This window comes from Phycodurus eques, chromosome 16 (genome assembly GCF_024500275.1).
Source record: "Phycodurus eques isolate BA_2022a chromosome 16, UOR_Pequ_1.1, whole genome shotgun sequence".
Taxonomy (NCBI): Eukaryota; Metazoa; Chordata; class Actinopteri; order Syngnathiformes; family Syngnathidae; genus Phycodurus; species Phycodurus eques.
In genome coordinates this window covers 16,806,394-17,047,433 of record NC_084540.1, presented here as the reverse complement: position 1 = coordinate 17,047,433, position 241,040 = coordinate 16,806,394, and the positions used below count along the sequence as shown (strand labels likewise).

Here is a 241,040-nt window from a genome sequence, read left to right as displayed (position 1 = left end):
CGAGGGGGGCGGTAAACGCTCTCTTGTGGACCTCTACGAGTTGACAGGGGCCTTCATTTGGCGCTTCCCAACGCCACAGGGGCTATGGTGTTATGACAACCAAGGGGGGTGGGGGAGCAATGTGAGCAAGAAGTAGCATGAACGCATCTGCAGACTTTCTGACAGTTTCGTAGCCTGGAGGTACACGCAGCCATCAAGTCAAGCACCATCTGTCTGGCTCTAGTTGTTGATGGCTGTGCCAGATGAGGTAAACAAATATTACTCGGGCGGGAAAGAAGAAGAGGAGCTTGTAACAACTCGTTCATAGATTTCACTGGACTAATTAGCCCTCTTGCCTTAAAATTAGTCAACAGGAAGATGTGGTTTTCGCTTGAGAATCAGTTTTCGACCTGAGGAACTGTTGTCAAATGTTGGCTGGGAAATCTCATCATTGAATACTTTCACACGACGCTTCATGACACGGCTGTGGCTGTAATCTTACCTCATCTTTTGGAATCATTAGGTCAAACAGGGATATCAGTGAAAATAGAGCATGGCTGCGGAACTATAGCCTAAGGACACGTCAAAAGTCTTCTGACTTCTTCTTAAACTGGTGTGTATCATCAACTAAATCACTTAACCTACCTACCATACCGCCCTCTTTATGCTTCATGACCAAATAAAACACAAAATATAATTTCAAAGTTCAAAACGTCGCTCAAGTATTTAAGCCATGTAAAGTTACCTTCCCAATATGGCGACAGATGTGAGCGCGCGCTCATCGCCCCCCAATTTCCGTTGTGGGTGTGACGTCACCGCGTTTCCGCTTTCCTTACTTCCGTACACAAACGCTGATGACGTGTGCCTTCACCACTACCTCGAGCTAGCTAACTTAGCTCCCCGTAGTTGCACGCCGAGGGGCGATTAACCCATACAAATAAATACATATTAAACAAAAAAGTAAGCGAGTAGTTCAGCAAGAGGTTGACAAAGATGGAGACGCTTTACCACCAGACAAATAAGTGAGTTACGTGGAAATACTCTTCTATTTAGCAAACTTAACTAGCCCACTGCCACCGTTAAGGAAAGCTGCCAGCTGTACATTTTAATTCTTAAAGTAGTTGAATTATTTGTGGGTTGGTTGCTTAAATACCACTTTTGTTTAGGCAAATCCAGCAGGTGCAGTCGCTCATGGGCAACCTGGAGATAACAGATCGCCAATCAGTTCACTGTGAGTACTTATTTGCACGTGCAAGAGTAAGTCACACATTCTATGTGCAAGTCATATGTAAGTGTCAAGTCAAGTCCCAAGCTACCATGGCAAGCAAGTCAAGTGGAGTCTCCACTAAATTTCAAGCAAGTCAATTCATACAGTCTTTTTTAGTCACAACATACGAGGTATGTTTGAAAGGTTACAGGACTGGTGTCAACAATAGCTATATTTCGTGCCTAAGCTACAAAGTATGAGTTTTCCCCTCCAATGTGGGCCAGATGATCAACCAGCACCTCGACAAAGAGTTGCTGCGACAATTGCTTTGTTCAGTGCGTGAGAAGAGGTGACATTTGTGGCAGGAAAACCCGTGCTTAACCATGACAACACGCCCCCTTACAGGATGATATTCGATGCTGTAGTTGTTTTTGTCCCTTTGAATTGCTGGTTTGATCATAATTGTGTGGTGTTTCCTCATATTTTGCCCCATCCATGCAGAATATTCGGAACAGCTCTCAGTTTGATGTGTTCAGTGTAAACGACAACCACCAATTGTGTGTTTGTTTCATATCCCTTCCTGTACTTCTTTGGAAGGCTAATTAATGTCCATTCCGCACGCACTTCTTGTTATGGCTGCCTGTGCTTGATTGTTTTGTAGGCTTGGTGCTCAGTATGGAACAGGAAGCAGGGGTGGGTTGCTTTAAATATAATGGTAGGAAGTCTACAACATCCCCCCTCCCAAAAAAAAAAAAAAAAAAAGTGCCACGACATTGGGTACACCAAGATTACCAGTGAGAACTATATAAAATATTCCACCTTAACAAATACATAAATACTCATTTAAGTTTACACTAACACGTAGAGGAATTAATTAAGTTAACAATTAAGTTAATCGACAAGTGATCGATTATCAAATTAATCGACTTTTTGATATTCAATTAATTGAATAATATTCAATTAATTGTAGAGACCTTCCATCCATCCATTCATTTTCTGAGCCGCTTCTCCTCACTAGGGTCGCGGGCGTGCTGGAGCCTATCCCAGCTGTCATCGGGCAGGAGGCGGGGTACACCCTGAACTGGTTGCCAGCCAATCGCAGGGCACATAGGAACAAACAACCATTCGCACTCACAGTCATGCCTACGGGCAATTTAGAGTCTCCAATTAATGCATGTTTTTGGGATGTGGGAGGAAACCGGAGTGCCTGGAGAAAACCCACGCAGGCACAGGAAGAACATGCAAACTCCACACAGTCGGGGCCGGGGATTGAACCCTGGTCCTCAGAACTGTGAGGCTGACGCTCTAACCAGTCGGCCACCGTGCCGCCTGTAGAGACCTTGTTTAACTTAAAATTGTCAAAATCCTCAGAAGTTCAGCTTCTCAACAGTAAATATTCTGATTTTTATAAGAATTCCATGAAAGCAGGCTGTTTATATTTTTGTTTAATCAAAATAAGACATTGAAAAATATCTGCTTTTACTTCGAAAAACAATGATCAACATTTTTGCCTGTTTTCTGATGTTACGGCCCAAACCAGTGACTGAATCATAATCAGTTTGTGCATTTTCTGAAACGTTAATTTGAAATAATGTCCTCCTTTAAATAAAGGGATGGAAATTAGTTGTTTTTTAACCGATTCAACTGTTAATTTAAAAAAAAATGTGATAGTAATCGATTATTAAAATAATTGTGACTTTTTGAACTTATACTGCCATTTTGTAGTAGAATACGCCTTTGAGGTCATACACAATATCATGTGAAGAGGCAAAAATTGTAATAACCATAGAACAGGAAGCAGAAAAATAAGTGGAAAACATGGTCATGGTGGCCGCTCAGTACAATATGGCTAAAGTGACAATACCAAGACAGGAACAGAAAAACTGCGTGGTGTGGGAAGTTGATTTTTGAGTGGTTAAAGACCCTGCACAGGTACAGCTCAATAAGTTAGAATATGGTAGAAAAGTCCAGGCATTTATTACCATTCGTACTTGTAAAGTGAATTCAGAGATTGACCGTGCATATCTTAATTTTCACTTGTACGACAGTTAAGCATGTTGAGATGTTACTTAAAACCTTGACTATAGACTTTTGAGGGCTACTATTTAACCCTGGAAGGTTTTTTTCCGCATCAAAATCAAAATGTGAACAAATGTATGACAATTTGAGTGAGCTTGTTGCTAACAGGGTAGGGCAGAATGTTAGCAACACCTCTCACTGTGATTGTCACATAACTGAATATAATGGTTGTCTTCTCTCTGTTTAGTGTTAGAGAATGAACTTCAGGCTCGAATTGAGCAGATCTTCAACCACTTGGAGCGTCTGGAGATACTGGCCAGCAAGGAGCCGCCCAACCGCCGCCAGAATGCCAAACTGTGAGTCGTCCGATTCACCCGTCACAGCTGAAATCGGAAAGATTGATTATCTTGTAAAAATATTTTCCTCCCCTTCCAAAAGGCGCGTGGACCAGCTCAAGTACGACGTCCAGCATCTGCGCACCGCCCTGCAGAACTTCCAGCACCGACGCTACACCCACGAGGCCCAGGAGCGAGAGCGGGAGGAGCTCATGAGGCGGACCTTCACCACTAATGTCAGTTCCTCCATTTTGACGCTTGTAGAAAAAAAACTACAAAGTGGTACAGTACAAGGCAGTATTGATTTCAATGTGTTTAAAGTGTGTGGGAGGGGTACAACTATATAATTATAAAAAATATACAATTTGTCTCCATCGCAGATTTTCACCTACTGTCGGTGGGTCTGGAACATATCCCCCACAATAAACGGGTTCTCTGTACTAGGACGGGATATTAGGCTCACCTAGTGAGAGAAGAAAAAGAAGAAAAAAAAAGAGACGGGATTTAAACAACACGGTGGACGACTGGTTAGGACATCGGCCTCACAGTTCTGGGGACCGAGGTTCAAATCCCGGCACTGCCTGTGTGGCGTTTGCATGTTCTCCCCGTGCCTGGGTGGGTTTTCTCCGGGTACTCTGGTTTCCTCCCACATCCCAAAAACTTACATGGTAGGTTAATTGACAACTCTAAATTGCCCATAGGTGTGAATGTGAGTGCGTATGGTTGGTTGTTTCTATGTGTCCTGCGATTGACTGGCGACCGGTTCTGGGTGTACCCCGCCTCTCGCCTGAAGATAGCTGGGATAGGCTCCAGCAGCCTGTGACCCTAGTGAGGATAAGCGGGAAAGAAAATGGATGGATGGATGGACGTGATTTAAAGTCGTCATGACAACACAGGACGCTAGTTAGTCATCGTGATGATATAAAATTCATCATGATGATATATAGTCATCACAGTGAAATGTCAAGGCATCGTGATGGGATTTAAAGTCAACAATTGGCAACCGTCATTGTGACGACTATGTATCTCATCATAACGACTTTGTCTGATGATGACTTTATATCTCATCATGATGACTTTAAATGTCTTTGACGACTTTAAATCACATCGCTTGCTTTTTTTTTTCCCCCTCTCACAAGGTGACCCTAATATCTCGTCGCAGTAGAGAACCCGTTTATTGCGGGCATATGTTCCAGACCCACCTGCTATAGGTGAAACTCTGCAATGTACAGACAAATCTTTTTTGTATCGTTTTACTCCTCCCACAACGCTCGAAAAACACATTTAAATTAAAACACACAAACTCAAAAAAGCATCATCTTTCCCTATTGAAATGAAGGGAAATACCAGTCATTTGTTTCAGCCTCCCCCCCCCCCCCCCCCCCCCCAAAAAAAAAAACCCCAAAATCTTTAGGTTTTTTTTAATAAGTAAAAAGAGCACTCTGTAATATTGTACTTTATAAAATCATAAAGTAATAATTTAACAGTTGGTGCATCACGATTTAATGCTACCAATTTCATTCTGGTGTGCCTGCTTTGGGCACAGGGGAGCAGTATAATACAGACATGCAGACAAATGAGCAGTACCTTTTCTACATCTACTGTGACTCAGGAAGATGCTAGTCATTTTTCAAATAGGATAAATATATGCAGTTTTGTTATATCATGTCTACATGTTACTCCACCATTTGTGTTCAAATATCTGTCACTTAAAGGGTTCTAAAAAAAGTGACGATTGATGTTAGCCGTTAGCATGTCAATTACATTTTCCATTTAATGTTAGCATTAAGCTTGCATGCCGTTCTTAAGGCAACATTTTAAATGCACTTGTAAATCTTTTTTGGACAATCAACTTTAACAACTTGAAACCTCTTTTTTTCCCACAAACTGCTACTCATTATGAAGTGAGTTGAACTAAGTTCACTGCCACCATTCAGCGTTTATATCTCAAGTTTGCGCTCACAAGTCAAAGCTAGGCTGAATGACAGCTTGTATGTCGATAAACTTGCAAGTTGAGTCACTCATATCTCAAGGCACCACTGTATTGCTGTGGCGCAATGTTGGTGCCAAGCACCTGTTTAAATGACGCCATAGCTTTGTCTAATAGAATAAGTGCTGTGCTGCCATCATGTGGCATCCACAGACAATTATAAAACTTTTGTGTGGTCGTCACTCACTATTTGTTGCAGGGAACTATCCCTATCCTGTTCACTGTATAGTTATAACACCGAAATGTTCAACCAAACCATTACATTTTTGCTTAATGAACATCCACTAGCTTAATGCTCACTGAATTTAACATAGATGTTATGGTAATTCTAAATATTCAAACAAATGCTACTTAGAGCAGCAACACACACAATCAGAGCATACAACAATACTCACAGGCTTATATTCTGTTCTGTGGGAATGACTACTATTACTCAAGCTTTGTTGGGGCCCTTCTCTCCCTTTTTGTTCCTAATTACACTGCATTTCTAAAGAGTCAACCTCAATGCTGTCTGGCTTGTTGTGGCACAAGGTGCTGCTACATTGAAGCCGCGCAATTCTAAATTTGGACTTACCTACAGTATAGCCTGTAAAACCCATGAAAACAGATTGCTTCATAATCTGTATTATAGCGGGGGTTTGAAAGATGAACCACTAAAGAGCGTGGGAACACTATAATGCCAATCATAATTTTTACAGGACGCCGACACGTCCATCCCAATTGACGAGACGCTGCAGCTCAACTCCAACCTTCACAACGCGCATCGAGGCATGGACGACCTGCTGGGCAGCAGTAGTAGCATCCTCAACGGGCTCAGAGATCAAAGATCGTCGCTCAAGGTAAGCGCATAGGCCCTTTGGGGAAAATGAAAACCGGATCAGACTGTGGGTGGCGCAGTATGGAAGGCTAAATCCTGATCCTGTGTAGATGGTATCGTATAGTATGGATGACATCATAGCAATACAGGTGTCAAGCCTTCTTAATCAGGATGGTCTGTATGTAGGATGTCCGTTGTCACATTTCCCCACCTTAAAAGTCAAGAGTGCAAGGGTTTTAGGTTGGTTAAAATTCATATTTACATTATTGTTGTTTTGTGATGCATACAGCAAGTTGACTACAAATTGGGTTTTATTGAGCACTCCTGAATGTTCCCGATTTTGAGACATTCTGGATGTAGTTACTTTATCCACTGCAAGGGCTCCCGGAAGTGATCTAATGTTTGTCAAGCATTAGCATGCCGCATTTACTCTGAATGGGGAGCTACGATTTGGAATAAAAGCAGGCTGAGAATTAATTTTAAAAAATTAATGTTAATGCATATGATTAATCACAAAAAAAGATCGCATTAATCATGTATCACAATTTACTGATGGATATCTTATATAGATATATATATCACCCGGATGACAGCGCATAAGTCTCGAGGCATCGATGAACGCCATAGTACAGTGGAATCAAGACTCACCTGTCAGATGTGTTGTAATCTCCCACTGCATCTTCAAAAGACAAGGATTAGTACAAATGTTTCAATTTTCATTAACTTCTTCATACACTTGAATTGATGCCACTGGGTGAAAAAACAACAACCATAGAACAGGAAGTAGGGACTCACTGCAACGTATACGTGTCCAATCACTTTAAACTTGCATGAATTAGGTTAAGTTGAACATTCATTTTGTGGTTTATTATATTTTTTTTAATGTGTCGTCGTGTCCGCTGTGTTTGCTGCCAGGGGACCCACAAAAAGATGCTGGACGTGGCAAACATGCTGGGCCTGTCCAACACGGTGATGCGACTCATCGAAAGGCGAGCCACCCAGGACAAGTGGATCATGATCGGAGGGATGCTGCTCACGTGTATCTTCATGTTCCTGGTGGTACGATATCTGGGCTGAACCCAGATGGAGCCACAGACGGTTTTTTGTTGTTTTGTTTTTTTTACACATCAGATGTATTTTTCTCGTGCCATTGCGGTTGTCAGTTGTTGCACCTTCATCATGCTCGACCCGCTCCTTTGAAATACAAGCTGATCTGAAATGTCTTCTTTTTTTTTTTTTTTTTCAATAACAAGCTACATGATTGGTTAGAGGATTAAAATGTGATGTAGTTTCATTAAGGAGAGGTAAAAGAAAATTGTAATTGTACGGTACATTGTCATGAGTTACAGTTGACGCTAGTCTCACTATGTGAGTGTTTAATTCTTAAATAAAACTACTTGTAACATTTCCTTGTCCTATTTTTATAACATAAAATGTTGCCTTACAGCAGAGGTCAGAAACTTCCGGCCCTCGCCAATTATATCTGGCCCGCCATCCGACGTTTGTCAAGGCACGATAATGAGCTAGGCTGCTACAGCAACTCACTTCACTTCCTTGTACAGTATTTAAGCACCTGGAAGGCCCCATAACCCATGTGACGCGACGACGTCAAGAAATGCACTGATTGGCTGATTCACCCACATGACCGAAATGGACCGTGCAATGTGGAATGTCTACAAAACAGCAGTGTGCCAGCTGTAACTGTTTACATAAGGGGTGTAACGTTTATCGCCCAATAAAAGTGGTGACAACTGTGAATTGCAGAACACATCGTCACTTTGAATGCACCTCGCCTGTCTGTGCGTCGCTTTGGAATCGATCAGACGAGAGGTACCCCTCGCACCGCTTCTGTCCTCCCAGGCATAAAGCTGGGCAGACCTCCAGCAGCTGCGATGGACCTCCATTTCGCGCAGCCCACGTCCTGGCTGCAACCTCGTTGCAGAAGAGACAAGTTGACTTGGCATTTATAAACGCAGGTAGGATGAATGCATAGTTTTCCTTCCACTTTTCTTTGTACTTCCTCCAAAGATGAAAATGTTCCTCGATTTCAGCGTCCAAAATCACACATAAGATTTAGATACGAAAGATGGGTATATCAACGAGATGAACTATTTTTCTTGTTTTCTGTAAAGTTTGATGTAACTCTGATGATTAGTTTGTTCTCTGTGTGGTCAGGAATGAGATGGCTGGAGCTGACGCTGCCATTGAAAAATCTGAAAATGGCCGGTTTAAACATCTGATTTTTGCCTCAACTAAAAAAAATATACGGGAGGTTTTGGTCACAAATTTAATACATTAATTAGGCACAGAGAAGTGTTATTTAAAATGGCAATTATTTGACTGTCATCATAAAAGTGATTACAGACAGCGGCCTCATTATCGCCTGGTTACTATGTGCTTCACGACACCGTGAGGAGCCACAGAAGTAAAACTAATAACAGCCTGTAGCAAATTCATTTATTTTTTAATTAAGTTCATTAAATTACATTTTTGTACACGATATAATAGTAAAAATGAGGAAAAGGTGTTTGGTTTTTTTCGTAGGAAAAGCAGGGTTTGCCTGTAGAAAATGCTATGTCAGCCTGTGATTCAGGGAAAAAAATTGGTCCAGGGCCAAACTTAGTTGTCGACCTGCCTTACAGAAACTTCAAACAATACCATGATGTAGTTTTAGTTCGAACTGCAAGAAACAATGGCGCCACCTACAGTCTCCTTGGATAGTAGCTGCTATCTTATTGCTAACTGTTAAATTATGTATGAAAAAAAAACTAAAACAGGGCATGAACTCAAGGGTTTATTGGCTGAAACAGTAAGTTTCTAAAGAAAAATACAGAGTAGGTACAGTTTACACATTTCACCGTCGAAGGAGGTGAGCAACTTCGTTGACCAATAATGACTGCTATAATTTCAAGGTTAATCTACAGCAGCTTTATGTACAAAAAAAAGCAACCAAAAAAAAAAACACCCTTCTTGGAAAAGAGCATCTTGGAAAATAATTTAAAAACAGAAAAAACAAATTACTGCAGTATACTACAATCTTGAACAAGATTTCAGTGCAAGAAATGTCACAAATTAGAGAGGAGGCGGGGGGAGTGAATTATCGTTATGCAACTATATGCCGTGATGATCCGGGCCACCAATTCTTCTTCACATTGCACACTGATATATGTACACGTTACTGCAGGGAAGTAAAAGTAGTCATATTAGAGCATGGGTGGGGTACCTTTTTCCTGTAACATACTCCTTGAATGTCAAATGGGCTGTATATGGTTCCCCACCCCTGTATTATTATCTTCATTTCATAATTTTTGTTATGGCTTCAGCCATTTTGTTTGTCACTGGCTGTAGAAGAACATGAGTAAAATTAGCACAAAAAATGTCCAGTGGTAAAAAGAAGAAAAAAACCAGAGTAATTGATCCTGTTTACGTACCCCACGGAAAAAACAAACCAGTGTCTGGAGAAAGTCTTTTTTTTTTTTTTTTTTTTTTTTTTTTAATTATCTGGAAAAAAAAAAAGTTCCAAAAGAGAGGAACAAGTGTCCAGTTGGACTTCTCACCTGCTCAAGAGCCGTGGTTAGGCGGATGCTGGAGGTCCTGCCCTGAGAAGATGGGGTGGAGGAGCGGGTGGAGCTGGAGAGCCGCCGCCGCCGCCGCCGCCGCCGCCTGTGACGGCCTGGGTGTGAAGAGCGTGGGGTAGAGGGCAGCGTGGGGCACGTGGTGGAGTGCCAAGGGTGTGTGGTGGAGCGCTGAAGCAGGGATGATGTGTATGGGCTGCCCGGAGAGGAAGGCTGTGTGGTGGGCGGGGATCAGCCCAGCGTGTCCCAGCGAGTGTCCAAGGGTGTGGCCCAGGGGGGATAAGGATATGGGGGTGAGGTGGTGTTGGGGTATGTGATGGACCTGGGCCAGCTGAGCATGGGCAGGGTGGTGTGGGTGATGCGCCGGGTGGATGCCCATGGCGGCTGCGGTGGCAGCGTGGTGCTGCAGGATGGCATGCTGCACGGTGGCGATGGATGTGCCTGACGCCACTGACACGGCAGGCTGCTGGATGTGGATCTGCTGCAGGGCAGGCGGGGGCGGCGCCGGCGCCAGGTTGGCAGCGGCGGCCACGGCGGCTACGGCGGCCGACGGGAAGCTCTTGACCTGCTTGGCCAGCAGCTGCTGCTGGATGTGCTGCTGCGCCGCCTGCTGCAGCTTGCTGTACTTCTCCATCTCCTCCGGCGTGAATGTGATGGGCTGACTCTCCAGGGGAGCCAGGCCATCGTCCTCCGCCTCCAGGCCATCCTCCTCCAGGCCGGCCGGCGGGTACATGGGGTAGCCATGCATCGGGGGCTGCTGCTGTTGGATGTCAGGCATGAGGGTCTCCATCATGGGGTTCTGCGAGGGCTCCTGCCCCAGTTCCCCTTGGTACTGTGGTATCATCATGGAGGAGTCCTGCTCATAGAGCAGCCTGGGTTCTTGTAGCACCTGAGCATCTGCGGTCAGGTGTTGCGTCTCCTCCTCTACCGTAACGTTGAGTGGAGTTTCCTCGACTTTCTGCACTGGCGGAACTGTAGGCGGAGGCGGGGGAGGGAACTCCCTTATGGGCTCCACTAGGATAACTTCTCCATCAGCCTCTGTGGTCTTCCCTGCTCCAGATTTGTCACCCTCATCCGTTCTGGTCACGGGGGTCACGGGAGCTTTCTTCCCTGCTTGAAGTTTACCAAAAAGCGGCAGCATGTTTTTGGTCGATGGGGGTAGTTTCGGACCAAAGTATCCCTGCGGTGGGTCCTTGATCTTTAAACCAGATTTCATTCCTGTGACAGGATCTTCTGAATTCTTTTTCGACTGAATCTTTTCCAGGAGCTGGCGTGCCGTGAGGGAGTTTTTGTACTCGCCTGCATCCCGGGAGCCACCTAGCCGCTGAGCCTGCGGGCCGGTGGAGGTGCGATTAAGGCTGCGTGAGGTGGACCGCGGGGATTGCGAGCGATAGATGCTGGAACGGTTAAAGTCCCTGCGGAGGGTCTCGCTGGCTCCTCGGCTACGGGTGCTCCGGCGGTGCGGGGAGCCCTTGGCGGAGCTGGACGAACGGCTACCCGAGCTGCGGCTCCGGCTATAGCTGCGCCTCCAGGACCTTGCGCTGGTGCTGCGGCTCCAGCTACTGGAGCTCCTGGAGGTGCTGCGGTGGTGCCGCCGATGTCGCTTCCTGCGGCTGTAGCTGCGCGACCGTGAGCGGGACTCGTCAGAGGAGGACGAGGAGTATTGGCGCCGCCTGGACTGCCGGTGCCCTCGGCTGCCCCGCCTCTCATAGTCGGAGTCTGACGAGCGTTTGGAGTGCCTACGCTGATGCCCCTCCGTGCTGTAGTCACTGTAGCTGTCAGAGTAGCTGTGGCTCCGGTGGCTGTAGGCGCTGCTCCCTGCCGAGGAGCGCTCAGAGCTGCTGGAGTAAGAGCGACTCTGGGAGGTTTTGCCGCGGTGATGCCGCCGACGGCTGCTTCCATGTCTCGATGAGTGGCTGCAGGAGCGCCTTGACTCCTCGCTATGGTGACGCCGTGCTTCCCGAGGACTTGACCTGTGATGGCGCGAATGCTGGTTGCTGGAACCGCCTTCCTCTTCGCTCTCGCTGCTGGGAGGTCTTCCTGGACCAGGGATCTTTTGAGCAGAGGTGGAACAAGAGGCACTCTGGGACAGACTGGAGTCTGTTTTTAGTCGCTTGTTGCTGCCATGCTCCTCGGAGGCAATGGCCTTATCTAAGCTTTTTCCCGTGCTGCCTTCCTCCACTCCTGACTTGCTAGGTGGACGCTTAATAGCCCGCTTCCTCTTCCCAGTTTCTACAACTCCTCCAGCTAAAGCCTGCACTGAGGAAGGATCTGGTTTATCTTCAGACTTTACTTTGGCATTCTCCTTTTCATCACCTGCAGCCCCTTGTTGATCTGCTGCTTTGTTCTTGTTCTTCTTTCTTTTGTGCTTTTTCTTCTTCTTGGGAGTGTCTTGACTTGGCTCAGTCTCGCCCTCTGCATCTTTGCCTTTCGCTTTGCGCTTCGAATGCTTTGTCGACTTCTTGTGCTTCTTTTTCTTCTTCTTTTTCTTCTTCTTCTTCTTGGCGCTACCGTCCCTTGTTGCCACTTTTTGATCGTCGCCTTCGGATTGTCCACGCTCGACCTTCGTGACGGCCTCGTCGCTGTTGAGCACTGTTTTAGCAGCTGGTTCTGGTTTTGAGGCTGATATCTCTTTCTGCTTTTCCTTGTCAGGCTGCTCGCAAGGCTTTGGAGACTTTGCAGCCTTTCCAGGGTGCACACCTTTGTTACGAGACAGCTTGAAGTCAAAGTATAGAGGATTGCAGCTGTAAGACAGGGAGGGTTCCGCTTTCGTAAACTCAAGGAGCTCAGAGGGCCACTGCAGTGTGGTGCTCTCATCTTTACTCAACACAGGGAAGAAAGGACCCACGGGGATCTTGGGACCCAAGTTGGACTCCAAAGCCTCTGGTGGTGGTTGGCTTTCTTCTTTCTGCTTGGGGGAAGCAGTAAGATTGGGAGTTGTCTCTACCACGCATGAAGTGTTGTCGTCTTCCTTCACTTTGGAGTCCGGAGGAGTTTTATGAGCTTCAGGGGTTGAAGCAGTGGTGGCATCGTCTTCTTCATTGTTGCACTCTACAACGTTGGACTCCGTCTCGTGAGAACTGTCCTCAACCTCCTCTTCCTCTTCTTTACTCTGACTCTGATCAGACGCCTTCATGAAGAGCAGAAACTGGAAGTGGGGCTTCACGCGACAGTGCGCTGGGGGCATGTAGTGGTAGTACTGAGGCTCCTGTCCTGAGTAGTCCTCCTCCTTCTTCATCATAATTTTCAGCTTGTTGAGCGTGGAAGCCAGCGAGCTTCCGTCGTTTGACTGCTGTGCCTCCTCTGTCCCGGTCGCACTGCTGGACTCTACATCACTTTCCCGTAAGCCTCCTTTGGGGCTATCAGTGTTGCAGGCGGACATTTCATCCTGCGCTGCCGCCTTTTCTCCCTCCTCACCATCCTCTCCTTCGATGACCTCCTCGCCGGGATCAGTAAACACTGCGGCTACTGTCTCCAACATCACCGGCGCCTTCTTGGCAAAGGAGAAGGACACGCTGACTTTGGAGGATGCGCTGGGGGCAGGCGAGGAACAGTTCTTCTTCTTCCCCAGGGAGAAGCTAAACGTTGGTGCGGGTTTAGGGGAGGCTTGTTCACTTTTGTCTGCAACACAAACCTCCAAGGCAGTCTCTGTCACGGCAGCGCTTTTAGGGGCAAAGATGTCTCCGTCTTCGGCCTTCTCGCCATCTATAGCCACGGTGGTGGTTTTGAACATGGGCCCACTTCCTGGAGTGCTGAAGCATATAATGACAAGATGGAATGGGTTTGTAAACTCATCTGAAATCCCCAGTTATTTTCTACTTTGTTTAGTGTTTAATAGGAGACCATTCCTATTTGTATTGTAATTATCATTAATACCGTCTAAGAGTGAACACCGCCATCGCTTCTTCCACTTGGTATTCTGTGATGCAGCGTTGTTACTGGCAATAGCATCAGCAGCTAATCCGATAGCGGAAGATGTTATCAATAGGCTATCACCTTTCTCAAAATTCATAGTGACTTGAGATAGAATGTAAACCGATTGGACGTCTTCGGTTTAGCACGCTAGCACCTTTTCACCGCACGAACAAAGATAATGTGTTGGGAGTCATGCTTTAAAAATGCACTTGGCTAGTTTTAGCCTGCTAGATTATCCAGTTAATTATTACAGTTGTCAAAAAAAATTCAAATTTTGCTCCATTTTATGTTTATTGGTGCTGCTTTATTCACATATCGTTAGTCCGTACAGCAAATGTTATTACTGTTTACCTCTTTAGACACTGCTACCTGTCCTAGGGTCTATTGAAAAGTGCTTTATAAAGTTATTATTACATTCTTGTGACCAATAAGAGAAGGTTGATGTCACATGGTTTGTTGAGATACATTTTGGGATCTTGCATGCATGAAAATTCATTTTGGTTGCTGCCGTTTACAATTTCTAACATCCTAAAAGTTCATACGCTTGCTAATTTTCTTATTTTTATTTTGAAATAATACTTTTAATGCTTTTGGTGCAAGTGATAACACCAATAAACATGATAATTTTGGTCACTATGATATCAAATGTTCAAATCGTTTCATCGCTCATATCTTATTTTTGAGTACAGTATGTGAAAAGATCTTTAACTCTATGACAACTAGCATTATTTTTTGCCTTTATCAACTATATCTATCAGTACAGGGCAGAAAAATAAATATTTTTATTTTTATTTTTTTTTTAAATTCTACCGGTCCTGCTGTTTCCTCTGTTCCGCCAGCACGTGTAGACGACGCAGCATCTTTTCCTGTTTCTTCCCACCTTTGCGGGAACGCGACGACACATTCCGAGCAAACTCCCGCTGCTTGAGCTCCTTTAGCCTCTGTGAGGGAGCACACAATTGGCGTCAGTATCTGGTCACTCTGAAAAAACAGTTATGCATTCAGAGAAGTATCCGAAATTGTACCTGCTTGTGAGCATGGTCATAAGAATTTATGTGGTTGTCAAATTCCTGGTGTTTGGTGTACTGCTTGTCACATAGCTCACAGTAGAAATTAGCCCTCAGGTCTTCCAGGGCTTTTGCGATTGCTTTCTCTTTTTCGATCTGATCCTGTTCACCATGAAAAGTACAGGAAGAAAAAGTTCAACAGGAGCTCATGAGTAGAGAGGTAGTCATAACCGGACCAGGCCTCACCTTGTATTTTTGACGTAGTTCTTCTGTCTCTTCCTTCTCCACTTCAAGCACTCTTCTTTTCTCTGTGGCATCCTCGGCATAGTCCATCTAAAAAAAAAAAAAGAAAAAAAAAGAAGAAAAAAAAAGACATTCCTTACAATCCAACAACAACAAAAAACTGCATAAAAATGGATTCAACTACACGAAGCGCCTTTACCTCCATCTCCATTCTTCCCATCCCCATGACATCATATTTAAGAATAATGGGCACAGGGTCCGTGCGTCCTGAGGGAACAAGAAAAAGAGAGACAACAAGGTGAGTTGTTTATTAAACTCGCTGAGTGGAAGGCCAGCTCGGAGACAGCCTGTTTTTAAGAGCATTGGGTGCTGGGGTTAGAGAAATTAGCCTTTTAAAAAAAGTGCAGAGACCAGAAAGCTACAGTGAACCAATCACCAGCCATTCTCACAGCTTACTGATGACACAGCATGTTTAGAGGAATGATTGCTGTGCTTTGTGTGACACATTCTAAATGTGTGGCACCTTATATGCAATCAGTTTAAAGTGTGAATTTAAAGGGAGTTCCAACAGGCTGGAACATACAAGCGCCATCATCCATGAGGACAACAAAGCCTTGCCCTGTATTCTGCAGCCTACTGCATCACCATCCCTTCCTGACTGTCGTCTGATTTCCCTGTTCAGAGTTTGAAACGTATCCGCAAACCTCTTTGTAAAGTTTATCTGTGAGCTGTGAAAAGAGCTGGATCAGAAGGAAAGTAACTGTAGAGAAAAATAAACAAAAGCAACCAAAAGAAAATAAAAAATAGAAATCAAAACTACTTGGAAGATTGAGACGTAAACGGCTTAATCCACTCATAATCAGCCAAACAAAGCAGATAGATAAAAACATACTGTAGTAAAAAAAAAAACAAGACAAGCAATGAACTACAGCAGTAGTGACGTCACAGGCCAAGGTATCGCCATGGTGACAGTGCAAGGGATGGGGATACTTACCTGCTAACGCATGGAAATGGGGAGGGGTAGTAAGGAGGGCAGGGGGTGCAGAGAGAGATAGAAAGGGATTCTCAGAATAAAAAAATATATATATTATATATGAATTTGGACCAGTGTGTGTTGCGCCTCTTACCAGCCAGATACAACAACCAATCTTACTGATTATCATTTCAGTTTGGTTTCAGGTTTTCTTCCCCCCTCCCCCACATACTTTTGGTTGCAGTGAATCACGCTCACATGTATACCATTGGGCGTATGACATATCTACAAGTATGGACGTGTAAATACTTCACTATTTAACGACTGATGCTTTTACATCTCTTCATGAAGATAAATGCATTAGTCTCTACAGAGTGTTCTTATCTTCCCACAGGAGGATAAGAACAAACAAATGGTTTCCTTTACTTCCTTTTTAGAAATTGAGTTATTACAGCCCAATGACATTCAATTCAGAAATCACAAATGCCTAGGCATTGTAACATAACAGCTTGCCTGGACTCTCAGTCCCACTGCAGTGTTTGTCAGCTCCCTAGACCTTTTTGAAACTTTTCCACTGCACAGTACCTGCCAGGCTTATCTCTCTTCACTTGTTTTGGGTCAAATCAAGTCGCTTTGGACACATCAGTTGGACACAAGAGACTAACAATGGAGGAGAAAGAGAATTGGGAAAGGTGGAGACTGTGTAGTCAAATACTGCTGCATCTCAAGCTGACACACAGATTCAGTTAACATCATCATGTGTGTTTATTCTTGTCATTTTGAGGAGTGTATTTACAAGGGTTACAATGATGCAATGACTAATGTACTTGACCAAAGAGTCACCAGCAGTGGTTTATGTCACCCATACGGTATCAGCATGCTTGGAACCAGGAATAGTACCTGGTCGTATCGTCTGTTTTGTATAAACGGCATCAACACAGAACAGGGAGGACAAAGTCGAATAGGACATTTTCGGGCTTTTGAGGCTCTACAGGAACTGTAACAGGGGTGGGAAAACGGCTGAGTGTGAGGGTATTTTGCAATGCCAGGACAGGAGTGTGAACCTAGCACTCATTTCTCCTGTCTTGTTGTGTACAAAGCAATTGTTGCTGTCCATCTTGTTATACATCTTGCATCGAATTGTTGCAGGACAGGGCGGCGTTGTGTGAAAGAACAGTCCGTCGCAGCAATACCCTACTTAATAGATTCTGTATAAAAGGCAAAGGCGGATAAACTGTGGATCTACTGTGGCGGTTCTTATTTGGCAATTTTGTGGGATCTCAGTGTCAAAGAGCCAAGTGGTTACTGTGTAGTGGAAAAGGCACAGTACAACTGTCTGCCTCACTGATGATGCCTTAATTCAGGGGGAAAAGGCTAGATGGTTGATTGTCCGGTATGTTGCTCTAGAGATAAATGTGTATACTGGTCAGCAGATGGCGTGCACGTCAGTCCACTGCAGTGGTTCGTTTGAATGGAGTCACAAGCCCCGCCCAGAATTAAAAGATTAATGAACAATTGCATCCCAAACCTTATCACCAATCTTTCAAACAGTGACAATACGTCCACATTACCCATCCCAGTGGAAAAAGAAAGGGACCAGACAACAACGATGTGCATCTAAATCACAAGGTGTGAATCACAAGGTTTTAAAAAAGAAAACAAAAAACAAAATGAAAATGTTCTAAGAGTACGGCAATACATAATGCATGATAATATATACAAGCAGCAGAATGAGGACTAATACGGAGAGAATTGAAAGCCTATGTAGTAGCATTGGTGCTGTGATGACAGGAGAAACAAAGAAATTGGGGAAAAACAAAACAAAAAATAAACAATTCAATTGGGGGATAAAATAACATTTACCACTAAGTTTACCATCAGCACAACATGGGCAGGATCAAATCGCTGTAAAAAAGAAACACCAATTGGTTAAGCAGGAAGATTGAGACATAGAGAAGGGAGGGTGGGGTTGGGTGTGTACGTGTGTGTGGAGTTGTGAGGCCTGTTGGGGGGAGGATCATTACCTGAGGGACTTAGTGTGTATAACAACCCCCCCCGTCAACCCCCCCAACCCACCCCGTCTCCCACATCCCTTTACACACAGCTAGGTGCTTACAGGTTCCCTCTCACCACCATCTCCAAACCACAGGTCCCAGTGCCCTGGCTCTTTGGTATTTATCTCACTACCTCAACCAGAATATGCCCCAAACGCTTTTATACCAATAATGTACCCCCTTTGTTGGTATATTGTGGACATAAGTATTGGGACAAACTGCCTGAAGGCAAGGTTGGACTACAGCTCTTCTTTCATCTTAATCATCTTAGCAAGACATCAAAGGGAAGTAAGTGTACGCTTCCATCTCGGTGGGAAGAGGCCTTTTACTTTCAATGGTGCAAAAAAAAAAAAAAAAAAAAAAAAAAACTAAATAAATAATTAAAAAAAAAAAAAAGTCCTCAAAGGCATGCTTGGATGAGCTTTGTGTGGAAGCAGCTAACAAGAATGGCGATGGCAAGCCCTTTTAGGTAGTGACGAGTCTCCAACTACCAGAGACAAATTCCTTGTGTGTTTTTTGGACATACTTATAAAATAATAATAAATAAATATGATTCTGAGTCAAAGGTGTTATAGATTCATCTCCATATTTTCACTTGTCAAGGCCATGTGTCCCAAAACTCGTGCCCATATAGTGCAGGGCTGGGGAACCTACAGCCTGTGAGCTATAGACTGCCGGCAAAGGCATTTTATCTAGCCTGTCATGCTATTACAGAAACAAATAAAACCCTCAGAGGAACTTTTATGAAAACTGTTTAAGCCACAAACATTTCCAATTTAGTATGGCCCTCGGAGAAGTTGGTAAAAAGTGAAATGGCCCCTGATAGGAAAAAGGTTCCCCATTCCATATATCGTCCCAAGCACTAAACAATTTTGAAGGAGCTTTACTGGGTGAGGGATTGACTTTAAACAGCTGATAATCTTATCATCTTAGATAAAAAGAAAAAGAAGCACACAAGCCAAGGGTGCTATATGTAATGAATTAAAAAAAAAAAAAAAATCTACTTTTGGAGTTTTAAAATGTGGCCAGTTATCAAGTGTGAACAACCACCACATTCTCCCTTTGAGTTTTTTTTGGCCTCAGGCAAGTTGGCAAATCCTTAATCCAAAGCTATCTTTTTTTTGGGAGGGGGGGGGGCACTCACCTCAAAACAGTTAAGACACACAAATGTACCTGAAGAATTTACCTGGCAGACTTTGAGCAGTGCTCGACACGTGTAGTACATGCAGTACCTTCACTACTAAAAGTCACACTGTGCTGCTGTGCTTGACTTTACTCCGCCATTTTGTGCAAAATCACCCTAGTTTGCCGACACCAACACTGCTTAAAGGCCAGAGGAAGTGTGACAGTCGGTGCCAGGCAACGGTGCACTTCTGGGACAAACATGCCGTGCTGGGAGGGTCAAAGAAAGAGGGGAGGTTGGATGGGAGTGTGCAACCAAGGCAACAGAGATATTGAGGGTATAGGAGGAGGGTGGTGAGGTTTTCCCTGTAAGTTGACACTATGGCTCGGTCAGTTACATATACACACAGACACACACACGCCTCTTCAGTCCCACGTGTAACAAGCACACACATCCAAGTGTCACAGGTTGTTTTCAGGTCGAAACAGGCAAACAAGCAGAGAGGGGGGAAGTTGGGTCTTCTCTGCAAGCCATTCAAAGTCTGAGCCGTGGTCGCAGCCAATCAGATACCCGACAGCAGCCGCGGGAACTCAAAGAGAGGGAGGAGAACGAGCTAGTGATAAATGATGATTCTAGGGGGGGTGATGGAATCACGGCTTCTTACATCTACACTGATTCAAATGAACTGTCATTTTTGCTCAAATCAAAGTACTTCACATCAGGAGCGGATTGAGATAAAGGTTTAGTGATTATGAAGCAGAGAGAAGGAAGCTGAAAGAGGCCATTAGCCTAAAATATACTGTAAAAAAAGGAGGGGGTTACACTGAGGTGAACTGCCGAGTAGGAAAAAGAAAACACACCCCACACACACCCACACACAAACACGCGCACGCATACGGACATACAGAAGGGATCCAACAAACCTTACCTAAAAAGGGGCAAAAAAAGGGACAAAAGAAGAATAAGAACACAGTCAATACAGTCGAAAACTTAAAAAGGGGACAATGCTTTTACTTTCAAATTCAAACGCCTTTGAGAAGAGAGGAGGATTAAAATGATTGCTCTTCAACAAGACGCAGCTGCTGTGTTGCAAATCAATGCAACCAGCGGGATGACAACCCCTTTATTTGTCAGACTGGACAACACTTTGCTGCAGAGACATCTGCACACAAAGCAGGAAAGCTTACGTAAGCGTACATTAGTGGCGCCCGGGGCCAGCTTGGCAACTTGTTCTCTCTCCTCCGCACAAAGCAAACATCCTTATGGTGTTCGAGATAATGTCGCACCACCGTTCAAGGCCACACTGAGACACACAGACGAATTAGAAATATGCAAAGCCCGTCAATGATTGCTTTCGTGCATGCTTGTTCGCGTGGGCGATGACATGTTGAATGATGTTGATCTATTGCATATGTTCCTGAAGGACAACCAGGGGTGTTGTCACCTACTGGCTTGATACAATGAAGTGTCCACGTCGCGCTGCAATGTATAGCGTTCTTTTTAGTCAGACATAAGACACTGTCAAGAGCAAAGTCAAGACGTTTATACCAGGCTCCAGACACTAATACTAAAATATAAGAAAACAAGAAAAAGACCATCATAGACAAGATAATTTGAACTTTCTTGGTTAAATCTTGTTCCCTATTGAGCTGAATGACCACATTACATCCAAGCTCCTGTGGCAACCTTATATTAACTTTCAAATGCTGGTGCCAGAGACACAAAATGCGACAGAACTACATTCTCTGTGCCATCCATATGACTAACGTAAAGATCTGTTAACAACATTTCAGAAGTCCAAGTTGTCATTACATACATATGTACACAACTAATCAATTTTCTATTAAACATGCATATTTTTGCAAGTGTTTTACTGCTAAGCACACTTGAGCAATAATGGTGAAAAAGATGAAAATGACGACATAGATGGCAGCATTGTGGACAACAAGATAGCATGAAATGCCAGATATTATACGGAAACTCAAGCTCCACTATGAGTAGACTGCAAAGACTGAGTGCACAAAGCAAACTATGAAGTTAGTTTAAGTTAAAAGGATGTAGGGAAAAAAAAAAAAAAGCAATAACAGTAATTTCTCTTGTATAATACGCCCCCCCCCCAAAAAAATAAAAAAAACTGTCAAATGTCGATACAGCATAGTATACAATAAGGAAAAAATAAAAAATCCTTCACATTGTATAAACAGTACCAAGGGGTTGTGAAAAAGGTGTACTTTTATTCCGATATATGTAATATCTAATGTTATAAATGTATATATCATACGGTAAATTTTCACTGCTCACCTGAGATTCATGACATCCACGCGGGACTAAAAAAAAAATAATAATAATAAAAAAATAAAAATAAAAAAATAAAAAATAAAATCTTCATTTTGCTTAATATCAGAAAACAGTGATCAATCGTCACCATAATATATGTGCACAGCTCTGCTTATGCTCACTTCAACCTACTTTATGTTTTGAGCCTGTATAGCAGCAAATCGGTGGTGCGTAATATACATCGTTAAAAGGGGTTCCTGATTTTTGGGGTCGATTTTGGGGGTGCGTATTATACTCAAGACCATATTAAACACAGGAAATTAAGGTAGTTAGTGCCAGGATAGAAACATGCCAGGGCTCAGCCAACAAACTCTGAGCCAAAGGGCAGAGCACCGCTGCGCTGACACCATGACTATCTGGCCAACTTCGGTCATACATAGACAGCCTGGCTCTTGAGCAGTTTCATTACCTCTGAGACGTGACAAGACACCAAAAGCAGTTTAATGGGAAATTAACGTTTCCAGAAGATGTCATGATAGTCCGCACCAGAACATGTCTAATGAGAGGCTCATAAACTGTAGATGACAGCTGATCGGCCTTGAGGCACCAATTTAACTGACCGCTAACAATCTAAGGCCTTGAGAACACTTAAGTGTGAATTTTACTCAATGGAACATCACATTAACATCTGTAAATAAAATGTGTTTCCCAACCAACAGAACCCCTACTCCCCATTCCTCTTTATTAAGCTCCCAAAATATTTTTCTCCCACTTAAAATTTGAGCGGAAGCAGCAGGGGAGCAACAAATGTGAGGCCACTTTGAAAAGATGGATGTGAGAAGGTGTAGTAAACTCACTGGTAAAAATAAGGACCCTGGAAATGTGAACAGAGAGAACTGGAAAGTGGCACCAGTGTACATTGGCAGTAGGGGTTTGCGTGGACGAGTGAGCGCTTACCCTGCATGGTTTTGCCAAGGCCCTGGCCCAACTTCCAGCCATGTTTCTGAAGCAGCCGGTGCCCAATGTTGTCCTAGCAGACAGGAGAGAGGAGAGAAACCAGAAATATTCCAATAATAAGAGGAGCTTTTCCCTCCCCGTGGAATCACGGTTCACACAACTAAACAATGCACTCAGCTCACACGATCATCAGCACAGCCACCACCACCGTCATTATTAAAGTCATCCACATCAACTACAAAGTGTACATCAGTGTCTTCCAGCACAAGTGTTGGGATATAAGGGTGGGAGGCTAAGGGGCGCTGGGTTTTCTACTATTAAATGAGGCTATGTGTAGTCTGCACAGTACAATCAATCCTAATGTGGGAGTGTGTGAACAGCCATTTAAAGGCAATGGCATTGATCACTAGAAGTTGGAAGGGGACGGAGGGCAATGTATGCATCACATACAAGCGCGCACATGTACGTACGTATGTACACGTACACAAACACACACACACATACACACACAGATATATATATGAACCACTACAGAGCAAGATCTTAGTAAACAAAGAAAAGTGACACAGAACAAGTATGGAAATCTTGCAGTAACAAAATGACAACCAGAAACTCCAAGCTTGCTGTGATTCTGTAACCATGACAGGAGGAGGGGTGGTGGCAGGGGATCACCATGAAACACGTAGTTGTCACAAATAAAATACAAAACAAAACAAAAAAGCAAGAGGAAGAGACAGGGGTGGTGCTAGCGGGGCCTTGGATTACCATTACAAGGCCCAGGGTAGACAGAATGTGCACATGTGAAGGGAATATGGGCAGGCCAAAAAGAGGGAGATGTATGCAGGTAGCCCCCACTGAAGAAAAAAAAAAAAAAAAAATTGCCACTGTGCATGTTCTTTTTTTATTTTCTTTTTTAAAGGCATCTTTTAAAAAAAGTATTATCTTCATGGTCGACAATTCTCATAGGAATCAATAGTATTAATAGCTTAAAGACCCTAATTTAACTGGACTAAGTGAACTTTTAGGCAGGTGGCAACTACCGTATTTACCAATGCAGTGTAGTTTTTACTCACTGCAGTTTCATACTACACTTCCGGCCAACTATCAGGGCAATGCGTTCATTATGAGGAGGGCTCTACTTGTAAAAAATGCCCTTTTTATAGTTCATTAAATACTTTTTTATTGTCAGCTGAGATAGGCTCCAGTCACCTGCGACACTAAGAAGGACAAGTGATATGGATTGTTGATATTGACCGCTAAATATATTGCTAATTCTTTTTCAAGTACATGTTTAAATGGACCAGCTTTGTATCCACGCAAGATACAACAGTCAGCTTTACAGATGCTACGTTTGCTGTGGTAATGATGCCAACTGCAACTGCGCACGGTGGTATCGTGTCAAGTCGATGACACGCTAAGCCAGTCATTTAGGGCTTGGCGTCTCAAAGTGGAGGTCACTATTTGAGGGTATTCGGTACCCTGGCTTTATATCTAATTTCATTATCATAATTTGTCCTCACATCAATTGCAAAGAGGCCATTTCATTTTGAGGTTTAAATGTTCTGAACGGTTTCTTAATATTATTGCCAAAATCCACCAACTGAAGATGAATCACAAACAGGAGCGTAAGAACATGCAAAACAGAAACTCCTGTAACACTCTGGGGCAAAATGTGCATGTCTCCCAAGACCATTAGGTAACTAGTATGGGTCAGCAAGAAAGAAAAAAAGAAAAAAAAAAAAAAAAGAAAAAAAAAAAAAAAACTGAAAACATTATGTGAAATGCAAGACTGTCCCAAGACTACACACTACAGTACAATCTCAAGCACAAATAAACATGTCAATGAAATTTTCTTAAGTGGTGTTCTATTGTGATTATAACTATTCCAGGCTTGTCTAACATTCACCAAAAAAAAGAGCAAAACATACAAACCAAACGAAGGATATTTATAATCACAGAGAGTAACATCAACATTCACGAAAACGTAATGTGAAGAGGGTTGTAACAAAAGAAAAAACTGCATGCAGCTTTTTGTTAAACTGGCTTTAACAAAAAGCATAATCTGTATTAGTAGCACACTGCCACAGGTGCACATACAACTGAGGAGGCGAGAGTGTGGAGGGAGAGGGTTAATAAAACACCAAGTGTGTTAGTCAGATAGCTCAGTCACAGAGGTGGTGGTGATGGCTCAACAGAGCCTTTTTTAATGCTTTTTTTTTTTATTTTACTTTAGGAATTGATCAACTGTACAGAGGGCAGTAGAGAGCAGGCTGAGCCATGGCAAGGGGGAGCTTTTTCGTGGGGGTGAAAACTAAACTGGGTGTGGATGGGTTAGTGCATGTGAAGGGGGAGTGGCAGTTACACGCAGCATGCACAGCATCTCAGCCCACATGGTCCTCATTACGGATGGCTTCTTCAACGCCAACCATTTTAGATCGAATAATTCTGCAAGCATCTCTCTGGTGGGTCCTAACAAGCCCAGAGAAGCCACTTCCCATCTCAAAAGTGTGATATATTGTCTAAATTGAGAGCCAAGTTCCCACCAAGTGCTACAGTTCCCTGGGTACACCTCTATTATTACATGGTTTGAAAGGTAACGAAATACTGATCATTTGCATCGTAACGCTTTTAGGCAACCTTGCGTGGTGGCAGTACAGTACAGTAGCGATAGGGTTCCACTGCAGTCTGTTGAGGTAGACGGCCACCCCACAATGAGTTACGGGTCTGTTCCACTTTTCCTCCCGATAGGGAGTATTTCGTTGCCAAGTGCCTGCTCATGCAGGGTTCAGTTGGTCTCTCAATGAGTGGGAGGAGTGTGATTCTAGGCCTGCTCCATATCATCGCTGTTCGGTGGAAACCTCGCATGTCCAAATATGGTCAATTCTGTATTTTTTTACAAGTCGATACTGTTGGTCTATCACCACGTCATTTCTGATTTTTTACACTTTATTAACCAATTTCAAATGTTGAAAAAAATCTATTAACTCTCTTGAATGCTCACCTTTCAGAGAAGCATTGCAAAACTCTGCCTCTTCCCTCATTCTGCGGGAGCCGTGCAGCACTATGTCGACTCAAGATTGAAAATCTGGATGTTTTTTTTAGATAGACTGAAAATAGTTAGGTTAGATACATATAAGTAAGCCTGCTTTGTTAAAAAATGATGTGGTGTTTGGTAAAATGAGATTTTGTTTGTTTTTTTTAAAAGCAGTGATTTTGGAGATGTGAGGATTTGCCCAACAGCGATGAGATGTGAATTGGCTCTATATAAATAAAATAATTGAATGTGCAACGTCAGGAATAGAACGTTTAAGACAACTGGTTGTTTTATAGGGTTAATGTTACTACATAGCTCTGCTCCTTGTCACGTTACACAGAACTTTTAACGACAGATAGATAAAGATTTACCGTTTCAAACAGTACCAAGGAAACCCCAAACTAACATACACTTAGTGGAAACAGGCCTTAAGCTTAAGGCAAAGTATGCCTAACTCCCTGGCTAAGATGTCCAAAGATGGACAGGATGTGAGGATGTACGGATTGTAGAGCATCTCCTCTCTCATAGCGTGGTCTGCCGTTTCATTGTGTAAAGTAGGGGCTAGGGGGGCACTGCAGAGTTTGCTGCGGGGAATGTTTTACCCCTTCCACGCCGTCTCTTTCGGTACCATACTGCAGTATTATGCTACAATAACATCTTTATAGATTTAGGGCAGAGGCAATGGCTGAGGCTTGGAGCAGCGAGTGGCCTGATTAAGTTCAAATAATGTTCCACTTTCCTTCAAATGTGCTTACACAAGCCTTGTTTCCTTTTCTCAAAGTCTAAAAACAGGAAGGGCTGGTTAGGGCAATATTTGTGACTGGCGGCGGAGATGAGGTGCCGGCGGCGTGTCGGAGCGACAGATATTAGTGCACCAAAAGAATGGACGGACAGACAGACAGACGGAAGGACGGATGAAAGCAAAGACGGCGAGTCCAACAGCAGTGCAAGTGGAGTGAAGGCATTTCCATACGAACCTGGCTTTAAAATACTGGGCTGTCAAAAAAACAGTCAAACGTGACACAACGTAAGAAATGAGCCAAACCCTTTCAACTGCTATTCTGCTAGCTTCTGTACTTCTTTAAAAAAAATAATAATAATAAATTAAAAAATCTAAAACTGCTTCTCTCTGCTTTTTTAAAAAGCAAACAATACGGTATACAAACAGAAAAGGTAGGCATGTAAAAAAAATTCAACAACAACAAAAAAAATCCACCAACTGTTAATAAAGGAGAGAGGAAAAGCAGAAAACAATATCCAAACAAAACACCTCTACAAACTGTGGCCGGGTTTTAGAAAGTATGCACTGCGCTGTTACCGGCACAGTGCCCCTTGCAAAGATAAGGCCGAAGGAAGAGATATGCAGCGGAGCCCACCTAGAGACCTTAGAGTACTAATGTAATCAGTCTACGCAACCAATTGGGGGTTGAGTGTATATAATTGTGTGTGAGAAATATGACTGACGTGGTTGAGAGGAAGCAAAAAAATCCAATCATTTGTAAGATTCTGGGATGACTGTGCTTAAGAACTGGTCTGTATGTTGGTATATGTAGCACATACCTTCATAGGGCCTATTATTAAAACTTTTCGCGTGGCAGTGGTACAGTGTACTGGTTGTGCGACAATCAAGACAGAAATTCGGATGGTTGTGACTCAGTGAATCAGAGTTACTGCTACATTTCCTATGCCAAGTACAGTTAGTAACATATACAGACAGTATACTTACCTCTTCATTCTGATGACCAAATCTTTCAAGCTGAAGCTGAATTGTTTTTGGACGGACTAAAATTCCATCGGAGGAAAGTTGAAGAGATTTCTTTAAAAGGAAGTCAGCTGTAACTAATGAGGATGATTGATTGGGAATAGAGTTTGCTTTTGATAGCGAGTCTGTGTAGGGATTGGGGTACATTTTTTGGCTCCGAGGGTGCCCACTGCATATCGCTCTGGGTCTAGTGTTGGAACGGCGGGGTCAGGTAAAACAAGGCTGGGGGTAGGGATGGATGATTGAAGAGGGGTGGGGTAAAAAGGAGACCGGAGGGAGGAGAGTCGGGAGAACCATTGGTGATGTCGTACTGAATGCTACCACGCATGCAATGCAAAACCAATGTTAGAGAGAAGAGCAAAGATCAAAACAGAGAGGGGGGGGAGGACAAGAGTAAAAGACCCCAGTCAAGTACCATAGACCTCTAGCGCCTATAGATGGCATAAAACAAGAGGCCGGGGGGGAGGGTCTCCAAGAGGCCATGATGAACCAGTCACATCAGTCAGTGATCACGATCAGGCTACGCAAAGGAAATGGTACCTTGATTTACGAGTGCCCCAAGTTTTGTGAGTCATGAGCTTGGTCAATTTTTTGCTTTGTGCTAAAAGCGAAAATTGGAATTACGAGTGGTCTTCAGGTCTGCTGACGTTCATGTGAAATGGAGAGGGGGGGGGGGGGGGGGGAAGAGACAGTCATGGACACCATCTTCGCCGTTTATTGAATGGTACAGTCACACAAATATAAAGTGAAAACACTCACAACCAGCTGCAGTAGCCCAAAACTCACATCTAGGAGCTTACAGTCTAACCGATTATGTTCCTGGTGTCGCGCACTAGGCCCCGCCCTCTTAAAAGCACACACAGCGCAGTTGTGACTTCTTCCCAATGTACAGTAATTATGCTTTTTTAAAATCAATTTCTTTAAATTATCTTTTATTAGGATTTATTATACATGAATACAATACAGTGTAATTTTTAAAACAAAAAACGTAGTGTTTTCTGGGGGTTTGAACAGATTCAAGGAATTCCCTTCATTCCAATAGGGAATATTGATTTGATATACGAGTAAGTGGAGCAACAATCTGTGTCTCTGAAAGAATAACCTCGAAAATCAAGGTACCACTATACGTAGCAGTATTCTTTGATAATTTGACCACTTTTTTCTGTCACGACTTTGTATGGTTGAATACTGTAGCTCATCTCTCGGTGCCCCCTCCTCCCATCCATAAATAATAGCGCAGGAGCAGAAGAGCCACTCAAGCCAGGTAAGCAGGCATCCTCTCGCCCTTTTGCATTTTTCATACCTCTCCACCACCCACACAGGAGTGGATAACTTCCTTTGTGCGGGAATAGGGGTCAAACAGAAATATTTCATTACAGCTTTACTTTTGGTGCATCATCACTTACAGATCACTGCAATCATTTCAGATCTGGTGCTGGTTGTGGTTCCAGTCTGACTGGTTCACATAGAACATCCAGAAGAGAGCTGGCTCAACTCCAAGGAAGCAAAGAGGGGCGTGGGCCTGCTTAACCCAAGGCTTCAGAGACCACTTTAAGAAGGGACGGAGAGGACGGCAGACAATAAAAAGAGAGAGCTGCCTGCGCTATTCTTCACGTGCCTCCTTAGAAGAAAAAAAATGCAATCCCAGTTGCACAAGCACCATGCCAGCACAGAATGACAGAGGGTACTGTACACCGAATCACTGTGTAGTAGGGAGAGAGCGAAACAGAAAGACAGAGATAGGGAGAATGGAGATTTTGAGTGTAACAGTGGTGAGTAAGAGCAAGAAAGAGACAAAAACAGTCAAGAAAAGCTTTACAAGGACCCTAGAGACAGGAGTAAGAAAGCAGAGCGTGCAAATACAAACCGGGTCATGGCTGCTTAGCTAATAGGGGGGCCAATTCGCTGCAGGAGAGAAATGTCGAACACCCCAAGTTGTGTACAATAAGATAACTGTCCTACAAACACAAACAAATTCTAAGGTACGTACACACACACACACACACACACACACACACACACACACACACAGCCATTCACATCAACTAATGTCTGCTTTGTTGTTTGAGGAGTGGAGTAAGCACTGCTAACTAATTTGAACTGGGTTGGGGATGAATAAATAAGGATATGTATGAACTCATTAACTTTCACTTTTGATTCAAATAGCAGCTCTATAGATAGTATCAAAAATATATATACAAAAACTCACTAAAACGCATTGACTTTGAAAGTACCCCTAACGTTGACACCTAATTAACAGTGCTTTATCCACTCCATTCTTTTGCTATCAACTCATCTCAGTGTAACAAAGGCTAACGATGACATATCTGCAACTAAAACAGAACACCTAGCTAGCATGTATGCTATCAACTTAAATGTGACACAGAAAATGGATAGCAGAGGACACAGGGGACGGGGGCTTGAGAGGTATTAATGGACACAAGATGAGCGTTTCTATTGATTAAATAAAGTCAAGAGAACGCTAGGGGGAAAAAAATAAAAAAACATTTTTAAAAATCCTGCCTGGACCAATCATCCACTCTCACAACTGGTCCAATAGTGCAGGATGACTGGATGCGGCCTTACCGATTCGATGGGCTTGTCCAGAGACGCCTGCTCCAGGTCCACTTGGCCATCTTCATACTGGTCAAAGTGATTCGCACCCTGAGCAAAACACATTTAACGAGCCTGTTACACACATAAAGTGTTCATTTATTTACTGTTGTGATTTAAAGAACCTGTGTGCGAATGATATATTGTCTGTCTGTACTTCTAAACAAAAATAAAATTAATTGACACGGCTAAAACTGTACACATCACTGTCATGTCCACTCATCTTGCATGAGGAAGAACCACACAACTGCAGGGTCACAGAGCATGAACTTATGCGTATTTTAACTCCAAATAGGGAGTGTTTGTATGGCGGACAGATGGCTTCCTGTCTTCGGCTACGGAAGACAGGCGAAGGTTGCGTCTCGTCAGGTCCGCCGACCTTCACGTGAGCAGAGAACGCAGAATCCAAAAATAGTCCTCCTTTCTTCTGACATTTTCAACTAGCAATAAGGCATGTGGTACTTCATATGGCTAACCAATATGTCGGACTCGGCAATTAATCCATTTCATCAATTGATTTGAGTTTGTCAGGACAATTGTTTTTAATCGTTTTTTTTAGCGGCTTGAAGTAGCCGGGGAAAAAGCGATCCACTGCAAGTCGACAAAAATAAACCCTGGTTAAATGTGTAATGCATTTGGATAAGCTATAGTGAACACTGTATGTAGTTGATCACAACAGCCGCTATCACCATTGAAGTGGATCATTTTGTTTGACAATGTTCAGGGAGAACGATTCTGTGATTGCCTTCTGCCAGGCTTTTTCTTTTGTCATAAGGAAAAACAATTTGAAATAATTCCACTCATGTTGTCTGATTCTTAGTGGGCGTTTTCCCTTCCACTTTATTTCAGCAGTCTTTAAACATACTTTGCAGACTTAAGTAAACTGCCGTAGCTTCTCTTTGTTGGCTGCCATGTCTTCAGTTCAAACAGTGTCCGTCAGCAGGCTACGGAAGCTGCCAAGGTTAATTTTCTTTTTTTAAATCAAGGTGATCCCAAACAAATAAAAATAATCAATTAATTTCCCTGCCCGAGAGGTTTCTGTAGTTCAGAGCATTACCCCGATGTGCACTGGTTAAACCAACATGTCTGCAAACAGAGAGGAGCTAGTTTCAGTCAGTGTTGCAAATTCAGCAATTCGGATGCTATATTTAGAGACCTTTCCAAACACGGTGACAATTTTTGAAAAAAGCAACTGGGGACTAATTCCTGCTAAGAAAGAGACAACATGAGCGGAATAATTTTCACATTGTCTTGCATATGAAAAGAAAGGAGCCAGGTGGAAAGCAATCACTGAGTCAATAGCGCTTGACATTGACGACGACATGGTTCCTATTTAAAGAGTTGCAAAACCAGTGACTTATCCAAACGTTGGAGACTTCTGACCAGAGATATGTGCGTGCAAGCCGCAAATATTTTGCCAATGTCGCCTTGCCTGACCTGTACATGTTTTGACAAAAGACAAAATTATTTTCCCTTCATCTCTAAAGAAGAAATATTTATTTCTATAATTTATGTCAAGTCTAGGAAAAATAACTTGCTCAAAAAAAACTCAGTCTGTTTGTTGTCAGGAGAAATAAAGCAAATCCCAGACGGGAGAGAGAGACAAAGAACTTGTCATTTGCTTTTTCTATAAGCAAGGGGGGAAACTGATTAAAACACATTCAGTGCCACTGACTGCTTTAGAAGTCAAATATCCATGTTAACTAGGAGGGCTGGCACTGAATGAGTTATGAATATTGGAAACCTGATTTTGATGAAGAGAAAAATTAAAAAAAATCTCACCTTAACCAAGGCCATATCGCACAGCTCCACCTATTCGTCATAATATATTGTTGTACTTCCAAATACTTCAGTTGAGTTTTGGAATTGTTTAGGTTAACACTCCTGGGAGAATGTGATTTCGCTAGCACAATTTACGACACCACAATGAGGTGATTTGATGCTATGCTGGTCACTAATTCAGATTAAAACAGGAGCCTGCATCAGCACTAGCGTAGCCAGTGAGGAGGGATTATGATGAAGGGTGTTGCTGTGGAAGAGCAAATTGATTTCTCCTCTCTCTCTCTCATTTGGGTGACTTTGCCATCCGATCACTTCATGTGGCTGTGGCCCAGCGCTAATCTGCTGCAATTTTGTACTCTCCAGATTGTGGTGCACTGTCCGCCAATGCACATAACAGTAGGAAATAGGGTGGGCATGATGAATCAATTTGATGTGTTCCTTCTTGTGCCGTGTGACGACGTATTCTTACACTGCTGAGCAAACTACTGTAGTTCATCGTGTGCTGTTCGTAACCTTGAAAACTTTTGTGGCAGGTTCGAGGTAAACCGAGGACTCACTCACCCCCATACATTTTTTTCCCAAATACTGAAAGTACATACAACACAGGCAGGTGTTAATTGAATGTAATGAATGATTTTCTAATGAGGGTAAGACTTTATCATTCCTTCTCAGGGGGTGTTTTTAGGCTGCTTATAAATAGGGCTGCAGCTATCAAATATTTTTTAGAAACAAGTATTCTACCGATTATCCCATCGATTTGTCTTTAAAAAAAAATGTATTTGCACAACACAACAGCTTGCATGGGAGACGCAGTTATTATTTTTGCCCACTTTCAGTCACCATCCTCATGTTCCACTGGTGTATCTAGACTTTGACTGTGCATGGCTTTAAAAGGCAGGGCCTGGGCGTCAGCGAATGAGAGTGTAGAATTGGCTGCCTCAGAGACTCCGCGTGAATTGTGGCCAAGGCAGCTCGTGTATGAACTTACTTAGTAGGCGTTTGTTTCCTCACCATTTATTCAATAAAGTGAAAGTGCACCGGCTGCTATGTCTATCTTAGACCACTTGTGTGGGCATTAAAATACATTTTAACTTGCAAGGATAGGCTATATTAAATTAGCCAACATCCATACGTTATCCTGTGTTGGCAATTGTAGCCGTGCTGTTATGGTACACACGGCACTTTATCTTTCTGATTAAGTGTGAAATGTTCCCAAACTTGAGAGATTCTCTGTCTTTTACGAACTCTTCCTTCATGGCTCGCTGCCATAACGCCAACTTATTTCTGCACGGAGAGGTGTCTCCGACTGCAGTAACATTGATGCGTGTGGAAAAAAAAATCCCTGTGAAATTTAAGCCAGAGTTTTTGCGTCACTCTTTTTTGTAATTGAAATATTGGAGCTATATGATAAATCACTGCAGCCCTACCTACTTATTACATGAAAAATATTGTTACTTTTCCTGATTTATCAATCAAATTAAAGCATTTTAATTCCAAACACTAGTAGAGAAACAAAAACGTTTCGACTAGCTCTGCGAGTCCTCTAAACCTAAAATAACAGCGCTATGTGTTTCTACCACTCCAGATAAGCCGCCTGGTTAATGCACAATGCAGGTCAATAGAGCGTGCAGTCTGCAGCAATATCCACGGATGTTTCCGGCAGCCAGTCACTCGGAATCGGGTGTCGCTCTGTGGTTGAAACTGTCCGAATAATTATAGTGCCACTGTGCAGAGCCGGGGCGCTGCTCAACAGACTCATTCCGATGGCATTTCTCCCATAAACACCAGGCACACATTTCCCATTAGTAACAAATTAGGTGTATGGAAACTGGGAAAGCAATGTCACCAAATTAATCTAATTGGAACCCTTAGCTATGTACACATAAACAGATTATGGGGTGGAATGCATGTGATGTTACAAGACAGCTAAACATTGTCTATGGGAGCAAGCCCCAAACTATTTGCCGTAACTGCTATTAAAAAAAACAAATTCCCCAATTTGCAGGCAACGCGTCGAACATGTTTAATGTACCTTCAAAGGTACGGTACCTAAAGTAAGAGGGGCATGGAAGAAAGCATAGGCTCTCCACACAACACAAATCTATATGACCGTAACTGTACACTTTATCACGAAGAATTGGCAAATTGCGAAGCTCGTCTTCCAAACACGTTGAGCCACACAGCCGAGCATTTGGCAGATGCTGTATACTGGAAGCGGCTATGGCAAAGTGGAAAATCAGCAAGTCAAACGCCCACGTCCCTGTGACCATGGACAATGCTAAACGCATTGCTATTGCTGGATTCTCACTACATGTGGGAAAAAATTTTTTTACATGGAATGAGCATGTCAAATTGCTCTAAAATTCTCCAGAACAAATAAATTGATGATGAAAAAAACAATTGATTACTGAAGTACATGACCTATTCTACTGCCCTCACTGCTCTTATGGCGAACAAAAATTTCCATTTGCGCTATTTAAGTCCAGTTTTTAGGGAAAGAGACACCGCTTGAAATGTCACGGTAATTTTAATACGTCAACTTCGAGAACCCCTCAGAATTTCGCCCTGTACGACCTGTTGGTGGATATTTCTGACTGAAACGAATCGGAGAAGGGGTTCCTCGAGTAGCAGACGAAACTAAAAGGTTGAGATATGTTGAGAAATAATCAAGTTATACTGTTTAACTATAATTTGAAAGTATGTTTGACCAGATTTTCTAAGCAATATCACATAAAAACACGCCCCCGCGAAAAAATCTATTTCCAATCAGCCGGCTTTCCAAATTCATGGTGCGATGTACTCCAGTTGAAGTGGCCATTCAAACCAGACACAACATTTTGATAGACTGTTATTTTTTAGGAATCTTGTCACATTGCTACCATGAATGAGTACTGTAATATTGTCTGTCGACATGTTGTTGCTGAACCATATGTGCTCACTCCGTTGCTTAAAGGGTTAAATCACCGCAACATAGCCGCTAATTAGCTTTAGCATTTCACTAGCCCTGCACCAAATGCAGTGTTTTGCATTGGATGTGGGCTGCACGGTGACAACCTGGCTAGCACATCTGCCCCACAGTTCTGAGGCCCTGGGTTCAAATCCAGCAACCCGTGTGGAGTCTGCATGTTGTCCCCGTGCCTGCGTGGGTTTTCTCCGGGTACTCCTGTTTCCCCCCACATTCTGAAAATATGCATGGGAGGTTAACTGAAAACTAAATTGTCAGTGTTTGTCAATATGTCCCCTGTTATTGGCTGGCGACCAGTTCAGGGTGTACCTCGCCTCTTGCAGAAGTCAGCTTGCCGAGACCCTAGTGAGGAGGAGCAGTTCAGAAAATGGATTGATGTATTGGGTGTGGTTGCAAAGCACATAAAATCTTGGAGCAACTGCTTAAATGCAGGATGTCATAATGGTGACGAGCATTAAATTGTATGTGGTACAAAGTGTAGTGCTTGTCTCATAATTTGCCTAATTGACATGCACAGCATGTTACCGTGTAATTTCCTTACACTACTTAAACGACTTAACTGCATCAATAAATACGACGCATACACGGTTGTGGTTTAACGCTCATATCTTGCTACCGTCAGTTAATTTATTATTCCAAGCAACAGCAGACAGCTGGTGAAGTCAACTACTAAGAGTAGACCGTAGACGTCTGCAGAATACCATTTCAGAAAATGTCACTGTATACCAATGTTAACATAATGCACAATATTCTTGTTTGCGATATGCTAGCTCGCGAGCCATGCCTCGTTAGCATATGTCGATAAAATAACCAGTCAGTCTCAAGGTCATTAAAGAGCTATTCGGTGTAGATTATCGAGCGTATCGCTGCGTGGTTAGTTGGTAGAGTTATTGTCGTAGAGGCAAACGAGTGCTACACCTCACAATAATTGCGCTCGGGGTTAATTTGTAGAACGCCAAAACATCGACAGGGTGAAGTGAAATTGAGAAGAGCCGCAGTGCACTGCCGTTAGCCTGACTAGCTGCTAATATGCTAACGAGCCGAGCGGATGCAGAAATTAATCGGCTGTCAATGTTCGTGGTTGTTTATTAGTGTCCCCAGACATCAAAGAGGACGCACAAAACAAAGAAATGAGAGGTATGAGTGGCATTTTACCTGGAAATCACGCTCTTCGTTGAACCGAGAAAATCTGTCAGCCATTTTCTAAACACAGCAGCTTCTCTGTGCTGGCCGTGTGTGTCCCACTGCGGACGCGCACCGCTGTGATGCGCACTCGGCAGACTGTTAGCTGCCAATTAGCCTCCAGCTCGCTAACATAAGCCCAGTAAATTGATGCGGACGTTATTGTATAACACGATAAAGCTAAAATGTTCGGTATATTTAGAATTACAATCACCTTATTCCATAAATATATCTTAAGTGTACTGACAGTAACAGATATTTGACACAGTATGATCAACTTGGATATTGAAAAAAGCCTCTTGTGTCTCCATCTAGTGGTAACTTTGTACTAATGCTTTTTTCCCCTCAAACTGTTAAAGATTCGGTAATTTACAGTCGTAAAATGGGAGTATTGTCTATAACTTGAAGCAATTGAAACGAAACGAAAGACGTCCGGTCGAAAAACAATAAGTGCCACGTTCAACATACTGCAAAAAGTACAATTTATTTACATTACGGTGTAGGCCATACAAGCAAATGTATCACTAATGTGAGTATAATGTGTGAGGCGCACTGAAACTAAGAATTCAGGCATTTAGGTTGTTTGTTTATGAAAATAAACAAGGCTTCCGCCGAGGAGTCCAACAAAGCGGAACTATGCTGCCGCATCAATACCCCACCAATTTCAACTTCAAATTAAAAGAATCGGCGCTGTTTGTAAAAGGAAAATGAATGTCACGACGCAAGAGCGTCATGAAAATAAAAGTCATTTTAAATCGTTTTTAATAACTATCATTTAAACTATTATACAATTTTCATTGCAACTGTGGTAAACGTTTGAGTGTCACATTTACTCTGAAAATAATACATCAAGCAGGAAAAAACTCAAACTTACTTTTCCATCGCCAACAAACGACCAACGCCTACCAATAAGACACTAGGTAAGTAAAAAAATATCATCTAAATTTTACTTTCAGGAGTTTTTTGTGCATCTGAATATTATATAATTTGTCTGTATTCTTCGCGACGCCAACAGTTAAACCGAGATAAACCTATTTCCGGTCTGGCGATGACGTTTTCTCCCCCCTTTCCTCAAAGTTTATGTGGCAAAAAAAAAAAATGTCAGCAGTAAAGGAACGGATAAACACTAATTGTTAAGAAAAGGTGATATTAGTAATGTTTCGTTCCAAGTAGTCGACACATCAGTCTGCTTCAGCGCCTGTCGGTTCCTTAGCTACGCGAAAAAAAACTCGAGGCCCGTCTTGTTACATATTGCGGTTTCTGCTTCCTCAAATTTTGCTAAAAATCCTACGTTGTTTCAAGGTTTATATGCATTTAAATGATCGAGGCAAGAATTTCCCATTTTCCCTTAATGTATAGCGTAACTACACACAGTTAACACGTTAAGCTGTGTTAAACTGGAAAAAAAAGTGCAGAAAAAGTTGCTCTAAAATGTGTAATCCTCTAATCATTACATATACACCAAAAAACAGATGGCTAACTCGTTATGAAATCAGATGTCAAGGATAATAGTTTGCCCAACTATTGTTCAAGTTACTGTAAAAAGGGATTTGGTAACAAAAAAGTGCTTGCAATATTTCAACATTATTATTTATTACATATAGGACAATTTGAAATTGAAGAATCCTGGAAGTTGATGCACATGATTTGCTTTCGCGGGCCACATAAAATGAAGTGGCGGACCGGATTAAGCCCCCAGGCCTTGAGTTTGACACCTGTGATATACTGGCTCTTCACATAGCAGCATGGTTTAGATAACAAGCTGACTTTGTGCTGTTTAACAAATATACAGTGGCGTGAAAATAATTACTGAAAACATGCAAAGACTTAGAACTATGTAGTACAGTGGACCCCTGCTTTTTGCGGTGCATAGGGACTGGGGCGGAGCGTAAATAGCGAAAATCCCCAGATCGTTGATGCCCATTATAATTGCATTTGGAAATTGTTTTTCAATTAATTAATTTATTTTTAAATCCCCCAAAAATCTTGAATAAGTGGGGATAAAGCGTATTGGGGGTCGAAAAAAAAAAAGACAAACATTTAAGAAAGCGTTAAAAAAAACAATTTGGAAAAGCCTTCTGCGAATAGGTGAATCCGTGGGTGCCGAACCACAAGTATGCAGGAGTCCACTGTATTCAGAATTTTTTAAAATTTTTATATCAATTTATATTCATTTCGCTATGACAAGGTGGACATGTTAAGCCTGATAACATCCAATTGCACACGTAATATGATGAAGAATCCGAAAACATAAGTGTAACTGTTTCAACTTCCACTGAAGAAAGACAAAATGCTGGTTGTCATGTGACTGAAAACATCAGAGGGTTCAAAGGACAATTATCCATCATGACAGGGTGGACAGAAATTTCAGGGGAACATGCAAAATGTTCACTCTTATTATGAAAATTAAATATACTGTACATGATCAAAAATACTCATTTTTAAAAAAATATATATATATATACAACGCTTATTTGCACACCCTGTAGTTAGCAATACAGTGTGGGACATGCCAAAATCACGTGCTTTCAATGGAAAACAAATTCATATATAATGAAGGAAACACATTTTAAGAGACTGCATTGTGGTGTATTCTGCTATGTGTGAATTCTGTTATGTGTACAAATGTTTTGCCATTTATAATATGACCGCAGAGTTTAATTATTCTGCTACATTTTCATGATGACTGAGTGAGTGTTCCTGATGAGGACACCAAAGGCACTTTCAATATTACTAACATTGACCAGTGGTGGTGCCGATTTCCTTGGAAAACACGAGATCGTGCTCATCTATCAATGCCTTTCATTGCCGATCACAAAAAGCGATCAACCACGGCTCGTACTTTGCGGCCTGCAGAGAATGTGTGCAGTGTAGCGCAGGGCTGGGGAATGAATCCAAAGTTGAGCGTGCAAGTGTAAACTGTTTATTGACACAACAGTTGGAGTTTACTGTAAAACTAAATGGACAGCAAAAATAATGACCCTCATTTTATATTAAAATACAAGACACATGGAAAACACTATTGGCAGGCTAGCTAATGTTAGCATTTGATCACTGGGGGGATTTACCTTCAAATATTGAATATTAAAACACAAACACGTCGTAACACATACAGGCAGTTAATATAACAATACTCACCGTCATATTTTCTTCCTAATCTGTGGGGGAAATACTTTATTTAAGTTATAACATGACTCTCTTCTTCTACTCTTTTTTTTTTCGCTTACATTGAACAAGTAGCTCCATGCATGCATGGCACCACACTGCCTCTAATAGGCCAAGGGGGACACAGCAGGAACAGCAGATACAGTCATTGACTGTATAAAAAGACATGCTTTTTTTCCTGACTGTGACATGAAATCAGACTAAACCTCTCCTGTTTTAGTTTATTTAAGATTACCAACTTATTTCTATTTGCTAAATTCCAGAATAATGAGGATTTTGTTAGATGAATGTAAACGACAATACAGTCAGTGATACTGCATGGTTTTAAAAGAAATTAATAATCGTGTTTATTAATTGTGATTTCAATATCAATCAAAATAATTGTGATTATTATTTTTTTCCCATAATCAACCAGCCCTAGTGTAGCATCCCCCGTCACAAATTCCTTGTGTGTGTTTTTTTTGGACATACTTGGGAAATAAAGATGATTTTGATTCTGATCTGATTATGATTCTGACATTGTGGAGGCGTGCAGCACCTGCAATGCAAACCCAAACAAACATGTCGGCTCATCGAGCCAACGCCACTCACCATAAATAAATTGAAAATTTACAGCTAATCCATATGAATGGTATCGCCTGTGATCAGCAGATCTCACTCATTGATGATCGGTATCAGAATCGGCAGCATAAAACCCTGATCGGGGGACCCTTAATCTTGACCCTTAAATAACATAGTTGAGAGACTCCATATTCACCCATACAACTTTTTTCTGCCGCAAACCAGCAATACATATGAGACAGTAAACGTCAAAGTTACATTGTTGTATAATTATCATCAATTAGTTATTGATTAAACGTTTACAAATGTTGTCAAGTGTCCTTTGTGGAATGCAGCACAGTGTGTGTGTGTGTGTGTGTGTGAGAGAGACTGTAAATCGAGCCCCTTTTTCACTACTATTACTAAGGCCTTTGGAATTTCATTAATCTCTGTGGGTGTGTGCATGCGCCACAAGTTAGCTCAAGATAGCCACTGTCGCTATGCGGAGTTTAAGTCAACAGTGCACTCATAATGCAAGAGCCTTCATTTAAAAACATTATTGTGACTGTTGTTTGCAGTCCAATGTTGTATTCCATTGGATAGTGCAGTTGCATTTATTGCTAGGGTCACCTCTAAAATTCAAGATGTTATTTACATTTACTCGGAAGTTTGATCTTTTATCCTTTAGAAATGGTCTCGAGGAATGGGAATCTAGAATCTTAAAACAAAGATGCATAGGACTATAGTAGGGTTGGTCAATTCATCAAAATTTAATCGTGATTTTGATTGTGGCTTCTCACAATCATAAAAACATTATAATAAGCGATTAATGTGCCAAACCGTGCGGTTTGTGTATAGAAGTTCCTGCGTTGCAAAAGCACCCTGAATACACCTTTGTTGCTTGCAGCAAACTAAACACACAACAACACAAAATGACACACCTTGTATTTATAAATACAAAACATATTTCTAGAAACATCGCCAGCATGATTGCTAGAATGCAATTGAAACCCCTATTGATGGGTATCAAAAATTTGCATTAGAAGTTACGGGAGCGATTTACATTCAAATAACTAATAGTCACACACAAATGTTGCAGTAGCACATACAGACAGGTAATATAACAATACTCACAGGCATATATTCTTCCTAATCTGTGAAAAACAGGTTATATAAATAAAGTTCAATTGCAACTTTCTTCTTCTGTTATTTGTTTTGTCTTAACATAAGTGTGTATCCCGTGGCATGCCCCACACTGCCCCGAAGAGGCCTAGGCGCGAAAAGCAGGAACAGCAGGTATTTCTTTTAATTCACTGTTATTTATTGCTATTATGCTAATATGTTCCTTCTATATGGTATGACATAATTTCAAATGGGAAAATTATGATTCAGGATTAGTTTTTTCAGGCGACTCGTGAGTCAATTCGAATAACCACTGATTCGTTCATCGCTCTAATAGCAAAATAAGGTGAAAAATGTGGCTGTATTGTTGATCCTTGATGAAACCTTTTATTAGGAAGCCTGAAAACTCTTTTAAATGGTGAGCAAAATGCATAAAGTCTCCTTTTAGATGTTAATACAAGTAGACCTAATTTCGCTATTGTCGCAGCGAGACGGCACACTTTTTTTTTTCCTTTTTTTTTTTCCACGGAAGAGCCATTGAGTGTGTTCTGCCAAATAGGTTGAGGCGATGCGTTTCCCCTAAGTCGCCAGACTCCTCCTACCAAAGGAGTAAAGGAGCGCAGCAGCAGCAGTCAGCTTCAAGAGCACAAAGAACAGGAGCCGCTTGCACCTTATTGCTAGTTAAACCCATGTAGAAGGAGACGTCAGCTCAGAGACACATTCTCTCAAAGTGTTTTGCAGGTTTTTGGTTTTTGTGTGGCGGCTCTCTCCGTCTTCGTTCTTTCCGCTGGTTCGGGGTGTGCCTTGGGAAGGAAGCCACACTTTGATCGCTTTGTTCTGCAGCAGCAGAAGGTAATGACCTCACTCGACCGACTGCATTGGAATATAACATGTGTCTGCATGCGGCTGATGTCATTCCCGTTGCGGTCTTGAGTGAGATCTGAGTCGCTATCTCAATGCATACAGTGTGTGCACTAATGGCTTGAGTGTGTGATGCAACATGCCGAGATGAGAAGTAGTTGTTCATTGTTTGTGGCTTAAGTGTCATGCACTTCCCCGAACTGAAACCAAGCGCTTGATTTATTCAACGTCAAAACGCTCCTCACCAGGCTCGACTGAGTTTCCTGTGTTGTCTCTACCCACCCAAAAACATTTTGTTATCATAAACTTAAACAATGTATATGTTTGGAGGAGAATGATTACAAACAAAAGCCCTAAAAATGGTCATTGATGTGGTTTGTCTGCCGTTCTGAAGTTGGACTTTTTTTTTTCTCTTTTTTATTTTATTTTTTTTTCATTTATTTATTTATTTATTTATTTTTTGCTTCCTGTTGTGGAAATGTCCGTGTCGCTGAGTCAAGTCAACACACATAATAAATGTCCTCTGAGCTCTTGGGTTTGTTTTCCAGGACAAGTGACAGTTGCAATGGGGACCTGTAAAGAAACAAAAACAATATTTGTAATTAATGAATTTAAATTTGAGCAATATTTGATTAAAGTAAAATACATTTTCGTCATAATTGCAAGATGTAATCGCATTATCAACTTCAGTACACGGTATCCGCGGGTACTCAAATTTAAGTACCGTATTTTCACGACCATAAGGTGCAGTGTATTAAAAGGTGCAGTCTCAGTTATGGGGTCTATTTTTTTATTTAACACATACATAAGGTATTACTGGGCCCAGGCATAATAAAACATACGCTAGCTTAAAACATACGGTAGCATGCATGCACGCTAAAACAATGTTTTTAAAAAGGCAGCGGGAGCAAAACTGAGTTCGGTTGTACTTTATTGAAGTATTTAACAATGTACTCACGTTATTTTTTGATCAATACTCATCCACAAAGCCATCAAAGTCCTCATCTTCTGTATCCGAAATGAACAGCTGGGCAAGTTCTCCATAAAACACGCCAGGTTCCCTCTCGACATTGTCTGAGTCAGTCTCGTTGCCGTGCGGCTCCTCAGAAATGATGCCGGCTTTTACGAAAGCTCGAACAACAGTGCAAGCAGACACGGTAGCCCAAGCATCCAAAATCCATTCACAAATTCTGGCGTAATTCGCCCGGCGCTGCCTCCTCGTCTTAGTAAAGCTGTGTTCGCCATCTGTCATCCATGGCTCACGCCGCTCACAACTTCACTTTGAACGCCCTGTTTACACGGATGTCCAGCGGTTCGTCAAACCTCCCGGAATCAGTCGAATGGTGACTGTATAGACGCTCCTCCTGGTTGTTCTTTGCTCATTAATCCAATGCCCGAGTTGGCCACCTCGCCTTGGTTCCGCGTTTTCTTTTTCTTTTTTTCCACGGAAACTCACCTTCGTCTTGACATGGCGAAGCTCGATTTCCTGCTTCCTCCACTTGTGAACCATGGATTCGTTGATGTTGAATTCTCTCGCGGCTGCTCGATTCCCATGTTCCTCCACATAACTAATAGCTTGCAGTTTAAACTGTGCTTCGGGGGCCCTTAGCCAAACCGATGCACATACCGGAACTATATACCTACTGGGGGTGTGACTTTAGCCTCCTCTATCACGCACACCCATCCCCTAATGTCCGCTTGCTGTCCTCAGTCCCGTCCGCCTTCCTCTATATAAGCAGTGTGTCGGCAGGAAATTCTCCCAGTCAGTCAAGCGGAGCGCTCATTAAAGTCACACAAGAACATTTACAGATTTTGAAACTCGGTGCACACATAAGGTGCGCCGCATTATAAGGCACCCCATCCATTTTGGAGAAACTTTAAGACTTTTAAGTGCGCCTTATGGTCGTGAAAATACAGTACTCGATCTAAAAAAAAAAAATGGAATCGGTGCATCCCTGCTTAGCAACATGAAATTTGGTAGACGTCGATCATAAGTAGACCCACAAAAAGTCTCAAGAACCCATGTATAAAAACGGACAGGAAGTGTACCATGTTGACCATGTCAAGTGCTTTAAAGACCGTTTTCGAGGGAATTTGTCTGATTGCTACCAAATATGAACTATATACAGTATAAAAGACAAATGTGCAATGCTTAATTGTGAGAAATTCTAATCTTCGTAGTTTCACTCACCATAAAACACAAAACTCTACTAACATGCAATAACTGCACACTTGTATTTGCCAAATCGTGCAGGAGCAGACATGGCGGTGAGGCAGAGGATCTTCAACTCCACCGCCCCGTTCTCTGGGTCGCCGCTGGCTGATCTGAAGGCCTCGTACCCAAAATGCACAGTGGTGGAGAAAGGGACACAGCAGCATCACCAACAGCAAAAACAGCAGCAGCAGCAACAGGGAGAAGAGGAGGAGGAGGAAGAGCAGTGGAGAAGCGACAAAGGGGACTACATCGCACGTTTGAGCCCGCTGTTGAACAAAGTGCTGACTCAGGGCACTGCCGAGCAAGTCGGAGAGACGCCGCTGAAGAGCTCCCCCTTCATCGCGCAGGCTGAATGTAATTGTGAAGATTCCATAATGGCGAAATATTCAAAACTATTATTATCTAACATGGCACTCTCCTCCAGGTGAAACCCAGGACTCCCAGGAGTTTAGTCCGTCCTGCTTTGAGCGTTTCTACGTTCCCTCTAGCTGTTTTGTCGTCAGGTATCATTCACACTTCAAATGTCATATCACAACAGAAGTAGCATTGTTTGAAGCCATACTTTCGCTTCAGTCTTCAGCCGGAGCACAACAACGTGGCTTGTCCGACCTCGGCCTCCGTCCAGGCCCCGGCCCCGCTCTGCCCAAAGAAGAAGACCCGGAAAAGAGTGAAGCGCAAAGGCCGGAAAAAAGTCCCATGGGAGAAGAAGACGAAAGAGGAGGAGAAGCTACATATCAAATACCACACATATACCGCAGTGCCCTCTGGAGTCCCTGAACAGGAGAGTGGGAGTTCCCTGGAGCACGTCCAAGTAAGTACATTGGGCTAATTTAGTGGACAAAAGTAGTAGTAGCAGTAATAGTTGTAGTAGGGGTAGTATTTTTATTCAGTCACCATACAGCAACATATTTCACAATACAGACACTTTAACAAACACATACTGAGTGGTGACAGAACTGGCACAGGCAGAAGCAAAATGCTTATTGAAGCCCACCCTAATTTTATTATCTATTTAAGCTACCAGCTTCCAAAATATTAACAGCAGACAAGTCATTCATATTTACAATCTTCAAAAACAGCTTCATGAATAAGTATTTTGAAAAATCAAAATAAATAAAAATAATTCAAATTTAACCTTGCATTTTTCCAATGGGCCGGGATTGTCTTCCATGTCAACCCCACAATGGTCAGATAACCCAATACTTTTGTCCCTTTACTGGCCTAAGTGCCTATTAGAAGCAAAGCCTTTATTTGAACAGTTGTGTCTTAATAATATTGTATTAATTAATAATTACTTTATAATCAATTAAAATATATGTATTACAATGGGTTTAACCTTAATCCTTAATCCTTCCAAAAACATACATGTTAAATTCGTGGTGTTCACCGCGGGGCAGGGCGCAGGGACGAGGGCGCCCATGTTTGAAAGTGGTTGCCTAGCAGCCTAGCAGGAAGTAGCATGAATGCTTTTCCTGCTTGTTGGTCTAATGTTGTTACCGCTCTGAAATCATTCTGCCAACCCTTCTCCTATTGGATGCAACAGCAAACACCCACCTGTCGTGTCGACGTAGCTCGACACGACACAGTATCAAATAATAATTCATATTAATAACATCATATTTCACTCATTTTTTATTTTAGTGGTTACAATGCATTTGCTTATAATTAATCAACCAATTATTTACATACAAGTACATTGTTTCAACTGTTATTGTTTATTATTTACAATATTTTAGTTAACCAATTATTTAAAGAGAAAATGAATAAATACATGTTGATTAACCATTTCTAGAATAAAACTTAAAGGTGAAATTAATTCAAGATGTCCACAGGTTTAAATAAGTGGTTGTTTGTCTACTGTATGTGTGCCCTGCGATTGGCTGGCAACCAGTCCAGCTGATTTTGGGCGAAAGGATGCCCAAAGTCAGCTGGGATAGGCTCTAGTTCAGCCGCATGGAAAATGGATGGAGGGATATATTGCAATACATGTCACGTCAAAATAGAATGAAATAAGACAGAGGCCACAATTCAAGGAAATCATCATGCTTTTCCACTCTTATAGGATCATTCGCTGCGAGGAAGAAGGAGCCCCCTCAGTTCTTCGTGCTGCAGCAGCGTGGAAGGCTCAGAAGAGCAGGATGTAGCGCCCCCTCTCTATTGCGCAAAGCTCCACAACATAGGCTCCAGCTGCTCCCCGCTGGCCTGTACCAAAACATTCCCTGGCACCCTGCGCAGCCTCCACTCCTCCGGGCCGGACAGCGACTCGCTCAGCAGCGCCGGCGACTGTTCGCTGGCCCTCGCCGGCCTGCGAGGCAGCGTCAGCCAGGGCGACCCGTGTTACGCGGGGCCCTTCTTCAAAGAGGTGGAGCGTGCCGCGTGGGAGGAGGAAGAAGACAAGTGGCAATCCGACCAGTCTGCTGACAACGAGGGGATAATTTTTTATAACGATGTTAGTTCTTTTGTAAATTTAGTCAATTAAAACAATACACAGGTGTCTTAATAACATGTATGCGGCATGCGTTGTTTAAAATACCCCCACAATGAAGAATCACAGACATCCAGTAAACCCCCCCACATATTCGCGGTTCACTATTCATGAATTCACCTACAGTGAATCCCCGCTAGGAACCGAGGCCTGCCACAAATAGCACCCACCCAGAAGGGTTTGTGATTGCCTTCAAATGCCACAAGATGCTGGCAAAGCACCTTTTTTCGATTAGGCCAGGCTATGGAAGGGCTTTGCAGCATATTTCCTGCCATGGAGAAATTAGTTTGTCTTCTGTCTAATGACTTGCATTAGCCAGATCGGCCCGTAAAACGAGCCCTCATCCTGCCCCACAGACTGCTCGGCCGATGGCGAGTCCAGCTGTCGTTACCATGACGACTGATGGCGCAACCTGTGCCTTGCTACTTCAGCGGCTTCTTTCATGCAGAGCCCAGAGTGAGAAAGAAAACGAGTTGTTCATAAAGACATTTTTAACTGTGCAGGGAGAACTTCATACATACAGATATAAACAATAACTCATTGTCCAAACTATGTCCCCTTTACTTACTACTTCTATGTAAACTAATTTGCCTTTTCCAACATCAGAACATCCAGCCTGTTGATTCAGAGTATAAGGAAGGGAGGGAGTTTGTCCTGTCAGAGTTTATCAAGGAAGGCTGCTATGGCGAAGTCCACAGAGGCCGAGATGTCAACACGGGCTTCAGGTTTGCTGTCAAAAAGGTAACACGGAAGAATCAGCAATTCATTGCCCACTTTGGATTTTTGTTTAATGTCTTCCTCCTTCCAGATCGCCCTGAAGAGGTTCAACAGCGAGGAGGCGAGCACGTGGAGTGCCCTCCGATCTCCTCGCATCCTGGAGCTCTTTGGAATTGTTCGAGACGGGCCTTATGTTTTCTTTCTCATGGACCACAAATCCGGTAAGCGCTTATCGAACCCCGCTGCAATAATCCTGCTAAATAATAAGACGGTGTGTCCGACCAGGCTCGCTGGGGCAGCTGATAAGGCAGCGCGGGCGGCTACCAGAGGAGCTGAGCCTCTACTACCTGTTGCAAGTCGCGACAGCACTGGAATATCTGGCCAAGAAAAAAGTGGTGCATCTTGATGTCAAAGGTATCTGTGACATTTTCTTTTTCAATTATTTTGTTACCCATGCATCACCTTGTGGCTGAGTGGGGCACGGGATTAGAACGCACCTATGCAGTTTTGGTGCAGATGTGATTAAATGTCCAAATCTGTGTCCGTTGCATGTAGGACTCTGTAAAAGTCTTGTTTTATTGTGATGTGTAGTTATACCCACAAATGGGGAAATGATTTCCACTAGGCATCGAGGACGAAGCCATTATGTATTGTGAGAATCTGGACAAAGGTGGAGAGACAGGAATCAAAGCATCAAAACGGCCTGTTCATCATCCTTCATGAACCAGGAAGTAGCCTGCTAACTGACAAACAAACAGATACTGTAATATGACTCTAGTCTCCGGAAATTCTTGTTCACAGTTTGACCTTGCAAGACGTTGTGGTGAGAATCTGGAAAAAGGCATTTATTTTCATGCATTAATGGCACACCGCCACAGAATCAAAATGGCACTTCCTACCCGTCAAAGCCGCCTGTTCACCGTCCTTCCTAAACCAGGAAGTAGCCTGCTAACTACCAAACAGACACAAATATGGCTCTCCAACTACAGCATATTGTTTTAATCCATCAATTCTACTGAGTGACATTCTTGTATGTGATATACAGTACAGTGAACCTGTTTTTCACAGGGTATGCGTTTCAGACACACCCAAAATAGATCTGCAATATGAGACCATATATTTTTTTATCCAGCTTTACTCCTCCCACATTATTTAAACACATTTAAACCAATTAAAAGATGTGTTTTAATCACATTGTAAACATATTTGAACAAGTGTAAAAAAAATTAATTGCAAGCTTAAAAAATTTTGAGGAAATACTGGTAGTATCTGTGGTGGGGTGGCGGATGATATTGACAAGTCTGCGTGTGAGTGTCTGGGCATGAGCTGTGGTTGACAGCAACTCTTCGTGAGCATCATTGTGTTTTACCGTCCCCTCCCCGGTGTTCAGGATACGGGTGAAAAGTGGGATGGATGAACGGATAGACGGACAGATGGATAGAGAGAGAGCGAGAGATACCGTACAAACAAACAAATCTACCGATCTACTGCATCCATCTCTGTACGTCATTCCTGTAATCAACATATTTATAGGCATACTGTATTCCTGTGCCTAAATAGTTTGAGAATGGTATCAAGAGTACAACAACAGGTCTAACTTTAATTAGCTGTCATCTGGACGTCTCGTCTCACATGGATTTACAACACCTGTGACCGAGCGTGAGGACAGCGGCAGAGGGTTTTGGGAATTTCCCACAGTGACTCATCTGCTGCTGGGAGGCCAAGGCGCATGCGCGGCGGCAAAAAAAGTGCGAGAGAGCGAGAGCGAAGGGGGGGGGGTTATGAAGAGCAGGAAGTCAGTGAGAGAAAAGAGGTGTGCAATGACAGAAAGAAGATAAGTAAAAGGTGCATAAACTTAAAGTAAATGACACGAAAATTGCTTTTACTTGTAGCTTTTCTACTGCAGCTGTCCCTTTCTTATTTTTCTCCCTGGTCTTTCTGGCCGTGTGCAGCTGCTCTGTTTCCAATTAAACTTCCCTTCAAGTATGCACAAGTCATGGAAGTCACCCAAGCTCGATTATTTTTTATTTTTTTCCTTTGTCCCTCAGCCGACAATGTGTTGCTGTCCGAGGACGGCAGAGACTCCTTCCTGTGCGACTTTGGCCACGCCGAAAGATTGGACACTGGCGGTCAAAGTCTCAGTGGATCCCTAGGTAGGACCGTCCAGTGACGGACCGCCAAAAATATGGCATCTGTCGTGCTTCTCACTGTTGGCCGGCTTGTTGAACACAGACCTGAAGGGCACTGAGACGCACATGGCCCCCGAAATGGTGAGGGGTGAACCCCGCGGAGCCAAAGCAGATGTGTGGAGCAGCTGCTGCATGTTACTGCACATGCTCAACGGTTGTCAGCCTTGGACCAGATATTACACCTGTAGACTCTTCCTGAAGGTACCGTACAACACAGGTGGTAAAAATACCTACAATTTGTACTAGTAGAAGTTCAGATAATTGGTTTACAAAAAAAAAAAAAAAAAGACTCCGGTAAGAGTAGGGAGGGGAAAAAAAAAAATATATATATATATATAATTATATATATATATATATATATATATATATATATATATATAAATTAACACGCTATAAAAACAACCTGTTCCCTTAGCTTTGATAACATTTTGAGTTGAGTAACACAAAATGCTAAATTAGCTAATGACAATAATTGAAAAAGTACACCTCAGCTTTATATTTATATTTAGATTTTATTTTTATTTTTTTCTACATCAGATGCTGGTGATTTTGAGGCTGGGACAACCCACAACATATTTGTCATGTATTATACTTGGAACTGAAAACATCAAACAATTCTCTTAAATGAGGAAATGGATGGAGACTATCTTGCTTCTCCAAATCTATTGCATCGTTGTTGTCAAATATTAATGTTCCCTTGGTTCATGATCCTCTGTCACTTTGTCCCTGTTTTTCTAACCTCACTCAATCAATCAAAATCTGAACTGCGTTGACGTCAACTCTCTCCACATTTTTGACGTCGTATCGTAAGTCACTTACGGAGGTTGAAGTAAGTAACGAGCCTATTTGGGCAAAGTAAGGAGTAATACGTACAGATATATGTTTTGAAATGTAGGAGGTAAAGTAAAAAAGTCGTCAGAAAAACAAATCCAAAAGTAGGTAGAACATAAGTACAAGACATCACTGCCATGCAAGCACTCACATACTATGATGTATGTAGCTTTTTAAACCTACATTGTTAACAGATAGCCAACGAGCCGCCACCGCTCCGAGAGATCCCGCCCGGCTGCAGCACCTTCACGGCGGAGGTGATCAAAGCGGGACTGCAGAAGGATCCCAACAAGAGAGCGTCGGCCAGTGACATGAAGGAACGGACAGCCAGAGCGCTCAAACAAGGTGCCTATTCTCGTATGCTGAAGTTGTCATTTGACATCCTTTTTTTCTGTAGCGCTTGTCCTCATTGAGTCCAAGCTGACTGGATTTGTCGCCAGTCAATCACAAGGCACATGTAGTCAAACAACCATTTACATTAACACCTACGGACAATTTGGAGCCTTCAGTAAACCGAAGATGGTTTGGGAATGTGGGAGGAAGAAAACCCACACATGTTCAGGGAGAACATGCAAATTCCGCACAGCACGGCAAGAACCAAGATTAGAACTCCGAACTTCATAACAGTGAGGCACACGTGCTAACCACTAGACATCTTTTGAGAGATCTTTTTAAAAGGGTATCAAACTAATTAAAAAAAAAAAAAAATCTAACTGTACTGGAGTATAGGGATACATTACGGCGTTATACATTATGGCAATATATGACCAAGAATGTGGAGTTTTGTATGATGCTAGGAATGGGTGGATTCTCAGAATGTCATCCTATCTATCATAAAAATAAAAACTTCAGGTTGTATCGAAAACTGCAGACAAGCACAGTTAATGATGACATAATCTCCTTGATGGAGGTAAGGTAATACAAGTTGTTGTGGGTGTGGAGGATGTAGCTTTTCCTTAGCCTTACCATAACCTTAATCCATAAATGTATCATAATTTTACCTTAACTTTATTTCTAATTATCCTTTACTCTAAACTTTATCCATACCTTTAACCTAATTCTACTTACCTACCTTAGCCTTATTGTCAACTTCACTTTGGCTTTATCCTTAACATTGCCTTAGCCTTTTGTTTAACTTACCTTTGCTTGCAGTCGGCGGAGTCAGAAGCCCGTGGAGCAGATCCTACATGCAGCCTCTCTACATCACCAACAAACCTCCCGACTCCCTGCCAGCCCAGCGTGAAGATGAAGAGGAGCTGAAAACAGACAGGAGTGCCATCGTGCAGCTGAACGACAGCGACGAAGACGAGGCCGACGCGTGTGAACGAGGCACCCATTTCGCGTTAAACCAGTCAAAAAACAGGATCCCCGACACTGTTCCAGAACTGGAGCTGCGTAAACTGGAGCGAGGTGAGCTTCCAGTCCACTATCTTGACTCGTCTGCGAGCCGTGCTTTTCAATGCTTTCTCGTCTTTTTGGGAGGAGCAGATTTCTACCTGAGCAGCCTTTCCCAGCTTCACTCTGCTGAAATGCAGGAGCAGCTTTTGTCTTGTCTCAGCAGCGACACCTACTCCAACCGGGATCCCTGGGACAAAAAGGTTCCAAAAATATACATAACTCGTACAGTACATACAGGTGCATCTCAATAAATGAGAATATGGTATAAAGGTTCATTTATTTCAGGAAGGTAAACCTCATGTGATATGAATTCATGAAACACATGACAATCTTTTCAGAAGGCCAATTCCGTGGTGTTAAAGTTTTGGCATAGGGCAAGGAAACATATTTGGGCAACTTAAGAAATCAAAACGGTCGCCTCACAGTTAGGTACCAGAGCCAAGTGATTTCTCCCAGCCAATTAGAAAATAGAGATGTAATAATCGTAAAACAAATGTTATGTACTAGTGTTTTAAGTGTTGTACTTGCGTCGTTCAGGACTCGGGGCGCTGGTCGCTGAGCCCCGCCGACGACTGCAGTTCGGGCGTCTGTTCCGACAGCAGCCAGCCAGATGGGCAGCAGAGCGTCAGTCTGGAGCTGCTGGGCCACTCGCTGCCTCAGCCGTGCTGCTTCCAAGGTGGGACACCAAAACACGCGCATCTATTCACACACACTACACATGTACACGCATGTACACACACACGCGCGCATTCTGTACGCACGCACATACAATCAAATGGTACCGTGTTGTCTGGGCTCAGGGGTGGACGTTTGCATCAGAGACTTCAACGGAACAACCATCCAAATCCGAGAGACGCGGCGGGTGAAGGTGGGCCACATCGCCACCGGCATCAGTGATCAGGTGCGACCTTCCTCCTCCTCCTTTTTGAATATAAGGCTAAATGTTAGGGGTGCACCTGTGCTGTATTCTGATTTATCAGTATGGTACAGAGGCGTACCACGTGCCCCCAAATGGTACATATTAGGTAAAGAAGTGTGAACACCACTCTGTAAACGAATACAGTGCGGCTAAGACTCTGGCTATTGGAAGTCATGGTAAGCGATATGATTTTGGCACTACATGTTTTTATAGCATAACAATTCACACTGTTCAAACTGTTGCTATTGCACTTGGCTGAATTTCCTCAAAAGAAGACAAACTGCTAATGTTTGCACTCCAAGATTTGAGCTGTTTTAATGTATGTTTTATTTAATTAGAGACTGTTTCATTTATTGAATAATTTACTGTTGTATTGTAATGTTACACTTCCCTAAAATGAAAAGATTATATTTTCTTCAATATTTTAATTTTTCTTGTATGGATTTTTTTTGGGGGGGGAAGACTATTTTATTCATCAGAAGATTTACTCTTATACGTGTCTGTCGTCTTTGTTTCCGAAGAATAAATACCGGTTTTGATGTTGCACTTTCCTGAAAAGAAAATATTTCAACTGCTATATTGTTTCCATTTCAGAATTTTTCAATGATTGGAGAATTTACTGTTGCACTTGTCTGCATTGTTAGTTTCCTAAAAAGGAGACAATTGATGTTGCAGTTACATTACATTTATTAGAAAATATTTATTTTTAATTGAATCTTGTACATTTTCGGGAGACGTTTTAATTTATTTGACAATTTACTGTTGCAGTTATCAGCATCGTCTGTTTCCTAAAAAGAAGACAAGCTATTGATGTTGCACTTTCCTAAAATAAAAAGATTTAGGCTTTAATTGATTTTTTTTTCTTTGAGAATCAATTTATTGTAACACATTGCTGATGAACTAGTCTGCCTTGTTTGTGTCTTGAAAAGAAGACAAACTGTTGATGTTGCATTTTTCTAAAAGAGAAGACATTTGAACTGTTACATAGTATATAATATTTATTTTATCTATTAACTTTTTTTTTTAGTATTTCATTTATTGGAGAATTTACTAATAAACCTGTCTGCATTGTTCATTTCCCAAAAAGAAGACTATTTATGTTGCACTTTCCTAAAATGAAAAATAATTTATAGCTGGAAAGAAAATATTTGTATTTATTGGAGAACTTACTGATAGCAGTTTGCTACATTTTTATTTGCTCGAAACACCCGTTTACACGGTACACCTCTAAAGGTAGAACTGCGATTTTTATTGTACCATTACACCCATTCTATATAAGCATTTCTTCCTGTGTTTTAGATCTCCGAGAGAGTTTTCACATTGGAGACACAGCTGGGCTGCACAGTGGCTCACGACGAGGAGGTGCAGGAGTCGGGCCTGAACCTCTGCTGCGTCCTGGCTCCTGACTTCAGTGCATCTTGGAAGTGGCGGATCAGAGATGGAGCGCTGGAAACCAGATGAGATTTAAATACAAATGAAGTCCTTTTGAGATGATTTTTTTCTGTCCTAAGATGATCGTCGTAGTCCTTCACATTGTAGGTATGTGACGCTGTGGTTTTTAATGATAAAAATGTACTTTGCCTTAACGAAAGAAGCATCTGAAACATCTATTTCCACTGCAGGAATTTCATTCAGTGGTTACTTTATGTACCGTACCAAAAAGCCCCGATTGTGGAAAAAAAGATAAAGATTGCAATAAATGCCACAACAATGTCCATGTCACTGGTGTCCAGTTTTGATTGCTTTTTCCCAAGTATAGAGGTGACTTGAGATACAAGTTTACTTTGTTCCGTCGCCATTTCTTGTACCGCCACTTCAAAGAGCACATCACCAATGTTAAAAAATGTCAAGTAAAAGGACAAGTTACTCTCCTGCTTTTAAGAAAAATGTGAAAATGTGCCGACAGAAGAGAACCGTGAAGCAACTCGGCAGTTCAACATAAAGCAATTGTGAGATTATGGAGAAAATCCCCCAAAAAAGCCACTAAGACTACTATTTTAAACCGTACTATAAAAATGTTGCATTAATTGGAGACTCTAAATTGCCCGTAGGTGTGAATGTGAGTGCGAATGGTTGTTTGTTTGTATGTGCCCTGCGATTGGCTGGCAACCAGTTCAGGGTGTACCCCGCCTCCTGCCCGATGACAGCTGAGATAGGCTCCAGCACGCCCGCGACCCTAGTGAGGAGAAAGCGGTTCAGAAAATGGATAGATGGACTATTAAAATGTTATACATACGTCTTTGTTGCTAATATGAAAACACAAGTAGAAATGTTGACGAGGCGACACAAATGTTCGATTTTAAAAAAAGCGCATGCACACTGAGGCAGAACATTTCTTTGAAAAACAATATAAAACAGATATTTCATTGAGCATGGATAGGCTGGATAGCAGCAAACTGATGGTGTGTGTTATACCTAGGTAGAACGGTTTTGCAAATTTTTGGGGGTGCGAATTACACTTGCCGAGCATATTATACATGAGAAATTGTGTTAGTCATTTTTCATAGAGAATAAAGAACACATGGCTGAGTATTCTGTCTGCATGTGTTGCTCCAACATTTATATTCAAGTATGTTGTTCAAAGGGTTAAAAAAAAAAAAAAACTATTGATGCAAACCGTTAGCATGCAAATGTTGTTTTTTTTATATATGTGACCATCAAGCTAGCGGGCCATTCATAAGGCAATGTTTTAAACACACATGTAATTATTTGTTGTGTTTAGTTTGTCAGAAAGCTTCAACTAGGCGTAGTATTACAGCTTGGGGTCTTTTTCGATGAATTGTTCAGTAATTTGTCAAACTGCTGCTTATTGTGAAGTGAGTTGAATTAAGTTCACTGCCACCAAACAGCCCTCATATCTCAAGTTTGCGCTCACAAAACAAAGCAAAAAAAAAAAACATCCAGATGACTGGTTGTGTATCGAAAAACTCTTATTACAGTATGTCCGCTCACTCTATCTCATGGCACCACTGTACTGGATTGAAGCTGTAGTATAGCTGCTTTTGTCACTTTCCTGGCTTCATATTTACAATGAGCTACAGTAACCTTGGAAAAAAGTGCCAAAGTTCAATTTATGTATTCAGACACCTGCCATAACAAAAAAAGACTTTGTGTTCTCCTTCTGCTTGCTTAGGGTTCCATCCACATTCCAAAAACAGGCATGTTCGCTTCATTTGGACTAACTTGTCCAAAGGTGTGAATGTGTGATGGGTAATCTTACTCAAGTTCGATAATGCAGCAGAGAATCACACGCGGGAAGAGTTAAATGTTTTAATAGCCATATTACAACATACAAACTCACTTCAAAGTGATTGTCCCCCTCCCCCCTCAGGGCATGACTTGAAAGTTGAAACTTTTAGAAATGTGATAGAAAAAGGTGAAAATTTCAGTGTAAAAACAAAACAAGACCAAGGCACTGACAAACAAATGTATAAAAGTTTTTTTTTTTTTTTTTTTTTTGCTGTGTAGAGAAAATTGAATTTTAAATGACTTGTACAAATAATACAGTACTGTACTTTTTAAACGTAAGGTACGCCCAACCTTTCTGCATGTGCATGTGTTGTGACCACACACACACAGACGAACACACACACTTTATTACAAATGCTGGTCAAGTGTTATTAAACATTACATAAATCAGACTCAATTTTAGAGGAGAACAGAAAGGCTCTGTTAACCATGTGATTTGTCCACATATTGCTTTGGATACAGGAGGACAGAAAACAGTTGCCACATTTTTAAATCTTCCTGAAGAATAAGGATAGTTGAAGGAAAGGAAGCAGCAAATACTAGAACATGTTGATTGCACTTTGACAAATAGGAGGAAGATGCATTCTGAATGAAATGAAGGTGGGGGAAACATCCTCCAAATGACAACAGAAAACAAAAATACAGTGACTTTTTTTTTTCTGTACCAAAAAGGTAAAAAATAAATTACTTAAAATGCATTCCCTCTTCAGGAGTGTGTGCCCCCCCTTTAGTGCATACAGCTCAAATGGCACTGGGGGGAGGCTACAACAACGCCACGGTCCTTACAAAAATCTCTCAAGTTCATCAAAGTCCTCATGCAAGTTTTTTTGTTCTCCTCGACCTCCTTCCCCCCTGCGAGTGGGCTCCTCACATTTTACGAGTCACAAGAATAGTGGTGATGACCCCCGCCAAGAACACAGCCACCATTTGCCATGTTGGAGTACCAAAGTAAGAGCGAATACCCTCCTTAAAAAAATTTAATTACAAAAAAAAAAAAAAAAGGAACATGTTTGAATGCGGACAAAGCAGTGGTTGGACATGTGATGATTTATGACATCCTTACCCAGCCTCCCTGCTCCCTGATCCAGTTGAGAACGTGCTCGCGGAGGTAGTCGATGGTCCAAGTGATGATGGTTCTGATGATGTCAGGAATATTATTCAGCAGCGCCTGCGCACAAAATTTAGAAATGCATGCTTTTTGGGGGGGAATTACAATACGTAACAAAGGTAATCAAATAAAAACTACAATTATATTACGATGGATTCAGACCAAAATTATTTAAATATTAAAAATGTATACAACTGGAGGATGTGCACTTTTCATAGATAATTTAAATAAAATCTCAAAATGAGGTAGTTTATTTTCAACCAAACAATGTGTCATTATTATTATTATTGTCATTATCTACTTCCAATGAAAATCATTTACCTCCAACTTAAGTAAAAAAATAAAATAAAAAAAGATTACACAAAAAAAAACATTACCCTCAATGTCATTTTTGCTGATTTCTATATTGCCTGTCTCTTGACTTAACTAAATTTGGATTTCACACAATAAATCGCCATTTTTAGTACTGTATTGTATAAAAACAAGAGAATGTAAAATAAATGGTTTCGTGTGTAAAGTGTAATTACTGTATGTACGGTAGTATACGTGCACTAGATATGTCTTTAAGGGGCAGTTTAAGGATAGCCTATCCTTAAACTGCATATGTTGGTGCTGAGTGTACGGTATAAATTCTGTGTACAGAAATTGAGAACGAAAATTAGCCGATGCTAAATGGTTAGCAACGGCAATTAGCATCAGTACCCATCAAAATTAGCATTAGTGCACTAGCGATTAATTACAATTTTAGGTCACAAAAACGCTAACTACAATTCAGCTCACTCATACATTATGTTATATGTATCTACATCTACCAGTGTCTTAAAAAAATCACTTGCAGACGCTGCGCTGTCATTTTTGGCAATGTTTCTCACTAGCCCAACATGTCTGCAACAAATGTCTGTGTGGTAAACATGGACAATGACCAAACATGGTTCACAGGTGGCGCAAACATGCTTTTACTAACATTTTTTTATTGCCCCGAGGAAGAAATTTTTGCATCAACCCATTTTTGTGGTCGACTTGGCTGATTTTTTTTTTCTTTCTGAGCCCCATTTACGTGAGCATCTGTGCGTGAGTTGTGGATTACACCAGCTCTTTGTGACTCTTATCAGTTTGTACGTATTTGACAGTTTGTCACAGTCAACAAATGTCTGAAAGTGCAACAGAAACTGCGGCTCTCCTTGACCACATGCGTAGGGATTACAGTACCTTAAATGCCCCATTTTTACCCCCACTTCACTAGAGCAGCAGAGAATTATGACAGAAGTATGTAACACCAGGGAACTATTTTAAATTGTGAAAGAACAACGCATTATATGTCTCCCCCTCAGGATTAACAACAGTTTCCTCCAGTTCAATCGGCTTGACTCACTTTGATGACGAGTCGACAGGCAAAGTAGAAGAGTGTGACCACTCGGCCCCAGCTGAACCTTCCGTCGGCGAAGATATCAACGGCCACGTTCACAAACACCTCCTTAGTGGGTTTCAGCGAGGAGCAGTTGATCATCCTTAGCGAGGGAAATTATAATCATAATCAGATTAGGTTTAACATTAACCATAGCTACAGTCGGTACAATTGACATACATGATACAGTAGTTGGGCTGCACCAATTAATCAAATTTGAATCATGGCCACGATTTTGGCTGCCACGATTAAATTAGCCTGATTGTAGGCGATTTTCACATTTAAAATGCAGGCTCTGCTGCATACGAAGCCCTCTTTCAACCAGTAGTAAGCCAGCCACCAGGGGCCAAACGCATGGTTAAGGCTTCATTAAGTGAAAGAACAAGCGAAACCGAGCCTCAGTTACTTGGTGGAATCATGCGAGCGAGTCATGCCAAGAGAAAAAAAAATTACAGGAAACATTGAAGATGAGGATCGTCATGGTGAAGGGCTAGTGCTTCAAAAAGGGATCAACATCCCTTTTCTGGACATTTTTCGATTCAGGGTAAGTGACCTTAAACATGAAAGTCAACCATCTGAGGGGGGGGAATGTCAGAAAAAACAGACAAGAGACAGACAGACAGCGATAGGATAATATCACAAGGGGAATTAACTTTTCCAGTAGTCTCCACAATGAAAGCAGGCATGCCAAAATACAAATATTTAATGTGTAAAAAACATTACACATTGCAGCTCCACAAGTCTTTTTTTTTTCTTTCCTTTGTTTTCATGAAGAAATAAAATTATCAGCAAAGGCACAAAGACCGCTGACCTTTGCAGCTCCACGTTGCCGTCCAGGTCGTCTCCGATCTTCTGCAGGCACTGGGCCAGCCTCTTTTGGTTGGCGTCGCATAGCTCGCCTCCGCCCAGCTGGGCCCGGGTCACCACGGCGCTGTTGTCCCCGTGCCGAAGGACTCGCTCGTAAATGAAACTGCAAGCAAAATCATGTTTGCGTTGTGAACAAAAAAAAAAAAAAAAAAAAACACACACACGTTTTTGTGATTTTATACATGACAATTGAGCTTACTCCTTTAACAAGACGGCTCCCAATTCCAGGATCTGCTCCTTGGAGTCGCCTTCAACACAAAGAACAGGGTTGACTTGCTATGTTCGTAATTATTCCCATACTCACTGTACAAAATTATGAACCCATGATTCACGACTGTATTCAGCAGGAAAATTATTCAACGCATACAAACCATCTTAACAACCTCAGCGAGTGACCCAGGGTGGTCCACTGGCCACACTGAGGAGGCCACAGGGGCCACCGCTCCCACGTGCTGGCCCACCCCACAGCCGGCCCACCCCACACCCCCAAGAGAGCGAGACACCCCCCACCAACTCGATGCTCAACTTACGCCGTTACTCAACACGTCTAGGATGGTGGCCCCGAGTGGACAAAAATAATAACTCCACCTCAAATGCGTGCTTTTGGATATTTCCATGAAGCTTTATTAACTAAGTATTTGGCCACTAGTTGATTTCATCTATTGCGGTGTTGGTCTGGAAAGTAACCCCCCCACAATAATGGAGGGGGTAATTCATTGCTTTTCTAGTCATCATCGGTTGTTTACCATACCTACATAGACAATGAATCAATCACAGTCCCTTATATAATAAGTGTCAAAAGATAAACACAAGCTGTCCATCTTGCAAGGGAAGCAAGCAACATAAACATTGTGCCCTTTTAAAGAAATAGGTGCTCATTTTTTAGGTCAAATTCGCCAAAATGGTGTCGTTTACTGCCTCTTTACTTATCTTGACACTTAAAACTTGAGGCACGAGCTAACTTGAGGCTAATGTCTGGCCGCTCGTGGCAAAAAAAAAAAAAAAAAAAAAAAAAGAGGCTTAGTTCAGTGAACGAGCAATGAAGCCACGGTTGTAAAACAAGAACAAATGGCGATAGGGAAGTATTGCGTACGCGTTCCGAAGCGCCGGCGACACTGTCACGGGCAGTTTTAGTGAGCACAAAGCTGCGCCTGGCTAACGTACCCTGTCCGCCTCCTCCCGGGTGCGCTGCCATCTTGATTTGAGCGAAGAACACACCACTGGAACTTCCGCATTAAAACACGTGACCGCTTGTTGTCGCCGGGAAGCGGGACAATGAGGTCATCTTTGTTTATGTATTCAAATATCAAGCAATGCTGTATTTATTTTACCAATACCAATAAACAGTATTTATGTAATTTTTCCGTGTAGTCAGTAGTTACGCACTGTTTTGTGCCGTTGTTGGGTTTTAAAAATTGGCCTTCGGGTGACGTCATCCCCGTCAACGAAAATACTAAACTAATAACTAATACTAAACTAATAACTTTTGTGTTTGTAGTGTAATTCCAAGAAATATCAATACAAGTCATTTTTTACTAAACTGCATATCAAATGATAATCCGTAAACGCTAAACAAAATTTTCAGGAAAAAAAACTATTGCTGACGTAATTTCCTATTGGTCAACGAAAATACAGACGTAAAAACGACATAGTGTTGTGCTCATATTTGTATTCTGAGATACACGGCCAAATTTTGCAGTTTTTACTAAAAAAAAAAAAAAAAAAAAGTAAATAAACGCTATATTAAAAAATGCCTCACTTTCTGTTGGTGACGTCATTTTCAGTAGAAAAAAAATCCATCCATCCATCCATTGCCTTCCACTTATCCGAGGTCGGGTCGCGGGGGCAGTAGCTTCAGCAGGGAAGCCCAGACTTCCCTCTCCACAGCCACTTCCTCAAGTTCTTCCGAGGGGATCCTGACCCGTGCCCAGGCAAGCGTAGTCTCTCCAGCATATCCTGGGTCGTCCCCGGGGTCTCCTCCCGGTGGGATGTGCCCAGAACACCAGGGATGCGTCTAGGAGGCATCCTAAACAGATGCCCGAGCCACCTCATCTGGCTCCTCTCAATGTGGAGGAGCAGCCGCTCTACTCTGAGCTCCTCCCGGATGACCGAGCTTCTCACCCTATCTCTAAGGGAGAGTCCGGACACCCTGCGGAGGAAACCCATTTCGGCCGCTTGTATTCGGGATCTTGTTCTTTCGGTCATGACCCACAACTTGTGACCGTAGGTGAGGGTAGGAACGTAAATCGACCGGTAAATAGAGAGCGTCGCCTTTCGACTAAGCTCCTTCTTCGCCACAAAGGACCGATACAAAGTCTGCATCACTGCGATCCGCCTTTCGATCTCGCGTTCTATTCTTCCCTCACTCGTGAACAAGACCCCAAGATATTTGAACTCCTCCACTTGGGGAAGGATCTCATCCACAACCTGGAGAGGGCACTCCACCCTTTTCCAACTAAGGACCATGGTCTCAGATTTAGAGGTGCTGATTCTCATCCCAGCCGCTTCACACACGGCTGCGAACCGCTCCAGTGATAGTTGAAGATCACGGCCTGATGAAGCCAACAGAACCCAATCATCTGCAAAAAGCAGAGATCCAACCACCCCCCACAGGACTCCACGAGGGACATGGTCGAACTCCTTCACCAAGTCCACATAACATATGTAGACTGGTTGGGCGAACTCCCAAGCTCCCTCGAGGACCCTGCTGAGGATGAAGAGCTGGTCCACTGTTCCACGGCCAGGACGAAAACCACACTGCTTCTCCTGAATCAGAGATTCGTTTCCCGACGAATGCGGCTGCATTCCGCTTGGCCAGCCGTTACCCATCAGCTGCCTCAGGAGTCCCACAGGCCCAAAAAAAGTCCCCAGCGGGAGCACTCTCCAGCACCCCCTCTAAGGACTCCAAAAAGGGCAGGTACTCTGAACTGCTGTTTGGTGCATAGGCACAAACAACAGTCAGTCCTTCGGGCACCGCCCGGCTTACACTGCACCGACCCCTACTGGTGTAGAGTAATTGTATTCAATAAAAACAACTTTCACTTAAATCAATAAATGCTTGGCTTAAAAAAACAAAAAAATATGCTTTTTGAAGGCATAATTTTCGGTAGCCTCACGCCCCTGAATAATATTTAAAAAAAATATTACATATACATATATAAATATCTTTAGAGGTAATGTTTTTTTTATGTGGATAAAGACTAGCAATTGTCACAGTTTTATTATCCAAATTAAAAACAGTGTACTATAGATTTCAATCTTAAAATCAAAGGAACGGTTGACATTTGGTGACTCGGTCGATGAGAATATGAAAATTAAAAAAAATAAAGCTCAAATGTCAATATTCATAACATTGTGTTAATAATGTATGAATGTGGATAATGACAAACATGACCAATTGGGTTTTTAAAAAATTTGAATTCAAGAAATTTCTGCTCGATGCAGGAGAAAAAGAAACAATAATTACCTGTCAGAAGCTGTGCATTTTAAAATACATAAGGCGAGGTAATTTTGTAAAAATTATTATCTTTTGAATTTTTTTTTTTTTTTAAAAAGCTACAGACACTGTCCACATGTAACATTTCCCACATTGTCTATGTCCTTCCTTCTTTCTACTAAAGCTTTGTGATGATATAATCTTTAAAGTGATTGGCTGGGAGAAATCACATGGGGTCATTCTACTGCTCCTTATACAAAAGCCTAACCAATACTTCTTTGCAGTGATTCCCACCCAAAGTTAATGTGATAGCCTACAGGATAGACACACAAATTTCACGAAATGTATTTATTTACAACAACAACAAAAATGTCTTTGGTCATCTATCTATGCCAGTGATGTATCAGAACAATTCAGAATCAGAATCATCTTTATTTGACAAGTATGTCGAAAAAAACACACAAGGAATTTATCTCCAGTAGTTGGAGCCGATCTAGTACGACAACAGACATTCCATTGACAGAGAACACTTTTGAGACATAAAGACATTGAAAAAAACTGTCACTGACCAATAAAGGCTTGCTAGTTATCTGCTAATGCCGGTACAATTTTTAAAAATTGTATTTATTTATGTATTTATTTTTGACAATTGTGCAAAAAGATGCAGAGTCCTCTAGCACTTAGAGCAGTTCGAATGACTAATCTCGCAATAGTCCGGTGCAATGACCATTTTGCAAAGGGGCGCCGAGACTTCAAGGAGTGTATGCGGTTTAAAGTGACAAGTAGCACGATAATCGCAAATGTTGCAGATACTCCTTAATCAGTGGCAAGCGGTGCAGATGCAAAAACAAGTGAACGTGTCCTTTTCAAATCTGCAGTAGAAGATATTCAAGTTGTTGGCTAGTGTGCTATTGTTCTCAGCTTGGGGGGATCGTCGCTTGTAGTTGGTCAGCGATTGGAATGCATGCCAGACTGATTTAGAGTCACTAGCGCTAAACTGTTTTTCCATCTTTGCTGCATAGTTTCTCTTTGCAATGTTAATTTCTTTAGTCACGTGGTTCCTAGTGCGATTATTCAGGGCCCTGTGCCCGCTCTGATATGCGCCCTCCTTAGCTTGGCGAAGTTGCTTAAATTTGGCAGTGAACCACGGCTTGTTGTTATTGAGTGTACAAAATGACTTTGTTGGTACACACACATCTTCACAGGAACTAATATAGGATGTGACAGTGTCTGTATATTCATCCAGGCTGCCGGCTGAATTTTCAAAGACACTGTAGTCTGTGCAGTCTAAACAGCTTTGAAGTTCGATCTTTGCTTCTTTGGTCCACATTTTCACTGGTTTCACTGTAGGCTTCACACGTTTAACTTCTTGCCTGCATGTCTGTATTAAGCAGTGATCAGACGAGCCCAGTGCTGCACGAGGTTTGGCGCGGTATGTGTTATTTAGCGTAGTATAGTAGTGGTCTAAAAGTCGATGTGCTGCTTGTATTTAAGGAGTTGGTGGTTGCGTTTAGCTTTGTTAAAGTCCCCGAGAATAATGAGGGGTGAGTCCGGGTGTTTTTTTTTTCAATTTCGTTTACTTGTTCGGCGAGCACTAGCAGTGTTAGCTTCGTGTTAGCTTGAGGCGGAATGTAGACACCAGCGACAATGAATTAATCAAATGCCACTATACATCCACAACCAATCCATCACACATACTATATCATTATTGCAATACATATAATTTCAATATATATTCTTTTTGTGACATTTATGTTTGATGGTCTGCCATGAACTAAATTATTCCAATGTGCTTTATAGGGCCCATGCGGCATCACAGATGACATCGGTCTGCGTGGTGCATTGGGGGAATTATCTCACCTGCATGACCTCACAATTAGCACTGTACTATTTATCTGTCCTCTGGTTTAGAGGAGTTGATAGGTGGAGTCATAATGACATCACACTGTGTAATTTCAAACAGTGATCGTGCCGGAATGGATGCCCAACTTGAGTTTCACCATCACCCGCATGACCTCACAATTAGCACTGTGCTAATTGTCTGTCCTCTGGCTTAGAGAAGTTGATAGTTGGAGTCATGATGACATCACACCGTGTAATTTGGAAAAGTGAGCTTGCACCACCCCGAAATGGATGTCCGCCATAAGTTACACCAATGCCGTAGGAGATCCTCCGAGCAGAAAGGATGCCAACCCTAAGCAACGTCGGTTCTTGGCTCTCCACAACGGCGAGAAGCTGCCTCCTGTCAACACCGTCAGTCGGAGGCCCTCATCACCATCTTAATGGTGTCCAACCACCGCCGCAAACTGAGCACAATCCTCTCCACAGGAAAACCAACACGCATGTCCTGCTGTATCAGGTCACCGGAAGCTGCTCAACGCACGCTCAACACACTCAATGCTGGAGCTACCTGCACACCATCAGCTCCGTATTGAGCTGCATGCACCACAGGAGGCTGCCTCTGCAGTTTTATCCATGTCTTTCCATGCAAATACCACACGGCAAAACTGAGGAACAAGTCCCCACGGTGCTGGAACGCTTGGCGCAGGCCGCTAGGTCAGTCGTGGCAGCAAGCGGACGCACAACATGCTGGTTCTTGGAGAGCGTAACGAGAAAATTCATTTACTGCTTCAAGATGGCGGTGATGCTGTACGTCATATTGTGCATCAGGAACCTGATAGTGGATTGTGTTGACATTCTAGCTGCCGTCATATACTTAATTGTCCTTTTTAAATTGTGAAATGAAGGCAAGATGCACAAACATGACTGCATCAATGCTCCATACGTAACTGCTTCAAGGAGAACATTTTGATGACAATTTATAAACTTGTACTTTTCAATACTCAAATTTAGCAAAATGCGTTACAAAAACGCATAACCTCATACAAATAATACATACTCACAAGCGTATTCATTACAGCACATATGAAGCAAAAAGCCCTTGAAAATGTTTGGAAAAAGGAACACATACACACAATAATATACATTAAATAACCCTCCACAAAGTCAAAGTAAATACTTTCTTGAGTCTCTGTCATGTAATGCTACACATCGATGATTTTTAATACCAACCAGCCAGAAAATGGGCAGAATACATTTGGTTAAAAAAAGGGGAAAAAAATGAAAACAAAAATGTATTGTAATTATTTTTTAGAACATTAAAAACTATTTTTACCAAATGTTGTAACTGCTTTCTAGGGTTGTAATTAGTATAATCAGTATATATTGAATAAAAACTTGCAAACAAATATAGCTATTTTGGCAAAGCTTTTGGTTTCATTCTTAAAACTACAAAATTACAAAAAAGAGTAAATCCCTTCAGGGACTACAATTTGTATAATAAATAAATTCAACATACAGTGGTGCCTTGAAATACGAGTGACTCGCCGCATGAGTTCCAGCTGATTTTTTGTTTGTTTGTTTTTGCTTTGGCTTGCAAGTGCAGACTTGAGATACTGGTGTTTTTATGGTGGCAGTGACCTTATCTCACTTCACAATAAGCAGCTCTTTGGCAAATAAGGGAAAGATTATTTTCAAAAGAGGCTTCAAGCTGTTTATTGCCAAGTCCCAAATGAAGTTATCTGTCAAACTAAAGATGCAACCAAAAGAATTACTCTTTGTGTATTTAAAACAACCACATAGCTTAGCCTTTCAGTCTTCTAGGTTAAGGCTAACGCTAAATAGCATATATGTTGCGGTGTCATAACCCTTTAAGCAACGGACTGAACCCAAACGGTGCAGCAACATATGTAGACAGACAGAATAACAGTTCTCAGTCATATTCTTTATCCTCTGCAAAGAACGACTAATGTTAGTGCCATACTGATGAACTAAGTGGAGTTTAGACTCACAATAAACAGTATATCCGTTTGTCTTATAGTGCCCCGAGGTGGCCAAGGTAGGCACACCAGAAAGAGCAGCACAAAGGCTACTCAATTGATGCAAATTGCAGATGCGGATTAATGGCATTTCCATTCATTTCAGTGGGAAAAGATTATTTGAGATACATGGTATTTTGAGTTACGAGCGTGGTTACAAATTAAACTTGCATCTCAAGGCATCACTGTATTTTTAATAATTTAATAAACTGTATTTTGATGAGATTTACATTGCAAGATGTTTGTTTTTGTTCAATAAAAAATAAATACCAGTGTTGTAAATATCCAGTTTAGTTAATTGCCATGAAAGGTTTCCAACCTGGAATCACTTTAAAAAAACAAAACAAAACAAAAAAAACCATGTAAATCCATCACATACAATCCTACGGACACCAGACACAAATGTACAAAAATACTTGTTTCCTTTCCCGGCAAAAAGGAGGTGTTATAAAACAAACGTCTATGTCTTGTTTCAAGTAGAGCAGAAATAACAATCACTCAAAAGTTTCCAAGTAGAGATAATTGGCTGGTGAACAATCCCGATTTGTGCTGACGTGAACGCGGCACACCTTTTGGCATACCACTCGAATGATTGACATGCTTCTGGTTCAGCTGAGGTAGGCTGTGTCTCTCAGAGTTCACTGTTAAGCAATCCTGACATGGTAGCCTTTGAGGAAGAAGTGGCGAGAACTTCAGGAGGAGACCACCTGCGACTGCATCCAGTCCAGACTGGCAGTGAGGCTAGAAGACACAATAAAGTCATCTCGATGCGATCAATTCTCCTTTTTAAGCTTTTATATAATGATAACATTCATGTCCCGAGACTGACCCCTCGCCAGTCAGGCCACAGCAGGACTGCACGTGCCAGTTGTGCGTGGTGATGGCGTCCAGCGTGAGGCGCCGCGAGATCTCGGCCGCCGTCATGGAGCCTTTCACGTCCTGTTTGTTGGCCAGCACCAGAATGGCGGCGCTCTGTAAGTCCTGCGTGAAACACAAGAGAACAAGGGACTCATCAACTCTGTTGACCATATCAAGGAAAAACAACCGGAGGAGAACGTTGCAAAGGTGTCAAACTCAAGGCCCAGGGGCCACATTCGGCCCACCACATTTTATGTAGCTCGTGAAAGCAAATCATTTGCGTCAACGTCTGTGATTCTTGCTAAAATCTACCAAAATTTCAACAAGTCACACGTTATAAATAATTAAACGCTTTTTTTTTTATAACAAACCCCTTTTTACAGTCACTTGAATAATAGTTGAACAAACTATTATCCTTGACTTCTGATTTCAAACCGACTTATCCATCAATTTATTGTCTATGTGTTATGTTATGATGAGGCGATGAAACGTTTTTATGGTTTGACAGTCATAACGGTCCTCTGGGGGAAACCGTACCTTAGTGTGAGCCGGGACAAAAATGAATTTTCTTTACTTGTGTATAAGAGCGTTCCAGGGTTTTTTTTTGTACATAAAATCCATTAGTGTGTATGACAGCGTTTCACTTGCGCATATGTTTCACTCGTGTATGTAAAAGAGTTGCCATCGGCTCCATAGAAAACAAATGGATGGAAAATGTCTATGTACCTCATGTGCGACCATTCGATGCAGCTCGTCTCTGGTGAGAGTGAGTCGCCCTGGGTCTGTGCTGTCGACCACCAGAATGACAATCTGAAAAGTGCACCGTCGTCAACAAAAATATAATTAGTTCAAAGCCCATTTGCACACATCTACTGATTGTTATTATCAAAGCTCCTGGTTATCAGGCGCAACGATACGATAAGGACCCCAAGACATAGAAATGCTAGAATGCTTTGCAAAGACATGTAGGACACGTTATCAACACACCTCAGCGTTGGAGTAATAGGAGTACCAGGTGCTGCGAAGGCCCGTCTGGCCTCCAATGTCCCACACCAAAAAGTGTGTGTTCCTCACAATTATCTGCTCCACGTTGCTGCCCACAGTCGGCGACGTGTGAACAGCTTCCTTTGTCAGACTACAAGTCAATGATAGTTTGAGCGACATGTCGAGAAAACGTGGTAGGTAATACATCACGTGACCTCACTTACAACTGGTAGAGGATGGTCGTCTTGCCTGCGTTGTCCAGACCAACAATAATGACTTTGTGCTCTGGAAGAGAGATTTGGTGACATTGCTTCAGGTCAAAGGGAACCACAATTGTGAGGAATAGCGCAAAATCCTGCTCAGAGCATACGGCTCCACTTAGAAATGAAAACAGTAAGAACTATGGCACATATGTAAATCTATGGCTAGTAAGAGCACAGCGATATACATGGGTATATTTTCATATGAATATAATGTAAACAGAGTATCGTAGTAGTAGTAGTAATTTAAATATTACCAATTGACCGACGAGCAAAGCATAACATGTGATTTAATTAATTCATGTATGCATCAAAATGTCATCAATATCACGACAACAAATGGTTGCTAACCACTATGCAATCTCTCTTGTCTCCTCTTTATGTAACCATTCCAGTGATCACTTTTGACTACTTTCACTCTTGAAAATAGTGACACATGCATTATGACATTGATCAGTATTTAAGTACAGTAATAGACTAGCTGGTTAAGTGGTGACTGGATAAATAATAGGTAATTTCAGCATGTTAGTGAGACAAATAAACTTTTTTTTTTTTTAGGGGGAAAATGGAAGATTAAACTAGTTGTTCTTACCCCTGTTACCAAACACAGTCATCATCTTGGTGAGGAGGAACCCCATGTCACAGGAAAGTAATTAATAAATCCCCACGAATAAGTCTCCTGGTAGAAGCTGAACTGCACTGACTTGTCAACTAAACTCTCCTGAAAATCGAAGCCTTATTTCACAATGTGAAAATGGGACTGGAACGCCCCCTAAGTTTTGAATTTCCCACGCCGGCTCGCGACGCCTGAAGTCAACTTCCAAGAGGGTAACTTTGTTTGTGTAGTCAGACGACTGAAGAAGTGATGTATATTTTGTTACATTAATGGCTTTTCGTGAAGTAATCAATTCTCAATCAGTCCCAGCTTCGACCAGTGTATATGTTTTTGTCGTGTTTGTACGCTTAAAGTACCAATAGCTAACCTAGCGTCTTTCATTTCTCCGACGATAAAGACGGCAAATTCTCAGTTTTAAGTCTCCATGTTCCTGTAGTGTTTTGGTGTAAAGAGTTTGAAACTAAAACATCCAAATGTTTATTCTTTATTAGTATACACTGGATAGAAATACAAATGTCTTAATGACTATTTTAAATGCGGAAGCGCCATCTTCCTCGTCACTGACAGGCAAATTATGCTTTCCTAAGAATGGATAGTATTTTTAAGACGTTGGAAATATGCCTTTGTGTGTTCAACACTTTAAAATTACGAGAGTGTGTAAATACTAGTTCATATCGACAGTTTATACTCAACAAAATTAATAAAGTAGATCCCTTTTACTGGCGACTGTCAACGTGCTTCGTAGTTGACCGGGTTGTACTTGAAGGCAACACTCTCTGAACGGAAGGGGATTCATGACGCAATCGTGACGCACAGTCCATGTCCATATTAGGACATGGGGGGTTCCTTTCCGTGTTATTTCTGCTGCTTCATGTGAAACGAGGTGTGCCAGCAATAATACAATAATAGCGTCATGAAATAAAGTAATTATGGTATTAAGTCGAGTGAATACTGATTATTATTATTATTTTACTGTGAAATGTAACCAGGAACACCTAAAGATTGAAATGGACCATTCATTCTGCATTTTTAGGACGCTCTATACAAACTTTATGGCTATCCTTTAGGAACCTTAAAAGTAATTAAAAGTATTAATTAACTTGAATCCGCAGTGACTTGCAGGAGGGGGATTTTGGCTGGCTGTGGTGACCTCTAAAGCCGTCTTATTGGATATATTACACACTCAAAAAAAAAAAAAAAAAATCTACACAGTGGTATTTTCTGCTTACATTTTTAATTAAAATACGAATTTATCCACAGATTAAAAATGAAAGGCAGAAAAAGCAAAAAAAAATTAGCTACAATCAGGCACCAATGATACATGTTTTGTCATTATATTTTTTTAAACAATTGCGATAATGCAACAATAACATTATTCAATATTCATTTATCCAACTGAAGATGGGAAAAGGGTGCGGGGGGCAGATAATTAATGATTAAAGCCTCTCACAACCTCACAAGTGGATCTTAAAAAAGATCGGAGGGGGGAGGACGCAAATTGAGTCGGTGTGATTTTAAGCAAGTATATCTGAGCATAAATAACACCAAAAAAAAGCCAGATGTGTTGGACCTAGAGAAAGAGACAACATGTGGCCTGCAAAGAAGGAGTGTAAGAGTTATTAAGACAGCGGCTGCGCTGTTGGCGGACATGGCTTGGCGAGACCTTCCGGCACTTGGGATTGTGGGACTTTTACTGCAGAGGGGTGGGGTTTTGTTCGAGGGGGGCAAGAGCGGCACACTGAACACTACAATGGAGGAGAGAACCATAAAACATATCGAACATAGAGCGACTTCTCCACCTGCATTTTAAGGTCCGGGTGATAAGAAGTGGAGATTCGAAAAGGGAAGGCATGGAGGCACTGCACACTGGGGGTGGGGGTGATTGGGGTCAGTTGGGGCGGGGTTGGAGGGTGGGGGTGATATAGACCCTGTTTAAGACTTCGAGGACAGACGTGACGACGTCCTCGCATTTTACTGAAGCTTGACGGAGATGACAATCAGAACATGTAGTGTCCTCGTGCTGTCTTGTGACATTCATGCAGTATTAACACGTAAAAGCAAAGTACAGAAACCTCCCACTATTCGCAAATTCCCCTTATCGACTGTTTTGGGGGAAACCATCCTCCGTTATTCCCTGAAAAACTCACCTATTTGCGGTACCTCAGTGTATTTTGGTGGTCTTTCTGTAACGCCCTAATATGCCGGATTGGTGTGAGTTAATAGAGGCCAGTGATTCACAAAGTACCACAGGTCGTATGTAGGCTCCCTCTAGTGGTACATGAAAGAATCACTGAATTAAATATTCAAATTGTGCATAATGTTACAGTGTCTTACTATTTTTTTAATCCAGTATTGTACATTTGTTAAATACAGTGCAGTTGTATTTAATTTTTTAAGTACAATACATTTGCATTTAAGTGTCTGTTTTCAAAGATTTAGGTATAATTTCTATTTAACTTGAATGTGCAGTACATTATAATAATTTTATTATTGAAGTAAAGTTTTTTTAAATTGTCATAGTAATATTAAAAATACCTTTTATGAATCATTTTATTATTTAATTTTAGGTGAACCCTTAGGCCCACTACACCACTGTATTTTACTGTTGGTCACTATGGTGGTACTTGCAGAGCCAAGTATTTTTTAAAGGTGTTGTAAAAAGTTTGAGAATATAGGCAATAAGCATTTTTAGGGAGGCTATGCCCTACAAATAGTGGGGGATGACTGTCGTTGTCGGATGTAAACATTTGTCATTTGCTCCTCTTCTCTCCCCTCAGCGGATGTAGACGTCCCTGCCCCAGTCATCCTGGTTCTTGTTGCGGCCCTTGTTGGCCCCCGTGTCCAGCGGCTCCTGGCAGTAGCGCTCCCTCAGCTTGGCTCGCCCGTGATGTTGCTGCCCTCCCTGACTGGGTGCTGGCGGCTGGTTCAGATTCTCTTGGTCCGGCTCAGCTCCCTCGTCTTCCCAGGACGCCTGGCGCCCGTGGTGATGCGCCAGGTGTAGGCGGCTGCCCCCTCCTCCGCCGCCTCCTCCGCGGTAAGGCTCTGGCTCCTCATAGGGGTCGGTCTCAATGTCCATGCAGGAGTCTCCGGCCTCGGTGTACGCCGAATCACGGCTGCCCTGCGTCTCCGAGTCGAAGGTGTCTTGCCGGGATAGGCCGCGGCCGCTGCCCCCTCGGGGTTGGCCGCGGGAGGAGCGCAGGTACGACTGTTGTTGTTGTTGATGGTGTTGCTGATGCTGAGGTTTTCCGCCCAGGTCGCCGTGGTATTCGCTCCCGCCGCACTCCGTCCCCTCCCGCTTGGGGGGCTCGCCGTGCACCAGGTTGGATCCCTGCGGTGAGTCAGGGGCGAGCCACGTGCACAGCAACCATGCAGAGACAAACAGTGTGAGTAGTTAGTTAATTAGTTAAGGGGAGCTGTGTTGGCACAAGGCATAAAGAAATTTTTACAGTGGAACCTCAAAAGCTCATTTTTACAGTGGAACCTCAAAAGCTTACTTTGCTGCTCCCTCTGGTGTGCTTGCCTTGGCCACCGGGAGGCAGTATCATAAAGTCATGCAGACACCGACGAAGAAGAATAGCAATTCTTCTACTACAACTGTAAGTGACCCAGTAAAATGCTGTAATGTTAATAATTTTTCATAGCGGGTATTGTTAGATTATCGATCTAGATATTTGCATCACTATTTGTGTTCAAATACATTGCTTGTTCATTGCTTAAAAGGCTTTAAAACCGCAACCATCGATGCTAACCATTAGCATGTCATGCCATTTTTAAAATTCTACCTTCGCATTAAGCTCGCGAGTAGCTCTTAAGTCAACATTGTTTGTTTTGTAAATAAACAATGTGTAATTCTCGAGTGGCAATAAACAGCTTCAAGCCTCTTTTTTTGATGAAATGTTCACTGTCTGCCAAACTGCTGCTTATTGTCAAATAAGTTGAATTGAGTTCACTGGCTGCAGGAAGGCTCGTATCCTGCAAAATTTCTTGCTAATTTTGGTCACTCCTATCTTAAGGTACCACTTTCAACCTAACAATCAAATGTAGGGGCAATTGTGTAATATAATAGTATTATGAGGTAATTACACATAGACGGTTTTCAGTCATAACGACTCTTTTGAGGGAAACCATAACTAAAACATGGCCTGCGACCAAAATGAATCAGACACTCCTGTTCAAAAGGATTAACTCCACAGGTGTCTATTGTGGCTATGGCGATAACTATAGAACCAGAAACAGTGCCATAGGAAGAGGTCTGGACATTACGAACGATGCAATTAATGCAATGACTCAATTGCATACAGGTAGGTAGGGCTGTGAAAAAAAAAATAATAATCGGCTAACTCAGCTAAGTGGACCACAAAAATAGGTTGACGGAAAAATGTCTGCCTTGAGGCAATAAAAAGTATTGATAAAAGCATATTTGTGCCACCCGGAACCAATTTGCGATGCCCGGAACCATTTGGCCAATGTCCATGTTTATCGTACGAACATTTATTGCAGGTGGACACATTGCTGGGCCAGTGGGAAAGGATTGCTCAAAACGACAATGCAGGAACTGCAAGTGATTTTTCAGACACTATTAGATCTGTAATGCAATGAAGTTGGGACGTTGTGTTATAAAATAAATAAAAACAGAATACAATTATTTGCAAATCATGTTCAACTTATATTTAATTGAATATTTAATTGAATGTGTTGCAGCCATAAAATTCTAAGTTAATGATTATTTGCTAAAAACAATAAAGCGTTTATTTTTATTTATATATTTATTTTTTTACCTAAAATGGTAATTGCTGGTGCGATAGTGCTAATGGCGGATGCTAACCATTTAGCAAAGGCTGATTTTGTTGTCTCAAATTCTGTACAGAGTTTATACCATACACTTAGTACCAACGTATGCACTTTTAAGGATAGAAGTTCAGTCCTCATAAATGAGAATAAAATGCATATTAGTAGTAAAATTAATAATAACTAAATAAAAATGGGGTGGGGTCAGTGGCGAAATAGCTATAGAATAATTGATTCTAAAAAGATTCGATAGTGACAGCCTACAGGTAGGTACACAGATTAATTTAAATTAACCAATGTAACTAGATGATCGCATTGGTTGACAAACACCTTCCTGTTCCCTTTCTTTATTATGTTTGTCAAATCTTCAAGGGTGAGTAGTTTTACTGTATTTTATTTTTACTTTACTTTATTTATTATACAGGGTTTAACCCAATTTTTACACTTGGATGGCAACTACAAATGTAATAAATAACTTGATCAAAACATACGTCAATAAACGTGCTACGATGGCAAGAGTTTGACTCTTGAACAGACTAATTAACTTTTTTTTTTTACATTCTTTCGTCGGGGTAAAATGGCATCACGGAGGGGATTGACTGCCTTATCATTTGTAAATGTGTATTGGTCTGACAACCTTGAACCTTTGAAGGATTGCGTTTCGACTTTGGAGGTTCCACTCGCACTCGTCTATACAAGGCTATAATGCTAAATTATGCTATTTAGCATATTTGCAGGTTAAAGTGCTGGTGTAAACATGCTCAAAACATCCATGAAAATATGCACGAAAGTGGTCAAAGCAAAGCGAAACACACCCAAGCAGTTCATCGACACAACAGTGTCACCCTCTGATTCAATCAGCTCTGAACAACAGACATGACTTGATAGCCCCCAGCCCCACCCTTTTATTGATTGATTTATTTCTTTTTTACACAAACTGTATAAGCCAGCATTATTCTACCTTTTGGTAGCAATTTTGCGGGGAACTCTGTGTGAAAATAGGATTTCTTTTTTTCCCCCATGGCTTTTGTGATTGTAAATTTCATAAACAGATTTGTTTGATTTGATAATTTGCTTTGATATATTGCAAAATAATTAATAACAGTTTTAGTTGTATTAAATAATTGGTCAATGAAGTATAATTCAATTATGTATGATAACATTTAAAAATTAGAATTAATTACTTGATATATTTTAAAAAAATGTTTTGCATAAAATACAAAAATTTACATTTTACAATGTTATCAATTTTTTATTTGTCGTCTGTTATTATTATTGTTTTTTCCAAACGTTCAAGATCAGAATGCAATCAATTATCCATCCATTTTATATCCTGCATATCCCGCCTTTAGTTATTAATTAAATTAATTACAAAGATAATTAAAATGTGAACAAATCATTATTATGTTACTTACATTAATGACAATTTTATTTGTGTATTTATTTAATTTATTTTATTTTATAGAAGATTTTCATACATTTGAACTTTTTTTTGTTGTTGCTTCCCCCCAATCTACAAATTACCTGGCTCATTTGTCCGTTTCAAAAATCAAATGTGGCACAAGTTTGCCCAGCGCGAGATATACAGTAGATTAAGGGAATCTTCATAGCCAGTAGATAAATCAACTCGGCATGCATTAGGTGCGTTATCAAAATGCATTTTTGGATTAGTGTTTTTTTTTTTCCCGGTTAAAAGACAGATTAGCAGCAGCCTGGACCAAACTGGGCGTCTTTTCCGACTGAGGAGGAGGCAGGCATGACTTGCTTTTTTTCAGGGGTGGCGCCATGGTAACAACGGGGGAGGACGGCAAACTGGAGAGTGGCTGGCGGAGGAAGGAGGCCACTGAGCTGACTAAAAGAGGACAGGGGATCTGGCCCTGTGCTGTTAATTGCAAAGACAAAGAGGAGGAAGGGTGGAGCCTTCTGGGTTTCTCCAGATTTCCACTTCAGGTGAGATGGTCTTAATTTAGCAGGTCACGTGTCTGTGTATTTTTTTTTTTTTTTTTTAACACAAGTTCCTTCTCACATGTTCAGCCAGCCACAGAGTCTGACTCCTGGACTGACTTAGAGGGCGTGCTCTTCCTCTTTGCCCTCGGTGGCGTGGCCGTCCATGTCCGGCCATAGATCCATGTTCCTGCGTAGCGAGGTGAGCACCTGTACCTGCAGGTTGGAGACAGGCTCGGGCGAGGCGGCCAACGCGGCCGTGGCCATGGTGCGGTTGAGCAGCGGGTTGGGTGGGTTGCTGCTGGGCGGGTGTGTGGCCTTCCAGTAGGCCTCCAGGTAGTCGGCCAGGTGCTCGCAGGCGTCTTCCAGCTGGTTCTCATCCAGAATTATGTCAAACAGCTCCTGCGCATGCAGAGGATGCCAACATTGCATTAGAGGCAAGTGGAGCAGTGACCCATTAGATCTAGTTACAGTGAATGCTCCGAAATGGTTTATAATTGCAGATAGATGGTGGCAAAGCACTATTTTTTGGTCGAACTGAAACCCCTCAATGAACTAGTAGTAGTTTCTTGACCCCAAGAGGACACAACATGGCAGCAAAGCACTCTTTTTTTCTAAATTAAACTCCTTAACTCACTTCAACATAGTTCCTAGACACCAAGATGCCACAAGGTGATGACAAAGCATTATCTTTGTCTAACTGAAACTCCTCAACTCCACAATAATTCTTTCCCACAAGATGATGGAAAATGGATGGATGGATGGTTATATACATAAAACACATTTTGGATAAAAATGATGCTTTTTGTAGGACAGCTGCAATATTTATTTAAGACAGAGTAGTGATTTAATTACAGAATTAATAGACGTTAATGAATTTTAAGATTCAGTTCCATGCAACGGCGGCACGGTGAACGACTGGTTAGCACATCTGCCTCACAGTTCTGAGGACTGGGGTTCAAATCCCGGCCCCGCCTGTGTGAAGTTTGCATGTTCTCCCCGTGCCTGCGTGGGTTTTCTCCAGGCACTCCGGTTTCCTCCCACATCCCAAAAACATGCATTAATTGAAGATTCTAAATTGCCCGTAGGTGTGAATGTGAGTGCGAATGGTTGTTTGTTTCTATGTGCTCAGCGATTGGCTGGCAGGGTATACTCCGCCTTTCGCCCAAAGATAGCTGGGATAGGCTCCAGCACCCCCGCGACCCTAGTGAGGAGAAGCGGAATGGAAGCTGAGTTCCACGCAACTCGTATACACAAAGAAAGGACAGGGAGAGGATGCAGGAACACAGTCAAATTGATACATACATACTATAAGTAAATGGCACTATATGCACAAAAAAACATTTACTTTCACCATGGAGACTGAATTTTGCTTATTAGTGATGTTACAATCAGCACAATTTAGAAGGGCTTGCTCACATACACATTCTCAGAAATAGGCAGCTCACAAAAGTTACTTGGTTGTTTAATTTCACACTTGATGAGTGGGCAAGCACTCCAGAGACCCAACTATTTGTCTACAAGCAATTAAAAAGTCAATTTTCCGTAAGATGTCACCTTAAATACGTTTGCGTTAAACCAACAAAATGCAATTTAGTGCAACTGGTTGAAAAAAGACAATTCAGGGCAATGAATCTTTGTTGCTATGCCTTCTAGCTAAGATTTTAGCTATAGAAGATAAATTAAATATAAGACTTACAGGGGGGCATTGAGCCAACTTGTCAGCTGCCACCATTTGCACGTTGAGGTGTTTGGCTTGGGACTTCCCCCTGGATTTGATGAGCCTCTGCAGAACCTGGAATCCATTTACAATACAAAACAAATGGTGAGACTAGTGAACATTTAAATCCTTTGTAATGCACTTGCTGAAATACTATAATATAAATTTCAACCCTACACATTTTAACCCTATAAAATACTAAAGAAAAAAAATCCAATTCATAGACTGTCCCCTCACTTTCACTCAGTTTCTACAGGTTTTGTAGGTATAACATAGGCACTCTCACCACACTCCAATTGCACTGCCCGTTTCACTCCCCTTGACTTCTACTGTTCTTGTCCAACCACCAGTCCGGGCTGCAAACCATTTGATACCAGTAAAAATGTGCTTATGTGATTGTGACTATGTAAATTATAAACGTCTAAAGGGGCAGACTGTGAGTGAGGGGATATCCAAGAAATAATCATAAGTTATTTGTCGCAATGAGCGAGTGGCCCCAGACCCAGCGAATAAGTCCCAGGGGTGTGTGTCTGCGGACACATGCAAGTGAATTGACACCGTTTCGCATGCACAATGACTGTCAGAAGTGTCCTGTAATTGCTGTGCCAGCACCGCGGGGGCTGAGGACCCCACCCCACCCAATCGAGAGGCGGGGTCGGGCCCAGGAGTCCACCTGAGAGCGGCCCAGTGGACAGGACACGTCCCACAGCGAGGGATCCAGGGCGGCACACAGGCCCCAGCGAGGTGCCCTGAAAACCCGCCACGCGGAGGAGGCCGCAGGGACCCAGTGCCAACCCCCTACTTTTTTCTTTACCACTTTTAATTTACAGGCCGACTATTAACGATGTCTCGGCATATACTGTACACTAGGCAGAGGTGGAAAGTACTCACGGTCTGTACTTTAGTAGAAGGACAGAAACTGGAGTGAAAATATACTGCACTAATATGAGTAAAATTACCAATTCAACTCCTTTACCAAGTCTGTATAATCGAGTAAATACCTCCAATACACTAACAAAGGACTTCCCACCACTGACCTTAGGTGATGCTATCTTGATGTAGACGATGATGGGAGCCAGCGAGGTCTTGGCCAGCTGAGACGGGTGGTTGATGGTGTCGGCGTCCAGGGCCACCAGCTGCAGCGTGCGGGCCAGCTCAAAGATGCGCTCGATCTCGCTCTGAACCTCAGCTACACGGAGAGGAGAAGCAGTGAGTCAATGAAAAGTCATACATGACAAGGACTTTTTTGTCTAACTTCTAGGTTAGTACAAGATCATGCAAGGAAAACCCAGTGTGAACTGGCTCAGATCACACGTTCAGTTCCATTTATGCGCAGCTAAATGGAACGGTGCACAGCATTCTCATTCTGTCGCCTCCCAAACAATAAGGAAGTCCTCATGTTCTTGTTCTCTTCTTTAATAAAAATAGTAAAAAAAATATGAGAGAAGGAGGCACTTGAAGAATGAGATGCCATAATAATATGGGCACACATTCTCGTTAACATGACACAGAAGCCAAAGAAAAAAAAGTTGTAGATTAGTGCTGTTAGAGCTAACGGGCACTGCAGCAATTACAGTGGCTATAAAAAGTCTTCACACCCCATTTCAAATCCAGGCTTTTGTGATATTAAAAAAAAATACTCAGATGAATCATTTAAAAACATTCTCCACCATGAATGCGGCCTGTAACAATATGCTGTACAATTCAATCCCCCCAAAAATATTTTTGAAGAGGGGAAGTAAAAATAAATAACTGAGATAATGTGGTTGGAGAAGTGGGCTGTTGTGCACACCCTCATCTAACTGGGATGTGACGGTGTTTAACATTAACCAATCACATTCAAACTCATGTTAAATGAGAGTCAGCAAACAACCTGCCCCAATCCAACATGTCTCTGATTAACACCAAATAATGTTCTTATGTTCCATTAGGCTTTTCTTGACATTCTGCGCTTTGTGGTAGGTATGGTGTTCTTTTGCTGATGAACATTGTTGTGTTTGCGCTAAACATTTTGGAAATATGGCCATAAAGTTCAACCTTGGTTTCATCAAAGCATACATTTTCAAACATGTACTTGGTTGAGATTTTGGTTAAAAAAAAAAAAAAGTCAGGAAAAGCGTACAAGAAAAGCTGCACTTTATTCTGAGTTAATCAGAGTCACTTGAAATGGCAGCAGTCGTTTGCTGATTCACATTTAACAGTTCACCTGTGAGTGGTTAATTCTGAACACAGCCACATCCAAGACATAAAAGGGTGTGCACACTTCTGCAACCACATAATTTCTTTTTTTTTTTTTAAATAATTTTTACTCCTCCTCTCAAAAAGATGAAAACATTTTTTTAAATTGAGTTTTAGAGCTTAAATGTCACATTAATGGTGGAAAAACTATTGAAATTGTCTTTGTTTACTAAAACATGTTTGGTTCATTCATGAGTCTAAACTGTCTGTTGTGCCTACTTTTTTTCTTTTCAGTGTCTAAATTGTCCATTGGCATGAACGTGAGCGTGACAGTCCTGTGATTGACGGCTGGTCCAAACCGTACTGTGCTGATCTGAATGGCACTGTTGTACTTGGTCGAAATGCAGCTAAAGTTGTCATCAAGCGTGGTGCCCCTAGCAGCGATAGCGCTACTGAGGGCGGAAGTGGAGGCAAGGCTTCCATTAACCTCCGTACACGCACGCCCACACACACACGGACGCAAACACTCATTGGTTGCAAATTGAAGTGAGAAGCTTGCCCGCTGCTATTCCTGGACTTTCCGCAGCAGCTCCACGAGGACCATCTAAAGTTCTTCCACCCTCACATAAAGTGGAGAGCGGCATGAGAGTATCGGTTTGCCTCTCCGGTTTGGCTCACGCTCGAAGAGAGCAGCTCACGGCCTTTCTGCCCTCCCACGGATACGCGTTTTGGTTTCATAACACTTTTTCGGGGGGTGGTAGTCTTTATTGGTTGCTACAGACTGTCACACAGTGAGGTATGAGGAGCAGCAGACCAGGCAAGCAGACGGGCAAATAAAGCGTGGAGGATGGGTGAGAGTCAGGAGGAAAAGGGGCAGAGGGTGGGCAGAAGGAGGATGCATACATACCCAGTACATCTGATTCAAGAAAGGGTGGAGGAGCGGTGAAGAATATGATGAGGAAGGTGGGAGGAAGAGGAAACATGGGTGCAGAAGGGTAGAGAGACAGGATGAAAAGAGGTCAGACTCAGGAAGTTGGAAAGAAAATTAATGACGAACAATTTTGTTATGTTCGGATTCATGGTCCTGAGTACTTGAATTACATTTTGATACTTTAAATATCCTTAAACTGACTGTTATATTAATTACTCAATATGTTCCCACATCAGTTTGACCCAGTGAGGGCCTGATGAATCCAACACAACTGAAAAACTCTGGAAAATCCAGAGATACAGCGATACGGGCTCACGCAACTCCATAGCTGCGCCTAGAAATTCTGTCCATGAAGGTTATGAACAAAATTGGCGGGGTCTAACCCTTATTGGAAATCTGACTTACAGCTTGTCAATGCGGGCCAAAGTGGACACGATCAAACGATCTCTCCAAGTCCATAGAGCAAATGTAGACTAGTTGGGTGAACTCTCACCCCCTCCAGGACCCTGAGGTTCGATTGTCTAACATATTGTCCTCTGCAGAAACCCAGAATAGACCTTAAATGGGAGGTTGAGGAACGTGATTCTCCTGTAGTTGGAACACACCTTCCGGTCCACTTTCTTTATAAGGGGGATCACTGTCCCAGTCTGCCAATCCAAAGGCACTGTCACCGATGTCCACGCGATGTGAAGGGTGTCGAGGTGCTCCACTGTTCCACAACCAGGACGAAAACCACACTGCTCTTCTGAATCCGAGGTTCGATTTTCTGACAGACTGTCTTCTCCAGGAACACCGAATAGACCTTACAAGGGAGGTTGAGGAGTGTGATTCTCCAAAGGGGCACCATCACGACAATCTGCTAATCCAGATCCACTGTCCCCGATGTCCATACATTATTGCAGATGTGTGTCAACCAAGACAGACAACCCCACAACATCATGAGCCTTGAGGAACTCCTGGTGGAACTCATCAACCCCTGAGGCCCTGCAACAAAGGAGCTTTTTAAACACCTTGGCAACCTCATCCCCGGAGACTGGAGAGCCCACCTGAGAGTCCCTAGAATCTGCTTCTTTTTGGGAAGGCATGTCAGTGGAATTGAGGACCAACCCAATGTCCTGAATCTCCACTAGACACAGTGTTGTTGGTGCACTGCATCCCCCTCCTTGTCCATCAGATGGTGGACCAGAATTTCCTCTAAGCAGTCTGGAAATTGTTTCCCATGGCCTCGCCAAACTACTCAAATGCCTGGATTTATGCCATGGCGACCGCTAAAAATCGCATTATGGTTGTTCTCCAGCTGCCTCCAGAGTTCCACAAGCCGAAAAGGCCCGATAGTACTCCTGGGTTCAAGGATTACCGCCGCAACAGGTACCGACTACTTTACAGTCACAGCTCCAGTCGGCCACCCTCACAACGGAGGCACGGAACATAGCCCATTCTGACTCAATGTCCCCCAGCCTGACCAACATCTACATCCATGTATCATTCACTCTTTCCGTTTTCAGTTGATAATCAAAATATATATATATATATTTTTTTAAAGTGACTGGTTATTTAATCTAACACAAAAACTGAAAAAGGCCTGATTTTCATGTTTTAATCTTAGGCTCAGATATAAAAATGGAAAAATAGGCCACACGACTTAATTTGATTTTAATATTTAATAGGTTGGGTTTACATGACAATCAGTTTGGACCATGATCACGATCCACCAAATGAGCCAACAGCCATATTATATCAAGGACAAACGTGTGTATGTGTGAGGGGGAGGGGGGAGGGGGGGGGGGGGGGCTTACCCAGGCTAGAGCGGGTGCTGGAGCGCTCGATAATGGTATGTTTGCTGGGGTTATTGAGGACCGAGCGCTTGGCCAGCGAGATGTCTGCTGTTACCCGCGTAATGGATATCCTGCAAAAAGGAAGCAGCGCATCAACTCGGTCGGTTTGAAAAATAAAAATAAAAAATACATATGAACGGCGGCGAGGTGCCACTTACCTTCCCTCGAACTTGTGTTTCAGGAAATCAAAGAGAGCCTTCTGCATCATGTCTGTCACCTGCAGAGTGGACGATTATATTGACACTGTCAGAGAGGTACTTTCAACAGTTACAGGACACACATTACACCTATCCAAATATGCAGACAAAAGTGTTGGGACTGCTAATGCCTCACTGCACCAATACAACTGCGGACAGAGGTATTGGGACACGTGGTCGTCACAACAAGTGCTGGGACAGATCAATGTAACATCCATCTGTCTACATGTATACAATACACACAATCATATACAAACAATCGATGTTATATGTACCTATACTGTTTAAATATGTGGGCAAACGTATTGGGACCTATGGTCAGCACACCAATACTAACATAGACAAAATATTTGGGGTATATGAATGTTCGTCCCACACAAATGTAGACAAAAGTATTGGGACGCTTGGTAAGTACATCGATGCAAACATATAGACATAAATATTGGGACACATGGCATACTGTTGCAAATATGTGGACGAAAGTATTGCGACACATGGTCGTCATGGACAAAAGTACTGCGGTATATGGTGTTACGTTACACTGATGCAAATGTGGACACAAGTACAGTATTGGGACTCGTGGTCGTTCCACCTGCAGGAAGTGAAAAGTGGAGTTTGTCCCAATTCTTTTGCAGCTATGGCAACTTCCGCCCTTGTGGGAAGCTTTTCTTTTTATACAATTAGAGTGTAAATCAAAACTGAGCATTTTCGTAGTCCAGGTCGAAAGTCTCGTATTGGATCTTATGAAATGGTGTACCTAATGAAGTGTCCTGTGAGCGCGCTCACCTCGTAGCCTTTGAGTGATGGTCCGACCAGGATGATGGGTCTCATGGAAGGAACCACGTCATAGGGAGGCACATGCTCCATCTGTGAGAAGGGACACACATCTTTTACTTCACTCATAAAAGGACTTGTGGCTACATCCTTCCTGTCTGAGAGCAGTCTAATCAATACATGGTGCGCTTTTATCATTATTTAATGACTACGTGAGTCACTTTCACACACATTACAGGAACTTCTATTCCTCTGCTGTCTCACTCAATTAAAGTCTGCAAAATTATGCCCAGAGTGCCAGGGGAGCCGGTTTTTACACTCACGGGGCACATCATAAGGTACCCCTGCAAAAAGTAAGGCAATCCAATATAAGAGCTGAATCAAAATTTCCCAAGAATGTTTTTTTTTTTTTTTATCGTTATTACAGTGTAAGACTGCAACTACATCATACTAAGAGATAATCAAGGCTTCAGACTGCATAAAATGTAAAGATAAAACTGTACATATTGGCGCGTCACTGTACATGCATGTGCCTTCAAGAGGCGGGGCCTGGTGGGTTGGCGTGTGATGTCGTTGAGGCTGCGTGTGACTGAGTGTGAGATGTGGCTGACAGCAGCGTCTGTGTGCATGTACTCATGGTGTTGATGCATTTTACTGTCTCCCTGGCGATCGATCAATGAATGACTGAAAATCTGCGCCTGCCTGGGGCTCTCCTTTCTCACATGCTCGGGCATTACATTAAGTATGTATACTGTGAAAACCCATAAAATATGGTCATGATCATTTAAAAATCTGCAATACAATCAGGCTGCAAACCATGAACCATGATGTTGCAGCGCAACACTGTAAAGAAAGATTTTTTGATACAGTTGTGGTATTGAATGGGTTGCAAAACTGTTGTAAAAAGTAACGGTGCATACAAGCATGTTTGCGCTCTGGTCTGTATTTTCCTAGAAAGTGCATCCGCGGCGGGGCGCAATTGCCGGTGGACCCTGATTTTTGTACAAGTACGAGACTCGCTGCGTATACAGAGGAAAATCGATGAAACGGACTAATAGGGGCGGTATTGTATTGTATTTGGACACATTGTTTGGTCCCAACGGTCCGTTTTATATGAGGTTCCACTGTAATTGCCAATTTGGCAGACCGGTATATACCAAGGTGGGTGTTCGGGTGCAGCGAGGGTGTGTCCTTGGAAGTGCGCCTGGTGGAGTGACAATTTGGTGGCAGAAAGTCGCTCTAAACTCACGCCTGCTCAGACCACATCAGACCACATCTAAATCGTAAATAAAAGGTAGGCCGCTGGTCTAATGTGATTTTGGTGAATTTGATCGGGGCACAGGCAGACAGACACTGAGCATGGCGGACATACCTAGGATGCCAGCGGATATCACTACCTCATTCTGGATACCCGCTTACACTGTCTGTTGCAACACTGGCCAGAGGTGACAATGCTCCACTCATGCAAGATCACTGCAATTCTGCGTCGTACTCTTGCGCACATGACGTCTCCATCAAAACTGTTAGTTGCACATTTAAAGGGACTAAGAAGGGCTGCTTTAAATGGCAGTGAATAAAGTTGGCTGTAAACACTCCCTGAGTGGAGCATTCTGCCCACCATCAGATTCACTAGGCTGCGTTTGACTACGAAATTACCAACACCGGTCTAATGCGCCTCTGACACACAGTTGCGTCGGCTGCCATGCAGGGTTTATGCTGTTCACGAAAATAGGGGACTCTCTGTCAAAGCAATGAAAAAAAAATGTAAAAATACATTAAGCCTTCAACATGTATACGCAATGCCCACAGACAGATGATCCACGCTTTAAGCTTATTCTTACGTTGTGACTCAGGACAAGTATGATTCATCCATATAAGCGCTTTCCCTCAAAAATGTCACCCCATGTCCCCCCCCCCCCCCCAACCAAGACAGTCCAGTATACATAGTGACTGCAGGAAATCTGTATTCCCATTATACCGCCTCTTTGTATTAAAAGGCATTTACATTATATTATATTATATTACATAAATCTCCTTCAGCCTCATTTGCATCTACACAGGCTATAAATACATATTTTAAAAGGCTCCTAATGGCTCTCGTCTGCACAGGGCCAGTGCTGGAGTGGTGTACATAACAGCGGTGTATTAATAGTGTTAGCACAGTGCACAGTAGACTACGCGGTGTCAGGTACGGTGTACAGTAACGTGGTCTGCTCCATTGGCGCGTTTACATGTGTTTGTACTTCAGTGATCTGCTTTTCCATTAAATGTTGAGCTTCCAGAATCTCTGCTCTGCGTGTTATCTCTGCACCATGCCTCCATTTTGCTGAATTATGACTACAGTATGTGTGGTTTTGTACATCTCAGAGAGAAAGAGAGAGGGAAAAATTCTACCTTTACAAAGATAATATTGTACATTTTGGGTGATCATTTCACAATAGCGACAAGATTATGGTCGCACTACTTTATAAGAAGAGCTGTTGTTATTTAAGTCACTTTATTCAACTACAAGCGTGTGTCCAAATATTAGAAACCATTCCACAAGCACAGTAATGAGCATATTTTTAATTGAATACTAGAAGCTCTCAGACTGGATCTCATTAAAATCCCCCTAATGTTGTGGCCACTTTTAAATGTTAATGTGGCGATATTTCTGTCTGCTTATTATGTTCAAACAAATCCGACCATGGGGTCTCCATCTCTCACTTTCGTCGCAAATGAAGATGAAGGCGTCGTGATGCATCAATGGACATGCACCTGCGGCGTCGTTATGGCTGCAAGGTGTCGTGAGGCTTGGCAGGTGATGCATTTGAATTAATATTTGGCTGTGTTCGGATTGGGATTTCCCCATTTTGTTGTGCTGTTTGAGTAGTGTTCCAAAACTACAGTAGTTTTCATTTGACTGACACGTGAACTCTGTATAATGTATATAGTTCATTACAGTGAACCCCCGCTATATCGCGGTTTGTCTTTTGGGCCCCTGCTATACAGTGGTACCCCGCATACAGTATTCGCGGCTCGGCATTTGCGGATTCACTTATTTGCAGATTTTTGGAGGGGACCATATCCCCCATTATAACCAACGCTTATTTGCGGTATTTTTTTCCCAATCCCCTGCTTAATATCTTTTTTTTAACCCTATTCTCCGCTTATTTGCGTTATGTTTCGGGGGGGGGGGGGGGAATTATTGAACCCCCCTTTTTTTTCCATGGCAGTTAATAAGATAAATCTTGATTTACAGATTTTCACCATTCGCTGTGGGGCCCGGTCCCTATGCCCGGGCGAATAGCGGGGGTTCACTGTATTGCAGATGTTTTAAAGATTGTTTATTTTTTGTGCCGCACCATGCATGATGTACTGTAGATGCAGCGTAATTAAGAGGAGTGAAGAAGAAGAAGAAGCAGAGAAGGTCCTCAGTAAAGAGAATATAGGCCTGTGAAAAACATTGTACTCTATGGTCAGGCATGGGGAGTAACAGAATACATGTAACATAATCAGATCTAAACAGGATTAAAAAAAAATTTAACTGTAATCCGTTACAACAAAAAAAAATCAGATTACAGGTGCATTTATTTAAAAAAATTATTATTTTCCATTTTAATGCGGTGAGAGAGAATCCGGTAAAAAAAAAAAAAAAAAAGAGAGAGACTGAGAAGCCGGTTGTTGATTTGAGCTCGGCCACTTTCAAACCAGCTGGCAACCTTTTCCGAGTTATCAGTGCAACAGCCAACAAGTGGATAAATTGTCACAATAATATAGCTCAATGGGCACCGTGCCTCCACTCACGTGGTCGTTGCCACGATATTGTGAGCAAACCAAGTGATCATTATTGCCACTTGGGCCGCGGGAGCTCACATTATGTTGACGAGGTAAGCAATTGCTCGTCGCCGGGAAAGTTATAGTTAGCCGTTCAAGCAAATGACACAGGCTGCCACTGTATGGTCATGTTGGCTTCCTAAAAGCAGCCAATTTCAGAGGGGATGAATTGGAGCAAGTGGTGAGGTGACTGTTTGCACCGTATTCACTACTCAGAGCACTTATTCATTTTAAATAACATTTACAAAGAAAAGTGTGAGCAGTCAAAGTCATCCAGACTGCTAGTGGCTTATGGGGGATCTATTAGCGGGCTCGGCCCCCGCCTGCACATCCACCTTGTAAGTAAATGCTTCACCATCACGTGAAAACTCAGCTTTACTATTTAAACAACATATTACCACTATCAGCTGCTAAACTTTTTTTTTTTTTCCTGGTTGACGTCACGAATGATCCTAATCCTATCTTTGTCATTGTATCATCGCCATCATATCAAAATGAGCGGGAAAGGAGGTTGTGTGTGTGTTTACACGCGTGTGTGCAAAGCTTAATTTGTCCTCTCTTTTTCCATTTCACTCATTATAACAACACTAAGTCATGTGGTAAGGTTTAACTTTACAAAGCTACCAAATTCAATTTCCTTCACAGGATCAATATAGTATCGATCGATTGATCTATCTGTCTGTCTATTGATCATCCAATCCGTTCGTCCATCTGTCCATGTTTTAATATGTTTAAATGTGTTTATTTATTTTAATGTTTTACATGGTCTCTCTATATCGCAGTTTTTCACCTACGGGCAGGTCTACAATGTGTCCTCCATGATAAACCCCGGTTCCCTGTATAGTGATTAGGGAGTATGGAATGAGTGAATGATTCCCAATGTAGCTTTTGACTCTTAATAGAGGCAATGCTAAAAAAAAATGGCCCATTTTTAAAAATCCCTACGGTAAGGATGAGGATGTTAGTCTGGTTAGGAAAAGTAAAAGCGCACTCACCGACTTTTGTTTCTGTTTAGCCGGACCGCCTACAGAAGCATTCCACAGAACATGCCAGAGGACACACAAAAACACAGACAAGAGCATAGTTAGTCATTGGCAGGTTAGCATTATGGGGAGGGTGTGTACTACCACTGGGTGTACAGCGCCTTCCTATTAGAGTTTCAGGCAGCTGTGAGGTGTTAGTGGAGGCATCTTGGAAGAGTTATGGGCCGAGAGGGGCGCAAATGCAGGCAGGTGGGAGGAAAAAGGGAGGGAGGAGCATTGGTGAAGGCGAGAAGCATCCAGGAACACCCCCTAATCCCAAAGTCCAGTCCCATCACTCCCTAGTGTTACCTTCTTGAAGAAGGGCAGCCGGTGCGTGTTGGCCTGAGGCGAGGTCACGCTGCCGGACATGCCCTTGGGGGAGCGAGGGTCCCCCTGCGACTCAGGGAGCTCCTCGGCATCAAGGCCCAGGGGGTCAACGTCATAGGTCACCGTGGGCATGTCCACGTGCGCTGATTGGTATGGGGGCACAGGTGGGGGTGCAGAGGAAAAGAAGCGAAAGAGCAGACAGTGACAGAAATAAGGAAAAGAGGGGGGAAGATAGAAGACAGGATGTGAAATGCATCAGAACGGAAGCACCAAAGGGAAAAGTGGGGATGACATTGACAGGAGTGTGAAGAAGAAAATGTCATTTTGTCACGAGAAAACGCAATGCTGCATGAATGTGTGGCGTTGAGTTATTTTCATAAACTGTAATTCAATAAATAATGGTAACGATGTACACCGCTGAATTTAATTTTGAAAATCACTTAATTTGAGTGCTATGATTATTTGAATTATTAGCAGTTACCATTCAAATGGTAATAATTGTTTCTCAAGAAATGTTTTTTATTTTTCCACACTTTTCACGCCAAAATGTCTATCGTTATGTATCCCAAATGAATGAATGATTTGCGACATGTTTTCTGAAGATGCTAATTACATCTCTTCATATGCCTTTTCCATGAAAACTAACACAAATGCATCTTAGTGTCATAAAAGCTTGGTTCTTTTAATAGCCTCACATTCTGTTCTTTCATCGAGTTTCAATCCGTTGAGCGGTTGTGCTTCTATTATGCGCGATAACAAACGTGTGACAGTATAAAGATTAAAAATCCCGGAGATTATTTTGTGTTAATGCTGAAAGATCTAATCACTGGGCGTGAATGCAAAAGAATAAGTATTCCAGCAATTGTTGAATATCGTGGGCATGAGTGTGAATCCTTGTCGCAGCATTCGCACTATTAAATGAGAGCCATTGATGTGGCGACAAAATGGCAGAGGAGAGCTTTAATTAAAGCAACAAAAGCTTGAGTGACGTCAGCAGAAAATGGAGACAGAAGAAGGAAGTTATCGATCGAGGAATGGACAGGGGTCTTCGTGTCAGAACCACATGATTTAACACGGGGGTGGGAAGTTCTGTTTCCAGAAAGACCTCCTGACCTGGTGGTCCGCTGATTGATGTTGTGATTGGTCAATTATGCTCCTCATGTGCAAATGTACACACACATTTTTGACCTCACCTGTACCAGGTGGGGTGGGCCTGCGCGTTCCCGTGGCAACATCCAGGCTAGAGCTTCCTCCGGATTTACTACAACAGGACACAAGGACATATGTTAGCTTGTCAAAACTCATGGTTTCATCGTTCGCCCCCAAGCTCTAAATCGCTTATTTTTATGCATCCATTTTTCATGGGTTTTACAAACGGGCAAGTCCGAAATTAGACGAAGATCACTGACTCCGTGCATAATGCTTGGCTGTAAGGCTGAAAACTAGCCTGCTCCGCGGCGTAAGGCGGAAATCTGTTCTAGGCAGAGATTCTGCCGCCACAACCTCGATCATCCAATCACAAATCGAATAGAGTTTATGATTGACGTTGTAAAAAAAAAAAAAAAAAAAAAAAAGGAAATACTTTTATTTTTACAAAAAATTCTATTTACATTATGCATTTAATTTATTGAATTGTAGCGTCTCTTTAATTAAGACACTGTTAATGTCGGCGTAATCACGTCGAAATAGCTTTTCACATAGATACTCTATGAACCAGAGGTGTGACCCAAGTCATCAGTCTCAAGTCAAGTCAGTCTCAAGTCTTTGCCTTCAAGTCCCGATTCAGGTCTCAAGTCGAGACAGGCAATTCCCGAGTCAAGTCCTACACTGATTTTCGAGTATATCAAAATATATCGAAAGAAATATATAATTTTTTTATAATAATATAAATTATTATTATAAAAATAATATATTATATATATTATATAATATATTAGATATTGTATTATAAAATATAAATATATATATATATTTTATAAATATTTTATATTTATAAAAAAATATATATATTAACATATATTTTTATTAAAATACAAATATATTTTAATATATATATTTAATCAGCAATTATCTGGCGTGAGGTTAGCTAGCTAACCCTAGACCCCGAAAATGCATCTTCCCTTTGAATAGTCCACTGGCGTGGCTGCTTTAAAACTCCTCCTTCTGGGCCATGAGCATGTACACAACACGCTGAGAAAGGTGTCTTAACGAGGAGGGCAGGGGAGTCAGACATTACGCCCAGTGTAATGGACTGGCGTGGCCGCTTTAGAGCGCCTTGTTGTCGCAACGTGGAGAAGCCCTGTGATGATCCAGTGGAATATTTTCAGCCCACTTCAGGATTTAAAGTGGATATATTTTAACTACTGTATGCGAAGGCATGAGAAAGATGCTAGATGAAGTAGCATCCATTTTTCCAGGTCATAGTAGTCGTATTTGATTGACAGTCGAGCAGGGGCGTGGTTTAATGGGTCTAAACGTATGCCCCATGATAAATTGGGGTACATTCTATAGTTTCTTGTATTTATCATAATGCCGACCTGGAGCTGAGTCGGTTCTGCCTCATCCTCTGTTCCTGTAGAAGGCGGGTGTTCTCCAGCTTGACCGGGCTGGGGATGAAGCCCACCTCGCAGCCCTCCTTCACCAGACGCCCGATCCACCAGTCGTTGTTGTATTTCTGCGCGCGTGAAACAGACAGCCAGAAATGACTAAACGATCATCGACCGCAGGTTGAAGCAAACAAACCTCTTTAATGTGTAGGAAGTCTTTGGCTTCGAAGGATATGGCCATGCCCTGCACAGGAACGTCGTCGCTGGGGCCCGGGTTGTAGCCCACATTTGTCCGCACCGCAAAGGCGACAGGTTTAGTCTGGACAAAAATAATAAGCGTTTAACAATGGTACAAACATAAACAGAGCGACAGAGGTGGCAAAAGTACTCACACTCTGCTGAAAAAAGATTTCTGTAAAAGTACTGAACCAACTCCATTACTTACCGTAAGTAAAACCCCCCCCCCAAAAAGTACTGACTTTTACGTAATAAGTAAAAATTCATTACATACAGTACAACTTGACAAAACGCACAAAATAGTTCCTTTCTTAATTAACTGACCCCCCAAAAATTGAAGGCAAGAATACTTTGATGTGCCAGCACTCGTCAAAACATGGTACTACTTAATATGGGGAATATTTCATCAACATAAGGGAGCCACCATGTTCGGTGGAATCGTCATCGGCTGCAGACTGGTAGTGGATTGAATCATTCAATCTTGCGTACGACATGGCTGACATGGAAAACATGGCAACGGCCATCAGAGGAAGTGTAGCGAAGAGTAAAAGGGTTGCACATCAACTTCTTGACGTGAAAGAGATCCGCAAAAAGAAATATAGATCGGCTCACAAGTCTGTAAGTACATGGAGATGATGCCGTTTACAATCATGGTTTATTATGTACCTTTTGAACATGTAGTGAAATGGAATGCGTAGCTTGTTACTGTCCAATATTTACTAACCGCATGGTTTTCTGAGTAAATAAAGCGCGTCACATTCTCGTGAATTCGCACTCTCGCGAGATTGAAAAGACCTGAAAATGGCGGCCCCCGTAATCGAGTAGAAGCAATGTTTTAAAAGTATTTTTTTTTAGATTGAAGCGAACATATGCACATTTGAAATATAATAACGTTTTAACATCTTGGGTGCAGTTCCCCTTTAACTTACTTAGTGCTTAAAAAAATCATGTTGCATGATGTTATTTAAGAGCTCGCTAGTGTTGGCTGCACTTTTATGCTATCAAAACATGTTCCCAAAGATTTGTTTAGGTAAACCGAGTAACAAAAATGCAAAATTAGCTAGTCATAACAACTGAAAAATACACCTTACTTGTATTTTCTTTCAGATTAGACGGAGAATTCTTTTAACTTCCTGGTTTTTAGGCCAGCACAAAACACAACACATTAGCTACGAATCTTTCTTGTAGCCGACATAAAAAGTTCTCTTAAATAGGGCCATGTATGGGGAATAGCTTGCTTCTCCGAAACTGTTGCCGTCGTTGTTAATGCTCCCTGGTTCATGTTGCTCCATGTCGCTGCTGTCCATATATTTTTTTGCGCATTATAAGGCCACAACATCTCAACCGAGATCTCAACCGTGGTTGACTGCCTCTCTCGATTGTAATCTTTGTTAGATCGTGTCGTCATCTGCGAATGTTGAAAAAAAGTAACGAGCCTATTCTGACAAAGTAAACAAAAAGTAAAAAGTCAACCGGACCACTGACCTTTGCTTTCTCGAGCGTGGCGAGGGCCTGCCTGTCCGCCTCCTTCCTCAGGGCCTCGGGATCCTCCTCCAGGGAAACGTCGGAGTCCGACGGCCGGCTCGTGTAGGAGTCTGCCGAGCCCTGACGTGCAAGCAAAAGAGCGTGAGGGATGTTCCGTGTGCTTTTTTGCTGTTTGGCCATCTTTTCCAGTCTCCTGCCTGCTTGTGCATCCATATCGCGAACACTATGTGGCCGACATCGTCACTCATATTAAGAGCTGAAAGCTGACTCACTGTAATTTGAGGTGCTTTGGCCGTACAACAAAAGGTAGAGTAAGCCATGCAGATAAACCATCTTGGCTCAGGTAGACATCACCACTACACACACACACCTACACGCACAATGGCCCGAGGACTGGACACTTCATTAGGTACATCTGCACAGTCTGATGAGAGCAATACAAGCGCTGCATCAAGGGAGAATTACGAAGGTAATAATGCTCGGAGGAAAGGTAACCGAAACATTAAAAACACTCAGAATTAGGAATTGCAATTACATTCATTTACTTGTTTTTTACCGTGGAACCTCAATATAACGGATTAATATGGGTGGGGTGGAGGAGGGATAGGGCCGGTGGGGCGTTGTCCGTTATACATTGAAGCAAATTTTTTTTTTTTTCCTTTTGTGCCCATATGTTCCTGTAAAGTACAAAATTATTGTTTTGTACATTTTTGTGGCTTAAAATACACAGAACAGTTCAAAGTTATTGTCAATAAAAATAAAAAAGCTTGAAATTGTTTGACAAGTTTCAGTCAGTGTCAATCAAAAAAGTGTTACCCCTTTAAAGGTAGAATATTTGACATCGTATAAGTATTGGATTGTGCAGGTGTACCTATAGAAGTGTCCGTTGAGCACATATTTTTTATGCAGGGTAACTTGACTTATCACCACTGACCCTAATATAGACATTCGTCCCACCATGAAAGTGTCGAACCACTTGAGCAGTTAAACGGCGTGAACTTCTACTATGGAATGTTTAAGAGTCCAATTTATATTACTGTCTGCGTCGTTTTTTGTTTTTTTTTAAGTCACTCGGTGCTTTGTAGGTGGTGCTGACAAGAGTGCAGACAGCTGAGTGCGCCAAGCAGAACAAGTGAGTCATGAGGTGTGGGCTTCAAAAATAGAGGTGAGAGAGTGCAAAAGATGACATAGAACATATGTAATGACCACAATGATGTTCGATGATGTCAATGTTTTGAAGTCTAAAAAGTGGTACCTTGACTTAGGAGTTCAATTTGTGCAGTGACCAAGCTCGTACCTCCATTTCACCGTGTATCAAATCCATTTTCCCCATTAAAATGAATTTAAATGCCATTAATCTGTTCCAGCCCCCTAAAAACCCAACATTTTTTGGGACATGTTTTTAATAAAGACAGATAGCACCGTATTATAAAATATACATACACAAAGAGAATAACGCACAATAATCGTAAATAACGTAATAAACAAACGTAAATAAATAAACTGGTTTTCTCGGGTGTAATGAAGCCAACGGTCACACACACATGCATGCTGTACAAATTCCAATGAAGTTGAGCCCTTTTGTAAAATGTAATAAATAAGTAAATGAATAAATAAATAAAAAATAGAATACAATGATTTTGAAATTCCTTATAATCTGTATTTTAGTCGAATACACTACAAAGAATATGTTAATGTTCAAACTGATAAACTATAGTTATTTGTTGTTGCAAATATTCACTCATTTTGAATTTGATGGTTCCAAAAAAGCTGGGACAATGGCATATTTATCACTGTGTTACAACACCTTTCCTTTTAACAACACCCAATCAGTGTTTGGGAACTAATCAGACCACAGCACACTTTTCCACATCTCAAATGAACTTGGGCCCAGAGATCCTGGTGGCATTTCTGGGTGTTGTTAATATACTGTATGGCTTTCGCTTTGTAGAGTTTTAACTCCCATTTGTCAATGTCGTCACGTTCATCGGTTTGAACATTAAATATCTTGTCTTTATAGTATATGCAATTGAATATAGGTTGAAAAGGGGTTTCAAATCATTTTATTCTGTTTTTATGAACATTTTACACAACGTCCCAACTTCACTGGAAATGGGGTATGTACATTTCTGTGTTGATGTGTGTCTTTACGGGGGCGTGTCCGAGGAAGTGACAACAGGTGCCTGGAGTCAGTCTGGTCAGCTGCACGGTTAGTTGACTGTTAGCGTCTCCTCCGTGCTCCTCGTGAATGTTTTCATTTTGCATTTGTGACTTGACTTTTTGTCCCATTCAATAAACAAATTGCTGAAAGTCGCGGCTGTAGCACTCTTCTTTTCACTTCGCTTGAGTGGCGGCCTATCTAAAGCTCAAATTTTGGCTTGTGACACAAAGCAAAAAAATGGAAGATGGAAGGGAATTTAAAAAACTCACAAGTTGGGGCACACGTAAGTGAAGGTACCACTGTACTTGTCTTTCTCTTGTCCCGAACAGTCAACCATGTCCATATGCCATTGTGTTTGGTGGTAAAACAAACCATGTGACATGACTCTCTTTTTGGTCACTATAATGTACACAGTAAACTGGACAATCTAGCAGTTTACAGTTAAATGACTCTATTTTCATAGACGGCATAAATCCGGCAAGGCGGGCATAGTATATCTGCGTGGACACAGGTTAGACCGGGTGTTCGTAATTTCGCAGCGGCGCGTATTTAAAAAAAAAAGGGAGTCTTTGTGGACATGAACAGAGCCGACTTCAATCATGTCCAATCAAATTGGCTCCTCTCATTCGCTTTACATGTGGCACATTCACAGTCTCATAAGGAGAGGTTTCTGTGCGGAAGAGGACGATGCGTAACAGCAGTGATCTGTGCATTGTCACTGCTCTTGGCTGGTGAGGCAACAGACAATGAGAGCGGGCATCCTTATTAAATACAGTAGGAGGCAAAATAACAACAGTGTGTGTGTGTGTGTGTGTGTGTGTGCGTGTGTTAAATGTCCCGTGCTGCCTTTCGTTACGGTCCTCATCTCTCTTAGTGCAATTCCCTACTAAACGACAAACACCACAGTGTTGATTCTGGCTCAGCCACCTGTCGCATTGTGCCGCTCCGCAGACTCGCATGTAGACACTCCCTGTTGCCGGGGCGACGGCACTCTCGCTAACTCCTGGTGTTCCTCCACACATACACGCAGACACACCATCCCCACTTCCTGTTTCATCTCGGCGAATGTAATGAGGACGGCACCAGCCGCCCCCACTGACCAGCTCTGACTCATCCTCTGGGAGCATCCCGACAGCAAGGGAAGTTCAACAGAGATGTTAATGGCTGACCTTGGAGGGGGAGGAGGGGTTGAATTGTACCAAAATAAAAGGCGCGGGGATGACGTCTGAAATAAGTTACAAATATTTGAGTCACACAGCTTGTAAAAAAATAAATGGAATGAGGCGGCCAGCCATCCATTAATTTTCTATAGCGCTTCTCCTCATTAAGGTCGCGGGTGAACTGCAGCCGACACTAGCTGACTTTGGGCGAGAGGCCGGGTACACCCTGACTCGTCGCCAGCCAATCGCAGGGCACGTAGACAAGCATTCACACTCACATTTAATGAACCTAATATGCATGTTTTTGGAATGTGGCAGTACCCAGAGAAAGGAGGCGGATACCTGAAGAATTAAACAAAGCAAAACCCTCCATGGACTCAACCAATCAGACGTTAAAGCCTTTTTAAATCTTCTTCCTCTCTCCCCCTTTTGTCTTTACTTCCTCATGTCACTGGGGTTGTGTCTCTAAATTAGCCGCTTGCTTCACTTCACATACAGCTCCCTGTTCAAAATAGCTGCAAGTCACGTGACGGTCCAGCTGCCTCCCCATTGGCTGCTTGAGACCCCTGCGGTGTCATAGTAACCACCTCAGCCTCATCCGTGTGGAGGAGGAGAGGGGAACCTTGAGGTTAGTTGTGAATGTATTTGAATGTGTTTGAAATAATCAATCACGCTAAATATGGTTTAATGCTTTTGAACATCAACATGGAGAATGTAGAAAAGGGGAGGTAGACTGTCAGACAAGTCCGCATGCATTGTCATGCATTCGCACCTCAGCGTTGATACTGAATAATTCAGTGGGGGCAGGGAGATAGGCAGGCTAAGCAAAGGTGGCACGTGGCAAATGGACAAAGAGCTTTGACTAATGAGGGTCAAGAAGCATCATCGCCGTTCAACGAAGAAAAATGAGTTTATGGTCCCTACGGGCACTTGGTCTGGAATCCGTGGAAACGAGTTTAAGGGAACAGGCAGAACGTCAACCCGAAAGTTTAGAAGGTTGGATTGAAAAAACTATAGGAGGGAAAAGATGGGGCCGTGCCAAGGAATCTCCTGAATCCCCCTCTATAGATCTCTACATCTCTAAATCTTTGCTTCCTTCTCATACAAAATACTTTAGAGAGTTTAAGGTACCAGACAGTGTGCAAACTGGAGGTATAACACTCAGTGATTGGACCACTTGACGGTAGACATTTGGTCCAAGTCTTCATGTCTCAAGTCCTTATTCATTCAGTCCCAGTCTAAAGCAAGTCCGAAGGCATGCGGTCCTGGCCTTGAAGTCTTTAAACAAAGTCTCACGGTTTTTGAGAGACGATGTTTAAAGCAACTCTCCAGTCCAAGTATAAGTTAGCAGTCATTTACACCATATTGTATCTAAACGCATGCGATCAATGTCTGAAGCAGTCACTTAGTCCAAGTCTGGAGGTTTTTCGTCCAAATCGCTAGCAAGTCAATTGTGAATAGATTTTGTTGTCCTTTAACTCTGTTTTCTGGAGAGAATAGTCCAGTACAAGTTGATGCAAGCGTTGAGGCAACAAAATCTGAGTGTGGAGTTTACTGGATATGTGAGTCATGCATTCAAGTTCGTTTCCTCTTAAATAAATACGAAAACAAAATTTCAGTGGCCACTTCAGTAGGTACACCTATACCCAAAAATATTTACAAGAGCTGTATAAAAAAAGCCAAATAAGGTTACAAAAATGCTGTGAACAGCTCTTGTACACCACAACAAACTGTAACCACAATGGTAAAAATATTGTTCAATGAATATCTCTCTGACAGTGTCGATAAAAACTGAGCATTACCTCTGTAAAGGCAGAATTTTGGATGCAACTACAGTATCTCAGACTAAGCCTTGCAGAGACAGATGAAGAATGCATGTAAAAAGCCAGCCGCACAAGTATTCTAAAAGCAATATAAAAAGGTATTATTAATAAGGCAACAGGAATCTAGAAAAGCTGTTAATAGTAAAACGGTGAATTGTGGGGGGGGGGGGTGTCATGTTTTAAAGCCATGATAACATTAAGTAAAGTTGAAATGTTGTCATATTTTGATTTTTAAAAATAATAATTAATTGAAGGTAGGAAGATCATAGGGGAAAATAACTCCCTGTCCCATAACCTTGACTTGCACCGTTAGTAAACTACTTCTATGGCAAGACATTTATCAAGTAGAATTTTGTAATTAAAAATATCTAGGAACGAATATTACATTGCACATTGTGCTTCAATTACTTAAGTGAGTTATAAAAGTAAAGAAATACTGAGTATTACAGTCTAGGCTTAAATTCTATGTAAAATGCATTCAATGAATAGTTGAATAGGTTGAGTTTCGGATGCTTTTATCACTCTGTACATAAAATCCTGAAGTTTACCCCCAAAATACACCATCAAGATCCTTACTGGTTGGTTCTATGCGTTAATAATGTGGAATGTATTCTCCTGAAATGAGCACAATGCTGTGCCGGAAGGCAGGCTGGTCAGTGCGCATAGTACTAAATGCAACCGGTGGGACTGGAAGTCTAAATTAAAAACACAGAGCCTTCCCAGCAGCTGTGACAGACCCAAAATGGAATTACAAAGCAAGCCCCTCGCCCAGAGATATGGTGCTATCAGGACGCAATGTGGCAAATTCATATTCCCCGCCCCCTCCCCCATTCCACAAGTTACATCTCAGAGCAAAAAAAGGTACCTGGCAAGGCCTGGGTACAAATACTGATAGACCAACAAAAGGCCACCGGAAAGTCTACAAGATTCTGAAGTGTCCTCTTACCACGACGGGCCGCTGAAGCCGCTCAGTCCTCTCCATGCCTCTTTTGCCACACTCTCCTCACCACAGCCGACCCGGAGGGGGGGTGGTGGTGGTGGGGGGGGGGTGGCAGTGCCTGAGTCCACAGTCTGTGTGTGTGTGTGAAGTACCAACTAGTGTGTATGGTTAACTTGACATGTCCACATGAGCAGAGAGAGATCCAGAAAATAGTGCAGTGTGTGTGAGAAAACCAGGAGACGCTCTCTTACCCTCCAAACCCTTTTAGGCCCACCCCACCCTACCCCCCTGTCCCGTATACCTCAACAACCCAAAGGAACGTGAACCTTGTGTAAAGGAAGGGAACTGGAGCCAGCGGGACGGGGGTCGGGTTGCAGGACTTGTGCTACATTTGCAAACTGGGGAAATATATTTAGCCGCGGGCCCATCAGGAACAGGGACGTAAGTGCGCTGGGGCCAAGGAGGAGGCTTGGTATGCAGCCGTCAGCCACCCAATGCCCCAGCTGACGTGGGACGGTACGGGGCAGTGCCCAGGGAAACCCCCCTCCCCTCTGCGGCTCACTCACTCATTCTGACGCTTCTGATCTCTTACCGACACACAGAACCTTGTCCGGGACCGCTTTGAAAGCAAATGGCTACGGACAACCTTGACAGACATGAGACTAAAGACCATTGGTCAAAGTCTCGAAACATTTTGTCCGAATGTAAAGCAATTCTAAAACCATTTGGTCCAATTTTCGTCTTTTGGTGTGCCAAAGTCATATGGCTTAAGTCTTCTCTCCAAAGTCTAAGCAAGTCTTAAGTCTGTAATTTTGTTATAAGTCCAGAGTAATTTTGTCTTCAGTTATTCAGTCCCAATCTAAACCCAACTCAAGTTCCTGGAGAAAGTCTTTAGTCCTTAGGCCCAAGTCCAAAGTAATTTTGTCCAGGTCTCGGGCAGGTCTTAAATCATGTAATCCAAATCCCAGCTCAAATCCCAAGCCATTTGTTCCAATTTTAAAGCAAGTCTTAAAATGTTGATTCCAAATCCAAAATCATCTGGTCCAAAGCATCTGCTCTAAAGAATGTCTGGAGTGATTTGGTCCAGGTCTAAACCCAGCTCAAGTTCCAAGTCATTTGTTCCAATTTGAAGCTAGTCTTAAATAATGGGGCCCAAGTTGAAAGGAGATCTAAAGCCATTTAGTCCAGGTTAAACCTAGCTCAAGTTTCATGTTTCCCAAGTCTAGAACAAACATTCGATCTTCTGGCCTAAATCTAAAGTCAGTCTTAAGTCATTAGGCCCGAGTCCAAAGTCATCTGGTCTAAATCAAGTACCAAGTATTTTAGTCCAAGTCTAAAGCAGATGGCAAGTCATCTAATCAAATCCAAATATAAAACTCAAGTTTTGTTTAATTGGGATCAATCCAACTTCAAGTCAAGTTGTCCAAGTGCAAAGCTATGTGGGTCGTGTCTAAAGCTGATCTTATAGTCCAGATTCAAAACCAATTGAAGTTCCAAGACACTTTTACTAGGTCCAAATCCAATGTCATCTGATCCTATTCCAATGTAGGTCTAAAAGCATATAGTCAGAATCTTAATCTCCAGATCAAATTCAAAATTGATTCGGTCAAACAGATTACTTGTCCTTTCACTAGTTAAAGAAGGGACGCATGCAAGCAGATAAGTCCACCAGAGGGCAACCTCTGACCCGATCTACAGCCACCTGTAGTTGATGACAACACAGTCAGCAGGCGAGGGTGTAAGAATGGTGATCCACCAGTTGGTCAGACTGCAGCAATCGGAACACTGCTGGGATTCATATGTCAACACTGACAGCAACACCACACAACCCTCTAGACCAGTGGCTCTCAAACTGGGTCCTCTCTGTTCCACAGCCATGTTTTAATTGGAAGCAGAACATGTCAGCTAGCAACCATGGATAAATATTGAATTTAATGAATAATTAGATTGAAATGTTGGGGGGGGAATAAATTACTATGACATGTAGGGTGCACATGGTAGTTACTGTATGTTTATTTGCCATTGGTGGGTCCTTGGAAAAAATTCTCCTGTGTAAGAGGTCCCTGACCCCAAAGGTTTTGAGAACCCCTGCTCTAGACATGGCAACCAAGACCTGATTTGGACTCATTTTCCCTGGATATATAACCACAGTCAGCCAACTGAAGCTGCAACTGCCCCTGATAAGTCTTAAGTCATAAATGTCTGTAGAATGTTATTAACAACCCTGCCAGATTTGAATGATTAAGATAAAAGGCCAAGTATAGAAAATGAGGCTTCAAAATCCTGAAAAATCAGACCATTCTCTTCACTGTAGAACCCTGTGATCATGTCCGCTGAACGAGCTGAAACCACGCCCCACTCAACTGTCAGCTATCACTATATGTCTGAGATCTTTCTTATGCCTATACACGTCATGTTTGAGCCAGGAAAATATACATGCTTAAAGCTTCCGGTGGCTGGAATACATCCCACCGAGTCGTCGTTTGGCTTTGCGCACCCGACGAGAGGCGCGAGCCACCAATTAGCTCGCGAGCTAACAGGCTTCCAGAGCTACCACCGCAGACGGGTGACGGACTTGTCCGCTGCGTCACCTCCTCGTTGTTGTATCGGTGTGTAGGTCTACAAAACAGAGACACTTTAGGGAAACGCAATCGTTTCTTAACACGGCAGCACACATTATTCAGCCTCGTGCTCAAACTATATGACAGATAGACAGATATTTGAGCACATACTTCCTGCTAATTATAAACCAACAACACTTTGCTTAACACAAAATACATAACACTTGAGAATTTAAATAACGACACCGAGCTGTTCTGTAAATTGTGGCTTCCAGGGAAGATGCACTTTCGGGGTGTAGGCATAGCTAACTAGCGAACTGCACACGGTTGCGGCACAAATTCTATCTTTTAGTGGGGGAGGAGTGACTCATGCCGGTGGCCCAACTACATCACTGGGCAGCTCAGCTTCTTATATAAGGACGGAGGGGCGACTCATGCCAGTGCATCACCGGACCTGTTTTAGCCACAGCCAAAAAAATCTGGAAAACTGAAATAGTGAAAAACTGTTTTAGCCACAGCCAAAAAAATCTGGAAAACTGAAATAGTGAAAAACTGTTTAAGGCTAGAGTTCAGGACTATGGAGTTCTCATTCTATGCACGTTTTCAAAAATGATCTTCAAACTTCAATGTGTTTAGAAACAAATCTCAGAATTCACTTTACAGGGTCTTTAAATCAACTGAGTCTTCCGGCCTAAATGAATGTGACTGTTCTGATACTATCATCAGTGTAACAGTTGTACAAAATCACATCCCCTTCCATCTATGTCACTGCCCAGGAAAGCACAGCACACATCGGCAGCGCCCGCGGCAGACAGTCATCTTCATCTTCATCGTGTTTTTGTTGAACTTGATACGCGAACGAGGCTACGCAAACACGTAGGTCGCAGTGGCGCCCACGCACACAAACAGAGCCCCATCGAAGCACCGTCTCCCTTGCATCTCCATCCCACTGTGGCTGCGCACACGGGGAGATTCAGTGGCTCGGTTGCCATAGAAACCAGGCCCTGGTATACCAGCCAGCTCCGCCGACGGTTGATTGTGTGTCTCTGTGCATGTGTGCGTGTTTGAATGAGTATGGTCTTGCGTAGGTGTGTGGGAGACTGTAATGCATATACGGGGCCTCACTTCGAGCAAAAAGAAACGGAAAAATAAGGTGAATGTATAAAACCTGTAGGGCACCTACAAGCTTGTTGGTGGTAGTGTTTTTCAAATGAAAAGGCAGGAAGTCATGTGCATGCAAAAGCAACGCGCAGCGGTATAAACCCGAACTATGATGACATTTCACAACTCACAGTGAAATGTCATTTGATCCAAGTCCCAAGTTATTAGTTTGAGGTCTAAAGCTTGATCCAAGCCTCAAACAAGATCTAAGTAAATTAGACCAAAGCAGGTCTAAAGTCATCTACTCAAATTACAAAATCAACCTAAGTTCCAAGGCCTTTGTCAGCATATAATGTAATTCCAACAAACTTACTCCAAATGAGGCAGTTCAAAGGTAACCGATTCAAAGTCTAACACCAAGGTTAGTTCCAAAACATTTAGTTCTAGTCCCCAACAACTAAAGTAATGAGTCCAAAGTCCAAGGTCATTTCATCCAAATCTAAAGAAATCTAAAGTCATTCGTTAAATTAGTCCAAATGGTCCAAATTTAAAACCAACCCGTGCTCCAATTAATTTCATCTAAAACATGACAAGAGCCTTGAGGCCTTAAGTAATTTGGTCTAAAATCTGAAGGTCGAGTCTATTGAGTCTGGAAGAATAGTTGTGCGGCCAAGTCTAAAGCAAATTCCAAATAATGCAGTCTAGCTAACGCAGGTCTAAAGTCATGTAGTTATAAATTCTAAAGCCAACATAAGTTCTAAGTCTAAAACAAGTCTAAAGTCATACCTACCCAGTCAGAAGTTATTTTATCTGAGTCAAAACTCAAAAGGAACTCCTGAGCCATTGGGTCAAGGTCTTCAGTCTTTTTGGTTTCAAGCAAATTCATTTGATGTTAGTGGGAAGTAAGCCTAAGGTCATTGGACCCAAGTTTAAAAACGCTTGGCCCCAGACTAAATCAATTGCAAAGTTATTGTCTTGAAGTCTAACGCTAATGGAAATTCATTTCGTCTTCTTCTTCTTTTCCTTTCGGCTTGTCCCGTAAGGGGTCGCCACAGCGTGTCATCCTTTTCCATGTGAGCCTATCTCCTGCATCCTCCTCTCGAACACCCACTGCTTTCATGGCTTCCCTCACGACATCCATCAACCTTCTCTTTGGTCTTCCTCCAGCCCTTTTGCCCGGCAGCTCCATCTTCATCATCCTTCAACCAATATACTCACTCCCTCTCCTCTGGACGTGTCCAAACCATCGAAGTCTGCTCTCTCCAACTTTGTCTCCAAAGCATCGAACCTTGGCTGTCCCTCAGATGAGCTCATTTCTAATTTTATCCAACCTGGTCACTCCTAGGGAGAACCTCAACATCTTCATTTCCGCCACCTCCAGCTCTGCGTCCTGTTGTCTCTTCGTTGCCACTGTCTCTAAGCCGTAGTTAAAAGTTATGGCAGGGGCCACATTAAATGCGCCGAAGGGCCAGATTTGGCCCACGGGCCTTGAGTTTGACACCTGCGCAGAAGCGGGATGTTACCTGTCGGACGAAGCTGTTGGACGTGGTGTCGGAAGAGGTGCTTCCATCGGAGCGTTTGAAGCGGCTCTTCCTCTTGGCGTACTTGCCCTGAGGAAAGAGAGGTGGGTGGGTGTGGGTTTGAAGAAGAAAAAAAAAATAAAAATGTTGGCCTCCACACAGTCATTTATCTTAACAGATCATTCTGAAAGCTCCGGCCGGCCGCTGTGGCCGCACGCAAGCACACACGAAGGCACACAAACACAATTCATGAACAAGTCAGGCGACTCCTCATTTTTCATGTTCTGTTGCAACCCTTCTAATCAGATTGTCGGACCTCTGCCAAATTGGTTCTATCCGGGTTGGGCAGAGGCCGCTCATTACATTAGGAGCCCACCCTGCCTACATCGCCATGGTTACGCAATGCCGACTAATCACGTTTGCGCGGAGACAGGTGGGTTTTCTTGTCAAGAGAGGAGCCCGCCGAACACAATGTGCGCTTGTATTACACACACCGGACACTCGAAGCACACATTAGAAACAGCTCTCGGTATGATGCAGTGCTCTTCTACGCCACTACAACCACAATAAAGATTGTTTTTGTTTTTTAAATAGCCTCTGAAAACATATATACAGTATATTTATATTTTTAAATGTTTTCTGCACCAGCAAATGCATATTTCTTGCCATGATGTCCAAAAAGTTAAATAAAAATTGTACCTCAACAATTTTGAAAAAGTGATTTAGAATTCAATGCAAAGGTAATGTTAAATACAACTGAACCGTACGACATAAATCGAAGTTTCTATTTTTTGATAGCTTTTTAGCAGGTAGTATTTAAAAAAATGCATGCGTGGTGCAGGCAGGTATGCACTATGGAGGGAAGGATGGCGTGGCTCCTTGTCAGTGGGGAGGGGAAGAGAAGAAAAGGGCAGGGAAATGCCAGCGACAGGAAGTGCAGGGGCTTCCTGTTGGTAAACGTCCCATCAGATTAAAAGTCGTATATAATTGAAGAGGACGAGAGCAGGGGTGTTTATTTAAGTGGAAGCGTGGCGGGGTAAGTTTCATTTCCTGGCCCCTGGTTGATATCTTGAAATCAATTCAATTCGTTTCATGGTAGTTAGACGTAATTCCTATAATTCCGATTGTTCGGCTGGGTATCGGGCACAAAATAGCCAGGTCAAACTTTGAGTTTGAAGATCATACCGTTTGATGTCAAAGTAGTTGCTAACTCGAGTAGTTGCTCCTTTTGACATCCAAATGTCGACAAATGTTTTTCAAAAGATCAAATGCAAGAACAAAGTTTTTTTCGACATATCAGACGCAAGCTGGCCAACTCTTCAAATTAGAGTAAAACAGTTCAACTTCATTATTTCTCAACATATCTCCACGACCGTCTCATTTCGTCTGCTACTCGGGGAAGCCCTTCTCTGATTGGCTGACCAGTTTCAGTTCAAAATATCCACCGATCGCTCAAATGGGCCGAAAGTCTGAGACGTCTACGTGTCAAATTGATGTTTCTGAAACTTAAAAAATATTATTGGTGAGAAAAGCAGTGTGGGCAGTAGAATAGGTCATTTTCTTTCGGAATCAATTGTTTTTTTCGTGAATTTATTTATTATGGAGGATTTTAGAGGCATTTGAAGCACTCAGCTCGTGTGTTTTTTTTTTTTTTTTTTAGAAAAATTCTACAACGATGGCGGCCACTTGTCGTGTTGTCATTTGATGTCATGTTCCTCAATAGAATAAATCCAAATCATCCTAAATATGAAATAACAAATCAATAGTGAAATACAAAAATAGAAACGATATCATCAAAGAAATAAAATTTGAAGTTGTTTAAATTTTAATTTGTGAATGTGCTCGTAACTCAAAACACGTGCATCTCAAATCATTTTTTTCCCCCACTGAAATGAATGGAAATGCCATTAATCTATTCCAGCCTTCCCTACAAATACTTTTTTTCAGCAGTTTTGATTGTCCATTGCGGTCCGACAAAAAAACAACAACAACAATAAAAGGCACAGAAATGACTTAATTTTAACAATAAAAACTAAATAAGCAGGTTTTGTCACAGTGCATCAATTGAAGGACCATGGTGCTGCCCTTTCTGGTGTGCCCGCCTTGGCCACCTGGGGGCAGTATAAGACAGACCGGCCGATTTGCTGTTCATTGAGGCATTACGACTCCTCTCGACTCGTCAGTACAGCACTATAATTAGTCGTACGCAAAAAAATAAAGAATATATGAATATGAAGTTGTTTTCCTCGTATCTGGAGGCACCATGCACTCTACTCCCAAATTTAATCTTTGTGTGTCAAACAAGTACACTATTGGTTTTTAGTGACTTCAGACTGGCTGACATTGCTGGAGGCAAAGGTGGAGCAAATTATGACTTAACATCTCACTCTTTTTCAAATTTTTAGGGATTTTCTCAGTGTCTCAGAACATATATATATATATATATTTTTGTGACATCAGACACAAGTTGAGACCAAAGTTCAAGGTTCCTGGAACACGGAGAACTTTAAGGGAGCTGAGAGGATGAGGAGGATGGGAGGAGTGGGAGTGAAGGCATGGTTGGAAGTGCTGATTTCTCTCTCTGCATGTGGAGAGACAATGAGTATGCTGAGCGTGGGTGTGTTTGTTCCAGTTCCCCCACCACCCCACCACCCCAACCCCCCTAAAAAAATAAGTTGTGTTATATTATGTTCCCACACTCAATCACCCAAAAAGGAAGGAACAGCCTATTTATGGCTGCTGTGAAGTGACACCATGGAGAAGTGAAGAGCATCAATACGCTCAGTGATGGAAGCAAAAATGGAACCAAAACACAATCACCCGGCAAAATACTAGGTACACCTGCACAATCTACTATCCTATTGGGATCTAATCTTATACGGCTAACTCAATACTTTAAAATATTTACAAATTAGGCATCCAACAGAGCTACTAACTTCATTTTTATCCATAAAAATATGAACATTTATTTTATCATACTGTTCCAAATTTTGATTGATTTTCTTATTTTCAACAACAACAAAATAATATATGTAACATATGTATATGTACTGTACTGTTATTTGTTATTTGATTTATTTGTACTGACATACCTGCTAACCTCATTTCAGCCAAGCTCATTTTCTCTGTAAAAATACTACAACATTGACTATACTATCCCAAATACTTATTGTTGTATCATTTTTTTAAATTTTGTACAAAGCAACGTTTATTGATTTTATTTTTAGATGATTACTGTTGTGTTCAATATTTTATTTTTCTGTTCCTATTTTTATTGTTCTATTATTTTTAAAATAACTGAAATCATATTTATTCTTTGACACTAAAAATAAAAATATATTATTACTATTATTATTACAAATATACAAAATATATTATTATTATTCGTAGTAGTAATTGTTATTATTTCTCCTAGTTGACCTAGTCGTTTAGCTTATTTTTTTTCAAGGAAACATTAGAAACGACATGCGCAATAATAAAGGGATGAAATTACAACTTCAAAAGTGAGCATTATCATCTTTGTAAAGACACAATCTTTGTTTGGGTGGCTGACTAAATTGTGCAGGTGTACCTAATATAGTGGCCTCCATTTATTTATTTTTGTTCGATCTTAATATGATTTTCTTTGCTATAAAATGTGTTTATAAGTGTCTGTTTTCTACAATCATGACACAGTATTGTGTGTGTAGTTATACAAAGGCGTGGCTTTGCATTGCATCCAATGGACATCCTTGCATCACTTATCGCATCACTGTGTCCACAAACGCTGCTTATTAACCACCAATCACCATCTGCTCACATGCAAAACAAACACACAAAAAAAAAAAACACATATATAATGTATATGAATCTAAATATATGAGAGGAAATTGGAAGTTAACCATTCTCCTTGGCAAATCAGCACATGAAAGCAAATAGGCAAGTGTCGAACAACCTGTTAATCTCTCTTGGAAAACACACGCACCATTCAATTTGTTGCCATAAAACAAGTACAGCCTAATTGTTTGTCATAAATATGTATATTTTTGCAATTTTTTTCTTCAAATCCTCTCTTGTCCTTACCTGTGATTGAGGATGGGGGTCGAACATGTCCATTTGGATCTCCTGAGTCGAGGTGGAAGGCGTCCTGGACATACTACTTTTCTGTACCATTGATTTAACTTTCGGCCCTTTATCAAAGACTGTTTTTTTTTTTTTAATTATTATTTTATAAATATTTTTTTACAATTTTTCTTTTGGGACGTGATGTGCTTACATCGGTGTCCACAGACTCATCTTTGTCTCTTGTCAGTGAGGCTCGCCTCGCCAGTGGCTGAGTGGAATGGCAACAGCTGCCTTCGCTGCCAACCTGCCGACGAGAGCGGAGAAAGGAAGCACCACGCCGCGAAGTTAGCGGAAGATTACGTCCTAGTTCCGGCTGTAGCCTTCAAAATAAATGAAAACGCGCTCAAAAATAGTAAAGGACTGCCGTAACGTGCGATTTACTAACTGGTACATGTAGCAGGAATATGATATATTTATCTATCTATCTATTTATCTATCTATCTATCATACATGTTTATAATCAGCTTTTCTTCATATAATCATACGGTGCGTAATGTACAACAATAAACTTGTGTTATGGGTTTGGCCTTATTTTAATCCTAAAAATCCATATTGTGCATTTGTATTTCTCGTGTCTTTCTTTTCTTAAGAAACTGTGATATCTGCCTTTATTTGTTTGTATTCTATAGTCCTTTTCTATTATTCTATTAACAACATTTATTTATGATTAAATGGCTATGGCCTTTTCTATTTTAACTCTAAAAATCTATATTGTATTATTGTACATTTTAATACTTACAAAAATGATGTCGTGGCACGGTGGGTGACTGGTTAGCACATCCGCCTCACAGTTCTGAGGTTTCAAATCTAGCCTTCGTGTCCTGTGTGTAGTTTGCATGTCTAACAATACTTTTAAATCTCATTTTAAAGGTATAAAATAGAATAGAATAGATTACACTAGATTAGCAAACATATGCTGGTATAGTTTGTAAAATGTCAAGAGCACCCCCCGAAAACTAAAGCAGAGCCACTCAGCTTGATGCTCTTATTTCGAAGGTACGTAACTCTAATTTCCGGTGTGATGTTTGTGACTTGTGATGTGGTTTCTCTCCCCCGCTGGGAGCCGAACAGCCCCGCCCCGCTGCACAGAGCTCATCGAGTGATGGGGGCGACCACACGTGCACAACAGGTAGTGGTAATATACGGTAGTAATAGCATTAATATAATCTAAACCAAATCAAAAATAAAATGTGTTCCTGAATGTAACAATTTATTACTATAGCTCACAATCATAAATTTAATGGCCACAATGCTAGGTACACCTGTAGCATTTCATCCTTAGTTATCGATGCTACAATGCAGTGGTGACGTGAGACTGAGTTTAATTTGTTCCTTGGCCACGCTCCTAACTCAAAATATCGTATCTCAAAGCATCTTGTCCCATTGAAATGAATGCAAATGCCAGTAATGCGTACCAGTCTTCCCCCAACATATTTGTAATGTGTATTTGAATGAGGGAAGTCCATAATTAACTTTATAACTTAATAATAATAATAATAATAACAATAATGGCAGTAACTTGATAAAAACAAAAAGTAATGGCATTCCTTGACATGACATTCCATGTGTGTGGATGGCAAGAAAACCAAATTACAAGGATGCCTCCACATTAAACTGTATTCACTTCATACAATTCCAACAAGGGAACTGGGAATAACCTTTGACAGGTCAAAATATCTTTGAGGCTCTTTTTTTTTCAAGTGTTCTGTAATAATAGCACACACTTTGACATTGACAAAAAAAAAAAAAAAAAAAGTAAATCTCGTGAAAACCCGTTGAGAAATGAGCAAGTGAGGACTTATTTTCAATGTCCATGCATGGCCTTTGATGGCAACATTGTCCCTGCCAATGTGGCCGCCACGTTGGAATGTCGCTTCGCCACTTTGCAACAGCGTGCTGGCGTATCTGGTCTTCTTTTCATATCTGTGAGCAGAACTCTTCAGCAAATTTTGCTCGAGCTATCACACTTGACGTGTAACATATGCTGTGCAGTTATTAAATGGACTAGCAGCTGATCTTGGTGATATCGTCGGTTACCTGAGGTGAAGGAGTGCATGCGCACCCCCACACTGCCGGCGTGCACTGTTGCCATGGCAACGGACTGCTGCTGCTGGAAAGCTACCACACTATGGCAACCATATACAGTGGAATGTGGAGCATTGTACGTACTCTATTTAACTGCAGTGAGGGATCAAACCCTGCACGAATAGTGAACATCTGTGAGTAATCGACACCGCCCTTAAAAAAAAGGTTGCAAATTGCCTACACGTGCCAAAGATGGTTTCAAAGCACTATTTTTGTCTGAATGAAACGCTCCTACTCACTCCAACATAGTTCCATGGTATCAAGACAACACAAGATGGCGCCAAAGTGATACAGTAATTTTATTGCACACAAATACCAAATATTCTCTGAGTTTTTCAGCAAATAATGGAGCATAGGTTAAAACTATATATATGTATATATCTGCAAAGAGGTGAATTCGCAAATGTTTCAAAATAGTTCCTTGATACCAAGATCCCACAAGATGGCGCCAAAAATCATGTGATCATTTTATCGCTTTGGCCTGAGCACAAAAATACTCGATAGGTGAGTTTTTCAGCGAATAACAGAGGAGAAGTTACACGATAAAAATTGTGAATACCCAACAGCGGAAGGCATCCTGAAGGACAGCGGCTGCGGAGAAACGATCGACTCGGCTCAGTTTGTGATGAGGGCCAATCTACCGCTGTTGAGCGCCACGTAGGCCGAAGACGTGGGCGGGCGTCAGGACGGTCCTCGTCACGGCCAACCCCAGCATCCTCATGAAAAAGTAACAATGATGTCATGTCATGGGGAATAATGGAAACAAAAATAATCTGATCCAGGTTGGACATCCTAAAAGTTGACTGGGGTTGATTGGTTTCTCTGTAACAGTGAAGAAAAATTGCAGTGGAGGTAGCCCTTTATAATTATTTATTGCCTTTTTTTGTCTGATATGCATGTAAATGTATAGTGTAAAACGTAAAATGCAAAACTTCAAAACATCTTCAAATGTAGCTTAGAGAGCTCAAAATCACACCATAATAATAATTTTAAAAAGTCCATGCCACCAAAGTTTCTGAAGATGTTAGATGGAAAATCAAACCAAAAGTAAAGTTTTATCAAAAAAAAAAAACATACATTGTATTTCTTTGGATGAAAGTAAATAAGTAAACTTATTTTAAAGTCAACGTTAAAAAGTTTGTGAATTGCATTCTACAACCTACCGCACGTTAAAATGGGGGCGATAACGATCGAGTGTGATCGCTTATTTCGCTTTTCAACCAAGAGAAGAAGAAAAAAGAACGGAAGTGGCTTTTCTCGCGCATGGCGCTGTTTAAATAATAGATTTCCCTGCTAAAACCTGAACGAATTTATCAAAATCATTTTGGGAATAGTACTTTATTTCTTCGCTGTCGCACAATACAGGTGAGTGTTTCTGCACCATCAGCGTCGCAGTCGATCGTCGTAAGTCAGCATTATCGTGCTACAACCTTAACGTAACGCGAACGTTTTCCCTGGTGTCATTCATTCTTTGCCCTGCTAGCCGGCTAGCATGCTAATAATGAACTAAAACCATATTGCTAATGCATACGCGCGAAATATAGGTTTAGATTCACAGTCGTCCACAAGACTCTTTCTTATTTGGCTTATAAATATTGCATCTAAAATGTACTCTCATAGCAACACTGCAAGCTAAGTTAGCACGAGCCGTTTAGCCATTAAACTTGCCTAAATTACAAAGTAGGTTTGAGTGCAAAATTTCAAATGTTAATTGATTCACATGAGAGCAGCATTATCAGGTAGATCTTTAAAAGTGATTCCAGTGATATAAGTATCATTTTCCAATGTTAAATATTAAGAAAGTTAAATCTGAGTTTCAAACTTCCATAACTTTCTTAATCTCCTATCGTATTTTAAAAAGATTGGTATCATTGGAAAGCTTGTTAAACACCGAAACAGACAGCATGTAATAATGACGTTAATTATTATTTTTTTTTATCAATTCCAAAGATAAATTAGAAAATGTGGCACTCAAAACATAGGTAGAAAAAAAAGTTAAAATACATAGTTGAATAAATACAACCCAGTTAAGAGGAATTAGTAGTTGATTAAATTTGGAAGTGTCAGAAAATCTGAGCCATCAGTACAAGTTGGATAACATCACAACCGCAAAAAAAATATGATCTGTACAACTAATGTTAAATAATAATTAAATATTCAATTGGACACCTAAACCTAATGAATTATAGTCTTCTCTATTGTAATTCAGCTTCAGTTTTGTTATTCACTTGTTACAGAGCCATTGTATTTATATTGTGCATGTGTCTCATATTTATGTTTAATCAACACATGACTTTTTGGTCAAGTTCTCTGTCAAATGGAGGCTGATCTGTATGATGAATTTGGCACCTACATCGGACCCGCGCTGGACTCTGATGACGACGACGAGAACGACTTGGATGCAGAGGACCGAGACGCAGATGAGGTGTTGTATAGCTCTGTTTTGACTGTGTATTTAAACATTTTTGAAATAACGTGTCATTTTCTTGTGCAGGGGGACGAGGACGATGATGACGAGCCGGCCGATGCTGAGGAGGACGTGCCCGGCATGGAAGTGGTGCTGCACGAGGATAAAAAGTACTATCCGACTGCCGAGGAGGTGTACGGGCCGGAAGTGGAAACCATCGTCCAGGAGGAAGACACACAACCTCTCACAGGTTGGTAAACCTAATGAAATTCAATACAAAATTTATAAACCAGCCCTACAGACATGTTTCTGGTCAAATTAACCTGTTTCGCATTTTAAAAAAGTAGAGAGAAAAAATATTTTTGAAATGTAAGGTAAAACGTTTTCTGCTGGCCTTATATTGGTTGTTTTATATTTTTTAAATGTGTATATATATATATGTATGTATGTGTGTGTGTTATATTTTACATATATGTTGTTAACATTTGCAAACAACCCCCCCCCCCCCCATACATACTATATGGCAGCAACACCAGGGCCTTAAAAGGCAGCGTAAATGTTTTTAATTCATACAATTTCTGTCTGTACAAAAATGATAAAAATATATATACAAATATATTTCTATTTAATTGAACTAACTGAGTATGCAGCATGAACATTTTTGGTATACCCTGGAAAAAAACCCCAAAGGAAAGTAAATGAAACAAATCAACCTTAGTCAAGGTAAGGCTCAGTTTTGACTTTACGACATGTTTATTATTGTGCTTGTAGTGGTGCTTTGGCCACTTTATTTAGCTGGTATTGGATTGCACCTAATGAAGTGTATTATATGTAAATCTACTTTTTGATTCTTTTCAACATCTATTATTTTCTGTACTTTTAATCCTTCTTTTGCCGTTTCATTAGAGCCCATCATCAAGCCGGTGCGACACAAGCAGTTCACGCTGATGGAGCAGGAGTTACCAGCCACCGTTTACGACATGGAGTGAGTAATCGCACACAGGGCTGCAACAAATTATTCAAATAATTTGGTTACCAAAAAAGTTTAAGCATAATCTCTACCAAAAGCTTGCATAAAAGAGGATGCCAAATGTTTGGGATCGTTTTACACCAAAAAAAGATGTAAATAACTCACATACCACAACAGCACATCTATGATTGTCAACACAAGGCATCGATGTTAGTTAATTTAGTATATAGCCTACCACTGCTGCTAGTTAGAATGTATTATAATGTTCACACAAGTGATCAAAGATAAACACAGCCTCCGGTGCACTTTCAATCGCTTTACAGAACAAACGGTAAAAAAATAAAAACTTAATAAGTAGGGGTGTAACAATTTGTTTTAGCTACGATTCGATTGTTGTCACGATTCGTGGTTGCTGATTCGATTCAAGGGCGCTATTGGTTCATTTAGAATGATACGATCTGCTGCATGCTGGACAGTGCAGGCGAGATTTCTTAGATTTTCTTGTTGTTTTCTTTTTTTTAAATTATTATTATTTTTTAAATATTTTTATTTTTTTTGGTCCCGGTGGAGCTTTGAACCTATTTTATTTAAGTTGAATTATTCGTTACCTATTTGTTTATTTATTTTTATTTTTCCCAGCCCTAGAAGCTTGGCTACCTCTTAGCTTATCTGGTAACTAACTACATTGCAGTTGCAAACCCTGTGTTTCATTTTTATCATGGTGAATGACTTTTCTGACACTTAATGTAAGCATTCGACACAAGCAGTTGCTCCTCTATTTGTGTCTGGCAACACCGCAAGTTTCAGCAAGCTTACTGATTAGCTATCGATCTCTTTCATGTCACAATCACCGAGTTGGATGGCTCAGCCCAACTCGGTCTTGACCACACAGAAGGATTTGCTACTGTAAATATTTGAAAAGGTGTAACATTTAAGGTTCTCGATGGTTTTCCAAGCAGTTCGGGAGAAAAAAAACTCTAAAACACATCCCACACGTGATAATCATTTGATCAGAAGGGAGGGAAAATGCTCAAATTCGTACCGCTTGTCGTTATATGTGTGCATGGCTTTGGGGATCTCCAACTGTCATGTTACTCCTCCCGCCAGATTCCTCGCCGACCTGATGGATAGTCCCGAACTGATCCGTAACGTCACCCTGTGCGGTCACCTCCACCACGGCAAGGTGAGATTCTGTCCGCCATCTGTGTGTCCTCCTCTGTGGCACTTTGCCCAGTGAAGCATTTGTTCCCTAAGATGAACCCAACATAACATGTCGTCGTTTTCCTTTTCAGACCTGCTTCGTGGACTGTCTGATTGAGCAGACCCACCCAGAGATCAGGAAGAGAGACGACATAGACGTGAGTGTGCCATACGTGAAAATAGCTCGCCTAAATATGGTGAAAATGACTAACACCAGGCCTCATGACTCTTTCAGCTCCGGTACACAGACATCCTCTTTACTGAACAGGAGGTGAGTGTGCCATATTAGCATAAAACCCCCACACATGTGGAAATATGAATAATACAGAGGCATCTCTTAATGATGATAAAAATCTAAACCTTGTGTTAATGCAGTAGTTCCTCATAAAGTGGTCAGCTGTTTACATAGTTGCAGACAGTACCATGTATCTATTAGGGGAAAGGGTTTATTCAGGGCTGACGCATATAGTTATTGAGCATTTAGTTGTAATTCTACATACATTAGCCCACCACGACAACCATGCATCTGCATGCGGCCCTGCTCAGCGAGTCCACTGCTTCGTAGGCCGCTGGGTCTTGCCGTGAGCGACATAGTTAAGAACTTAAAGTCACTGTATGGTTGTCATGACACATGCTATTATCAGTCATGGTAAAGCTCATTCCAGCCCCCTAGTGGGGGGAAAAGACTGGATGCCGCACCCGGCGGTTAATTGAGGCACGGTGTGTCTATTACAGAGCAGGCCACTATTTGAGGGGATATCCATCCTGTCACTATGAATCAAATATAGTGTTTTGTCTATTTCCCAGAGAGGCGTGGGCATCAAGAGCACACCTGTCACAATGGTCCTGCCCGACTCCAGGGGCAAATCCTACCTGTTGAACATCATGGACACACCAGGTACTCCTCTTCGTTTTGTGACGTCAACATCAGAAAGCAAACGTTTCTTATACCTAACAGGTCACGTCAACTTCTCCGATGAGGTCACATCCAGCATCCGCATCTCGGACGGCGTCGTCCTCTTCATCGACGCGGCCGAAGGAGTACGTAGTGTCGTAATGGCGGTAGCCATTTTGGGAGACGTTCACGGACACGTGACTCACTGTTGTCGTCAACCAGGTGATGCTGAACACGGAGCGCCTGATCAAGCACGCTGTCCAGGAGCGCATGGCCATCACCATCTGCATCAACAAGGTGGACCGGCTCATTGTGGAGCTCAAACTGCCCCCTACTGACGCCTACTACAAACTTCGCCATATTGTGGACGAGGTCAACGGTCTTCTCAAGTAAGTGGCAGTCGCCCGCACAACATAAACCTCCCGTGACGACGCGGAGTGTTAATTTGTCCCGCTTTCCCCCTTCAGCACATACTCCACCGACGAGAACTTAGTGGTTTCTCCCCTCCTGGGAAACGTATGCTTCGCTAGCTCCCAGTACAGCATCTGTTTCACCCTGGGCTCCTTTGCAAAGATCTACGCGGATACTTACGGTGAGCCGACTGCACATAAACACTTTAACAAGCCTCTTATCTCATGAGTGTGTGTCTTTGTTTGCAGGTGACATCAATTACACTGAGTTTTCCAAGAGACTCTGGGGGGACATTTATTTCAATCCCAAAACGTGAGTGTTTCCACAATATTTTTCGATTGAATGTATGTTTTGTCATGTTGTTTATTCTTTTTGTGTCATTCAGGCGCAAGTTCACTAAGAAAGCTCCCACCAGTAACTCCCAGCGCAGTTTTGTGGAGTTTGTCCTAGAGCCACTCTACAAAATCCTTTCACAGGTTAGATACAAAATCCTCCACAAGAATGTTCAATGCACACTGGGTCCAATCAAACCACATTTCCTCACACCGTCTCTTTGTTTAGGTGGTCGGGGATGTGGACACGTCCCTCCCCAGGGTTCTGGATGAACTGGGGGTCCACCTGAGCAAAGAAGAACTGAAATTAAACATCAGGCCGCTATTGAGGCTGGTGTGCAACCGCTTTTTTGGAGACTTCACCGGTACGTCAAACTTTTTTTTATTTTTCTTAGAAAGCCGGACTTTTAATTAACATATTGTGAATTTCTTTTACAGTCCCTCTGTTTTTGTTTGTTTGTGTGTGTGTGTTTAACAACTACATTTAGCTACTTTCTGACCCTTCTAACTATTATTCAAAAAAGCAACTCTCAACAAATGTGAGGTGTTATTGGCAACGTCTGGAGACTCGGGGACTCCCTTCAGAGTAGATGTTCACCCTTCCGTGTCCAGACTGCAAGTGAATGCCACTTGCACAAAACCACGACTGACCAATTTAACCAATCCGCCACAAAAGATTTACTTAATTTGACACTTGATCGGTGGGCAGGCATTTCAGAAACCCCAAATCGTTCAAATATGACTTAAGCTAACAATACAGTATGTGTCACCTTAACTCTGATCTGTTCTCTGCAGGCTTGGTGGACATGTGCGTGCACCACATCCCCTCACCACAGGATGGCGCCCGGAACAAGATAGAGCACACCTACACTGGCGGTCTGGACTCAGACCTTGGGGAGGCCATGACTGAGTGTGACCCTGAAGTGAGTTTTTATGAGCAAACGATAAAGGACCCATCACTCTATTACCTTAAGGATAAACAGTAATCACCACAGGGACAAAAGTATTGTGACATGTTCCTGAATCTTAATTTTTCATCTAAAGAAAGTGTCTTGGATAATTATCTGCTTCCATCTTTGTGGGAACAGCGTAGGGAAGGCTCTTTGTGCATAAAGGTATGCTTTGGTTGGTTTGATATGGAAGAACAAGCCCATAAAATACCATTGGGATGAACTAGAACAGAGATTGTATGCCACATTTTCTTCACTTTTCAATTGCTGGCCATGTGTCACAATAACTTTGTACATATAGTGCCCATTAACAACTGTTAAAAGTTTATTTAAAGACTCGCCAAAGCTCTTAGTCAGTAACATTAACATTCTTTTGTGCAGGGTCCTCTGATGTGCCACACCACCAAGATGTACAGCACCGAGGACGGCGTTCAGTTCCACGCTTTTGGCCGCGTGCTGAGCGGGACCATGCAGGCGGGCCAGCCTGTCAAGGTGTTGGGCGAAAACTACACCCTGGAGGATGAGGAGGATTCCCAAGTCTGCACCGTCGGCCGGCTCTGGATTTCCGTCGCCAGGTACGCCTCGAGGATTTGGACTTTTTAAAGTTAGTGTTTTTCTTTTTTAATAAATGAAGTCTTGTCTCTTCTGCTTTTTGAAGATATCAAATTGAAGTGAATCGAGTTCCTGCCGGGAACTGGGTCCTTATCGAAGGATGTGACCAGCCCATTGTCAAAACAGCCACTATCACAGAGCCCCGAGGGAACGAGGAGGTCAGACTCCCAACAAGTGGCGGTAAAGCCTTAAAATGAACGAGTGCTTCATCAACTTCTCTGTCTCGCACCAGGCTCAAATTTTCAGACCGTTGAAGTTCAATACAGCGTCTGTGATTAAAATCGCAGTGGAGCCCGTTAACCCATCAGAGCTGCCCAAAATGTTGGATGGACTGCGGAAGGTCAACAAGAGTTACCCCTCCCTCACCACAAAGGTGCGTCACACCAGTTGAGGAGGTGCAAGTCTCTAGAAAGTGCAGCTTGCTTCATGTGTGTTTTGATAGGTGGAGGAGTCTGGAGAGCACGTCATCTTGGGCACAGGGGAGCTCTACCTGGACTGTGTTATGCACGACCTGCGCAAGATGTACTCTGAGATCGACATTAAAGTATTTTAAATCATTTTTGTTGTTATATTTCCCCGTTTTTTTTTGTTTTTGTTTTATGACACAGTTCTTCCTGTCTGCAGGTTGCCGACCCGGTCGTGACTTTCTGCGAAACAGTCGTGGAGACGTCGTCTTTAAAGTGTTTTGCTGAGACGCCAAATAAAAAGTGAGTATTGGGTAACTGCGCTGCAAAATGTAATACAAGAAATCTGTCTGTCTGTAATTTGCAGTGGTGTATGAGAGAGTCATAATATTCGAAGATGCTCTTCAAGCTGCAGTCAGTGTTAAAGGAGACATTATGCATTATTTTCACAGTTTATGACAGTACCTAGGTGTCTTGATAACATGCTTGTGACATGCCTTTGTCAAAATACCCCAAGGATAAAGAATTACAGCACACGTAGTGCACATACCAGTGGAGGCGTTTCACACATTCTTCTAAACTGGCAGATGATAAAATATGGACGTGGTTGTTTAATTTCTCTCTTGCTGGATAGTCACTGCAGAGTCTCAACTATTTCTATACAAGGCATTAAAGTCATTTTTTAAAAAAACTTTCATTTTAAATGACTACCTCACCTGACTGTCCATCAAAATTGAACGTCATTATCTATTGTAAAAGCATAATTTTTGTTCTAATACTGGATCTCATTAGGTATGCCTGAACGTGGGGCCGGTGAGCTTTATGTTATCATAGAATTAAAAAAGAGTTGCAGTCAGGGTTGGCCTCGCCTCCTCCTCCCCGTCTAGCCGGTGTTGTCAGAGCAAGTGATTGACAGGTGACTGCGTCTTGCCATTGGCAGGAACAAGATCACCATGATCGCTGAGCCCTTGGAGAAGGGGTTAGCCGAGGACATCGAGAACGAGGTGGTGCAGATTACTTGGAACAGGTATGACGCCGGCCATCTCGCAGCTTCCACACATCGAGTTATCCCATGATGAATTAAAAGGGGCGAGTTGTAATGTTGGACATACCGCAAGACATTCGCGTAACGGCTCCCGAGACGTCGCCATATTTCTTCTTTATTCCTCAGTTAGCGGGTGACAAATGCGCCAGGCATGCAGGAGTGACCATTTGGTCTTTTAATTAAAAGCCATGATGGAAGAATGTACGACTACTCAATATTCTTTTTCATTTTTAAGTGACGTGCCACAGCCTGATGACTTTTAATTCAGTGGAGTGTGTGTTTTTTCTGGAATTGCATTTAATTCAAATGATGTTTTTTATAGGGCATTTCTCTTGCGGACTATTTGGACAGAAAATAAAATATGTTGTGCAGTGTTTGGTGAAAAGAACGTGGACCTCTTTTAAATTGCCTCCTCGCTGTATTGATCAGCTCACTTACGCTAATTGAAAATGCTCTGAAAGCACATATGAGATTTCCTCTCCCTGTGATACGTGTGTGTGTGGGGTTGTACAGGTGCGACGGTGCCACAAAAGCGACACACTTCACACCCTATTAGACCGAACCGCTTCCTCTTCCATTAACCTCTCTGCCCGCCCCAATCAACCAATCTCCTTTATGTTACAGCTGACACTTCACGCAAAGCACCTTTCTTAACCCCAACCTCTTCTCCTCCAGGAAGAAGCTGGGAGAGTTTTTCCAGACAAAGTACGACTGGGATCTGCTGGCCGCCAGATCCATCTGGGCCTTCGGACCTGACACAACGGGGCCCAACATCCTGGTGGACGACACGCTGCCTTCGGAGGTTAGACTCACTTGGAGGCGACTGAGACCTCTGAGCAGACGTCATAAATTTTTTGCACATTTTACAACAGCTCCCAGGTGTCTTAATATTATGTCTGTGGCATGCTTTAGTCAAATTAAGGGGGCGGTTATTATGAAAATTAACCAGAAACATTTTCAAGAATTGGCTTGACAGGTGGGCAGGCACTCAACAGATTCAAGCAATTAAAAAGTAAATTTTACTTCAAACTTCACATTTTGGATTGTAGTAGCTAAAAGGTGCTCATGTTTTATCCAAGGGAACTAACTACAATAAGAACCAGCATTAGCGCTACAAACTTGACAAGGACTTGAGTACGTTCAGTGGCAGTTTCCTTGGGCAATCTAGATCGGATCTTGATTAAACTGACAATCACATTGGACAGATGTAATCATGTATTTTCTCGATATTTCCCATTATAAAACAATTTGGCTTTTTAATTTTGTCATCAATGTGTGGATTCTCACTGAAAGCTAAGAGAAAAAGAAAATCCAGATTAATGTATCAATAACTGTAGACAGGACGTAGCACAGAAGCTAGTATGCCCTCAGACAGTGTTAACCACTAGCTATCGTGCCTTTATCGGCTACTGTAGCTACAGCAGCTATGAAAAATGTTTTTTTCCATTCTGTGTGTTGTTGTGCTTGACAGGTGGACAAGGCACTGCTGGGCTCGGTGAAAGACAGCATCGTTCAGGGTTTCCAGTGGGGCACCAGGGAGGGCCCTCTGTGTGATGAGCGTAAGGCCTATTGCTCTTTGAAGCTGGACTTAGCCCGCGGCACTTGAAAATATTTTTTTTAATTTAACCTCGCACTACAGACGTAGCTAAACCGAGAACGACAATCTGTATCAAGATGTTTTCCTTCTCGTCTTGGGCAGCTAATTCTAAAGACAAAACTTAGAATAAAGAATTTTACGTTTAAAAAAAAAAAAAAAAAAAAAAAAAAGACAACAGTGTAGATGTAGACATCCTTCGAACATTTGTACATTGCGGTTCATCCATTTTGTAGAGGTTCATACAGGGGAAAAGCTACTATGTTTGGGAAATCTAGTTGTAACTACTTCAACTGCCACCACATTTTAAAATTTTCAATAGCGCCTGTTCTCATTAGGCTGGAGGATAAGATGGACCTTATTCCAGCTGTCTTGCGGACTGGTTGCCAGTCAATCGCAGGGCATGTATAAACAAACAAACAGTCACACCAATAGATAATTTGGAACCTTCAATGAATCTAACATGCGTGTTGTTGTAATTTGGAAGGAAACCCGAGTACAGAGAGAAAACCCACGCAAAAGTAGGGAGAAATTGCAGCTTTCGCTTCGCACAGGAAGGCCTGAGCAGAGATTCCAACCCATGACTTCTCAACTGTGAGGCAGATGTGCTAGCCACGTGTCTGATGTGCGAGACACGCATCTGCTGTGCTGCCCGTGACCAAATTTATGACACTAAAATACTTCCGATCGTTATAACACTTGAGAGCTGCCAATTGCTGCGCGTTCGTTTCCTATGCCAAACGACAAATGACCTCCGGTGAGACTTCTAATTGATTCAAAAGTGAGTCGGCCGACTTGAAATCCGGCCAGAAACCTGCTGACTTGGCGCAGCGTACGAGCATCTTTCTCTATACGCACCTCAACTTCACCAGCCGTATGTGCAAGAGCATTGCCATTGATGATGTATTTTTCCTCCTTGACCTTCTTCTACCTTCTGAATATCCCTCAGCCATCAGGAACGTCAAGTTCAAGATCCTGGATGCGGTCATCGCTCAAGAGCCGTTGCACCGCGGAGGGGGCCAGGTCATCCCGACCGCCAGGAGGGTGGTGTACTCGGCCTTCCTCATGGTGAGCTCATCGAGGCCCCGGGCCCCCGCCTCAACCGACCCTTCTTCCCGTCTGCCATTAGACGCCTACAGACTCGCTTTCTTTAATGTTCCATTACCCTGATTACACCTTTGCATTTTGCTGACGATCGTTCTCTTTAATTGCCACGCAGCGACGTTCCTCGCTCATAATTTTTGGCTCGTCTCCTCATCTCGTTTTGACCGTGTCAACTATAGCGTGTGTTAGCTGCATGTTTACCGTGTTTTTTCTGTTTTGTTTTGGTTTTTTTTGGGTGTACGTTCCAGGCCACTCCAAGGTTGATGGAGCCATACTACTTTGTGGAGGTTCAGGCTCCGGCTGATTGCGTCTCCGCCGTCTACACGGTGCTCGCCCGGAGGAGGTCGGTTCCAGTCCCGAGTCTTAAGAACTGTGGAGTCGGGATTCACATTGTCGTCGTTGTTTCGCAGAGGTCACGTCACGCAGGACGCGCCCATCCCGGGCTCTCCCCTCTACACCATTAAGGCCTTCATCCCGGCCATTGACTCCTTTGGCTTCGAGACCGACCTTCGCACGCACACGCAGGGGCAGGCCTTTGCTCTGTCCGTCTTCCACCACTGGCAGGTATGAGTGTGACAGCAAATTAATTTTATGCCTCAAATAAGCATAGTGATGACACAAACTGTTGTTTTGATCGGGAAGTACAAGGATTATAATGTAGATCCTAAGCAAAACAGTAAAATGACCTTTTTGTAACATATTTTTTGTTCATTAAAACAAAAAGCCAGAATGTACAGTATATGTAACACAACATACAGTGTACATACAGGATTTGTTGTGTCTGTTTTGCTTTGAGCTGTCTGATTGGGGTTTCCACATTGAATTAATGGAATTGTATGGGAATTTACCATAATTTGTTTGCGTTTAATTTTGATATATTTTTTTTGTACTAATTATCCCTCAAGGGAAAATACGAGGTGTGCCAAAAGTTGCAGGACTGTAGTATAAAAATATGTTTTCTCCTTTGACGTGGTCCCTCCAGAGTCTTAACACACTATCCCAGCCATCTCTGCCATGCCTTCGTGCAATCCTGGGAGGATTCTTCCAGGATCCTCTGCAACTCCTTCGATACGGCCATCTTGTTGTCATCTACGTCTTGAAAACGGGTCTCTTTTATAACTCACTTGAGCTTGGGAAAGAGCAAAAAGCTCCAGCTTGGTGATGCCAGGAACTGTCAGATGAGTAGGTGCATTGTCATGGTTAAGCAGCCGTGACTTTTCCTGCCACAACTCTCTCCTCGCGCACTGAACGAAGCAATTGCTGCAAGATTTCTTTGTAGACGTGCTGATTGATCGTCTGGCCCATATTGAATTCCTGGAACCTTTCTGACACGTGTCGTAAATTATAACGCTTGTAAATTTAGTAGTTTTCTGTTTAAAACAACAACCAAAAAAGTTATGTACAACCTCTATCTATTGTTGTGTTTAGTGAGTTTATATACTGCAGTCAGCCAATCGAAAACAGTACAAAACTTCTTTAGTGCAAGACTGTGACGCAGCATAGTACGCACACGTGCCAACCCGTGCGCAACAAAAATTTGCCGCGCAGCAGCCCCGCCCCCGCACACGTCACGTACGCCACTCTGCCTCAATCACCGCTGATGTGCGCAGAGTGTTGAGTCATTAAGATTTAAGCCTCGTCTCGGGCTGCCATGTCCGACGTGTTTGTGCGCGCTCTCAGCGGCTGTCGCCCGACATTAAGATCCACTTAGATGAGATCTGTGCTTATTAAGGCAAAGTCCTTCATCTGGAAGCGGTGTAATAAGGTGTCATGTTAGCACCTGAATGCCTCAGTGGGAGCATACAAGAAACAGAATCTATGAAAACTGCTTATGATGTTCACTTGGAAGCTTTAAATTGAAATGTAAGTTTTATGGGTTGTGTGCAACTGATCATAGTGTACAGGTGCATCTCAATAAATTATAATGTAGGGGGAAAACTTATTTCAGTAGGTCCATTCAAAAAGTGAAACTTTTATAGCTTAATTACACACTGAAATATTATTTCTTATAATTTTGTTGATTCGTTTTCAGCTGAAGAAATCCCACAATTCACCACCTCAAGTAATTATAACAGTACATAAATAATAAAAAAAGAATTGAAATAATTTGTAGAAATTATGTAAGAATCGCCCATCTGAAAACTCTTACCATCGTAATAAAGCTGCATGTTAGTTTCGCTTTTTGAATTGAGCTGTTGAAATAACTGAACTTTTCTAAAATGCACCTATTTATTAGTATATATTGTTGAGTCAGGGCCTGTGTTTTTTCTGGTCAAATATGGACACTTTCTCCGGGCTTCATTTTTTCATAGCTGATACGTGACGTTAGTGTTTGCAGTCAGCTGAAATGTAGCGTTTCCTATTAATGGTCGGTCGTAACGCCGTCCCAAAGGAATGATTTATTTCTCCAAACCGGTGTCCTTGTCCCTTAGTGGCCTCCAGCAGCGAGTCACATCATCAGTGGATAGCATGATTACATATTTACTTACTCAGCATCCGTCTTTTGCGGCACCACGGCTTTGGGCAAAACGGACTAGCTGGTATTGATACAGCTGCCACTGGACGACAGGTTTGTTTGCCCCATTAAACTCAGTTAGTGTGCTGGTGGTCTGCCAGTGCCAGCTTGTAATCGATGTCAACTTTCTGTTCCGTCCATCTGTTGATTTGCCTTCAGCCTCGCAACTTGATGGTTTCTTCCCATGTGTTATCGCTTCCTGAGGCCAGGAAAACGTTGGGTGTCTTGCCTGGTAGATACTCACTCATTCATTCAGGTCAGACTGAAGTCAAGTCAACTTTTTTGGGGGGGGGGAGTGAGTGGTGGCGATTGAAGACGCTTTACTTCATAACTCTTTTGGCTCTTGTGAATATTCTGCATATGTGGTAACCATTCTGTTTCGCTCATTATCCTGTTGGAGGATCCATTATTTTCAGCAGAGACATAGCTTTCTTACACTGGGCGGCACGTTTAACTCCCAAATACACTGGATTATCTTGAGATTTCATTGTACCTTTAGCTCGAGAGGATAACGCCTCAGCGTGATGAGCTGGCGGGATTAAAAAAAAAAAAAATCCACCTTTTCTCCAAAGGACATTATCTCCAATAGCTTTGTGACTTGCATGTTATTAAATTCCAGTCTTGTCAGTTTCAATTAACTTCAGTGACCATCATGGATTTTTCTTTCTTTCTTTATGTGCCCACAATTTGCCCTGCGTGTGAAACGCCTTTTGAGGGTATCTTTTTGCATTACGATAACATGTGCGCGCAAGAAGAGTGAATTAAGCCATCAATGTCATATTAGAAAGGGGCATTTCTGAACAGAGGAACTTTTTTACATCACCCTAAAGTTGGGAAGAGAAGAAGCCTCATGGGAGAGACAGTCCGGTATGTTGTGACAGTATTACCTGACAATGAGACTAATGGCGTGCTTGAGGTTTGTGTGACTCAACAGCCAAATCATTATTTAAAAAAAAAAAACTCCTTGCTCAACCTGCCAACGTCGTACTGATGCCAGCACCGGTCACCAGCTGCGCTTGCACATCTCCGCCTCAATCAGTGTGATGGACGCGCTCCTGAGTCAGTGGCAGCAGCGTGATACACTCGCCAATGAATCACACACACACACACACACACACACACAAAAAGGTCCACTCAGCGAGACTGTCAAGTTTTTATTTTATTTTTTTAAACCTCTGATGGATTGTTTCTCAGATTACCCCCCTCAGCTTGATACAAATGAGACTATTTCCCAAGCGGACCAGATAGATGCATCTTGTGGACATGTAATCTCTCTGGAGGGTGCTTGAAATTCTAATGTTGGGGCGATTTTCTGATTGGAATAAGACCACCCAAAAAATGGATGCATCTGAGCTGTAACATGAATCCAGCCTTTCACACCAAACCCAGCAAAGTGAAGAATTGCCTCAACCGTGCACGCTCACACAGCGACACGGCATCACCGTGATCAGATAATTAGTTGGCGTCAGCGGCACGCAAAATTTTGTACGTCAAAATAGGGCTCTCGCTGTATAATATTCGGAATCAATTATTCCATTGATGAATTGGATAAATATGTATTTTGCAATAATTTATTGCAAAATGTTTTTTTTTCCTGACTACTGTTTATTTACTCATTTATTGTTATTGAATAATTAAACAAATCCAAATAAAATTATAAAAAAAAACTACAAAGCAATATGACACGAGAGGGAGTGATGTGCTCCTCAACCTTTTTGAAACTGAGAGCTACTTCTTGTGTACGGTAATGCGAAGGGCTACTAGTTTCATTTGCTTCAGGTTCAACTACACGTTAATTACAGGTTATTCATACTATGACTGCAAATAACGATTAATTTGGTAATACATTAATCTCACTAGTACGTTTTCCCATAAATTAATCATGATTCAGTTACTGGTTTGGTCCGTAACGTTTCTGAAAATAGGGGAAAATGCTTTCCAAAGTCAAAGCTGATGTTTGAAAATGTCTTATGTTGAATAAATATCTGTCTGCTTTCACGCAGGACTGCAGAAATCAGAGGATATTTACTGTTGAAAGGCTGTGGGCGGGGGATGTGATTTTCAGGGGTTAAACACACTTTTTGTCCCGCCTTTCCAGCCATCCCCATAGTGATAGATTCCGTCCCACCTTGGTTACAGCTCTGATACGACCTCCAAAGGCAAAATGTTGGTGACATGATTTGGTCCCCCATGTCCACGCTGTTTTTACAGATCCTATAAAAGTAAGATAATGTCAAAACAGTGACACGGTATCTCCGCAAAAAGCTTTTACAGTTTCTGCCAAAAGTTGTTGTTTTTTCTTCTCTTATATAGGCACACAGTGTATACACGTGTACACGCACGTGTGTGTGTGTGTGTGTGTGTGTGTGTGTGTGAGAGAGAGAGAGATTTTGAGCTTAATTACACTTTATAAAACCAGTTTATTTCTTTGCATTCTCTTATATTGTACACTTTTTACAGTTTACAATACATTTCTATGTATGCTATGTAAATCACTGTTTTTCTAAAATATATACAACGTGTTCTGTATTCTCCAGATTGTTCCCGGTGACCCGCTGGACAAGAGCATCGTGATAAGGCCCTTGGAGCCCCAGCCCGCCCCCCACCTGGCCAGAGAGTTCATGATCAAGACCCGACGACGCAAGGTAAGCTGCTTCTTCTTCTTCTTCTTCACGTTCAGCAGTTGCTTTCCTTTCTTCCGTCATGACTGACGCCCTCCCGTATTGCTTGCGTGGCAGGGTTTGAGCGAGGACGTAAGTATCAGCAAGTTCTTCGACGATCCTATGTTGTTGGAGCTGGCCAAACAAGACGTGGTGCTGAATTATCCCATGTGAGTGCAACTAGAATGCGGCTCAGCCTCTTTATTTCTTTAAAAAAAAAAAATCCACAAGTCCATGGACATTCTGATATGCATTCATTTTGTACTGTCCTTTTATTTTCTATATGTACAGAATATTGTTGTAGAATACACAAAAACAACTGAAAACGCTTTTAAAAACATGTTAATTTGAATAACGATAATAAAAAAAAATCTGTGTTTGAACTATGTTTCATTTTTTTCATTTTTACTCAAGAAAATCCCACACTTGATGCCAGTTTGTTGAGTTTAGATGTCCATGCAATGACATTACAGTAAACCCCACGGGGGATAGGGACCAAGCCCTGCCGCCACCCCCAAAAAAATATTTGTACTTATTTACTTACCTATATTAATAGTTTAAGCTGTAGTTATACCACACACTCTGATCCCAAAACACCGTTTCAAACTCCTCTTGCAGGATTACCCTTAAAAATAATCATTCTGCAACTCAAAACCATACACAGGCTGCAAAGACTCTCCTTAACAACCCAGACAAAACAGCTTCTCCCTGACATAAATATCTTAAACAGTCGAGATGTACTTCCTGACACCAATTACTACTTTCCTATTAGTCAGGGCTTTTGTGGCATCTTAGGGTATTACAAAAAGAGCACAATGCACCCGAAAGCTGCAAATGGTTGAATTTTTCAGCAAACACGGCAGTAAATGAATTTGTGTATAACAAACACAAATAGGCGTGGGTTCACTGTATATCGACATTTTAACTGCAGAGTTGTTGCCAATTAGGGTATCTCTGTAGTATTTTCCTCACATTTATCAAATCCACAAGATAACTTTCAGTTCCACATTAAAAATTAAAAAAAAGATACAGAAATCAAAATGATAAGAAATCAAAATGACAAGGATTGGTCAAGCCCATCGAAGTTGCTACATGGGATCTGGATTCAATTTCACAACTTCTGACCTTACAGTACATGAACACAGCAATTTTCATTTCATTTGGTTTACACCGCACAAAGAAATGATATCCGCCCATGAGACATAAACACACAAAAAAAAGCTCAAAACATTTGCCAATGGAAGCCGGACAGCAGCTCCTATCCGGCCAAAAACTTTTCGACCGAGGAGTCGCGGCGCGAGGTCGCGTTTCCGGCGATGTTTGGGGAGATCAGCGTGTCCGCTCGCGACACTGTGTGGGCCGTGACTGATGGATAGGCCGACGAATGTACAGAGGCAGGCGGGGACCAAGCCAAAGTCAGGAAGAAAAAAAGAGACTGATGCCACATGGCAGAGAAGACACTGAAGCGACATGACTTGCAATGCACATATAAATATTGATACTTTGTTTGGAGTCCTTTGATATACAAGCTACAGAGCTACTGTCCATGTACCTGGGATGTCTACCAAAGAGTTTTACAGTATCTGAACGCACGTGATGTTGACGGATGGACGGACTTGTCTTGACGCCTTCGCAGGACTTCAGAGGGTGTCGGATCGGCTCAGTCTATCGCTCGACACTGACTAGTACACCCCCATCATGACACCCTATAAGCCTCGTCGGCCTCTACTGTCCTGTAGGTGATGGTGATGGCGAGGACAGAATAGGGAACAGTCACGTAGTTGGGGTGAGACTTGGACTGGAGAGGAAGAAATGGGATTGATTTTATTCAAGCAGAGAATCAAACAATTATTCAAAAAAAAAAAAAGCCTCGAGCCTAAAGCCAAAATTCCTTAAACAAAAACATGTCCTTCAAGCCCTGATGTCAAACCTCTTGAAACTTCAGCTCAGGATTTTGTTTTTTTTTTTTTTCTTTTGAGTTTTGATTTTGTGTTTTGTCACCCCATAAAGTAGGGGTGTCAAACTCATTTTTATCACGGGCCACATTGTAGATGTACGCCTCAGAGGGCTATGTCTGTGATACATGAATATATAATTGCCTCATCATACTATTATGTTCTCAAGGTTTCTTTCTTTATTCCACCAAATGGCTTTTTGAGTTGTTTTTTGTTTTTTTACCTGGTTTGAGGGGTTTAGACCAGGGGATGTCGCCAAGCGTTATCAACTGCGGGCCTGTGAATTACTTTTAGACTTAAGTTAACATCGATATTTGAATTCAACAGCCGTCAATGGCAGTGAATGAGTTAAGGCCTATACAAATAAAAACTAAAACTTTATGACATATACAGCGGTGCCTTAAGATACAAGTGACACCGCTAACAAATACGCGTTGTCATTTGCTAGATCTATTTTGATTTGATTTTTGAGCAAAAAACTTGCGCGCAGTGGTTTGGCAGATAGAAATAGTGAACAGTTCTTCTTCAAAAAAAAAAAAAAAAGAGGCTCCAAACTTGTCTGCTACTCCCAGTTGAAGTTTACTGTCAAACTAAACATGAAACAAAGTATTACAAAGAATTAGATGTAATGTATTTTAAACACCCACATAGCTTGGCCTTTATATCCGCGATCTTAATGTTAACGCTTAAACGCCATCGGGAAATGCTATAGATGGCCTAACGAATAGCATCTATTTTTCAGTGGTATAGCCCCTTTAAGCAACAGATATTTGAACACAAACAGTCTGAGGCTACCCTGTTGTCCACTGTACAGGCACCGAGCCAGGGGGGACATGTAAGTATGCAAGTATGCCCACGCCTGCTCGGTTGCTTTTTACCGTGGGAAACTCCAGAGTGGAAGAGATTCCAACCGCTATCAAGTGTTGTTAGGTTACGAGCGTGGTCACAGAAGAAATTAAACGCGTATCTCAAGGCACCACTGAAAGTCTTCAAGAGCCCTTCACCCCTGACGGGAAAAAAGGCTGACTTCAGCTGACGTGACCCCCATCACTTGTGCTCCTCTAGCGCTTTGGCATGAGTCGCTGGACCGTTGCCGGCTGCGAGCTACGAGACGGATGGCGGCGGTTCTTGCCGGTCTGAGCACTGAAGGGCCCCCGAGCACTTGTTACAATCTGTGGTCCCATGCGGTGCTAAATATAGACCATAGCGGCAAAAGACACAGAGAGAGTCTTATGGTGCGTTGGGGGCCAAGATGGACCCCTTTTCTGGGCTCCATCTGCTCTCCACTGTGTCATCAGTCACCTTTTTCTGTCGACTTTTACCTCACCGTTCAGACTTTACAAAGTGAGTCTCAAGAATTTGAAGGATTTTTGATTTTTTATTTTTACACTGTATGACCTTGGTTTCTGCATAATATGTTAATAACAAAAATAAAGCGCCTGTCCTTGCCTCAAAAGAGGTTTGTTCCACCCAATCCCTCCCACCTCTCCCCAATTCGCCTCTGGCCACTTTACTGTATCTGCACGGAGCAATGCACTGCCTTCCAGTGACACACAGTCATAGTGTAAGTACCTGTCTTAAACCAGGATATGTGGAACATTTCTGAAATTCTACCACTCATTACCAAGTTACACAGTATTATCATTAGCATATTGTCATTAGTTCACTGCAATTCACATTGCGGTGGTCAGACACAGCACCGCTGTCCTCTGTTTGAACTGGAATGAGTGAAGCTCGCTGTTGTGTCATGTGCGTGTATTCATAAAATTAAAGTCGAGGTGTAAATTACTGGATGGCTATTAACATTATAACTCCTATAAAATGAGGTAAAGAGACAATTAACATTAGTATTCAAAGTATTTTTTTTAAAAGTCCATTTCTCTTAATGTGTTTTACATGTGCATTACATTTCATACAAAAGTCACAAAAATAAGTGGTATTTTTAGTACTCACTATAGGGGGCTGGTTTGCTCCCGGAAAAAAAAAATCCATATTGCTCATGTGTATGCAGAGGTGCTTCTGTAAGCAAATGAGTTGTCTTTCCCTTCAAATTAGGTTTCGGGTGTGGGATTTTTCCAGGTTCTCTGTTTTCCTTCCACATTCCAAAAAAGCATGCATGCATGCATGCATGGTTGGTTTTGTAAACTAACCCAAAAATATCTTCACAGAAGTGTTGTGGAAAAGTCTGCCAAATCTGAATGAATAATAAAAAAAAAAAGAATCGCCTCAGCTGAAATGAGGCTGCTGAGGAGTCAAGCGCATACTCGGGCTTGTTTTTTATCCCCGACCCAAAAAATCTGTACAACTGCGATGATAAAAGAGTTTAACCATACATCTCAACAATTTGGGAGACCAAGTCATGTCATCAATTTGCACCTTTTCAGCACTTCAAATACATTTGATGTATTTAGAAACAAAACATGAAGATGACTTTACAGGGTCTTTAAATTGTCCATAGGTGTGAGAAATAATGGTTGTTTGTCTATATGTGCCCTGCGATTGGCACTTCACCTTTGAGTGTTTAGTGATTGGATGCTGGGTTGTCGGTGTTGACTGTAGCTGTGCCCGTGCTCAAATCGCCTGGAGCCCCCCCCCCCCCCCAACCCCTTCACAAAATGTCGCCACGTGGCAGCGTGACTCCTGGCCCCCGCAGCACCCCTCAAATCCTGAATCATCAATCACAGACACGGGTCACATCATCACCCGCTAAGTGAGACAGGAAGCGACGGTCCATACATGAACAATGAAGTGACAGCGCAACGTATTTCAATTTCTTAAAAATAAAAAATCCCCCTCAAAATCGACAAAAATCCCCCAAACCTGAAAATATGTCCCCAAAGCCCCCGTTCTCCCTAAAACATAAAATATCCCCCAAAACCCTAAATTGTCCAAGAGCCAATTTTTCCAAATACCCCCAAAAAAGATTCCCCAAATCCTGCATAACCTCAAAAAAAATAAAATAAAATCTCCATCAGTCCCCTCAAATCCAAACAACGTGGTAATGTCATTGGTTCTTTTAATGACAGTTTTCATGGAAATCTAACTTTAGCAGTTTATTCACATTAAATGGAGCCACACATTAATTAAAAACAATGTTTTTTTTAAAAAATTGTATTGTATTCCACGTACATTTTCTATCTTATCTATCTATCAACCAACCTACCTCACACTTGCTTAAATAGTAATTTGATTCATAATTTCATCATTTTCTGGTCTCTGCTCCTTTATTAATGAAACAGATGCTGACCCATCGGGAGCGCGCACGGTCACAGATGCGCACGCGCTTTGCTCGCTCCTCCACCCGGTCCCTCCCCACGCTGTCACTCAAGCGCGGACCCCCGGTTCGGTTCGGCCGCCGTCGGACTTGCACGTTGAGGAATCTCCGGAAAAATAGGAACCGAGGACCACCGCCGCCACGCCTCCCCAGTCCAGCCACTCACCGCGATTTGAGCGCCGCTCCCCGGTGATCAACAGATCGGCGACTCGGTGGTCCGCGGAAGATGCGCAGCGGGGGAAGACAATACCGGGGGCAACCGTGTGAGCGAGCCTGATCCAAGCATATGACCGACTCGTGAGTGCCGATTTCGGCTGTCATCGTCGGGAGCGGTCGGTCCTCCTCCGGAAGCAGGGAAAAAAAAAAAAAAAAAAAAAAAAAAGGTTCGGTTCACAGCGTCAACATGACCCGAACATCATCACCATCATCCGGTACCGCCGTGGCGGAACGGGCCCGCGGGGCTCGTGGCGGCGCTTTTACGCAGCAGACCACATAGTGACCACATTGTTGTGCAGGGAGGCTGACATGGACAAAAGAAGGCTGGGGGTGTGAAGAAAGAAGAAGAGGGGGTGGGGGGGGGGGGGACAATGAAACTGTAAGAATTCAACACTAGGAGTGAAAGTCCGGCAGATCTTCAAGTTTGGACCGAGCCAAGTCCCAGAGAAAAAAAACCCTCCTCCTCCTCCTCCTCAGACCTCCTCCTCCTCCTGGGCTGCTTCTTGAATCCTAAAGCATCTTCACAGACTCGCACAGCGGTAAGCAACCACTTACTATTCATATTTTCTCCCCCCAATTATGATGATTGTCATGTTACAAAGTCCATTTTTGGTTCCGAACGTGTGACGCCCCCCAGCCCCAGTTTGGGGGCCTCGTGCACGCGCCTTTTGACACCGTGGCGCGTGCACAAATGCTCGCATGCGTCTGACAGATTGGATTTCAAATGTTGAATCGTTTCTACACGGGGGAATTCGTTTCATGTGACATTTGCACACATTAACGAATGCCAGTGACTTCTTCCGCTGCGCACGCGCGTCTTAATTGGAGCTCGTGCACGCGCAACGCCATGCATGCACTCGATCAACCAAACGTCATTTTTTCTTTTTCTTTTTTACCTTTTAAATCTAAAACGATGCACCTGGAGCTTGAATGTTGTGCTGGATGTAGCCCACAATTAGCAAATGAAATATTGCCTTTGCTGTGCTCAGATTTGATTGCCACTCACATCCCAAATATCAAAGAGCTGCTTCTTATATTTTGTTCAATCAAGAGCAAACATCACTTGATGTTTTTGTTGTTGTTTGGATAAACATGCAAAACTAACATTTGAAGATGCATTTTGTTGTGAGGGGTTACATTCATTATTTTACGGCAGTGCTTTAGTTGGGGGAGGCGCAGCAGTAAAGAATGCACTTTAAAGAATATATATTTTCAACAAAACTTTTTTTTTAAAAAGTATGATTTTATTAGTATTGTTATTTTCTTGTCTTTATTTATTGTATATTTTTTTTAACCTATCTTTTCTTAGATCTCACAGTTAGGTGTCCCTAATGGGGGAGGGGAGGGGGCTGGGGATTGGTCACCTGCATTGAAGAGCAATGAGTGGAAGATTGTGTGTGGCAGCGCCAGCGCTGAAGCCAAAATTGCTCCTGTTCAACCTTTCTCCGCAGCCTTTGTGTGTTGCAGTGTAGTTTGTGAGATTGTGCGTGAGTGACGCACAAAAACAAAACGACACTTGTCATGCACATAATGAGATTGTGGTCCATAGGCAGTTTACTGGGGGCAGGGCATCTATTAGAGGAAAATATGATATAAAAAAATGATTTCCGGATTTGATGTTACTTACGTGTTTTACGGAGATCTTAATAACTTGTGATCATTTATGAGAATCAATACCAGCATGTGCTGTAAGACTTTATTTTCCTTCTAGTTAAAAGCCAGAATGACATTCTTGGGGGGCAGGTGCGCAATTAAAGACGCTCCGTCACGCTGAAGGCTCATTAGATGGAGTTGTAACCTTTCAAAGTGCATAACGCACGGCGACTAAATCTCAATCTCAAAACCGGATCTTCATTAATGCTACTTTCCGCTTCCTAATTTGTGCTTTAAAAACGCCCCCAGATTATTGCTAGGATCAAATTTATACTGTAATTGATAAAAAATAAAAAAAAGTGAATTACATGCAATTAATCAGGCTTTTTCAGTGATGGTAGCTGCCTAGCTGCTTCGTGGCACGCTTCAAAAGACGTCTATTGGCTGTCGTTAGGGCTCTTGAATGCACTTCCTGTTTCCTTGCAGTTAGGAATGTGTCACATGATGCAGCCAGTAGAGGCTCAATTATACATTTACATGTGTGAGTAGACTGTAGTCAAAGTTGTTGTTGTGGTTTTGGGTTTTTTTGGTCCAAAACATGGAGACCAAAAAATACACGTCTCCGCATTTGGAGGAGTTAATTATTTTTAAATGCAAAACATAAAGAATGTTTGTGTTGTCCAACATTTAGAGGTCAATATTTTTTGTTGGACATTTGTTTATTTTATTATTATTATTTTGCATCGAAAAAAAATCTGCTAAGAGAAAAAAAAAAGTTTTAATTGTGTTCATTTTTTTTCATGTTTTTATCCAAAACATATTTTGGTTATTTGTTTTGTATACTCACCTCAACTCCGTTTTATTTATAGAGCACTTTGACAACAACAACCACTGTTGATAGAAAAAAAAACATACATCCAAATTTTGGGTTTTTGTTTTTGAATAAATTTTTATTGAAAACATATTTTTGGGTTGTTGTTTTTTGGACACTCAAATTACCTTTATTTAAAGAGCTGTTCAACAGTCCGGGGTCTCCGTTGTCATATTTTACGCTTCATAATGCGGCACACATTTTCAATGGGAGACAGGTCTGGACTGCTGGCGGGCCAGTCTAGTACCCGCACTCTTTTACTGCGAAGCCACGCTGTTGTAACATGTGCAGAATGTGGGTTGGCATTGTCTTGTTGAAATAAACAGGGGCGTCCATGAAAAAGATCTTGCTTGGATGGCAGCATATGTTTCTCCAAAACCTGTATGTACCTTTCAGCATTAATGGTGCCTTCACAGATGTGTAATTTACCCATGCCAATGGCACATACACAGCCCCATACCATCACAGATGCTGGCCTTTGAACTTTGCGCCCATAAAAGACTGGATGGTTATTTTCCTCTTTGGCCCGGAGAACCCGACGTCCACAATTTCCAAAAACAATTTGAAATGTGGACTCGTCGGACCACAGAACACTTTTCCACTTTGCATCAGTCCATCTTCGCTGAGCTCGAGCCCAGAGAAGCCCGCGGCGTTTCTGCGTGTTGTTGATAAATGGCTTTTGCTTTGCATAGTAGAGTTTCAAGTTGCACTTACGGATGTAGCGCCGAACTGTATTGACTGACATTGGTTTTCTGAAGTGTTTCTGAGCTCATGTGGTGATATCCTTTACACATTGTCGGTTTTTGACCCGGGTTCAATCCCCGGCCCTGCCTGTGTGGAGTTTGCATGTTCTCCACGTGCCTGCGTGGGTTTTCTCTGGGCACTCGGTTTCCTCCCACATCCCAAAAACATGCATTAATTGGAGACTCTAAATTGCCCGTAGGTGTGAATGTGAGTGCGGATGGTTGTTTGTTTCTATGTGCCCTGCGATTGGATGGCAACCAGTTCAGGGTGTACCCCGCCTCCTGCCCGATGACAGCTGGGATGGGAGGAGAAGCGGCTCAGAAAATGGATGGATGGATGGATTATTTGCTAAAAACTAGTTTATCAGTTTGAACATTAAATAGCTTGTCTTTGTAGTGTAGTCAATTAAATGTAGGTTGAACATGATTTGCAAATCATTGTATTCTGTTTTTATTTATGTTTAACACAACGTCCCAACTTCATTGGAATTGGGGTTGTACATTAATAAACCAATAAATAAATATACAGTACGAGATGTATTTTTTTTCTTTTTTTCCCCGTTGAATTACACAGTCTACATGTTGTCAAGGTTATTAACATGTTCGCTGAAAAGAAATATCAGCACACTTTGGTGATGCATGCTTTTTGTTAGACATGGCAATGGACTGTCAAAATGCAGCTCCCGCCATATGGCGAATTATGCGCGATATGGATATGAAAACACAAATCCACATTGCACTGAATCTGCAAAAGGTGAAACGCGAAGTAGTGCGGGAACACTTTACATAAAAATGGGTGCGGAGTTCAGGGTATGCGCAGCAGCTTGAGAAAAATAAACAAAAGTATTTTTAAACCTGCTAAAATAATTTAAGATACTGTAGGTTAGAAGCAAAACACAGGGTAAATTAAGGGTAAATTATGGTCATAGCGTAAACTGTCAACACTTATTGATGCCCCCATCTCTAAAGGAGCAGTTGGAGAGGTGCCGGCGGTGCGCCTGCTGCACTGAATACGTGTTTCCAGTATATATTTAAACGGGGCGTCGAGCAATGTGCAATATCAAGGTATTATGTTTATATCTGCTTTGGCAGACGTGCACACGTAGCCGGCGTTAATCCTCAGAGTGCGACTCGCTGAGGGGAAATGCCGTCTAGATTCCTGCCAACGAGTCTGGATTCCCTCCGACTACGCGTCGCTCTGCCTTTTCGGGTTTGCCAGTTGCTGTGAGCCAAATTAGAGTAGCAGCAGCGAGGATGGCGCTCGACGCTTCTTGTCGACTAACCACCTCAATGGCCGTGAAGAGGTCACACTGTAAACAAGGCGCCTGTTTTCGGGGCCTAAAGGGATAGTTTAAAATTACACGTTGTTATGATTTTCGGCTTGTCTCATCGACGGTGGCCACAGCGAGTCAGTTATCTTTTTTACGTTATGCCGTCATCCACAGCGGTATAATCATGCTCGAAAACATTGGCGCCAGTGTTTTTAGCCATAACTGTAGTGTCTATTATATATATTTGACTAAAAATACATCCTTCTGGCAAATACCTTCTGGCAAATGACTAAAAATACCTCCTTCTGGCAAATACAAATAATTTGGGTAATCCTAATTGACTTAAAATGGGAAAAGTTTTGTCCGAAAGTTTTGTCCGACTTTATGCCAGACAGGAAAAAAAAGCGTTATGTTTCTTTTTATACAGTCATGGCCAGTGGGGTGCCAATGTATTTGAGCATTACTGTAAACAAGATATAATGAGTGTATTTTGAGTAAGAAGTACAAATAAAGATTCTAATTCTAAAATGTACACATCTGAAAAATCTACTTTAGTGTGGTCTTTCACTACATTCTCACGGTTTCAAAGAGGGGGCAGTTATTTATGGCTTAAACAGAGTCGTTTCATCTAGAGGATGAAAAGAGTTAAATGAGCAAATGTGAAATGAAAGCTACTGGGGGGCTGTCCTGAAATCGGTTTAATCGGTAGAATCTGTTCGCTTCTTATGAAGTTTATCATTATCAAGTTGTCCGTTTGGGGGCGTTGCATTGTCCATGACTGAGGATGACTCCGAAGGGAAACGAGGACCCCACGGGCGGACGTGACCCCTTGCGAACGGGTTTGTTTTCGGCCGTGACCTACACCAGAGTTGTACTCTAGGATAATATTGTTACTTTTAAACAGGCGGTTTAAAAGTAACATTTGGTAGGTGTAGCGCTAAGCCTGTGTCGGGGTGTTCCGCAACATTGCAACCTATGTTTGAAGTGTATTCAGTCAATTCTGTGTGAAAGGGGCTATAGATACTTCAATTAACGAAGGTCTTGTCTGAGATTTGATTTTGCAAGCGACTGCTCTCATGCGAGCTTTCACGCTGCCGTTCGAAGACGAAAGATCCTTGAAGTCTTACGGGGGGGGGGGGGGCTCCATAGATATAAAGACTAGATACGCCAGCACGCTGTAGCAGCCCGGCTAACCGACGTGCCAATGTGGCGGCCGTGTTGGGAACGACAACGTTCAATGCGCGGACATTGAAATTAAGTCGTAACTTGCTCGTTTCTCAACTGACTTTCATTAGGTTGACTTTTTTTGTCAATGCCAAAGTGTGTGCTATCAATAGATGACATTTTAGGGGAAACAATATTTTTACCAAATGTTACTCCCAGTCCCTTGTCGCAATTGTACGGCGTTGTACGGAACCGCGTGCAGCACGATGTACCGCCATTCTTAGTCTTTTGCTTTTCTTGCCCTCCACGCATGAAATGTGATGACAACTTTTACCCTCCTGGCGTAGCGTCACCATAGGCGCGCAGCTCAAACGGACCGGTCGTATCTACCTATTCGTAGCTATAGGGGGTCGTCCAAGATTTGGACCACTTGTAAACATTCCCATACTAATTTCACCAGCATAGCCCCTTCCAACCTGCCTGTGAAAAAGGCTTGAGGTCTTCAAACACATGCTTATTTTTATTATTGTAGCCCCTCTAAAGCTTTTTTTTTCCCTGGTTGCTTTTTGGTGTGAAACGTAGCAATTGGAAATTTAAGGTTGAAGCTTAAATTAAGGCTTCCGGGCTCATCCTGAATTGGAATCCGTGACCTCTTGCGACCTAAGGAAGAGTCATAACCCTAGACCAACGAAGCACGTGTTTCTCCTGACTTGTTAAGTTCACCAACGTAGCCTGTCTCACGCTGACGCTAAAGTGCTGAGCGCGTGCAGATGAGGAGGCACGTCACCGAGCCTTCGCTTATGAAGGCCAAATGGGCATTGTAGCAAATGAGAGCAGTTGCGCGGCAGGCACCTTCCCACTGGGAATGTCACTGTAACGTACCGGCATGGGCGCAGACGGACATCCGCGGCACACGCACGCGCCCGTGCCGGACGCAGCGAAGCCCGTGTTTACGCTCCAGTCATTGTCGAGCGCGCATATTCAAAGCGATATGTCCAACTCGTGAGTTGGCGCGCGCTGACACATTTACATACTGGCTCGGGCCGTCGCCGTGATGCGGGGTGACAGGTCTTCTGCCACTTCCCCTTGGGGGTCCGAGGGGGGCGGGACCACAACGTGACAGGCGAGCGTGAGTGAGGCCTTTCGTTCGGGGTCGAGCGTAGACGACAATGAACTTTATTTGCTCCGCAGCCGCAGTCAGTAGACAGCAGGGACTATACTATATCTTGTGACTGAGCAAGATTGTAAGATGTGATGTACGACTTGTTTAACCCAAGTAATAATGACTCGACTTGACTTGCTTAATTTTCGCCACAGTAACTTGGGACTTGATTGTCAACTGAAGGTTGAGGTTACTTATGACTCGCATATATGTGACTTATTCCCACCTCTGTTTCCACTTAAACATTGTTGGTAAACACTCAATCGATGCAAATGCTCCCAAGGGTTACCACTGAGGCCGCAAATCTGATGAATGTTTTTCTAATAGCCTCGGTGGACTATTTGGCTTAAAAGATAAATAAGAGATAATATCAAATGAAAATGGGAGGGGGGATTCTACAACACTCGTTAAAGACGCTCGTAACATTTTTACGCCTGTTTTAATGTCCTTGTAATGCAATTATAGCAGTTTTAATGCTCTCGGGGGGGGGGGGGGGGTGTCAACTTGTCAGAGCAATGACTCAGTGCAAACACTTTTACATTACAAAACAACAACAACATGCCGACGCAAGCATGTGTTGGCCACGTTGTTAGCGGGGTGCTTTCTGGGGATAGGGAAAATGAGACATGTCATGACGCACAAACTGTTTCATTCTTTACATTCTGTTTAATTATGTGCTTATTTTTTTTATCAAGTACAATACTATACAGTGCAATTTTTTTCTCAGTAAAAATGCATTGAAAACATTTTTGTTATTATTTCTTTATTTTTGGGGGGTAAGGCCCAAACAGTGTTTCGAGTTACGAGCGTGGTCAAATTAAACTTGTATCTCAAGGCACCACTGCATATAATACATTACAACGCTTTTACATTTGATTTGTTCATCATTTCTAGCCATTATTTTGTAACCGTACAACATAATTTAATTGTTTTGAGGGTGGGGCGGGGCGTCGTCATCGTCGTTGATGCTAACACCCATCGGACCACAGGCGCTTCCGCCCGATTGGTCGACATGTGGAGAGTTATCCCGCCGTCCCACTCGCTCACCGTCAGCTTCCCGGCGGAACCGAGCAGTCGAGTCCAAAGGCCGCGGGTCCGACACCTTGTCGCTGCCTTGCTGCCGCGCTGCCACACATGAGGGTATGGTTGTGGGGGGCACACAAATGGGTGCACACAGTCAGACCAAAGTAGCCGCACACCGAGTGCACAAACGCACGGAATGTGGACTTTCCATGCGGAGAGAGGACATTTTTGGGCTGTTTTTGCAGCTCGTGCTGTGGTGAGTCACTGCTAGCGAATGCACACATTACTCCCATTTCATCAGCTCTGTGTCAGAACACCCCCTCTCCTTCTCCTCACTCCCAAAGGTCACAACCCCTGTTTCTGGGTCACACGCCATCATTCAACCCACCGTAAACACTCGGCGTCCGTGCTTTCTAATTGGCTGGATCTATGATGCACGTGTGGCGTCACTGTAAACGCCGGCAGCGCTTTACATGTCTCGCTAATTCTACTCAATGGAGCGTCTACAAGGGGGGTTGCACCCATAAAAATAGCAAGAAGGACACACACACACACACGCACACACATATACGCACACATACTGGGCTTATTTTTGTCCCATGTCCCATATACAACACGCTCAAACCCAGAGGTCGGCCACGCTGCCTTGACACGCTCTCGCTGTTTCTACGTCTTCGTATGGAAACCTCCGTCCGAACGTCACAGGAAGAGCACACGCATGCAAACAACGTTCTGTTTTTTTTTTTGAGGGGCATTTTCTTGAACCTACTTTTTTAGCTCATCTTTTTTTGACGTTATTCTCATGTTCTTTCCCCCCCGTAATATTATGACTTTTTCCTTGTATTATTCTGACTTAGTAATAACCTAATTAAATAGACTGTGAAGAATGAATCAGTTTGTACATGATTATTTATTGCTTCAATTCAATTAAGTGTGCTGCGCCTTTACTGCCACCACAGGTCAGTAAAATATAATTCTACGGACACAAAGAAAGAAGAGTCACCACTACTCTGGGTTACTCAGTATGTGCAATAAATGTGGTGTTTTGTTTTTGCAGAGGATAAAAACACTATATGCCTGTGTGTATTTTTACTGTACATTATATGTCTACATGTGTCGCTCCACATGCTAAAAAGGGTTTTAACACCGCAAAGATCGATGCTAATCGTTAGCTCCTCTCAGGCGTTTTCCGTTATGTGTTAGTATTACGCTAGCAGGGGCGATTCTAAGCAGTGTTGCCGCAATTACGTTGAAAAAAGTAACCTAGTTACTTTACTGATTACTTGCTTTTTAAAGTAACTAAGTTAGAGTACAAGGTACTTTATAAGTTCCCTTCAGCAGCTGCCAAGTGGCAGTACTATCACTTATCCACGGTACAAAAGTGGATTACTTGGCAATACAGAACACAAGTTACAGAATGACATGGACATGAAGCAATAACTTAATAACTAGGGCATAACTTGAAGCTACATTAGAGCTACTTAAGCTTAATATATGACAACAACATCAAAGTATAAATATCTTTGTCTAGACATAGCAACTTCAATTTCCTCATTGACACAAATAATTCAAGCTGCAACTCTAGGAGAAACTCTTTGGCAAAGGGCAAACCCCTCGCTTTGTGATTAGTTAGCGGCCAATCAGATCGGCAAAGCCGAAGCGTGAGCAACTTAACCGCCGCTTTGACAAGCAATTTGTCTTCGGACTGTTACGTCATCGGCATGCGCTGCGTCTCCCAGGACGGCCCTCGTCCTCTTCCTCTCTGTTGTTGTGTCCCCCAGTCACGGCTAAACAAAAGTAACGTTCATACATGAGCGGTTTTCCGTGGCCACGAGGCGTCAAGACGATGCGAGCCGCGCAACGCCCTCGTGCGATGCCTCGGACAAAAGAGGTGCGGGCAGGGGGTGTTGGTGGGGTGCGCAGATGCTCTCGTGCGAGCCGGCAGGCAAATAATAATAATAATATGCGACTTTACGCGCGAAACAAAACAAAGTCAACAAAAAAACAAAAGAGAGAGAGGAGCAAAGCATGCACTTGACATATGCGTGCTTAAGGCCTCACTTGAAATAGTTTCTTTATGCATATTGTTGTGTCGGGCCTGGTGGTGCGTGCGTGATGCGATGATGCCCTTTCCTATTCCCTCTCTCAATTTGTCGCACCCTTCTTGACCCCCCCCCCCCCCCCTCTTCACTCACGCAGACAAATTCACTGGTCCATGTTTAGCTACAAAACACTCATTGGCACGACCCCGCCCTATCGTTGCTAGCTGCTCACCGTGCATACCACCACTTGCACGCTCCTTTGCAGCTGTTTTATTAATCCTTTCAAAGTCTGCACTATTTTTGGTCGATCCACTTTTCAATTTTCTGTAACAAACAACTGGTATGGGTATATAACTTTATATATATATATATATATGTATATAAGTATATAAGTTTAATATAAATGTATTTTATACTAAGATGGGCATTACTCGGCGCCTTACCAAATATATGAGATGCGAGTGTGCTGTTCCTTGTACTTGCACGACAAAGCCTCGTTCCCCGAGGTAAGAGATCCTCTGTTGGTCTTGTATGACTCATCAGCGCCACAAAACAATCATGGCTGACAATGTCTCTACTGTACATAGGCTTGCATTTCAATTTGTTGACCATATAAGCTGCTTCCTATTTCTGATTATATTCCTGATGGAGGAGACCTGGTGGAAGCTAAGCGGTGAATGATGCTACTCAACTTAAAACAGATAAGGTATAGTAAATATGTTTATAATGTTTGATTTGGGAGGGGTGTGGGGGTGGGGGGGTCATTAATCGAGGGGTGGGCGTGGGCTGCCAGTTCCCCATCTCTCCTGTACATGATTGCTGCATCAGTTTTTAGCTTTTTAGTCACCATAATGTAATGTAATGTCTTATGTAAATATGTAACTGTATCACATAATGAAATATTATTATTAATAATTATATTTTGTAATTCATTATTTGTTGTACTTTTTTATTTTATTTAATCACTAAGTCTTGTAGATTTTTTACAGTTATTATTATTTTTTTTAATTAGTTTTAGATATTTTTTATTTATTTGATTTGTATTTATTTCGATTACACATTTGTAACCTTTGGAAGTAAAGCGTACCCATTTGGAACGGGTACACATTTCGGACTGCTTTTTATATGAATTTGTATTTTAAATTTTAAAAAATGCAGCCATATTATTATTTTTTTGTTATTTTATTAGTACTTCTATTGTTTAATCTTGTTCCCCCCCCCCCCCCTCCTTGTTTTAACTTTTACTTGTATTTATCTTTTAATTGTAAGGAATGAATGAATGAATTACTTAATTAAGGGAGAAGAGATTTTACATGGTTTTACAGTAAAATCGAGATAACAGGCTAACGTAAGCAGGCTGTGGTGTCTTGAGAGTGTGCCGTGGCACATTTCACGAGGCAGTTGCTGTAAACACGCTTTAAGGATTTTTTTGCTCAAGCCGGAAAGGATTTATCCAGAGTTTAAAGTGCCTTGTTCCTCCAGGCGACCTTTATTCAGATGCAAAAAAATAAAAGGTTGTCCTTAAAAAGCTCTGTGATGACCTTACTCACGTTTGCTTACTATTAGCCAAACACAGGCAATTTCCTGGCCCCCAAGATTTCCACGGGCCCCCAAATGTCTCATAAAAACTGATCAGTAAAGTTTTTTTTTTTTTTTTTTTTTTTCAAGCAGCTATTATCATTCTAGCCTTTGTTCACTTGCTTAAAAACATAAAAATGCTTAATCTACAGTACCCGACTACATGTACGAGACAATCAAATGAACAACACCTGTATGTCTTCTACATTTGACACACGACAGCACAGTGTTGTTAACAACCCTGCCAAATTTGGATGATTCAAATAATCACCAGGTTTATAAAATGAGGCTTCAAAATGGTGAAAAATCAAGCCGTTCTCTACGCTCTCAAATGCCGTGGGCGTGTCCGCTGAAGGAACTGAAAGCGCGCCCTGCTCCAGTGCCAGCTGTCAATCAAATATATACCACTACTAAGCTCTGTAAAAATGGATGCTACTTCGCCTGGTATTTTTTTCTTATGCCTACACATAACTACACGATTGAGCTGGGAAAATGCATCCACTTACATATATATATATATATATTCCGCCGATAGCTGGAATATATCCAAATGCGGCTTTTCCACGCCGCAACAACGAGGCGCTCTAAAAATGATCTTCAAACATGTATAATGTATTTAGAAACAAATCTCTGAGTTCACATTAAAAGAAAAGAACATTCGTCAGTGGAGGACATGGATGTGGAGTGTCCCCATACTTTTGCGGTGGGCCCTCAAATGACATACGCCCCTGTATTTGAGTCAAAAAACAAAACACTTTTTTCTTCACAGGACTAAACGTGTCAGCCGAGTGGGATGATTAAAGTTGCACAGGGGCCGCAGGCTGTGACATATTGTGAGCCTTGGCGGCCCTCCTTTCGGCACACTCCTTCTTCAGTGTGTGTCGTGTGCTCTCAAAAACGATCGCTCGCTTCCGTTTTCATTCGCTCGCCATCTGCTGAGTTTGGCGCCGACGCAGAATCAATTGTTAATGTTGGCGCCGACTTCGCTTCGCCGTTTTAATCTTTTCCTGCTCGCTGGATGCCGCCTTTTGATCTCTTTTGACTCCAAAAAGAAAGCTGACAGTGGCAGTGCAGGGCTGACTCTGTGAAATAACAGAAGACGCTGAGGCGTCCGCCCTTTTACTGACTTTTACTTTTTGGGGTGCCCACGTCGCAGTAGGAATAAAAGTGACGGCTAATGCTAATAATTGAGGCGTCGCCGAGCGAAATAAAAAAAATTTAAAATGCAGCAACAATTCATGTTCATGTGCAGGTAAAAAAAAACTCAAGTGCTTATTCGAGGAAACGGAAAACATTCCGGCGGCCTACTGGTTAGAGCGTCTACCTCACAGATCTGAGGACCGGGGTTCAATCCCCGGCCCCGCCTGTGTGGAGTTTGCATGTTCTCCCCGTGCCTGCGTGGGTTTTCGCCGGGCACTCCGGTTTCCTCCCACATCCCAAAAACATGCGTGGAAGGTTAATTGACAACTCTAATTTGCCAGTGTGACTGGTTGTTCGTTTGTATGTGCCCTGCGATTGGCTGGCAAGCAGTTCAGGGTGTACCCCGCCTCCTGCCCGATGATAGCTGGGATGGGCTCCAGCACGCCCGCGACCCTAGTGAGGAGAAGCGGCTCAGAAAACGGATGAAGGGATGGAAAACGTTCCAGAAAAGCCTTGTGCCCAAAACAAAATAAACGTCAGTGTCGGCCAATAGCAATGTGTGTGGCATGTTACACATACACAATCTTTAGTATATAAGATTATACCTTTTGTAATTTGTATTATTTTTCAACTGGCTTATTTAAAAAAAAAAACATTTGAGTTTTTCCTTTAGAATTTTGAAATTGTATTTTATGATTATGTTTTGTGTATTTGATACTTTTATCCATCCATCCATTTTCTCAGCCGCTTCTCCTCACGAGGGTCGCGGGGCGTGCTGGAGCCCGTCCGTCCCAGCTATCATCGGGCAGGAGGCGGGGTACACCCTGAACTGGTCGCCAGCCAATCGCAGGGCACATACAAACAAACAAACATCCGCTCTCACATTCCCACCTACGGGCAATTTCCATTGTAGTTATTCATCACTCATTTTTATCTATTTCGTATTTTTGTAATTTATTTCTATTTAATTATGTTTTAGTTCCATATTTGTATGTCTGTAATACAACAACATAATAATAATAGTGTAATTTAAACTTTTTTTTTTCACTACAGAGGACTGCCTTCATGACCATTTACTGTATGCCTTGTACAGTGGATACCGTGACCACACTGTTCAAATGCCCATTTTTTTGTGATATAACCAAATGACCAAGACAAATCATTTCAAAACTTTTTCCCCCATTGTGGCCTTTAACCTGTACAATTTTATTCAATGTTTTAAAAAAAATAAAAATAAAATCTTTTCGAGAGGAAAAGTAAGAGTATTTATATGTTTTAGATTTATATATAAATATATTTATATATAAATAATTGAATTGGGCCCCACTTTCAGCTGAAGAAAAAGTGCCCCAAAGCATGAGGGTGCCACCACCATGCTTCAATTTATGCTTCGTTCTTTTGGTGATGAGCAGTGATTTTTGCGCCAAACGTGCTGTCCCTTGGGGAATCACGGCCAAAAAGACGTTCACAAAATTTCTCAAACACGTGAGAAAATATATACACCCTCTTAAAAAAGCCAAAGAAAAAGCAAAAGTCGTAAAAGAGACCGCGAGGCGAGCACGCTGATGACGAGCGTCACTTGAAAAGCGTCCGATGCCAAACGTATTAGCCCCCCTGCTCCTCCCGAGGCCGGCGGCTGCGTAAACGGCAGCCGTGTCCCTGTGGCTTTTGTGAGCGGAGAAAGAGGGTCAGGACTCAGGGCCGCTCCGGCACACGTGTCGTGTTTACAATTTGGAGCAGAGGAAGCGCATACGTTTATATGATACGTGACCTCCTGCAGGGTGGCTGCGTGGCTCAGGGCGGATAACGGAGTGTTCTGGGAGGAAAGAAATGTCAGCTTTTTTTTTTTTTCACACAAAAGAGACTTGACCTGCTTTTTATGCACTAGTTACATCTTTGAATGGTTGCTTTTTAATTGATGAATTGAAATAACCTCAAAGCAAAAGCCTCCTTCGCTCCTAAGCTTCCATCGTTAATATTGCTGAACACGGGGGTGTCTAAACTTTTCCCACCGAGGGCCACATCCAGCAAAATCGAACGATGCTAAGGCTACTAGAAATTTTTTCGTCTTGTAGGCACTAGACACACTAAAACCAATCCATCAAGCAATTAATTATATGTTGTTTTGATGTATATCGTAGTTATTTTGCTGCTCGGTGAATTTTTCTGGATCTTAGGTTCGTCCCTGTCCTGCGCAGCTGCCAAATACCATCTCCACATTCCGAACCAAAATGGGAGCAATTTGTCTTAAGATGGCAAATTTTAAAGCATTTACTGAAAGATCATTAATGTGATGTGTTTACAAGTTGAAACTGAACACGGAGCAGAAAGCGGAGGAAGTCATTTTTGCTTCTGAAATGGAAACAACTTTATTCACTGAGAAATGCTATTTTTATCTTTGCACATCTAGAAAAACTCTGGATAAAACCAATTCATCAGTAATATGAATAGTTGTGGTTGTCAGGGGCGTCGCACGCATGGAGAATGTGGGTGTCGCCTCCCCCCCACTTTGTCAACTCCCACACATTTCACGTTGCCCACCCCCACTTTGTTTTTTTTTGTTTTTTTTTTAAATAACGGTGCGCACCATGTCAAACATTGTTTTTAGTATATGCCGGCGCCCGCCTAAAAATAGACGGTGGGCTGCAAATGGCCCCGGGCTGTATTTTGGACACAATATGCCTTAGCACATTGAATACAGTAGGAGAAAAGTGGCTGATTGCTATTAAAACAAAAATGCAAAATTGGAAAAATATTGAATCTATCTATATGGATACACACTTGCCTTAGTTTTTTTTGTGACATCTAAAATTAATACACAAATAATGAATAAAGAAAATCTAACCATTAATAGTTATTTTGTCTTATTTTGACAGTCCATTTTGTTGTTGTTGTTGTTTTTGTCTTGTTGTTCAAATCATGTGTTTTATTGTTTTTGATTTAAAGAATACCTTTGGAAAAGCCCACTTCCCTTTATTTTTTTCTACCCAAAATTACCATACAAACATTATAAATCTTTTGTAGATTTAAAAAAATTTTTTTTTAATTTATTTTCATTAAATAGTTGCTTAATTAAGGGTAATTTTTCCTCAAGTGTCTGAAGGAAATTCAATGTTTTCAAATTATTATTGTTTTGTTGTGTTATTCAAATTAAAAACAATCCTTTTTGTTCATTCAAGGGAAACTGTAATAGCTCCTGCTGACAACTCAGAAAATAAAAATAAAAAAATCCCATTTAACGTGGGAAGAGGGTTATAGCTCCAATTTGTTGTACTTACCAAGCGTATATTATAATATTATTTATATATTTGTCCTGTGGATTAAAAGAAATTTCAAAAAAAGTTCCTAGATGGTAGTCATTACTTCATTTATTTGGATGTCTGTGCTCCTGCTATTATAATCATTAGCCAAATTCACTATTTCTTTCAAGCTCATCATGTAAAAATCAATGCATCTTTTTTTTTTCTTTTACCAGCATTTTTAATTCTTTTTAAAATCTTTTTTCTTTTTTCCCCCCCAAAATGTAAAAGTATGCTCCAGCTTTAACATTCGCTGCCTTCCACTGAGTGTTTCGCACACAGCTGAGCGTCCCACTGAGACCGTCGCTCCATTGGTGTGAATTACTAACGTGGGTGGGAGGGCAGCAGCAGCGCGGCAGCAGACACCCTGGTGGGCGTTAATGTTTATGTTCACTGAATTATTCACGTCCTCTGGGAGCCGCAGATTATCAAGAATTAATGTCGACAACAAAAAGAACCTTAATAGGACATGTAGCCACTCTGTGTGTGTGTGTGTGCCAACATTCCTAACTGTCTGCACAACTTTGTCTTAGCTTTGTCTGCTTCGCTGGGTTCTGTGTGAAAGGCAACGGCGGACAAACGGCAGCTCTACTTCCAATGGTGCAGGATCACTTTGTGAAAGAGGCGACTGCCTGTAAAAGCAAGTACGCTGGTACCTTGACTTACTTCCGAGGTTTTGGACTTGAGAGTTGTCGCATGTCGCCGTGTGAAAGTGTGCTCAGTTGCGCCGCTGTCGCAATTCACACCTGCTTCTGTGTGAAAGGCAAATATTGATAAATGAAATACATTTACAGTGGCACCTTGAAATCGGAGTGACCTGACTTATCGGTCTTTCGAGATACGAGATATTTTTTTGCTTTGACGTGCGAGTGCAGATTTGATATATGAGCGTTGTATGGTGGCAGGTGACTCAACTCACTTCACAACAAGTGTCAGTTTGGTAGATATAATTACCTTATTAGCTGTTTATTGCCAATCTAAAATGAAGGTTAGAATGAAGGAGAATTACACTTTGTGTATTTAAAACAACTACATAACCTCCACAAGGTTAACACTAACATAGAATTGGAACCACCATAGGCACAAGCGCTAACAATTAGCATCTTTGTCGCCGGTATTGTTACCCTTGAGGCTATGTATATCTGAACCTAAACGGTGGAGCAACACATGCAGAACGATGAAACAGTCACACGCATATATTCTTTATCTTCTGCGAAGAAGGACTAATACTATTGCCACACTGAGATGTCGGTAGAGGAGCTGAGCTTCCAGTACAGTATAGCCATATATCTGTCTTATACCGCCCCCAGGTGACCAAGGTGCACACACCAAACTCAAACGCAGCAGCATAATTTTCATTGAAGGACATTTTATGCTTGAAAAAAAACTGTGTTCCACTACGTTTACAATGCGTTTAAAAAGTGTGCTTGAATAACTTTCAATGTGATTCAAGCTCGTGAGTGGGGTATTTTAAAGCTTCAAGATTTTTATACGGTCTCTGTCTATCGCGGGTGGGCCTGGAACATAACTCCCGTGATGAACGGGATCACAGTAGCTGCCAAGTGAGCGATGTGCTTCATGTTTTCTTCCGGTTTCACTTTCTGATGGTGGAATGTGCAAATAAAACCAGCTCCAGTTGTACTCTCCTTGACGTCCTCCTTCCAACAAAGGACGTGATCTGACATCTGGAAATCAGCGGCCGTTGCTCCAAGAGGTCTACCGTAAATAGCGCGAGGCCGCCACAGGGCAGAACCCACATTTCATTACGCAATCCTAATTAATCTCCGCAGGAAGCCGCGCATGCTTGTAATTGATTGACTCATCGCCACGACCGCGATACACGTCCAGACATTAGCAGTGCGCTAAGTGCCAATTTCACGCTAGCTTTGAGCGGCTCCGGACATTGCGCTGTTTTCAAAGTGAATTGTCAGGTGCTAAGACGGAGCCCTCTCTAATGAGGCGGCTGTTAATCAGCGATTCATTAATGCTGTTGTATTAAATCCTGAGGGGACGTTGCTCAGATTTATAATCTATTAAGGACTTTGATTAAATGTGTCGCAGGTCTGCTTTTGTAGCGTTGACTCTGGAGACAAATTGGCCTTTAGTGCCAAATTACTCGAATTTGTCAATCATGATAGAATGGCAAAAAAATAGGCCCTCTCAGAGAGACAATTTAGAAGTAGTCCAGTTTAGTCTGTTTCGCTACAGTACACATTTATTGTCAGAAATTGCAGTTGTGTGCCATAGCAATTTGTGCATGATGGTTTTCTCGGCTTTCATCTCATCTCCTTGTTTTGTTTTTGTGTTTTCCCCCCTTCTGTCTCCTCTTGAGCAGGTAAAGTACATGCTCAATGGGTTTTAGTCTGGAGATTGTCTTGGCCAGACTAAAACCTTCCATTTATTGACCCCCATAAACTCCTTTGTTTGTTTGTTAGTGTCATCATCTCAAGCCAGGTCCGTTTCCCTTAGGGGATCGTATATTTCTTCTTTTCAAGTTTTTTTTTTTTTTTTCAACACCATCGGCTACTTAAATCACAAGGAGTCCAGCATTGTCTTAAAGGGTGACAGCGTTCTCCCACGCACATTAATAATCCGTAGGTAGTTCACGTTAAATTCAACATAATTAAACCTCTTGTCACAAAAGCACAGCTTGCTGCTTGATAGCAACTTCGGCCTTTGTACCAGGTAAAATACATGCTCTATAGGGTTCAAGTCTGGGGATTCACTTGGCAAGTTTAAAACCTTCCAATTCTTCCCCCTGATGAAGTCATTTGGTATGGTTGGTGTGTTTTGCTGCGCCACGGTAGTCCTTTCCCGGATGGATAAATGGCGCCGTTTCATAAAACGAAAGCACCAAGATGGACCTCATTGAAAATGTTCGATTTTCATTTCTTCTGCAGGCGTTATTGCCCTCAGTCGAATGGTGACTGTAGAGATGCTTCTCCCGGTTGTTCTTTGCTCATTAATCCATTAATTCACCTCGCCTTGTTTCAGCGGAAACTCAGCTTCGTTTTCCTGCTTCCTCCACTTGCGAACCATGGATTCGTCGATCTTGAATTGTCCCGCGGCTGCTCGATTCTGTAAGAGCAAAATGTAAGACTTTTAAGTGTGCCTTATTGTCGTGAAAATACGGTAATTTTCTCCAGCCGAGTCTTAGTTTGTCATTTCTAACCGTGAAACCGACTGCTTTGTGCTTTCTTTTTTTCAAAATGTCATTATCTGGCAGAAAAGAAGCCAAAATTATATCTATAAGTAAAGAAGTTGTCCCTGACACTTATTTGTCACAATACGCTTACACTTTCAACTGTTGGTTTCAACACCACCCGCTACTTAAATCATAGTCTCCAGCAATGGCTGGAAGGGTGACAGATTTTCAATGTGGCTGCCATTATTAATATTCCTCATATATTTCAAGTTAAAATTCAACATAATTTCACCCCCTGTAATAAAAGCACTGAAAAGGCCCAAAGCCAAACAAGACTAACGATAAAAGTCCTTATGAAGTCTTAGCTGATAAGCAGTGAGGAAAATCCAAATCCAAACGTGTAAGCTTCTTCACACAGTGGCTTCATAGACAACGTGTATTTCAATATCGACAATCAGGAGTTATTGTTTGAGGGCGAGCGCATATGTGACCTCTAACGCTGGCTGACAGCAAACATAATTCAGCCTCGGTGACGGGAAGTGCATATGAGGTGTAAAAGCGTCTATGATGGATGGCGAGGATGTGGAAGAAGCGCTGGGGGAGGGGGAAAGCGGGATCGACAGTTAGCGGCGTTGCGAGTGGATTTGATGGGGGGCGGGTGTAGTGAGGAGCCCCCCGCCCCCAGAGGGTGAGGAGGGGGGGATGCTCACGAGCAGATGTTGTAATAGCAGCCTTGTGATGAGCCCTGTTAGCCTCATGAATGGGACGTTGCATGAGAGCCTCGCGTGAGCACAGAGGCCTCCAACCGGCCGTGGATGCACTCGCTCAGCTCATTAGACGTGAATGTGTGTGTTTTTCTATGCCAGACAAACTTTTTAAGTCAGACCCTAACCTCTAAAAAGCTCATTTGAAAAACATCACGTTCATTCATGCAAACATGCTCAAAATAGTCAAAGCTATTGTAGAAGGAGAAGACTTTTTGGTTATCTCTGAGCACCCCCCCCCCCCCTCCCCCCACACACAAATTCTTGGGAATTCCGGTTCTATGGCAATGCGACATGTAAAGCTGACAACACTACGAGGGATGTCCCGATCCACCTTTTTCACTTCTGATCCGATACCGATATTGCAGCCTTGAGTTTTACCCGATACCGATATGGGTCTGATCTGATTTCAGCAGTAATCGTACATAATTTACTTATTTTTTAGTATGGAATGTTAGAAAAGGTTTGATCGAGGGATATTACTCAGACAGCAATAATCAGCAACAGTGGATATGAGAAAAACTGACCCATTTATTAGTAACCAATGGGCTACATAAAATAATTGCTGTGTACGTCTTGACCTCTGAGGGGCAGTGTGATACACACAATAAGATACACACTTGCAGTAACAAAGAAAGTAGAGGTCACGATCAAATATTGTTACTATAACTTATTTTTCGCAGAGTTTGAATAATATGTCAGAGAGTATTGTTACATTGTCTCTTTGTATTTGTTTATACAGACTTTGTGTACCAGTATTCATTATTTTGAGAGATATAAGAGCTGCGAGTTCAATGCTAATTTTCGTTAGCATGTCAATGGGGTTTTCCATTCATTGTTAGTTATGAGCTAGCAATTTTTGTGAACAAAAACGAAGAAAGAAACTTAAGTCTGTGATGTATCTGAACATTCAATAGGTGTAATTCTTTTGTTATGTCTGTTCAGTTTTATAGTGAACTTCAACTAGAGTGTCAATAAAGTACTTTAAGCAAGCAACATTCACTCTTACTCCTTGCTACTATGTTAGCACCTTAGCAGCCTGTTGTTGCGATAAAGTGCTGGCGCGGCGCATGGAATGGACTGCTTGTATAAGAGCTGTAAAATCTAAGATTTTTAAATCCCGATCCTTGTTTTTTTTTTTTTTTTTGCTGACATCGGACCAATTTCCGATTTCAAAGATCGGATCGAGACACCCCTCAACAATGCACTCCCTCTCGTCTGCCCTCTGGCCCGCCGTGACACGGACATACATGACTCGGCCTCAAAGCGCACCCGCGCAGAGCCTTAATGGCGGCGTGCCTATTGTCGACTGCGCGGAACGGGAGGGGGGCGTGGCCTTGCGTTTCACTCCGCACCGCGTTTATGTGCATGCGTGCTGCGCGCGTGTGTGCGTCCCGTGTAACAATCCGCTAAGTCATCTCTCATCATCGCTCTTTTAGACAGCAGAATGGCCCCTACAGTGTGGATCGAGGCGGAGAGCTGCAGCTGCTGCTACACACACACACACACACACAAACACACACACGTGCACACACACACACACGTGCACGTAGAGAGTGAGCTGCCCCTCCCTGTTTGTCTGATGCTTTGCTTTGCTTTAATAGCAAGACTGATGCCATTTAAATCTTTCGCTTCAATTCCCGGGATGCAAATGCAGCTGCATAAGTGGGTTAGTCAAGTCTCTGGCTGACACACGGTAGGGGTGCCGGGGGAAGGGGCTGGTCAGTGAACGCAGCACGCCAAGCTCCCCTTTGCTGTTTGGAATGGGAAGTTGCCGCTGGAATTTGGTGGAATTATATTTTTTTTCTGTGTATGTGTGTGTGTGTTCGACAGGAAACATTTAAAGTCCGTTAATAATGTACAAACACGCACATATGCAAGGCCTGCTAACAATACATGACAATGCAAATTCCAACTTTAAATGCAATGCACGGATGATATGCAAAATAAAAATGAGGCTGTGTGTAGTTCTAGCAAGGATTTTTTTTAAAATTGTAATTGTTATTTAGCAAAAGCCTTTTTTTACAAGCCTAAGAAGAAGAGTGTCAGTCAATTTTGAAGGTTAAACATGACATTGACTTTCACCTTAATGACATTTTCTCAAGGGGGTTACAAGGTCAAAAAACTTTTTGCAACAAACCACAGTGAGTCACACGTCAAATTAAAGCAGTAACGAAAGCTTCCTAAAAAAATTACATCATTTGAACAGTATCTTTTCATATGATAACATTATGACCGAAAGATGTGTCCATTGCGAGTGTCCAGCGCTCATCTACAACTGTTTTAGTTTTATACTGCCTTTGTATTTTATTTTTACCGATACACTCCCGGTACAAAAATGCACGTTTTCTCCAAGAGCGCAGCACAAATGAACTCCCTCAACTTTTTTATCGGCAATCTCATTTCCATTGTTTGCAGTTTGCTGCAATTAACGGTTCCATAAACACAACACCATAAAAGAAGATGGCTAATAAACACGTGGTGTGTCATAAAAAAATGCACAGCCAGCCCTAAGAAGCGATACAAATTCAAACGTGCGCGCTCTAATCCCACTTTAATCCTCCATATGCCATTTCACCGCATACACAGCGATAGGATGGCAGCCGCTAATAATGCATATTTGGAACGATTTCATGCGCCTTGAATGAAGTCGTCGCTAATCCTCGTCCGTGCCGAGTCATCAAGGTGAATGAAGCCTCCGTATGATTTGCCGGCTATTATTAACACGCTAACGGGCTCGTGGAAGACACGGAACGGGCGCCAGTGCGCATCCAGGTGTGCCATATTGGGCAGCAAAGGAGGCCTCGGGCACCCAACTGTCAGACGGGAGCAGAGAAACACTGGGCCCGCTCTGCTGCAGAATGTGAATAACATGAAGACACGCGCACACACACACACACACACACACACACACACACTCCTTGTGTCCTCCAAAGCTGTGACCAAAGGCAAAGGTCTTTCTGCACATGTGGACACGCATGCACTTTTTGCGCAAGACACAACAAGGAACATCTCATTCTGACTCACTCCGACACGCACGCACGCACGCACACAAGTATAAAAAGTACAAGAAAAATTGATCCTCTCCTCCATTTTTGTTCTGAATCGTGTTTTAGGATCAACTTGCTCACTAACTAGGGCCCGACCGATATGGATTTTATTTTATTTTTTGCGGCCGATGCCGATTACGATGTTTGGCAGAATAAAATTCAGATAATCGATTAATTTTAAACGTTTTTAATGAAGGAAATAACTAAATAATAATAATATGTTTGAATACATTTTTTTGAATTATGCTTTTGCACACCACTGCAAGGAAAACGTTTGGTGAACTTTGAGATCTGACGAGTCAGAGCGAGAAATTGGATTTGTGCTGCAGTGGCCACGAAGTCAAAATGCAAATACAATATATTTTTTCAACATTTAAAAGATGCAAAGCGACAGAACTCTGCTGGAACTGTGACAAAAAATCAAAACAAAACAAAAACACACAAAACCATATGTGACACGTTTTAAACAGTGATTTCAAATAAATAAAAAAAAAAAAAAAAAAAAAAAGATGAAATTCGATTAGGATGACTTTCATCACTTGCTGCAAATGAACTGTTCATCACAGCAGGCCGTTAAAGCAGATTGAGCCGGAGTCACATCAAAAGGAGGCCAGGCCATCAGATTATGGGAGGTTATTATTCCAGAGACGTATCGCAAACGTGAAATCTGAGAACCAAATCATCTTCCTCAACTTCACACGGATGGAAGTCCCCGCAAATTGCTCCAACACATTGCCGGCGCCTGTGCACTTTGAGTGACACCGGATGAAGTTAAAGAGGATTGCCCCGGCCAGGATGTGTGAAAGGCGGAAATAAGGAGCCGGGCGGAGATAGCGTGCCGCCCTAATTTGAGCCACCAGCACTAGTGAGTGGATTTAGAGCAAATCAAACGAACATCTCTTATTGTTCACGGCTCTGCGTGATTAGCAGTCGATGAGCGGGGGAAGGGAGGAGAAGGGGAGTTGAAAGTGAAGAAGGGGGATTATGGGTTAGCGCTCACTGGACTTGGCGCTTGACATAAAGCATTTAAGTCAAGAAGTGCCTTTCTGGATACTTTTCCAACTGGTGTCCTGACGTGACTCTTTGCAGGAAGCAGCAGTCGCCGCATTCATAGTGCTATGTGCAAATCTACGTGGAAACATTCGCTCTTTGTTCGGCTCTCGTAGCCACAGATTCAACTTCTTCTGGTTGTTAGTACAACCGCCAACAGCGCAACAAGTTTCCGAGCTGCGCAAGGACATTTTTCAATAAATTCAAATTCAATGTGAATTAGGGCTGGGGGGAAAATAAATAAATAAAAATTCTGCCTGGAACCATGTTTGCGCTGCCGGAACCAATGTTTCACACAGACATTTAGTGCAGACGGACGCAGTGTTGGGTCACTGATTAACTTTGCCAAAAACAACAGAGGAGCATCTCTTAGTGATTTTGAAGACACTATTAGATGTATGAGTGAGCAGAATGGCAGTTAGCATTTTTTATTTTTTTTACCTAAAATGGTAATCGCAACGTGCTAATGCTAATCGCGAATACTAACCGTTTAGCAAAAGGCTGATTTTGTTGTCTCAAATTCTGTACAGTTTATACCATACATTCAGTACCAACATATGCAGTTAAAGAAGTCCAGCTCTCATATATGAGAATATAATGTTAGTAGTAAAAAGATTTTTTTTGTGGGGGGGGGGGTTGGCAATTGCTCAAGTACTTGCTGTACAAAATATCTACAGGATAATCGACTCTTAAAAAGATTTGATCGTGACAGCCCTTATTTGAACTGAATGAAAATGTGTTTTTGTTTTTTTCTTAATGTTACAAAAAATTTGGGAAATGAGTGCAGTTTTTTGGGGGGGCTTGAGCAACTGTCCCCAAAAACATCTGTGCACGTGCCTGACCTCCACCAACAACCGTCCTCGCCCATCCCGCCTCCGCTGCCCCCAGCCGTGACCCACTTTGCAGGGGGATGATGGTGGTAAGCGAGGGTCCATTGTTGAGCGCCACAAGACGCTCTGCCTCCTTGTCATCCCGCCGCCTTTCGCACACCGGAGGAGCTCGCACTCGGGCGGGCGCGCCACTAACGGACGGATCGTTGCTTTGAGGTGAAGGGTGAAGGATGGCGGGGGAAGAGGAGGAGGAGGAGGAAGAGTAAGGAGGGAGCAAGTGAGTATGCCGCTTTGGTTTTTCTTCTGGCTCGTGGAGAACTTTTCATGTCGTGCCTCGTGGAGTCCAAGGCGCAGATGCTGCCCCCCCACACAACATATGGAGGCGCATTGCCTTCGGACAGCGTTAATGAGACAACTTTGACTTTCCTACCACGCACACATGCAGCATCCTCATCTCTTAGAAAAGAACATGTTTTTTGTGGTTGTTGTACAGGTCCCCAATTGGGGGGCATTTCTGTTTGTTACACTGTTGAATTACCATCCCTTCATCCCTCCTTTTTTGTCCACTACAGCTGATGAGGGTTAATGGATGTGTAATGATGATCAGCGATGATAACTTGAAGTTTATGCACATGTTTGTACTCACTGAAAGGAAGGAAAAAAAATTGCTTTCTGAACTGAGATGGTTGTCCTCTGTGGATGTTTTTTTTTTTTTTTCGCAGACCAACTTGGAGCAGTTCAACTTGATTTGTGCAGTCTGGCTTTGATGTTTGGCTGAAAAAGTGCATGGTTTTTTTTTTTGCTTTTTTTCCCCATTTGGGGATACTGTTTTTTGGAGGGGCTCTGGAAAAGGTACAAACAGACCAATTACTACTACATTAGTGTTTTACTGACTACCTACTACTATTTGGTCTTGGAGTGTAATACTGCTGCTCCTAACAAAACAGTATGATGCATACAACTCAACGAATAAACATGCTGTTAAATGAACACCTCTTTGAATCACAGTTTTAATCATAAACAAGCATTATTGTTTTTTGTCAAGGCAGCATGTTTTTGCAAGTGTACGTAATATTGTGGATGGTGGAGTGGAGATGTCATCATTTACTTTGTTCAGATTGGTTGAAGGCCAAATGATCATTCACCAGTGTGTCGTAAATATTCAGCGGCGTGTTCTTCAGACAAAACTGCTGCTGCTCTTTGCAATGACACGCTTCTTCTTCTTCTGACCTGACACTTTTATGCGAGTATTATTGTGGTTTAGCCGCATGACAGATGACTCTAAGTCTTTCCCCGCCACGGCCCAAAAACATTTTTACATTTCCCTCTTTGCCACTTGAGGCTTTTTGTCATCACATTGCACCAATGCACCAAGAAGAAGTATATTAAATTGCAATAATTGCTCAATTAAATTTGAATATTCACATGTTAATTCATTTTATACTATTTTCTTCAAAACAATTTGCATTTAAAATTTTCATTAAATTTATAGCAATTTATATTGACTATTGAGATGTTTATTTTTTTAAATAATTTTTAAATAAATCATCAAACATTGAAATATTTACAATGTCTAAATTGAATTAAATGTTCTATATTTTTTAATTTAGAAGTGTTTAGACTATGTCATTGACCAGAACATAAATCCTTTAAGCATTTTAATTTCTTTAATTTCATGAATTTGATCAAAATGTGATGTAATTTAATGTAATGGATTTATATCAATAGCAATATCAATGTATTCATTTAGATTTTTATTTGTATCATATTAAAATAAATTATCAAAACATTGTATTTAATTTTTTAGTATTCTTTTAATTGAATTTAAATTAATATCGTTTTACTTTAGAAGTCTTTAGACCAGAGTCGACCAGAACATAAATCCTTTAAAATATTTTCATTTTTTTATTTAATTGTATTCAATTAATTCAATCGAAATATAATTTAATTAAATCAAGATTTATAGCATTTCATATATATTAACTAATATTTATTTGTATCATTTTAAAATAAACTAAAAGCATATTTATTTTTATACATATAAAATATTTACAATTATTTTAATTAGATTTATATAAACATACTGTATTTTTACTTTAGAGGTGTTTAGACCAAATCATCGACCAGAACAGAAATCATTTAAAGCGTTGTCACGGCGACAACAGAGCACTGCAGTTATTATGTGATTAATAATGAGTCAGGGCGAGCTTGAGATATACTGTAATGTCTAGTGTGTGAGAGTCAAATATGATCAGCAAAATATGAAATAAATTAGAAACAGCTCTCAGAGTGACACAATCGACACAAACTACAACTATAATAATAAACATTCAGTCCATTATCTTTGTAAAGCTATACAGTCATATCCTTTGTTATGCCATTAGAATATGCAAGTGTACCTAATGAAGTGTCCGGGGAGTGTGCACGCACCGGAGAAACAAACAAACGAATAAACAAGCAGGAAGTCACCATGAAGGCATTTGAACATGAACAAATTGTTGTTCGTAATAGCTTATTTAACATCGTTTTGTCTCATACGCTTTGCATGACCAAGTCAAGTTCAAGCAGGGGCTAATGAAGCCGTTAGCCTGACATGGTCTCATTAGAGCTTTTTAAAAAACCATTTGCACCGCGTTCATTATCCTCGCTGCCCCTCAGCCGCCCGTCTATTCATGATAACAGTGTGCATTTATATATGTACATGCATCTGCATGTAATAGAGCCTGGCAGGCATATGAAATATTTAACTAGACAAATAGTTTACTTTTTTTTTTTTTAACTCACTTAGCAACTCATTTCACTGCAAATAGTTTTTAAAAATCTGTGTATTGTATTTTACAAATCCCTCTATATAATACATGAAATACCTATTTTTAAATGCTGCAGATATTAGAAACCAAGACTTTTAACTAAATAAAAATATGTTATGCTGTAATATCTGTAATTCATAGCTTTATTGTTGTGTTAAGTAAGTTCTTTTATTCATTATATATTTCTCAAATTAATCACTTATCTGAATTTCATTCTGCCAAATATCGAAATTGGCAACGGCCTCAGTAAATTCGACAACCTATGTGTGCCTCCAGCGTTTGTGACACAATGTCCACCAAATTGATGTTCGCATTGGTATAAGAGTAACGCAGTCGCTGTTGTGTTGTGTTACTGTGTTGCTGACTCACGCCGCCACTAACTTGACACGCTGAGTCAGCTTCTTTAGCCCCCGACTGACCCCACAAGCTCCCGCAGACGCAAATAGGATGCGAAAGCAAAACGCCAGGTTGTATGACGCATTCGGAACAGCAGGCGAGCGTGAATGGATGGAGCACCTCCTTTGGTCAGGAGGTGCTATGACACCTCCTTCTGTGCTTATGTTCTAGGCAGCGGAGGCACATCATTTTACATGAGAAAATGTCACCATACAACACCAAACAAAAATCCTATAGAAAGTATGTATACTGAAATGGTGGTCTGCGTACTCAGTAAGACATCGGGATCTGTTTTGTTGAACACAAAGCTATTATTCTGTTACATGAATGTCTACAGGTGGATACACAGGTTAATTTAATTCACCGCCAGCCTTCCCAGTTAACATGGACATTTGACTTCCAAAGCCGTCAATGGCAGTGAACGTGTTGATTGTTCAGCTGTGTTGCCCTTCTCTCTAAATAAAATAATAAAAAAGAAAGTAGCCACATCGAGCTGCATCTAACTTTTCTAACCACGAATAATTTGAGCAATTTTGTTATTTCAGAACTGCGTAGCAATGTCATAGCGCTTCACATTAATCAGTACCCAAGTACTACTACTTTTAAGTTTGAAAAAGGTCGGTGACTCCTGATTTAGTCTTTAATGAAGCTAACACACATTTTTTGGAATGTGGGAAAGCCACGCAGGCACGACTCTTGAGTCGGCTCGTGAGTCGAGATGCTAACCCAGAGCCTCATGACTCGGAGGCAGATAGGCTAACTGCTAGCGTCCATTGCACCAAAAAACATGCCTCAAATTGCATATTATAGTGCTCATTTACTGTACACCATTAGGTACACATGCAGACTCTAATAAGATCGAATACCTCATCAAGAAGTCTGCCTTTTACGTAGATAATAATACTCAGTGCTAATTGTACTTTTTCTTCATCTTGAAAAACAATCGTCAGGGGGGTGAATGGAATTGTTCACTTTATTCCTTGTTGTTTTGTTGCTCTTTAGGATTGAAACGTAAATTTGCAGGTAAAAACACAAAAAAGTGGGAAGGCGCCATCGGGATGGTCGACTTTCAGTCTAGGGTAGCTAGAGCTGCCCCTGTGTGGGATCACATTTGATGGTGAAGGGGTACCTAATGAAGTGTCCAGGCAGTGTAAAATAGGGTATTTAATTAACAAACCCTGGTATAAATCCTTAAATATTATGTTATATGCACAATATAGCTATATGCTACCAGTAGATTAGCATGACCACAACATGGCAGGCTAACAACTAACTGATAAAGTCATGTTTTCATCATCAAGCAATATTGCTGAAACACTGGACAATTCATTTTTATGGCTGAGAAGAGAATTGTGACCTTGTAGAGAATGTGTTTAAATGACACAGATTAGCTTGAGAATAAAGCGCCCGCTGTGCCTGTTTGTCACTGTTTCAAATGTGACAGTGGACAGGAGAGATTTGCATCATTTGAAAATGCGTCCATTTTAAACACATCACGGCGCCAATCCCTGCCATTATTCCAAATACTCACTTTGTACGCAGAGGATGCGGCCCATCAAAACAGCCGTTTAACCTTTTGCGGCCTGCAGTAAAAGGGACAACACAAAGAGTTATGTAAAGACAATGACAGAGCAGTATGGACTCACCGTGCGTTTGTATCACAACTCACAACTTGTCGCGCGTCCTCACAGTGCGAGCCGGGGGAGCGCACACGTAAACGATTCCTGACATGTTCCTTCCAGCGGCGTCCCGGCCGTTTCCTTATACGGTCACGGTGATGGATGCACACGCATTCTTGAAAAACATCCCCTCGCCGCCTCCCCCTCCATCCGGGCTGGAAGCGAGGTCATAAGACAGAGGGCTTCGACTAATGCTGGATTCCAGAAAAAGTGGGAAATTTCAGACCTCTGGCTTGGAAACGGGCAAAATAATTGATGGACAGTGGAACGCCGCTATTTGCGGGGCATAGGGCCCAGACCGGACTGCGGATAGCGAAGATCTGTGAATAATGATGCCCATTAGAATTTGGAAAAAGTTTGTTTGTTGAATTGTATCTCTTTTTCTCAAAGCGTTCAAAAATGACTTGGGAAATTATGCCATTACGCTAATGAAACGAGGGAACGATTTAATACACCGCAATATCGATATATTGCGACTGTGTTATAACCAAACTAACATTAGTTCCCCACGGTTGTCGTTTTTTGTTTTGATGCTTTGAGGTGGGACCTTTGTGAGCTCCGACCGGCATCGTTCCTACTTCGCGGCGAGTCTTGAATGCACGGCTAAGCGCTAAACCTGCTGCCTATGGATGCGGATCCTGGAAACCCTTTTACTATTCAGGCTGGGATTTTCCCAGGGATTGCCGCTGACAATTAGCCGTGCGCTGTCGGGGAAAGAAAAGTCCTGCAGCGCTGTCACATCTTGCCCCTCCAAAGCCACCCCAGGGAGGGCCGGCAGTGTTTGAGTGTTAATGCAGATTTGATAGTTTCTGTTGGCCACCTGCTGATCGGGCCGGTTTGGATAGAGAGCCCTGGAGCTGGGAAGTAACCTACATAGTCAACATGTCCCGCTCTTTCTAGGCATGTACTCAGAACAGCACAGCACAGCACAATGACAGTTACCTCTCAAAGTAATACAACCCTGAAAACTGCACCTCGTACAGAAAAAGGCTCGCTAAGAGGATTTATTTCCTCCCAAAAAAGATCAAGTGTGTGCGTGTGTGTGTGTGTGTGTTTGGTGATAGCAAATTCCCTATTTGGATTATTTCGTCTCCTTCTTGCTGCAGCGCAATGGTATTTTTTAATACTGATATCCTCTTTCCGGCAGTGTTTAATTCCCTTAAGAGGCAATTTGACAGCAGCCTCAAAGTGACACTGAGCTCTCAATGCAGCCTGTTTATGCTGCAAGGAGCAACAGATCAAATTAAATTTGCAGCGCGGGGGGGGGGGGGGAACTCTGCTTTTAATGACGGAATTACAATGTCACCTCTGAACCTCTTAAACCAGGGGAGTCAAACTCATTTTCATTGCGGGCCACATCTTAGTTAAGTTTTCCCTCAGAACGAGGAAGAGAAACCAGAAAACTACGCTAAGCACGATGAGAAACAAGAAGGCAATAATCCAGCGCCTGCCCAATGTTTGTTTGTGCGTGCAGGAGGCTCCATCCATCCACAACAGCAACTGGAAAAAAAAAAAAAAAGAGAGAGAGACAAGGCAGGATCACAGGCACAGAAAATGAAATGATCTAGCGGGCTGGACCTGGCCCCCGGGCCTTGATTTGGACACCAGTGTCTTTGAACCCAAATGAAATGATTTGAATATTCAATTTGCTGCGTCAAAATGCTTTTGACTCAAGAGCGGCCAGTTTAAAGCACATCAGCGTCTTTTTGGCTGTCATAGCAACCTCAACCTCAGCGATTCGGAGCGGCCCCGAGAGCTTTCGCGTTAGCTTAGCGCTAGTTTTGGCACTACTGTCATGTTATTGTTCAGTGTTGTGTGTTTGTTTTCTTGTGCAAACATTGCCGCACACTAGAATGAGCAGACACTGTGCCCTGTGCTCATTTTGGCAAGTACATCCACTGGATGTCCTTCTTCTGAGTTCTACGTTGCTTGGTTCCTTACAATAGTACGTGTAGACTCCGGCTCTCCTTCTACATAATAATCAGGATGGAAAATGGACGGATGGTCCCGATGTGTTATTTCGGAGCAAATGATTGTGCACTCATGCTGTCGTCCTTTTTCTCTCCACTTCCTGTCCTTGTCCCCTTCCACCAGAGTCTGTGAGCAGGTGAGAGAGGGACACTGTCTGCCCCACTGTCCAGCGACACCATGAGCTGGAGCTTCCTCACGCGGCTGCTGGAGGAGATCCACAACCACTCCACCTTCGTGGGGAAGCTGTGGCTCACCGTGCTCATCGTCTTCCGCATCGTCCTCACGGCCGTCGGGGGAGAGTCAATCTACTACGACGAGCAGAGCAAGTTTGTCTGCAACTCGGGGCAACCGGGCTGCGAGAACGTCTGCTACGACGCCTTCGCCCCGCTTTCGCACGTCCGCTTCTGGGTTTTCCAGATCATTCTGGTGGCCATGCCGTCCCTCATGTACATGGGCTACGCAGTCAACAAGATTGCACGGCTGGATGAAGCCAAGGGAGGAGCCGGTGCCGCCGCGGTAAGAACCACCGGAGGAGGGGGCTACATGCACAGGAAGCCCAGGAAAATCTGCTTCGGGGCGCGGCAGCACCGGGGCATCGAAGAGACCGAGGAGGATCGCGAGGACGATCCCATGATCTACGAGGTCCCGGAGATCGAGCCTCCCAAAAGGCCTCGCGATCCGCTGCAGCCCGCGCCCAGACCCAAGATCCGGCACGACGGTCGCACGCGCATCCGAGACGAGGGGCTGATGCGAGTCTACGTTCTGCAGCTGGTGAGCCGCACGGTTCTGGAGGCGGGCTTCCTCACGGGTCAGTACTTGCTGTATGGCTTCCGCGTGATGCCAGTCTTTGTGTGTTCGGGGAAGCCTTGCCCCCACAGCGTGGATTGCTTCGTGTCACGGCCCACGGAGAAAACCATCTTCCTGCGCATCATGTACGGAGTCACTGTCCTCTGCCTGACGCTCAACGTTTGGGAGATGCTCCACTTGGGCGTGGGCACCATCTGCGACATTCTCCGCCGTCGTCGCTGCCCGCCTCCGGACGACGAGTACCAGCTAGGCTTGCTGGGCACCAACGTTGGCGGCGAGGGCTCGGTCGGGGGAGCGGGACCGGAGGCGGGTTCCGAAGGCGACGTGGGCGGCGACGGGCCCGCTGACTACGTTGGCTACCCTTTCTCCTGGAACACCCCGTCCGCGCCGCCCGGCTATAACATCGTGGTGAAACCGGAGCAGATGCCCTACACCGACCTGAGCAACGCCAAGATGGCGTGCAAGCAGAACCGGGCCAACATCGCCCAGGAGGAGCAGCAGCAGTTCGGCAGCAACGAAGACAACTTCCCCACCGGAGGCGAGGCCCGCGTGGCCCTCAACAAGGACATGATTCAGCAGGCCCACGAACAGCTGGAGGCCGCCATTCAGGCTTACAGCCAGCAACACCGCGCCGAGGAGCAGCTCGGAGACAGCCAGGACGACAAGCCCCAGAGCAACATTATCCAGACTCAGCCTCGCAAGGAACGCAAGCACAGACTCAAGCACGGCAAGGGGGGCGGAAGCAGCGGCGGGGGCAGCAGCAGCAACAGCAGCAGCAGCAAGTCAGGCGAGGGAAAACCCTCGGTATGGATTTAACCCAGATGAGTATCCAGTGTACGGACCACACTGAACACCGCCTGTGCCTTAGAGCGGGGATTCTTCAACCTTTCGGGTCCAGGGATCTCCCTACAGGGGACACGTTGTTCCAAGAACCCTGGCGGTTTGACTTTTGATGTGATAAAGAACAAAGGTGTTTTTCCCAGATTGAAAGTCAGGATTTTTTGGAATTCACTTCTAGGAGTACACATGGTAGTTACGTTTAATCGGTGATAGGATTATAAGTGGGTCTTTGGAAAAAATGTGTTCTCTGTAAGGGGTCCGTGGACCCAAAAGGTTCGAGAAGACCTGCCTTAGAGAATCCTGCAAGCTGGACAAGACGTTTATTCTTTGCGAGACGATGCAGCAGATGCTTTTGTCTGGGCTATTGCTGTCAAACGTTGTCACTCCTGTGTCTCACTTCCCTAAAGTTCGTCCTCATTGTCTGGCTTTTCGAAGGGGAAATTGTCCAGTGAGAACACGCGAACCACATCCCTGATTTGTTTCGACTTACAATTGAAGCAATGACGCCAAGTTAAAAATGCAATAAAACCAAGGCCGGTGACTTTTCCCTGTGAAGTCAGAGGATCAGTGTCCCGTCTCCCCTCCGTATGTATTTAACGGTGTTCTTGTCTCATGTGTGTGTGTTTGTCTATTGAGTGCTACCTTTTTTTCCCTTCCACCTCATATGTCCTCGAACAACATGGTGCATACTTTTCCGTACTTTTCTGTTCTCTCACGCCTGGCAGCTGACTGCCCCCTGTTGAAGGCTGTGCTTATTGCAATGCCAGGTTGCCAATGCTTCCTCTTGCATCCAGCAGCAGCTGAGATGGATCTGAAGTCTTCCCGCTGGTCCGAGCTCATGTGAAACTCTGAGGGGTTAAAGCCATTAAAAAAAAAAAAAAAAAAAGCCTACAATGAGACCAAACACTGTTTTGTGTGAACTGTCAGTGCCAAGATTTCATGCGTCGGAATGCCGTGGCCACGCTGACCCCAAACGCCTGCGTTGAGACGAACCCTTTTGTAAAAGTCACCTGTCTTTCTTTTTCTACAATGTTTGTGTTGGGATTTAAATCGACAGCAGCAACAAAAAGCAGGGGTCTGTTTTTATACAGAAATATGACTTCTTCTTTTTTCCCCCAGCCCCCTTTTTGTATAATAACACACACACACACAAAAAGGAGCAGAACCCGTTTTAAATTGGAATTAACTGTGTGGGTATTTATGGTCGTTTTGTTTTTAATTACCTTCCAATTATTAAAAAAAAACGTGAAATTGTCTATTTTTATAAAAATGTAGAGAGAGAAAACGGAATTTATCAACTATCTGGGGTTACGCCGAAGGCCCTGTTGAACATTTTAGCGAGGGGTAGGGTAAAAAAGAAAATAAATAAATCACTGGATGAGTCCCACCCGAGTTCCACATGGCGTCAGAATGACCCCAAACGAGCTCGTGTTTGCGTAGCTGAAACGCCTGGGTGAATGTTAGACAGTGCATAAAAGGCTACACCCGCTGACGTAGATGGCGCCACTCAAGTTTGGCTTTGAATAGAACAAAGCTAAAGGCGAGAATGCAGAATGGCGGGTGATGATTTACATCCAAAGAAAGTGCATTCAAATCCCTTCCCACCTAAAAACTTACAGGTGAGCTGCCTTTTTTAGGGGGGGCCTCGACATGCCTGAAAACTCGCCAATATTTTGCAAGCGTGTTTATCTGGGTGGAAATGTATTTTACAGCTCTCCAAACTCATCCAGTAGCGCCCCGTGGAAAATTTGAAAAAAAAAAAAAATGCCCAAGATACAAGTTTCACCAAATGACACTTAATTGGGTGAACATGTCTGTCATAACAGGACACATGAAAACAAAAAAAAAATCTTAAAGACCCTGTAAAGTGAATTTGTTTCTAAATACATTATACATCATTGATGTTAATTTTATGTCGTATGTACTACTTAATTGTGGAGAAATAGTGTTAAACTGTTTTCACCATTTCAGTTTTCCTTATTTTTTTTTTATTTTTTTTGGGGTGGGGGGGGGCATGGCTAAAACTGCGCTGCATGACACATGTTGGAGTCTGGCATGAGTTGCCTCTCCCCGACGAACTTGAGCGCCTTCATTCACATCAGCGTGCAGTTAGCTCGCTAGCTATGCCCTAACCCCCAAAATGGGGGTTAGGGCATAGCTTTCAGATAGTCAGCTGGCGTGGCCAAGTGTAGTTTAGAGAGTAGTGGTATTTGATTGACAGTTGACAGCTAAGCAGGGTGTTGTTTTGCTGTATTAAGTGGACACGCTCACAGCTGTACTTTTCGACGATTTGGAAGCCTCCTTTTATATATTGATGTTGATTTTTTGAATCATACAAATTGGGCAGGGTTGTTATGCACACTCTTCTCTGTAGTGTGAAATTTAGAAAACAGTTATATTCACTTTACAGGGACTTCAGTGACCTGTGAACAAAACTGAACGGGAAGTGACCCATTTTGGTTTGAAGCGGCCATTTAGGGCTAATTCCAGGGCTTGCACTTTGGCACCTATGCTGTGTAATGTGGGCGTGAAATGACCGTATTTTAGGGTCATTTTGAGGATTCGCCATGAAAAGGGTCCTGTTGGAATCGTTAGGATTCGTCTTTCGGTGCTTTAATAAATTGCTTTTTGGCGAGCCGCAATGTACAAAGTCACCCATTCAATGTATTTTAGAGCTCAGAAACACTATCGGTCCCAACTCACACAGTAGCGACCCCTGGAAAGTTTTTTGGGGGGGGGGGGAAAATCAGCTCCCAGCACCAGATTCAGCAAACAACCGAAATATGTGGGCATGTTTAAGCACCCATGCCAAAAAAAATGTACAGGAAGTTGATCACGTTTGACTGAAGCAGCCATTTCCTGCAGATTATTGTGCCTACGATGGAAGTTTTACAATTTGACACACAATGGGGTGGAGATATCTACCAAAACAGGACACGTGAAAAAGTCTCAAGGACCCATGCACAAAATTAAACAGGAACCTGCCATTTTCAGTTGAAGCAGCCATCCAGTCACCAAAATCAAGGAGACCTACTCTGGCATTTGCTAAAATGACTTCCAAATGGAAACATGTCTCCTAGACAGATGGACAATGCCAAATTGCAAAACCTACACTGCCTATTGTTGGTTGGAAAATGGTGTCAGAATTTGATGGTCATTTCGAGGGGGCGCGCAAGCCCGCTCATCGCTGTTTGCGCCCTGAAAACAAAAACAGAAAAATGGCAAAGTTGGCCAAATGGCCATTACTAAAGTTGGCCAAATGGCCATTACTTTTCCAGTTTCGTACTACAACCCGTGAGAACAAGCTCAATATTTACACAGTAATCAACATCAAGATGCATGCTTTCCCATGCTGATGCTGACTTTTATGATTGAGTTCCATACACTCAAGTATGTGATATTTCAGGTCCCGCACCTGTTGTGCTTCTGCAACGACAATTGTAGACAAGACAAAATATCACAAGAGGCGGCAAACAATAAGCTACCATGCTTATCTTGTGTATCTTACATGGACACACTCGAGTCTTTGGTGGGGATGTTTGTCACAAAGGCAGCTGTCTGTCAAACAATGTGTGCTGTTGTGTGGCCAGGCTGCTTTCTTTCCCTTTCTTTGACAATAAAATAAAACAATATGATGGTTTTGTCATCGCTACAAATGTGTGTGTGTTTTTCCTATGCCTTTGGAAAATACATGTAAATCAATTTACTTGCAAAGTTTTTTTTTTCTACATTCTGTAATGGGTACGTTTAACATGCATGTTAAAAGACCTATTTTCATAAGAAAATAATAAATGGAAAGTGCCAAAGAAAACAATTGTTTGGGCTTCTTGTTTATCTTGTTTTGTTACATTACATCGATGTAGGTTAGTTATATTCTCACATTGAGAATATTACAAAAAGTAATGCTAAAATTTACAATGTGAATTTAAACCATTTTCTGGAGTAAAAAAAAACAAAAAAAACATTATAAACTCAATATTTTAGTGTGTTTTGCTTTTTCTTGCTGGCTTTTTGTGTGGTTTGAGAGTAATTTTACTTTATTGCATTTTTTATTTGGATATATTATACAATGGTTAACTTATTTAAACAAAAGTAAGGGAGTTAAAATGTTGAATATTAAAACATGGTACTAAAAAAAAAAAAATAATAAATAAACCTGCAGAGACAACTAATGTTTTATGATGACACTTTTTCAAATTTTTTATTTTTTTTTCTGTCACTAACCAGGTACTAAAATGTTCATATTGTGTGCTCAGGCATTAAGTTCGACTTCAAGAAAACAGCATTTATTTTTGTTGTCAGTGCTTCAGTGAGACGATTAATGTGCACGTCGGCACATGTCAGTAGAGCACTTTGGCTTATTTTATTGCCTATTAAAAAGTCCCTACAAGTACCTCCAGTGTGTGTGCGAGTGCGTGTGTTCCAGGCATTACAAAAAAAAAAAAAAAAAATCAATGTGACAGACCCAAAGAACGATAGCAACCATACAATGAACATGTTATTAAGAAAAATAAAGCCCCAAATTCTAACCCAAAGTGCTCAATTCACAGTTATGTCAATTGATTACAATCTGCATTTAAATCAATAAAAAATAAAAAAAATAAACAAGTACCACTTTTTAGACAGTAGATTAACCCTGGAGGGAAAAAAATCGTATCATTACGAGAAGGAAATCGTAATGTAATCGGAAAAAGCCAAAAACTTACAAGATAAAAATACCTGAAAAAGTCAAAGTTACCAGGAAAAGATGTCATGTCAAAAAGTTACATGAAAAATGTGAATTGGTGCTTTAAAGTTGTAATGTTAGGGTAAAAACGTCTAAATGCTTTGGCAAAAAGTCAAAAAGTTACAAGAAAATGTAGTAAAATTACTGAGAAAATTTGCGATTAAAAAGTTGTTTTATGAGAAAGAAAAATTTATTTTGAGACAACCAAATTTATCAGAAAGTCTTAAAGTTGGCAGAAAAAGTAGCAATTTAAAAGTCAATGATACCGGCGGTGGGTGCGATACGTAATGTTACAAGACAAAAGATGGGAGAGGAAATTGCAATAAAAAATGTCATGAATTTGGTTGGGAGGAAAAGTCTCAAAGTTGGAAGAAAGAGCCGCCATGTCCTGATGAAAAGAAAAGTCATGAAGTCACAAGAAAAAGTCCAAAAGTTACAATAAGTAGGAAAGTTGTGATAAAAAGTCATGATCTATTGAGAAAACAGTAAATATGTAATGGGTCGTACCAGAATTAAAAATGTTAGAGTTTTGAGAACTAGTCCATAAGTTACAAGTTGAACCGTAAAAGTCATAAATGTTCAGATGTAAAAGAATAAAGTTATGTGAAAAAGTTGCTAAATTATGAAAATAACATGTCATGTAATGTCAATTATAAAAATATATTTTGTATTACTTGAGCCAAAAGTAAGGTAGCAAGGACAAAGTCGTAATTTGTAACTATTAGTAGTAACAAGATCCGTACAAGATGTGCCAGAAAGGTTCCAGGATTGGTGGCACAAAAGGTATTTCACATCCAAACAACAAACCGCGGGTTTCCCCCTTCGGTGTGGGCCAGATGAGCAACCGGCCCATCTACAAAGGGGATCCTGTGCTTTTTGCTTCAACAATTCCCTGAGCATCAGACACTTCCCAACAGAGAAGACTATCCGCTTGCTGGTGCAACCTAGCTACTCCCCAGACCTGCCGTCCGTGCGATTATTCTTCCTCTGTCCTAAATTCACAGGGGGTCATCAAGGGGACCCGTTTTGAAGACGGCATCAAGATGGCCGTGACTACGGAGGTGCAGAAGATTCCAGAAAGATCTTTCCAGGAGACATGAAAGGCTGGCAGAGAAGGCTGACAATGTGCGTTTGGGATTACGTCGAAGGGGAAAAACCTTTAGTTTGAATTTGATTTGGATTGGATTTATTTTTGGTGACACCAGCCCTGGCACCTTTCTTCCACTCGTCGTATGAACCTTTTCTCCTTCATACGACAAAATCGAGGACATTTTGGTTCCCAGAGCGGAACAGTTGTCATTGGCAATGATGCGCAGTCACATGAAAGCTACACAATATTGTAACATGTGAAAATAAAATACAGTGGCATTTTGGTGTTTCGGCATCCGCAGACTAAAATGTTTGCAATCTTGATGGAGTGTGTAAACAAGATAAGTTACATTGGAGTGACAAAAGGCACTGTGTGAACCTTCTCTAAGGCCTCAGAATGGCTTTTAAAAACAATTACTCCAGACTCAAGATAGATGACGCGCAGTAATAAATAATCTTTAAGGTTGAAAACATTTTCAGTGTTATGTGTCCCCCCCAGTGCAAATGAGTCACATGATTTTGGTCGGCTGGACAATCCCCGAGGTGAAGCCTGAGCACGCCCTGGCTGTGCAGCTTGAGGAGCAGGTCGAACTCCACGGGCATGGCGTGGAACTTGGCGTTTACCGGCCTGTCGTCGTAGTAATGATTGGTGAGCGGGTAGAGTCCGTGCGGGTGGTTGCTGAAGGGCCAGAAGCCGTACAGGTGCACATTGGAGCACGCCTCCAGAGCCAGGCTGGCCATCATGATGCCCGTGCTGAGCCGGTGGGACTTGAGGCCGTTGGAGTTCCAGAACCGGGACAGGTTGCGCAGGTAGTCTGGGTTGAAGAAGACGGCGTGAGCGGGGCTGCCGAAGTCGTCCAGGGTGTAGACCGCCCGCATTGACAGCCCCGTGTTGAAGGCGTACGAGAAGGCGGGAAGGAGGATCAGGGCCTTCCCGTAGCTCTGCAGTCTCTCCGCAAAGCTCCGCCGTCGTCCCATCAGAGATTCGTACCTGCGGGGGAAAAGCGGCGGTGGGATTTAGCGTCTCAACAAGCGCAAAGATGCCCACGTCAGAGGTGTGGTCCTTCAAGTCGAAAATGATCACGACAGGTAATAGGGTTTCCGTTCCAATGACGCACATCACACGTAAACCTTTTCTCTTGTCATCCGGAGTGTACTATTTGAAAAATCATGCTAACTAATCCAAGCTCCCAGCTAACTGACTGACTGGCTGTCCCACCGACCAAACTCTACTAACTAAATAACTAACTGACTGACTAACCAACCACCCAACTCATCAACAAGCTGACCAACTCATCAACCGACCGCTTTTGGTTTCTAACCCCACCAGTTGAGAATCACCGCGTGAGTTGTATGGCAGGACTTATGGTCTGGCAGGTGTGTTATAAGATTGGTTGCCGTGCTCACTTTTCCTTGAGGATGCTGGGGTTGGCCGTGACGAGATCGGTCCTGACGCCCACATGTTTGCCGTACTCGTCGTTCAAAGGCGGAAGATTGCACCTTATCACGAACTGAGCCGAGTCGATCATGTTTCCGCAGCCGCTGTCCATCAGGATGCCTCCGTTGCCGACCACGGCGCACGTTTCGAACGTCCGGTTGGAGAACGGATGCTCCTGGAAGACAACGCACGTCAAGGTCAGGATGGAATGGATTCATAACATTTCAATGCATTTCAGTGGAGGATGTTGATTTGAGTAAATTGAGTTACAAACATGATGAGCGAATGAATTAAAATTGCAAGTCAAGGAACAACTGAATTGTATCATGTCGACACGGTGAAAGCCATGCTACTTCCCAGCCTTCTTTTTGGTGCCCTTTTATAAATAGTTGTAGTTATACAAGCTAAGCGTTGCTCTTTTCTTGCCTTTATTTCTGCCCGCATTGATATACTTACTGTAAGTGTGTATCTTCGTGATATGTCGGCCTCGTTGGTACTGAATGTGGGCACTTTTCCCCTCTTGAAACCATGACTGTGTGTGGTGTGATGAATAATGTCCTTCCGCTCACGTTGGCTGCATCACCGAAGGTTCCCTGGCCACGACTTACCAGCTGTGTCGGATGCCAGTGTGTTCTTCCTGCTAATTGCGCAATAAAGCTTCTTCTTCTTTTTCTTCTTCTTTTAGCCAAAAGAGCCTACATTTCCTTGTTTGACTCATCAGCGCCACAATAACAAAACACGCATGGAAATATGCGATGGATATATTATAGCTTATATTGGTTATAAATTTACTCATAGAGTGTGCTGTGCGCTGCTTACCTTTACGAAGGTTTTGAAGATGGCCGGCGTCACCTGCAGTATCCTGCCCCTTTCTCCATCATATTGAATCTTGGTTCCCACGGGCGTGTTGGCCTGCGTGACGACGGCCCTGTCAAACCCTCGACACGAGCTGCTCAGCTTGGACCTGTGGGACCGACACACGACACCTTTTTTTTTTTTTTTTTTTTTTTTTTAAAAACATCGGTCTGCTTTGCATGTCAGCTTTGTCCGCTTGTAGCGCATATTTTGTATATCTACATCCTACCAGTTTGCCTTACGTAAATGTTCGGTGGTTTTCCTCGTTCTTCTTCCAGTTTTCAGAATGACGCTTCAACACGTCGTCAATCAGTTTCCTGTGACCGACGCGTGCGCAAATTACATAAATAAAGTTTGTCGAAAAACCTGAATGACAGTAAAAACAAAGAGGCCACTTGTGCAAGTGTACGCACTCACCTGCAGCCTTTACAAAGTGCAGAGGGCTTAGAAGGACTTTTCTTCTGAGGGGGTGGTTTGTGAGAGACCCCTGCACTGTGGAAACACAAAGCAGCGTGTCTTAGACTACAATATTTTCTTGCTGCGGTAATAATGATTGTTTTTAAAACCATCATAATTAAAGGATACAAAAGAAAAATACAAGTGTGTTTTTTCTCTTTTGTTATACACATAAGTGTATTTAAGTCAAAATAATGTAAATGGTCTACAATCTTAGATATATATATATCTTATGTTTTCAAATAATATTATTATTAAAATAATAATAATGTACTTCTAAAATACATGGAGCGTGCACTGTATTGACCTTTGCTTTTTCGTATTGATAGAAGAAGCCTATGCACGACAAGTAAGCTGCACCTTTTAGCAATCTTTATTTTACGACTGAGCTCAAAGTTCGTCTTAATCGCTTGTTCTCCGCATTCATTGTGTCCCCTCAGTTCCGCTCATGTTTTACACACATCGCATCACATTTTGAATCCACTCTGCCTTAGGCCGGCGTACAATACGCTGTTCAAACAGTCACTTGATAGTTCGCCTATTGTACTAAGCAAATACCAGCTTATTACTGCTTGCACCTGCACAGTACGAAAGGGAGTTTGTTTTCATTCTGCTTGATTAAATTCAATCTGTTATCTTCTTGTTTGTCGCCAAACAGATTATGATTTGCAAATCACTGTATTGGTTTTTAGTCACGTTTTACACAACGTTCCGACTTCATTGGACCCGGGGTTTGTACTTTAAACTAAGATTTATCTAAGTCAGTATTACAAACTTCACTTAAAACCGGTTATGTTTGAGTCCAATAAAGAGCTAATGATAAGGTGATCTAATGATAAGTTTTATGTTTTGTGTTCTGAAAAAGTCACAAGGTAGTGAGAGAGAGATAAAAAAAAGTTATTGGCAGTAACTCATGGAAAGAAAAGTTAAGAAAAAGTAAAAGTTGTGATGTTACAAAAAAGAATCATTTAGAAACCAAACAAAATGTGACGCTGAAAAGAAAAACTGCAATGCTACGAGAAAATAATGCCTTTAGGAGAAGGCTTAGTTGCGGAAAAAAGGTTCAAGCTGAGAGAAGATTGTAATGTAAAAAAAAGTCATAAAATTGCCAGTAAAAGTCATACAAATTTGTAAAGTTCCAAGAAAACAAAAATAAAGCTGTGAGAAAAATCTAGTTATAGTAAAAAAGAAAAATTTAAAAAAAGAAGCATAAAGTTGGATTGATGGATGGATGTTACAAAATAGTTGTGAGGTTAGAAGAAAACAGTTGAAATGTTACAAATAAAAAGTCAAGACAAGAAGAAAAGTTGGGGGGTTGGGAGAAAAAGTCGTAATGCTAGGAAGAAACAAGTCATAAACGTAAGATGTAACAAAGTTCAAATGCCCGGAGAAAAAAATGTCTCAAGGTCAGGCAAAAATGTCATCATGAGAAAAAATATGAAAGGTCTGGAGATAAAGTCGTAAGGCTGTGAGGGAAAGAAAAAAAACAGCGTGAGAAGAAAGCATGAAGTTTTGAGAAAAAGTTACAAAGTTATGAGAAGAAAAAAAACATCAAGCTGAGCGAAAAATGTTTATTGTTCTGAATTTACGCAATAAAAACATCCATTCTTCTTTTCTTTTCTTTTTTTTTCAGCAATGGTAGCAGAAGTTTTCCCTCGAGCAAACATTCGAAAGGGTTGAGCAATATTATAGATTCTGCAGATTCCTTACTTTACAGTCATATCATTAGAATCTGTGGAGATTTGCTTTTCCCACAGTCCTGTGGCAACATGTTTGTTTATAGCCAGCGTACAGCATTGTTACATATTGTGATAGCAAAGGGGTCTTGTTAACAGATCAACGTCCCGATGGATCCTGCACTGATAATCCATGAAAAAGGCGAGCCTCTCTACATCCACTGAACAAGACGCGTTGCTTGGTTCGAGTGAAAATGATCATGGATTTTAACGCCCGGAGTAAAACTCGGGTCCACAACGGCTTTAGATGACAGCTTGACGCTTCGTCAATCATCTGGTGATAAGCGACACGATGACAAACCTGACTAGGTGGGTTTGGGTTGTTATTCTGACCAGTTTGTTAAGACTTTGACGAAAAGCTCAAAGGACAGTTGGACTAAAAAAAAAATAATGTCTGAAAATATTCACGTTAGGTAGACCAAAATTTGTTTTTTCTTAATTTAGACATTATCCGGTGATGTAGAAGGCCAATGACAGTGGGGAAAACGACGAGATGGGCTTAGTTTGTCATTCTGACAAGTTCGTGATGAACAATACTAAAGAGTGATGGTGTCAAATATGTATTCATATATTTTTTAACTTTCGGTGATGAGTTAAGTCCTAATAAACAGATCGTTCAGGGCCAAAAGAAACCAATGACAAAGGACAAACCCAACTGGATGGTTTTAGTTTGTCGGTCTGACCAGTTTGTTCAGACTTTGCTCAACTAATCAAACAACCTCATTGTAGTAAAAAAAATTTTTTAGTCTCGTGTATACAAAAACTTTAGATGACAAGTTAACCCCTAATAGATCATTCATTAAAAAAAACGACAAGATGGGCTTAATTTATCGGTCTGAGCTGTTTGTTCAGATCATGATACACTGCTCAAATGGAAGTTAGTCGAAAAATATTTTTCGAATCCGACTAGGTTTAGTTTGTTGGTCTAACCAAATTTGTTCAGACCGCGATTAACTGATGCAATCAGAAATCAATTTAAAACCGGACAAGATAGGTTTCGTTTGATGGTTTGACCAGTTTGTTCGGAGCGTGATAAGATCATTGAGGCAGCTGGAGTAAAAATCTTTCTAGAACCGGGTTTACACGGTGGATTGACAGTTGGATGAAAATCCTTACGGTGTAAAATAATTTAAGGCTAACCCGACTGGATGGTTTTCTTTGCCGCTCTGGTATATGCTAGTGGGCCGCAACCTTTTCAAGAGATCGACAATTGTACAGATTTGAGTCAGGAGTTCTCCATCAAAAGGTCGCCTAGATTCTGAGGCAGAGGTCCTCAACCTTTTTGAAACTGAGAGCTACTTCTTGGGAAGGCCGACTCATTCGTGCGAAGGGCTACCAGTAATTTGCTCCAAATAATTTGGGGTAAATCATTTGCTCATTTTCATTTCATAGCTCCTCTCCACGCATGCTATGGTTTGGTCACATGCACAAAAGTGACAAAATCAATAAATACATAAATAATCCTGAGTTACACCAAAGCAGGTATGATTTAAAAAAAAAAAAAAAAAAAAAAGAATAGCGACAAAAGAAGTGAGATGCAGCCCCCCATTTTTAGAATAGGCCTATGGGCTACTCATGTGGTCCTTGGGGGCAACCCGGTGCCCGCGGACACCATCTCGGTGACCCCTGTGACTTTTAGAGTTTTAGAAACGGAATTCAAGCGATGACTAGACAAACGCACCTCTTGTCGTCAATCATGTACCAGGTGATAGTGGACAGCATGCTGCCCACGCAAAGCAGAGTGATCATAAAGGACACGCCCGAGGCCATGCTGGTTCGCGGTCTCGCTCCCGTTTCAGCTGGCGAACGCCTCGCCGAGCACACCTTGTCCGGCCCAGTGTCCATGGGCTGTCATAGTTCCTACTTGAGCCTCAGCTGCACCTCCCTTTCCCTTTCTCTCTCTCTCTCTGTTTCTCTCTCTCTCTCTCTCTCTCTCTCTCTCTCTCTCAGGCACTCTCTAGTCTACCTCACTTCCAAACAATACTCCCCCGCATCTAACTTTCCATGCACAGTCCATCCTCGTCATGTATTCCGTGCGCAAAAAAAAAACAAATCATAATCCTCAGCGTCGTCCCCAAAGCTAAAAAGCTTCTGCTTCTAAAGGTCTCCACTTCCTTTAAAAAAAAAAAAAAAACACCCACTCCCCTCCCCTCCCCTCCCTGGGCCGTCCTCCACCCAAACAGACTCCCCCCTCTCTTCTCTTCCCCCTTGGCACGAGGAGGCAGGCGGTAACACGAGTGCCCTGGACCTAATTAGCCTCCAGGGACACATGTTCGCAGAGGCCCACAGACGCCTCTTTGGAGTCCGGTGACACCCCCTCCTAGCCAGGGGAGGGGAACAGGGTGGGGATGGGGGGAGCTCCTCTCACAGAAGAGAGCGGAAGCAAAACTTAAGAGGAAGCGCAACCTTGACACGCACACAAACTTGTGAGTGGGTGTGCGCTGTATGATGAACGCAGATGGGTGCACATCCCTTATGCTCGCCCTCCATTTTTCCCTCCAGACTGCAGAATTTCATTTGACAGATTTGTTTTACTTTGACTTTTACTATCAAAGTAAACATAAAACAAAGAGAATTATACCTTGTGTATTTAAAACAATGGAGTAAAGTAAAGCCGTGCAGACCCTGCAATTGACTGACCGAGACCCTGCACTGACCAGCCCAAGGTGTACCCCACTTCTCTGACTAAAAGTCAGCTTCGTTCATTGAGGACTCAAATTTGTCCGTTGGCGTGAATGTAAAGTCAGCTGGGGTAAGCTCCAGCTCATCCACCACCCTGATGAGAGATCATTAGCAAATATACATAAGTGGATGGACGACGACGTATAATACAGGCTGTAGGTTACCCACGCCTGTTGTGCAAGCAGCGTGACTTAGCAGTTTAAAGTACACTTGAACTCTCACAGAGGACTGTTTTCAAGACTGTAACAACAGTAGTGTCGTTTTATGTTGTGTTATTTCAGATTTCAAAATGCTGTTGTCGTGTTAACAAGGGCGGCATACTAATTACGTTTACATTATCATCTACTCAATGACGGAATTATTATTTTTTTAAACCAGAAAGATCACATTGCTGTGCGACACCACATGATTTGGTATCAATGTGACATCAACTCAAAACAGAGCCAGAAACCCATTTGAATAATTAATGTGGATCCAAGTGTCAAATTGCTAAATCTGGGAGCTGAAACACACCAGAAAGTTCCAAGCCAAAAACTCCAGACGCCGTTTTATGTTGGTGGGTGGTGATAAAAATGTGACGACCTTTGACCAGGACATGGAATTGATTGCAAAGTAGGGGGCGAAACATTGTGTGTCTGTGTCCTGGCCGCTTAGTATAATATGGCTAAAGTGACAAAATGGTAATATCGTTAGTAAGTCATCCCTGTTTTAAAATAATAAAAAAGAGGAGTTAAGATAAAAATGTTGAAGCATTACTAGAAAAATCAAAAGTTACAAGAAAAAAAAGTGCTAGTTAGGAGGATGTTATCAGGGTCATGTCATAAAGAGCTGAAACGTTAGGACAAAATCATGAGCTTAGTGACAAACTAAAGTCGTGATGAAAAAGTTAAAGTGCCAAGGAAAAGTCCAAAAATTGAGAGAAAAAGTCAAGTTAGGGAAAAACTAAGTTACTGAGAAAAATGACAATAAAAAGTCAGTGTTGAAGGGGGGGGGGGGATGTCAGTTGCCACTGAGTCAAGACAAAATGTAGTTATTGGGAGGGAAAAATGGCAGTAAAAGGAAAAAAAAAGTTATAGTTACAGAAAAACAAAATTTGTAAAATTACCAGTCCCAAAAGTTGTGAGAAAAAGTCGATGTCACAAGTTGCAATGTTTCAAATACGTTGAGAAACAAAGTTACAGAGAAAAAAAGTGAAAATTACAAAAACAATTAAAGTGGATAGAAAGCTGTAAAGCTGGCTAGAAGTTATAAAAATGTAAAAGTACTGAAGAATGTCATATTATTATGAGAAAAAGTCAGGCTAAGGGAAAAAAAAAAAAAAAACACTTGTCAAGCTGCGAGGAAAAAAAGTCAGCGTAGGAGAAAAAGTTTAAAAGTTTAAAACGGAATGTGACAAACCAGACTAGTTGAGTTGGTTGGTTTTGGCCAATGTGATGACAATTGTGTTATGTGGATACGGATGGGGACAAAAAAATACATTGAACAAAATAAAAGACAAACAAACAAGAGAAGCTGAAACTTGTAGTACACTCAAAATGGATGAGGTATGACTGGGAACAAAAGACAAATTGAGATGTTTTGCACGTACGGCAATCATAATTTAATCCTTTACATTCCAGATGCAGTATGCATGAATGCATCTCCCACTTCACCTGGGGTTTCCTCTCCTTGTCCTGCTTCAGGACATCACACGTAAAAGTGGACCACACAAGCGAACATCTGGATGAATTAAACTAACCAAAGAGTCCAGATCACTTTTTAAAGTCATTATAATAGCCTGCATTTGGAAACAATCTCTAAAATTAGCACAGGGTCAGTGCGTCCAGCAAATGAGGGCATTAAACGGGATGCAATGTTTGTTTTCCCAGAGAGGGATCGCACACAAGCAGTCATCCAGCCCAATTGTGACCCGGTTGGACACGCAGCTGCAGCATTCTGTTCCTTCCCAGTGGCCGGAATCCTCGCTGGGGAACACTTACGCAGCTCAGAGTTTCAAAACGGCTTTCTTGCGGAGAGGAAGGAGGCATGACGACGATGCCGTCCAAAACGGGACATCGGAATCATTTCAATTTAAGGGAATTTTATCTGGCAAGCTACAGTCTCTTATGCTGTTTTAAGAAAGGCAGGAACAAACATTACTTTGGCTTACACTTACACTTAGTTGATGCAGGCGCAGCAAACATGAACGAAAGGCAGCTGGCATCATGGATTTGTCACATTCCTAGCACTCCAAAACTGTACAAGTCAACCATTTATACTGGAAAGGGCTATTTATATATATTTAAAAAAAAAAAAAAAAAAAAAGTGAGCCAACTTTAAATCTAGTTTTGGGGCATCAGCATCTCTCAGGGCTATAAACTGTGCCCATTACCATTTTTCCTGTACACACACGCTTCATGTCTCACTAATGTTAAAGGAAAATCATGTACTTGTGCTTCTCGCTCAAATGAGAGCATGGCATCCTTTAGAGCTCCAAACCAGGCCCATTGGTATTTTTGTCTTTAGCCCAATGATATATACAATTACAAATCCCTTTCTAGACATACCCAAATTCCAAACATCAAAAATAACATTCCCTAAAAGGAGTGGCTCAGGTGTCTTAAAGAAATAATACCTTCTTATTCGACCCAGTTTCCTTGAAGGCACTGAAGACGCCCAAGTTCTTTATTAAAACCTAAACCATTCAACCATTGCCTCAAAAATTCTAATTTGATTATTGCAATATATAGAACACATTTTGTTAGTACTTTATTTATTTATTTTATTTTTTCAAGCGCAAACCTAAATCTCCTTTGTACTTGTTAGCTGAAAGTTGGAAGGCATATTGATTTCCAGTCGAGAACAGAATTTCATCCGGTTCACCTGTAAACATTTTTTTTTTTTTTTTTTTTTTTTAACCAAGATTCATTTTGATGTAAAATGGCCCAACACCGAATTGTAATTGGCTTGAAAAGCACTGCGTGATCCCGCTCAAAAGGCCTCAGGATTAGCTTTTCAGTTCTTCCGGACTCCAGCTGGATAACATCCAGTAATAAATAACCTTTAAAGCTCAAACGGTCATCACTGTTTGGTTTTGCGTGCAAAGGAGTCACTTCACTTGCTCATTTCCAAAACTAATTTTTGCTGGTTGGACAAGGTCTCAGGTGAAGTCTGAGCACGCCTCGACTGTGCAGCTTGAGCAGCAGGTCAAACTCCACGGGCATGGCGTGGAACTGCCGATTGGCCTTGTGATCATCGTAGTAATGATTGGCGAGCGTGTAGAGTCCGTACGGGTGGTTGCTGAAGGGCCAGAAGCCGTACAGGTGCACGTTGGAGCACGCCTCCAGAGCCAGGCTGGCCAGCATGAAGCCCGTGCTGGGCCTCTGGGACTTCAGGCCATTGGTCGCCCAGAACAGGGAGAGATTACGCAGGTAGTCCGGGTTGAAGAACACAGCCCGAGAGGGGCTGGCAAAGTCGTCCAGTGTGTAGGCTACCCGCAGAGACACCAGTGTATTAACTCCGAAAGAGAAGGCGGGAAGGAGGATCAGAGACTTGCCATAGCTCTGGAGTCTCTCCACGACGCCCCGCCGTCGTCCCGACAGAGAGTCGTACCTGGAGGGAAAAGCGCAGGAGGGCTTAACATCACGACCACAGAACAAAACTCGCACTATGGTTGCTGCCCACTGCCAGATACCAGTTTCTACTCCAGTCCCACCGGTAGCGGTAATGCATAATTGAGAGTTTCTATTTCCAAATTAAGACGGTTTGTGAACTTGTAATGGTTTTAATGTAACGAGTTAACGTTTTGAGGACAAAAAAAATAAAGAAATCTTTACTAACTCATTAAAGATGATCAGTTAGTTCCAGAAGTATTGCTTTTTGTGAAACGTACCAGTGGTGGAAAATGGGAAAACTGCTCTATTTACTATAACGCAAGCAGATGCCAAGGTACACAACTGCCCGTTTGCTCAGCATTGGGTGTCTGCCAAAGGGTGAGTAGTTTTACTAGTCTTATTATACAGTGATTATGTCTTTGGATTGGTAAAATGTGACTTAAACACCTTAAAAAGCCTGTGCAGTTCATATATGCATCATCATAACAGTTTAAATTCACATTATTTGTCATGGGACATTTTGTTTTGGCATTAAAACAACCTGAAAGCCATCCATTGCAACAAAAGAGACCTCAGAGGCGCCGCTGTAATTTTAACAGGGAACATTATTGCGGCAATGTTACAGCAAAAAAATATGGTTAAAAAGGATTGGTTGCTGTGCTCACTTGTCCTTGAAGATGCTTGGGTTAGCCGTGACGAGGTCGGTCCTGACGCCCACGTGCTTGCCATAATCGTCATTCAAAGGCGGTAGATTGCACCTCATCACAAATTGAGCAGAGTCGATCATTTTTCCGCAGCCGCTGTCCATCAGGATGCCTCCGTTGCCGACCACGGCGCACGTGTCGAACTTCCTGTTGGAGAATGGATGCTCCTAGAAATCAAGGTCAAGGTTAGTGTTGCTTTCAGAAAGTCAGCGGCGAGGAGCATAAAGCTGAGAAGAAATAGTAATGTTATTGAGGGGAGGGAGGAAATCGTGAGAATAGGAACGTGAGGAGAAAAAGTCATGTTATGAGAAAAACAAGGAAAAAGTCAAGCAGTTATGAGAAGAGGAAAGTTTTATAGTAACATGACAAGGTTGTATTATGAGAGAAAATAGTTGTAAATTTAAAACCCATTCACTACCAGCCCTTCTGGTTAACATGGATATTTGACTTCTAAAGCCGTCAATGGCAGTGAATGCATTTTAAGAGAGCAGGTTTTAACATTACAAGAAAAAAGTAATGTTTCAGAAAATGTGATGTCATGGAAAAAAAAGTTGGAAATCAGAGTGAGGAGAAAGGTTAAGTTGAGAAAAGTCATGAAAAGTTGAGAAAGTCAAAGTTACAAATAAAAATTGACAGAAAACGTGACAAGAAAGTCGTAGCCATGAGGAAAAAAAGTTGGTTATCAGGAAAGTTAAGTTAAAATAAAAAGTAAAATAAGGTCAAAATCTTAAGAGGAAAATCAAAAGGTGAAAGTCCTAAAGTTACAAATCAGTTACAAGAAAAACAGAGGAAAAAGTCAAGGTTATACTGTAAGTCGATGAGAAAGGCTAAGTTAAGAGAAAATAATGTCAGTCAAAATTAAATCATAACGCTATAAAAAAAAAGTTGAGCAAAAAATGGTTATGAAAAGAGTCAGAATTTTACAAAAAAAAGTCAAATTGACTGAAAGCCATGGAAAAGCTGAGGCAGTCTGACGAAATGCCCTGAAAAAGACCAAGTTATGAGGGGGGAAAAAGTTACATTTCGAGAGCTTAGCTGTAAAGTTCAGAGAAAGTCAGTTATTCAAAATAATTAAAAATAAAGACATTACCAATAAATAGTAATACAACAAAGTAAGATGTTATGAAAAACAGTTGTCATGCGTGCCTTGATGAACGTTTTAAAGATGGCCGGTGTCACCCGCAGCGTTTTGGTCATTTCGGCATCGTACACGATTTTGCTTCCCACGGGCGTGTTGGCCTGTGTGATGATGGCCTTCTCGAACCCTCGACACGAGCTGCTCAGCTTCGACCTATGGGGACCAACGAACAACTTGAGCTCCTGTTCTAGAGGCTCAGCTGAGCGCCTCCAGTTAGCATCAGTCACATGATCTTAGCATCAGGCTGCTTTGCATGCTCGCTTTTACATTCATTTGCACAAATCTGCTCGTTCGTCTTACGTAAAATTCCAGTAGTTCTCCTCGTTCTTCTCCCACTTTTGTGAGTGTCGCTTCAACACGTCGTCAATCAGTTCCCTGTGACGTACACAATACACTACGTATTATTATTATTACGGGAAATAACTAATGAATGACAAAGAGGCCACTTGTCTCACCTGCAACCTTTACAAAGCACAGACGGGGAACTTTTCCTCTGAGCAGGCGGCGTGTGAGAGGCCAGGACACTGTGGATATGCAAAGTAGCCAGAGGCACAAGCCACATGGGGGAAAAAAATTATTTGCAAGATGGCAAATCCTCTCCTGTCATAATCACATGAAATACCCAAATTTGAACAATAACTTATTTTCAGCTCAGAATGCAATTAACCCTAATTTGACAGCTCAACCAACATTTATTTTTTGGGTAAAACAGTATACTGCGTTTGAATCTTCATTTGTAATCATTAAATGTTATTGGGGGAGGGTGGGTGGGAATGTGATGAGGGGAAAAAGGTGGCATGATGTAATAATTGTAATGTTGGCCACCAACAAGCCGAAATTAAACAAAGGGTCTCCCAAACGCATTGGAGCCGTAGATTGCAGCCACTGTTTGAATTGAAGCAGCATCACACAACGCCGCTTCAGCTACGTGAACAGCAAAGGGTTGCATTCGGTCAATGCACAAATCATCTGCGATTGCACGTCTCTCGGAGGAGCAAATGATTCATTCATTCATTGCACAGAATAGCTCCGCGGATGCATGCTTGTCTCCGTGGCAGCTGTGGTTGAGGGTCGCACGTGTCCCCAATAATGCTTGCAATACCACCACGGGTAATTCGGAACAAACCTCTGATCGTCGATCATGTACCAGGTGACGCTGGACAACAGGCTACCCAAGCACAGCAGAGTTATGGCGGATGACACGCCACTGGAAGGCATACTGGAAGGCACGCTGCCCCCCCCCCCCCAAAAAAAATAAAAAAGTAGACTTTCACCTTGCCAACTTGGGGTGGGCGTCATAGCGGAGGCGGCCGGCGTTTATTTGGTCGCTGATTAGTAATTACACGCCAGGGGGTTGATGTCACGCGGCCATTTGCATTTGGGATGTATTCGCGTAAAAAGAAAACAAATGATTTTTTTTTTTTAAGTTACAAATATGATAATATAGCATGCTGTTAAATGATGTGTCATATTGGTGCTGTCAGATCAAAATTTCCACATTTTGACACATTTAAAAAAATATATATATTGTAATCAATCAATCAATATTTATTTGTAAAGAGCGTTAAATTAAAAGAAAATGTAAAGTGCTAAAAATCAAACACTCCCGATCGTCCAAACACACACAAACACACAAAGGTTTAAAATAATGACATATTGACCTCGGGCTGGGTGCAGTCCGTCACTAGGTTTCATGGACTGGGGGGCTAAGCCCCCCCCCCCCCCCCCCCCCCCCGAAGATTCATCGGATGTGCAAGCACATTTTCACAAACACCTAACAAAGGCTAAATAATTTCTTTTTGGGGGGGGGGGGGATATATTTATCAACCATACAATAGCAATACTATGTAAACTACAATAAAATAGCAACGCTAACTAAATTACATCAAAGCTATTTCAGCTGGGTGGAGCTTCTTTGTAAGAAAAACTCCATTTTGTTTTCAACTTTGTAATAGTACTCTGAACACTTCATTGTAAAATGTTCGGTTGATCATGTTCATGCATCATTGCGATAGCAATCTTGGGGTAAAGCAGCGATAGCACTGCGTTATTATTAACATAAATCAACAGCGTGTACTAAACAAAAAATTTATGTGTTAACTTCAGAACATACCTGGTTCTGAACGTCTTGGGGTTGCGCCATACAGTTAACACTGGAATGTGTGAATATTATGAACATTTGACTGGATAAGTAGCGGGAATTTGTTGAGATATGGCCATGGGGATTGGCAAGATGTACACACCTGTACAACAAAAGTCTCAAAATAGATCGTTGCACGCAATTATTGATAAATGAAAGTAGCGAACGGCATGTAGATTCTTGTAAGAGTAAAAGTACCATTCTTAACATAAATACTAGAGTCAAAGTAAAAAGTATGCTCCATTAAAACTACTCTGACAAATACAATTTATCCAAAACGTGAGTAAATGCAACAGAGTAAATGTAGGCCGTTCCTACCCACCTCTGAAAAAAAAACTGAACGTTTGAGCGGAAGAAAAGGTCGTAAGTTATTGCGAAAGTCATAGTAACAAATAATGAGTTGTATCGTTGACAGGAAAAGTGGTGATCCTCCCCGTTTGCCCTTCTTGACAGGAACAGCGCTGCTCTTTTCTTGTGTGTGTGTGTGTGTGTGTGTGTGTGACATCATGGAGAAATACTTCCGAGAATGGATAGACAGACATACAGAAAGAAAGAAGGAGGCCATCGTCAAACCATCACCCGCTCCCCGCCCCTCATCCCTCCATGCAGTAAAAGGATATTAGCGCTGCTTTGTACTCTAGTCATCATTGTGCATGTGTGTGTGTGTGTGTGTGCACGCGAGCGTGGGAGAGAGGAAATTGTTCTCTGCGGCCTCAAGAAACAGGAAGTCAGGCGAGACATGTCGCGTGCAGGACAACAAGGTTTCTCATGTCTTTTCCCATGTGGGGGAACTTCCTCTACATTCAAATGTAACGTCGCCTTCTTTTTACCCTATGATGGATTACAGGTCACCCATTGATCTATACCAGGGGTGGGCACATGGTGACCTGCCCCGTTCTTTAATCCGGCACACCGTCCATTTACATAATTAGGAATCCTGTAATATTTATCAATGTAGCCTTTTTTTCTCCTACAAATGAATCATTAAAAGGTATGTATGCCTCTTTATCCATGTAATATATCTCATTAAATACGTAATTGCATAGTTCAGTGATTCTGTGTGGTACGAGTAACAACAGTGGTACGCGGGCGCCCTCTAGCGGCACGCAATAGAATCCCTGAATTAAATGTTCAAACTGTGCATATTACAGTGGCGTCGACATTTTTTTAAATCCAGTACATTTGTTCAGTACGGTTTAGTTGTATTTAGCTTTTAAGTACAGTAGATTTGCATTTAATATTTTTATTTTTTCCCCAAACACTGCTATTGCTACTCTGGAATTTAATTGTTTATATCTGTGATGACGAACCCGACACACACGAACGGGAAAATTTGTCCTGGGGAAATTACATTGCAGATGTCTGAAACGTTAATTGTGGATAGGAACAATCAAGTTCAGGATATCGCTGTTCTTTTTGATTAGGCACAATTGAACGACAGTTATCTTCACCACATATCCAGTCTAGATATTAAATGTTAAGAAGGCTTGCCATGAACTGCAAGATTGTCTATGGTTACTTTTCCTCTAGGCCATCATTTGTAAGCTTCCGAGAGGTTGGGTACAACTTGAACTGGTCACCAGCCCATCGCAGGGCACATATAAACAACCAGTCGCGCTCACATTCACACCGACGGGCAATTTAGTCTTTAATCAACCTACCATGCATGTTTTTGTGATGTGGGAGGAAATCAGAGTACCAGGAGAAAACCCACGCAGGCACAGGGGAGAACATGCAAACTCCAAACAGGCGAGGCTGGATTTGAACCCGGGTCCTCAGAACTGTCAACGATTATGACATACCACATAAGTTCTGTCTGCTATAAATATCCCTCACTTGTTCAACTGATCTTTTTTTTTTTTTAAGATTTGTGTTGAGTCAAGCAGAAGAGGCAGGACATGTCTTTATGTACACTTTATTGTGAGCTTTCCACACACAGGGTGGGAGACTGCAAGGCCCGATCACTTTTTGCCCTCATCTTCCTTGGACAAGTTCTTGATGATTTCCTCCTTTTTGGCCTGAAGGCGCTCCTCTCTACGCTTGCGGGCCTCCTTGGTCTTGGTACGGCGGGCCTCGGCTTGATCGCTGTGAGAATAAAGGAAAAAAATAAAATAATAATAATAATAACATTTCAGCTCAGCTACCGAGAATGACGTCAAAGTGAGGCTGCAAACGTACGCCAGGAGCTTCTTGCGAGCTTTGTCGGCCTTCAGCTTGTGAATGTGCTCCATGAGGATGCGCTTGTTCTTGAACACATTACCCTTGGCCTTCAAGTACAGGCTGTGGTACCTGGGGGGGGGGGAAGGAAAACACCCAGAATTCACTGTTAAGAGTCAAAATTAGTGTTACCCCGCAATACTGCAATTCACCTACCCCAGCCATGCTACATTACAATTTCTTTGTGGAACGATAACTGGTTTTTAGATCATTTTGCAGCGAGGTCACACCTCTGAACACATCCGCAGCCGCCATGTTGTAGGCCGATGTGTTGTTTTGTTATGGTGCTTATTGAGTGTTTGAATAGAAAAAATTAATAGCCAATGTAAAAAATGTAATGGTGTATTAGTGTGCCGTGTTTGGCTGCAACAGTACAGTTGGGAGGGACAAAGTCTCATTTCACCGTTTACCGGCACTGATCTTGAATCAGGGCAAGCAGACTGAGGATTTGACAAGGAAAAGACAGAATGCGGCGTTCCAGAATCAGCTTAGCTGATCTCACTCTGACCAGATACCCAGTCCACACATCGTTTCTTCTGAAGATTTCGTTGAACGCTTAGCAACGTTAGAAAACATTGCATAATGGACATCTCTATTTAATGTTTACATTTTAGCTCACTAGTCCTCAGTAAAACAGATTCATAAAGTATGTATCGTGCATTGGAAAAACAGTCCCTCGTTGCCACGGTATGATATTAAACATACATCCCCGACAGAAATGTCGGATTATTTGATTAACGGAATGGCAGTTGGACTCCCACCATACTAACTGCTATCTAGCCTTGAGGCGAACGTTAGGCGAGGTCAATGCTATTTTAGCTTACGCAAGCAAACTGTCAACGATTCCAGGCCATTAAGTGAGACGGTCGAGATTTTATTTCTGCATTTCTTCGCACATTTAGGGCAGCGAGAGATGATTGAATTGTGTAGGGATGATAGTTATGATGGCCCCTTTGTCATCGGTTCCACTCCATCGGAAGTTTCTCTAAACTCAACTTTGTTATTGGAACCCTAATTTTAGCACAGATGAGATTGGAAAATTTATAACGTAGCTGATATAAAATTATTGGGGTTTTACAGGAAAACAAAATGGACAAAAACAAACAGGTCGGTCTGCTACTCGTTCCGTTTCAAGCCGAGCTTATCCTACAGATCTCCACCTCCAACATGGCAGACATACAAATACTGTTCACGTGATCGACCAATACCTATAGATCAATGATGGGTTTACCTTCATATAAATACCAGACAGGATTTAGAACATTGATTACAATGTGGCTAAGATTTTATATGGATATAAAATGAACAATCAAGTAGCCCAGCTTTAATCTTGTTTTTTTGGACTTTGATTGGCTGCTGGTAAACCATGCAGACCACGGTTTTGTTTTAAACCCTACGAAGCTCCCTACGTCTTTGAGAGCTTCTGGTAGTGAGCCAAAGCGAGAAAGGAAGATCCTGACCATTCATGAAACCATAAAACTCCTGGATATGCTTCAGGAAAGATGGCTTTACACAGCCGCTGTATTACGAAAGCAAGACAGGGTCAGTGTCGACTCCCAACTTAACCAGCTACTAAAAATCAATTACTGCCATCTAGAGGTATTCAGAGTAAACAGCACTTAATACTGAAAAGTTCTTCCTATACTTTTTGTTGTTGTTGCAGCTTTTGGCTTGTTACATCAGGAACACGACAACTCATATTTTATGCTTGACCATGTTTGTCTGTTCAAATACTATACAATGTGTTAATTTAATATATATATTTTTTTTTACATGTTTAAATAGTGTGAGAGGGGTAAAAATACATATTTAAAAAAAACCCTATCTGTGGAGTTTCACTTATGGGTCTAGCGAATCCCTGGCTATAAACGGGGGTTCACGGTATATCCTATTAAAAATGTCACTGTCAAAATGCCTGTTTTCATTACATGTGCCTGTCGATCTTCTTGGACTCCCTGTAGCGACGCAGCAGACGACGCAAGATCCTCATACGGCGCATCCACGACAGCTTCTCTGGCATGCGGGCGTTGGCGGTACCCTTTCTCTTGCCTGTGGATTGGATAGCAAAGCGTGGGAACAAAGTCCAAGCCACATTCGCGGTTGCAGTGAGCGTGTGCACGGCACCTACCGACGCCCATGTGCCTGCCCTTGCGGCGTGCCAGCGTGTTCTTGCGGCAGCGGGCCCTGGAGTGGACCGTGACAGGCTTCCGGATAATGAGACCATCCTTCACCAGCTTGCGTACCTGCTGGCCTGGAAGGGACAACAAAAGGAAGTGTGGAGGACTTGTAGCATTAGCTGGACTGAGGCTGCTTGGACAAGGGCCCCCTCTGTTGTCAAATATGGCACAACGCTGCAGACATTCATTCATTCATTCATCTTCCGTTCCGCTTATCCTCACTAGGGTCGCGTGGGTGTTGGGAGCCTTTCCGAGCTATTTTCGGGCGAAAGGCGAGGTACACCCTGAACTGGTCACCAGCCAATCGGAGGGCACATCGAAACAAACAACCATTCGCACTCACATTCACACCGGCAATTTAGAGTCTTCAATAAATGCATGTCTTTGGAATGTGGGAGAAAACCCATATAGGCACGAGGAGAACATGCAAACTCCACACAGGCAGGACCGGTATTTGAACCCCGGTCCTCAGAACTGTGAGGCAGATGTGCTAACCGGCCGACCACCGTGCCGCCCGCTGCAGACATACGGTTGGGAATTCTTTGAGGAAAATATAACCATGACCACATGGAAACGGCGCTGATCCACTAAGAAAAATTCCTGTAAACACAAAATCATTTCCAGAAATGTGTCCATATAAACATGTATATATATATATATCTATATATAGCTACATATATCGTCATTTTTAACTTACTGTCACGAACGATGTCAAAATATACCAATGTCTTTGCTAAACATAGTCTTTTCCTTTATGTAAATTTAGATTCTCAGTCATCCAAATCATGGTAATCCGCAATGGTTGAAATGCAGCAATTGGACTCTTCTTGCTTATTAAATTTGTTGCATTTTTTTCTTGTTTCCCAAAAACATTAAAAAATGACTTGGGCAATTATGCTATTAAGCCAACGATATGCCAGACCTAAAGTGGCGCTCTAACTCTGTCACAGTAAGTCACTCATAACAGACTTAAAAAAAAAAAAAAAAAAAAAAGGCAAAAAAAAAAAAAGATGTAATGTAATTTTGAGAAAATCTATTGTGCAGATCTCATCTCGAACTTAAAAGTCAGCACCCTATGGTGCAAACAAAAAACACTGCTTGCAAGCATTAAATATTACATTAATATACTTGAGACCTTATAGGCTCCTCCTGGCTGAAGTGCTGCAACATGCGCGGTTGTCGGACATATGTGCCTGCTGTGCAGCTGTTATTATTTTCTCTCTTGACACTTATCATTTTAACTGCTAATTTGCTGTTCAGTTTGTTGCTCTCCACTGTTCAGTCATACTTCAGTGAAAAACGTACTGTGCTACCTAAATACTTACTCTGGTAATGAAAATATCTAAATTTTCATTTGGCATAGAGGTGGTCCAGATTTTATCCCCTCTTGTTGGGGGGGTAATCATTAATCATCGGTAATCAAAATCATCTACATCATTGCTCAAATTTAAATGTTAATTTGTATTTTATTACTATTATAGAGGTGCAACAGCTGATTGGTTACAAATAATCAACAACTATTTTGATAATCAGTTAATCGTTTAGAGCACTTGGATAACTTCAAATTGTGCAAATCAGAATTTCGGCCTTTCACCAGTAAATATTCTACAATTTCTGTAGTCATCCATGACCGCAGGCTGATTATCATTGTTTTTAATCAAAATAAGACATTTGCAAACATCTGCTTTTACTTTGGAAAACCATGTTCAACATTTTTACTCATTTTCTGATAGATAGTACAGACCCAACCAGTAACTGAAACATAATTTCTTTGTGAATTTGCACTGTCAATTTGACATAATGCCACTTTTGAAAAGGATTATTTTTATCCGATTCATCTATTAATCCAAAAAATAATTGACAGAATTCATAGTCTATAGTTGTACCTCTAATTACAAATATTGAATTATATAAACATTATTTATTTAAAAGATACTACTACTTCCGAGGACAATCTGAGTCCAATTACCATGACAATGTTTAGTTAGTCCACTTTGGACATGTTTTGATTTAGCTGGGAAGACATTTACTGATTACTTATGAGATTTAGGATATACTTAGGAGGACATTTTGGGTCTAATTTGAAATGCATTTTCATATAATTACGAGGCCAATTCGGGAGGATTAGCTGTGACATTTTGGGTCAACTTACGCGAGTTGGCATTGGCGATCTCGTTGGTCTCGTTGGGGTCCAGCCAGACCTTCTTCTTGCCGCAGCGCAGCACGCTGGAAGCGAGTCTTTTCTGGAGCCTGAGCATGCTGCATGACACCAACACAACACACAATTGAACATATATATATATATATATATATATATATATATACACATATGTATATATAATGTCGCATTTCTAACGTGGATATCGAGCTGGGCGGGATTAGCCGCGGATGTCGCTAACCACTAGCCGGGTTGACAACATGGCCTCTCGCTGGGCAACATCGTGGGACGCGAAGCGACGAGAAAACACAGCCATGACGGTTATTAGAAGGCGGTTTACTAGCCGTGCCACTTAAACGTAACATATTGTTTTCATTTAGAAGCGTGATGTGTTATAATGAGTATTTGGACAGTTTAAATAGACTATGCGGCCTTCTATCGACAGCAATCTTACCTCATGCCTGCTACTTCGATAGAAAAAGGAAGAGTTCGACGACGGGCGGGAATGTACCATTAAGGCGGTAAGTCCAGCTCAGCTCATGAAAACAACTTTCTTTTAAAGTGGATCAGATTTTGCACCAATAATGCTTACTTTACAAGTATATAATTATTAACGAGGCTAACGTAATACATTTTCGCTTTTATTGATAACTACACTCATCTTTTTCAAACAATATCTTTAACAGACTACCCTTCGCGCCGTAGTGGTAACGACCAGTGTCGTTGCGTTGCATTGTGGGTCATAAAGGTTGCAGTTTACTCTTTTACCACACGAGAGCAACGTGTCGGTCGAATTTCATAATTTTTTTATTTTGTAAACGTTGAGCTTTTTTCTGAGCGCATATATTGAGAGGAAAATGGTTAAATCCAAACTATTGAGGCAATGGCTGTCATATTTTCGGAGGTTGAAGCTGCCATGAGTAGAGATGTCCACGTAAATGTTGGTGACGATTGTGCAGTTGCATAGGGCACCACTTCCAGGGCAGGGGATCCCGAGGCGTTCCCAGGCCAGCCGAGAGACGTAGTCTCTCCAATGTGTCCTGAGTCACGGCCTTTCGGCTTAGCTCCTTCTTTACCACAACGGACCGATACAAAGTCTGCATCACTGCGGACGCTGCACCGATCCGCCTTTCGATCTCCCGTTCAATTCTTCCCTTACTCGTGAACAAGACCCTAAGATACTTGAACTCCTCCACTTGGGGCAGGATCTCATCCCTGACCGTATCAGGGGGTTCGGTACCCCATACTCCCGAAGCACCCCCCACAGGACTCCCCAAGGGAGATGGTCGAACGCCTTCTCCAAGTCCGCAAAACACATGTAGACTGGTTGGGCGAACTCCAATGCACCCTCGAGGACCCGAGGGTGTAGAGCTGGCTGGTCCACTGTTCAACGGCCAGGACAAAAATCACACTGCTCCTCCTGAATCTGAGTTTCGACTTCCCGACGGACCTCTCCAGCACCCCTGAATATACCTTACCAGGAAGGCTGAGGAGTGTGATCCCCCTGTAGTTGGAACACACCCTCCGGTCCCTCTTCTTAAAAAGGGGGACCCCCCGGGGCCTTGCCACGAGGAGCTTTTTAAATACCTCGGTGACCTCAACCCCAGAGATAGGAGAGCCCGCCTCAGAGAACCCAGACTCTGCTTTCTCATGGGAAGGTGTGTCGGTGGAGTTGAGGAGGTCTTCGAAGTATTCTCCCCACCGACTCACAACGTCCCGAGTCAACGTCAGCAGTGCCCCATCCCCACTATACACAGTGTTGGTGGTGCACTGCTTTCCCCTCCTGAGACGCCGGATGGTGGACCAGAATTTCCTCGAAGCCGTCCAAAAGTTTTTTTCATGGTCTCACCAAACTCCTCCCATGCCCGAGTTTTTGCTTCAGCGACACCAAAGCTGCATTCCGCTTGGCCAGCCGGTACCCATCAGCTGCCTCAGGAGTCCCACAGGCCAAAAAGGCCCGATAGGACTCCTTCTTCAGCTTGACGGCATCCCTCACCAACGGGTTTGGGGATCGCCTTACGGCCACAGCTCCGGTCGGGTGCCTCGCCAATAGAGGGGTCAATGTCTCCCGCCTCCCCCGAAACGTGGGTGAAGTTCTGCCGGATCTGGGAGTTGAAACTCCTTCTGACAGGGGATTCTGCCAGACGTCCCCAGCAGACCCTCATACGTTTGTGCCTGCCAGGTCAGACCGGCTTCTTCCCCCACCATCGGAGCCTACTCACCACCAGGTGGTGATCAGTTGACAGCTCTGCCCCGCTCTTCACCCGAGTGTCCAAGACATGTGTCCGCAAGTCCGATGACACGACCACAAAGTCGAACATCGAACTGCGTTCATCGGACAAGCCGTGATGAGCACAGTAGTCCAATAACAGAACACTGCTCGGGTTCTGATCGAGGGGGCCGTTCCTCCCAATCACGCCCTTCCAGGTCTCATTGTCTTTGCCCACGTGAGCATTGAAGTCCCCCAGCAGAACGATGGAGTCGACAGCGCTCTCCAGCACCCCCTCCAAGGACTCCAAAATGGGTGGGTATTCTGACCTGCTGTTTGGTGCATAGGCACAAACAACAGTCAGGATCCGTCCCCCCACCCGAAAGCGGAGGGAGGCTACCCTATTGTCCACCGGGGTGAACCCCAACGTACAGGCGCCGAGTTGAGGGACGATAAGTACACCCACACCTGCTCGGCGCCTCTCACCGTGGGCAACTCCAGAGTGGAAGAGAGTCCAACCCCTCTCGAGAGGACTGGTACCAGAGCCCAAGGTGTGTGTGGAGGCGCGCCCGAGTATATCTAGTCGGAACTTCTCGACCTCACACACCACCTCGGGCTCCTGGCCTGCCACAGAGGTGACATTCCACGTACCTAGAGCCAGCTTCTGTAGACGGGGATCAGATCGCCAAGGTCCCTGCCTTCGTCCACCGCCCAACTCGCACCGCACCCGACCCCTATGGCCCCTCCCACAGGTGGTGAGACCGTGGGAAGGGCGACCCACGTTACCCTTTCGGGCTGTGCCCGGCCGGGCTCCATGGGTGCAGGCCCGGCCACCAGGCGCTCGCCTTCGAGCACCACCTCCAGGCCAGGCTCCAGAGGGGGGCACCGGTGACCCACGTCCGGGCATGGGAAAACGTCTTCCTGAATAAATTAAATAATTTAAAAAAATACATTGGATGTTTTTTTTATTGGCATTTTGGGAGGCATGTAAATCATTTGTGTTTGTATGGGGAATTTGCGCCCCATCCCCCCCCCCCCCCCCCCCCCCTCCTCCCCTCCCCCATGGAACCTCTGTAGAAGAGATGGGTGGTGTGGGGGAGGTTCTTGTGGAATGATGGGAAATTGAGTTTTTTTCCCGTAAAATTGAGAGGATAAGTTGAAAATCTCCAGGTGCACAATTTCGGAAGAGAAGGAAAGAAGAATATGATGAGCAAAGGATTATTTATGAGCGCTTTGTTCTTATAGGCAGTGATTCTTTCACGTACCACTAGGTGGAGCCCGCTCACAGTTTGAGAAGCACTGCTCAGACAGTTGTTTTGCATGAGTTCATTAAGCAGCCTTGTTTATAGTCTGATGCAAATGCATGTTATAGTTTTTAATGACAAAGCATCTTTTAACGTCATGAATTCGAATTGAGCTGCTATGTCAGGGAAAAGCAGAAGATACATGTTAGTGATGATTTCAAATTTAAAATCAAATCAATTGAATTATATAGAACAGACAAAAGTGGTGGAGTTAACAATAGATGCTAAACTTCTGATATTTATAATGATGATACATTACGTTTGAAATAGTTCTACTTCAACAGGTATATTCTATTCATTGCTTCCAAAATGGATATTATATTCTAAAGTAATGATTTACGTGAAAATTACTCATGACACCAAAGGCAAAAATGCATGAGTGCTCCGATTATTATCAAATGATAAAAATGGACCCCCAAGATACTGAATAAATGGAACCCAATGAAATAAGATGCAACAGTTCCAAGGTGTATTTAAGTGGGATAGTCCCATATTAGTGTTTTGATGGTTTAGCTTGTTGCAGAGTTTTTCCACATATTTCCAAATATCTTTCTTGTTAATTTAGTTTTTCAATTAAGTATTCAATATACAAATTTATAAATTGCAATAATCTCTCCCTCTCTTCTTGCAAGATAGGCTGAGCAGTTGAGGAGAGAGAAGAGAGACTGCATACATACTACATAAAATATATACACTTAACCACAACAATTGATTTTTATTTTTTGCCCCAATCCAGCCGTGATCACTGCTTATGGTTTGATAAATCAAAACACAAACATGGCTTCAGTTGATGGCTTTATTCCCGTTTTGCTATTGGTAACAAATTCCTCCAGTAGGCCTTGGCCTACAGAGTAAATGACACAAAAGACTTAAGACGCATATACAGTACATTTATAAAATATTTTGAAAGAAGCACCTTGGTAAAATAATACTGTGACAGTGTAGACATCCTTCACCACAGGATGAGTACTTTAACTCAGATTAGAATAGAACATGAATGGAAAAGTGCAGAAAAGACACATGACAAACATTGAACAGGTATTGCTATCAGATAACATGATTTGAAGAGCATTATATTTGTTATGGAGTGGAAGGTCTTATATGCCCCCCGTCCCATTAAGGCCAAATAAAGAGGAACATGCTTGCTGAACACAGAGAAATGACTTCTATGAGCCAACACAATGATATCATTGCCTTCAATGTTGTTTCTGCCACTGTGGGCCAAATGATTAACATACAAATAGTACAGGTCTTCATTTCTAATGTGTCAAATGGTGACAAATCATTTATAAATATTAAACGTCTTGATTGTTTACGTGCTGTCTTTTATTTCACTTTTACAGATGTAGTTGTGCTCATTGCAGACGTAAAAGTGTTTATTTACATTTTAAATATTTTATTCATTGTTTTCTCCTCAATTTTCCAATAATGCACTGTAAAATACACTTGGCACAAGTACTAAAATCTTTTTAATAGGGGTGGGCATTCAATTCCATCATTATGTGGTGAAAAATAATTTATAAATATTAAATTACATTTTATTTAGATTTTTATTGCTGCTTAATTATTTTTATTTTTTAAATAATTTCTCTCCAGATTTCCAATAATGTCTTCTGAAATGCACTTTGCACAACTACTTATTGTATGTACATTTAGTACGGAAGGGAATTCAAGTACTTCCTTATGCAATTGGTTTAAAAAAAAAAAAATTAAAAAAGAATTCATGAATATTAAATGCTAAATGTAATTTCTACATTTTTTTTTAATGGTAGTTTTTCCTTTTTATACAGTTTTCCAGTAATGTGCACTGAAATGCACTTTGCATAAGTACTTACTGTATGTATATTTATTAGGGCTGGGCATTCGAGTACAACCTTATGTGGGGCAGTTTGTCGAAAATTTGATTGTTAATGCTAATTTTTATTGTTTTCTCCTCAGTTTTTCAATGACAAGTAAATTTATATTTATTAGGGATGGACATTCAGGTAAATTTCTTTGATGGATTAATTTGGACAATTATCGATGTATCATGTTTCCAACTTGAAATAGCCGGCATCACGTTCTTCTTCTTCTTCTTTGGAAGGCAAACGAGTTGCAACTGACTCAATAGCACCTCTTATGATTGCACCCAAGTAGTGCACTCCAACAATCAATTCCACATGCTTGGCTGAATTGTTAACGATGAATTAATCGATTACGATGCCCATCCGGGTTAACAAGCCGACCCGACCCCCCCCCTTACTCGGCCACCAGCTTCCTGAGGCGTTGGACCACCTCCTCGGCGGAGGTCCAGGGCACCGTAACCGCTTTGAACTCCCCCGGCATGGCCTCGTGGGTCTCGGTGATGAGGCGGTGCATGGGGAAGTCTCTCCGCGGGAAGGCCACGTCCCGGGGCCCCATGGCGAGAGCCGGGCAGAAGTCGTTGGCGCCGTCGCCCACGTAGAAGACCCTCTGGTAGGGGCGCCCCCTTTCCTGGGTCCGACGTGTGACGTAGTCCCGGACCACCGCCTGCTTGCACATGTTCTCGGGGCAACGTGGACACTCGTGGGCGTGGAAGGGCCTCAGCACCAGACGGCCATCCCTGTTGAAGGTGGCCGGGTTGGAGAAGATGCGATGGAACAGGGACCGGGCGCCGGCTCGTCTCAGCCAGGACTCGATGAAGAAGGTGTTGGCGTCCGACACCAGGACCACCTCGAAGTCGTTTGGTGGTCGGTTGCGCAGGAACTGGAGCAACCCCAGCATGCCCGGGGTGGCCGGTAGCTTCTCCATGACACCTCGGATGTCGCTCTCTGTGACGCCCTGCTCGGACAGATAGGCCAGGACCCGTTGCATATACTCGTTGTAGCGGCCCGGTTGGTACGTGGCCTTCAGCCAGGTGGGCAGATGCTGGTTGGGTGCCGTCTGCACCACCATGTCGTCGCTGGTCTCGTCCACAATGGTCTCGTCAAAGTCAAAGAAGATGACGAAGCGCTTGTCCGGGGATATGCGAGAGGCCATCGTGCTCTCGTGGCGGGTTCGGGAGCCGGGGGGCTCCTCCTCGCCTGGGGGTTGGGGTGGGAGATAACAGCAATTGAAGAACGAGTCCCCCATGACTGTCACACCTCGTTTACTGCATCCCACGCTGAGGCTACTGAGGGAAAACATTATTACTGAACTAGAATTTCAAGCTCTACCTGAAAATTTCTTAAGGAAATCGCCCCTTTATTAGGTACGCCAGCACCATCTTATAAGACAGCGTTTACTGACCTTTATTTAGCCAAGGCACATTTTTTTTAGGTTCCAGAGATGGTTTTATGGTTAAATTTTTTAAACTTATTTATTTACACTTGTATGACATTTGAGAATGTTAAATTGTTGTACAGAACGTTCCATTGATGTTTTTTCCCCCCTAAATGTAATATTGGCACAAACAATTTAACTTCACGCTCTCGTGTCAATCAAACGTGAGGATTATTGTCGTCGTGAAAATAGATTTTTTTTATATACAACTTTTGTATGATATGGTGCAGGTGTGCCTTATAAATTGACCCCTGGGGGGGGGGAAAGTAATTTAGTTTCGGGTTTTATTTCTTTTGTCTTTTTATTTTTTTTTAACTCACTTTAATTGGTAGCTGAGTGTCTTGGGTGAAGATCACCAGACCGGGCGTCCCATCAAGATGTCCACCTGTAAATTATATAATTTATATGGAAAATACACGTTATAAGAACAAAGACACATTCCGGTACACAGAGCCCATATGATGAAAATTAAACAAAACATGATACAACAAGTGAGTATTAATTAAAGTGACGCAATTCAAAGATTTTTCACGCATTGAAATTTAGTGCATCGCAAACGGGCAAAACTGTACATGTGAAATCTTTGTCCTACTTTCCAGAAGAAAACATGAACAGAAGCAAAAGCGCCCGTCATGTATTGTAGTCTATATTGTGATATAGCGTAACGTGCATAAAGAACGTACATACTTGTGTCATAGGTATGGGTCGGCACTCGTCTGTCGTTTTAAGGTTCGGTCCCCCTGCAATGAGAGGAAAGCGCAGAGTTCCGACGCTTTTATGTGACACGCGAACGCGCCGCCGCCTGCCCGCCCATTTCATGACAACTCAGCGGTGCGCGTTCACGTGCAGCGCAAAAGGAAAGAAAATCCGGCTGACTAGTCGGCTACATGAAGAAATAAGCATACAAAAACTGGTTTTGCCTACTAGACTGGGCTAGTCAGCTTTAAGAATAAGAACTGGTGTAGCCTACTAGACTGGGCTAGTTAGCTTTAAGAATAAGAACTGGTGTAGCCTACTAGACTGGGCTAGACTACCCTGAAAAAAAAACAAAAACTAAACACTGGATAACTTTTTTAAAAAAATGAATAATTCGTCATAGTTAATATTTTAGTTTTGATTACATAGAAATGATTCATGAAGTACATCCAGAAAGTTTTTATTTCATGTAAACCATGTTTGAATGTTGGTATAAACATTAGCAGTGTTAGCTAAAACGTTAGCTCTTGCTAACTTTGTCTAGTTTAGAAACACGGCAGCGAGTTTCAATGCACATACTCAAACAAACTTCGCAGAAGGCTTTTACGGTTGTTATTCAACATTTTATGGCTTTTCTGGTATATGTGAAAGAAAGATATACGTTAACATAAATGGCTTTAAACGGACCGCAACGTTACCAAAATGCAAAGTTGATTAGTTATTCTTACCAATGTCAACGTCGCTCCTGCCATCCCAAGTCCGTAATCCATGCGCAAATCGCATTCAATTAACCAAAAAACCTTTGTCAAAATGAAACATTTCAGTACGGTGACCCACTATATGCGCTATACCCCCCATGACAATGTTTCTATGGCCAATGTCACCCTTAAGGCAGCCAAAGAGTGAGGTCTACGTGCTTTCCCGCGGCACGAGCAACAACTTTGTGTTTCGCAGTAAACTGTTAAACAGAGAAATACATTGCAAACATTTTCGTCTCATCTACAATCATGTTTTGTAATCCTAAACAAGAGCGATGTCTTCACTCAACTACAAATGCCTGTAATATGTTTGAGTAAGCATTGACCGCCGGACCAAGTCGGCATAAAAGTAAGCTAGCAACCGGTCTTAGTAAATTTACCTTCAAAATTGCAGCGGTACGATGAGACATAAAACGTGAAATAAATAAAACAGTAATTCCAGCAATGGACTCTGATGAGCTTTACTCGATCGGATGTTGACGTGCCACTGAACAGGGAAGGCGCCATTGCCTAAGTGCTGTGCACACAGAGATTGAGGCTGTATGTGACATATAGGTCACCACAGGGCGCTGGAATGTAGCGCCCAACCTGGGCCCATCTACTGCATTGAAGAGGAGCTAATGCACATTTCAAACTTTTAAAAAGAGTCAGTCGGTAAAGATACAGTGTGTGTGCCACAGCCTGGAAGTAAGTCATGATTTTAGACAAGGCTGAATGAAGCAACTTTACTCTAACCATATACTTTTTATCCTGCTCATCTTAAAATACATTGACGTGTATTTTCAAATATTTTTTTGTCTTCAAGACAAGTGATGTGGTGACCAGAGCCAGTGGTGGGGCAGCACCCTAGTGCCCTCTATTGACCGGTCACCACTGCTTGTATAGTAAGGGTTAAAGTATGCTGCTACACTGGCACGAGAAACCTTTTTTTTTTTTTTTTACTCTTTCCAAGTGAGCTCCGAATATTTATTTAAAAAAAAAAAAAAAAAATGATCAAAAGTCCCAACAGGAATGTGGGCCAACGTCTCAATCAGCCCCTTTTCCTCCAAAGTGTGTCGCTTCATCGCGACCATTGCAGCCGAAAAATGCGCAGCGGCTTCACTGCATCGTGCCGAGCCAAAAGCAAAAAGGAAATGTTCTACAGGGTGTTATTATCTCCCAACCTCGCTAGCCGACCGCCTACTTGTCGGCGGTGAATCACGGCTCTCCAGATCCATCCGGCTCACTTGGACTCATCCACCGCTGTAACGAACTCCCACAGAGGACCTGCTGTCTCACGCACGTACGCACACAACACTAAAAACAAAACACAGTATAAAACACAACAAACACACCATACGCACACACTAACATATCATTACACAAATATCAAAACACAAACCATCACACGTACGCCAGCACACACACAACACAAAATAAAAACCACACCACACCAGTACAAACGACATGCACAAACACATGTGCACACACACTAAACAAAAGACCACATACACTAACTAAACACAACAGACAATACAACAAACATACACAACACACACACTAACACACACGTGTATGCGAACACAAATCACACACACGCACACGACACATGCACACGCTGACTGACGCAAAATTTGGTGGACATATCCATCATAGCAGGGTGCACAAAAAAGTCTCAAGGACCCATGCCCGAAATTTAATAGGAGGTCTGCCATTTTGGTATGAAGGAGATATTTTGTGTGAAACCAATTGAAAAAGCGATATCCTTGAAAGATAAGGTGACACGATAATCACAAAACTTTTCATCATTTTCGAGGGTTTGCCCTGAAAAAGGGAGTGCGACGGGCTAGTTCATCGCTGCTCGCAGCTTTCATTTTTGTGTTGCTTGAGTATTGGATTACATCTGACAGTAAAATATCCCGTCAAGTCTCATTTATTAGCAACAACAACGCTCTTTGTAACGAATGCTATAATGTTTCATCAGCCGCTCAAGGTCAATGCTCCTGAACATGATACAAGCTACTTCATATTGGTTATCTACAAAAAAAAAAAAGAACAAACAAATATCCACTAAAACCTTGAGGCTTCACGTGCAGCCAACAAACGAACCTATTGACCATAAAAATGTGACAGACTTTGAGATAACATCGACATCTGGCCTACTTCCACATGGTCTCGTGCTCGGTTGTTTGTTTTGTTAGCAGAAGGTTGCCAGGCAACCGGATAGAGCAGGCGTCACACTCGTGGCTACTTGTTTTTACTTAAAGTTAGCAGTCAGGTAAATGTACATTATCAAAAAAAACAAAAAGGCCCAACTTTTCTTTCCAATCTTCTCAAATCTCACGAGAACATACAAAAATAAAAACAAACCAGGACATTATAGAGCTGCACATTTTGTACCAGATACAATAATAATAATAATAGTAATAATAAAATACACAATAATGCTACATTAAGTGGTTAGAAATAGAAAGAAGGGTGATGGGGAGAAAAAAAAGTACAATGATTTTCTTTTTTAAAACATCTTAGAATCTTAGAATATACAATGTTATTTTTGCAACTAGCCAAGAGTTTTAGTAGTAGAAAGTGCATTCTATGCAGCAAAGAAAGGAGGAGCATCATCATCATTCGGCCATCTTAGCAAAAACATGAAAATCAAAGAGTGTACAGCGGACAGACCTTGGATGGCCAAGTGTGCGGTGGGCAAAGCAGAAAGATGCTTTCCTTTTTTTTTTGTTTGGGAAACACAATTTTGAGTAGAAACAACCATTGTTTTTTTTTGCTATGGTCCCTTCCACATCACCTGCCGTTCTCCTCTTTTCCTTACCTAAAAGGAAGTTTATATATATTATATATATAAACACTCGACGTCAACCATACCATGGACAGCCTGGACTGCGGTCTATTTCACAATACAATCGCTGCTTCCCTACGCCTCGCCCACGCAGCGCTAAAGTGCAGAGAATACACGAAAAAAAAAAGAAAAAAAAAAGGCATCAGACAAGACAAAGAGCCGTATTGCAACTGGATGATGAGTTGATGAGGAAGTGGAACTAAGAGCCACACAAACACAAACTGCAGGTCCAATCAATCAGATAGGGGACACCTAAAACTACTCAGTTTTACCACTCTAGGTTAAATATTGTAGAAAGACAGTCAATTAAATGCTACTGTCTGCCCAAATAAAAGATTGGTTAAAAAAAAATTTAATTCAAAAATAAACAGTACTGCGCAAAAGTCTTTGGTCCACTATTTTGAAATGGCAAAACACTTAAATACATTTAGCACCAAAAAAGCCTAACCAATTTCCACAAATATTAGTAGAGCCATTATATTTTTGGTGGATTAGGATGAAGGATTCCCCCCCCCCCCTCCCCCCACACACACATTTATGGAACCATCCAACCCTCCACATGTATCATAATGCCATTCATTACCCATGACTTTGTCATCCTCTGCGAACCAGAAAGTAGCTTGATAATTAGGAAACAATTTTGTCAGCCCTGCGGGAGGTCTGTGCTAAACCAAAAAACGATCTTTCAACCTGAAATCCTGTCAGATCAGCAAAACGGCACCCTGCAGTCAGCCAACTGGAGGTGTGATGACATCAGTGCTAGCATGTTGTGCAGAGATTTCCAACACACCATACAACGGCACATTTGTGGGAAGTTATCCAATTTAACTTAATATACCAGCACATTTATTTGCTACAAATAACACATTTTTATCCATCGATCTATCAGGCCCAGATTTCACACTGAGTAAACTTGTGAGTAAATTGAGACATGACTATCATTATTTCAGTATACAATGGTGCCTTGAGATATAAGTGATCAGATTTTTTTTTTCTTTGACGTGAGAGCGCAAACTTGGGATACGAGCGCTGTATAGTGGCAGGTAACTTGACTCACTTCACAACAAGCCTTTGGCATATATAGTTCGTAAATATTCTTAAAAAAATAAGCTTCAAGCTGTTTATTGCCATTGTCAGCTGAAGGTTACTGTCAAACTAAACATAAAAAAAAGTACAATTCCCATGTGTAATTGAAGCAACCACATAGCCTTCGCTGCTTGAATGCTAACATACAATGGGAAAGGCCATAAAAACACTGGGTAACTACTAGCATCTAAATGGCAGTGCTCTTGAGCTTTGAGCATGGTCAAGGAATGAATTAAACTCATATCTCAAGGTACCACTGTATATACTTTTTGTGACATTTTTTGTCTGGTGGTGTGTCGTAAGATTTTCCCAATGTAAAATATGTGGCTTGGCTCATAAAAGGTTGGGAGAAACACACCTGCAACCTGGAAAAAAGGTGACAAAATCTAGGCTGTGTAAAGACTGTTGCTGTCAAGCAACATTAATATTGTATTTGGTAAAACAACAAATCTAATGGTGGCCTAAGACTTTTGCGCCGTACTGCATCTCTGATAACAGTCACAGCTCTGTCTTTTAAAGGAAACGACATTCACACCATCGGCTGATACATTTTGTTACCAATGTAATAATCGTTTGCGCTCGCAACCGACTTGATTGCATACGGGTAACGGGTAGCTGCAACACCTGCCTGCCACGTTGTCCACGTTGGCCAACAACGAGAAGCAAAAACGTGGGCCGTCCTTCTGCGTAGGCAACATTCAACGGGCTAAAGATGAGCCCGTGCAGAACCGAAGTCGAAAACGATCTTCCGAAACCCTAACAACGCCAAAGTAAACCAAGGAACTCAGGTGTGTGTTGAGTGAGCCTGTTAAATGAGCTTTAACATGGCAACCCGTATTATTGACAGCAGCGTGGCAGAAGTAGAGAATAGGGGGGGAGGTTTGGTTCCTGATCGGGGGCGCCCCATGTGTGAGGGCCCTCACAGTGGCAGTATGGAACGAGAGAGGAGGTTGCACTGATCTTTTCACGTCCTGTAAAACCTGAGTTTCTTCTTAATGATAATTTCCTTGACCGGTCCACATTAGCGGCGTGGCCTGGGTTGGGGTATTATTGTTGAAATTTGAACGGCGAAGCTAAAGTTAAGGAATTGCGTCTACTGGAATGGAAAGCACCGTTAAACCACAATGAATCTCATTACATAAGATCCAACAGCTCAATTTTACGTCTAAAAAAAATAAAAAATAAAAATAAAAGTCCTCCCCTTTCTCTCAGGTTAGAATCCATGGCACTGCGTTCTTGCATGACTGGTAGCACCAGCGACAACATTCACAGAATATTTTGGACATCCAGGAGAAAAAAAAAACAAACAAAAAAAGTCCACCCACAATCCACTTGAGAACACTTACCACTTGTTAAAGCTTGTTTATCTTGTCTAAAATTAGGTCTGTATCTGTCTTTCAAATGCGTGAAATGTGTCCCAGAGGCGCACCCTTACATTAACGGCCTTGTGACGGCCTGCTCAGAAGGTCAAAGATTTTGAAAACGGATTCATTAGAAATTCTTAGAACAACATGGGATGGCGCTATCATTAAGCCACATTTCCACCAAACAGTCCACTTTAATTGGGTTCACCACAATTGGTTGTTGTGACGTACTGGCACACAGGAACGTCAACACGACCAATTTAATTAATAAAAAAAAATAAAAAATAAAAATAAAAATTAAAAAAAAAGCCCTGACGGCATGGTGAACAACTGGTTAGAGTGTCTGCCTCACATTTCTGAGGTCCTGGGTTCAATCCCTACCCCCGCCTGTGTGGAGTTTGCATGTTCTCCCCGTGCCTGCGTGGGTTTTCTCCGGGCACTCCGATTTCCTCCAACATCCCAAAGACATGCATGTTAGGTTAATTGACGACTCTAAATTGCCCGTCGGTGTGAATGTGAGTGCGGATGGTTGTTTGTTTATATGTGCCCTGCGATTGGCTGGCAACCAGTTCAGGGTGTACTCTGTCTCCTGCCCGATGATAGCTGGGATAGGCTCCAACACTCCCGCGATCCTTGTGAGGATAAGCGGCTCAGAAAATGGATGGCTAAAAAGTCCCCTTTTTAGACCTGTTTTTTCACCTCAAAATGACATTTTCTAGGGGTGTAAGGGTAGATGTATTTATTATTTTTATGGGACGGATCTTTCAGTATGGTACAGAGGCTTACCAAGTTCCCAAACGGAACAGTAGGCAAGGGATGGGAAGTGTAACTGCTTCGTGCTCTCGATCTAATTTGTAAACAAATACAGTGGCGCTAAGCCTCTGGCCATGGAAAGCAATAACAAAGACCAGACTGTAGTGTTACTGTTGTCTACATCGGTAATGTTCTAAAAAAAAATTTATAAATAAGGTCACCACCACTGATGTTGCACTTTCATAAAAAGAAACATTTAAAATGTTTCTTTAAAAGGCTTGTTTGCATCATTCATTTCCTAAAAATAGGGCAAACTATTGATGTTGCACTTTCCTTAAAAAAAAAAAAAAAGTTTCAAGTTTTTTAAAAAAAAATTTTATTTAGTTTGATAATCTTTCATTTATTGGAGAATTTACTGCTCTAGCGGTTTGTTTCATTTTAAATGTCAATAATTGTGTTAAGTTTTACACAAATGAAAAGCACTTTAATATATTGCATTTTGTTCCCTTACTGTACCCAATGTGAAACAAACAAGTTACCTAAAACCCAAGGTAAACTGTGATTTTTGGCATACTGTTACACGCCCTACCACTTTCTCTTAAAACACAACCACTTACATTCTATATTACAAACTGCCCAATCAGCGAACAGCAGTATGTTCAATTGACATAGGTGAACTGTACCGTACCACTATTAATTGTGCCCTAATGAAAGGGTTCAACAAAGTGGGAGTACAGGATATTTGAGGACCTTTTGTAATAAGGATAACAAAATGCATAAAGACCTGAAGTGAACTGTATTGCTTGGTGAAAACATAGCTTAACTTGGTGCCAAATGGTTGGTGTAAATGAAGGACTGGGTTTAGCTGGAGAAAACAAAATAAAGTGGCAGTTGTACAAGAGACTGAGCCAGTGCCCGCAGGTTGTGGTTCGTAATTCAGTGATGTTGAGGGGCCCCGGGACCCTTGTCAGCAGGAGCCATGTGGTGCAGGTAAGTGTCGTCTCCGTGACCACAGTGGTTTAGAGGCTCGCTCTTAAAAAGGGCCGGGGGAGGCGGCAGGTGGGAGACCGGGGGCACCGCCAGGAGGTGGTGGTGGTGGTGGTGGGCATGGAGGGAGGTGTGTGGCGGTGCGGGTTGGGGTGTATTTGAGAGGTGCTGTTGGGGGTGGTGGTGTGAGGAGGCTGTGTGCAACTGCACGTGGGCGAAGGCGTGTCCCAAAGGGCCCCGTGAGGGCAAGGCCGCCCTGGATATATTGAGCCCCTGGGTGGTCGCGCTGGTGACGGCCGGCGGGGAGGCCGTGGAAGGGCCGGGACCAGAAGATGACGAAGAGGAGGAGGAGGTGGGGAAAGTGCTGGCGAAGATGCCGACTGGCACCGGCGGGCCGCCGGTCTGCAGCACCATGGGGCTGGTGACCCGGAAGCACTTCTCCTTGTGGGCCTTGAGCATGTTGGAGAAGCGGAAGCGCTGGCCGCACACCTCGCACGGGTACGGCTTCTCGCCCGTGTGCGTGCGGCGGTGGCGCTTCATGTTGGGCCGGCTGGTGAAGCTCTTGCCGCAAATCTCGCAAATGAACGGCTTCTCTCCTGTGCGAACAAGAAAATAATTATTGTGACGAGGGTCTGTTAAAGATGAAAACAAGGGAATTCAAATGAGGACGGATTCCAGTAAAGAACTGGACATTGTGCAGGTCAGCTTGTAACAGTGAAATTAAAGTCAAGGCACCACTGTGTTTGATTTTCATAAAATACTAAGTAAGAGCCTACAAAAACTCTCAGTGGCACCAACAATGAAGGTAAATATGATTTTGAGAGGTACATGAAGAAGGCACAGATAAACTGGATTGTGGGATGTATGATTTCATTTTAAATGCTTGGATCATATATATATATATATATATATATATACATATATATGTGATTCAAATTTTTTTTAGGTTCAATTGTAAATAGTTATAGTCACAAAAAATAGATATTTAAAAAATATATCAGTTTGCATTCTTGTCTAATTATGACCAAATGTACACATTTCATTGGTAGACATGACCACAAAATTTCAATGCAATCCATTTCATTCTAATGGAAATTCCAAACTCTGATTATTTCTTGGAATATTTTTTTCTGTTCCAACGAAACTTCCCGTGGTTTCACCCTTGCGCAACCCTAATTGTGACGCTCAACATTTGCATAAACATAAGTTCTCTTTTTCTATCAAATGTCACGTCTTGTTCACAAATGCTAATAAGCCGCCATCTCCATCGGAGGGTTTTTGCCGCTGAGCCGCCCACTCGGCAGGAAGCTATTACAATTGGCACTTTAAGGAGATGTGAAAATGAACAGTCGGAACAGCCACTCTCATTAACCTCCTCCACACGGGTATTCAATGTGCCCGCTGGCGCCCACGCAGCCATCCCTCCACCGGCTGCTGAAGGGCTCTCTGAAACGCCTCCGTCTGCCATGTCGCTGACAAACCAGCTTGAACGTCAAAGAGGTGACATCCATATTGTGTAACCGTTACATTACAGTGGGTAGAAATTGTCAAGAATCTGCTTGTGGGGTACAGCTCTGTGTCCTTATGCAGTGATTCTCAAAGTGTGGTCCACAGCATACGTACTACGTGAAGAAACAAACAAAATGGTTGAACTGGGCATTGTGGCTTAAACTATTTTTTTTTAAAATTCAGTACACTACATTTGATAAATACAGTTCAGTTGTATTTAACTTATAAGTATAATACAGTTGCATGTATTCTTTTAAAACTGTTTGTTTCAAACATTTATTGAGGCACAATTTTTATTTTACTTATGCTCAATGCATTTTACTTGAATCGTTATCCGAGTACTTTTTTTCCTTATATTTTAGTTTTTGTTTTAATATATTGTATATGTTCAAACTGTGCATAGTGTTACAGTGGCTTAAATTAATATAAAAATACTTTTTTGAAAAAAAGCCTCTGCTTTGTTTTTCCATAAAGGCTTAGGACTAATACGTCACTGTATATGTTGGACATGATGGTGGAACTTGGCAAACTAAGTACTTTTTGAGGTGATACTTGGTGCAAAAAAAAAAAAAAAAAAAAAAAAAAAAAAAAAAAATTGAGAACCACTGTTCAAATGGGTGTAGCCAGTGTTGCAGGCCTGAACTGGGTGTGTCTTTCCCCGCAGCAGGGACAGGAAAGGACTTGTGTAATTACACATCACAAATAGAAGCAGTGTGGAGTCCTGGAAAAAGGCTTGCACCACAAAAGCTTGGTTTTGGAAAATGGAGAGGCAGCCAGTCAGAGAAAATCAGAGGGATGGAATCGGCAGCATGTGTGTGGCTAGTCATTACATGTGTGCAGCACGCCTTCATGTTATGCGGCCCCTCTCATTACAACAAAAGGGCGACGTCTCACGATACCTTGGATTTCAACAATGTCACACCCCCTTCCTCTTTTAGACAGCAGAAGCCACGTTTTCACCCAGCGGTCCGCCATGGTACTGCTTAGAACGCTAAATCCTCATCTCGTTTGGTGGTAATTAAGCCAACAAAAAAGTGAACAGCCACTCAGCAAACAAACATAAAAAAAACAATGTATTTAAGGCTGCAGGTCCAAGTACCCAATGGGCTCTATGCATACAGCACAGATGTAAGTGGACATTTTAACTTCTGGTTGGCATGCAAATGCATAGTGATTACACAGCAGGGGGGGAGAGGGGCGTGGGGGTTAGTTCTGCGACCAGAGCTGACCAAGTGAGTTTTAGTTCTGGTACCAGAGCTGACCAAGTAGCTCTGAGTCAAACGGGGAAGTGACCCTTTTTTGTCGACTGATCAACAGACCACACACTTGCATACAACTGTGGTTGGTACACCAACAACTAGGCATCATACCATAATGAAGTAAACTATACTTATTGGTGAAGACTGGCCTGCAGAAATCAACTTAATACGTAAAGCTGGAATTTATGAAATGTTTCATTTAAGACCAGAAACATTGTATGCCGACCAGACCTCTGGAGCAGAGAAAAGAAGAAGGCAACTATGAAAGGTGAGCGCAGTAGAAAGCCCCAACCAGAGGCCAGGAACAACATTTAGTTGAAGAAATGCTGGACAGTGAGAAGATGTGAACTCCCAGATTATCCCAGCGTGGCTCAAAACTGTCGCCGACCTCGTAATCAGTTCCTCACCTGTATGTGTTTTCATGTGCTCGTCAAAATACTGCTTCATGTTGAAGTCTTTGCCGCACCACTGGCACATGAACTGCTTGTGCCCGATGTGGATGCTCATGTGTGAGCGCAGCTGGTACTTGTACTGGAAGCGCTCATCGCAGTTCTGGAAGTTCAGACAATACAAACATACATCGGGTAATTCAAATTTCTCAAAATCAACACAATGCAGATTATGTTTGCACATTGAGGCTGCTCAGTGAGAGCACCTGGCTAAAATCAAGCCAGATGTGGCAGTGTGGGTCGAGACCACCACAGAGAGTGGCCTAGATGTTACACACTGCTATAATTAGGCTGAAATAACATGCCACAAGGGCAGGGGGGCGTCCCGCATTTGATTAGAGTGGCTCCACCCGTGCACACATGTTGCCGTGAAGGCCTCGGGTGAAGGACAATGCGCCATCTGTCCACTTGAAATCAGAAAGCTGGTACATGTAAAGTGCTAAAAGTAAATACAAATGTTAACTTTAGCAAAACGGTGTTGTGTTGTTTTTTGGCACTCTAAACCTATTGACAAAAGTATTGCGACACAGAAATTAAAGACCCTGTAAAGTGAACTCAGAGATTTGTTTCTATGAGTCATATATTTTCTGAGACAGAGAAATATGTAGTACAAATTGTGTATCTATAGCGTTTTACTGTTTTTCACCATTTCAGTTTTCCTGATTTTATTTTGGGAATGTGACTAAAATAGCATCCAGTGACACATTTGGGTGTCGACGCGAGTGCCCCCTCCCCCAGTATATAAGAACATGGGGGCCTTTGTTCACATAAGTGGTTATCTGATGCATTTTTTTTGTTTTTGTTTTTTTTGGAAACAATAAATATGTTTGATGGTAAGTGCTGAAAACGTGCAAAGACTGAGAACAATTTAGTACAGAATTGTTGAGATATTGCATTCAACTCTTTTTCACAAATCTCAGTTGTCCGGATTTTTGGGGTGGGGCTAAAACGGGGACACGGGTGTACCCCGCCTCTCGCCCGAAGATAGCTGGGATAGGCTCCAGTACGCCCGCAACCCTGGTGAGGATAAGCAGTACGGAAGATGAATGAATGAATGAATGACAACAGTCCGACAATTAACCTAAATACAGGCGGACAACATTGCAAGTGAAAAAAAGCTATCTTGGTCAATTTGTAGCGCAGATGTTGCTTTGGTCACGGGAGTATGAGAAAGCAGCTTCAGTTATGCCACCACTCACTGAAGACTGCTCACATACATGACCTACAACATGACTCTTTTCTTTTTTTAATGGTAGACTTTTGTGAAATTTTTTTACAGACTGATGGGTATGGAGCGCGTCTAATGGCAAGTGTCACACAGAGTATTTTACAAGCACGATGCAACAATGCACCATGCTTCCATCCAAGTCCAATTGTAAAATTTGGTGTGTACCTGAAGTTTGAACTCCACTGACGACGTCTTACCTCGCAACGGAAGGGCTTCTCTCCAGAATGCTGCAGCGAGTGCACCTTAAGGGACATGCTGCGCTTGAATGACTTGCCACAGGTCTCACAGGTGAACGGCATGTCCTTGGTGTGAGCTGTGCGTGTTGACACGGAAGACATACAGTTAAGAGAGAGAGAGAGAGAGAAAAGGACAGCGTGAGATGAAGCCGAAGCGCACTTTGCTAAGGTCGCACGAAATTGAGGTTGAACTCAGCGAAAGAGCCGGTACATCAGTTTAGCGAGCATCGCAGGATTAACGGCGTTTTCTTTGGCCGTTTAGGACACCACATTAAGGGGTTACGCTGAGAAGAATGAGAGTAGTTCAAGTTTCTTTTTGTTGTTTTAAATTACCGACATAAATCTCTCAAGATTCATAAAACATTCACCATTCCAGGTTTTTCATTAACGTTATTCACTATATTCACATAAATGAGATTAAAATGCATATTCGTAGTAAAAAAAAAAAAATAAAAAAAAAAGATTTTTCTGGGCGAATACTCGAGGACTCATTGGAACAGTCGATAGGATAATCGATTCTAAAAAGATTCAAAAGTGACACCGCTAATATACATCTTACTGATTTAATATTTTACGGTGGTTAACTTCTTTATGTGCTGTGTGAGGACAGGCTTGTTGAAGAGAAACCAGCACAGAGCTCCCACTCATTATAAAAACTACTGTACATTCCACGTAATGGTGAGTTGTATATTTAATCATTTGATTTTATTTGGGCGGCACGGTGGTATATAAAATGTATGACAATGGTAAAAATGTTATGTATTTGAGTGTCATCTGCGTGGCATGGTGACCGACGACTGGTACACTTGAACACTTCACTCACCAACCATGTGCTTGCGGACATGGGCCATAGTGTAGAACTTCTTCTCGCAGATCTCGCATGAGAATTTCTTCTCTGCATAGCCGTGCACAATCTTTATGTGCTCGTGCAGCGACCACAGCTTCTTAAAGGATTTGTTGCAGGAGACACACTGGAAATAAATCATCAACAACAATTGAGATGGAAAGTCATGAGCAATATATGAATTGAGGACAAACTGTCTTACATGTATATTTACTGTGTATATTGTTTTTGTATATGTTGTATTTTTCCTTATATTCTAGCTCCATCTGCTGGCATAAAAAAATATTAAACCAACACACATTTCATTCTTGGAAAAGGGCAAAGCTACCTACCGAGGCTTAAACGTATAACTAACCCTGAATACACACAGCTGATATCATTCAAATCAAACATATTGCAAGAAACTTAGCCATAAGCACAGAGATGACAAAAATCTGTATTAACCTTCTTAAGGTCGAATTTAAGTGAACCATTGTTAGAATACTACACTGAACTGAAGTACTGCCTAAGCCAACCACGATGAGCGATTCTTGTCCAATTTGTGGCCCTTACCTGAATAAAAGGTCAAATAACTCGTTTTCAACGCATATCCTCCTTGTGTACAATATGTAATATGACAAAACCAACTTGTTCTTTGAAATTAAATTGACACTTTTATACTAAGTCCATGTTAGAGAGTCACTCTATGGAGGTCTAAATAGTAAAAAATATGGGACCTTTAAAATGTTTTCATAGTACGCCCACTTTTATACATTTTATTTAGATTGTAATATTTATAGTGTTACCTTGCTATTCGCAGGGGATAGGTACCAAACCCTGCCGCAAACTGCGAAAATCTCCCAATCATTGACGCCGCACGACAAAACTAATAATTGCCTATAGATGCCACAAGATGGCGGCAAATCACTATTTTTGTCTCAAGGAAGCTCCTCAACTCATTTTCGAGTTTCTTGTCACCCAGATGCAAATGATGGAGGATAGGTTCAGTAGATGTCAATTCGCGAATGGCGAACCACGAATATGCGCAAACGTACTGTGTTACGAGTTGGACTACGAGTTTGTGTTTAGCGGAGGACATGCTTGTAATGTAATGTTGTTCTACATTGCAGTCGCAGCCTAAGATTCAAGGGGTGTGCTTCCATCCATCCATTTTCAATAATGCTCATCCTTATTTGGGTCTCAGGTGATCCGGAACCTATCTCGGCTGACTATGGGCAAGAGGCATTGTACTCCCTGGAGTGGTTCCCAGCCAATCCCAGGGCACACAAATAACCACTCACACTCAGATTCACACCTTTGGACAATCTAGTCTTGAATGGACCTAACATGCATGTTTTTGGAAAGGGGGATGACGCTGGAGTACCCACACGAAGACCCACACGGAAATGGGAGATATGCAACCAACATTTGAACCCAAGACCCCTCAAATGTGAAGCAGACGTGTTAAACACCGTGTTGACCTGGCACTGAGAGAAGAGTGAGAACAGTGTGTCTTCTCACCTGGATGTTCTTCTCGCAGTCGGTCTGCTGGTGCAAGGCCAGCTCGCTCTCCAGAACAAACTTCTTGCCGCACTTGTCGCAGATTTGCATCCTCCTGTGCGTCACGTTCATGTGCTTCTCCAGGTACCAGCGTGTGTTGAACACGCGAGGGCACTTTTCACACGCCAGCATCTCCTTTTCTCCTTCGGCCTTGCCGCCCGGCACCAAGGCGCCCGCGGATGGCAGCGGTGCTGAGCGGGCGGAGCGACGATGGCTCTTTGCTGTCTCGGCGTGCTTCCGTCGTCCCCTGGTGGTCATCCCGGAGGCCGGCGAGCTCAGAGCTGTCCGGAGACTCTTCCTCTGTGGCTGGCCGGAAGCGCCACTCGCGACTCTGTGGGCCCGCTTTGACCTCGTCCTTCGACTTTCAAGCTCCTCATCCTCTTCATCGTCCTCATCATCGTCGGGGCTCTCGTCTTCAGCCTCTTCCCCATTGTGGTCATCCTCGCTGCAACCTCTCTCGGAATCGTCTCCGGTCGCGCCACCTTTGTTGTCGCCCTTGGATACATGGAGGGTCTGATTGTTGAGGTTAACCTCCACGATGATCTGCTCGCGCTTGAAACCCTCCTCCTCTCCATCATCCTCGCCTTCCTCTTCTTCGTCATCGTCGTCATCTTCAGTCTCCTCTGAGGTGGCCTCATCCACCTGCGTGCGTATGTCTCTTCCCGCCGCGCCCTCACAGAAATACTGCTGATCGGTGTCAGCCGCTGCCGTCTTAGTCGTCATTTTGTTGTCCACCAGGACCAAGTAGGGCTTGCCGCCCGCCTCCCTCTTGTAGAGCTTGCCTGTCAGGTCGACCTCCGGGTTGGGGGGGTGGTAGTAGGACTGTGACACTTGCGACCTGCGTCCCTCCTCCTGCGACATCCCGCCGAGGCACGGGATGGAGACCTCCTTGAGGCTTTGGCAGGATTTCATGTAAAGTTATGATGCTGAAATGACACAAGTCAGGGCAAGGTGCACCAAACCCCCACCTTCCCTCGACAGGAAGGAGGGGATGAGGTGTATGAGACAGTCAACCGGATTCAAACAAAGCGTCCATTTTGTCCGGGGCGGGAAATTCTGTCAGAAAGACATACAACCGGTCCTGAGCGCGCCTCCATGAGCTTTAAAATAGCAGCCAACAAAGCTAAAGTTCACTTCCTGTAAAGGGCAGTGCAGGTAAAGAAGAAAAAGAACGACACACTTCATGTGTTTCTGCCATCAGGGGCCATGAACAGAGCATCACCTACGAAAAAGCAGAAAAACACAGATGAGGGGGGGGGGTTACTGTCTTCCGCTGTTAGGACACAAAAGAGTCTCAAGCGAAACTACAGTGACGCCCACAAAAGTCACAACCGCATTGGCGCTGCTGCGAGTACAAGCGCAAACTACAAGTCCTCACAAATGAATGGGTGTGGATCTCATTACATACAATAAATGTTTTACATGCTCTGGAAGGACAGTGAAATCAAGAGACAGCACTGATAGTCTCTCTTGAGAATCATTTATGAATTAAAGACTCTGACATTCTTTGATTTAGTGAAACAGATGTTTACATTTTACAGTGGATAACTTATTTTCCTACTTGTGTGACAGTTAATATTAAAAAGGACAAGCATCTGCATCATGATTCACCTTAGCATTATGCCTTTGTCAATGAAGTTAATTCGACATTTTTTTTCCTGAATAATAAAAGCAGTAAACTTATTTTTATCATAAATATTGTTAAAAAATGAAAAGCATGTGCAAGATTAATCAGCACATTACAAATATTAACAGGGATTCATCTATTTTTTTTTTTTTACACGTGTATGAGAGTGAACTGACTTTCAACATAACAAACCAATCAGTATATGAGTGTCTTCTAGTTTTTGTTTTTGGACTCCGATAAGTGTCCTGTTCCATCTGTCAGAGCATATGAGCCCGAAAAGATTAGAGAAAGGACCACAGGTCAGAGTTGGTTACTCCTTTGAATTGTCCACTTTCCTTGAGCGATTTAAATTTTGCTGAATTTTGGACAGGACATAGTCATAGAAAATAAACTTGTTGGAAATAAAGTACTTTAACTTTTGCAATAAGGCCTAAACCATGGGACTAACTGCAACAATGCTAAAAGCATAACAGGCTCCAAGAACGACACATCCAAGCGCGTGTGTGTCCGCGACTGATTGCGAGTTGACCTCACACAACCTCACAGCCTGGCTCGCCATTGTGAGTGTGCACCGGGGCAGTTGGCTCACTCGAGAAGCGCCCGCAGGAATAAACAATGCCACGTGTCTGTTTTTGGAGAAAACACTATTTTTCCAGTGTTGTCATGGTTGTTGTAGATATCTTATAATAACAAATCTTTTAATTAAAAAAAAAAAACATCTACGACGACGACAACAATCGGTAAAAAGAGAGGATAGCGCAAACAAACTTTTGGAAGCAATGGTTAGTGGTGAAGAATTTTGGGTCTGATTACCAATCCGATCACAAGATGGAGCAATATACAGTGGACCCTCGCTATTTGCGGATAGGGATGGCCCGAACCACAAATAGCGAAAATCCATGGATAATTGACAGCCATTATTATTGCATTGAAAAAAATATACATGTATTTTTTAAACATCAATGATTCCTGCGTAAGTGGGGATAAACCCCCAATAAGATACACTAATTGACAAGTCTAAATGGGCAGCTTGTTGATGAAGTTTAAATACAATTCAGTCTTTATAGGCACTTACAACCACCTAACTCTGACCCCCACCATCATGGCAGTGAAGCTCTACTCTGTATTGGCCCAGCAGGAGAGGGAGCGGTTTGAGCAGTGGCTCATTTGCATGACACAGGACCAACCCCTCAAAATGTGATGATTACAACTCGGTAAAAAAATAAAAAATAAAAAAGGATGCAAAGCCTGTCACAGACATGTTAAGACAGCTGGGAACCGTTTTAAAAATGCACAATGTCTCCTTAAAGTACTGCTGATATGTCCTGAAAATGGGAGCATTACGAGCACACAGGAAAAGCGAGCTCGGTTGTGACAGAGCGACTCGGGCCCGGCCGTAATTGACACAAAGCCGACTAGATTATCCCGAGTGTGGATGACAGGGGAACACAAACTGCATTGAAAAAAGGCCTCACTGGCACGCCAACGGCTTACAATATCCCGTTTTTCCCTTCACATATTAACCAGATTAAAAGCCCAAACACATGCGCGGCGTGCGGTTATGCAACACCCGTTTTGAGTAAAAATGCCTCCACACTGCTTCGTATTATTGTTGATGAGTCATTTGAGAGTTTCGCTTCGGGTGGAAAAGAAAATGCACTTTGATGTGGGAAATTTTGGACTTCTCAATATCAGTATGTTGAAAAGAGAATTCCTCTCAGATGTAAACTTCATCTGGATGTGATTTTTTTTTTTTAAGTCAGCTGATCTTATCTGATCTGGTTAGCAAGCCACATCGTAATTCACGGCAAAAACAAAGTGCTATAAACGACTTCAATTGTAACTCAAGAGACACTTGCAAGAAACCAAAAACTGGTTTCATATGGGGTAGGCCACAATGTGACTCACACAAACACCGGATAAGATGAGAGTGTGGTTCAAAGACGACAGGATGGAAGCTTCACATTGGAAACCCACCGCGCAGTACTAAGAGCAACAACATAAACGGGGCAAGTGTTCACAAGTGTGGAGCTGACAGTGACCCGGGACGCAGTCAAGCTCGCTAGCGCTCAGACTTTAATGAGCTTTTCGCCGCTCACAGGGAAGGAACAGTGCGAGGGTTCACATTCCTCACTTGTGGCAAACTCGTAAGACCTTAACACGCTCACTGTGAGCGCCGCTGCAGGGGGGGGTCCCCCACGCCTCACTAGGTATTTCACCCTCCAGGACCCCCAATAACATCCTTAAAAGTAATCTCCTTGTGTTTTACTTTGGTTCTGGATAAATCATCCAGGAACCAAAGACTATTAAGCCCATGCTGCAAAGAAATAATTACGAACTTCATTACAATACAATTGTAACGTCACCAAAAGAAAGTGTTAATTTTAAGAGAACCAAGTCGTAGTGGCAGGAGATATTTTTTTTACTACGAGAATAAATTTACCAAAAAAATACATAACAGTAAGTGGGGGAGACTAATATTACAAGAATTAAAAAGACAAATGAAGGTTTTGGAGTGGCTTAGTCTAACTCCAGACTTGAATCCGATATAAATGCAGTGGCATGACCTTAAAAAGGCCATTCATCCTCGAAAACCCTCCATTTTTGCTGAATTCAAACAACACTGCATGGAAGAGTGGGCCAAAATATCTCCACAGAGATATGAAAGACTCATCCCCAGTTATAAAAAATGCTTGAGTTCAGTTGTTGCTGCTGACGATGGTCCAAGCAGTTATTAGGTTGAGAGGGCCATTACTTTTTCACACACAGCCAGGTAAATTTGAATAGTTTTTTTTTCCCCTGAATAAATGAAATAATTTCACAGTAGCAAATTTTTTAAGACAATATATTTTCCCCAAAACAATAAACGATTGTATCGATGCTTTTTTTATGCCACTGATATAATGATATTATAGAGGATGATAATTCAAGTACATCCTAAATACCTTTCACTTCTAAAGAATACGGAACATTGGCATTGTAATGCAGAACAAAAAGTAAAATATCTTGTTGCTAAGTAAAAAATATAAATAAAGCAGACTCAGGCTCTGTCTGCAAAAATTGCACTTCAACAAATATTAAACATTTGGCACATGCCAAATTAGAATAAATAAATAAATGAAACATGTATGTATGTGAAAGCATTTGGGCTTTGTCACCGTTTTTAAATCAGATGCCATACATTTTAATATCACTGTTATTTTTTAGTCTTTATTTTTACTTTAAATAATGTATGTTTACCAAAAAAGAAGTAAATTTTTTTTTTTGTTATGTACAGTATAATTCCTCTGCCAGTGTAATTCCTGCTGCCTCTTGGCTTTTGAAAACAAGAGATTTTCTCTCTTAATAAGCTTTTACCTGGTTAAATAAAGGATCAAATGTAAAAAAGGGCCGCTCTTGAGCTGCTGGACTGTGATGTGAGACCTTCACCTGTCAATCCAATGAAGTTGAAAACGAGTTAGCTGAAGTCAACTACTGCCTGAATATTGATCACGTGTGCCGCTGTGAATATGGTTTATAAACCTGGTTACGTTCCCATACGTGGGTGTGTGTGTTTCCAGCAATTTTACTAGAATAAAGATGATTAGGCGAGGACAATGATGAGACAATGAGATAGTCAATAAACAACAATTTTTAGGTGTTAAAAATTCACAATTAGAAGAAAACTACGGCTTTATTCTGAGAAATAATGTCTTCGCAACATTAGTACTTTTTTTACTAGTGTAACATTACAGATTTTCTGTAAATTGTTACTTCTTTTTACTCATGAGGTTACACCATTTTTCCTGCAGCATTAGGTCTTTCCATGTGTATTACATCTTTTTCCCTCATGTTGTGACTCATTCAGAACAGTACATTTTTATTCCAAACATTTTGTCATTTTTACTGCATCATTAGGCATTTTTACCATACTATCACGCCTTTTTTCCATATTATTGCGACTCATTCATAACGTTATGACTTTTTACTCGTAAAATTACGTCATTTTCTCCATAGCATGAAGCCTTTTTCTGTAATGACTTTTTATTTGTAATGTTACATTTCACTCTTAACAATACATTTCACGTGTAACACTTTGTCATTTTTCATGTAGCATTAGATCTTTTTCCTACGCTACTATTACTTTTTACAGCTAACTAGCCATGGGCCAGGATCAGATTCTGAAGGTATGTAACCATGAGCAAAAAATTGCGGTTTCACGGAATTGTGACTGCAGCTCTAACATATATTGCTTTGAAAAGTCAAGGTAAATAATGACTACTTTTTTAACAATGAACGCGCTCCGTAGGTACATTAGTAAATGAAACAAAATTAACAGATTTTTCCCCCCAGCGTTATATTAATTTATTAACGTTATCTTGAATTTATAGACAAGTGATGGGCGGCGCTCGTAAATATGATGCTATCCAAGTACAGTTTTAAGTCCTATAGCAACCATTATTCATAAGCACGTTTTGCATGTGTCCTCTACGAGGATTATTTGGTTTTTTTCCAAAAAGTATTTGAGCACCCAAAACAGCCGACTTTTTCAACAAGGGAAAAAGTCGTTGAGCTCACGGACTGCTCGCACCAACAACAGGAGGGTTGCTTCACTTAGTATATACCCTGACAACTAAAACAAACAAACAAAAAGCTCATACCGCTGATTTAGCGGTTTTGAAACCATGACTTTCTAAAACAACGGTATACCTTGAAACCGGTAACCAGCACATGCCTACACCTAACATTCCAACTTTCCTTACGATTTTGCACGTATCGCTACGACTTTTTCTTCATTCTTCATTTCCTCTATCATTACTTTTTACTCTGCATATTACATCCTTTTCCATGTAGAATTGTCTTCCTCACGTGCAATTACAACGTTTTCGTGTAACATTACAACATCCACCAATAAGTTATAGCATTATGACCCCGCTTCTCCCACATTAAAATAACTTCCCCTATGGTTAAGACTTTACACTCATAACAATACGTCACTTGTCTCATATGACTAGAACTTCTATACCTGCCATTACAATGTTTTACTCGTAACACTACTTTTTGAAGGAGGTGGGTTTAACTAGTTTTCTCTCTAATATGGCCCAAATAGACCTCCAATATTTATCCAATTACCAATAGCATCTATGACAAGTGTAAAGGAAAAAAATTATTTGTCAGCGTTACAACAAATGAGCAGTTTCTTGAAGTGTTCAGTAAAACCTTGACATGAGCGACTGGGCCATGCTAGCTTTTGCCATTTTTGGGGGGGGCAAAGTGGTGAACCACCATTCCACATCATTTTGGGAAGTATGGCTGCAGTTAGTTTGTGCTTTTCGTCTTCCTCTGGTATGTTGACAATGCCAGTCAATGGTTAACCACGTAGCGAGCAAAGGGTTAAAACGAACGCAGAGAACCGCACCAACAGAGTACAGGCCCCGGTTAACTTGAGCTACTTAGCATGCATGCTAAGCTATTCCTGTCCAATCATAGGTATTAACCTGTACACACATAACAAGCTAACTTGGCTCCGTTAGCTGAAAGAGGCAAGTCAAATATTCTACTTCAGTTCCGCCACCGGACAAAACACTACAGTAAAGAGAAACGAGTTCGATGGCGTGTTCCCGAAAGAATTAAAACGAGACTTTCATTTTCTCTCTCTCTCTCTTTTTTTTTTTTTTTTTTTAATCCAGTCCAAATCCGCCCAGCGCGATGCTAGTTAGCGTGGAGCTAAGAGGAACGTCAGACAGCAGCGGCAACTCAACAACGTCGACACGGCATGTTAACGAGGGAAAAAGTGTGTCAGCTTTTGGACATATAATAAATAAACACAAATGTCACTTTGACGTATGTTTCTAGTCGGGAGTGCACGATGGGAAACAACGCTTGCCTAAAAATGTCAAATAATAACAACCCGGGGTGCTGTATTGACACCACGGGTCGACGCTGTCACAAAGTCGGCCGGTCATCGGCGCTAGTCCCCGCACCTTCTGATGAGCAGTGAGCGCATCGTCCGGCGTGTCATACATATGAACGGGCCGGGATTAAGTGGCGGTCCGGCTGGCTAGCTGGCTGCCTGGCTGGCTGGTTGGCTGGCTGGCTGACTTGTTGGTTGCCAGGCTTACCTCCGTGCGACGCGACCTCCTCCCGGAGCCCATGCATGCAGGATAGCGCACAATCCGGGTTTCATGTGCTTCTTCTACCACGGGAGGGAGTATAGAAGAACCCGCTGTCCCTAGATGAACCGCGACGCGGGGCTGTTGGCGATAGGTGCCCACCGGCGACCTGAGCCGCCCCGCTACGTGGCCAGGCCGAGCTGAGTTCTTCGCTTGTTGCTCTGACGTCGGCGTCCTGCGTCCATTCCAGGGAGGCCAGGCCGCCTTCGCCTCGTCGCCGCCGCCGTCTGGAGGACAGGCGCGCGCACCCAAAAGAGATCGGTAATGGTTGGATGAATTCATTAAAATAGAGAGAGATTAAATGACGACAGTTCATCGTCTATCTGCCTGCCTAATGCGCTAAAGATTATTTAAGTGAGCCCTCAAATGATTACTACTGTAGTCCAAATGGTAATGGTGAATACTATCTAAATCAATAACAAAACTTATTTTCAGTGGGAATAAAATATATTGAATTAAAAAAATAAAAATCTAAAGTATATGCTTTTTAGATATAACATTTGGGCACATATAGAGATCAAAAGTGTTCCTTTCATTTATTATCACATTGTTGTTACACACAGTAACAGCCTTCGAATAGGGGTTCATGCATATAAATTTTAAATGTAATCTGCAAGGCGAACCGATTCTGTCATGTCAATGTCTCATTAAGATGAAGGTATTACAGAAAAATATAAAATTAAGACCAAACGTTTGTTTCTTTCCACTCCAAACCACCCAAAAATAGATTCAACTAATTGGAATTGAGACTACTTTGTACTGCACAACAGCCCCCTCTTGTTGCGAAAAATATGATAACATGCAATGGAAAGTTTTGGACATGAGTCACGTGACTACAGAGCGCTCGAAAGTCAGTTTATTGATTGAGGAATATGTTGCTTTTTATGTTCTTCACATCCAGACGCTAAAGACATGAGCAGCTGTAATGTCGAGTCTCAATTCTCTCACACGGTCGACTGAATATATTTTACATGGATAAGGACATCAATCATCACTGGGGCAGCTGGAGCAACGTGCCCTGCCCTGATGGCAGGTACGTGACGTTCCGCGCGCGAGACATCTGGAGGGCGACATCCTCGGCCGCCTCCAGCTTGCGCAGCTCCACCAGGCCGTCGCCGGCTTCCATGAGTGAGTTGGCGATGAGCAGGGCGGCCTGGGAGTCGCCCTCGGCCGAGATGATGGCAGCCTGCTTCAGTTGTTCCGCCTTAAAAAAAATATATTAAAAAAAAAGACATTTAAATGACGTCTTAGTCCACTCATCTTCATCACACAGACCACCAAATAGTCAGAGGAAGGACCTTCTCCACGACGAATCTTGCCCTCTCGGCCTCCTGCTGGGCCACCTGCTTCATCTCCACAGCCTCTGTGAACTCCTTGCCAAACGTCAAGTGTGTCTGGAAGAACACAAACCAGTTATTACCTACGTTAAACACCCAACATACACATGCAACATATGGACTAAAACGAGGATGGCATTTAATTTTCCAAAGGTGCCATGAGAGAAACTGTATGTACAATGTGTATGTATATGTACAATACAGCTTATGAGTCCTTGCCTGTACACCCTATCAGTCCTCTTAAACACATCTGCAAAAAAGTACATCAGGTTCAACCTATGGTAGTGTGTGACAGATAACAGGAAGTTGACAGCTGCAAGTGTCAAAAGCTAGCGATCACAGCAGTTACACACTACAAAACATTCAGTGGGGGTACGAGCCAAGAAGACCTACAATTTTCATCCTGAAATGGGAGGAAGAGTATTTTTTTGTTTATTCTCAGTCAAAGCCTGTTTTTTTTTTATGTGCAATGCAATTGTGGTATTGGCAAAGAAAGGGAATCTGGAGCGTCATTTTAAAACGGCACATGGGAGCTACGAGAGGGATTTCCCGTCAAACACGCCTTTATTAAAAAGTGTGTGATTTCTAAGCACAGCTTGCAGCACAGCAGTCAATCTTCATCATAATGAAGACTCAGGGTAATTCCTCAACCATTGCTTCCTATCGCGTCAGTCACGCCCTTGCTAATTAAAAGAAGCCATTTGAAGACGGTGTTTTTGTGAAGGAAGCCTCTCTCGAGGCAGAAGATACCCTTTTTGTCAACTTTCAAAATGAACAAAGATCGTGAAATTCAAACAAGTTCAACTCTCCCGCATTACAAGGCGACGTGAGGGTGTGGCTGTAAAGGTGCAACTGAGGAAGGATACTGACAGGTGAGTGCTTTCATGGGATTTGGTAGAGAGACAAAAACTGACGCTCTTCAAGCTGATCTCCATCACAACTGATGGGGCCTCTGCTGTGATGGGCCACACCAGTGGATTCATTGCATTGTGCAAAGAAAGTGAATCTGGCCCGGATGTCCTGCATTATCAGTGTCTAATTTAACAGCAAGCGTTGTGTGGAAAGAGTTTAAATATGAGAGAAGTGATGGATATTGGGACGGAGATAATGAGTTCAGTTCTGGCCAGAGAAGGCTTTTCAATGTGTTTGATCTTCCACATCAAACATATCCAAGCATGCCCTTTATGGCCGTTGCTTCGTGCACTGGAAACAGACACGAAACTCCCGCAAACTTTTTCCAAAGGTTGGACACCTACAATTGTCCAAAATGTCTTGAGACCGAAAAAAACTAAGGTCTATGCTAACCTCTGTTTGCTTATTTGCAGTGGGTCCATGGTATACAATGGATGCAGTAGTGCGACATTTCTTCATACCAGTGAAACGTCATCCAAGATGAGGCCGAAGGTGGAGGCTCTTTCTGTGAGGTCCTCACTGACCTGGCGAGAGACAAGCTCTCTCTGCGTGATGAGCTCGCAGGCGTCAAACCGAGCCTTAAAAAGAACAACCCATCACATGTAAGCTTTAGCAACTTAATACATCCAAACAGATAATTGAAATTGTTACCAATAATTCAAATGGTTACGCACCACTACGGCCTTCAGCACCTCTGTGGTGATTGACGGTAGCACTCTTTCGTCGTAGTCCTCGCCAATGCTGGTGAAGATGCGTGGGAGCTGCGTGCTCACTGGCCGGAAGAGGATACGCAACGTGATGTTGACGTTCTGGAGATCTGTGGGAGGGAACGATCTCATGTCAACCTACAGGGGAGGTGAAAACTACACTGAATCCATATATTTTTACGTTTAGTGTAGGGCTAACGACTTACCTTTGCTTCCCGTGATGACGGGCACGTTTCGGGGACGGGAGCGACAGTCGAACATTATGGGCTTCTGTACCCAAGGGATGATGAAGTGAGTGCCCTCGCCGACCACTGTTTCCTGCACGCCCCGGAACCTGTCGAATATCACCGCCTGGTGGCCTGCATCAACTGTCACAGGAAGAAGAGGGGGAGTTATTTCCCAGAAGTTTTTTAAATTTATTTTTTATGTTTTGAGAATAATACTTTTTTGAAAAACATGCCTTAAAAGTAAAAGAAAACCACCATTATGAGAGATGGCAGCAAATCTTATTAGACCAGGTCAGTGCACATCGAAAAGATGAACTGTTTAGGCTTACTGTGTGTTTTGTGGATGCCAGTACAGGGATGGCATAGGGAAAGTGGGACGATACCCACAGAAATGGAAATCAAACTTTTTGTGACACGGGTTATATTTATATTGCAGGTGCCCTATTCTGATAGAATGCCTATATACATTTTATTTTATTGTTTAGTTTCATGTACATTTCAAGTGACATATCCCATATGGCGGTGTTTACATTGACGGAAGACATGAAACAACCCGCATGTGCAGACACCCAAATAAGTCCAGAAGCATCAACACGAAAGTAAACAGGGATCAGGCTTGTCCTGATCACCTTTTTTTTGTACCCGAGTACAAGTCGATGTTGATTGAGTCTTGATTTTGAGTATCTGCCAATACAGAGTCCGTTCCGATACATTGGCAACGCAAGCGTTAACATAGTATGCAAGATTCCGATATTTGAGTGCATTTGATTTCTTCCTTAGTAAACAATACATCCACTATACATAGTTATGACTCAATGAAGGTGCGTGGTTGGTGGGTGAGTGCTCGACTCCTCTCATCTACAAACAACCCTATTGAATTGCCTCATCAAATGCAACCAGTGGGGCACAAGTTTACCTGTCATCAGCGAGTTGTTTGGCCACACTGTATATTACATTAGACTTCCCAAGCTTAGTTTATAGTATCTTATGACTTGCTCTAAATGTCTGCTGTGTAGACAAAATGTTTCCACATCTCACTTCATGTTGCTTTTTTCATAATGAGCTTCAGACAAGTGTGAAGGCCACATTTTGAGGCCTGAATCTGATCTGAAGATACTCGTGTTTTTTTTTTTTTTTTTCATATTCATGCTGTCATGACACATATTGCGACTGTGCCACTTGGGAGGCCAAAAAAGAAAAATTAAATAAAAAATTCGTAATAGTATCACTTTTGAACCATACGGTGTAAATCAATTCATAATGAAAGGGCTTGGTTGCTCAGTAAAAAAAAATAAAAAATTAGCAAGCCGATGCTAAGGTGATATCAAGACCTGAAAGCATAATAGCCAACAACATGTCTGAAAAAACTGTTTACTGTCATTTCTGCCATTTGTTATCAAATGATGAGCAGGTTTAATTTCTTTTAAATTTTGCAACACATAATTTCTCATTATACTTGTATGACGAGAAGAAACACAATACTTAAAACAGCATGTACAGTTAATAAAGGTTCTGTGAGGATGTCATTCTGGGGCCTGGATCCATTACAATATTTTAATTAAAAGTACCCAAAGTTACTCACCATTGAAAAGGGCAGAGTTCACAACACTTCCACCTATGGCGAGGGCCAGTCCCAGCTTCCCAATAGACTCAAACAGCTTGGCCATTGTGGACAATTCAAATTTACTGCAAAAGAAAACAAAATAAGTTTTGTTTATGAGCATGTTTAGTCAATTCGAGGCCATGGATTGTTGACTTTGCCCCGGAGAGGATAATGGTGTCAACATGGCTAGCTTCTGCTTATTAGCTAGCTAGTTAAACAACTAGTAAGTGTTGGGGGGTAAAACCGTTTTTTTTTTTTTTTTCTACCGTGTAAAATTACACAAATCATCACTTACACTTTAAGAAAGAAGAAAATAACCTCAAGTAAACCAATTAGAAAAAAGAACACGCAGGAACGGGATGCTTAATGGTCTCCCCACAAAAAAGAGGCTCGCCTACTTAACACGCAAAGGTAAAATAATAATGACTCGCAAAACATTGAAACAATCTCAAGAGCTCACAGGACAAGGATCGTGGTGGCAAATTGAAACGCTTTCCGTCTCTTTTAGGCAGCATGTAGCTGAACTCACCTGGGTTTTGCTCAGGCGTCTGTGACCTCCACCGGGCACGGCGTGCAGCACATGAATTAGCCAGAGCAGTACGCATGCGCGTTGGGTGAAGTAACGTCGCATCTGTTTGGCTGGATTTCTTCTTCTACGGTTTGTGGCGTCCTACGTTACGCCCGACGTCTTCCGGCTTTAGATTTAACTGTAAAACAGCTTCTGCCGAACGATGATAAACAGACTGATTTGCTTGCGCCAGTAAGTAAGGCCGAATGTAAGACAAATGTTACATTTTGGAGTAAATTTGCCTGTGCAAAATATATTTGATATTATTTTCGTCTCAGACGTCCAAATACATTTTAGAGCTTCAAAACAACACAGTACAGTTACTCCATGTTCATTTTATTATTCTCTCTAAATTATTTCAGTTAGTTTCTCAAGTGATCTATAAAACAATGAGGAGCTTTATATTTTTAAATAACCAAACTTGATGGTTTGGAAGCAAGCTCAACCTTTCTTCGCGGTAAAGCTGGTTTTGCTAGGTCAACCGATGCACTTCATCGCCCCCTGTCGACCTGGACAAGCCAACTCACAGTTTCACTTTTGTCCTCTTTTGGCTCTTGAGTGTTTGTCGTTCTATTAAAGGAAAATAAATAAGCCACCAGGAAGCCTTGTCAGGTAACAGAACTCCATTTTAAAGTTTTAAAATATATTGTAGATGTAGGGTAGATGGTCACAGACCAAAGAACGCCGTTTTTGAGGCGCCCTGGCGTCTTGTCTCACTTCCTGCATTTGACAGCCTGTAAACATGCACGTTTATTTGCACAAATGGAACAAATAGTACGAGAAAGTTGTACGACTTTTGTTGTTGTTGTTAATTACTGGGAAGTGCGTGTATTGTGTGTCACTCTTCCAAATGTCTGTAGAAACAGTAGAGGTGGCCACAACATTAGGTACACCTGAACACTAATAACAATGTAATATCTGAACTCGTCAGTGTGGGCCGTTAAGGGCGTGACTGGCGGTTGTGATGTTTTCAAAGATGAAAGAATAAATGGACGTTTAAGCTTGAATGTTGGCTCAATTCAGGGAGTCTGCGTGTGGAGTGCTTGGGTGTGAAAATAGCTGTTTGAAAAGTCCAGCCATCCATTTTCAGAGCCGCTTATCCTCACAAGGGTGTCCAGTTTTGAGGTACTAATTTTACAATATGCTTATTATTGTAGTTATACAACAGCACTTCATCATACTGATTAGTTTGACTGGGAACAAAATTAATTAAACATATATGTAATTCTAATATTGTAAGTGCTTGTGCCGTTTGTCTGCAGATGGCAGAGGCAAGCAGGACGGTACGAGTGAGCGGCCTGCCCGCGGACGTTGAGGAAGAGCGGCTGATCGATAAATTGTCCGTCCATTTTCTGCGCTCCAGGAATGGTGGAGGGGAAATACTGTCTGTTACTGTTGATGAGAGCAAGCCCAACAGTGCCCTGGTCCAGTTTGAAGACAGTGGAGGTAGTGTTAACTTTGGCGCAGACCTCCACCAAAGGCTGCACAATCCTAAACATATCCTTCTGCTAGATCTGTGTGGTCACTGCCCTGCTTGGCCCAAGTGCAAGCTGACCATAACAGCAAAAAAGTGGATTTAATAAATTTGGGCTTGGTGGAAATAATAATGATGAGGGGGATTACAAGAGTTACACTGAAAAGAAATACCAATACTACAAAGTTAAAAAAAAAAAAGTAATGAATAAAGTTACAGAATTGCATGTTAGCATTTTATGAGAATAGTCATAATATTGCAATTTAAAAAAACGAGAATGAAGTCATAATTTACGGTTTTAAAAAAAATCTAAAATTTAAATAAAATAAAATGCTAAAACATGCATTTTAAAATCAAGTCGCAGTAAAGCTAAAATTCAAGACATCGTAATTTTAAGAGAATAAAGTCAATGTTATGGGGTTAAAAAAAAACTTTTGTTTATTAGAATAAAGTATTAATATTCAATGAAACTATTAAACAGAAAAAAATACAATTGCTGTATGAGAAAAAAGTGTATTTTTATTAAAAGAAAGTCATAAAGCTACAATAAACTGCGGTGAAAGAATTTAGTCGGGACAGATTATGGAAAATAGAATTTTTAATTGCTTGTATACATATAGTTTCACAATAGGTTGAGTTCCGTTAAGCTAAAAATAAATAAGGTGTGCTATAATTTTAACAGATGTTAGCGAGACATCTGTGAAAGAAAATACATAACATGCCCCTTTTAAGTCCCTGTCACATTGATTGTATCCCAGTGGCCCAGAGAGTCATTCGCCATGGCCGACACACTCTCAAGGTGGATGGGAAGGAGTACCTGCTCTCTGTCAGCGAGGATCACCAAAGCCTGGATCCTAACAAGGTACTTGGTAAATCCAACTTTTAATTTTGGCGAGTGTACACTATGCTATTAGTGTGACATTCGCTATTCACCACCAGGAGAAGAATCATAATTAATTACATTTATTGTCATCCATCTGTCGAATACAGGGGTCGGCAAGCTTAAATTCTCAAAGATCCATTTGGACCATCTCTTACAGAAAAAAAAAACATTGGGGGCCAAGAGACCCTTTTGATATCTAAAGGGAGGATAACACTGCATATACAGTATCTACACTGCATTTACAGTATCTTTGCCGTTTTTTTTTTTTTACCTGTATGTATAATAAACTACTTTGTGCTCACTCTGCTGCATTTATGAAATCAATGAACTGCTACAGAGAACGCAACATTTTATTTCTGAATGAAACTAAAACATTTTGAAATCTGAAAAAAGACACTTGGTTAAGGCGTACATTCAAATAAAATAGTTTGTGTCTATTTGAGTCCTTGGATTCACGAAATTGAAGCCAAACTTAAATTACCACCTGCAGCAAACTAAAAATGCCATCTGAATTTGTGTTCCATCATCATTTTATTGCGTGTGTAGCATGCAGTCAGAGGTCAACTTGAGTTAACGAAGACTACGGTAGTTTACTCAACAACGTAAAATCAATATTTTTAAAATAATAGCCAATTAAAAGATTTATTTCCCCTGGTTAATGTAATTTTTGCTCCTGAAACTTAGCGTACAGCGTCAGCACAGATTGTAAGCTGCCATCTGTGAGGCTATGAGAACGATGTTTGTTTTTAATATAGTTCCTGTAGCACATAGCATTAAATGTTCGTAAACGTTTTATTCAGAACCTCTTCTTGGATTTATCGAATATAGCTCAATCAATCTTGGCACAATGTGTCACCAACAGCGGCTGTAATGCCTGTTTTGAGTGATTATGATTTGTTTTTTTACAATTTATTTTAATTTTACAAGAGCACAATCTTCATATTTAGAATTACAATTGAAAATGAACAAACTAGAATAAAACAAATTGGAGAGCCATAGCAGTAGGTTGAAAGAGCCACACTGGTTGCCGAACCCTGGTCAAGTACATTTTGTTCAAACCTGGACTAAATCTCTTGGAAGGGTTTGTCTTTGAAGAACCCCTAGAAATAGCCAAAATGCCCATTAATGGCTGTTTCAAACCAAAATGGATGACTTCCTGTGTTTTTTTTGGTTTTTTTTTTGCCGTTACTCGAGACTTATTTGTGAGTCATGATAGACATATCTACCGTATTATATAAAAGTAGCTTCAGGGGTTGAATTGTATTTGGTGACAAACAAACTAACATTTGAAGAAGGACTAAATGAATGTTTTTCTTGTCTCTCCGAGGTCATCATAAGTCTAACAGCGACTGTGGACTACAGTCAGATTCCTGAGGGTAGAAGCATATTGTCTCTTCTCCTCCGGGACCACCCCGATGTCGAGACAAACTGTGACTCGACAAAGAATTTGTGCCGACTGCGCGGTGCCTACACCGAAGTGCAGTCAGTCTTGGTGCAGGTGCTTGGCTGCCGTCCAACAAATCTGCAGTCGGCGGAGCTCTCAGCCTCAGGTCGACTTTCTATTAGTTGTTCCGAATCTCTGATCAAGACCCCCAGTGAGAGAGTGGACAAACGAGAGCTTACTGGTGGTTCTCCCACCCCAGAGGAAGACCTCTCGCTGATGGTAGATGCAGATGTGTTCAAGTTTCTGCAGAAGCGCTATGGCCACGACTACCAGCGCCTACAGAGTCAGCATGGCGTCAAAGTGGTGGATGTGACGAATCAGGGGATCACCACTCTGTTTCTGCAAGTAGTAACTGGCAAGGGCGGGAAGGAGCGAGAGCGAATAGACCTCGCGAGGTCGGCAATAAGTGAGCTTTGTCAAAAGAGCGAGAGGAGGATCTGTCAGGCTGAGCTACGCAAGTGTGACCTCGACCCCAGGAGGGACCTGCAGCAAGCAATGGAGACTCTAAATGTCAGATTTCCTGAGCTTCTTCTCAGTGAAGATGACAGCTGTGTCTTCCTCATTGGTGACTGTAGCGATGTGTCCGAGGCCAAGCAGTTTCTTTTGCAGGAGCGTTGCGCGATGGAAAGAGAAGACATCGCCAGTCTTCTTGGAATTCCATCTTCTCCCCGACTGACCAATGAAGCGCATGACACCGGCACTGTGTCTCAGTCTGTCTCAAGAACTCTGGATGATCGGAAGGCTCTTGTTCGGGAATCAGACAAGGCGAAAAGGTCAGAAGGTGGCAAACTGTATCATCTGGCTGCTCGCTTTAAAGAGTCTGGTCCGCCACTACCGACTCCTTCTGTAGACTTGTCCTTATGCAGAACCTCAAATCCAAGTAGACATTCCACTCAAGAGTCGAGGTCAAAAGCAGCGGGAGACCCACATAGAGTTTTGCGTCCATTAATGAAGAGTAAAACATCCTCGGACATTTCAGCCAAGAGTAGAAGACCCTTCTGGACCACGACCCCACTCCCGCTGGCTGGAAAAGTCCACATGGGATCCAATTCGAAGAGAACTAACAGTTTTTCTGGAGTGACACAGCAGGGACTTCAGAAGATTGAAGAGGATTCCTTTGGGTCTCCGCCTAGAGCCAGGACCTCTCGCCTGAGTGACCAACATGAAGTTTACCATGCGGAAGTTCTGGTGTCCACCATTATGTGGCTCCATATTAAAGAGGTTTACAGCACACAAGTTGAAGCCCTGACGTGCGACCTGCAGCTAAACGAAGGAGGCTCGCCGGGCAGGATACAGTCCGCCATCGGCATCAGTGGCTCAGAGCAGTCTGCAGTCACCGCATGCCAGCTTGCTTTACAAGAACTGGTTGATGCCGTAAGTCCCGATTTCTGTGTGCACGAGCTTCACCTGTCTGAACTCGGCGTTGCTGACCTGGAAGATGAAACCCTACAGGCTTGCTGCGCGGAAGTCCGGCGACGCTTCAAGAAGATTACCGTCCGAGTGATGAAGAGGAGTTTGTATCTCATTGGTCCTAAACGCTTGTGCTATCAGGTGGGCGCTTCCCTGCGGGAAGTCTTTTCCGGAGATGGCACCCAAACGGACACACAGAAAGACCGCGCCAGCCCTTCAATAGCGAGGGAAGTAAACGAAGGCGATCCACGAACATTATCGGAGTGCCAACCATATTCTGCATCTCAGGAAAGAGTATCGAACCATATGGAGGACAAGACTGAGCTTGTCAATGGCGCTAACGGTCAAGTGGCAACCAGGAGAGACCCTGTCATCAAGGAGAAATTGGAAAGGCCAAGCATTGTGGATCAGGATAGACGTAAGGTGTTGGTCCACGGAAGTAAGACAAGCCCCTCCAATGTGAATGGCGTCTGGTCAATGACACCTCAAAACAACAAAGCCACAGAGTCTCACCAGAAAGAAGTCCGCCCGGCTGGCATCTGCGTGTGCGGGGAGACTGCCACCTCCATGAACAGGACTGAGTGCGGGGTGGTTATGTGCACCAAGTGCCTAGACGCAGTTCACATCCATTGCAGGGTATGCCACAGTGGACCACCGCAACACTTGGTACCAGCGGGCATCCGGGGCACGATGACCCATTGCAAACTCAACTTCAGTTTACCTGGTCACAACAAGCACGCCACCATCAAGATCACATACCTCATTCCTGATGGTATACAAAAGGTGCGAAACTGTTTGTTTAAAAAAAAAAAAAAAAAAAATCGCTTGTCTGCCTGCTTGAATTCCCACTCGGTGACGATGTGAATGTGAGCGTGAATGGTTGTCTGTCTATACAGTTGGCTATAAGAAGCCTCCACACCCTGTTCAAATGCCAGGTTTTTGTGACGTAAAAGAATTCCACCAAGATAAATCATTTGACAACTTTTTTACCATTAATGTGACCTATCACCAGTAGAACCCCGTTTAAAAAAAAAACAACATCTTTTTGAGAGGGCGAGTAAAAATGCACCCATTTTCTGTACCGCTTATCGAACTGATATAATGTGGTTGCACAAGTGTGCACACCAGCTTATAAGTGGGAATGTGGAACTGTTCAGAATGAACCAATCACATTCAAACTCATTTTAAATGGGAGTCAACTCAGCACTCGACACCAACACCATCATTTGAATGTGATTGGCTAATTCTCACAACAGGGCTTGAACTGAGTCTTTACTATTCCACATCGAACTTTAAAGCTTAAACTCGACTCATCGCTAATCACGTCTTTTGATCGTCTCTCGTCTTCCAACTGGCCAATTTACAGAGGACTTTCGACTCGCCCATCTGCTGCCGTCGCTGGACTTGAACACTCTGTGGCGCAGTAGAATGTGTGGCCCACAAGGCAATACAGTATGTGCGCATCTGAGAGTACGTAAACCACTGGTTGTAGATGAGAATAGTGGTTATCCTCCAATCACCGCTAGTTGAAAAATATTCATACCAGCAAGACCGCAGGGCTTTTGGCGAGGTACGAGTGTGGCAGCGCAAAGTGAAATGCCAAAATGTTACATCCTATAATGTGCCGTAACTATGATAATGAGAACTTTACTCATATCGCAACATGCATGCAAACTCATGGCACTTGTGTGGCTTTTATGACACCGTGTTGTAAAACCTAGCACAGTACACAGCCGTACTATGCTACAGACATGGAACTATTTTATCAAAATTGAGACCAGTCATTTGCAAAATATGCAAGTCCATCCTCAAATATGATAAAAGTGAAATAGAGTGAAATGCTTAATTTTGGAAATCTTGCTACAATGTCTCATTTTAGAAGTTGCTGTGCTATGGAACACAAGAGGAGACCGGCTGGCTCGTTGAAGGACAAAAACATGCACATGTGAAACCGGTGCGTGCCACAAAAAATATTTGGGGACCGGTGTATTGTGCTGAAAAAATATTAGTCAATATCAATCAATCGACTTCGACTCAACTTTCATTACACTATAGTCGACTACAATAAATCTTTCGTCATTCACCCCCTATCTCACAAAGTCGAAAGCCAAATCGGCAGTTATGAGACAGCGAGAAGTGGGGTTGTACCCTGGACTGGTTAGGGTCTAACCGTTAGGCTAATCCTAACCCATTGACTCAGGGCCATAGTGGGAGGAGTCAATTCTTTCCTTTTTGAATTGCCAGGACCATCACCCTTCTCCTGGAAAGCCCTTCCAAGGTGACGTCTTTGAAGCCTTCCTCCCCGACTGCGATAAGAGCAGGAAGCTGTTGCCCAGGCTGGAGAACGCCTTACGGCAGGGCCTCACCTTCACTGTGACGAGCAAGAACGGCTCCAAGGTTACCTGGGACGTCATCCCGCACAAAACCAGCTTGCAGGGCGGCCGGTCGGGGTGAGTGAGGCTGCTGATGCTGACGACCATGTGCTGCAAAATTGAAGGTCCCAAAACAAGTACTTTTGGTTCCCCAGGAACGGTTACCCAGATTCTTTCTACTTGAAACGCCTCTCAGACATCTTGACATCGCATGGGATTGAAGAGCAAGCTTCCACATCTTGAGACTTCACCTTAGTATTAGAGGTTCACACATGGTTAAAGGTATTAGCACTTTATAGTGTATTATTAGTAGTAGTAGTCGTAGTAGAGATAAGAGGTCATGACGGGGAGACCTTTAGTTATCAGAATGCATTTAATAATATGCATTAAAAATATATTTTTCCACAAGCAAAAATTAAGAATTCCACATGAACGTTCAGCTAATTTCTACATAGGGGCATCATATGTCCTAGTGCAGGTGTCAAACTCAAGGCCCTGGGGCAAGACCCGGCCCGCCACATCATTTGATGTGGCCCACGAAAACCAAATCATGTGTCGTCATGTTTCTTGCTAAAATACCAAAATTGCAAATTGTGTTCACCGTTAATAACATTAGGAATTACAAGCCTTTTTTGTTACCAGTCCCTCTTTTAAAATAAAATGAATAATCAATTCATAGCAAGTTTTCATTACCTTCTGATTTTAAAACTAGTTATTCATCAATATGTTGTGTATTTGTAATACTCATAATCACAAAATGAAGCGATTATACATTTACAGGAAGTCCTCGAGTTACGACGTACTCGACCTACGACGTTTCGACTTTACGACGCCCGTGCCTCGTCCGCCGTTTTCTCCCCAGCACCGTAGGGTTTCTGCTTAGCTAGTGCATAGTGCTTGTCTGTGTTTGTGTGCCGGGACTGTCTTTGCATTTTTTTTTTTCACACTCTCAGCAGTATTGGTAAGTACAGCATCTTATTTTTTTTTATTTGAATGTATTTTAGTTTCTTCACACCTGACCGTGGTCGGGAGACGCCTTATCCAGAGCCGAGGTTGTCCTGCTCTGGGTTGACTCCCTTCTCCCGTTGCACAGCTGAGCTGGGTGGCGGCAACAATAAAGGCACGAGGCACCGATTTTTTGCTGCTTTAATGGCTTTATTAGCTCCTCTGCGCATTCAACGTCAAGGGGTCCTCCGCTAATCGCTACTCTTCCCCGGTCGCCGTCACTACACTTGCCACTGTACACGCTCGCACCTGCGCGCACTCCTTCCTCCTTCACAGTCCCGCCTCACTCACACATCGACGCCCACGCCCACACACACTGAGCTTGCTGTCACAATCGCGTGGGACAATACCCGTAACAGAAGTATTTCGACGTAAGTTTCGACTTTAACGGTGAAATCCGACTTACGTGGAAATTCGGGTTACGTCGCCAGCGTAGAAACGGAACTCGTTCGTAAATCGAGGACTTCCTGTTTATGGTATTAGAACCATAACGGCCCTCTGAGGGAAACCGTGTGGCCCGCAACAAAAATTTGTGTGAACTCCTCTCCTAGTAAATGAAATCACAGTTAACTAGCAGCGTCATCTATTTTTTTTCCTTTGGAAAATTAACTTTTGGTAGCTTATTATTATCATTATTATTATGAACAGGTTTAACTGCATCGCAAAACAATTTAACCTGAGGGGGAAAAAACTATGCATCAATGTATTGTCACCACTATTATTTAATGACAGATTTCTTACTACAGTGTACAGATGTGTGTTCATATCGTTATGAATATATTCTTTCCATTAGGGGGAGGCCTTCTTTAACAATGCATTTTTCCAATAATAAATATATACTTGTAAGAAATGTATTTTTTCACAAATGTAAAATTATCGTAAACTTGCACATTGACAGATGCCTCCCCGGCTCTGAATTATGGGTAAAGCTTTCATTACAGGAGAAGGTCTTTAGTTGTAACAATGCATTTTTATTGAAAAAAAAAAAAAATACTTTTTAAACGTTTCCACAAATAATGCTAAAGTCCACCTTAAGCTTTCACCTTCACAGAGCTCACCTCTGCTCTGTATTAGAGGTAAGGTGTTTAATTTAGGGAGACGCTTATGTTGTAGCAATGCATTTTCATAATAAATATATACTTTAAAAATGTTTTTCCACTATTATTCACATTTTTCCATGATAATTAAAACTATACCTTAAAGTTTCCCCTTTACATATGCCACCTCTGCTCTATATTAGAGGGTATTGCATTTAATTTAGGGGAGGCCTTTAGTTGTAACTACATTTCACAATTTTTTTTTTTCACCGTAAATGTTCAGTTTTACAGATGCCCTCTCTGCTTTGTATTAGGCATAAGGTATTCATAGGGGAAGCCTTTTTGTTGTCAAAATTTACTTTGATTGATAAATTTATACTGTATTTAAAAACAAAAAAATCCCCAAATAAATTTAAACTCCACCAGCCTTACAGCTGTCTGGTGGTCAAAGTAACTATAATTACACCCACCTTGTACCACCTGTTTTTTTTAAATTATTATTTTTTTTTAATAAATACCAGGACTCATTTAAAAAAGAAAAACAAACAACATTACTTTCACATTTCTTGTTATGCTTGTTTTTATTAGTCCTGGAAAACATGTAAGGCATTTGGTAACATTACACACCGAAGCATTACGTTGAGCTGTAGAGGCCCATGCGGAGCCCACCCAGAGTCGAGCACAGAAAGAAGCAGCATCAATTCAAAAAGGGTTTAAAAAAAAAAAAAAATAATACAAGAAAGTTTTGTTGAGCGACATCGTTTTTTTTTGGGGGGGGGGGGCAAACAAAGCTACACAACACGCACAAAAATCACGTTTCAGGGAACCCTGTGGAGGACTGGGAGGAGGGGGGGGGGCAATGGTGAGTGTTTTGGGACGGGGACGAGTGGCAGCACATTCCCCGAGTTAGGTGGCTGCCCATGCTGGAGGCTTCATTTGGCAATTTGACACGTGACTGAGCGGGCATTCTTCCTCACACCACACTACCACATCGGCACTAAACTAAGCTGTACATACAAAACATACACACACTGTTACTTTTTTAAAATACAAAATTCCAACTAAACATGCGTCCTGCTACTGTACATGATCAGCCAATGACTTGAATTGAGGCCGCCTCGCTGCTTGGTTGGCAGGCGTGAGTGGAAACGGGGCATGGAATTTGGGCACGCTTCCACAGACGGGACGCATAGATGACAAATTGTGCTATGAATCGAGCAAAAACTGTTGCTGGGACCTGAGAAACCACATTAAAAGAAGGCCGGCATCTGCTCCAGACACCCAAAAAAAAAAAAAAAAAAAAAAGACAAGGAATGTGATCAGACGCTTGTCGTCTCAGTGCATTTTTTTTTTTTTTTGGTCCCCTCTTTCCACGCCACACACTCTTAGAAAAGGAGCATGTGACATCCAATCCAGAACCGCAGTGTTTGCTCGGAAAGTTTCCTCTTGTTGCATAAGTGTCTGGAAACACTGCGAAACCATTTAAATACGTCGCAGAGATGTCGGGAAGTGGTGAGCGGATCCGCTAACAAGCAGTTTACCTCAGCGATACGTGACATACAATGATGTTCAAATACCTTATGTCGCCACTCGCCATGCTAGGTGGCTAACTGTTAACATTCCTAACGCCACACGTGAAGGTTTCAGGGTCTCTCAAAAATAAGTGCGCAAACAATCTCGTCATCAATCTTCTAATGCAGCCCCTTGATATTGTTTTTATTGGACCTGCCTGCGGGGAGTAACTATAATATAATGCAACTTCTGCCTTGTTTTTGATGAACACTTATGCCTGCTGGTCTATTGTTAAAATACAGTAGCCTAGCCTAGTAGGCCAAAGTGTTACGTCATTATGGTGGTACTTGGAGAGCTTATATTTGCAGCTGCTAATTAGTTTAGAAAGTTTGAGAACCACTGTTCTACTCCTATACTAGTGAACAGAGGATATGGGCTAATAATACATGACGTCAGGGCGGCTTAAGACATTTTAGCACAGTATTGTACATCGACAGATGGATGCATCAAGTTTGCCTTTCCAGATGTTAGGGGGGGGGGAAAAAAAAAAAAAAAAAAAAAAAAAAAAGCTTTTCGGTTGAACCGGGATCAGACTTAACGCTGTCGCGTCTGGTTCGGACCCGCGTAACCGCAGCCTACTGGGCCCGAAGCAACATCTGTTCGCTCACTCGCCGCACGAGCTCATGCAGTTAAAAAAAAAAGAAAGCAGGAAAGTAACATCCGCATCAGGTCCGCTTGGCGTTGAAATGTAAAATCGGACCTCGTCCAGCTCCTTCTCACTGTGACGTGGTTGTAAACACGTGGATGGGTCACGGCGCACCACGTACGGGAGCTGGTAGAGCACAGTGAAAAGGATTTTGCTGTCTTGGTTAAGTGGCGGACTGAGGTAAACTGTGTGCAACAGGAGGAGGAGGATGAGGAGGCACAGTGGGGGGGCCTACGAGCTTGAGCGACAAACCAACAATCAAAAGTGAGAAAATAATTAAAAAAAAATAACCCTCTCTCGGTGCACATATTTGGGATATTTGTGAGACGCACTGTGAATTTCGTCTTCTGAGGATGATGAAAATGCATCCAAAACCCCATTTCATACTGTATGTATATATATTTTTTTGTTTGCACTGTAAATATTGAAAGCATTGACAAGAGGAATATACATTGTCATTTGGCACACGTGGTTCGGACACAAAATAAGACAGTTTAGGAATAAAAAGGGTCCCCGACACTCCAAAGAAACATAAATCAAAATACCATGACTTTTTTTTTTTGGGGGGGGGGGGGGGCGTGTTTTCATTTTTTTTTGTGGGGGGAGCGTTTGTTTCATCAAACATGGCACTCAGAACAGAAGCACCATGCACAGGTTCACAAAGAGAGCCCAGCAGATTAGAA

At 42.3% G+C, this 241,040-nt stretch overlaps 15 protein-coding genes across 37 annotated transcripts; 5 read left to right on the top strand and 10 right to left on the bottom strand.

Moving 5' to 3' along the window:
• The first annotated feature begins 830 nt into the window (after nt 1-830).
• gosr2 (golgi SNAP receptor complex member 2) lies at nt 831-7,724 on the top strand. Its single transcript, XM_061699891.1, has 6 exons — nt 831-1,001; nt 1,146-1,210; nt 3,453-3,561; nt 3,644-3,776; nt 6,229-6,369; nt 7,263-7,724. Exons 1-6 carry the CDS (start codon nt 973-975, stop codon nt 7,422-7,424), a joined length of 639 nt encoding a protein of 212 aa, XP_061555875.1. The 5' UTR covers nt 831-972; the 3' UTR covers nt 7,425-7,724.
• gpatch8 (G patch domain containing 8) lies at nt 7,008-36,220 on the bottom strand. 16 transcript variants are annotated; one of them, XM_061699870.1, is made up of 10 exons: nt 35,783-36,220; nt 34,937-34,969; nt 29,854-29,931; nt 22,472-22,544; nt 15,287-15,354; nt 15,091-15,177; nt 14,863-15,006; nt 14,648-14,778; nt 9,905-13,674; nt 7,008-7,026 (listed from the first exon to the last, which is right to left on the bottom strand). In XM_061699870.1, the coding sequence occupies exons 1-9, from the start codon at nt 35,825-35,827 to the stop codon at nt 9,909-9,911; spliced, it is 4,425 nt and encodes a 1,474-aa protein (XP_061555854.1). In that variant the 5' UTR covers nt 35,828-36,220; the 3' UTR covers nt 7,008-7,026; nt 9,905-9,908. The 16 variants fall into 16 exon arrangements, with proteins under 16 accessions (XP_061555854.1, XP_061555853.1, XP_061555861.1 ...); XM_061699869.1 differs by lacking the exon at nt 7,008-7,026 and having other exon boundaries at nt 8,850-13,674; XM_061699877.1 differs by lacking the exons at nt 7,008-7,026; nt 34,937-34,969; nt 35,783-36,220 and adding exons at nt 26,483-26,501; nt 29,135-29,244 and having other exon boundaries at nt 8,851-13,674; nt 29,854-29,934.
• Nucleotides 36,221-36,365: 145 nt separating this feature from the next.
• Nucleotides 36,366-53,967, top strand: map3k14a (mitogen-activated protein kinase kinase kinase 14a). Of its 4 annotated transcripts, XM_061699885.1 has the most exons (18): nt 36,367-36,729; nt 40,745-40,810; nt 41,368-41,488; nt 43,752-44,066; nt 44,137-44,215; nt 44,286-44,523; nt 45,775-46,161; nt 46,804-46,938; nt 47,006-47,135; nt 47,200-47,328; nt 48,963-49,067; nt 49,147-49,304; nt 50,129-50,279; nt 51,087-51,344; nt 51,423-51,532; nt 51,870-52,008; nt 52,133-52,233; nt 53,551-53,967. In XM_061699885.1, exons 4-18 carry the CDS (start codon nt 43,760-43,762, stop codon nt 53,710-53,712), a joined length of 2,589 nt encoding a protein of 862 aa, XP_061555869.1. In that variant the 5' UTR covers nt 36,367-36,729; nt 40,745-40,810; nt 41,368-41,488; nt 43,752-43,759; the 3' UTR covers nt 53,713-53,967. The 4 variants fall into 4 exon arrangements, with proteins under 4 accessions (XP_061555872.1, XP_061555869.1, XP_061555870.1 ...); XM_061699888.1 differs by lacking the exon at nt 41,368-41,488 and having other exon boundaries at nt 36,366-36,729; XM_061699886.1 differs by lacking the exon at nt 40,745-40,810.
• A 1,540-nt stretch (nt 53,968-55,507) lies between these two features.
• Nucleotides 55,508-62,331, bottom strand: LOC133414494 (apoptosis regulator BAX-like). 3 transcript variants are annotated; one of them, XM_061699889.1, is made up of 6 exons: nt 60,640-62,316; nt 59,080-59,128; nt 58,825-58,983; nt 57,981-58,116; nt 56,564-56,668; nt 55,508-56,466 (listed from the first exon to the last, which is right to left on the bottom strand). In XM_061699889.1, the coding sequence occupies exons 1-6, from the start codon at nt 60,686-60,688 to the stop codon at nt 56,368-56,370; spliced, it is 597 nt and encodes a 198-aa protein (XP_061555873.1). In that variant the 5' UTR covers nt 60,689-62,316; the 3' UTR covers nt 55,508-56,367. The 3 variants fall into 3 exon arrangements, 2 of the variants coding, with proteins under 2 accessions (XP_061555873.1, XP_061555874.1); XM_061699890.1 differs by lacking the exon at nt 60,640-62,316 and adding an exon at nt 60,045-60,127; XR_009770038.1 differs by lacking the exons at nt 55,508-56,466; nt 56,564-56,668; nt 57,981-58,116 and having other exon boundaries at nt 58,942-58,983; nt 60,640-62,331.
• Nucleotides 62,332-66,368: 4,037 nt separating this feature from the next.
• arl5c (ADP-ribosylation factor-like 5C) lies at nt 66,369-68,995 on the bottom strand. Its single transcript, XM_061700574.1, has 6 exons — nt 68,889-68,995; nt 68,261-68,321; nt 68,040-68,187; nt 67,779-67,862; nt 67,024-67,175; nt 66,369-66,935 (listed from the first exon to the last, which is right to left on the bottom strand). The coding sequence occupies exons 1-6, from the start codon at nt 68,932-68,934 to the stop codon at nt 66,887-66,889; spliced, it is 540 nt and encodes a 179-aa protein (XP_061556558.1). The 5' UTR covers nt 68,935-68,995; the 3' UTR covers nt 66,369-66,886.
• Nucleotides 68,996-70,695: 1,700 nt separating this feature from the next.
• cacnb1 (calcium channel, voltage-dependent, beta 1 subunit) lies at nt 70,696-108,112 on the bottom strand. Its single transcript, XM_061700945.1, has 14 exons — nt 108,041-108,112; nt 103,982-104,068; nt 92,713-92,832; nt 91,187-91,309; nt 90,982-91,118; nt 89,638-89,705; nt 88,091-88,119; nt 83,292-83,372; nt 82,467-82,525; nt 82,270-82,379; nt 78,402-78,553; nt 77,344-77,439; nt 75,861-76,046; nt 70,696-72,240 (listed from the first exon to the last, which is right to left on the bottom strand). Exons 1-14 carry the CDS (start codon nt 108,110-108,112, stop codon nt 71,686-71,688), a joined length of 1,875 nt encoding a protein of 624 aa, XP_061556929.1. The 3' UTR covers nt 70,696-71,685.
• Nucleotides 108,113-111,399: 3,287 nt separating this feature from the next.
• eftud2 (elongation factor Tu GTP binding domain containing 2) lies at nt 111,400-127,643 on the top strand. Its single transcript, XM_061699848.1, has 28 exons — nt 111,400-111,532; nt 112,474-112,592; nt 112,662-112,824; nt 113,481-113,559; nt 114,652-114,727; nt 114,837-114,902; nt 114,980-115,015; nt 115,552-115,642; nt 115,703-115,785; nt 115,862-116,028; nt 116,107-116,231; nt 116,299-116,362; nt 116,436-116,526; nt 116,612-116,747; nt 117,178-117,305; nt 117,714-117,907; nt 117,991-118,102; nt 118,177-118,317; nt 118,387-118,488; nt 118,569-118,651; nt 119,289-119,375; nt 120,069-120,195; nt 120,865-120,952; nt 121,937-122,055; nt 122,340-122,434; nt 122,502-122,655; nt 127,144-127,251; nt 127,345-127,643. Exons 2-28 carry the CDS (start codon nt 112,485-112,487, stop codon nt 127,438-127,440), a joined length of 2,919 nt encoding a protein of 972 aa, XP_061555832.1. The 5' UTR covers nt 111,400-111,532; nt 112,474-112,484; the 3' UTR covers nt 127,441-127,643.
• A 5,232-nt stretch (nt 127,644-132,875) lies between these two features.
• On the top strand, nt 132,876-169,740 carry gjc1 (gap junction protein gamma 1). Of its 2 annotated transcripts, none has more exons than XM_061699849.1 (2): nt 132,876-133,250; nt 164,416-169,740. In XM_061699849.1, the coding sequence occupies exon 2, from the start codon at nt 164,470-164,472 to the stop codon at nt 165,913-165,915; it is 1,446 nt and encodes a 481-aa protein (XP_061555833.1). In that variant the 5' UTR covers nt 132,876-133,250; nt 164,416-164,469; the 3' UTR covers nt 165,916-169,740. The 2 variants fall into 2 exon arrangements, with proteins under 2 accessions (XP_061555833.1, XP_061555834.1); XM_061699850.1 differs by lacking the exon at nt 132,876-133,250 and adding an exon at nt 157,678-157,713.
• A 386-nt stretch (nt 169,741-170,126) lies between these two features.
• Nucleotides 170,127-178,309, bottom strand: LOC133415041 (alpha-2,8-sialyltransferase 8E-like). The gene is made up of 6 exons (XM_061700839.1): nt 177,921-178,309; nt 174,465-174,539; nt 174,290-174,364; nt 174,012-174,156; nt 173,162-173,367; nt 170,127-172,745 (listed from the first exon to the last, which is right to left on the bottom strand). The coding sequence occupies exons 1-6, from the start codon at nt 178,082-178,084 to the stop codon at nt 172,169-172,171; spliced, it is 1,242 nt and encodes a 413-aa protein (XP_061556823.1). The 5' UTR covers nt 178,085-178,309; the 3' UTR covers nt 170,127-172,168.
• A 3,405-nt stretch (nt 178,310-181,714) lies between these two features.
• LOC133415042 (alpha-2,8-sialyltransferase 8E-like) lies at nt 181,715-186,014 on the bottom strand. The gene is made up of 6 exons (XM_061700840.1): nt 185,483-186,014; nt 184,812-184,880; nt 184,657-184,731; nt 184,365-184,509; nt 183,180-183,385; nt 181,715-182,512 (listed from the first exon to the last, which is right to left on the bottom strand). The coding sequence occupies exons 1-6, from the start codon at nt 185,653-185,655 to the stop codon at nt 182,035-182,037; spliced, it is 1,146 nt and encodes a 381-aa protein (XP_061556824.1). The 5' UTR covers nt 185,656-186,014; the 3' UTR covers nt 181,715-182,034.
• A 2,381-nt stretch (nt 186,015-188,395) lies between these two features.
• Nucleotides 188,396-193,610, bottom strand: rpl19 (ribosomal protein L19). The gene is made up of 6 exons (XM_061700687.1): nt 193,503-193,610; nt 193,043-193,149; nt 190,842-190,964; nt 190,642-190,762; nt 188,675-188,785; nt 188,396-188,581 (listed from the first exon to the last, which is right to left on the bottom strand). Exons 1-6 carry the CDS (start codon nt 193,505-193,507, stop codon nt 188,458-188,460), a joined length of 591 nt encoding a protein of 196 aa, XP_061556671.1. The 5' UTR covers nt 193,508-193,610; the 3' UTR covers nt 188,396-188,457.
• Nucleotides 193,611-197,343: 3,733 nt separating this feature from the next.
• On the bottom strand, nt 197,344-199,665 carry phospho1 (phosphoethanolamine/phosphocholine phosphatase 1). Its single transcript, XM_061700685.1, has one exon. The coding sequence runs from the start codon at nt 199,649-199,651 to the stop codon at nt 198,800-198,802; it is 852 nt and encodes a 283-aa protein (XP_061556669.1). The 5' UTR covers nt 199,652-199,665; the 3' UTR covers nt 197,344-198,799.
• Nucleotides 199,666-200,196: 531 nt separating this feature from the next.
• Nucleotides 200,197-223,474, bottom strand: znf652 (zinc finger protein 652). 2 transcript variants are annotated; one of them, XM_061700684.1, is made up of 8 exons: nt 222,972-223,474; nt 215,343-216,603; nt 213,822-213,969; nt 212,960-213,075; nt 211,493-211,637; nt 202,458-208,913; nt 200,528-200,580; nt 200,197-200,225 (listed from the first exon to the last, which is right to left on the bottom strand). In XM_061700684.1, the coding sequence occupies exons 2-6, from the start codon at nt 216,291-216,293 to the stop codon at nt 208,267-208,269; spliced, it is 2,007 nt and encodes a 668-aa protein (XP_061556668.1). In that variant the 5' UTR covers nt 216,294-216,603; nt 222,972-223,474; the 3' UTR covers nt 200,197-200,225; nt 200,528-200,580; nt 202,458-208,266. The 2 variants fall into 2 exon arrangements, with proteins under 2 accessions (XP_061556668.1, XP_061556666.1); XM_061700682.1 differs by having other exon boundaries at nt 223,110-223,474.
• Nucleotides 223,475-224,001: 527 nt separating this feature from the next.
• phb (prohibitin) lies at nt 224,002-228,549 on the bottom strand. The gene is made up of 7 exons (XM_061700686.1): nt 228,476-228,549; nt 227,926-228,029; nt 226,323-226,484; nt 226,084-226,226; nt 225,871-225,987; nt 224,459-224,554; nt 224,002-224,364 (listed from the first exon to the last, which is right to left on the bottom strand). Exons 2-7 carry the CDS (start codon nt 228,008-228,010, stop codon nt 224,152-224,154), a joined length of 816 nt encoding a protein of 271 aa, XP_061556670.1. The 5' UTR covers nt 228,011-228,029; nt 228,476-228,549; the 3' UTR covers nt 224,002-224,151.
• An 89-nt stretch (nt 228,550-228,638) lies between these two features.
• Nucleotides 228,639-238,232, top strand: si:busm1-163l24.3 (uncharacterized). Its single transcript, XM_061700681.1, has 7 exons — nt 228,639-228,706; nt 229,777-229,960; nt 230,747-230,850; nt 232,199-234,508; nt 235,605-235,679; nt 235,970-236,175; nt 236,253-238,232. Exons 2-7 carry the CDS (start codon nt 229,777-229,779, stop codon nt 236,338-236,340), a joined length of 2,967 nt encoding a protein of 988 aa, XP_061556665.1. The 5' UTR covers nt 228,639-228,706; the 3' UTR covers nt 236,341-238,232.
• Nucleotides 238,233-241,040: the final 2,808 nt, after the last annotated feature.

Bases quoted from the DNA above. Each gene is read 5' to 3' on its own strand.
- gosr2 (XM_061699891.1), top strand. From the start codon at position 973: ATGGAGACGCTTTACCACCAGACAAATAA. The intron at 1,211-3,452 runs GTGAGTACTTAT...CTCTCTGTTTAG, and splicing joins AGATCGCCAATCAGTTCACT to TGTTAGAGAATGAACTTCAG. The intron at 3,777-6,228 runs GTCAGTTCCTCC...TAATTTTTACAG, and splicing joins GGCGGACCTTCACCACTAAT to GACGCCGACACGTCCATCCC.
- gjc1 (XM_061699849.1), top strand. From the start codon at position 164,470: ATGAGCTGGAGCTTCCTCACGCGGCTGCTGGAGGAGATCCACAACCAC.
- cacnb1 (XM_061700945.1), bottom strand. From the start codon at position 108,112: ATGTCCAGGACGCCTTCCACCTCGACTCAGGAGATCCAAATGGACATG. The intron at 83,373-88,090 runs GTGAGTGCGCTT...CCCTTCTCACAG, and splicing joins CTAAACAGAAACAAAAGTCG to ATGGAGCATGTGCCTCCCTA. The intron at 78,554-82,269 runs GTAAGCCCCCCC...CTCTCCGTGTAG, and splicing joins CAGCACCCGCTCTAGCCTGG to CTGAGGTTCAGAGCGAGATC.
- rpl19 (XM_061700687.1), bottom strand. The intron at 190,965-193,042 runs GTAAGTTGACCC...TGTCCCTTCCAG, and splicing joins GATCGCCAATGCCAACTCGC to GCCAGCAGGTACGCAAGCTG. The intron at 190,763-190,841 runs GTAGGTGCCGTG...TCCAATCCACAG, and splicing joins GGGCAGGCACATGGGCGTCG to GCAAGAGAAAGGGTACCGCC.
- gpatch8 (XM_061699870.1), bottom strand. From the start codon at position 35,827: ATGGCTGACAGATTTTCTCGGTTCAACGAAGAGCGTGATTTCCAG. The intron at 22,545-29,853 runs GTAAGGCCGCAT...CCTGTCTGCTAG, and splicing joins TGGACAAGCCCATCGAATCG to GACAACATTGGGCACCGGCT. The intron at 15,355-22,471 runs GTAAGCGCTCAC...TTGTTCCCTCAG, and splicing joins CCTTGGCAAAACCATGCAGG to GACGCACGGACCCTGTGCCC.
- znf652 (XM_061700684.1), bottom strand. From the start codon at position 216,293: ATGAAATCCTGCCAAAGCCTCAAGGAGGTCTCCATCCCGTGCCTCGGC. The intron at 213,970-215,342 runs GTGAGAAGACAC...ATTTATTTCCAG, and splicing joins ACTGCGAGAAGAACATCCAG to TGTGTCTCCTGCAACAAATC. The intron at 211,638-212,959 runs GTAAGACGTCGT...CTGAACTTCCAG, and splicing joins AGAAGCCCTTCCGTTGCGAG to AACTGCGATGAGCGCTTCCA.
- LOC133415042 (XM_061700840.1), bottom strand. From the start codon at position 185,655: ATGACGCCCACCCCAAGTTGGCAAGGTGAAAGTCTACTTTTTTATTTT. The intron at 184,732-184,811 runs GTGAGACAAGTG...TGTACGTCACAG, and splicing joins GTGCTTTGTAAAGGTTGCAG to GGAACTGATTGACGACGTGT. The intron at 183,386-184,364 runs GCACGCATGACA...CTTGATTTCTAG, and splicing joins TCTTTAAAACGTTCATCAAG to GAGCATCCATTCTCCAACAG.
- LOC133415041 (XM_061700839.1), bottom strand. From the start codon at position 178,084: ATGGACACTGGGCCGGACAAGGTGTGCTCGGCGAGGCGTTCGCCAGCT. The intron at 174,540-177,920 runs GTGCGTTTGTCT...GTGTTTCCACAG, and splicing joins TACATGATTGACGACAAGAG to TGCAGGGGTCTCTCACAAAC. The intron at 173,368-174,011 runs GTAAGCAGCGCA...GTTGTCTTCCAG, and splicing joins TCTTCAAAACCTTCGTAAAG to GAGCATCCGTTCTCCAACCG.
- phospho1 (XM_061700685.1), bottom strand. From the start codon at position 199,651: ATGGGGGACTCGTTCTTCAATTGCTGTTATCTCCCACCCCAACCCCCA.
- si:busm1-163l24.3 (XM_061700681.1), top strand. From the start codon at position 229,777: ATGGCAGAGGCAAGCAGGACGGTACGAGTGAGCGGCCTGCCCGCGGAC. The intron at 234,509-235,604 runs GTGCGAAACTGT...GTCTCATTTTAG, and splicing joins TTCCTGATGGTATACAAAAG to AAGTTGCTGTGCTATGGAAC. The intron at 235,680-235,969 runs GTGCGTGCCACA...TTGAATTGCCAG, and splicing joins AACATGCACATGTGAAACCG to GACCATCACCCTTCTCCTGG.
- LOC133414494 (XM_061699889.1), bottom strand. From the start codon at position 60,688: ATGGATGGATGGATTTTTTTTCTACTGAAAATGACGTCACCAACAGAA. The intron at 59,129-60,639 runs GTGAGGCATTTT...TTTGTGTTGAAG, and splicing joins AATGACGTCACCAACAGAAA to GCGACTCCAAGGAGCAGATC. The intron at 56,669-57,980 runs GTGAGTCAAGCC...TTTTGTGCGCAG, and splicing joins CCTGTCGACTCGTCATCAAA to GCGCTGCTGAATAATATTCC.
- phb (XM_061700686.1), bottom strand. From the start codon at position 228,010: ATGGCCAAGCTGTTTGAGTCTATTGGGAAGCTGGGACTGGCCCTCGCC. The intron at 226,227-226,322 runs GTAAGTCGTTAG...TCCCTCCCACAG, and splicing joins CGTCATCACGGGAAGCAAAG to ATCTCCAGAACGTCAACATC. The intron at 224,555-225,870 runs GTATGAAGAAAT...GTGTTCTTCCAG, and splicing joins TCTTGGATGACGTTTCACTG to ACACACTTGACGTTTGGCAA.
- map3k14a (XM_061699888.1), top strand. From the start codon at position 43,760: ATGGCGGTGAGGCAGAGGATCTTCAACTCCACCGCCCCGTTCTCTGGG. The intron at 46,939-47,005 runs GTAACACGGAAG...TCCTCCTTCCAG, and splicing joins TCAGGTTTGCTGTCAAAAAG to ATCGCCCTGAAGAGGTTCAA. The intron at 51,345-51,422 runs GTGAGCTTCCAG...TGGGAGGAGCAG, and splicing joins GCTGCGTAAACTGGAGCGAG to ATTTCTACCTGAGCAGCCTT.
- eftud2 (XM_061699848.1), top strand. From the start codon at position 112,485: ATGGAGGCTGATCTGTATGATGAATTTGGCACCTACATCGGACCCGCG. The intron at 116,527-116,611 runs GTTAGATACAAA...CTCTTTGTTTAG, and splicing joins TCTACAAAATCCTTTCACAG to GTGGTCGGGGATGTGGACAC. The intron at 118,103-118,176 runs GTCAGACTCCCA...GTCTCGCACCAG, and splicing joins AGCCCCGAGGGAACGAGGAG to GCTCAAATTTTCAGACCGTT.
- arl5c (XM_061700574.1), bottom strand. From the start codon at position 68,934: ATGGGGTTCCTCCTCACCAAGATGATGACTGTGTTTGGTAACAGGG. The intron at 67,863-68,039 runs GTGTGTTGATAA...TGCACTTTTCAG, and splicing joins CCTATTACTCCAACGCTGAG to ATTGTCATTCTGGTGGTCGA. The intron at 67,176-67,778 runs GTACATAGACAT...TGTTTCACGCAG, and splicing joins ATCGAATGGTCGCACATGAG to GACTTACAGAGCGCCGCCAT.